Raw genomic sequence first — 288,358 nt, 5'->3', positions numbered from 1 at the left:
TCATTTTGCACTGGGGCCTGCAAATTATGTAGCCAGTTCTGCCTAAGAGTAAAGAGGGCTGCTCCTGGCTCTTGAGATGAGTGATCATCCACCTAGAAACTTGGAAAACATGTAGAGCTGTAGTTGAATTGTCAAAAACAGTCAGCTTCAGCTCTGACCACCAATGCCCATCCTTAAGGAGATCTAGGCTTTCCTCAACCCTCTACTCCAACCTGGACAGACTTGTGAAAAGAAGCTTCATTCTTCAAGTATGTGCTAATTGAGTTAGCATTTCAATTATCCTTTGACCCTTGCTGGAAGCCAAAGTAATTACATTTCTGTTTAACTTAGTATTTGCTAATAGAAATGGTGACTAATTAGAGAACATTTAAAAAATTCTTTCCTCCCCACTACCGGTCTTATTTTAGAAATCAATACTTTCAAATCGCATTATTAACATTATCAATTATCATCCACTTGTACTTTGATGGCTTTACAAGCAATCCTTATTTTGAGAAACTCTATGAAACAAATCTAGGGCAAACTTTTCCTGTTTCCCTTGAGCTCATAATGGCAATATTTTTATTTGTTTACTTATATTTAGTCATCTTATCTGACATAGTGAGATGATCCCGCATTGTTTTTTAAGCCTTTTTGTCTTGTTTATCATTTAACAAGGTAATACAACAATTGGAAGCATTGCTTTTTTTGAAAGATATCCCCTTTAAAATTCAGGAGAGAAGTATATTTAAAAGAAGGAATGACTAATGCATTTTGTTTTAAGCATATTTTCAAGAAACCATTTTAGAGCTGAAAAATACCTTACAAATCATATTTAATGTTCTTATTTTCCCCATAAGAATGGAGATTGTGATTTGCTCAATGAATAATGGTGAGTTCATAGCATACAGGAAGAGAGCCCAGGGCTATGGACTCTATCTAGATCACCACCTTTTGTGCTTAAATAGTTCCAAATATGTTGGAGTAATGGTCACTAAATATTACTGCAGAGTTCAAACTATGACTCTAGAAGTTGAAGTGGCGTATGATTTTAATGGTGCAAAGGAAAATAAAAAGTCTCTACTGTTCTCTCTAAAGATGAAAGGAATCACTATTACATCATATGTAACTGTTCATCAAGAATATCACTTTTGGAGACACACAAAATATATCACATGTATCTTATACATAACACTATATTAAAATCTTTAATGAAGATTTTAATGTTGTGATTGGATTGGATTTTGTGAGACTCTTTGCTATGTCTGCTTTTTCTTGTGAAGTTCTCATGACCACAGGACATGTGATTTGACCACAGTGTATCTGGAGCAGAGAAGAGTAATCACAAGCCATGTAGAAGCTACTTAGAAGGCTGCCGAGAGCCATTTGGTCCTTTGGTCCTTACCAGTGTACCTTGAACATACTTTGAATGTACCTGGATCACTACCTTCATCTCCCTGACTCATTCTTACTCATACATGTGTGTCTTACAAGACTGTGAGCCTCTTAAGGGCAGGAACCATGTGTTTGCTGTTCATCTTTTCATTTGTAGCATCTAGTTCACTGCCTGGCACATCATAGAAAATAAATGAATAAAGAAATGAATGAATGGATGGATGATTTAACATCTTAGGGAGTGCCTGCATTTTCACACAGATTTATTACAGTGAAAGTACAATCATTTTAATGAAGGTGGGAAAAGATATGTTATACTTTGAAAAGAAAGCCCTCTCTGCCTTGCATAATGTTCACGATGTAGTAAGCGTAATTAAATGATTAAAGAGTAAAGAGAGGCATAAATTTATCCACTTACTTGCAAGCAAGCCAACTCCACTTGCCAGGGATCCAACCCAGGCTGTTTTTCCTTTCCCTTCACCAAAGGCATCTAGCCATTCTATGTACAGGACTCCAACAGCTAGCGGGGATCCGTAACACAAAAACTGAGTAAAGAAGGAGACAAACACAATCACCCAGCCCCATCCACCGTCAGGTGACTTTTTAAGTTCCATTGTAAGACAAAATCAGGAGACGTTTCTCTGCAGGTCCTAAACAAAAACAAACAGAAAAGAAAAGCTTATTTAGAGTGTGGTAGGACACAGCACTTGGGGTTAAAATATCTCCTCCGAAAGTAAAAAATAAAAAAGGTTCTCCAAAGACACGCATGGAAAAGCATAAAATATCATTGACATAACAAGTTAACAAATACATTTGCATTTATTATTTGAATACATGATGCATATACATGGTACAATTTTTTTTAATTATAAAAAGGCGTAAAGTGAAATATAGCCTTCTCAACCTTGTCTACCTTCACCAGGTTCCCACCCTGCTCAACCACAGAGAGCCACTGATGTTAGTTTCTTAGTTTTTAGTTTCTTGAGTTCCCTAGGAAGTAGATTCCTAGCAAGAAGGAGACTGATTAGGAATGCTCTCTAGTTGATGCCTATGGAAGGGCATAGATGGCAAAGGGAGCAGATCAGCTGCAGATAACTTTCCAGTTATAAAGAAGGGGATTTCTAAAGTTGGGATGACCCTTCAGAGCTGTGCTGAGCTGGGTGCTGGGAGCTTCCCATCCATACTTCCATGTTGATCATGCACTGGATGTGGCTACCCAGGAATGGGTGGTGATCAGAGGTGAGGTGGCTTCCTTCAGAGGAGGCAATCTATCCCCATAAGAGCTGTCAGCATTCTCGGCAGTTGGGGCAAGGACTCTGTCATTCCTGAAGGGGGCCTGGAGGGGAACTGGCAGCACATCACAATGACCACTGACTGGAGTATTTTTCCAGTTTCTTTATGCATGTATAAGCAAAACCAAGCAAATATTCTCAATGTCTTTTTCATAAAAAAGTAGTATATTATACATTACATTCCCCACCTTCCTTTGTCCACTTAACATCCTGAGAGATTTTTCCCTATCAATACATAGACAGCATCCTTAGTCATTTTTATAAGTACATAGGATGTACTTATACCATATGGCTGTATGCTTGCTTATTTATTTACTTATTCAATAGCAAAAACACTTGCATGGTTCAAAATGAAAAAAAGACAAAAGATGAACAGTCCCCTATCTACCTATTTCCCACCTAAGCCTTATCTCCTCCACAGGTAACCAGTGCATCTTGTTTCTTGTATATCCTTCTAAGGTTTCTTTATGCATACACTGGCAAACTCAAATATAGATTTCCTCTATTTTTTACACAAAAAAGAGCATATTATATACATTGGTATGTGTTCTCTTTCACTTGACAAATATCTTGAAGATCTTCCACATCAATGCATACTGACCTTCTTTATTCATTTCTTACTTCTGTACTATAATCCAGCATGGAACTTTATCTTAAGTTTGTTTGACCAGTCCCTATGGCTTCAATGAAAAACAATGTGCAGTGAAAAACCTTACATATTCATATACCTTTTTGCTTATATGCATATCTGTTGGATAAAATCCAAAAGAGGAATTGCTGAGTCAAAGGGAATATACATTTATAATTGTAATTTCAGAAAGTATTGAAAAAGGCTGAGGTGGGAGGATCATTGAGGCCAGATACTACCAAATTAAGTTCAAGAGCATTGAACTAATTCATATTGTCTCCAGGATTTTGAATATGTTGTGAAACTTTTGGATTTTTGCAAATTTCTTGGTTTTAAAATAGCATTTCATCATAGTTTCAACTTGCATTTCTTCTTTTTTTTTGTTTTTTTTTGAGACGGAGTCTCAGTCTGTCACCCAGGCTAGAGTGCAGTGGAGTGATCTCAGCTCACTCAACTTGCATTTCTTATAGTATAAATGTGGTGTATCATTTTGGAGATGAAAAGTAAGCTGAAATTCCTAATTCTTAGGTGTATTTGGATATTCTATTCTGTTCCATTGGTCTGTGTATTCATACATCATTACCACATTTGTTTAATCACAGAATCTTTTTTATAAAAGTTCTTTTACCATATGTTACTCTCTAATGGGGCTTTTTCTGTCTTTATAATTACACTCCTTTTGCAATATTTTGTAGCTATTCACGTTTTCTATTCTATATGAACTTCAGAATCAGCCTGTCTGGTTCAAAAAGAAATCAGATGATGCTTTCATTAGGACTGAGTTAAATGTAAAAATTGATATAAGAAGAATTGACCTTTTACGATGTCAACTCATTCTAAGAACATAATATGTTTTGCATTGTTCAAGTCTCCATCTATGTTCTTAGTGTTCCTCAATAGTTCATTGTACTGTATTTTTATAGATTTTATCCTTGCTGCTAATATTGTAATTGGGGTCATTTCTTTTATTTGTCTTCTGTTTGTATGTTTAAAAGCTATTGATGTCTGTATGTTAATTTTACACCCCACTTCCTTACAAAATTATCCTGTTTGTGGTGGATTTTCAGATGATTTTCTGAATATACAATACACAATGCAATACAGTCATATAGTCACCTACAGTTACAATTTTTATCTCCTTATATGTCTTAAATTTTTATACTTCACATTTCCTTCTTTTTTTTTTTTTTTAGACAGAGTTTTGCTCTTATTGCCCAGGCTGGAGTGCAATGGCACGATCTTGGCTCAATGCAACCTCCACCTCCTAGGTTCAAGCAATTCTCCTGCCTCAGCCTCCTGAATAGCTGGGATTACAGGCACCCACCACCATGCCCAGCTAATTTTTTGTATTTTTAGTAGAGATGGGGTTTCCCCATGTTGGCCAGGCTGGTCTTGAACCCCTGACCTCAGGTGATCCATCTGCCTCAGCATCCCAAAGTGCTGGGATTACAGGCGTGAGCCACCGTGCCTGGTTCCTAATTTCTTTCTTTTGTCTTTGCATTGAACAGTACATACAGAATAATACCAATTTACAAAAGTATACATTTTTTTCTAATTCCTAACTTTAGTGGGAATGCCCTCAAATACCATGATGTTGTCTCTGGTGCTTAGTTGGATTTCTTTTATAAAGTTAAGAAAGTAATTTGCATTTTTATATTTTTGAGTGTTATTATAAGTAATCGTTATTATATTTTATCAAATGTGTTTCCAGTGTATAGGAAGATAGTCATACAATTTTCCCTTTATAACTTTTAATATGGTAAACTATATGTTTTCTACTACTGAAGCATCCATGAATTATTGGATTAAATTTCCCTGGTTCATGCATTATTTTGACTATGTTAGTCTATTTTGGGAGAGGGATTTTTTAATTCATAGGCAAAATTGGTCTATTTTTGTTTTTGATTTCTACTAGTGTTGGTACCCAAATGGTGTTTACTTTATTTAAAAATTTGGGCTGGGCACAGTGGCTCATGCCTGTAATCCCAGAACTTCGGGAGGTCAAGGCAGGCAGATGGCTTAAGGACAGGAGTTTGAGACCAGCCTGGGCAACACAGTGAAACCCTATCTCTACCAAAAAAATACAAAAATTAGCCTGGCGTGGTGGTGCAGCTGTAGTCTCAGCTGCTCAAAAGGCTGAGGTGGGAGGATGGCTTGAGTCCAGGAGTTTGAGGTTACAGTGAGCAGTAATTGCACCACTGCACTCCAGCCTGGGGGACACAGTGAGACCCTGTCTCAACAACAACAACAACAAAAGGCAAGAAAAGAAAAGAAAAAATTTTCTTCTTTTTCTAAACAGCTTAAATGGCAATGGATTCGGAGATCCAAGGCCTAACCTTCAAGTCCCCAGCAGGGCCTCCCACTTAACCTGCACCTTCCATGTCTCTTCACTATGCCAGGTTTACAGTCAGGTGCAACAGAGTCTTTGCCCACAGATTCTGCCAAACCATGCACTTGGCTGTGGTTTCAACAGATAATGTCTGAAGACAGTAGGAATATCAAGTATCCATTCACACGCAGCCTAATTAGATGACAAGGCATTTGGCTACCTTTAGAGAGTCATAGCTATACCCATCATTTGCCTGGGCTTCTGTGGATTTATTTCTTCACTTTGATTTCAGAGCAATGCGCAGAACTCATGTCACCATGTGCCATAAGCCTTTATACAAATTAACTTTCAACATTTAATAACCAAAAACAGAAAGATGTTACAAGTAGTGAACAAAACTGTAGGTATAAAATCCAGACACTCAAACCACATGATTGTGTTAACAGAATTATCCAAACTTCCAAATCAGAAACTTTTGTAGTAATCAAATATGTTCCTCCATTGGACATTTACTCTCTCCGTAAACTCTCTTACCTACTCTATTGTAAAACTAAACAATGCAATTCTGGTCTTTCTAATGACAATTTAGTACTTTACAATTTCTGTTCAGAATCCTCTTTAAAGAAAATATTGTCTGAACTCCTCAAACTAGATAGGATATGATAGAAATAGCCAAACACCTGAAGAGACTAAGAGGTTGTGTGAAGACAAATGCATATGAGATTGTCCTTCATTCAAATGCTCCAATCACAGCACTTCAGGAAAAGTACACATTTACAGAGACAAAGCACCACAATCATGAATAAAGCCAGTATTCCTGAGAGGTTGTGGGTAATGGGGGAGGATGAAGAGAATTATCTCCCTTACCAGTTTTCAAACCTAAGTAGACAAAAATGCCTTTCTACACCACATACCTCTGCCCTACCTTGCATTGCCATGCCTTGCCTTCGGTGACATTTCAGGATGTAGGACAAGAGCCAAAGAAATTCTCACAGTAAATATTTAAGAGAGCAAACCTTGGAAATACAAAGTTCCCATGCACATCAACTCTGACTAGAAAGGCAAGTTTTTATAGCGATGACTAACAGCTTCTGATCTGTCATCATCTCAGAGTTTAAGATACATGTAGTCTCAATAGAACACAGTGAAAACTACCATTTAGTGATTTCCTGTATTCTGTCACTCTAGCACCCTCCTCCCATGGCTTCCTCTATTCCCTAGGTGCCTCTCACCAGCTGTTTTTCTGATATTCTGTACTGGGTAAGGTGATTTTATAAATAGGCTAGTCTTCATTTCTCCTTTTTGGTAATGGTGCTCAACTTCCTTTTTGAGGATATAGATCTGCCCTACGGCTAGAGGGCTTGTGGGACTGTTAATTAAGTTTCCTCGACCTTGAGCAATAAAGGGCAGATAACCCAAGAGAAGCCAGTAGGCTTTCAGGACTCTGAATCTTGATTGAAATGCCTGAATCTTGAGTGAAATGCTATAAGGAAAGGAAAGGAAAATCTGCAGAGATTACGGATCCCCATGAAAGTGCACTGAAGAGACCTCTGTCAGTTCTACTACCTTGACCTCCCAGAGATACCGAAGCCTGGTTTCTCCAGCCTTCCACGTTTGTGAGCTAACCCAGTAAATTATTTTGTTAAGTTATTGATACTCATTTCTTTACTTGCACAATATATTTACTTGGATAAATATAATGCAGTAATTTCAAGTTGATTATTTTAACCCTCTATACCCCATTTGGTCCCATTTGGGACAAAGGTAAAGCTGAGGAATATTGTTGATGACCATAGAATATAAGAAATACAGATGTGCCGTATCTGTTTTTAAGAAAATTTCTTCCTATTATCATCCCTTCTTCATATTTTATGATATAATATGATAAATTCCCTTATCTGGCATTCTTTTTAATAAAAATTCCAAATTAACTAAAATTTCCACTAAGCCTATTTATCCTAATGTTTACAGAAATGCAGCAAGATAAAAGTGGTCTTAAAAATTAGCTGGGTGTGGTGGCATGCACCTGTGGTCCCAGCTACTTGAGAGGCTGAGGCAAGAAGATAGCTTGAGCCGAGGAGGTCAAGGCAGCAGTGAGCCATGATCATGCCACTGTTCTCCACCCTGGGCAACAGATCAAGATGCTGTCTCAAAAAGAAAAAAAAAGAAGAAGACAGTGGTCTTTATTCAAAATGTTCTTGATCATTTACATTTACGTTATATTGCACTAGTTACTAAGGGAGACCAGAAGACATAGAAGGTGTGGTCCCTGACCTCAGAAGCTCTTTTAACTCACTTAGGAAGGTAAGATATGTGTACATGGGAAAGTGTCTCTACGTGGGAAGGTATGTGCACAAGAGAGTACGTACACGACTGGGTGCCAAACAAGTGGATGGATATTAAATGTTTAGGAGTCAAAGGAAATGAAAGCACTCAAGGTGGGAGCAGGAGTGGAAGGGCCTCATAAAGTAGGTTAGTTCTAAAGAACAATGAAGAGATTCATGTAAGGGCAGCCAAGGCAAGAGGAACAACATGAACATACATGTGTAATCAGGATAGGCCTGATAGGTTTGGTGGAGTTGTAGAGGGCAGTTCTTACAGGGCTCACATAGCAAAACAAGATTAGAAAAATGATACTTTCCATGTAAATTCAAGAAGAATGAGTTTCAAGAAGTCTGTGTTTATAACCCCAAGAAATAATTGTTTCTACATATTGTAGAATAAATCATTTATATTATCTAAGTGGTGGAATATTTTTTCAAAAAAAAAAAAGGCCAGGTGGGGTGGCTCACGCCTGTAATCTCAGCACTCTGGGAGGCCGAAGTGGGTGGATCACCTGAGGTCAGAAGTTCAAGACCAGCCTGGCCAACATGGCAAAACCCCATCTCTACTAAAAAATACAAAAGTTATCTGGGCAAGGTGGCACGCGCCTGTATTCCTAACTACTCGGGAGGCTGAGGCTGGAGAATTGCTTGAACCCAGGAGGCAGAGCTTGCAGTGAGCCGAGATCACGCTACTGCACTCCAGCCTAGGTGACAGAGCAAGGCTCCATCTCTAAATAAATAAGTAAACAAATAAATAAAACAAGATCTGTAAGTATCAGAAGGCACTATGTTATTTAGACTTACGATCCATGCATATATTCAACGTTTTGGAGTCTTATTCATACAACTGTATGAAAATGTGTTTCTAGGAAATACAGATATTGTACTATATTCTAGTAAACTCTTTGAGAATTTGGAATCTCCTTTAACCAGAGTGTTAGCAAACCAGGACTCTGAGTGACCAGACACCTTATAAAACTCAAAATTAGAAACCATTTTGAGAGATCATTTGAAGAACACTAATTTAGGGGCAGTTTTGTTATACTACAGGGTTTAAAGAAGTATCACAGATTTAATTTGAACTTGAACTTGTAAGCATCTTTCTTAACTTTAACTTAAAAATTAAATACAGTACATGTATTTTGAACCTCTCTTGGAGGAGACAGAAGAGCATGAAATAATATTAACCATTAAGAAGATATCACTATTCAACAAAATTAGATTATCATTAGCATAAAGGATAGTGTATCTCCTAAAGCCAGAACCTGTTTTGTTAAAGGGGAAAGGAGAGTTGGCAAGTTCTAATCACTTCCTTCAGGAAACGAAAAAGACTATTGATGAAAGACTGCATTTCATTCACAATAAAGCTTTACGTTTCAATGCCTTCGATTGTGTTTAGTTCTGCTCAAATAATGCCAATCCTTTGTTTCTTCAACTCTTTACATTGGCTGAAAATTTCTGCTCTGGATATAGGCTGTCAGAACTGCAGGTGTGACATTTAAGAACACTGAATATTTCTATCTCTGAAATGTATACATATGCACTATACTAATTTTTGCCAAATACAAAGTGATTTACAAGTATTTAATCTTATTTTCAGTTGACAGTTTCCTGTTGCCTTTGCTCCCTTCCCCAAAATAATCATTCCCTAATAACCCCCATCTGAGCATTGTCTATAAATACCTCCTTAAAGATTCATAGATAGACTTTTCGCTTGAAATATAAAAGGAGTTCAACAGTAGCACATTTTTATTTGAATCTCAATCACTACCAGATTGTCTGGTGCTGAAGCACTTTATTTTAAGAGCCTAGAATCCTGTGACTTTATCTTGGGAAAAAATGGTTGATTCCAGGTTGATTTTGCCTTGATCTAGTCATCTGTGAGGTGAGTCAAAAGTCTAAATCATGCTGGGTTCCATGACCTTCCTACAGTTACATTTATGACACTTTAAGGCTATAAACCACGGGTGAGGAGGTGGACTGAAACCTTCATACGCTGCTGGTGCAGATGAAAAGGCTGAAGCCACTTTGGAAAAAAGTTTCAGGGGTAGAAATGGGGAATGACTTAAAGGGTGCAGGGCTTCTTTGTAGGATGATGAAAACATTTTAAAATTAGATTGTGGTGCAGGTAGCACAACTCTATGAACATCCTAAAAATCACTGAGCTGCACACATGAAATGGATCAATTTTATCATGTATGAGTTATACCTCAATAAGGCTGTTAAAATGAAACACTTCAAAAGCTACTGAAAATTATATTTTAGCTCTGACTCCAATGTAGGTAACAAGTTTTATAAACTAAAGAGCAAACCTGTTCAGCCAGAAGCAGTTGTAATACTGATGTCACTCTTCCCCTCAATGACTTTTGTCCCTCCAAACATATATCATTTATCCTATACCACCTCAGTGTGGGTGAAGGAATCCTGGGAATTGAGAAATAATTAACCAATACCAAAAAACAAACAAACAAAAAATGTAGGTAAACAAGTCATTCTTTGGGTGTTTTAATGAAATGTAAGTAAAAATGTAGATTTTTGGGGGGAATTCTAAAACAATAGGTAAACAAATATATTTAATACAAACTGAAGCTCATAACTCAAATACAAATTAATTACATTTCATTTCATGAGAGGCATAACACAAGTGATCATTTCTCTAGTTCTTGAATCCGCCTTCTCCCTACCACATCTATTATTCGACTTCTACTTTTGCTTTCCCATTTTTTAAACAATTTCATTTTATACTGTTCAAGGGGTAAAAAGTGCATCTGCAGTCATCAGCTGCAACAGTGTCAACACACTTATAACTGATTTTTATAACCATTTTTAAGTAGCATAGAACTTTAAAATAAGTCTCCTCTGGGTCAAAGACCTAAACTGTCAGGTAAAACTACTCTCTTTGTTGATTTATATATTAGCAAATGTCATCACGTTAACACTAACGTAAGTCCTTGAAAAGTTATAGTCACCAGTGACTTAATTTTGGCACTTTCCAATGACATTTCAAAATGTCAGTGTATCATTTCTCTTCTAAGGTCAAATAAATATAGTTATGTATCAACATCGGTTTTTAAGGAAAAGAAAAAGAATCCACCCTGTTGTGCTTCTAAAGTATTAAAACTCTTTGTAAAATCATATTGAGTCATCTTCTTTCTGTGTGTGTGTGTGTGTGCATATATATATATATATACACACACACAATTCTATAAGCATTTTCTACAGTTTGAAATAGCTATTCCAGGGGGTGAACTCCAAATGATATATATACATATATATACATTTTTTTTTTTTTTTTTTTTGAGATGGAGTCTTGCTCTGTCATCCAGGCTGGAGTGCGGTGGCGTGATCTCGGCTCACTGCAAGCTCCGTGTCCCAGGTTCACTCCATTCTCCGGCCTCAGCCTCCCGAGTAGCTGGGATTACAGGCACCCATGACCACGACTGGCTAATTTTTTTTGGTATTTTTAGTAGAGACAGGGTTTCACTATGTTAGCCAGGATGGTCTCAATCTCCTGACCTCGTGATCCGCCTGCCTCGGCCTCCCAAAGTGTTGGGATCAAAGGCATGAGCCACTGTGCCCGGCCTCCAAATAATAATTTTAGTACAACTGTAAATCCAGTTGTGATGGCCTTGATCAGATTGTCACAGAAGTCAAGATGGGATTAAGCTACTTTCATGTTTCTGACTACTAGCATACTAAATATTGAAAGAAAACATAAAAGAGGACATGAAAACCAAGGTTTTGGTTAAATATCTACATCTTAAAAATTAATGCTATTAGCCAAACAGTGATGAACATATATAGAAAATAGTCTACATATTAAGATAGACTATAGATAGAATACATTAAATATACTAAATATTCAGCCAGGTGCAATGGCTCATGCCTGTAATTCCAGCACTTTGGGAGGACAAGGTGGGCGGATTATTTGAGGCCAGCAGTTTAAGACCAGCCTGGCCAACATGGTGAAACCCCGTCTCTACTAAAAACACAAAAATTAGCCAGCTCTGTTGGCGGGTGCCTATAATCTCAGCTACACGGGAGGCTGCGACAGGAGAACCGCTTAAACCCAGGAAGTGGAGGTTGCAATGAGCTGAGATGGTGCCACTGCACTCCAACCTGGGTCACAGAGCGAGACTCCATCTACACAATGGACTATTATTCAGCAATAAAAAGGGATGAAATACTTACACATGCAACAACATGTATAACATAAAAACCTTAAGCTAAGTGAGAAAACGTAATTGAAAGAGACCACATATTGTATGACTCCACCTATGTGAAATGTCCACAACGGGCACATCTGTAGAGACAGAAAGCAGATTAGTGGCTGCCTAGGGCTGGGAGGTTTTGGGGTAGGGAGAAATAGGGAGTGACTGCTAATGCATATGAGGTTTCTTTCAGGGGTGATGAAAATGCTCTAAAATTGATTGTAGTGATGGTTGTACTACTCTAAATATACTAAAGCCATCAAGGGAGCTATACACTTTAAATAAGTGAATTATATGTAATTTATAATTTAATAAATCCAAAAAAATTAATGTAAACCCGACCATGTGAATTTGTCATAACTCATCATACTGTATGTTTATAATTGTTGAATTTTACTGGATGTAAGTTATAACACGATAAATCTTGTTGGGAACAGACCCCCCAAAATCTGGCCATAAACTGGCCCCAAAACTGGTCATAAACAAAATCTCTGCAGTACTGTGACATGTTCATGATGGCCATAAAGCCCACGCTGGAAGGTTGTGGGTTTACGGGAATGAGGGCAAGGAACACCGGGCCCACCCAGGGCGGAAAACTGCTTAAAGACATTCTTAAACCACAAACAATAGCATAAGTCTGTGCCTTAAGGACATGCTCCTGCTGCAGATAACTAGCCCATCCCCTAGTTTCCCATAAGGGATACTTTTAGTTAATCTAAAATCTAAAGAAACTATGCTAATGACTGGCTTACTGTTAATAAACATGTAGGTAAATCTCTGTTCGGGGCTGTCAGCTCTGAAGGCTGTGAGACCCTTGATTTCCCACTTCACACCTCTATATTTCTGTGTGTGTGTCCTTAATTCCTCTAGTGCTGCTGGGTTAGGGTCTCCCCAACCAAGCTGGTCTTGGCAACTTACTTTTTAAAAGATGAATGCTATAAACACACAGTTACAATGACCAAATATATGCCCTGACTTAGAGATAAAATTAACAACAACTGCATGAGACTTTTCATAAATATGAGCCTACATACCGGGTCAATGGCCCTCCTCCCCACCCACATCCACTCTCCCCACCTATACCTACACCCAAATTTTTAACCTAGTAACAAGTTTGTGTGAGGGAAACAATCAGGAAATTAGGTGTTGCTTACTTCATTGGTATTATAGCTCCTCAAACAAAGGAGCAACAGAGCAAAGCTTCTCCTCAGGTACAGGAATGCCTAAATATCATGAAAGAAGAATCTGAACAATGAGAATAAAACATAAATTCAGGGTTTCTGAGGTCAACATCAGTGACCTTGGGCTGCTTTAGGTACACATGGAGGAAAGAGAAAACAGAAAACTATTTTAAGCAAGTTAACAATTTTTTCAATTACTTCCTAGCTTTCCTTTATTCTTCTTAGTCTTACCATCAAGATGGGGTAGATAGGAAGAAGGCACATTTTTCTAGTATCTGGTTCCAGAACGATAGGAACTGAGTAATGGTTAAGATCAGACGCTTTTTAAATCAAGTTTGTATCTAAGTTCTGGTCCAGTCTGTGCTACTTAGCATGGGATTTTAAGCCAATTGCTTGTTGGCTTTGAGCCTGTTTTCTCATTTGTAAAATAGGATAAGAGTAGGTTGCAAATTCAAAGCTCACTGCTAGGCATGTAGTAAAAAAAAAAAAAAATGCTTAATAAATGTGAGCTATTACTTTCACAACCTTAGGATTTTTTTCTGGTATTGAAGAATCTGGAACTTAAGGGATTTCCGGTAATTTCATAGCCATTGTCTAAGGAGTAGTTACTGGTTACTCCAGAATTCTAGAACAACAACCGGTTACTGGATCGTTTAGAAACATAGGGCTTTTAAAACTTTTAAATCTTTAGTTATTTCTTAATACTTAGAACACTTAAACAAAACTTTATAAAACAAAAGAGCAGAATAATTAGATTCTTTCAGGAGAATACGACTTTTTTTCCTAAGCACACTGGACCATAGAGGAAGACCAAAGGAATGCACAGTTGCCTGCTCCTTGACTTGCTGCATTTGATGCTGTCCCCACTGGTGGTGGCAATGCTATTAACGCCGCACTTCGATGTGGCAAATCCCCAGAATCTGTTGGCTGGTCTCTGGCTAGAGAACGAGCACAGTTTCACCCTTGTGGCTCCAGAAAGGGCAAGAACACACCACTGCCAGCCAGAAGAGAGAAAAGTCTTGTTCCATCTCTTTCCCATTGTCCCAAATAGCCAAGCACAGGTTCAACCACCCAAAATGCCGCCCTTCTGCTGTGCAGTAGCCAAGGAAAAGACCCGGGAGGAGCAGCTCCAAGAATCTCTGGGCAGTCAATGCCCAGATACTTGCCCCAATTCTTTGTGTCCAAGCCACACTCAGCTGACAAAAGTCAACACTTTGTCTCTTTTTCTTTTTTTCTTTTTTTTTTTGAGACAGTTTCACTCTTGTCACCCAGGCTGGAGTGCAATGGCGCGATCTTGGCTCCCTGCAACCTCCACCTCCCAGGTTCAAGCGATTCTCCTGTCTCAGCCTCTCAAGTAGCTGGGATTACAGGCATCTGCCGAAATGTCTGGCTAATTTTTTTTTTTTTTTTTTTTTTTTTTTTTTTTTTTGTATTTTTAGTAGAGAAGGGGTTTCACCATGTTGGCCAGGCTTGTCTCGAACCCCTGACCTCAGTTCATCCACCTGCCTTAGCCTCCCAAAGTGCTGGGATTACAACACTTTGTCTCTTAAGCACTGCACAGTTGAGTTTATCTTGGCATTTTTCACAACCCAGTGTTCTGCTCTTTCCCCAGTTCTGCTTTTTCCACAGTCCCCAACAGAACAGGCATGGGGCTGGCAGGAAAACCCCTGAGAAGATTCTAACAAAGATAATGGTGTGAATGACGATAATTATAAGGCTGTCAGGATAATGACTGTCACCTATTAATTTGCTCAAATTAACAAAACAACCTCTCAGTGTGGGAAAGGTAGCACAAGAGAGGCTGTGATCATTTGGTAAAGGTATTATGTGGTTCACAAGAATGGCTGGTTGAATTTCCACTTCTCTGTGTTTTCAATAACTACAGTCTCATACAAGTACACACACAGATACTTACATCTATGAGTACATGAGAACATATATTCTAGAAAATTTCACATAAGGAATAAGCACACTGGCTGGTGTCCTGAATAACCTGAGTGTACATCACAGCTCTGGTACCAGCCAAGAGTGTGACCTTCAGCAAGTTACTTAAATAGCTCTGTGCCTCTTTTTCTTCATCTGAAAAGTGAGGGGAATGGCAGTATTTACCTCATCAGATTGTGGTAATAATTATATGAGTTAATTTCAGTAAAGCATTTAGCCCAGTGCCTGGCACTTAGTAATCTGAATATAAAGTATCACTGTTTTTTTTTTAATCCCTTTAAATATAATTGGTAGTCACAAAAAGTTATTTTTTATCCTCCTATAGCTCCCCCCAAAATCTTTAAGGCACTTTCCCTATAAAGACCTCTGGCCAGAACATCCTCGACTCTCCTCCTTCCCTGCCACAATAGCACATCTTCTGTTAGATACTTGGTTCTAGGTTTTCATTATTTCAGATTCAACTGCACTTAAAACACACATACACACACATACTAGTATCACATCTCTCTCCTCACCCAAAAATAACAATATGATATGGAAATGACATTTTAAACATGTTGTAGAATAATTTCCTGATGGAAAGAAAAGTCAGCAAATAGGAAGAAGGAAGTCTTAGTGAGGAAAGACCAGAATGACAATCATAGGCTGCTTTTAGATCACTGAAAAGCTCCCAGGTCACTGACAGCCAAAAAAAGACAAAATCAAGAGGCACTGAAGTCCAAACAAGGTTTGCTTTTGTTTCCTGTCTTTCCTTCCCTTTCTTCCTTCCATCCCTCTTTCCTTCTTTCCTTTTCTCCTCAAATCAGGAAACCACATAGCCGGTTAGAATCCCTTTTCCAGATGTTGCAGCACAGTTATTAGGGTACCTGTTGGTAGAATGAAAGCTGACAAATGGCTTTTTCTCTTAAGCACTGCACAATCAAGTTCATCTTTGCATTCTTCATACCCCAGTTTGCTGCTCTTTCCCCAGTTCAGAGACCCCTTCCTTATCCCAAAGACTCCTAGGATCTCCCTTTCAAAATCAGTTTTCAAAAAAAGGTGGGTAATTCAATGTGCAGCAAAAAGCAAATGAAGAACCCCATTTTAAGTTTGTATTTCACATGAGCACGTTTCTAGCATCCATCCAAGCATATGCTAAAACCTACAGGGGATTTCAAGCCTGGCTATGAAGCACAGGCAAGGAGTTTGGCATAAAGTATCTATTTAGTAAGTATTAGATCTTGTTACTGTAGTTGCATCTTTCAAAGGTTTTCTTAGAAAAACAGGAAAGGGTACTCTCCCTACCTCTGCTTCCTCACCTTCTCATCATTCCTCTACTCAGAGATTTGTGGCTTCTGATGCATTCAAACAAGAAAAAGTATTTTCACTATGGTATTTCCTGCCTCCTCACTGTTCGTCAGCACAGCCTCCTCATTCTTGACACTGTTTACTTCTCTGTTTTTACGAACCACTGACCCCTTGCTTTCGTGAGCCCACTCCCACAAGACTCTCCCAGGCTCTCTCAAAGGCCACCAACTGATCACAGATACTCAAGCAGGAAGTCTGAAGTCTCCATCCGCAGCCCTGACCTCTCTTCAGAACTCTAGATCCACATTTCTAACCAATTTTTCACCATTTTCCATGTCAATATCTCAACTGGATGTGCCCAGGCCCTTCAAACTCAATTCTTAATTTCTCCTCCTGAATTTTATCTGGAAAACTGTCATGACCATAATTCCATTTGCCCAAGCACAGAGCCTGACTTCATTGCATTCCAGCTCTTCCTTGAATCCCAGCCCCTCGTCTCCAGCATACCAGGGTCCCCCAAAGAGTTCTGCAATCAGACTCTTCCTCTCCATCTTTTCTGCGAATGCCTAGACCATCACAACTGCCTACAGATGGATCCCTCAGCTTACACTGTCTCCCTGCATCTGCCCAGCTGCTGCCAGATGGATCTTCCTAAACCACGGCTCTCTGGTCATCTCAATTCTGCTTCCAAGTTTTCAAATTCTTCCATGGTTCCTTATCACCCAAAATTTACCCATTAGCAGAGCACAAGTTACTTCATTAATTACAAAAGGACACTAAGAAATCAATGACAATCATTCTTGCCCTCATGATGCTTACAGTCGTCCATCACTAAAACTATAATGTTATTCAAAAATTATAAACAAAAATGAAAACATTGATTTTATAAAACCATGTTTTGTCCATATGACATCAGATATCCAGATCTTTTTTTTTTTTTTTTTTTTTGAGACAGAGTCTCGCTCTGTCCCCCTGGCTGGAGTGCAGTGGCACGATCTTGGCTCACTGCAAGCTCCGCCTCCCAGGTTCCTGCCATTCTCCTGCCTCAGCCTCCCAAGTAGCTGGGACCACAGGCACCCGCCACCGCGCCCGGCTAATTTTTTGTATTTTTAGTAGAGACGGGGTTTCACCGTGGTCTCGATCTCCTGACCTTGTGATCCGCCCGCCTTGGCCTCCCAAAGTGCTGGGATTACAGGCGTGAGCCACCGCGCCCGGCCAGATCTTTAAATAAGTAGCCAGTTACCTGATTCTTTCTTCTAAAAGTCTACTGTAACCCTAGGATATCCCACAAATCTGTGTCCCCCAACCCACAGCTCATGACTCAGCATTTTAGCATGCTCCCTCCCTTGTCCAAGCTTTGACTCTTCAGTTCCTGTTAGTAGGTGGTGGCAGCTGGAATGCCTTTCTCCAATTTCTACTCTTCCTTCAAGACTGAGCCCAAATGTTTCTCTCATCTTGATGCCATCCATGAAACTCTACATCTGTCATTCCTCCTCCAAGGTCTCACACCAATTTAAGCATCCCTGCTACAACATTTATTATAATACATTGTTATTTGTTAAGGGACTAGCCTACAAGTCTATCCCATATGCCTAGCACTAAGAATTATGATTGGCACATAGGGAAAGCTCAACAAATCTGTATGAAATGAATGAATGAATTCATTGAAAGCCTACTTACCTAAATCTCCTATATATTCAAATGACTAATCAAATATCTTTCATTCAACAAAATGAATTGAGTGCATTTAGAAGGCATTGTGGGGTGAAGGAGATGTGGCCCCTTCCTCTCCGGAGCTTAGAGTCTGTTTCCACCACTGAATCTGAAAAGCTAGCTGAATACATGAGTAAAAAACTTAAAATCCAAATCTTTTACCAATATAACATCAGATGACAGGGATGAAATGATCAAATAATTACCTGATTCTTTCCGATTCAGTTTTAAACGTTAAACATTCAGTGACGGTTAACATACTCTCTGATGTGGAAGGGTGGGGTTGACTTATTATTGGGACAAGGGCAAATCATGGCTCAGAACTGTCATTCAGAGCCTCTTGTTTGTCCTCTGTAGTCAGCTCAGTCATAGTAAGGTATGTGGTTTCTCTGAACACGTCATTCTTGTTTTATGTACTCAGACGCTTCCTTCTCATTGTCAACATCTGCTCTGAACTTTAAGTCAGGTCCACTTGTTTGTAGAATAGCTCATTGACCTAAAGCAAATAACACATCCCAGCCAGTCAAATCCAAGCAACCCAGCCTTAAAAACACACTTGTATTAAAGAATTTCACTGCAAATCCATTCATTATGTTTACCTTTTTATTTTTTGGATCCATATAAATAGCTTTTTTAAAAAATCTAAATTGCCATATTAACTTCTAAAAGTCAAACCACTTAATTGATTCATCTAGCTGAAATTCAAGAACATCCCCAGATAGCTCTGTTAAGGAAGAGGGACAGAATATATGGTGAAATATTGCCAAGTTAAAGACAATGAAGATTTCTTTATCTGAACACCATAAGCCAAGCATATAAATATACCTCATCCAAGTGGAAACCAAAATTGATTCTTTCACATTGAGATGGAAAGACAGAACAGGAAGTAAAATATTTAGAGGAGTTCTGAATCTTGGAATTAAATCACACTAATTGTTCCTGAAAGGGACAATAAATACAGGTAATTAACTTCTGGAGCCTCTGATTTTTTGAGACAGGTCCTTGCTGTGTTGCCCAGGCTGGGGGTACAGTGGTGCAATCACAGCTCATCACTGCAGCCTTGACCTTCCAAGCTCAAATGATCCTGTTACCTCAGCTTCCCAAATAGCTAGGTCTACAGGCAGGTGCCACTACAACCAGCTAATTTTTTATTTTTTGTAGAGACGAAGTCTTACTGTGATACCCAAGCTGGTCTCGAACTCCTGGGCTGAAGCAATTCTCCTACCATGGCCTCCCGTGGTAGGAAGCCTCTGAATTTTATCAATAGTGCTGCTATGAAAAAAGAATATATTTTAACCTTCAAGGCCTTGTAGATTTTTCAAAGTCTAGCATTTGCCAAAGAGCTCCTCTAAAGCTGTCATAATTTGGATACTGGGAGTACTACCATCTGTTTTAGCAAAAGGGGAAGAAATAGGTTATATAGGATCACCCAAGTCTGAAGCCAGAAGGAATTTTGGAAACTTTGACACCACTCAGGCCAAATCTGATCTCTTAATGTGTTTTGTTTGGCAGACGCAACATTTTTGGTTTTGTTTTTTTAGCAAATTTGAATGAATTGCTGATTTTGTTTTTATTTTTATTTTTTTGAGACGGAGTCTTGGTCTGTCACCCAGGCTGGAGTGCAGTGGCGCGATCTCGGCTCACTGCAAGTTCTGCCTGCCGGGTTCGTGTCATTCTGCCTCAGCCTCCCGAGTAGCTGGGACCACAGGCGCCTGCCACCATGCCTGGCTAATTCTTTTTGTATTTTTTTAGTAGAGACAGGGTTTTGTCCTGTTAGCCAGGATGGTCTCGATCTCCCGACCTCGTGATCTGCCCGCCTCTGCCTCCCAAAGTGCTGGGATTACAGGCGTAAGCCACCGTGCCCGGCCAAATTGCTGATGTTTTAACACTAGAAGATTTCACATAAAAATCTGAATTTCAGGATTCTCTCAAAACATTGAAAGGTCTGGTAACACTGGGCCCTCATTCTTACATAATGATTAACTGGAACTGAGTAAGTCTGGCTCTCATTGGATGAGGCATTTCCTCTCCAGGTCCTTCCACTCCCTAAAATCTCCCTGACCACAGGACTAATGTTGCCTTGCATTTAGTTTCACCTATGCTATCCCCCACACCTTCACACACCTACTACCCAACCACGGCCCCCAGTCTTCTTTGCTCATTTATGATGCCTGTCTCATCTGGGTAAACCTTGTGAAGATTGTATTTGCCACCACTAATCTTATTCAATCCCTTAATCCACCCATGAGGAAACTGAAGTTGAGAGACGCCATGCTGAAGGAGAGAACACTTTCAGGATCCTTTACTCACCAATCCAGTGAAGAGTCATCTATTTCTAAGTCCTACTCTCAAACTCAAAAGTGAAAATAGCAGGATCTGTAAACCACTCAGAGTCTGAGAAAAGATGGAAAGATCCAAATATTTAACAAAGTAAATACAAAAATTGAGATGTAACAGAGTTAAATTTAGGCAGAGCAAGGGCCAGACACTGAGATCCATTGGTATCATCATCTCCCTGTGTCCTACACTGTTACCAGGGTCACTGGACTGCCAGGTTCTCATTTCAGCTTCTCTCTACTCCACACAACCCTCTCCTGCAGAGCCTGGCCTGGGAGTAGTGTTCTGGTGAGGAAATCTATGATAATAACGACACTGATGTGTTCTTTCAGTTAGCAAACGTTTTGCACAATTTATACATGATCATGTGATGTTTGATCTGTTGTCTAAATACATACTTTAGTATGTCATGTACAAAGTAGTATGTTTACTGTATTACCTTCATAAAAAAAAATCAAGACACACAGAAAAATATATGAGATGCTGAAATGCAAAACGATCTGGTGATTTGGGGAGTTTATTGGGAATCGTGAGAATATTGGTAATCGACATTCTTCCAGAGAATCTGGAAGGCCTGGTCTTCATATTTAGTGCCATCACTTTTGCTAACATTTTTTTTCATCCGACATCCTGTCTCTTCTCAGAGTTTAAGAGTTTCTTTTTTTTTTTTTTTTTTTTTTTTTTTTTTTTTGGNGAGAAAAATTGGTATTAAAAGACTAAGAATTGAGAGTACCCAGGATGTCCAATTAGAGAGTGCCCAAGGGGGTTCAGCGTAATTGCTTGCTTGGTTGACAAGTTTTTTTTTTTTTTTTTTTTTTTTTTTTTTTTTGAGGCGGAGTCTTCACTCTGTCGCCCAGGCTGGAGTGCAGTGGCACCATCTCGGCTCACTGCAAGCTCCGCCTCCCGGGTTCGCGCCATTCTCCTGCCTCAGCCTCCCGAGTAGCTGGGACTACAGGCGCCCGCCACCGCGCCCGGCTAATTTTTTGTATTTTAGTAGAGACGGGGTTTCACCGTGTTAGCCAGGATGGTCTCGATCTCCTGACCTCGTGATCCGCCCGTCTCGGCCTCCCAAAGTGCAGGGATTACAGGCGTGAGCCACCGCGCCCGGCCTAAGAGTTTCTTTTGGGTGGGTCATAAAAGTACAAGATCCCATGAGTAGTTTAAAGGTATATTAAAACATTAAAATATGTCCCGTCACTGAACGTGTAAGGTAAAATTAATCTGAATGATGAAAATGATGATGCAAAGAGAAAAACAGAGAAATAGTTCTGCTACAGGAATCAGGCACAGTTTCCAACTAATATTAATAATAATTATCATACACTACGCCCCTGTTACATGTTAGTACAACAGTTCAAAGGACAGGCTCTGGGGGTAGACTCCTTGGTCCATTTACTTAGTTGTGTGACCTTGTAAAAATTCTCAGTCTAAGATCAAAATAACGCCTCCCTAGATAACATAAGGCTATGTGGCTCCCTTGGCATAACATGTTTAATAAACATTAATTATTATTATTATTAATGATTGCAACAGAGAATAGAAAATGACTATACTCTGCCTATTGCCCCAGGAAAGTAGAAGTGTTTTCCAATCCAAAGAGTTTTAATCAAGCTAAGAGCTATTCATATCATTGGAATGCAGGTTTGGGGGTAAATCACTGCTGGATTTAGATAAAGCATTGAAGGATATTAGGAACACATTATTCTTTTATTGATTGAAAGTAACTGATAGGAAGTAAATATTGAGATTTTAATCAACTACTTATTTGAGAAACTCATAAAACTGAAATTAAAAGCAAAAAGTACAGTTAAGGATGTTGACACTGTTTATGTAAATATACCAATAATGTTCAATCACATTTTTTTTTTTTTTTTTTTTTGAGACGGAGTCTCGCTCTGCCGCCCAGGCTGTAATGCAGTGGCCGGATCTCAGCTCACTGCAAGCTCCGCCTCCTGGGTTCACGCCATTCTCCTGCCTCAGCCTCCCGAGTAGCTGGGACTACAGGCGCCCGCCACCTCGCCCGGCTAGTTTTCTGTCTTTTTTAGTAGAGACGGAGTTTCACCGTGTCAGCCAGGATGGTCTCGATCTCCTGACCTCGTGATCCACCCGTCTCGGCCTCCCAAAGTGCTGGGATTACAGGCATGAGCCACCGCGCCCGGCCTCAATCACATTTTAATTTCTTAGCATGACATGCCATAGTCTCTATGATCTAGCCCCATCCCACCTCCCAGCCTTATCTGTCTTAAATTCCAGGCTTCAGCTACTCCAAACTGCTTTGCTTCCTGTAAACACACTAGACTTCCTTATCTCTGTGCTATTCTCTTGTTCCAGCAGGCCTCTTTTCCATCAAGGAAATCCTCTTCCTTCTTCAAGTCCCAGCTAAATTGCTACACCCACCCCACAACTTTTCTTCATACTTAGCCTTGAATGAACCTCTCCTTTTCTTTGTCAGTCAGTAGCACACTATTGATGTTGCTACCCTATGACTCCATTTATACTATCTTGTAATACAGATATTTGTAAGTCTATTTTTCTCACTAAACATTTGGAGGCAGGGACCATGTGTTCTTTCTTTTTTTGAACTTGCTTTTTTGTTATAGTTCAATCTCATCATCCATAAGGGTTACTTTGGTGTCTGCCAAGAACCTCCCGAAGAAAAGGCTAAGTAGCTCAAAATATATACATTTTTGCAATCATTAATTAAAGTCGAAGTCATTAAGTGATACTATCTTGGAAAGCCATGATGGAAAACAACATGGTGGTTCCTCAGAAAAATTAAAAATAGAATTACCATATGATCCAGCAATCTCACTATATACCCAAAGGAAAGGAAAGCATTATATTGAAGAGACAGCTGTATTTCCATGTTCCTTGCAGCATCATTCATCATAGCCAAGATATGGAATCAACCTAAATGTCTATGAGTGGATGAATGGATAAAGAAATGTGATACACACACACCCAATAGCAGACTAATTCAGATTTGAAAACGAAGGAAATCGGTCAGGCGCGGTGGCTCATGCCTGTAATCTCAGCACTTTGGGAGGCCAAGGCAGGTGGATCACCTGAGGTCAGGAGTTCGAGACCAGCCTGGCCAACGTGGTGAAACCCCATCTCTACTAAAAAAATTAGCCAGGCATGGTGGCACGCGCCTGTAATGCCAGCTACTCGGGAAGCTGAGGTGGGAGAACTGCTTGAACGTGGGAGGCAGAGGTTGCAGTAAGCCAAGATTGCACCACTGCACTCCAGCCTGAGTGACAAGAGCAAAACTCTGTCTCAAAAAACAGAGTGAAACTCCATCTCAAAAAAAAGAAAAAAAAAAAAAAGAAGGAAATTGGCCGGGCACAGTGGCTCATGCCTGTAATCCAGCTTGGGAAACATGGCGAAACCCCAGCTCTACAAAAAACACAGAAATTAGCTGGGTGTGGTGGCACACGCTTTTAGTCCCAGCTACTCTGGAGGCTGAGGTGAGAGGATCACCTGAGCCTGGTGAAGTCGAGGGTGCAGTGAGAAGAAAGACAGAGAGAGAGAGAAGAAACAGAAGAAAAGAGGGAAGGGGAGGGCAGGGGAGGGCAGGGGAGGGCAGGGCAGGGCAGGGCAGGGGAGGGGAGGGGAGAGGAGGGGAGGGAAGAGGAGGGAGACTTGAATCTAAAATGGTTGAACTCAGAGAAGAGAGTAGAACCCTGGTTACCAGTAGCTAGGGTTGGGGTGAAGAGATGTTTGTCAAAGGATACAAAATTTCAGTTAGATAGGAGCAATAAGCTCAAGAGATCTATTGTGCAACATAGTGACTATAGTTAATAACAATGTATTGTATTTTCAAAATTGTTAAGATGGTAGACTGAAAGTGTTCTCACCACACCAAAAAAAAAAAAAAAAAAAAGATAAAAATGTGAGGTAATACATAGGTTAATTATGTTCGTTGGGCCATTCTACAATGTATTACTATTTCAAAACATCGTGTTGTGTGCATCATAAATATATACCATTTTTATTACCTAATTAATTAATTAGGGGTTTGAAAGATTGGGGCATGGAAGTAAAACTTGGAAATGTGACCACCCTGTGTAGTTGTCATCCTCTAGCTTGAGTTGCAAGGCCAGATCCACCCCAGAGCACCATGTGTCCTGATAAAGATTCAGACACCAACCAATTCACACCACCTTTTCAGACTCAAAGTCAGAAGCCGGAAAAGATTTCCTAATGTCTTGATCTACCTCCCCATATCTTTGGTTCCTCCCGATGCTCATCCTATGGATATGAAGGATACTTGTTATTCCACTCGCCTACACACAAAATGGAAGAAACCAATAGGGATGTTATTAGGGGATCGGTGGTGCTGAAAGTCTGAGTTGCTGCAAAATTGCAGGTTAAGCTATTTTATTATCTAATTCCTACTTCCGAGGACTTTTTTTGAGGTGGTGGGGAGCGGGACTGGTTTCTGGCAATGATTTGGGTATTAACCATGTTTTCTGCATTTACATATTTATTATTAATTATTGCAACAGATAATAGAAAATGGCTTTACTCTGCATTTGGTCCAGGAAAGTGGAAGTGTTTTCCTATTAGAAGTTTTAAAAGACGCTATAATCATGCAACAAATAATCACCAATAATCATCCTTTCTCTTCGGAATCTTCTCTAGCTTCCTCAGCCCTCTGACTAAACCTGCCTGAAGAATTTCTCAAAGCTGAAGCCAACTCAAATACAAGAAACTGTTAAGGCATAACAATTTACAAAATTTGGTGGAACAACGGAAAATTCTACTCTGGGTGCAGGGAATGGGAGAATCCACCTTCAATATGAACTATTATTCAGTTAATTCAAGATTTTTTAAAAAAACACATCAAAACTGTAGGCTAGAAAATTGATCAAAAATGTTATATCGAATAACTTGTGTAAATCCTGACTAAACTTCCGGACTAATTTGTGTTGGATAGACTAGGCACCCCCAAAACAAGGTAAAGCATTGATTTGCTTTGGATGGCCAAGTTTGTTCGTGGTTATCAGCTCTCTGGAAAGCCTCTGGGCGCTGCTGAAGCTACAGCAGGTTACCTCGGGCGAACCAAAGATGGGGCATTAAGCACCAAGTCCTCCCAAGTTCTGGCTGAGCAGCCAGGTGGCCAAGGTGCCGGTGCCTCCTGCGGCGGTGGCAAAGGCTGGGCTCCCGCGCTTGCCCAAGGCTGACGGGTGGTGCTGAACCTGGCGCCAGCGTGCAGAATCCGCCGGCCCTGCGCGCTGCGCTCCACGTAGGTCAGGAGTACCCCCGGCTCCCCAGTCCCAACCCTCCGGGGGCACCTGCTTGCTTGCGCTCCCATCCAAGGCAATTGGAGGCCTTTAGGTCCTCTGGGAAATGGAGGCCCACCTGCATCACATGCACCTCTCCCTGCTCTTCCACCAGCAACCCTAGAAGCTCTCTCAGGAGTCCAGGGGCAGCTCTCTGGGGGGCCAACGTACCAGCCCCAGGACCACCCTTCCTCTCTTTCTACTCCGTGCAAAATGCCGCCTTCAGATTCCCGGGAAAACTTGCCCACTTTGTAGAAGCACCCCATCAAAAAGTGGAGAAGCGAGGGGCGGGCGCACCGTGGACACTCGAAGCCCCGGCATACACCCCAGACAAAAGCCACGTTCCATGCTGCTCCACCGCCCCCTCCTACTGCTCGGAGTCGGAGTGACTTCTTGTCTCTAGGACACAGGGCTTGCTGCCCTCCCTTGGAATCCTCCCCACAAGCTCCAGCCCTTTACCTGAGTCCCGGCCTCTGCGGGGCCTCCGGTACTCAGCACCCGGCGCAATGCCCCGGGCGGCCGGGCTGGTGGTGTGGTGGGGGCCGCGGCCGCCGCTCTCCCGTGCAGCTCCCGGCCCGCCGGGCGGCTATTTATCCGGGCCAGCTGCGGCCCCGGCCCGTGCCGGAGTATTAGGCAATCGGTCCCGCTACGCGCGGCCCCAGCAGCCGCCGCCCTCTGCCCCCAAAGACCCGCAGCGGCGGCGGCCACATGGAGCTGGGGAGCCGGCCCCCTTTTCTGGGCTCCACCTTCTCTTTCTCCTCCTCCTCCCCGGGGTTTTCCCTGTTGTCTTTTTCTCCCTTGTCTGTCTTTGCGGGGCACCCCGGCCAGTCTGAACCGGTTGTGACTGCGCGGGTGGTTGGGGGAAGGAGGAGGAGGCGGCGGAGGAGATGGAGGCGGAAAAGCGGGCGGTAGGGGCGCTGCGCCTGCTCCCGCTGCTCCCGGCCCGACCAGGAGTAGGGAGGGCACTGCCCGAGCCGCGGCCCCGGCCCTACCAGGCCTGGAGCCACTAAGGCCACGAGAGAGGTGGGCACCGTCGGCCAGGCGCCCTCTCGGTGCGCACACACGCGCGTCCCCAGGCGCCGCTGTGCCCCGCCGCCCACCACGTGCCCTGACCGAGCCCGCCAAGGACCGTGCGCATTTCTGCGGAGCCGGGGTCTAGAAATGAATGCGAGTTGTCCTTGGTCTCCCTGGCTCCCGGGGCCACTGGCGCCCTCCTGGCCGGAGCTGTATGCTCAGCTGGCAGTGGTCCCGGAGAAACGGGCACCAGAACTTTGTGGAGTCCGTGATCCTGGGAAGTGAGGAGTGAGGATGCCAAGTGAAGTCCTTTGTGACAGCTCCGCGGGAAAGGAGGGCGTCCCGTGGTGCGCGCGCACGCACACACACACACACACACACACACACACACACACACACACACACACACAGAGAGAGAGAGAGAGAGAGAGAGAGAGAGGCTGCTTCTAAGGACGTCAGTCTGTCCTGCAGTTGAACTGCACTAACAATACTACCATTGGCAATACTATCTTTGGCTGAAAGGTAATGGGCTTGCGCGCGGATACGGATGGCTGTTTCATCCCTCAGAGCCACTGCAGCAGCTGGGGGCTTCCAGAGGTACCAGTGGTTCGCCAGCTGTGGGAACCCTCCAAAGTGGTAGGCACTTTTTGTGTTTCTCTGTGTATGCGTTTTTCTGGGAAGCCGCACCACACTGGGGCCAATAACCACCTTGATGAGAACTCCCTTCATACACTGAAAGTCACTGGTCCTGGCCTAGACGAAGACTCTACACCCGGCAAAGGGTTGGTTTCAGAAGTGCTGATCAAGCTGCTGAGCCTCCATTTCCTTGTCTATGAAATTACAAGAATCTTGCCTGTATCATGGAGTCTGTGTGAGATGAGAGTTTAAAAAACCTGTGGAGCCTAGGCAACCATGTCATGTTTTCTTACAGCACAAATGTGGTGGAGGTTCAGTCCTTTTGCCCCCATCAGTCCTTTCTACTCAATTTACTGACTTTCAGGTTAGAGGGAAGAGAATGACCACTGCTAGTCAATAGTATTTTGTTTTGTTCTAAGAAGGAAAAAGAGAAGGGGGGAAAAGTAACAGAAAGAGAGCAAGGCGGTTCCAAGAATAAGTTCTGGAAGGAAAAATGGAGAAGCTATACTGTCAACACCATAAAAAACTTACTTCCGAAGAGGAGAGGGAACACAATAGGGGATTCTTAGGCTGTGTTTTCTACCTGGTTTATGGTTACTCAAGTGCGTTCACTTTATGGTAATGCATTGACCTCTACACTGATAATTTGTGTTCTTTTCTCTATATGTTTCAATACAAGATTTTTTTTTAGATGGAGTCTTGCTCTGTTGCCCAGGCTAGAGTGCAGTGGCATGATCTCAGTTCATTGCAACCTCCACCTCCCAGGTTCAAGCGATTCTCCTGCCTCAGCCTCCTGAGTAGCTGGGACTACAGGCACGCAGCACTACACCTGGCTAATTTTTGTATTTTTAGTGGATACGGGGTTTCACCATGTTGGCCTGGTCTTGAACTCTTGATCTCAAGTGATCCACCACCTTGGCCTCCAAAGTGTTGAAATTACAGTTGTGAGCCACCACACCCTGCCAATGAAAGGTAATTTTAGGAAGTCTGTCTTTGATTCAAATACTTCCTAAGCACTAGAGCCCATGTTATCTTGATTGTTGCTCAATGTATATGAACTTATGTTTTGGGGACAAGGAAACCGTTCCTGGAAAATATTCTACATCCACCAACTGGTTTCTGAAATTGACACATGCCTGTTATCACTTGCACCAAGTTTTCCCAGATTTCTTTTGGAAGAAAGAAATCTTGGCCAGCACTTCCATCTCTACGCAAGCCAACCCTTGCCTATCAACTAAGAACCAAATATGAGCTTCTGCTCACACACAGGCATGCTCCCAGCTTTAGAGAGTAAGACTGGTTCTCAGAGGTCATAAACTCAGATGACTGCAGGGCCAGGTTTCTAATGTAATTAATGAAGTGGCTAGAAGGGAGCTTGGAGGAATCAGAGAGCTGGAATCTGGCCCTGGGGCAGTGTACACTTGGCTCAGGGGACTGTTGCCAGGCTGGAATGTGAAAATTGCCCCCATCATCTGCAGGAGAGCATTCAGACGTGTAAAAGAACTCAGAAATCTAGTTGAGCCCTGACACTTTACTTGCAAATGGAATTTGACCAGGAGAAGCTCAAGATGTGCTCCAGATCACCCTGAGGGTGGGGGAGGCAGATAAGTCAGCAGAGACAAGGCTAAAACCACCTCTCTATGCCCCCACTTTTTTTTCCCTCAAGCGACAAAAAATGCAAGATGTGCTTGCAAAGCGAGAATCAGATCAGTTAGATATTGCTGGCTTTACAGCTCTGGCCAGCCCTTTGGGTCACTCTCCAGGCTCAGCAATAGTTTCAACAAGATGGAAAAAGGCAGGCTATTAAATAAGCCAGATTTAAATGAACCTGGCTTTGGAAGAAAAGGAACCTGAGAAATGCTTTTAAAGAAAAGTTGAGGCCGGGCGCGGTGGCTCAAGCCTGTAATCCCAGCACTTTGGGAGGCCGAGGCGGGTGGATCACGAGGTCAGGAGATCGAGACCATCCTGGCTAACATGGTGAAACCCCGTCTCTACTAAAAATACAAAAAACTAGCCGGGCGTGGTGGCGGGCGCCTGTAGTCCCAGCTACTCGGAGGCTGAGGCAGGAGAATGGCGTGAACCTGGGAGGCGGAGCTTGCAGTGAGCCGAGATCGCGCCACTGCACTCCAGCCTGGGTGACACAGAGTGAGACTCCGTCTCAAAAAAAAAAAAAAAAAAAAAAAAGAAAAGTTGATACAGAGGTGTCAACTAAATAAAAGAGTTCATTCTTTGCTTTGCATTGTTATTATTAAGCATTTATTAAGAACTTCATAATTTGTGAAATGTTCTAAGGTCTCCCTTTCTTAAACTATTTGCCACCTTAGTCCTTTAGAGAATGAGACGGAGCAATTAACATAAAATTGCTCTTTCGTCCTTATCCCAGCATGGAAGCAGAAACACGAAACACAGAGGGCAGAGCAAGGTGTCATCAGGTCAGGGGAAGGTGGTACATTTGACCAGCACCTGAGTCACTGGTCCAGTGCTTGCCCAGCTGACCAGACTTTCCTCCCTGACTTACTATGCCGTGCAGGTTTCTTTTCTTTTGACATGATGGTCTTCTCCTGTTATGAATGACAGCATAGCTACAAAGACACTACACTTTGTATTAAAAACAATTAAAGAAAACTGATTTTGTGGTTTTTATAGCAGTTGGCTTGGAGATCTATCTATAAACCATTCTATTAATTCCAATTTATTCTCTCACACTCTAACAGACAAATGGTCAGAAAATAGTAAAAGTGGATAAATCATTCTCTCTTATGCTTATAGAGCTTTTGTTTAAAAGGACAAAGTTTCAAATGTTAAAAGTGACCTTAAAGATACACTATATTGTATTTTTACTTGCAGTTCTCCAGAATATCATTTCATATTTTCCTGCCTTTATCTTTCATCATATTATCTGGCTCAAATGATTTTTAATTTAGGGGAAATGGGGAAGATAAATACATGCTATTATTTTGTTTTGTTTTTTAGAGACATGGTCTTACTCTCTCGTCCAGGCTGGAGTGCAGTGGCACGATCACGGTTCACTTCACCCTCGAACTCCAGGGCTCAAGGAGTCCTTCACCTTAGCCTCCTGAGTAGCTGGGACTACAAGCATGTACCACAACACCCACCTAATACAAAAAAATTTTTTGTAGGGACTTGGTCTTGCCATCTTGCCCAGGCTGATCTCAAACACCTGGGCTCAAGCAATCGTCCCTTCTCAGCCTCCCAAAGTGTTGGGATTATAGGCATGAGCCACCGTGCCCAGCCTGGTTAAGTATTGTTATCTTCACTTTGCAGATGAGGACACTGGGGTTCCGAAAGGTTAAGTTACTTCCCGAGTCACTCCATGGGTCAGTGATGGAGTGGGATTCCGAGCCTGATCTGGCTGATTGTTAAGCCTGTGCTCTTCCCAATCTACTTTAGAAAAATGATTCAAGGCTGGGGAGAGCTAACAATGAGGACTGACTTCTTACACTAATTTAAAGCTTCACAAGAAACCCAAGAAGTAGGTTCTACTAGTATCACCTACCTTTTGCCAATAATGAAAATAAACTAGAGAGAAGCTGAATAATTTGCCCTCAATCACATAGTGAGAGGTGAAGTTGAGGTTTGAATCTCGGTGACCAGGCCACAAAGAACCCTGCTCTGAACTGTCACTCTAAATTCTCATGAAAGTGGGAATCAGAAACATAAAATTATACCAAATGTGCATATTCTTATGTATAAGGAAAATTAAGGCCTCGTGAGGTTAAGAGAGGTGCCTAAAGTTGGAGGGCACCAAAGTGGCTGATACAGAGGCAGACACAGGCAGTGTGAGTCCAGGGTCCACATATAACGTAGGACCTCCAGCTGTGCTTACCAAGCTTTATACCAGACTCCAGCAGAGTGCTTGGCACATAGCAGGTTCTCAAAAGTGCACTGAAGGAGAGGAAGAGAAAATTTCTGCATGTGTCCAGGACACTTTAAAGCCATGTCCCACATTTTAAATCCACCCGTAGAATCATATGTGTTACAAATTCAGTTTACATGACCTACAGTGTCATCATTAAGGAAGAAGGGTTTACTACCAAAGGCAGAGTATGGAGTTCAAATGTACCAATGGATCCAATTTCTTCTTGTGAAAATACAAGTGGAGTAGATGAATACTATATAAAATAATTTAACAATTTAAATATTTAATATTAATAATTTAATATAATAACCAAAGCTCACATTTTAAAGAAATGACTATGTACAGTGTATTAGGGTCTGGGCAGGAAACAGGATTCATCCCAGATAGTTAAAGAAATCTTAAGGGAAGGCCGGGCGCGGTGGCTCAAGCCTGTAATCCCAGGAACTTTGGGAGGCCGAGACGGGCGGATCACGAGGTCAGGAGTTCGAGACCATCCTGGCTAACACGGTGAAACCCCGTCTCTACTAAAAAATACAAAAAGCTAGCCGGGCGAGGTGGCTGGCGCCTGTAGTCCCAGCTACTCGGGAGGCTGAGGCAGGAGAATGGCGTAAACCCAGGAGGTGGAGCTTGCAGTGAGCTGAGATCCAGCCACCGCACTCCAGCCTGGGCGACAGGGCGAGACTCTGTCTCAAAAAAAAAAAAAAAGAAAGAAAGAAATCTTAAGGGAAAAACACTTTATAGCAATGTGGGCAGAATCAAAAGAACAAACAGGAGGCACCCAAAAATGAGGGACAGTGGGAAGCCTTTACTGCTCCTGGGGCTTCAGTGACAAAGGGAAGACCTAGTGTGCCCATGGCCTGGGCTAGCAGTACCTGAAGGGGGCTGGAATTGGGAAGGAAGGTAGTTTATTCCCAGAGACAAGGCATCAAAATGGGAGTAGAGCCAATACCCTCACCTTTCTCTCTGCTCTCAGATCTCATGGTGGTGCCTACCCTTGGCCAAGCCCAAGCAGAAGGCAGGCATTGAGGGAGCCCGGGGAATGCTGCCCATAAGGGTTCAGCCTCCCAGGAACAGAGAGTCAAAGAGGGGCAGAAATTGGATTGGAATGGGGGAGGAGGTGGTAAATGAAGAATGACTAGAACCACCAGGCACTGTGCTAAGTACTTTACTTATATTATTTTATTTTCATAATGACAAACTTATGAGGTAGGTACAATTTATTCCATCCAAAAAATGAAAAAATAGAGGTATGGAGATTAAACCGAGGCTGTTTGACTCTGGATTCTGTGCTCTCAACCGCTACTATTTAACCAAGCTGTATTAAAAATAACATTTTCATCTGGATGTGGTGGCCCATGCCTGTAGTCCCAGCTACTTGGGAAGCTGAGGCAGGAAAACTGTTGAAGCTCAGAAGTTTGAGTCCAGCCTGGTCAACATAGTAAGACCCCCAACTCTAAAAATAAATAAGTAAATAAATTTATTTATTTATTTTTATTTTATTTTATTTTATTTTTATTTTTTGAGACGGAGTCTCGCTCTGTACCCCAGGCTAGAGTGCAGTGGCCGGATCTCCACTCACTGCAAGCTCCGCCCCCCGGGTTCACGCCATTCTCCTGCCTCAGCCTCCCCAGTAGCTGGGACTACAGGTGCCCACCACCACGCCTGGCTAATTTTTTGTATTTTTAGTAGAGACGGGGTTTCACTGTGTTAGCAAGGATGGTCTCGATCTCCTGACCTTGTGATCCGCCCGCCTCAGCCTCCCAAAGTGCTGGGATTACAGGCGTGAGCCACCGCGCCCGGCCAGTAAATAAATTTAAATGATATTTTATAACTACTTACCTAATTAGAAACTACTTAGCTAGTAACATACATGCTCCGTGTTTGTCACATAACTGTATCATTGTCATCACTCCTATTTTAATAAATTTGCCCTAATTTCATCAGCAATTCTCCTATAGTCAGTTTCATAAATTTTATGTTGATTCTATTATCTTAAACCTTCTATCTTTTTCTTCAGTTCTGGAGATGTGCCGTATTTGTTATCTACAACATAAATTCCCAAGTATGAAATACAAAATATACTGTCATTTTATTTATTCATTCATCAAATAATTCTTGTAGCCCGGGCATGGTGGCTCACACCTGTAATCCCAGCTACTCAAGAGGCTGAGGCATGAGAATCGCTTGAACCTGGGAGGCGGAGGTTGAAGTGAGCAAAGATCGTGTCACTGCACTCCAGCCTGGGCCACAGAGTGAGACCCTGTCTCAAAAAATAAAAATAAATAATAAATCTTGTTTATCTTATGCCAGGCATCATATAAAACAAAGGAGGTTGCAATCTAGGAAAGAAGACTGACAGTAATTACCAGAATGGGCAAACCACCCCAATCAGGGAACTTGTACTATGTTAAAGAAACAGTCCGAGGCACTGCTTGGCTTGAGAAGGAGGCATTCCAAGACAGAGAGGAGAGCATCTGCAGAATCTTCATGGCATGAAAGACTCCCATGGTATGCTAGGGAATTACAATGGATTATTACAAATGATTAAAAGTCAGAGTATTTGTGGGAAGGGGAACGTAAACAAGCATACAGCTTTTGAATGCAGTTAACAGTTCCCATCTCTTGGCAGGATAGCATAAATTGGAGAACTTTGAAGGACCCAGGTTCATTTAGAGATCTCGTTGGTAGGGACTATGTATTCTCATGAGGAAATTAATGAGCTCCATCCTTGCAGAGTTTTATTCAAAATTCAAAGTCCCAAAAGAAAGTGTGCCTGGCCTGGTTTGGGCCATGTAACCATCTCTAAGCTAGGAGAAGACAGGGCACTTTGAGAGTACTCATTGGGGGAGTGATACTTCTCCAGAAACAAACTGGGATGCTGACTAGCCAAAAAACAAGTGTTCTCTACAGTGGTTTAGACCATGGAAGTTCTCATCTCCACATGAAGAATATCCGGCGAAGGAGAACCATTGAAACATTCTAAACAGAGGAATGACATTGTTGAATTTGTGTTTCAAGGTGATCACTCTTAGAAACCATGTTGGAGGATACACTGACTGGGAAGGAGACTAGTTAGAAGGCTGATTTAATAGCTGAGGCAAAAGATAGGAAAACTTAAGATCTATAAAATTATAAAATGATGCAGGGACCAATTCGAAAGATTGAGAAGTACCACACAACTGGTAGTGGCTGTGATTAGTAGAGATAAAGGTCTAAGATAGTTTCTGGATTTCCAATTAGAACTTAGAATAATAAGAACAAAGAATTGCTAGAAAGTGAGGGAAGCGTGCCTCACATTGCAGGATCCTCTAGAATAGTTCCAATTTCAAATATGATATCTCATCATTCCAATAACAAAAATTTCATGAAACTCCAGCATTATTGAATCTAAAATACATCTTCAAGATTTCTTTTGCAACTGGCAATAGTACAAAATTATTTTGTCAAACTCAGTTTCTTGATTTGTGGCTTAGAAAATATAATCATAGATCACTGAAGAGATGCAACAGAAACAAAAAATAGAAAACCTATGAGATACTAGTATATTGAGGAATGGTGTCTGGTAAAGCAAGTGCTAAAGTTTCACTGGAAATAGGACTGTCCTAACCAAGAAGAATCAGAAACTGATGATTAGGCTAAAGAGGTCTTAGGGAAAAAAAGACAATATCTTTTGGCAGTAAGAAGCTAACGTCTGTCAAACTCCAGGGGTAGAGCTGGCTCAGATAGAAGCATGACAATAGCTCCTTTAACCTCAACCAAATCTATCACTGTGGATGTAGATTAAAAGTCATTATGTTTCCAAATCTACAGAGAGGTATGGTCCACGGTACAAATACTTGAATCCATCACAAAGACTCTGGTACCCACCAATCTAAGGCTGAATTGATCGTCAACATCATGTACAATGATAATTATGGGCATTTCCTTTTATTGAATCTAGTCCTTCAGACATCTTTGGAGGCACAAAGAAGCTGCTTCTGGGTATTTTAATTCCTAGGGTATTTTTTGTCTTGATTATTTCTCTTAGTCACATGTGGTCATGAATGCTCTTTTTTTTGGCATCCTTTTTTTATATTTTTTATACTTTAAGTTATAGGGTGCATGTGCACAACGTGCAGGTTTGTTACGTATATATACATCTGCCATGTTGGTGTGCTGCACCCAATAACTCGTCATTTACATTAGGTATATCTCCTAATGCTATCCCTCTGCCCTCCCCCCACCCCACAACAGGGCCCAGTGTGTGATGTTCCCCATCCTGTGTCCAAGTGTTCTCATTGTTCAATTCCCACCTATAAGTGAGAACATGCGATGTTTGGTTTTCTGTCCTTGTGATAGTTTGCTGGGAATGATGGTTTCCAGCTTCATCCATGTCCCCACAGAGGACGTGAACTCAGCTTTTTTATGGCTGCATGGTATTCCATGGTGTATATATGCCACATTTTCTTAATTCAGTCTATCATTGATAGACATCTGGGTTGGTTCCAAGTCTTTGCTATTGTTAATAGTGCCTCAGTAAACATATGTGTGCATGTGTCTTTCTAGCAGCATGATTTACAATCCTTTGGGTATATACCTAGTCATGGGATGGCTAGGTCAAATGGTATTTCTAGTTCTAGAAATACCTAGGAATCGCCACACTGTCTTCCACAGTGGTTGAACTAGTTTACAGTCCCACCAACAGTGTAAAAGTCTTCCTATTTCTCCACATCCTCTCCAGCACCTGTTGTTTCCTGACTTTTTAATGATCGCCATTCTAACTGGTATGAGATGGTATCTCATTGTGGTTTTGATTTGCATTTCTCTGATGGCCAGTGGTGATGAGCATTTTTTCTTGTGTCTGTTGGCTGCATAAATGTCTTCTTTTGAGAGGTGTCTGTTCATATTCTTTGCCCACTTTTTGATGGAGTGGTTTGTTTTTTCCTTGTAAATTTGTTAAAGTTCTTTGTAGATTTTGGATATTAGCCCTTTGTCAGATGGGTAGATTGCAAAAATTTTCTCCCATTCTGTAGGTTGCCTGTTCACTCTGATGGTAGTTTCTTTTGCTGTGCAGAAACTCTTTAGTTTAATTAGATCCCATTCCTCAATTTTGGCTTTTGTTGCCATTGCTTTTGGTGTTTTAGTCTCATGAAGTCCTTGCCCATGCCTATGTCCTGAATGGTATTGCCTAGGTTTTCTTCTAGGGTTTTTATGGTTTTAGGTGTAACATTTAAGTCTTTAATCCATTTTGAATTAATTTTTGTATAAGGTGTAAGGTAGAGATCCAGTTTCAGGTTTCTACATATGGCTAGCCAATTTTCCCAGCACCATTGATTAAATAGGGAATCCTTTCCCCATTTCTTGTTTTTGTCAGGTTTGTCAAAGATCAGATGGTAGTAGATGTGTGGTATTATTTCTGAGGGTTCTGTTCTGTTCCATTGGTCTTTGTCTCTGTTTTGGTACCAGTACCATGCTGTTTTGGTTACTGTAGCCTTGCAGTATAGTTTGAAGTGAGGTAGCATGATGCCTCCAGCGTTGTTCTTTGGCTTAGGATTGTCTTGGCAATGCGGGGTCTTTTTTGGTTCCATATGAACTTTAAAGTAGTTTTTTCCAATTCTGTGAAGAAAGTCATTGGTAGCTTGATGGGGATGAATGGGGATGACATTAAATCTATGAATTACCCTGGGCAGTATGGCCATTTTCACGATATTGATACTTCCTATCCATGAGCCTGGAATGTTCTTCCATTTGTTTGTGTCCTCTTTTATTTCATTGAGCAATGGTTTGTAGTTCTCCTTGAAGAGGTCCTTCACATCCCTTGTAAGTTGGATTCCTAGGTATTTTATTCTCTTTGAAGCAATTGTGAATGGGAGTTCGCTCATGATTTGGCTCTCTGTTTGTCTGTTATTGGTGTATAGGAATGCTTGTGATTTTTGCACATTGATTTTGTATCCTGAGACTTTGCTGAAGTTGCTTATCAGCTTAAGGAGATTTTGGGCTGAGACGATGGGGTTTTCTAAATATACAATCATGTCATCTGCAAACAGGGACAATTTGACTTCCTCTTTTCCTGATTGAATACCCTTTATTTATTTCTCCTGCCTGATTGCCCTGTCCAGAACTTCCAACACTATGTTGAATAGCAGTGGTGAGAGAGGGCATCCCTGTCTTGTGCCAGTTTTCAAAGGGAATTCTTCCAGTTTTTGCCCATTCAGTATGATATCGACTGTGGGTTTGTCATAAATAGCTCTTATTATTTTGAGATACGTCCCATCAATACCGAATTTACTGAGAGTTTTCAGCATGAAGGGCTGTTGAATATTGTCGAAGGCCTTTTCTGCATCTATTGAGAGAATCATGTGGTTTTTGTCTTTGAATGCTTTTTTTGAGACTGCTGAATCTGAACCTGAGTCTTAGGAAAAGGGCCCTGGAGATTAGCAGGTGCAACCTCATATTCAATGTAGGATTTAATCTTCTAATTTTTCAGATGAAGAAACAGAAATCCCAAGAGGTTAAAAGAAGCAGAGGGCATATAGGACCATATAGGACAAGAGCACAGACCCTGAAGCCTAAACTACCTATTAGCTTCTTAATCTTGATGAGGGTCCTTATCTTCTTTGTGCCTGTTTCATCATCTGTAAAACAGGGAAAATAATACCTACCTCAAATGGTAGTTGTGAAGATTCACGAATTAAACCAGAAAAAGTGTTCAGAACAGCCTAACACATAGTAAGTTCTATGTGAGTACTTGTTTTCATGAGTATACCAAAGAATCCTGTGGCAAGTAAGGTTCTGAACCTACCTGTACTAAAGTTAAAAGAAGAAAATTCTATCCAGTGACAAATTTACAATGACTACAAATGGATGTCATATGCACTATCCTTTTCTCTCCATTACACAACTGGCATCTGAGTTATTCAAATTAATCCAAGAAGTTTCTGTTGTGACAAGCAGGTATGGTAACCAGTTCAGAGAATCAAAGTCCAGAGACCAAAACAGTCTGAAACGTGGCCTTTTGATGTGAATTTAAATAGAATTAAATCACTCCTCAGGCATCACCCTCCTTCCACATCACATCAATATTTCTATAACTCGGGTACATCTTCTGTCAACTGTGGTCTTAATGAAGTAAAGGATTGGATTCTGCCTTTGATATAATTCTTGGAAAGGCTGCTAGTTCAACTTTTCTTTGGCCGGTCAAGATTGTTTTTCAACAGGTTCTCTAGCCAATAATGTTATAATATATACCAAATAAATTAAGACATGAACATTGCTGTGAGGTGGAAAAATAAATACCTAATGGAACTCCTGTGGTGCTGACAACTGTAATTTGCAAAAAGTTTGACTTACCAAGTATGGCCCAAATGGCTTATTTTATAAAAAGAAGTATGTAGCTAATGAATACCCAAAGCAAAACACTCAGTATGCAAGGAGCTTGCTTGTGGAACATTAGCTATGATAATTATTTGTAGTACACAGTGTTCCTTCAACCCTGCAGTAATAAAGTAACCTCTTAAAGTATAAAATAGCAATGAAAATATTCATCACTGCACACATGCCTGGCATAGAGTAGGTACCCAATGATTTAGTAGGTAAATAAATTTAATGACTGCCAATTAAAAAGTATCTCATGTTAACTTGACTCTTCATTACTTGACCTAAGGCATTTGAAGAAAATGTGAGGAATTTCTTATGTAATTAACTATTTAATATGTAAAGGGTAATAAGGAACCCTAATAATAAGGTATATTGTTACTAGATGGCATAAAAAATAAATTTAAAGAAAATAAATGAAAGTTTTAAAACTCAAATCTCTTAGTTTAGTTTGAGTTTTAAAACTTCCATTTATTTTCCTTAAATTTCTTAATTTCATAATCTGCTTATTTAACATTTCAAAGGCTGAGAATTATCAGGTGTCAAAAATGTGCTTCCCATCCTAGAGATTAGGAGAAAATCTTTTCAAAAACTATAAAAGTGGGGCAGCCACTTCACAAAATAGCCTGGCAGTTCCTCAAAAGGTTAAAGATAGAGTCACCAGATGAGCCAAAATTTCCACTCCTGGGTATATAACCAAGAAAAATGAAAACATGCCCTCACAAAGACTTGTGCATGAATGTTCATAGCAGCATTATTCACATGAGCCAAAAGTGGAAACAGCACAAATACCCATCAGCTGATGAACAAATAAAGAAAATGTGGTATATCCATACAATGGAATATTATTCTGCTATAAAAAGTACTTGTAAATGTCACAATTTATAAGTACAAAAGTACTTATAAATGCTAAGTGGAAAGAAGCCAGATAGGAAAGGCTACATGTTATATATTCCATTTATATGAACATTGCAGAATTAGGTGAATTTAGAGGAAGATAGAAGATTACTGGTTGCCTAGGGCTGGAAAGGGGGACCTGCTTGGGGAAAATGGGGAGAAGCTCCTAACATGTACTAATGAGCATGGGGTTTCCTTTTGGGATGATGAAAATTTCTAAAATTGATTGTGATGATGATTGCACAACTCTGTAAATATGCTAAAAAGCATTAAATTTTACACTTTAAATTGCATGTCAATTGTATGTCGAGTGAATTGTATGGTATACGAATTACATCTCAATAAAGCTGTTACTTAAAAAAAATACAGCAGATGTAGCTTTAGCTCTGCTTGTGTGTGTGTGGTTTTTTTTTTTTTTTTTTTTTGCTTTCTTTTTTTCTGATTCTTTTTTTTTCTATTTTATTGTATTTTATTTTTACATGAATAAGTTCTTTAGTGGTGATTTCTGAGATTTCAGTGCACCCATCACTGGAGCAGTGGACACTGTACCCAATGTGTAGTCTTTTATCCCTCACCATCCCCTACCCTTTCCCCCAGTCCCCAAAGTCCAATGTATCATTCTTATGCCTTTGCATGCTCATAGCTTAGTTCCCACTTATGAGTGAGAACATACGATGTTTGGTTTTCCATTCCTGAGTTACTTCACTTAGAATGATGGTCTCCAATTCTATCCAGGTTGTTGTAAATGCCATTATTTCATTCCTTTTTATGGCTGAGTAGTATTCCATGGCTTGTGTGTGTGTGTATGTATGTGTGTGTGTGTGTGTGTGTGTGTGAACTTTATCCACTCATTGATTGATGGGCATTTGGGCTGGTTCCCTATTTTTGCAATTGTGAATTGTGCTGCTATATACATGCATGTGAAAGTATGTTTTTCATATAATGACTTATTTTCCTCTGGGTAGATAACCGGTAGTGGAATTGCTGGATCAGATGGTAGTTCTGCTTTTAGTTCTTCAAGGAATCTCCACACTGTTTTCCATAGTGATTGTACTAGTTTACATTCCCACCCATAGTGTGAAAGTGTTCTCTTTTCACCGCATCCGTGCCAACATCTATTATTATTTGATCTGATTTTTTTATTATGGCATTCTTGCAGGAGCAATGTGGTATCACATTGTGGTTTTCATTTGCATTTCTTTGATCATTAGTGATGTTGAGCATTTTTTCATATGTTTGTTGGCCATTTGTATATCGTCTTTCGAGAATTGTCTATTCATATCCTTAGCCCAATTTTTGATGGGATTGTTTGTTTTTTTCTTGCTAATTTATTTGAGTTCCTTATAGATTCTGGATATTGGTCCTTTGTCAGATGTATAGATTGCAAAGATTTTCTCCCACTCAGTGGGTTGTATGTTTGCTCTGCTGATTGTTTCTTTTGCTGTGCAGAGCTTTTTAGTTTAATTAAGTCCCATCTCTTTATCTTTGTTTTTGTTACATTTGCTTTTGGGTTACAAGTCATGAAGTCTTTGCCTAAGCCAATGTCTAGCTTATCTTCTAGAACTTTTATGGTTTCAGGCCTTATATTTAAGTCTTTGATTCATCTTGAGTTGATTTTTGTATAAGGTAAGAGATGAAGATCCAGTTTCATTCTTCTACATGTGGCTTGTCAAGCACTATTTGTTGAATAGGGTGTCCTTTCCCCACTTTATGTTTTTCTTTGCTTTGTCGAAGATCAGTTGGATGTAAGTGCTTGGCTTTATTTCTGAGTTCTCTATTCTGTTCCATTGGTCTATGTGCCTATTTTTATACCAGTACCATGCTGTTTTGGTGACTATGGCGTTATAGTATATTTGAAGTCAGGTAATGTGATGCCTCCAGATTTTTTCTTTTTGCTGAGTCTTTCTTTGGCTATGGGGGCTCTTTTTTTGGTTCCATATGAATTTTAGCATTGTGTATTCTAGTTCTGTGAAGAATGATGGTGGTATTTTGATGGAAATTACATTGAATTTGTAGATTGCTTTTGACAGTATTGTTATTTTTACAATATTGATTCTACCCATCCATGTATGTCAATTGAATTGTATGATATATGAATTATTATCTCGATAAAGCTGTTCCAAAAAAATACAGCAGATATAATTTTAGCTCTGCTTGTGGTTTTCAAAAATATGTCAAAAAAGCACAGCCTTTAAATTAATCTAGTAGAGCAACAGAGTTGCTTAATATTGTGCCAAGTTAGGGGTCGACAAGATCAGGCTGGAATAACCATGAAAAATTGCAACCTTCAGATAGAGGATTCACTGTTTAATGTAAGTTGTGACATATGCTGGCACAAAGGACACAGAACAACACATAGGGCCAGGTGCAGTGGCTCACGCCTGTAATCCTAACACTTTGGGAGGCTGAGGTGGGAGGATCACCTGAGGTCAGGAGTTCGAGACCAGCCTGGCCAATATAGTGAAACCCCATCTCCACTAAAAATGCAAAAATTAGCTGGGCATGGGGGTGTGTGCCTGTAATCCCAGCTACTTGGAAGGCCGAGGCAGGGAGAATCACTTGAACCCGGGAGGCAGAGGTTGCAATGGGCCAAGATTGCATCATTGTACTCCAGCCTGGGTGACGGAGTGAGACTCCATCTCAAAAAAACAAACCAACAAACAAACAAACAAACAAAAAATACATATATAATCTCTATCTTCTGCCATTGGAAGGTTTCCCTAACTATCCAGGTTGCAGGATAAATGTCAGAGAAATTTTGTAGAAGCTGATTTTTATCAATCCTGAAAAATTAGCTCTCCGCTTACTCACTAAGCTGTAGTCACAGTGAGCTTCTGTAGTATCTTTATTAGCAGTGTGAAAGTCTGTTCTCATGCTGCTATTAAAGACATACCTGAGACTGGGTAATTTATAAAGAAAAGAGGTTTAATTGACTCACAGTTCCACATGGCTGAGAAGGCCTCACAAGCATGATGGAAGGCAAAAGAGCAGCAAAGTCATTTCTTACATGGTGGCAGGCAAGAGAGTGTGTGCTTCATAAAACCATCAGATCTCATGCGACTTATTCACTATCACAAGAACAGTATGGGGGAAAACGACCCCATGATTCAATTATCTCCACCTGGCCCTGCCCTTGACACATGGGGATTATTACAATTCAAGGTAAGATCTAGGTGGAGACACAGCCAAACCATATCAGCTTCCTAATGCTTTAATGAGTTCTACCTACTCCAGGGCCTTTGTATCTGCTTTCCTCGGGATCTGAGCCCTCACTCTTCCTCCAGGCCTCCACCTAGCAGGCTCCTCACCAGTCAAGTCTCTGCTTCAATGTTGCTTTCTCAGGAAAACTTTCTTAGCTCCTGCTAGTGAAAATATTCTTCCTCCACCTAAGCTCTCTCTTTCTTTCCTCTGTTTTATTTTCTCCACAGCACATGAAATTCTCATGTGTTTATCAACTTCTTGCCTGCCTTCCTCACTGAAAGCAAGCTCCATAAGAACAGAAGCCCCACCTGCCTGTTACTCTAATACATCCCTGTACCTACAACACTGCCAGGTAGGCTGAGGGTACTTGATAAATATTTATTGAGTGAATGATCTCCATGGTACAAGTTATAATCAACTTCCATATACAACACCCAAAATGATAAGCTCCGTAGTCGAGATCGCACCTTGTACAAGAGTCCAGAGAACAGTCTCTATCTCTAGCTGCCTACTGGCTGAAAGGTCAAATGAGTCTCTTGGCTCACACTGGAAACCTAGTTGGCCACCAAGGGACTTCCCGTGCCTTAGCACTAATCCTTCCTTACCCTAGTCTCAGGTCAGATGGCAGAGCGCTCTCAGGGGCCTTTCCTGTGGGTTTATAAATAAGTCTGGGCTCATAATTGATCTTAGACTGGCCTACATAGCATCTTGCCCTGAGTTTGCTCAGTGAGCAGGACAGCTCCCAGTAAGATCAGTAAACAGGCACGCAGAGAACAGCCCAGAACAACACCCTGGCTCTAAGAGGTCATACAAACTCCACACATTTAAGATCCCCTCTCAAACCTTCCCCCCACCATCTCTATAGAGGCAGTTCATCCCAGTTATGCAACAGACTTAGGAATTGTTCATTCTTACTGGAACGGCTCTCTGGCTTACTTTTCCTGGAAGTCATTTTATTCAAGTGGACACTCAAATGTTACCCCATCTACAATCCTTAATGAGTCACTCAATGCTTCATAAACTGAAGAGTGCTGGTCACACAAGAGGCATTATTATAAAGGCCCAACAATTGGAAATTGTTCCCAAATTATACCAACACTTGTGAGTTCTTTGAAAACAAATTGCTTAAAATAGTATTTGAGATTTTTTAATTATTTAAAAAGTTACATTAGAATGATTTTTATGGGTACAGCTTTAATTTATTTGGGTACTGAACACAGAGCAGTGATCTGAGACTCCCATTTACAAGGCCTGACTTCATATTTAATAACACAAAACAATGGAGCTTTGCCGAGACCAGTTCAGTCGGGGAGACCCTAACCCAGTGGCGCTAGAGGAATTAAAGACACACACAGAAATACAGAGGTGTGGAGTGGGAAATCAGGGGTCTCATAGCCTTCAGAGCTGAGAGCCTCAAACAGAGATTTACCCACATATTTTTTGACAGCAAGCCAGTGATAAGCATTGTTTCTATAGATTATAGATTAACTAAAAGTATTCCTTATGGGAAACAAAGGGATGGGCGGAAATAAAGGGATAGGCTTTGGCTAGTTATCTGCAGCGAGAGCATGTCCTTAAGGCACAGATAGCTCATGCTATTGTTTGTGGTTTAAGAATGCCTTTAAGCGGTTTTCCCCCTAGGTGGGCCCGGTGTTCCTTGCCCTCATTCCGGTAAACCCCGCAACCTTCCAGCGTGGGCGTCATGGCCATCATGAACATGTCACAGTGCTGCAGAGAGTTTGTTTATGGCCAGTTTTGGGGCCAGTTTATAGCCAGATTTGGTGGGGGCCTGTTTCCAACAGAGCTTAATGACTAGAGAATACATATGCCATTTTATTACAGACTGAAACCTTAGAGAAAACAGTTATCTGTAAAGTAAGACCTTGCAAATGGTCTCCTGACACATTTAGGACAGATGCAACAGGTTGCATTTTCACTCACTGAATCCTTGAGTTTAGGATTGGGGTGCCTCATTACAGTTCAAACCTCTTGTCTTCCAAATGAGGAAGCAATGAGGTAATTAACTTCTCTGACTTGTTATGAGGCAGAATAACTGAATGGTTTTAATCATTTAACAACAGGATTCTAGAGGCAGATGGTTTTGAGTTGGGGGGTCTTGGTTCTCTCACTTTCTAGCTGCATCACCACAGTTAGGATGCCCTATATGAACCTGGGCATTTTACTTAATTTCTCTGAACCTGAATTTCCTCATCTATGAAATGGAAATACCTCATATACTTGTTAGTACAGATTGTTTCATAATGTATGCAAAAGACAGCACAGTACACTCTAATTCTAGATACTGACATACAAATAAAAGGGGTTCTGGAAGGCATTTTCTGGCCTCTCTTCTCAATTCAGAATAATTTCTTCAAGGGACTATAGCACTGGGAAGAATGCAAGTCTACTTGAATTAATACCAAGAGATTAAGAAATTAACAGCACAGAGATATCTGTGCTCAGGTATGCCATTCTTATTAGTGGCAAGTTAAGAAATACCATTCACTTCAGTTGGAGGGTTAATTATAACAGCACATGTGGACATTAAGTTCTATGAAACATCACAGAAATCTACCAGAGGAAATTCTATGTTACCCAGTCCATACTGTATACATACATATTTGCCATGGATATTGTTACAATCCTTTTCCAATTCTACTAAAGGCAGTCACAGATTCCTTACCTCGAAGAGCTACTCTTGTTTTCCTAATGTTTATAACAATGACTTGGATTTACATAACTCCTTTCCAGTATGCATTTTCATGTCAGTTTCAGCCCAGTTCATTTGACATTCACACATTTCTATGTGATATGCAAAGCATATGGTATTTGTGCCATTTTTGTTTGTGTCTCTCTTTATTTTAATGCAGGAGGAGTATGAGACCCAGAGAGATTAAGCAACTTGTCCAATTGTCACATAGCTCAATAGCCAGAGCAACAAGATGGCAGGAACACTTAGTCACATGAGCTTTGCAGGGCTTCTCAAACCCTAAGATGTTTATGGAACACTGGGGATCTTGTTACAATGTGGATTCTGAATTCAGTAGGTCTCAGGGAGACTAGGATGCTGGATGCCTAACAAGCTCCCAGAAGTTGCCACTGCTAGTAGTCCTTGAATCATCTCTCACTCTATCCTTCATGACACCGTAAGCACGTCCTTCCCAATACTTCCCCCAGTTGTAATTGCACCATTTGGATATTCATTCACGTTCCCCACCAAGCTCTGAACTCCATAAGAACAGTAGCTGTGTTTTGTTTACAACTTGGCCTGGCTGCCCAGCACAGTCTGGCAAAAAGGAACCAAATTAATATTTTTGAAGAGTGAAAAAGAGTGACGTATTGCCAATTACAAAACCACAACACTTGCATATTAAGACTCTTATTACTTGTTGAAAAAGGATGTTTATCATGTATCTTTCCTTGTCTCAAGTCACATTATGATACCTAGTTGTAATTTCCAGCTCCCAAAGTAACATAAACAAAAGATGCCCTGCGAGGTCAGCCAGTTTAGATCTATACCTCCAGCAGAACTACGCCTAGATTCCAGTGGAACACAATCACCTCCTTGGGCCAATGTGACGGGTTAATGTGAGGTCATTCTAAGTGTAAGGGGTAGTGTAAGTTTGAAGGAAGCCACATCACTTTTGCTCCCACCTGAGAATAATAATGACAGCAATCTATCTTAGGTTAAGGATTTCGCATATGCCAGGGACTATACTAAGCACTTTGCATCAGTTACCTCATTTCATTTTCTCTACAACCCTATGAGCTAGGCTCTCATTTTATAAGTAAGGAAGCTGAGACGTAGGGTTGTCAAACTATAGGAAATGACCCAGGCAGTCTGGCTTCAGGATAGATGATTCAAATCACCTTGTCTACTGCCTGGAAGCTCCCAGAGAAAAGAAACAACTGCCTGAAAATAGGAGTAACCTGATAACGGGTTCCAACGAATCTCAAATATACGGGTTTGGGGAGAAACACATCACATCAACAGGAGGTGGTCCTTATACCCAAAATGTAGGGTCTAATAATATACTGTAGAAGAATAGGACGTTCTGCTACCGTTTTCAATTAACACTCAGTTGGACTCTATTTGGTTTGTGGTTAAATATACAACACTGCTGACAGGTTAAGTAAGAGCTGGTTAAAGGACATGTCTCAAAGGTCCAGATTCCTTTCACACTTAATTAGCTCTCTTATGAAACCTTGCATTAATGATTGGACCACATCAAAGAAAACAGTTATCACATAGAAGAAATCAGAATTTCGTTGAGTATGTGTGTACGAAGAAAAAACTCAAAAAGTCTAAAGGACAGAGAGCATTTGTTTTGTAAAAGCTTCAAAAGTAGAAGTTCAATAGTTATATTTTAATACTGTGAGATAAAGTGGACATGGAGAAAACAGGGAAAGAGAACACATTTTCGAGTGGGATGTAAGAAAAAAGTAAACTTGCTCTTTCTTCTTGATAAAAAAATTTTAAAATATGGAATAAGAAAGTAGAGGCAATATTAAATACAGCAAGAGGGGCTTGAATAATTACTGTAAGAAAAAGAGTTTAGCTCTACAGATTGGTTTGTAACTACACTTGTCTTATAAAGTTATTATTTACCTATGGAGGCAGCATATTATAGATTGTGAAGACTCCAGATCTGGTTCCAGACACTTCCTAGTGTTGGCCTCAAACTGACACAATTCTTCCAAGATTCAGTTTCTTCATCTGTAAAATGGAGGCAAGAAGCACCTGCCACCTAGGATTATTGTAAGTCTTACATTAAATGACACAGAGAGAGCATTTAGTCCCAAATAGGAAATCAACATAGGTTACACTCTGCCTTCTCTCCTTTCTTATAGGTTCTGTTTTCCTAAAAGAATCTCTTCTAAGTATTTTCATTCCTAAGTCTTTGTTGATAGAAATATTTCTCACTTATCCAATTGCCCAGGGTTAAGAAAAATAATCCACCTGCTAACAGATGAAACATGTGTATAAGAAAATTGGCACAGCATATGTAAAGATTGTGCTACTGAAATGTTAAACTCGGTGTGGTAAAAATAGAATTATGTAAAATGTCACATAAGTACACATCCTAAAAAATCAGCTTCACTCACAATCTCATGTATAAATTTTAGTCAATACACCAAATAATGACTATGTTAAAAAGTCCAGAAGATTTTGTTTGTTTGTTTTTGTTTTGAGACTGGACCTCACTCTGTCACCCAGGCTGGAGTGCAGTGGTGTGATCACAGCTCACTGCAACCTTGACTTCCTGGACTCAGGTGATTCTTCCACCTCAGCATCTGGAGTGTGAATATCTGGGACTATAGGCATGCACCACCATGCCTGTCGACTTTTTAAAATTTTTATTTTTAGTAGAGATGGGGTTTCCTCAGGTTGCTCAGGCCTGTATCGAACTTCTGCGCTCAAGGGATCTGCCTAGCTGGGCCTCTCAAAGTGCTGGGATTACAGGTGTAAGCCACCATGCCTGACCAAAAATCTAGAACTTTCATGACTCAGTAGGATAGATGTTTTTGGGGAAAAAATTTCACTTCTCTATATGTGAATGTTTCATAAACCGTAAAGAACTAAACAATACACAATGTTGTTTGTATTGCAGTGTCCTGTTGGCTTCTAGAATAAATTGGCAATGTCATAAAATGTGAGTCACTCAACATATTAAAATACACATTTTTATTCACTGTAATTCAATTTGAAATGTACATGGAAAGGAAGTCAGCTTTCTAAGAAGTTATCACAACATATATAATGGACATTAAGTCAACAAAGATAACAAACAAAATTTTTAGAAGTCTTCCCACAATTTCATCTTCTAGACTTTTGGGAGGAGTAGTAGAAATTAATATCCAGTTTTTACCAGTCATATCCAGAACACTCCCGCTCCCTATGAAAAAAGAGAAAAGTATCCTCCAATGAACACATTTATAATAGTGATTCTTTCAACGCAATCTAATATTTCCACTATAAAAAGATAGTGACCTAGGTAAGTCTTCCAGGGAATATTCCATATCTATTTGTAACCAATCAATGAAATAAAATATTTTTCTCCCATTTATTTTGACCACTTTCTGTCAAAATCACCTTTCTTTCTAAAACAAACAACTCAAGGAACTTTCAGAGTGGCCATTCCCTTTTCATGTTATCTGTAGTAAGTTTATTTATGAAGTAGCTGCAGTCATTTCAATCATTTTTATTGGCATTGGTGAAGCTGCTATTCCTCTAACTTGTAGTATTGATGTTACCAGGAAGTAAGAATTTGAAGACATGGAAGAAGGCAGGTAGTGATAAAAAAAAAAAAAGGTGTTTTTCTTTCCTCAAGATTCTGTCTGTCATGTTTTGGTCACTTACTAAGACATCAAACATTTAATTTCCTCCACATTTCTGTATTAATAAAACACGTTTTTTAAAATACCTGGAATTTGTGGTCTGCATTCCACATCGTTGGAACAGTTTACCAAATGTCTGTTAGGCAGGGCATTTAGAAGCATTCTTAATCCCTTTTACAGGGGATGCAAAGGCAAATAAGCAGTTTTCAAAGCCTTACACCAAAGTTCCCCATATATACTCAATTTAAAATGAACGTCAATATCAAAAAATGTGGCAAGATTTGGGTAGGAAAATACTTCATCTACTATTTTCACCCCAAAATTAAAAAGGCGGGTAGACTTTTAAGAGAATAAGAAAGAGGGAAGGGGAAAGAGATGAGTACTCTGCCAGTGTTGTCTTCTCCCATTTTGAGCAATCTTCATAATTTCTGTAATAAATTGCTCTATTCCTAGAGAAGGGAATTACTTGCCCCAAATTATGCAACAATCATTAGCAAAAGAAACATCTAGAATTTTCCCTGCATGCAACAATTCTTTTTGCCTGTGTTTCAGCGACAAGGAGCAAAAATAATACATGGGTTTGCAAAGTGATTTTCCTTCCCTCCAGAAACCTCAAACTCCAGCTTGTGTTTCTTCAGTCTGTGGCTCCCAGGGGTACCTTCAACTCTCTCCAAAAAGAGTAAGAGAGAGACTGAAATAAGAAGCGAGGAGGGGAATAGACAATTGGTGAGGAAGGAGGAGTGAGTGAGTAGAGACCCATTTATTACCTGAATTAATCCCAAATAGTGGTAGGTAACACGGCTTCTCAGTTTTCTGCTCTTGCCAGAACAAAGTGCATTCAGCACAGGTGGTCTCTTAGCAACCTTGATTCCTGTGTCAAAGCATAGCAAAGGTTTTACTGGACAGTGAGGTAGTATAGGAAGTGAAGGGGCAGGGAGCCTACACAGAAAAACTTCTAAAATCGTTTTCAAAACTAGATAGGAAGGAGATGTCTAAGAGTGAACTTTTGAAAATATGACACTTTAATTTCTGTTTATCCCAGAGTCGTATAGCTTAAAACTGAACATTGGACAGAAAGATTAAGCTAAATTCTAGGATTTTCCTGGTGGGGCAAACATTCACCACACTTTTTAAAGAAATAATTCCCAGCCTTTTTAAAGAAATAATTCCCAGCCGGGCACGCCTGTAATCTCAGCACTTTGGGAGGCTGAGGCGGGCGGATTACAAGGTCAGGTGTTCGAGACCAGCCTGAGCAATATGGTGAAACCCTGTCTCTACTAAAAATACAGAAAAATTACCTGGGTGTGGTGGCGCACCCCTGTAATCCCAGCTATTCAGGAGGCTGAGGTAGGAGAATGGCTTGAACCTGGGAGGCTGAGGTTGCGGTGAGCCGAGATCATGCCACTGCGCTCCAGCCTGGGCGACAGAGGGAGATTCCGTCTCAAAAAAAAAAAAAAAAAAAAAAAAAAAATTCCCTAAAAATTATTTGAAACCAAGGCTTTAATATTTTCATGACAAAACAACAATTACAACAAGAAAAACCTTCGTATGTAAGTGACCATAACTCATGAGATTGTGAGTCTATTTTTTAAGTACAGTCATCCCTCAGTACCCATGGGGGATTGGTTCTAGAATACCCCACAGATATGGTAACCATGGATACCAAAATCCATACATGCTCAAGTCCCTGATATAAGTGGTATAGTATTCACATATAAACTACACATATCCTCCCATATGCTGTAAATCATCTCCATAAGTTACTTATAATACCTAATATAATATAAGTGCTATGGAAATAGCTGTTATGCTGTATTGTATACAAAACAATGACAACAAAAAAAGTCTGTATATATGCAATAGAAACACATAGTTTTTTCAAAATATTTTCGATCTGTGGTTGGTTGAATCCATGGATATGGAACCCATGGACCTGGAGGGCCAACTGTATTATGTTTTAATATTTTGTATCATTTTTACAAACAAATTAGAAAATGGAGGAGTGAAGTTATTACAAAAGACAAGGCTATAAAATCTGATTGCTGTCTCTTTTAACCATGTGCAGTCACACACTGCATAATGACTTGAGTCAATGAAGGACTGGCAGTAGCCCCATGAGATTATAACAGAGTTGGCCAGGCGCAGTCGCTCATGCCTGTAATCCCAGCACTTTGGGAGGCCAAGGTGGGTGGATCACAAGGTCATGAGTTCAAGACCAGCCTGGCCAAGATGGTGACACCCTGTCTCTACTAAAAATACAAAAATTAGCGGGGCATGGTGGGGGGCACCTGTAATCCCAGCTACTTGGGAGACTGAGGCAGAGAATTGCTTGAACCTAGGAGGTGGAGGTTGCAGTGAGCTGAGATCGTGTCACTGCACTCCAGCCTGGGCGACAGAGTGAGACTCTGTCTCAAAAACAAAAAACAAAAAAACAAAACAAAAAAAAACAAGATTATATAACAGAGTTGTAAAACTCCTATGTCTTAGTGAAGTCAGAGTTGTTATAATGTCATAGCACAATGCATTACTCATATGTTTGTGATGATGCTGCTATAAACAAACCTACAGCTCTGCCAGTCCTGTGAAAGCACAGCACATACAAAGATGTATGGTACATAATACTTGATAATGATAATAAATGACTGTGTTAATAGTTTATGTATTAACCATACTATACTTTTTATCATGATTTTAGAGTGCACACCTTGTACTTATTTTAAAGTTAACTGCAAAACAGCCCCAGGTAGGTCCTTGAGGTATTCCGGAAGAAGGCCATCATTATCATAGGAGATGACAGTTCCATGCATGCTATTGTCCCTGAAGACCTCCCAGTGGGACAAGATGCAGACGTGGAAGACAGTAATGTTAATGATTCTGACCCTGTGCAGACCTAGGCTAATGTGTGTGTTTGTGTCTTATAAGAAAAAAAATTAAAAATTTTAATAGAAAAAAGCTTATAGAATTAGTATATAAAGAAAGAAAATATTTGTGTACAGCCTTACAATGTGTTTGTGCTTTAAGCTAAGGATTATTATTGAGTCAAAACATTAAGAAAATTAAAAAGTTTATAAAGTAAAAAATTACAGATATAAAATTTAATTTTTTTTCTTTTTCTTTGTTTTCTTTCCTTTTTTTTTTTTTTTTTTGAGACAGAGTCTGCTCTTGTCGCCCAGACTGGGGTGCAATGGTGTGATCTCAGCGTACTGCAACCTCTGCCTCCTGGGTTCATGAAATTCTCCTGCCTCAGCCTCCCGAGTAGCTGAGATTACAGGAATGCACCACCATATCTGGCTGATTTTTGTATTTTTAGTAAAGATGGTGTTTCACCATGTTGGCTAGGCTGGTCTTGAGCTCCTCCCCTCAGGTGATCCATCTGCTTCAGCCTCCCAAAGTGCTGAGATTACAGAGGTGAGCCACCGTTCCCAGCCTATTTCTTTATTCTGAAACTTAACTTGTTACTGATGAAAGAAAAAAACGATAAATAAATTTAGTGTAGCCTAAGTGTACAGTGTTCATAAAGTCTAGAGTAGTGTACAGAAATATCCTAGGCCTTCACATTCACTCACCGTTCACTCAGTGACTCACCCAGTGCAACTTCCAGTCCTACAAGCTCCATTCATGGGAAATGCCCTATACAGGTGTACCCCTCTTTATCTTTTATACCACATTTTTACTGTACCTTTTTTATTTTAATTTTTTATTTACTTCTTTATTTTATTTTTAATTTTTTTGAGATAGTATCTCACTCTGTCACCTAGGCTGGAGTGCAGTGGCACAAATACGGCTCACTACAGGCTTGACCCCCCAGGCTCAAATGATGCTGCCACCCCAGCCTCCTGCATAGCTGGGACTACAGGTGTGTGCCACCATGCCTAGCTAATTTTTTGTATTTTTTAAGGAGATGGGGTTTTGCCACATTGCCCAGGCTGATACTGAAGCCCTGAGCTCAAGCAACCCACCTGCCTCAACCTCCCAAAGTGCTGGGATTACAGAGGTGAGCCACCACACCCAATCTATTTCCTTATCTTGAAACAGGAGCTTGCTCTGTTACCCAGGCTGGAATGTAGTGGTGTGGTCATAGCTCACTGTAACCTTGAACTCCTGGGCTCATTCAATCCTCCCTCCTCAGCCTCCTGAGTAGCCACAGCTACAGGTGTGCACCGCCTTGCCTGGCTAATTTTTAATTTTTTGTAGAGACAGAGTCCTGCTATGTTGCCCAGGCTAGTCTCGAACTCCTGACCTCAAGCAATCCTGGAGAACAGGAGTGCGATTCTAGCTCACTGCAGCCTCAAAGTGCTGGCCTCAGGTGGTCCTCACCTCCTCAGTTTCCCAAAGTGCTGGGGAGCCACTGCACCTTGATGATATTAAAATGTTTAAATATGATTATAACTCATACTCATGACCACCCATTACACTCCTAAGTGTATCCCCCACCAGAATGCATGGCTATCTGCCTACCAAGACACATATCCAAACATCGTAATAGCTTCAATATGGAAACAACTTAAATGCCATTAGAACAAGGATAAATTGTGAACAGTCATATAATGGAATATTATACAATAATAAAAATTCAACTACAGCTATAGACAAAAACAATGATGAATCTTACAAATATAACATTGAATTTTAAAATACAAAAACAGGTGAATCTAACAACGATAGCACTGAATTTTAAAAAGCAAGGCACAAAAGACAACAGTGTAAGTACATTTATATAAACTAGAAAAATAGAGTTAAAGTGCATGGTTTAGCGGTATATATATATGGTTGATAGTAATGTAAGTGGTAAATTTATCAAGAAAAGAAAGAGATTTGCTACCACAAAATCAGAGTAGGCCTGACTTTAGGGAGTATAGGGGAAGGAAATAGGCAAGAGATTCTAACAATGTTTCATTTCTTGTCCTGGGTGGTGGTTATACTAGCAATCACTTTTTAACTATTTATTAAACTGTACATAGAAGCTTCATGTAATTTCCTTCCTTCCTTCCTTCCTTTCTTTCTTTTTTCTTTTTCTTTCTTTCTCTTCTTTTCTTTCTCTTTCTCTCTCCTTCTTTCCTTCTTCCTTTCCCTTCCCTTCCTTTCCTTTTCTTTCTTTCTTTCCTTCCTTCCTTCTTGCTTGCTTTAGAGAGTCTCACTCTGTATCCTAGCTTGAAGTGTGGTGGTAAAATCCTATTTCATTTCAGCCTTGAACTCCTGGACTCAAGCAATCCTTCCACCTCAGTCTCACGAGTAGCTGGGACCACAGGCACATGCCACCACACCCAGGTAGTTTATTTTTATTTTTGTAGAAACAGGGTCTCACTATGTTCTCCAGGCTGGTCTTGAACCCCTGGCCTCCAGTGATCCTCCTGCCTCAGCCTCCCAAAGTGGTGGGATTACAGACATGAGCCACTGTACCTGGCCTTCATGTGTTTTTCTGTATGTATGTTAGACTTCATAATTAATATACTAAACAAAATAAAAGACCAGAGAGAAATACATCCAAATGTCACTAGTGGCCATAGTTGTGAAGTTGGGTGGAAGGAATTTGGGTGATTTTCATTTCCCTTGGCTGTTTCCATTTCTCACTGCCCACCCCCGCTTGCTGTTTCCTTTTCTCACATTCATTCATTTAAAACGATATTGCCTATATAACTTCAGAACACTAAGGAAAGTAGTCTCAATACTGCTAGTCTTCTTCCCTCTGATATATTTCAAAGTAATTTATACTGACTTTATTTTTGTCAAACCAATCATTATAACAAATATGAATGAAAGGAAAATTACATTTATCAATGAAACATTTTAATGAAAGTATGTACCTTCTATGATAAACAAGGCAAATCTCTTCCACCATGAGAAACAGGAACCAGGGGTTCCTGTTTGCTTTTTGCCCTTGATGTTGATCTGTTTCTAGATCTAGATAATTGGAAGGACACAAATTTGTCTCATCACAAGTTTCCTAACACACCCAGATTTTACTGTGGATTAAAATTATGCGTCACATGGTGCTTGGATTTACATTCTGCTCATTAGTTTTCACTCAGCTAGAATCATGGTAGTAAGCGTTTCTTCTTTAGGATGGAAGGGGCATTTGTTGGAGAGAATAGCTATTTAACAGCAGTAATTTTCAGGATAAAATATTTCCTAGTTTTTTTATTTGATAGAAACATGTACCAAAAAATATACACAAATTTTAAACAAGTTAGGACACCTTAAAAACTATGCTACAACTTACTGAATGTGTTTATCTCAAGACCTTGGTCTTATCTTGAACGTAGTGTTTTAACATCATAGTTAAAATGACATGACCTCCCGTTTCTGATATGACAGCTGAGGTTATTTTGGGTCAAATTTTTTTTTTATGTTGAAACTTCAGCTGACAACAAATAATTTCCCCTCCCATGTGAATGCCTCTGCCTTTCTTTTCCTCATTTCTAGAGGCCATTGGGAGTCACTTTATTATTTTATAGAATGTTGTACTGAAAGTAGAATGGATACTCTCATCTAGTTTATAAATCTTTACTTCTTCCTTTGATTCTATCAAGATTCAGGTCCAAGATTTCAGTATCTAATTCGAATTGACCTGTTCATTTCTTTTTTTTTTTTTTTTTTTTTTTTTTTTTTGAGACGGAGTCTCGCTTTGTCACCCAGGCTGGAGTGCAGTGGCCGGATCTCAGCTCACTGCAAGCTCCACCTCCCGGGTTCACGCCATTCTCCGGCCTCAGCCTCCCGAGTAGCTGGGACTACAGGCGCCCGCCACCTCGCCCGGCTAGTTTTTTTTTTTTTGTATTTCTTAATAGAGACGAGGTTTCACCGTGTTAGCCAGGATGGTCTCGATCTCCTGACCTCGTGATCCGCCCGTCTCGGCCTCCCAAAGTGCTGGGATTACAGGCTTGAGCCACCGCGCCCGGCCATTCATTTCTTATTAGACAGTTGAGGAGTGGTATCCCACAGAGTTAGACAAATGAGAGTAGCAGTAACCTCTGGTTTCTAGGAGCTGGACTTCCTTGTATTCTCTGTTCTTCATTCTGCCACCAGTTTGTAAGCCCTCGCCTTTGAAGTCAACTCTGACTCCAGGGCCATAAGAAGAATGTATTTTCTAAAAGGCTTGGTCCTCTGGCAAAAACAACAACAAAACAACAACAACAACAAAAATCCCTCTATTATATAAAAGTATTACTAGTTCTGAGACTTCACACTTTTCTCAATTTCTCCTAACCTCTAACATTTCTCTTTGTTAAGTGTAGATTTTTGGTTAGGACAAAGAACAGAATGAATATACTTCGCAAAGTCTCTTTTTCACTCAAAAGAAAAACACTTTTCATTGGATTCAAGTTTATAGTCTTAAACACATGAGTCACACTTCAAAAATATTTTCTTTTTTGATAAAAATTTTCTAATCCTTCTCCTTGTTTCAATCAATGTCTAACAGTTAAGATAATATTGATAGAAGTTCCCTAGAGATACATGTTGAAAAATGAGACACAGTTGAAATCTGTCCACTTTTGCTTAATAGCCACTTAAGTAAATAATATTATAATAACCACCATGTATTGAGGGTCTATTATGTGCCGGGCACTGCTTATGCACAACTGGGAGATGAAGGACACTGAGTATTTTGTGCCATAGTTTAGAAACTAATCCAGTACTTCAGCTTCCAGACGCCACGTTCTTTCAACTATACAGATTTATTCATGTTTTCAAATGAAAAGTTACTTTTGAAATTATCTACATTATAATGGAAATTGACTATGCTGGCATGGAAACATCACATAATTATTAATGGACACTCTCCTTCTTCAGTCCTGGATCCTTTCTATATATGTGAGCTGGTTGTGGAACAATGGGATGGAAGGGTTCACAGTTACCCCTCTGGGCCTGATAACCCCAAATTTGCGGGAATTCACTTTACAACAGTTAGTTGCTAATTTATTCACATCAAAACAATCGGTCCTTTGTAAATGGGACATTGCCCAGATCACAACTGTGAGCTCACTATTTAACAACAAATTTAGCTGAAAGTACAGCTTTTTTTTTTTTTTTAGACAGAGTTTCATTTTTGTTGCCCAGGCTGGAGTGCAATGGCACGATGTTGGCTCACTGCAACCTCCACCTCCTGGATCCAAGCCATTCTCCTGCCTCAGCCTCCCGAGTAGCTGGGATTACAGGCATGCACCACCATGCCTGGCTAATTTTTGTATATTTAATAGAGATGGGGTTTCTCCATGTTGATCAGGCTGGTCTTGAACTCCGAACCTCAGGTGATCTGTCCGCCTTGGCCTCCCAAAGTGCTGGGATTACAGGCGTGAGCCACTGCGCCCGGCCAAAAGTACAGTTTTTATTATTTATTTTTATTATCTTTTACTATCTACTGTATTCATATTTATTGTTATTTGTTTTTAACTGCTTGTTACCTCACAGCTAACAAGTTTCTCCCCTTGATCTCCTTAACATTAACTAAGCTGAGAAATAATAAGAATGCTGCCAAGACATGGTGTTTGAGAGATGGGTCTAGAATCAGACTGACAGAGTTTGAATCTCAGGTCTGCCACTGTACATGACACCTTAAGCAAGTTACATTAACTCTGTGCCTCAGTTGGCACTTCCACAAGGTGGGGATAATGGTACCTGCTTCTTGGGGTAGCCTGAGGATTCAATGAGATAACACTCATGCCTAGAAAGTAAACAGTTAGTAAGTGATAGTGTCTACTATTAATTACAGTCTAGCATATTACTGTTACATAGTAGCTCTTGAATGAATCATTCTTCTCAAGTTCTCTTTAAGCACCTAAATAGGCAAAACTGTTAAACTCCTATTCATCCTTTGAGATTCAATCTCACCTCCTCTGTTATCCAATCTGACTTCCTTAGTCAGAATGTATTTCCCACTTGTCCGCAACATGTTGCCAGTGACCACACTGTATCAAGGTTGTTTACATGCAATACCCCCATAGTCAGTGATGCTTTCCTAGAAGGTAGGGGATGGCCTTATTCATCCTAGATTCCAGGGCCTCACAGTGTCTGATACTAATTAGTTCTCAACAAATACTGACTTGTCTATACTTAAAGCAGAAGCTTTCTGGGAAGAATGAAAGTTCACTTTGTCCAAATGACAATTACAATAAGAAAAACGTACGTAGTAAGTCTACTTTTCCCAGCAAATAATTTTAAAAATAAAATCCCAAAGTTGGGTGCTTGCAACTTGTCTCCCTGTGGAAAACATCTCGCTTTCCCACAAAGCATATGTTCAAGACAACTGTCTTTTAGAAACTTGAGAAATCATATGGGAACTATGTGTTACTAATGCTTTTCCTTTTGTTTTGCTTTTTGTTTGTTTGTTTGTTTTTTGCTTGTAATTAGGGAAGCAAGTCAAGTTGCTGGAAGGCAAGAAAAACTTGGCACAAAATCTAGAGAGTTTTAGAATGGGATGATCTGTTGGAATGGCCATCATTTCTGCAGTATACTGGAGGTTTGCCCTCACTAAACTCAAATTCGAGTAATTTGGGAAAATTTGGGCATATGCAATGGTCAATGAATTTTTTGTGTTCTGTAAGCTTCTAAAATTTGAGTTCAAGCTGCATTTTCTGAGCTCATTAAGGTCCCCTTCAATTCTGCCCAAAGTTGAATTATATGAGAAAGGAAATTTAACACATATCTGAGAAATTAACTTATCAATGACATGAACCTTGTTTCATAGAAAGCTTGCACAGGAATAAAATAATGCATATGACTATGTTTAAATGATGGCAGGCATTATTCTTGCACCTTGTTTCCTGATTAAGACATGATTTCAAGGCAATTATTCTCTTTCCAGCTAAGAAAACCAACAATGGGGAAAGATGGGAAGTACTAACAAAATGTTGGTATAGAGAAGATATTGGAGCTTTTGTAAACTTCTCATCAGACAAACAAGGCCCAAAGAAGTGCAGAGACTTGTCTGAGGTCACACAGTGACCTTTTCCAAAGCTAGTGCCACAATTGCCTCAGCAATTTTCTGATATTTATGATAGATTGGATTCTCCATTTCACCAGAGTCAGCTACATGAGGAGAGTCTGCCTTCATCACCCTCCAACATCTTTGCCTCCAGCCCATGTATAACCAGAGTCCAGAGCAAAGTAAATCACAAGTGAAAAGTGGAAAATGTGGCAGGTCAGGGACACAAGGCAAAGAATTTGACAAAGTGGACTTCGACTGAACACAGAAACATGTTTGTTACAGATGGTCGGTCAGCAAGGTGGAGTGAGGAGACAGTGCAGGATCTGAACCGGATGGAACCAGTCTGAGATCCTGGCTCTCACCAGTATTAACTCTGCAGCCTTGGACAAAGCACCTAACCTCAGATGCTACCTCATCTGGAGAACAGAGAGAGTAATATCTGTCTTGTGGGGGGTCTAAAGGACTTTATTCGTAACTGAAGCTCAGAGCCTTCTACACACACTTTGATTTTAATCTCATAAAACTTTATGAGGTGGAATATTCCTACCACTATTTTCTTACTCAAAAAGATGGAAACCCAGAGAGGTTAAGATAGGTGTCCAACGTTACACATGTAGTAAGAAATGACCAAGGATTTTTATGGAGGTTTGTTTGGTTCCAATGCCCATGGCCTTAGCCACTGCAATATAGCAGTGAGCCAAGAGGCGGGGCATGGTGGCTCACACCTGTAATCCCAGCACTTTGGGAAGCCAAGGCGGGCAGATTACCTGAGGTCAGGAGTTCAAGAACAGCCTGGTCAACATAGCAAAACCCTGTCTCTATCAAAAATGCAATAATTAGCCCAGCATGGTAGTGTGTGCCTGTAGTCCCAGCTACTTGGGAGACTGAGGCACAAGAATCACTTGCACCTGGGAGGCAGAGGTTGCAGTGAGCCGAGATCATGCCACTGAACTCCAGCCTGGGTCTCAAAAAAACAAAACAAAACAAGCAAACAAAAAAAGTAAGCCAAGAGCCCAGCATGCTGCCTGACACTCAATAAATAGTGCCTAGTTAAATGAAGCAGCAGATTCAGAAAAATGGCCACTTCCTTGCAGCCCAACCATGAAGAGGGATGGAGTGGCTCGGTTAGATGAGAGGAAACAAATAGCCTTTAAGAGATGGAAAGCCCAGAGAAGCTGAGGCAGACACACAGACACATGAGCAGCGGGGTGTTGGCTCGTGTGGCAGCACTCCTGAGGGTCCATATGATCACCCACCCGCCCCCGGTAGGAAAGCAGGTTACAGACCTGTCAGGAGCCACTGTGTTTCTCTTCCCTTCAATGGCACCTCTCTTGCTCTCTCTCTCTCTCTCTCTTTTTTTGAGACGGAATTTTTCTCTTATTGCCCAGACTGGAGTGCAATGGTGCAATCTTGGCTCACTGCAACCTTCACCTCCTGGGTTCAAGTAATTCTCCTGCCTCAGCCTCTGAGTAGCTGGGATTACAGGTGCCCACCAACACACCAGCTAATTATTGTATTTTTAGTAGAGATAGGGTTTCACCATGTTGGACAGGCTGGTCTTGAACTCCTTACCTCAGGTGTTCCATCCGCCTCGGCCTCCCAAAGTGCTGGGATTACAGCCATGAGCCATCACGTCCGGCCCACTTGCTTTCTTTTTAGGTCAACATCTGTTCAGTTTTGGCTTTCCCAAGCCGTGATGGCCATGCTTCAAATGTTTGAAGTAAATGTTCTGGCCCTAAAAAGAACATTTTTTCTACATATGAACAAATATGACCTCTTAATCATCCACTATCAGGACTCCTGAAGGCTACAGTTTCTAACTGCCATATTCTTGCCCTAAACAGATCATACACTGCCCCTGAGATGACATGAATTTACTCAGTTATGGGCACTGAACATTACGAAATATTCTGGAATTGAAATAATCAAAATGTTATCAACCATCTCCCTGCCAGGTTTTCCAGCCCTCTCCGTGAATCACAGTTGTGATGCACTTTTACAAAGCCAGATGAAAGGCCTGGAGCCCTGGCTGGGTATCAGCTGTGTAAGGTTTCCACAGAGAGCCCCAACACAGCAGTGCCAGCAGACACTTGTCCTTTGAGTGGTGTGAGGATGCAGAAATGGGACTAAGGGGGACTTGTTTGTGTTTTTTGACCTGCAGAACTCAGATATCCAAACAAGTGTCATTCCCATTTGGAGTTGGTGAATGGAGGGGAGTGGGGAAATCTCTGGACTTTTTTGAGTACTCAAAGGCATTTGGCAGAACCTTTTAAACTGCCTACTTGGCCTGCAACACACACTCCTTGGTATAAATTCACTGGTGGCAATGTTTTTATGTTTTTAGGTGCAGATTTGATTTCTGAGACAAGCTGATTGTTCTCTGGAGTCAAGTTTAGCTGAAAATAAATGGCTAGGCTGGAGAATAGAATTTCAAGTTTAAATGACAGACTATAACCACCTTTAGAGTAGAAATGATATCTCCAGCATTTTCCACAGAGCTTGGACAAAGTAAGTGCTTAATAACATATTTTTTTCCCCATAGGGCAGATGACGTATAACTTTAAAAGGTATTGCTCTTCTATGCGTCACAAAGTCATTACTTAGAAGGTGATACTTGGCCAGCTGTGGTGGCTCACACTTATAATTCCAGCACTTTGGGAGGCCCAGGAGTTTGAGACCACGCTGGGCAACATGGCAAAACCCTGTCTCTACTAAAAATATATATATACAAAAATTAGCTTGGCATGTTGGTGCACACCTGTAGTCCCAGGTACTCGAGAGGCTGAGGTGGAAGGATCACTTGGAGCCTAGGAGGTGGAGGTTGCAGTGAGGTGATATCAAGTCACTGCACTGCAGCCTGGGTGACAAAGTAAGACTCTGTCTCAAAAAAAAAAAAAAAAAAGGTGATACCTAAGGAGGGGGACTGAACCATGAGCAAGCCCATTCTGAGTTTTATAGACCCCGTTTTTGGTTAGCACATGGTGTCTTGCACATGCTAGGAATTAAATACATATTTGCACAATTAAAGTTTGTAGAGGAAAACAAAAATCCAGTCATATCTCCTGAGTTACAGGGCAACACTTTGGAAAGCAGGTATTGAGACGACCCTTCTTTCGGTCGTATCCAGACACACAGAATCTAATGTGGCATGGGTGGAAACCAGTCCTTTGGAAACACAGAAAGACAGAGCAAAAGAAAAATGTTAGAATGCTGATTATAATAGAACAGATACGTTTATGGAAATAATAGTTTATATTTTGAAGTTGTTTTGGGAGGTTTCTCATCATCGTTGATCTTAGCTGTAGACTTAATACCTTGATTGCTAACAATATACCATCCTCCAATCCACCTGTCCTCAGCATTTGCATGGTTTACACTATTCTAAAAATGAAGTTATTAAAAGTAGTAAAAGTTGAATATTGCCTCTACAGTTTAAATTCATGTTTCCCATCAAAAACCACATTTGGAGGCTCTGGATTTAAATTGGAAACAAATGAGAGATAATTAGGAAGATTCAGGAAAAACTCAAAGAAGGAATTTATAAATGTGTTAAATTAACAGTCACTGTCACTATACTTGGCTACTTATATACATTGAGTAAACCCCACCACGTTGTAAAAGAGACTATGATTCTCATTTTACAAATGAGCAAACTGAGGCTCAGAGTGGTTGAGTACTTTCTTAGGATCACACAGCTTGTACATGGTCCAAGCCAGGGCTCAACAACAAGCCCACATCTGCCTCCTTCTAATTCACTGTCATGCCTCCCTTACGCATTTTATTTAGAAGCCTGGTGCACATGTTCAAGAATTGAACATATGTAACCAAAGCAGAAAGCTATATTAGTCTATGGTCTTGAAGAAGGATTGGAGTGTCAGGTTTCAGCCCTGCTCAAGAGAACCAAGCAGGGCATTGGCCTTTCTGGGCTTCAGGGTCCCCCTTTTCTAGACAGAAAACATAGTGATCTACTTTGAAGGACTCTCAGAAGCAACCAGTATAAAGAAGACTGCAAAGACAAAGCCTTTGGCTAAAAAACAAGGAAGCAATGAATCCATGGAACAAGACAGGTGCCCTCTCTGATCCAAACCTAGAACAAGGGGGAAGAAAACAAAAGTGCCCAGGTTTCTTGTCCAACTACTCCTCCCCGCCAAATCCCCCATGTACACTTTTCATACGTGAAAATTCTCTTTGCAATCACTGGAATTTTATTTGGAGAGAAAATACAAGGAAACAGGAGGTGAAGCTGCAGCCACAGAGCTTGGTCAGGTAATTTATATATCATTAATCCTTTGCTTCTCCTTCTGCCTTTATTTAACCAAAAGAAAATGAGAGGAGTAGAAATGTAATTCATTGATCTCTCTTTATAATCAGTCTTATAAAAAGTGGAGAGATGTTGCAGGGATAGGAAATAGGCTTTGTGAATCTCAGTGAATTTTAATCTACTACATCTCCCTCCATCAGAAGCACATAAGAGTCACACTAAACTTTCCTCCAAAATCAACATCTTAAAATGCTACATTAAAAAAAAAAACACACACACACACACACACAAACAAAAAAAAAACCCACTTACTGTTCAGGGGTTCAATAAGCAAAGTCCAAAGTCAAGGGAATGATCTCTCTCTTTTATGAAAAACACCATATGGTCTTAGTGGATCAGGAGGCTCACTGGTCTGTTATTAATAACTGGCTTAGAGCTTTATGAAGAAACATGAGCCAGAATGTCACGAGAGGAGGCAAGTGGAAAGAAATTGACAGGCACAGGTGGAGTAAATTATAACAAAGATATACTTATGCCCACACAGGAGCTCGAAGAACCCATGAGAAGGAGATCAGTTCCTCCACAATCAATAGGCCCTTATATCAAGTTTTTGAAGATTTAAACGACCCATAAAATATCCTGAATGTCAGCGGGGAACATCACACAGCAGAGTCTGTCGAAAGGGTGGGGGCCTGGGGGAGGGATAGCATTAGGAGAAATACCTAATGTAAATGATGAGTTAATAGGTGCAGCACACCAACATGGCATATGTATACCTATGTAACAAATCTGCATGTTGTGCACATGTGCCCTAGAACTTAAAGATAATTTTTAAAAATCCTGAAGGTCAAAAAACACCATGACTCATTTAATGTTATACTATCCTTTGCTCTTCCAAACAATTCTTTTCCATGGACATGTAAATATCTTTAAATTGATACATTTTACCTTGTTTACATTGACTCCTCAATTTTAAAAATATATCAAGAAATGGATTTTGAAATGCACATTATCAACTTTTTAAAGTTTTTTTTACCTGTGAGCAAATTAGCTGCCTTCCCTTAGAGATCCCAAAACAATTCCTGGAAACATATAGGTGCATGTGGCAGCTGGAGGCTGGATCTTGGGATTGTACCATACATAAAAAGAAACCTGTAGAATTCACGTGGTAAGAATGGAGGTGTAATCATCACCTTACTTCTGGTTTGCAGTGGCTCTCTTCTGTTGGAAACTTATATTTCAAAACATTCCAAATTCTATGCCTCCCCTCCTCCCCCATAAATGACATCAAATTGTTTATAATATTAACAGTATGTCTTTAGACCTAATTACATCAAACCCTGGCTCTGTCCGAAGTATTAAAAGAAACTGACAATTACGTGGCTCGGAGTGGTGGCTCATGCCTGTAATATCAGCACTTTGGGAGGCCAAAGCAGGCAGATGGCTTGAGCTCCGAAGTTTGAGACCAGCCTGGGCAGCATGGTGAAACCCAGGATCTACCAAAAAAAAAAAAAAAAAGAAAAGAAAAGAAAAGTAGCCAGGTGTGGTGGCACATGTCTGTAGTCCCAGCTACTCAGGAGGCTGAGGTAGAAGGATCACTTGAACCCTGGAGATAGAGGTTGCAGTGAGCCAAGATCATGCCATGGCACTCCAGCCTAGGTAACAGAGCAAGACTGTGTCTCAAAAATTAAAAAAGAAAGCTGACAATTAGAGAAGTTATTGAAATACCTAAAGATTGTTAAATTGCCTCTTCTTCTTCTTTTTTTTTTTTTTTTTTTTACAGAGACAGGACTCATTCTGTCACCCAGACTGAAGTGCAGAATCATGATCATAACCCACTGCAGCTTTGAACTTCTGAGTTTAAGCAATCCTCCCACCTTGGCCTCTTGAGTAGCTGGGACCATAGGCATGTGCCACTGCACCCAGCTACATTTTTTTTTTTTTTTTTCATTTTCTGTAGAGATGAGGTCTTGCCTGGTCTTCAATCCTGGACTCAGGTGACCCTTCTGCCTGTGTCTCCTAATGTGATGGAATTACAGGCGTGAGCCACTGCACCCAGCCAACTGCTTCATTCTTCAGGTTCCAGCTGCTTGTCACCCTGGCTCAGATCTAGTAACTGGTCTTTTGTCAAACTAAACCTTTTTCAGCTAAATGCTGCGGTGGATGGGGTGGACACCTCCCTACAGACCTCACATAGTGGAATGTTATTCTACTGAGGCAACTGTGAAAAAGAGAAACTGATATGCTAGTGACGCTCAGTTTAATAGATGGGAGAGAAGGAGTGGAATAGGCATAGAGCCTTTCTTTTTTTTCCCATTCTCTGGTCAATTAAAAAAATTTGAGTATCCACTGAATACATGTATTTTTGTTTATAGAACATATGCATATACTATTATAAGTATATCATTTACATCATAAAATACAAATACAATTTTTAAAAGAAGAAATGTAAAAATAAATAGACATTCTAATATTTTCTTACCACACTTCCAATGGGTCATCTTTACCGGTCCCTGGGGCATGGACTGTGCAGCTGACTGATGAGTGTTCAGAACACCAGGCCCACCACTTATTAGGTGTTGTGGGTTGCATTGCATCCCCTAGAGACATTTTCAAGCCCAAGTCCTCTGTACCTGTGAATGTGACCCTATGTGGAAATAGGGCCTTGCTGATATAATCAAGATGAGATCATGCTAGATTAGGGTAGGCCCTAATCTAATGACCTGAGGCCTTGTGACAAGTGGGAAATGGGGACATAATCAGACATATAAGGAGATATCATGTGACAAAGGAAATATATATTGGAGTGATGTGTCCACAAGCCAAGGAATACCAAGGACTGTGGGCAACCACCAGAGAAGCAAGGGAGAGGCAAAGGAAGACCCTTCCCCAGAGCCTTCAGAGGGGCCACGGTCCTGCTGACACCTTAATCTTGGTCTTCTAGTCTCCAGAACTGACACAATAAATTTCTTTGTTTTAAGCCACCCTGTTGGTGGTAGAATTGAACTTCTAATACTTTAATGCAAATGTTTTAGGAATTCAAATTCAAAAAATTTAGGTAACTCTTTTTTTAAAAAAAGACTACTTGAATATTTATTTTTTGATGGAAAGAGCTGTCTTCTGAGTTATTCAAGTTCAGCATAATGCAAGCATGCATTTGTCTTCTATTTGGGCTTATTCTTCCTGAACCTAGACAGCTCTACTGATTAAATAAACTAGCATTATGTTTCCTAGATGTTTAAGATGATGAAAACTGGAGATTTGTGTTCAGCTAAATTAAATTATTATTCTGACAACTTCATTTCAACAATAATTATGTTTTTTGGTATGTCAGCTTGAAGACAGTCTCTAAGATCTTTTAGTAACTTAAAACTTATGCGAGTTTAGGTTAATTAATGGATAGTCATTAAATACCTAGATCATTTCTAATAAGATAGAGTATTAAAATATTAATCACTAAGCATAATTTTAAGGCTGTATGTATTTTGCCATATTGAGAAATTGTACTATAAGGACATCTAAGCTATCAAACATTGTAAAGCGTATATTCATAAGCTTTGCTACACAATTGTAGTGTCTGACAGCTCACAGGTATCTACCTCATAGCTATCTCTGTGAAATAGAAGTTAAAAAGTTACGATTAATATTGTGAGTGAGATTCTCTAGGAAAAATAATTGCAGAGAAGAGAACTTTGTATGCCAGGTTCTCAGGATGTATTTTTGCTAAGGGAAAGGAGCATAGTTTTGTCCTAAAGTAAAATGACTGGCTGTTCCAGAATGAGGAAGAATAGGTAGCACAAAACCTGAATAGATGTAGAAACCTGTAGAAGGTGCACAGAAAGGGGATTTTATTTGCCATAGTCAACACTGGCTAAGGTTTAGTGGCTTTATTTATAAGATTGTCTTAAAAGAGCCTTGATATCAAATATTATGTTGATACAAAATTAAAACTGCTTTTCTCTCTGTTAAATGACAAAATTTTCTTGAATCATTTATGTACTTAAGAGGTTAAGGTTTTTCTTTACCTTTTGAGAAATCTGCCTAAAAGGCAATGATTCTATTTTATCAGAATAATTTTCTGTGCTTTACTTTCAGTTTTTCATGTCCTTGATAACTTACAGGAACAAAGTCTTCTCACGCTTGACAGAATTAAGGTTCTTTACAATCCTATTATCTCCCATGTTTTCTTTAAGACTTTTTTATTGTCACTTTGATTTTAAATTCACTGCTTTGTTTTAAATGCCACAGAAACAACCAAATTTCCTTGTCAATTGCATCATTTTTGTAATGAACTCATCAGATCTTTCACTTTTGAAAAATTATCGTTAATAAGTTAACCACGGTCATTTTTGGTCTCTTGGCATCTAGAGATAGTTTTTTGTTGTTGTTTTGCTTTGATTCTTCCTGGAAAGCACTGGCAAATCAGCTACAAACCAGAGTGCTTTGACATGAAAAACAACGGTCTCAGAGCCCCTCGGGAAAGGACTATGCTGAGTACTCACAAGCACAGGCTTAAGATGGTATTCCTTAAATAGCCTGGGGCCCATGCCATTGGACCATCCAGGATTTCCTGCATTCTCATTAAGAAGCTAACAGGTTCATGAGGCTACTAACCCAAGATGGAACAGAACAAGAATAAGCCTAAGCAAAACGATGAGGAATGATTTTTGTTTGGAATGCTGCTAATATTTTAATATTCTATTATCTGGATATGAGGGCTACTTTCTCTTTTAAGCTATTATCTACAAAATATGTAGATTAATAAAAACAAAACATTTGTCTTTTTCTTCCAGTTTCCTCCCGAATTCGGAAACTTTTATTGAATATTCTTATTTCCAAGGCAATATAGTTATTTGCATAGGTTCAATAAGAATCTTTTCTCCTTATTAAGAGGATGTAGTTGGAAACATTGGTTATACAACAAAGCTTATTCTGAATAAGGCTTTGTTCAGAATGTCTTATCTGAGAATGAATCAATATATGGCCAGTAAGTCTTAAGGAACTGAGGCTGACTTTACAGGGTTGGCTTATGGGGTTCTCAGCCTTACCAAAGAATAAGGAAGTTCTCCTTCTAGAGGGCCAGGGAAACTTAGACTATTTGCGTGACCTTGAGAAGAGAGGAATTTACTCAAATCTATGATTAATGTAGGTGAAATCTGATGGTGAATTCTTGCCTTGGCTTCTTAACTTCAAGAGGTTTGTGTTTATTTTTTAAATGCTCTCTCAGAAGAATCAAGCCTCAAGAGGTTTTTAAAGGTGCATTTGGAATGTCCTTATGAAATCTTCCACAAAGCAAACTTTAAAGAACCAATATGTTAAATCACCATTCTTGCCGCATATGTTAAAATAATTAAGTTGAATTTAATGACATCAACTTTATTTTCTGACCAATAATCCTTCTTTGAGATTATTTATTTTGTTTCACGAGTCTGTGTGAAGAGACCACCAAACAGGCTTTGTGTGAGCAACATGGCTGTTGATTTCACCTGGGTGTAAGCAGGCTAAGTCCGAAAAAGGAGTCAGCAAAGGTGATGGGATTATCATGAGTTCTTATAGGTTTTGGGATAGGCGGGGGAGTTAAGAGCCATGTTTTGGGGGCAGGGGGTGGATCTCACAAGTACATTCTCAAGGGTGGGGAGAATTACAAACAAACTTCTTAAGGGTGGGGGTGATTATAAAGAACATTGATCAGTTAGGGTGTGTAGAAACAAATCACGCCGGGCGCGGTGGCTCAAGCCTGTAATCCCAGCACTTTGGGAGGCCGAGACGGGCGGATCACGAGGTCAGGAGATCGAGACCATCCTGGCTAACGCGGTGAAACCCCGTCTCTACTAAAAAATACAAAAAACTAGCCGGGCGCGGTGGCCGGCGCCTGTAGTCCCAGCTACTCGGGAGGCTGAGGCAGGAGAATGGCGTAAACCCGGGAGGCGGAGCTTGCAGTGAGCTGAGATCCGGCCACTGCACTCCAACCTGGGCGACAGAGCGAGACTCCGTCTCAAAAAAAAAAAAAAAAAGAAACAAATCACAATGGTGGAATGTCATCAGTTAAGCTATTTTCACTTCTGTGGATCTTCAGTTGCTTTAGGCCAACTGGATGTATATGTGCAGGTTACTGGGGATATGATGGCTTAGCTTGGGCTTAGAGGCCTGACATTCCTGTCTTCTTATATTAATAAGAAAAATAAAACAAAATAGGGGTAAAGTGTTAGGGAGGTGAAAAGTTTGGGGGTAGTATGGAGAGATAATGGGTGATGTTTCTCAGGACTGCTTCCAGCAGGATTTGGGGCGGCGTGGGAACCTAGAGTGGAAGAGATTCAACTGAAGAAGGATTTTGGGGTAAGGGGTGATATTGTGGGGTTGTTAGAAGGAGCATTTGTCATGTAGAATTATTGGTGATGGCCTGAATGCGGTTTTGTATGAACTGAGAAACTAAACGAAAGACACAAGGCCCAAATAAAAGAAGGAGAAAAAAAGTTATTAAAGGACTAAGAACTGGTACCTGAGACATCCAATTACAGAGTGTCAAAGGGGGTTCAGCATCGTTATTTGCTTTGTTGGCGAGTTTTTGGAGTCTATCCTTGAGTTTTTTTAATGTTGTCATATACCGGCCAGATTGATTTAGGTAAAAACAACATTCTTCATTTAAAAATATACAGAGTACACCCAATCCCCCCTTTTTTTTCCAGCAGGAGTCAGGGCCTCGTGGAATTTGGAGGAAAGACAAATGCAAAGCCAGCAATTGTTTGTTAAAGAAGGATTAGAAATGGCTAGAAGAGAGTGAGTGAGATTGATAGTGTGGTGGAGATAGCTGGGGAGAGGTAGAGGGTGGCATAAGAACAGGAACAAGAATAAGAGTAAGTATAAAAGTAAAGAATAGGACTTCATCAGGGTGAAAGTATTGGAGTGTACTTTGTCACTGAAGATCTTCTATCCACTTAAAGAGAGACTTAACAGTGGCAGTTGAGGGCCTCTAAAAATATTAGGGCAGCAGCAGCCACCACACGCAGAAATGAGGGCTAGGCTAAAACAGTAAGGTCAGGGGCCACTGAATACCAAGAGCCTGAGAAACTGCTTGAGTGTTTTGACTAATAAAGGCTGGTCCATTATTGGACTGCACAGAGGTGGGAAGGCCAAAGTGAGCAATTATTTCTGACAAAAGGGAAGAAATGACCGCAGTGGCCTTTTCAGACCCTGTGGGAAAGGCCTCTACCCATCCAGTGAAACTGTCTACCCAGACATGTTTCCTGACTCGAGGCATGTAAGTAAAATCAATTTGCCAGTCCTGGGCGGGGGCAAATCCCGGAGCTTGATATGTAGGGAAGGGAGGGGGCCTGAATAATCTCTGAGGAGTAGTAGATAGCAGATGGAACACTGAGAAGTGATTTCCTTGAGGACAGATTTCCAGGATGGAAAGGAAATGAGAGGTTCTAAGAAGCAGGCTAGTGGCTTGTAACCTACATGGAAGAGGTTATGAAGTGATGATAGAATAGAATGGAAGGAGATATTTTCCTTGGTCCAAGAACCATTCGCCTTGTGCGGGAAGAGATAGGTGAAAGTTTCAGCCGTCGAGTAGGTGGGAGTGGCCAGATGAGAACGAGAAAAACTGCCATGAGGGATAGAAGTTGGAAGCTAGCTGCTTTTTTAGCTACCTTATCAGCATAAGCGTTGCCCTGAGCGATGGGATCTGATGCCTTTTGATGGCCCTTGCAGTGTATGACTCCAGCTTCCTTTGGAAGTAAAGCAGCCTGGAGAAGAGTTTTTATTAAAGAGGCATTAATGATGGAGGACCCTTGCCTAATGAGGAAACCTTTCAGCCCATAAAACAGCATGGTGGTGCAGGATATGGAAGGCATATTTAAAGTCAGTATAAATATTGATGCGTAGTCCTTTACAAGAGTGAGGGCCTGAATTAAGGCAATGAGTTCGACTTGCTGAGAGGTAGTGGAGGGGGCCAGAGCAGTAGCCTAGATAGATGTGGAAGATACTATAGCATAGCCTGCCTTTGCTGGTGTGTGGCGATTAGGCCTGGTGGAACTGCCATCAATAAACCAAGTGTGAAAAGGGTGAGGAACAGGAAAGAAGGAAATATGGGGAAATGGAGTGAATGTCAGGAGGATCAGAGAGATACAGTCACGGGGGTCAGGTGTGGTATCAGGAATAATGTGGGAGGCTGGATTGAAGTCTGGGCCAGGAACAATGGTAATTTGGGGAAACTCAAAAAGAGTGAATATAGCCAAAAGAGCCGGGCAGCAGAAAGTGTGTGTCAGGTGTGAGGAAGAAAATAGATTTTGGAAGTTATGAGAACTGTAGAGAGTGAGTTGAGCATAGTTTGTGATTTTGAGGGCCTCTAAAAGTATTAGGGCAGCAGCGGCCACCACACGCAGACGTGAGGCTAGGCTAAAACAGTAAGGTAAAGTTGTTTGGACAGAAAGGCTACAGGGCACAGTCCTGGCTCTTGTGTAAGAACTCTGACCGCACAGCCCTGCACTTTGGCTGTGTATAATGAAAAGGGTTGGGATGAGTTCGGGAGAGCTAGTGTGGGGGCACCTTCTAGGGCTGTTTTTAAGGAACAGAAAGAGGAGTGGGGAAAGGATTTAGGATCTATGGGATCAGCTAGGTTTGCTTTTGTGAGTTTACATAATGGTTTAGTCAGGATGGAAAACTAGGTATCCAAAGGCGGAAGTACCTAACCATGCCAAGGAAGGAAAGGAGTCCATCAGGGTTATCTGAGAATTTACCTAGGTTTGTTTTAAGTCTGAGAGAGAAAACGGTGCATGCACTCTGGCTGGGCTGAATTCTCCTCCTACGGCTTGGAGGTGGCATAATCGGGGAATATTGGCACTCTTTGCTTCATTGTTTACCCCTTTGTCTATCTCCTTTTGGATGGAATGGGTTGAAGGGAGGTCCTTATTAGTTGGGGAAGGAAGGTAGACTCTGAGGGCTTCCTGTAGGGCATAAATCACACTTTTTACATAATTGTGAGTTGTCTCTTAATGAAAAGAAAGTTTGTACATATGGCACTTCACTCCATTTGCCTTCTTTTCTACAAAAGAGGTCTAGCTGTGAGATGGTGTTGTAATTTGTACTTCCCTCAGGAGGCCAGGTTTCTCCCCCTTGAAGAGGGTAACTGGCCAGGTGGTACTGCAGAAGAATATAAGCCATTTCCTTCTTAGCATCTGAGTGTTAAATTGGTCCTAATTCTCCAGAATATATCTTAGGGGCGTTTTTGCCTTGGGGGGAACGTTTCCCATCTGAAAAAAGAACATAGGGATGCCAGCACCCCCTAGTCATTTTCCGATGAGCATTCGTCATAGAGTGTCCTCTATGGTCCTAATGCTTATTCCTTTCCATGGTGCATAATCACCCATGGACCTCTGCTTATCGGATTAGTTACGCTCACGAATGTAGCTGTCCTGCACCTGTTTTCCCGCCTTTCTTGACCACAAAGAAAGGGGACTGGGCTACTGGATTCTAGTGGTCCTTTACCAGCACGCCCAATATTGCCTTTGTGCTCAGGGGTGAGTCCTAGAGCTGGACTGGGCTCCTGAGTATTTCATAACAACCCAGCCGCCCCATCAAGATTCATTCCTATAAACAACAGTTCTTATGGAAATTCATTTCAGAGAGGGTGTAGGTAACCTTTTGAGTCAAGATTGAGATAGTCTTTTGATTCTGTAAGTACTTTAAGGCTTAGCTGAGTGCAAGCAGTTCACAGGTTTGAGGAGATCAATTATTAGGCAATTTTTAAACTCTGCTTCCACAGGAGTCTCCATATCAATTACTGAATACCCATTGAGCTTTTTTCTCAATCACCTGGGAGGAACCATCTATCGTCCTATCCTGAAGGGAGTTCCTCCTAGGTCTGGTTGACCTTGTATGGTAATTAAGATTTAAATCCTGTTGTTTTGTGGAAGGGGTTCGGGTTTAGGAGATTAGTCAGACATGGAGGGAGAGCACGTGTGTTTTCATGAAGAATTATGTCGAGATAGGCAATGGTGAAGGAAGAAATTTGGGCTTGACTGAAGTAATGGGGGCTGTCTGTGAAGCCTTGCAGCAGTATATCCCAGGTAATTTGCTGAGCCTGGTGGGTGTCAGGGTCAGTCGAAGTGAAAGCAAAGAGAGGCTGGGATGAAGGGTACAAGGAATAGTAAAGAAAGCATGTTTGAGATCCAGAACAGAATAATGGGTTATGGAGGGGTTGTGGAGGGAGGTATTGAGGATAGGAGAGTATATGGCTTTGGCACCATGGGGCGGATAGGCAAGACAATTTGGTTAATAAGGCGCAGATCCTGAACTAACCTGTAAGGCTTGTCCGGTTTTTGAACAGGTAAAATGGGGCAATTCTAAGGAGAGTATATAGGCTTTAAAAGGCCATGCCGTAACAAGCAAGTGATAACAGGCTTTAATCCTTTTAAAGCATGCTGTGGGATGGGATATTGGCATGGAGCGGGGTAAGTGTGATTAGGCTTTAATGGGATGGTAGGGGGTGCATTGTTTGTCACCATGGAGGGAGTAGAGGTATCCTATACTTGTGGGTTAAGGTGGGGAGATACAAGGGGAGGATGGGAAGGAGGCTTTGAACTGGGGAAAAGGTGGCAAGGAGGTGTGGCTGTAGCCCAGGAAGAGTCAGGGAGGCAGATAATTTAGTTAAAATGTCTTGACTTAATAAGGGAACTTATTACACCTTGAAGGAAAGGTTAATTGAATCCTGTTGTGGGGTTTGAGGGTCGGAATCTAATTTTTGGAGATTTTCCTGATGCTGAGAGGGGATTGGGTAATAAAATGCATATTGAGAATAAGATGGCCTTCTGGCCTCTCTGGGTCTAGGGAGGGAAAGTATCTAAGGGTTGTTGCTAAGCGGGCCATGAACTGGGATGGGTTCTTTACCTTGGATAGTTTCTTTAAGTTTGTCATAATTAACAGCTTTGTAAGCTGCCTTTTTAAGCCCTTCAACTAGGCAGGAAACCATGTAATCTCGCCTTGGCTATACCTGGGGAATCTGCCTGATAGTTCCACTGGGGATCTCCTCAGGGAACTGCTCTAATGCCTTGCTGGAGGTCTGGCTCCTGAAGCCAGAGGTTATCGGCGTGAGATTGGGCTAGAGAAAAAATTCTTTCCCGTTCATCTGGGGAGAGGGTAGAAGTTAGGATGACATTTAAGTCACTCCAGGTTAAACTGTAGGACAGAGTTAGATATCGGAATTCCTGTATATATTTAGTGGGATTGATGAGAAAGAGCCTAAACGCTGGCTGATTTGGGAAAGGTCTGATAGAGAAAAAGGCACATGTAACCTGACTATACCTTGTGGGGAAAAGAAAGAGATCAGCCTGTTACTGTGTCTATATAGAAAGAAGTAGACATAAGAGACTCCATTTTGTTCTGTATTTGAGATGTTGTTAATCTGTGACCCTACCCCTAGCCTTGTCCTTGTAAGAGACATGTGCTGTGGTAACTCAAGGTTTAATGGATTTTGGGGGTGCAGGGTGTCTTTGTTCCTAGAAAAGCTAGGTATTGTCCAAGGTTTATCCCCATGTGATAGGATGAAACAATGCTGCTAAAAGGTTTATCTCCAGGTACAGGATTTTCCTTTAAACTTATTCATGTCACAGAGATCCTTGTTCTCATGTCTTACTGCTGATTTCTTCCCTAAAAACGATCCTATTGTCCTGCCACTCCCTTATCTTTAAGAAGGTAAAGATAATTATCTATAAATACTAAGGGAACTCAGAGACCGGTGCCGGCGTGGGTCCCCTGTAAGCTGAGCGCCGGTCCCCTGGGCCCCCGCTTTTCTTTCTCTATACTTTGTCTCTGTGTCTTATTTCTTTTCTCAAGTCTCTCCTTCCACCTAACGAGAAACACCCACAGGTGTGGAGGGGCAGGCCACCCCTTCATACCTTCAGCTCCAGCCACCTCTCTAAGAGGAAATTGTTGGGCAGGTGGGGGAGAGCCAGTCGCCGAATGAAACTAAGCCAGACCCGGTGTGAGGAGGGGAGTTGACAGAAGGATTATAGGGAGGGGGCAGCAGAGGCTGAGGAAGAATTGGGACCTGGCTCGCCCTGGTGAGGAGCAGCCTGGGGAGAAGGTGAGAGATCAGATGAGTCCGTAGAAAAGAAGGATTCAAAGGACTCAGAGCTTGGGGTGGAGACTGAAGGAACAGACAGGAGAGAAAGAAGAAAGATTTGGGACGAGTCTCATTGGGAGCAGAGACTAGGGAGGGACCAATGTGTAAAAGAATGCCTGGACATCAGGCACTTAGACCATTTGGCCATTTTTCGACAAAAATTGTCTAGATCTTGTAGGATAGGCAAATCAAAAGTGCCATTCTCTGACCACTTGGAACTACTGTCCAGTTTGTACTGGGGCCAAGCGGTATTGCAGAAGAAAATAAGACGCTTAGATTTTAGGTCAGGTGAGAGTTGAAGAGGTTTTAAATTCTTGAGAACACAGGCTAAGGGAGAAGAAGGAGGAATGGAGGGCGGAAGGTTGCCCATAGCGAAGGAGGCAAGTTTAAAGAGAAAGTTAGAGACACGGAGAAGTGGGTGGGGAGCAGTCCTGGACTGCAACGTGGGTGAGCAACCAAAGCAGGTGTCCCTGCAATTGACTTGCCACCAAGGGGACGTGGGTGAATGATCAAGGCAGGCGTCCCCGTGGAGATCAGATACCAATGGAACGTGGGTGAATAATCAGAGAGGCGTCCCGGCAATGATTAAACACCAAGGGAAGGCTGCCTTCCTGAGTCTATGACCAGCACGGGAGTTTTGGGTCCACGGATAAAACATGTCTCCTTTGTCTCTACCAGAAAATGAAAGGAATTGAAACTAAGAGAAGGGAGAGACTGAAGGGTGGGGCCAAGATTGAAAGAAGAGGTTGAGGGATAGTAAGAGAGGTTGGATAAGAGAGTAAAAAGAGGCTGCTTACCCGATTTAAAATCAGTGAGATGTTTCTTGGGCTGGTTGGTCTGAGGACCTGAGGTGGTAGGTGGATGTCATCATGGAGTAAGGATGAGGACAATGGACTGGTCTCCCGAAGGAGTCCCGCTGACCCGGGTCTTCGGCACCAAATGTTTCACACGTCTGTGTGAAGAGATCACCAAACAGGCTTTGTGTGAGCAACATGGCTGTTGATTTCACCTGGGTGCAGGCAGGCTAAGTCCCAAAAAGGAGTCAGTAGAGGTGATGGGATTATCATGAGTTCTTATAGGTTTTGGGATAGGCGGTGGAGTTAAGAGCCATGTTTTGGGGGCAGGGGGTGGATCTCACAAGTACATTCTCAAGGGTGGGGAGAATTACAAACAAACTTCTTAAGGGTGGGGGAGATTATAAAGAACATTGATCAGTTAGGGTGGGGTAGAAACAAACCACAATGGTGGAATGTCATCAGTTAAGCTATTTTCACTTCTGTGGATCTTCAGTTGCTTCAAGGCATCTGGATGTATATGTGCAGGTTACTGGGGATATGATGGCTTAGCTTGGGCTCAGAGGCCTGACATATTTATTTAATTTTTTAAAGAGATAGGGTCTTGCTCTGTGGCCCAGGCACTGCACTCTGTGGAGTGCAGTGGTATAATCATAGCTCGCTGCAGCCTTGAACTCCTGGGCTCAAGCAATCCTTCTGCCTCAGTCTCCCAAGTAGCTAGGACTACAGGTGCATGCCTCTATGGTCAGCTAATTTTTGTATTTTTTGTTTTTGTTTTTTGGAGAAACAGGATCTTGTTATGTTGCCCAGGCTGGTTTTTTTGTTTGTTTGTTTGTTTTTGGAGATGCTGGAGTGCAGTGGCCTGAGCTTGGCACTGCAAGCTCTGCCTCCCGGGTTCACCCCATTCTCCTGCCTCAGCCTCTGGAGTAGCTGGGACTACAGGCATCCGCCACCAAGCATGGCTAATTTTTTTGTATTTTTAGTAGAGATGGAGTTTCACCTTGTTAGCCAGGATGGTCTCTATCTCCTGACCTCGTGATCTGCCTGCCTCAGCCTCCCAAAGTGCTGGGATTACAGGCGTGAGCCACCGTGCCCAGCCCCAGGCTGGTTTTGAATTCTTGGCCCCAAGCAATTCTCCTACCTAGGCCTCCTAAAGTGCTGGGATTACAGATGTGAGCCACTGTGTCTGGTCCTTTGAGATTATCTTGATCAAAAGGGAAAGTATCTGTGGAGAGCATTCTTTTTTTTTCTTTTTAGATGGAGTTTCGCTCTTGTTGCCTAGGCTGGAGTGCAATGAATGGCATGATCTCGGCTCACCGCAACCTCCGCCTCCCAGGTTCAAGTGATTCTCCTGCCTCAGCCTTCCCGAGTAGCTGGGATTATAGGCATGCACCAGCAAGCCTGGATAATTTTGTATTTTTAGTAGAGATGGGGTTTCTCCATGTGGGTCAGACTGGTCTCAAAACTCCCAACCTCAGGTGATCTGCCCACCTCGGCCTCCCAATGTGCTGGGATTACAGGCATGAGCCACCGCGCCCGGCCTGTGGAGAGAATTTTTGTGTTTCAGTGGAAAACTATAGCACACCCTGGTGGGTTATCAGATTCTGGTCCTGTTCATTGTCTTTGAACTCTTTCTGTTTGAACCTCTTGTAAATTGTAGGTAACTGATAGATATGAAAAACCAGTTTTGTTACTGCCTGTAAATTGTACCAGATCTTGTCATTTTGCACACATTGTCAAACCTTACCAAATTTAAACTCTTGTTTTTCTCTCTAATATCTGCCTACAGCCTTCAAATTAATATTTCCAATTTTTCTCTCCCTTCTGTCTTGGCATCACGAAAAACTGAATTCTGACAATCCAGATTAAAATTTGTAAACCCAGATCTTTACTGGAACTCTAGGTTGCCTTGTAGCTGCCACTTCCCTCAGCACCTCAGGAAGCACTGTGCCTTAAAGCCCAGATGACTTGATATATACCTTGAAATACTCATCACTGAGGCAGCCCATGCAGGGACCAGTTTCTGCCTGGAAAAGGCACTCTTTGAGCCTCAAAGGAAATGTGATAAAATGTTCAGGTCACAAATGCCTTTATATGAGAGGGAATCAAGACAGTGGACAACATTGCCAAGAACATTGACGTCTTAGCTTCGGCAAACTCATGCAGTGCTGTATGACCAAAAGTTTTTCATCCACCGACCTCTTGGAATTTGCTGGACCAGATACCCTCAGGATCCGACTCCTGGCTCCTGACTTTATTATAACCTTTTATATTAATATTTCTCTTTTTCATTTCAGTCATCCCCCCTAGAAGATGATCAGCAAGATGATGCTAAAACAGTTCACCTTTGCTACCACCTCTCAACAGATGCTTCAGCTGCTTTTGCAGGAATAACACAAACAAGAGTCTTCAGGGGATTATTTCTTAGACCCTATTTCTCCCCCACTCAGGAGATTCACCATCACTTTTGAGTTGTTCATTGATAAATAATATTTATTAATCTTGAATCAAAGGGGATAATGATAATGTTGAGTTTTTAAAAAATTATTAATTGTAGTAAAAGACACATAACATTAAATTTACTATCAAAACCTTTTTTTTTTTTTTTAATTTTGAGACAGAGACTCACTCTGTATCCAGGCTGGAGTGCAGTGGCATGATCTTGGCTCACCGCAACCTCCGCCTCCCGGGTTAAGCAATACTCTGCCTCAGCCTCCTGAGTAGCTGGGATTATAAGAGAGCGCCACCACACCAGCTAATTTTTGTGTGTGTGTGTGTGTGTGTGTGTGTGTGTGTGCTTTCAGTAGAGATGGGATTTCACCATGTTGGCCAGGCTGATCTCGAATTGCTGACCTCAAGTGATCCATCCGACTCAGTCTTTCAAAGTGCTGGGATTAGAGGTGTTAGCCACCACGCTTGGCCTATCTAAACCATTTTTAAGTATACAGTTTAGTAATGTTAAATACATTCACATTTTTGTGTACATTGTTGTGCAAAGTCTCCACAAAGCTTTTCATTTTGCAAAACTGAAACTCTGTGTTCATTAAACAACTCCCCACTCTCCCCGCCAGGCTGAACAACCACCATTCTACATCTGTTTCTATGAATGCGGCTACTTCAGCTACCTCATATAAGTGGAATCATATATTTGTCATTTTGTGACTGGTATATTTCACTTAGCATAATGTCCTCAAGATTCATCCGTGGTGTAGCATGTGTATGAATTCCTTTCCTTTTTAAGGCTGAATAATATTTCATTGAACACATCTACCACATTTGTTTATGCATTCATCCATAAATGGATAACAATGTTGAACTCTGCCTGAGCCCTGTGCTCCTAGGAGATGGCACTTAGGAAATCCTTCTCCCCTTTGTCCTTCCAAATAGCTTATTGCAAAGAACTACTCTTCTCCATGCGACTTAGATAAGACTCATGAATGCCCCCCTGTTTACTTAGGACAAGGCCAGACAAAAACCCTCCAAATTTTGTCTCATAAATGATTACCCAAATTGTTTGTCCCCACTCACCAAGGTGGACAAAATACCCGCTAATAAGACTTGACCAAACTCTAGCTAGGCTTCTTCCCTCCCCACAAGCTCCTGAACTTTGACCTTCAACCTGAGCCAGCACTGGAATATGGAGCAGCTGCCCTTCATGAGCACATATCCAAGGTCTCTCTTGAGACTCTTGCAGATCTTGTGGTCTGTGTGTTGTCCTCTTAAAATAGTCCCCTCCTCCTACTGCAATAGTCTTTTCAAATAAAATCTCTGTGTTTCTAGGTCTGAATGTTTTTATTTGACTGGGATCGGTGAGAAAGTGCTAAGAGGTGCACTACACTAGATGTGAACCTGGAAGACCACTGGGTCTGGTTCCAGCAGGTAAGCAGAACTTTTTTTTTTTTTGCTTGAGATGGAGTCTCACTCTGTCACCCAGGCTGGAGTGCAGTGGCGCAGTCTCGGCTCACTGCAACCTCTGCCTCTTGGGTTCAAGCAATTATCCTGCCTCAGCCTCCCTAGTAGCTGGGCTACAGGCGTGTGCCACCATACTCAGCTAATTTTTGTATTTTTTGTAGAGACAGGGTTTCACCATGTTGGCCAGGCTGGTCTCGAACTCCTGACCTCAAGTGATCCCCCTATCTCAGCCTCCCAAGGTGCTGGGACTGCAGGCATAAGCCACTGTGCCCAGCCAGAAAATAATTTCTTTAGTCCCATTTTACAAGAGGATGGAGATACAAGAAGGCTAAAGGACTTGCTGGCTGTCACAGCACCTGTGGCAGCACTGGGAATATAGGTGCTATCTCTGATCTTGTAAAAAGTGTTCTTTGCAGCACAAACATGCCCAGCCTTGCTAAATGTTTGTGGATGGTGAAAAAACATTCTCCAATGTTCCAAGAAAAGGAAATGGATCCAAGAATGAAAGAAAGTAAATAGAATATCCAGAGCTTCAGGGAACGTTTTCCAGCCTGTGGAAATAAAGGCACCCAAATAAGAACAAACAAAGGCTATTTATTCAGAATCTGCTCTAGCAAGGGAATCAGCCACCATCATTTGCATCTGGCAGAGACACAAAGGCAGGTAAGGAATGGGAATGCTTTATAGTGGGGGGGGGGGAATAAAAAGACTTCAGGCTATTGGCGTGGGGAAGCTGTGGGCAGCTAAGCAGCATCCTACGTAGTGGCTTAGGGTTGCATATTTGCTTTATCTTGTTGATCCTAAAATGGAAGTCAATGCAAAAATTAGGAAAGCTGTCAGTTATTAATCAAGTCATGGCTGTTTTGGGCCAATTACTACAGGGGTTATTATTTGGCTTCCTACATTAGTTGACTTCCAGGATTGGTTACGGTTGCCAGTAGGTTGGCTTCACGGGCTGCTTGCAGCAGGTTCAGAGCAGGTTCTCAGTTTGAGTTCTACTTTTATTTATAGTGTGGTCACTGTCTGTTTGTATATTCAGTCTCTTGAGTCTTTACAGGGATCCTGCATTTAGAAATCCCTTTCAGACTTCATATTCAGTCCCAGGACTGGTGGTGAGAGGATTTCCACTTCCTGTATGCAGTGTCTGGGTTTGCCTCAGCTACATTCTCCCCCATCACCCTCTTGTTTCACAAATAGGTGAAAATCAAGGCCTTCAGTATTATCTCCAGGTTCCCAGGATGCTCAGACTGATGCACTCCTGCTTGCCTTCCCCTCAACGCCTTTTTTTTTTTCTGAGGCAGGGTCTTGCTCTGTCCCCAGGCTGGAGTGCAGTGGCATGGTCATGGCTCACTGCAGCCTCCACCACCCAGGCTCAAGAAATCCTCCCATCTCAGCCTCCTGAGTGACTGGGACTGCAGATGCACATCACCATGTCTGGCTAATTTTTTTATTATTTGTAGAGATGAGGTTTCACTACGTTGCCCGGGCTGGGTCTCGAACTCCTGGGCTCAAGCGATCCTCCCGCCTCAGCCTCCCAAATTGCCTTCTTTTATTTATGCAGGTCATGGAATCTCCGGAAATCCAAAGGACTTTAGCAGCCTCTTCACACTGCCTGAACATTCACCAGATGGCAAGGCAGAAGCTGAGAGATTCCAGTGTTTGGGTTCCAGTCTAATTCCACTGAGACCTCCTTGAGCCCACTACAGCAGATGTGACATCCTAGGAGCTCCGTCAAGTAGGAGAGAAAAGGAAATGGATAAACACACTCAGCAATTTCCCCAATCCTACCACAAGCGGTCTTGGCTCTGAGCCTGCAAGCACTGTTCCTTGTCTAAAACCCTTTCCTTTCCCCAGTTCTCCCCTGTGAATTCCTTTCCATCCATGAGTTCCAGTTTTAACATCACCCCCTCTAGGAAGGTTTTCCCCACACTCCAGCATTACGTCTTCCCAAGTGCCCTGTTCTTGTCCTTCCTGGACTACTCATACTCTTCTACTACAGAGATTTTTCTTTTTGCTTCTTTTCCCTAAATGACCATAGAATCCTCAGGACCACCTCTAGATCTTGGTTTCGATTCTCCATCTAATACCTAATACAAAGCAGGAGGATAGCGAATAAGGCACAAGTGGCCAGAGACAAGACTGTCAGAGTAAGCAGGGATATATCAAATTGTTAATATCCTGCTTCATCACTTACTAGCAGTTTAACTCCAAGCAAGTTATTTAACCTCTCTATGCCTCAGTTCTCATCTGTAAAATGGAGATTATAATAGTAATCCTCACATAAAGTTGTTGCAGGGATTAAGTGAGTTAACATGTGTGAAACATTGAGAAGTATACAGAGTAAGAATTATGAAAGTTCTTGCTATTTTTATGCAGATGGAAGATGCAGTCAGTTTTAGTTTAGAAAGATTTGTGGGCCAGGTGCAGTGGCTCACGCCTGTAATCTCAGCACTTTGGGAGGCCGAGGTAGGCGGATCAGCTGCTAGCAAGTAGTTGAGAGTCAATCTATTCTGATAGATAGCATTTCTCATCTGAGTTTCTCGCCAGGCCAGAACAGTCAAGGTTTTACCAGTTTTATTAGTGATGATCTCCAAGACAGCTTGCAACCACATGATTCGGTTGAGCATGTAAATGGCGGTCCGGTACCACCACAAGCCATCTTGTGCCCAAGTGGCAGTCCCATAGCATTGTATGTAATTTTTTCAGGAGGCCTTTTATCCTCTTTTTAATTATCTATGGCTATGCTTTGCTTTTCATGGGAAGCATAGACAGGGAAACCCAGGAGTTTGCCTCTTTTTATGGGCAGTAGGAAGAAAGATAGTTTAATAGTGCCAATAACACAACTACCTGTCCACTGGTCGGGCAGCTTAGCATAGGCTCTATGTCAACATATCCAGTATAGCCCAGTGGGGACTTTCCAGTCCTGGTGGGATTCTGGGTGGGCCTAAAGGGTCTGCAACTTTGGAAATTTACTGAGTGGATTTTTCTGTGTGTGGTTTGAATTCCACCATGTTACTGTTTTGTAGTACTATTAAACAGCTTTTGCCCAAGGCAGCTGAGTCTTCCTACAGGAAGGGTGAAGTCCTTCCCCACTCTTGCTATACAGTGTTGTCTAATGATTGAGGCTTTTAGGACCTAGAAGTGATCAGGGTGATTCTTTTGGGCCAGGAATTCCTCAGGAACTGGGTCTGTAGGTACTAATTCTCAGGCTTTCTATGGCCATTGATCTCCTATTACAGTTCCTCTACATACATAACACGAAGTGACACTGAGAGACTGGACTACATGCTCGGCTAATTGCAAAAACAAATGTCTTGTTTTTCCTAGAATTTCTGCTACTGGCACATTTAGCTTATCATAGAAGGTTTGAAATACTGGCTCAGGAGAGCGTTTATAAACTTTTTCTCAAACCACGATATTTACTTGAAGATCCAGTCCAACTCCATCAATTTCTAGGGTTACACGTTCCCCTTTTTTGTAGCGAGGATTAAGGGGGTTGGTTATTACTAGTTCTAAGGGGTTACTGGTACAGGAAGGGCCACTTTTTCTTTGCTGAAGGTGGACAGGATTTTTTTCATTTTTTATTCAAGTAGCCTAAATGACACAAGACCAGTGTCTACATTTATTTTCACACAGTCCTATTTCATGATAAATGTACTTATTTACTGCCATATAGCCTCTTTTCTAATTAAGAGAACCACATCCTATTTTTAACTTATTATTATTGACAGCACAGGCATCAAATTTTAAGGTGACTTGTTTAATCACCTTTTTTTTTTTTTTTTTTTTCCTGTTTTGGCTAACACTTTACTCATATCATTTATGAGCCCCCACCAGTCCTCAGTCCTTAATCTTATTTTAAAAACTGTGGTCATGGGAGGCTCAGATGGGTCACAACACACATCAGTTTGGTCATTTCCTGGGCTACATACCTTGTGTAGAATAACATTATACACACAAGTTCTTTTTAGAGTTCCAGTATACTTATAATAACTGTAAAATAATAAGACCGTAGCAACCTTTTGTCCCACCTCAGTGACTTGATGTATACACTGGGAACAGTCCTCAGTCTGAGGAAGGTCAGTTGAAGTCTTTACTGCACAAGTCCAAATTTTAAGGAAAATGAGTCCCATGATGAGTTTCCTCATGTTTTGGTCGTACGTGGACCAGTCCGCTTCCGGGTGTGACTGGAATAGGGCTTGTCGTCTTCTTCAGAGTCACTTTGCAGGGGTTGGCGAAGCTGCTCCCATCCACATACAGCTCCCAGTCTACTGATGTAGTCTAAGGTCTAGACTGGGATGTAAGTCCCAGTCTTAGGATGGTCTTGGAGGTTGGGCCCACTAGAATAAACTGAGTCCAAAACCTCTACATAGTTATGTTCAACTGGGCTCTCTGATACCGGGAGCAAGGTGGCGGGGTTTAGGATGTTGTAAACTTCAATGATTATTTGGGGATTTTCACAGAGCAAGCTTTGGTATCTAGTTAGTCTAGCATTTGTTAGCTAATGATGTCCTTTGGTATTTATTAACGTCACCACAGCATAGGGGCACTTTAGGTTTTGCCCAAGAGTTAGCTTATCTGCTTCTTATGCTAACAGGGCCACTGCTGCTAGGACCCTTAGACATGGGGGTCAGCCTTTGGAAACCCTGTCTAGCTGTTTTCAGAGATAGGTCACTGGCCTTGGCCAGGGCCCCACAGTCTGGGTTAAAACTACAACTGCCATTTTTACTTTTTCTGACACATAGGGTGTAAAGGGTTTTGTCAGGTCAGGTAGCCCCAGAGCTGGGACCGACATGAGTTTTTCTTTTAACTCATGAAAAGCTTGTTGCTGTTGGTTGTCATAGATGTAGTTTAACTAATCTACATTTTTATTAATTGTCACTCACTAAAATACTGACTTAAATCCTGCAGCTATTTGATTTCAAGCTTTAAATTGATCTCGTAGTCCTTGTGGGACTCCAATTGCGTCTAAATAGACATGAGGGTCAAAAGACCCATAAGGGGCTTCTCTCACTTTACGATGTCTTATTTTTTCTCCCTCTGGTTGATGAAATTCCAGGGTGAAAGAGATAGGCAAATGGACTAAAGCACAAGTGTCACTCTAGTTAGTCAGCAGAGTGCCTAGTAAAGGTCCACCACAATACCACCACACATCTGCTCAAGGATGAACAAGGGCTGACTGATTGATAAGCTCTTGAAAATTCTTAAGTTCATCATTTCCCTTCAGGTCTCCAAGGAATGCTAAGTTTCCTCCCTGTCGTGAGAGACACAAAGTGAACTTAATGTTGGGAGATAGAAGCTGGATGGCCCTCGGGGGCTGACCCGGAGGGTGCCGGACTTTGGGATATAGCAGAGAGAGCTTGGCATGACTTATTACTCCAGGCTGTAGAATCCTGGAAAAGAGCTACCATGCAGCCCACACCAGGTCGACTGGAAGACCACCTTAGTGGAAGGGGGACAGTTTGGGCCTCTGGCCTGCCATGTGCACAAGCATAATAATTGCTTTTGTTTAACGTGCAGATAGAATATTTGATCCATTTTAACCAGGCATTTGCATCTTGGTATCCTGTCCTTATTGCTAAAGTTTGTTTTAAGTTTTTAACTTCTATGGTCCTCTAGTAAAATGAATGTATGATTTTAGGAAGTTACAAAAACCGGTTGGGGCAGTCCATCCTTGCTCTTTAGTGGTCCACAGAACGTTGGACCAACTACAGCATAAAAGCTCTACGTTGGGTGGCAAGACTCCTGGTTGGCACTGGGGTCTTTATCAAAATCTCCCTGGATTAAATGATCCTAGTTTACTAATGCCCAGTCTGAGGAGAGTCAGGAGGGACAGAAGTAGTTTTCTGAAGTAGAAAGCTGTCTTTGGCTTGGCAAGTCTCCACAGGGTATAACAAGGCAAGCATTAAATGCGATAGTTTGAGGCGAAATTGACTTGGTTATGTTAATAACTAGATGGTTAGCAATAGAACAAGGAAAGAAGAAAGAGTAATAGAATAGATGAAAAGAGTTAAATTTTTCTTAGCTTTAGTTTGGTAGGGTTTTCCCCTAGGACTATGGCCCACGACTCTGGAGGGGGTGGCACTTTCTTGACTCAGGCGTGATGTACATCCTTTTTTGCTGTATGAACAGCAGTCTTGGTGGTTAGTAGCGCAAGGTAGGGTCCTTCCCAGGCTGGCTCGAGTTTTTCTTCTTTCCACCCTTTGATGAGAATGTGATCTTCAGGCTGGTGCTGGTTTACCAGAAATTCTAGGGGTGGTACACATGCTAAAGGACTTTCAGTTTTTGAGGCAAAGGAAAGTGGAAGATAAATTAAGTATATGATTTTTAAGAAATTGACCTTTTGTTTTAAATGTGGGGACCTTGGCAGTGGACTTTATAGTCCTTAGTGCTTTTTTACTGAGAAATTTCCTTTAGCACCTATTTTTATTAGTTTTTAAACCAAAGAAAGCCAAATACCATTTTACATTTAACAATGCTTTTTGTATGATTTTTATACCAGAAAAGCTAAATTTTGCCTTTATATTAGTATGTTATTAATGTTAAACCTAATTTTAATAAAACCTTGTGGACATATTTATCCAATTTTTAATGTTTGACCATAAGGTAAGATTTTATAGGCTCTTTTTAACCTTTTATAATTTTTTCTAAAGAGCAGGTTGGTGCTTTAAGAAAAACCTGCTGTACTTTTATTTTAATGTCCAGTTTACAGAAAAACTGGATGACACCTCCTTAACTTTAGCCAGTGTTTATACACAGAATTTTCTTTCCAATTAACATTCTAAAACTTGATTAAACCTTTAAAACAAAATATAAATATTTTTAACCTTTTAATGTAGGTAAAAATTTATATTCTTATGCCTCCTTATAATTCTTTGATCAAAGGTATATTTTACTTCCCTTATACACCTTGCACATAAACTATTTTTTTTTGTTTGTTTGGTTTTTATTTTAGTTTTACATTCAGGAGACCTAGTTACTTTTGAATTATACAACATTTCTTGCATACTTTTTTAATAACATTTTTCTCTTTCATGACTTTCACAGACAATTTTTCGACATGCTTTAATTTTCTGACTTATGACAATTATTTCTTTCTTTAAACAAACAGTTAATTTATTTCAGGACAATAATTTACTATGTAATACTCTTTTTACATAAATTCCGCCCCTCCCCTTTTTTTCCTTTTTTTTTTTTTTTTTTTTCCTAACAGAATAGCCCCATACTAAGATTTTTGAGTTAGTAAGCTACTTTTTTGCTTTTTTGATTTAGGATAGTTCTGAACTGAACTAGTGAGGTGTGCTCACAATGAGGTTTCCTCTAAAAGTCATTTGTTTTACTTTTTTCTGTTAGCAAAGCAACTGCTGCTACAGTTTGAATGCATTTGGGCCATCCGTGGGTTACTGGGTTAAGGATTTTTGATAGGAAGGCCTCAGTGCTTTCGGAATACGCCCTTGTTTACACTGACAACAAAGTGGTATTGGAGCGTTATAGGGTTACAGAGAATACCTTCAATTATCAATTAAAGGTTTTAAATTTACCTTGGCTTTTAAAGGAATAGGGTACACTTTTTTTTTTCTTAACTACTTGTATATATCTCTCTTTCTCTCTTCCTTTGATTTTCCTTTTGCCGCTGTCTCTTCCTCTCTCTATTCTCTGTCTCTCTCTCTCTCTGCCCCACTTATGCTGCAGTTCTCTCAACCACTGTGGAGAGATCTAAAACCAGCTGTAACCAAGTGTCTATGTATGGGAACTGGTCTGTGTGCCCTGGCTTTACAGGTTACTTTGTGCCATACCTTTGAAACAAGGGACCTGTCCAGGCTTCGTTCTGATGGCCAACCCACCACTAATGCTGGCCAGTCTATTTTACACGAAGTTTTAAGTTTTCCTGGTGTCATATACTCCATAGTCTCCCTTAAGTCCTTTCTTGAAAATTTTCAAAATAGTTCCTAATAGGGTGGGCTTATTTGTGCCTGACCCATGCTTCTTTGAGACAAAACACCATGCTCACACCACATGCACACCGCAAAACAAAGAATGGGTAAAAAGGGCACACACACACTTTTGCAGTTTACACCAAACAAAATCAAAACCAAAATCAGAGTATCCAGAAATCCAAGTCAGGTCAAAACCAAAACCAAAGTATCAAGCAATCCATGTCAAGTCAAAAACAAAAACCAAAGTGCTAGTACAGGCACACCGTGGGTGATCAGGCCACGCTTCCACTCAAATGGAGTAGGCAAGTAAGACCAGTACTGTCAAGCAATTCAAACCAAGTCAAAATCAAAACCAAAGTGCCGATAAAGGCATGCCATGGGTGATCAGGCCATGATCCTACTCCAATGAAGTGGGCGGGTTTCCAAGACTGGTCCTGTCAAGCAATTCAAACCAAGTCAAAACCAAAACCAAAACCAAACCAAAGTGCCGATAAAGGCACGCCATGGGTGATGATTTGGCCACACTTCCACTCATATCAAGTGGGCAAGTTCTCAAGACTAGTCTTACCAAGTTTCAGACACCTGGACTCCAAGTACCAGTTCCTTTCCGGTGTTCAGCCACTGCATTGATCCTCCACGGGGGCCTGTCACACACTGCTCTGGCGAGGTGTTCCACTGGGGCAAATGCCTACCCAGGAGCGCTCTTAGGATCCGCATCGCTCTGACTGGTTGGAGTCCCCTGCAGGGATGTTCCACAGGGCTGGCTTAAGCTGCCTAAGGAGCTGCCTTGACCATGTGCCAGTCATCTTGCTTCCCGGTCAGGGAACCAAGAAATATCGCAGGACAAGCCACAGACAAAACATCTCAGACACCAAGTTAAAGAAGGAAGGGGTTTATTCAGCTGGGAGCATCGGCAAGACTCCTGTCTAAAGAGGCGAGCTCCCCAAGTGAGCAGTTTCTGTCTCTTTTAAGGGCTCACAGCTCTAAGGGGGTCTGCATGAGAGGGTCGTGATCGATTGAGCAAACAGGGTACGTGACTGGGGGCTGCATGCACCAGTAATCAGAACAAAACAGAACAGGACAAGGATTTTTACAATGCTTTTCCACACAATGTCTGGAATCTATAGATAACATAACCAGTTAGGTCAGGGGTCGATCTTTAACTACCAGGCCCAGGGCACAGCACCGGGCTGTCTGACCGTGGATTTCATTTCTGTCTTTTAGTTTTTACTTCTTTGGAGGCAGAAATTGGGCATAAGACAATATGAGGGGTGGTCTCCTCCCTTAATTTGGGTGGATAAGATACAGAAAAACAATAAGTTTGTGAGCATCTCCTATGTGTCAGGCACAGAGCAAAACACTTCACAAGAGGTGTGGAGGAACTGATGCAGGACCACAGCAGGCAGGTGGCCAAAGGATACTTGAAACTCTGCCTCTCAATACCCAGTTCATGTGCTTTCCAACACACCCCACTGCAATCTGAGAATGGTAATAAGTTCTTTTTATTCCCTTAGTTTTGAGGTAATATGCATTACACAAACCTCAATACTTAGCCTCTAACACTCATTTTTGTTGCTGGAGACAGACCTCTCACTTTATTTCTTAAATTTCAAAAAATGTAATTAAAAATGCCATTGAACATCAGAAATAAAAAAAAATCCATGGAGGTATGGATTAAGGCAGTTTTTCCAGTATTTTCCCCCAAATTTTAAGAAGCAAATTTTGGTTTTTGCTGTTAAGCAGAACCTGGCCTGGTAAATGTGAATTGAATGAAGGGGTCCATGCACCTAGCAAGAAAAATACATGAATCTTCACACAACAAAATTCAAGAACCCACACATTCCCTCCTCATGAGCCCAACACCCCGTCACATTCATCAGAGCAGCAGAAGGAAGCATTCATCACACTCCAGGCTCTGCACATCCTTTGGCGATGTTAGAGACAGCAAGAATCTTTTTGTTTTTCTTAGCAGAATGACCAGGATCCCACGTGAGGGAACTTCATTTTAGGAAGGGAGACTGGCTTATTTCAGAAAGATTTATCCAAAGTGAGGCAACTGGAAATACGTAACTAAAGGACTATGCTTCAGCAGTAATATTTGTCAGGAAACTAACTTCCTGTCCTTAATTAGCCTAATAGTTTTTAAAGAAATGAGAATGTCTTTGGGATCGTGGGGTGTAGTGGGGAGGAAGTGACAGAAAACAGTAATCTAAAGGTATTGCCAATGTCTCTGTCCTGTCTGATTCAATTTTGGCCTAGTTGAAATTCTGGGCAAATGGGAGGAAGTGGTGTGGCCAATCCAGGTGAGTACCTCTGAGGTGGAGAGTCCTGCTCAGTTCTGGGGACTGACAGTAAGTATATCATCACATGGTCAAAGCAGGAACTTGATAAGAATAAAGCACAGGAGTAATTCTTGATAAACCACACAGTACTCCAAAGGAGAGTATATATAACTCAGAAAAATTCTGAAAGATAATATTCCATATTTTAGCTGCAGCATTTATACACCACTACTGCCAAGAAAACTAAGTCAGTTTTGAAGAATGCAATGGTCTTTAAATTGCACTTTCAGACAATGAGCATTGAAATAGAAAAACAGAGCTATGACAAGCTACGCTGACTTCTATCATCAGAATTTAATATTGTGACAATCTCAGTGTGTTGAAACCATTGAATACAGGAATATTTAATAACAATTCTCATATTGAGGGCTTAACTTGCTCTAGTCCCCATTCTAAGAGCTTCACACAGAATAACACATTCATTCTCATACAAGTCTATGAGAAAAAAGAGAAAAAACACTCAGACTGGCTATGCAATTTGTCTAAGGATATGGGTGTCAGAGCTACTATCAGAATTCAGATACCTTGGTCCCATGTCTTAAAATATACAGAATAGCTAAAACAAAAGCATATATTTCTATGCTAAATTTTTTTTAAAAATGAAAGGAGAAACACCTACTATCAACTGAGCTGTTTGGTCTCTTTGTAGCTAGATTTGACAAGAGAGTAAATCCTGGAGCAATAAAATTCTCAGTAATTTATTAACCCGGAGAGATCAAAGTGGATGAGTGCAACCCCTCTTTATGGGCTGGTTCTCCTTCAGAGTCACTGATGGGCTGATCCAGCCTTATAGATCAGAGGTCCCCAACCCCAGGCTGCAGACCAGTACCAGTCCCGTCCATGGCCTGTTAGGAACCAGGCCACACAGCAGGAGGTGAGGGGTGGGGAGTGAGCATTGCTGCCTGAGCGCCGCCTCCTATCAGATCAACAGCAGCATTAGATTCTCATAGGATCACAAACCCTATTGTGAGCTGTGCATGTGAGGGATCTAGGCTGCATGCTCCTTATGAGAATCTAATACCTGATGATCTGAGGTGGAATAGTTTCAGCTCAAAACCATCTCCCCATCCCCACCCTTTGCCCATGTGGAAAAACAGTCTTCCATGAAACCAGTCCCTGGTGCCAATAAGGTTGGGGATGACTATTATAGATAACTCATTTATCATACAAAAACAAAAATTCATTTCAGGGTTTGGGCTTATAGACACTTCAAGTCAAACCTGGCTTAGAATTCAGAATGTAAGTAATCTCTCCCTAGCCTTTGAAGGAACTCTCATAGCATAAGGAATGCTAATAACATAAAGAACCTTCACTTTGTCTGAATGGCGATTAAATAAATTTAACAATTGAGGATTTTAATGCCAGTTTAAAGCAACTTGTCTTCCTAAACCTCACAGAAAGTAACATAAAACGGTACTTGGTTTTAGGCCGGGCACAGGGGCTCATGCCTTCTAATCCCAGCACTTTGGGAGGCCAAGGCAGGCGGATCACCATGTCAGGAGACCGAGACCATCCTGGCTAACATGGTGAAAACCCGTCTCCACTAAAAAATATAAAAAATTAGCCGGGTGTGGTGGCACACACCTGTAATCCCAGCTATTGGGGAGGCTGAGGCAGGAGAATCACTTGAACCCAGGAGGCAGAGGTTGCAGTGAGCCGAGATCGCACCACTGCACTCCAGCCTGGATGACAGAGCGAGACTCCGTCTCAAAAACAAAACAAAACAAAACAAAAAATAGTACTTGGTTTTTAATTGCTTTAAAAGAAAAAAATCACTCCTTTTTCTATCCAAGCTGTTACAACTCCCATTTCAGTAAAGCACCTAGATAGCTGAGTCAAACTAATCTCCATTTCTTTAGGAACAAAGAAATCAAGTACCTGTTTTCAGAATGGCAAATAGAACAGAAAAGCAGGGTTCATCAGATTTAAGAACATGGCTGGAAATCTGGGTGCCAGGAGAGTCTGATTAAACCTTTGCTGGTTCCCTGGCTCTAACATAGACTCTAATTCAATCAGATCAACAAACTCGGCCCTTGTAGAGAGTTACAAGAGTAGAGAAGATTGGAGGCTTCCTTCACTCTACATTTCTCTACTTTGAGTTCTATTAAACCATTTTGTTTTACAGCCAAGACTAAAGGTGTGATGACCCCCTTAGAGGAGGAGAGGAGCCCAGAGCATCAGAAATGTGCTGCTCACATCCATGTAGCCATTTACAAAAATGTTTACATTACTATTCTTAAGTACTGACCTAGGGCTAGTGAGACAAGGAAGTCAAAAGCTACTACAAATGTCTGAAATTGGTCAAGCAGGACATTAACATACCTCAGACCCTCACCATCAGAGGACTGACTGCTTATTCTATATATATACCTTGATTTACGTGCAGCCATACAACTCAACCTGGGGTTATACATTGCATAACCTGAATGCCTTCTGCAGTGAATCACAAATGTCCAGAACAGAGAAAGGCCAGCATTTTTAAAAGCACCCAAGGCTGGCCATGGTAGCTTATGCCTGTAATCCCAGCACTTTGGGAGACTGAGGTAGGTAGATTACCTGAGGTCAGTAGTTTGAGACCAGCCTGGCCAATGTGGTGAAATCCCGTCTCTACTAAAAGTACAAAAATCAGCCAGGCATGGTGGTATGCACCGGTAGTCCCAGCTACTCAGGAGGCTGAGGCAGAAGAATTGCTCGAACCCGGGAAGTGGAGATAGCAATGAGCTGAGATGGCATCACTGCACTCTAGCCTGGGCGACAGAGCAAGACTCTGTCTCAAAAAAAAAAAAAAAAAAAAAGCCAGGTGCAGTGGCTCACGCCTGTAATCCCTGCACTTTGGGAGGCCGAGGCGGGTGGATCATGAGGTCAGGTGATCAAGACCATCCCAGCTAACATGGTGAAACCCTGTCTCTACTAAAAATACAAAAAATTAGCTGGGTGTGGTGGCGGGTGCCTGTAGTCCCAGTTACTCGGGAGGCTGAGGCAGGAGAATGGCGGTAACCCGGGAGGCGGAGCTTGCAGTGAGCCAAGATTGCACCACTGCTCTCCAGCCTGGGCGACAGAGTGAGACTCTGCCTCAAAAAAAAAAAAAAAAAAGCTGAACCTTATATTTTCACACACACACACACACAAAGAAAAAAACGAAAAACTGCAGTAAAATAAAGCCTAATGGACTTCATCTTCCTAATCTAGTTCTTCAGGTCCTGCACACTCATAGATCTCTCACTCTGATATTTGGTTAAATGTAGATTATTTCTTCAGAAACCTCAGTACTGATGTAACTTCATCAGGACGCACAAGCTATGTGAATTCACCCCAATCTTCTTCTGGTCCCAGAGTGCCGTGAGGTCAACTCAAAACATAATGACAGCAACATCACACCCCAACTAAAAAGTTAGAACCCCACAGGACAACTGCAGGCAGTGGTCTTTCCAAAGCAAAAGGAAACCCCTTACCATGGCAGCCCTGTTATCCATGGAAATGTATGTCTATGAAAAGGAATAAAAGGAATAAAAGAGAGAACATTTTCTTGGTTTCAAATTAACCAGCATGTCAATCACTCCAAACCAGTTGCCCAGAGCCCACAAACCTAAACTCAGTTCTGAACAATTCCTTCAATTCTTTTCTATGTTTCTCATTTTGGAGGGTGGTATATAAATAGCATTGCCTGTTGGCAAAAACCATAATTTCTATGATAGTATCTCTAGTACTGTCTTTTCCAACACTCCCTTCTTCCTTTCCATCTTTAAGAATCTATTGATTCCCAACCTAAATGCCCATCAATGATAGACTAGATAAAGAAAATGTGCTACATATATATCATGGACTACTATGCAGCCATAAAAAAGAATGAGATAATGTCCTTTGCAGGAACATGGATAGAACTGGAGGCCATTATCCTCAGTGAACTAATGCAGGAACAGAAAATTAAATACCACATGTTCTCACTGATAAGTGGGAGCTAAGTGATGAGAACACATGGACTCATAGAGGGGAACAACAGACACTGGGGCCTAGCAGAGGGTAGAGGGCTGGTGGAGGGAGAGGATCAGAAAAAAATAACTAATGTTTACTAGGCTTAATACCTGGGTGATGAAATAATGTGTGTAACAAACGCTTATGACACGAGTTTACCTATATAACAAATCTGCACATGTTACCCTTGAACTTAAAAGTTTAAAAAAACTCTGTTGAGCCAGGTGCGGTGACTCATGCCTGTAATCTCAGCACTTGGGGAGGCTGAGGTGGGCGGATCACGAGGTCAGGAGATGGAGACCACCCTGGCTAACATGGTGAAACTCCGTCTCTACTGAAAAATACAAAAAAAAAAAATAGCCGGCCATGGTGGTGGGCGCCTGTAGTCCCAGCTACTCGGGAGGCTGAGGCAGGAGAATGGCATGAACATACCTGGGAGGAGGAGCTTGCAGTGAGCCGAGATCATGCCACCGCACTCCAGCCTGGGCAACAGAGCGAGACTCTGTCTCAAAAAAAAAAAAAAAAGAGAAACAAAAAACTCTGCTGATTCCCAATCTCTCAATTTCTGAAAATTTTACTATGAAATCTTAAACACATACTAAAGTAAAGAAAGTATAATGAATGCTCTGGTAGCCATCACCTAGGTTAGGCCATTGGCATACTGCCCATCTTGCTTCCTCTATACCCACATCCACTTCTCCATCCTCTACAAATTATTTTAAGGCAAACCCAAGATAGCATGTCATTGTCTCTTCAAATACTTCATTTAGAAACCTCTAAAATATACACATTTATTAATGCATTAATAAAAAGTAGGAAAAAAACCCCAGTAACATTAAAGACAATGTAGGAGTTACCATAATTTAAAGAAGAGTCTATCTTAAACCTGCATCATCTGCTGCTTGGAGGTCTGCCCTTTTCCAGCCATATTAGTTTGTTTTCATGATGCTGATACAGACATACCCTGGGAACAAAAAGAGGTTTAATTGGAACTGGGAACGAAAAGAGGTTCTCCATGGCTGGGGAGGCCTCAGAGTCATGGCGGGAGACAAAAGTCACTTCTTACATGGTAGTGGCAAGAGAGAATGAGGAAGAAGCAAAAGTGGAAACCCCTGATAAACCCATCAGATCTCATGAGACTTATTCACTATCATGAGAATAACATGGGAAAGAGTGGCCCCCATGGGTCCCTCCCACAACACATGGGAATTCTGGGAGATATAATTCAAGTTGGGATTTGGGTGGGGACACAGCCAAACCATATCATTCTACCCCTGGACCCTCCAAATCTCATGTCCTAACATTTCAAAACCAATCATCCCTTCTCAACAGTCCCCCAAAGTCTTAACTAATTTCAGCATTAACCCAAAAGTCCACAGTCCAAAGTCTCATCTGAGACAAGACAAGTCCCTTCCACCTATGAGCCTGTAAAATCAAATGCAAGCTAGTCACTTCCAAGATACAATGGGGGTACAGATATTGGGTAAATACAGTCATTTCAAATGGGAGAAATTGGCCAAAACAAAGGGGTTACAGGGCACATGCAAGTTGGAAATCCAGTGGAGCAGTCAAATTTTAAAGCTCCAAAATGATCTCCCTTGACTCCAGGTCTCATGTCCAGGTCATGCTGATGCAAAAAGTGGGTTCCCATGGTCTTGGGCAGTTCCTCCCCTGTGGCTTTGCAGGGTACAGCCTCCCTCCTGGCTGCTTTCATGGGCTGGCATTGAGTGTCTGTGGCTTTTCCAGGCTCACAGTGCAAGCTGCCAGTGGATCTACCACTCTGGAGTCTAGAGGATGGTGGCCCTCTTCTCACATCTCCACTGGGCAGTGCCCCAGGAGGGACTCTGTGTGGGGGCTCCAACCCCACATTTCCCTTCTGGACTGCCCTAGCAGAGGTTCTCCATGAGGGCTCCACCCCTGCTGCAAACTTTTGCCTGGGCATCCAAGTGTTTCCATACATTTTCTAAAATCCAGGCAGAGGTTCCCAAACTTCACTTCTTGACATCTGTGTACCCACAGGCTCAGCAGCACTTGGAAGCTGCCAAAGCTTGGGGCTTTCACCCTATGAAGCCACAGTCTGAGCTGTACTTTGGCCCCTTTCAGCCATAGCTGGAGCGTCTGGGATACAGGGCACCAAATCCCTAGGCTGCAAACAGCACAGGGACCCTGAGCCTGGCCCACAAAACCACTTTTTCCTCCTGGGCCTCCTGCCTCTGGGCCTGTGATGGGAGGGGCTGCCGTGAAGGTCTCTGACAAGGTCTGGAGACATTTTCCCCATGGTCTTGGGGATTAACATCAGGCTTCTTGCTGCTTATGCAAATTTCTGCAGCTGACTTGAATTTCTCCTCAAAAAATGGTTTTTTTGTTCCTACTGCATCATCAGGTTACAAAGTTTTTTTTTTCTTTTTTTTGTATTATTATACGTTAACTTCTAGGGTACATGTGCACAACATGCAGGTTTGTTACATATGTATACTTCTGCCATGTTGGTGTGCTGCACCCATCAACTTGTCATTTATATCAGGTATAACTCCCAATGCAATCCCTTCCCCCTCCCCATAATAGGCCCCAGTGTGTGATGTTCCCCTTCCCGAGTCCAAGTGATCTCATGTTCAGTTCCCACCTATGAGTGAGAACATGCAGTGTTTGGTTTTCTGTTCTTGTGATAGTTTGCTGAAAATGATGGTTTCCAGCTGTATCCATGTCCCTACAAAGGACACAAACTCATCCTTTTTTATGGCTGCATAGTATTCCATGGTGTATATGTGCCACATTTTCTTAATCCAGTCTGTCACTGATGGACATTTGGGTTGATTCCAAGTCTTTGCTATTGTGAAAAGTGCTGCAATGAACATACGTATGCATGTGTCTTTATAGCAGCATGATTTATAATCCTTTGGGTATATACCCAGTAATGGGATGGCTGGGTCATATGGTACTTCTAGTTCTAGATCCTTGAGGAATTGCCATACTGTTTTCCATAATGGTTGAACTAGTTTACAATCCCACCAACAGTGTAAAAGTCTTCCTATTTCTCCACATCCTCTCCAGCACCTGTTGTTTCTTGACTTTTTAATGATCGCCATTCTAACTGGTGTGAGATGGTATCTCATTGTGGTTTTGATTTGCATTTCTCTGATGGCCAGTGATGACGAGCATTTTTTCATGTGTCTGTTGGCTGTATGCATGTCTTCTTTTGAGAAATGTCTGTTCATATCCTTTGCCCACTTTTTGATGGGGTTGTTTGTTTTTTTCTTGTAAATTTGTTTGAGTTCTTTGTAGGTTCTGGATATTAGCCCTTTGTCAGATGAGTAGATTGCAAAAATTTTCTCCCATTCTGTAGGTTGCCTGTTCACTCTGATGGTAGTTTCTTTTGCTGTGCAGAAGCTCTTTAGTTTAATTAGATCCCATTTCTCAATTTTGGCTTTTGTTGCCATTGCTTTTGGTGTTTTAGACATGAAGTCCTTGCCCATGCCTATGTCCTGAATGGTATTACCTAGGTTTTCTTCTAGGGTTTTTATGGTATTAGGTCTAACATTTAAATCTCTAATCCATCTTGAATTAATTTTCATATAAGGAGTAAGGAAAGGATCCAGTTTCAGCTTTCTACTTATGGCTAGCCAATTTTCCCAGCACCATTTATTAAATAGGGAATCCTTTCCCCATTTCTTGTTTTTGTCAGGTTTGTCAAAGATCAGATGGCTGTAGATGTGTGGTATTATTTCTGAGGACTCTGTTCTGCTCCATTGGTCTATATCTCTGTTTTGGTACCAGTACCATGCTGTTTTGGTTACTGTAGCCTTGTAGTATAGTTTGAAGTCAGGTAGTGTGATGCCTCCAGCTTTGTTCTTTTGACTTAGGATTTTCTTGGCAATGTGGGGTCTTTTTTGGTTCCATATGAACTTTAAAGAAGTTTTTTCCAATTCTGTGAAGAAAGTCATTGGTAGCTTGATGGGGATGGCATTGAATCTATAAATTACCCTGGGCAGTATGGCCATTTTCATGATATTGATTCTTCCTATCCATGAGCATGGTATGTTCTTCCATTTGTTTGTGTCCTCTTTTATTTCATTGAGCAATGGTTTGTAGTTCTCCTTGAAGAGGTCCTTCACATCCCTTGTAAGTTGGATTTCTAGGTATTTTATTCTCTTTGAAGCAATTGTGAATGGAAGTTCATTCATGATTTGGCTCTCTGTTTGTCTGTTACTGGTGTATAAGAATGCTTGTGATTTTTGCACATTAATTTTGTATCCAGGTTGCAAATTTTCTGAACTTTTGTGCTCCATTTCCCTTTTAAAATGGAATGCTTTTAACAGCACCCAAGTCACCTTTTGAATGCTCTGCTGCTTAGAAATTTCTTCTGCCAGATGCCCTAAATCATCTCTCTCAAGTTCAAAGTTCCACAAATCTCTAGGGCAGAGGCAAAATTCCACCAGTCTCTTTGCTAAAACATAACAAGAGTCACCTTTGCTCCAGCTCCCAACAAGTTCCTCATCTCCACCTAAGACCACCTCAGCCTGGACCTTATTGTTCATGTCACTATCAGCATTTTTGTCAAAGCCATTCGACCAGTCTCTAGGAGGTTCCAAACTTTTCCACATTTTTCTATCTTCTTCTGAGTCCTCCAAACTGTTCCAAACTCTGCCTGTTATCCAGTTCCAAAGTCACTTCCAAATTTTCAGATATCTTTTCAGCTATGCCCCACTCTACTCGTACCAATTAACTGTATTAGTTCATTTTCACATTGCTGATAAAGACATATCCAAAACTGGGAACAAAAAGAGGTTTAATTGGACTTACAGTTCCACATGGCTGGAGAGGTCTCACAGTCATGGCGGGAGGCAAAAGGCACTTCTTACATAGTGACGCCAACAGAGAATGAGGAAGAAGCAAAAGTGGAAACCCCTGATAAACCTATCAGATCTTGTGAGACTTATTCAGTATCATGAGAATAGCCTGGGAAAGACTGGCTTCCATGATTCAGTTACCTCCCCCTGGGTCCCTCCCACAACACATGGGAATTCTGGGAGATACAATTCAAGTTGAGGTTTGGGTGGGGACACAGTCAAACCGTATCACCAGCCATACTCTGGTACCTCTCAGGCAACCCTATTAACTCCCTATTGGCTCTGCTGAGTAAACCTTTGAACTCATAATTATGGGGAAACCTCCTCCAAATTCATGATCCCATAGTAAACCTGGAATCTTTCCCGAATGTGAGATGTGAACTTTCCTAGCACCTTCATTCCAGGGTCCTGATATTTCCCATGGATCTAACGCCCAGGTTCTCAGGTAAATAGTTATAACCCAGAATAAAAATCTTAAAAATGAGCCTGGTGTGGTGGCTCATGACTGTAAATTCCAGCTCTTTGGAAGGTCAACGCAAGTGGATTGCTTGAGTCCAGGGGTTCAAAACCAGCTGGGCAACGTGGCAAAACCCCATCTCTACAAAAAATATGAAAACCAGCCGGGCGTGGTGGCATGCACCTGTAGTCCTAGTTACGCAGGAGGCTGAGGTAAGAGGACGCCTTGAGCCCAGGAGGTTGAGGCTGCAGTGAGCCGAAATCACGCCACTGCACTCTAGTCTGGGCGACAGGGTGAGACCCTGTCTCAAACAAACAAACCAACCCCTTAAAACAACAATAAGGAAATAAGTCCAATACCATTATCATATCTAGAAATTAACCATCATTCTTTCATATCAACTGTCCAGAGAGTGTTCAATCCATTTCCCCTTTGGTCCAGGCATCCCTGGTCACACAGCTGCTGACTGGCACATGGATAGGCAGGCTTCTTTGTTTCTGAGAGCATGCCTAGCCAACATACACATATACACACGTGTAAGACAAGTGCATCTTCAGAGTTCACAGTCTTCCTTTCTCTCCAATATGAACCAAATCAGCCCCCTCCTCTTCGCTCTGACACCTCCAATAGCTTCCCAAGGGTTTCATGACAGCTGCCAATGGTCCCTACTCTGAAATTCCTTAGGTCTGTCAGGCCTGCCTCACAATACGTACACCCACCTTCTTACAAATTTTTTCCCATCAAGTGGTTAAGATCACACGTTCTGGAGCCAGACTGTCTGGCCTTGTCATTTACTGCATGCATGATTCTTGGCAAGTTAGTTAAACTTTATGTGTCTCAGTTTATAGTCAGACCCAGACAAAGAGGAACAGGATGAAGGGCAGCCAGCCTAGTCTAGACTGCCTGACAACAGCACAGCTGCAAGAAAAGTGATTGCCCGGCGGAGCTCCTCAGGCCCCCTTGTAAAGTCCCTGCTTCTGTAGAATGAACTTCTGGCCTCCTGTCCTGGCTGAAAATTAGGATAATGGTGAGGGAAGATAAAGGCAGGCTAAGGTGGAAAAACTATGAATACAAAAGCCATGCTGCCTAAGAAACTTGCATACTCAAGCTCATCAAGAGATGAGCATACCTCAGTATAACGAACAGCCTTGCACTTGGCACCTGGGATCCTTCCTCCAAAAGCAGCTGCCTCTGCTGTCTTGAGATTCCTGAGGGAGTCTCACCCAATCTCTTGTCTCTGCTAAATCCAGACCAAGCTTGTTCTGACCCTGCAGCTGTGAATGGAATTTGAGCTTCCCAAAATAAATTACTTTCCCTACTGTCACCACTGCACTTGCCATGAGAGCTCCAAACACCAGAGGCCTTCTGATGAAGGGGTTTCCACCTACCTCCGGGCGCAGAGACACGCTAGAACCAGCTCCAAAAGTTCACGAGAGCCAAGTGTTAAACTTCCATGAATTTTGTGAGCTGGCTGTTAAGCAGACAATATTAAAAATTAAATTATATAGATTGACATTTCAAAAGTTTATATTAAGAACAAAGGTGGCACATAGTCAAAACACGCCACCTTCCTAATTATTTTACATTGTACTTTTATCATGCTCTTAAGGTTATTTATATTTAATATATTTGTATGGTAGAAAACCTATACGATGTTGTACTATGGCACATGTCTCTCCAAGTTCAGCGAATTCACATGGGTGGATCAAAATCAGCCATGGTGGTGGGTATTTACACTACAAAAATCAGCAAGCAATAACATTCAGAGCTATTCTGCCAGGCGTGGTGGGTCACGCCAATAATCCCAGCACTTTGGGAGGCCGAGGTGGGTGGATCATGAAGTCAGGAGTTTGAGACCAGCCTGACTAAGATGGTTAAACCCTGTCTCTACTAAAAATACAAAAATTAGCCAGGCGTGGTGGCAGGTGCCTGTAATCCCAGCTACTCTGGAAGCTGAGGCAGGAGAATCACTTGAACCCAGGTGGCAGAGGTTGCAGTGAGCCGAGATCGTGCCACTGCCCTCCAGCCTGGGTGACAGAGTGAGACTCTGCCTCAAAAATAATACATAAATAAATAAATAATCAGAGCTATTCTCTCAGAAAGCAAAACTGTTAAACATTTATCAACACACACCTGTCTGACTCATCTCTGTAACTCTAGTCCTCTGAGCACATCCTCATCTCAGCTTGCTGAAATCATGCTATATATGGAATTTGGGAAGAGTAAGGGGCAAATTAGATAGTATCACAGCTGAGAACCCACTAACACTTTGATCTTCTCTCATATCTTGACCAATGTGGAGGCTCATAATACTGATTTATCACAGTCCCTTGTGTCTACAGACCACCTTATTATTAGCTGAACACGTGCTAGGAACTTCTGGTGCAGACCTCTCTCCAAACCAGGTTTCATTTTCACCTCTTTTTCCCAAGCATGCACACAAGCTCCAGCCATATCAAACTTCTTCACTCCTGAACTACTCTATGCCAGAGGATAGGTATTGTAGGTATTGTTAAGCGCTAGCTGATTGTGCAATGGAGGGATGAGTCCCTGCTGCCACCTTATCTTTCAAGAGAAAATAGGAATCTGGGTTTTTACAAATGCAAGTCTGCTTCAGTTTTTAATTAAAAACTATTTCAGGCTGGGTGCGGTGGCTCATGCCTGTAATCCCAGCACTTTGGGAGGCCGAGGTGGGAAGATCACCTGAGGTCCGGAGTTCGAGACCAGCCTGACCAACATGAAGAAACCCTATCTCTACTAAAAGTACAAAATTAGCCGGGCATGGTGGTGCATGCCTGTAGTCCCAGCTACTCGGGAGGCTGAGGCAGGAGAATTGCTTGAATCCGGGAGGCGGAGGTTGCAGTGAGCTAAGGTCGTGCCATTGCACTCCAGCCGGGGCAACAGGAGCAAAACTCCATCTCAAAAAAAAAAAAAAGTATTTCAAATTTTCATGTGTTCAAGCTAAACCAAATGATGGTGAGAGCTTTTTAGCACCCCCAGTCCACCTGTAACAGACCTAGTGTAAGGCATCATGCCCTGTGGCCCACCTGATTTCACTGTGGACACTCATGCACCTTGCCAGCATCCTTCATTAAGCATGAGGCGGGCACTGGAGAGCCTTGACGAAGCCTCTTAAACACAATCCAGAAAACCCAAATTGGGCTCGGGGGGGTCATTCTCTTCAGGGGCACCTTCAACCGATGGGTGAAAGGAGCCAGTGGACCCCAGTTCCAGCAGCTCAGTCCTCTGGTGGGACAATGCCAAAGCATGCTCCGAGTTATTCCTTGGGGATACCTTGAGTTCCAATTGCCCACTCACTAACCAGCTCTTACCTTTCACGGGCCTCACTTTCTCTACTCTCCCTCTACTTCCTGTCTCCCAGTCCCCACATAGGCTGATCCTTCTGTCCTAGACCCTTCACCTAAATCCCACCTGTTCTTCAATAAACTGCTTAAGGGTCAATTGCTTCTGAAGCCTTCTCTGACCCTTCTTTTCTTCTGATGCTGAGGAGTCCCGATCCCAATACTCACCGGACTTGAGAAGGAAATGCAGCCTCCTTTCTCCCCGCTGCACTCTCAGTGCCACACACAATGGCTGATATAATTGGTGTTTTAAGAATATTTGTAGAATGAATGAAATGATGTTGGAAATAGTGAAGCTACAATACAAAAAGAGAACCTCTTAGCCTCTAAAGTTTTAACACTAATATGTTCATTTGATCCTAAAGACACCATTCTCATTCCTCTTTTATAGATGAGGAAATAGAAGCTTTAAAATTGCACTTAGACCAGACTTGAACTCACAGGACTCTTTCTACAGTACCTGGCTACCTTAAGCCGTGAGGCTTCATGTCCAACACTAATATGATGAATTTGGGTAGTAAGTCCCCAGGGTTAATAATTTCCCAATAGTGGTCTACCAGAACGCAGGCAAAGCTCGCCTGGTGAAAGAAAAGTAGATCACAGGCTTAACTTGAATTTAAACAGTTCTCTGCTCCACCACAATCCCAGATTTTTTTTTTTTTTGAGACAGGTCTCACTCTGATGCCCAGGCTGGAATGCAGTGGCATGATCATAGCTCACTGCAGCCTAAAACTCCTGGGCTCAGGCGATCCTTCCTCCTCAGCCTCCCGAGTAGCTAGAAAGACAGGCGTGCACCACCATGCCTGGCTAATTTTTAATTTTTAGTAGAGATGGGGATCTTACTACGTTGATCAGGCTGGTCTCAAACTCCCGGCTTCAAGCAATCCTCCTGCCTTGGCTGAGAGGATTGTGGGGATTACAGGTGTGAGCCACTGTGCACCTGTGCCCGACCAGCAGGGGTGCCTTTTAATGTTTCTCAGGCACATTCAAAGAGCACGAACATAAATCCACAAAAGACTTAAAACCAGTTTTGTTTTAAATTTCAGATATTGTATTTTTTTCTCTAAAGATCAAGTTAGGTTTTATTTTCTATTTTTCTTCTCATGCTTATACTTCGCTGTCTTCTTGAACACATGGAGAACGTTTATAAGTGTCTGTTTTCACGTCCTTGTCTGCTAATTCTATCATTGTTTCCCTGAGAGAAAAACATCTGTTTTTCAGAGTCTGACTGTCCCTTTTTTGTTTTTAAGGTGAAAAGTTTAAGATTAATTACTCAGATCTCCTCTTGGGGTAGTTAGCTATCTTGAAAGTTGCACTAGGTTATTAGTAGAGTATCAGAGAACAAGACCTTTGGAAAAAGATATAAATATATTCAGCTCAATAGCACTCAATGCAGTATGAAACCAGGGATGAGACTGGACAGAAAACTTTAAGGAACAGGAATTCAATCTCTCATGTCAACATGTGCATCAGACACAAACCATGATTTACCATGCACTCACTTCTTCCTGTTTTTCTAAAGAGAATGTTTAAAAGTTTGAGCTGAATTATATATTAGTGACAGAATATAATTGCATTTCCACAAGTTTTTAATTTAAATAGCCTACATGTTAAAACAAGGGCCTCTCAGATCTACTTAAGAGTTCTACATAAACACAAAAAACGTTCTAGACCAACTGTTTCAATTTTAGAAGCACCATGTGGATACATAGCCTTTAAAAGATATTAAAATTTTATAAAGTACACATGCAGCTTAATCTTTGTTTTCAAAGCACTTTGTTTAAATATTTTTCTTCAAATTTGACCTGAAATAAGAACCGCGATCTCCGCCGACAGAAAATTGAGGTTAGGGCAGGACGAAGGTAAGACTTGAATCCAGAGGTCCCGGGAAATTCCTTGGCTAATATTTTCATCAAGTTACAACTAAAATCCTGCCGCCATGGGTAGAGAGTTTTGTCATTTGATCATTTCAACCAAATTAAAAATTCATTGCCTTCACTAAGTTAAAATGGAATCCTGCTTAAGCCAGAGACAGTCAAGATTCACTGGTTTATTTACTTTTACATAGAAAAGAGCCTAGATCTAAATAGTCTGTACTCATAAGACGGCATCACATCATGCCTGTAATCCCAGCACTTTCGGAGGCCGAGGTGGGTGGATCACTGGAGGTCAGGAGTTCGAGACCAGCCTGGCCAAGATGGCAAAACCCCATCTCTACTAAAAATGCAAAAAATTAGCTGGGTGTGGTGGTGGGCACCTGTAATCCCAGCTACTCGGAAGGCTGAGGCAGAAGAATTGCTTGAATGCAGGAGGCGGAGGTTGTAGTGAGCCGAACTCCAGACTGGGTGACAGAGAAAGACTCCGTCTCAAAAAAAAAAAAAAAAAAAAAAAAAAGCAAAAAACAAAACAAAACAAAAACCAAAAAAAGCAAAAAAGAAAGACGGCATCACAAATGGGTTCTTGAAAACCATATTCCTAAGAGGATCCCGTGAGTACTGTGCATTTCTTCCACAGAATGTGGACTCTAACTACCGTGGGCTTACAAAAATGCAACTGATAAACCATATACCCCCCAAGCATGTGTAAAACATTACCCCAAATACTCACTCATTGGATGGATGTGGAAAAGACTAGTCCACGTCTGATTTTGTGTGTGGACTATACTGTACCTTCACATCAATTTTCTCATTTTAGCCAGGCACATAAATAACATTTTTATTTTATAGGTAAGGAACTTGGGTCCCAGAAAAGTTAAGTAACTATCCCAGGAAAATAATTGGTACTCAAACCTAGAATTGATCCCAAAGCAATGCTTCCAACAAAGTAGAGAAAAAAAACACCATACAGGTGGATTGAAACTTTAAAGCTCATGAAACATTCCAAATGTGACATCCAAATTCTGTACATATATGTTTGTAACATTTTGGAAATGGGTGTGGATTTCCTTTTCATAACCTCCTAGGTTTACTGCTTTAAACTGAAATACAATACAAATACAGAGCAGTGCAGAAATCGTTAAGTGTACAGTTCAATGAATTTTCAAAACCTCAATATATCCAAGTAGCCAGCACTCTGATTAAGGAATAAAACCAACCAGGCATGGTGGCTCAGGCCTGTAATCCCAGCATTTTAAGAGGCTGAGGCAGGTGGATCACCTGAGGTCCGGAGTTTGAGACCAGCCTGGTCAATGTGGCAAAACCTCCATCTCTACTAAAAATACAAAAATTAACTTGTATTGGCGTGTTGGCGCACACCTGTAGTCCCAGCTACTTGGGAGGCTGAAGCAGGAGAATTGCTTGAACCCGGGAGGTGGAGGTTGCAGTGAGCCAAGATAGCACCACTGCACTCCAGCCTGAGTGACAGAGTGAGACTCTGTCAAAACAAACAAACAAACAACAACAACAAAAAACTATACTAGCCTCTTTCATGCCATCATTCCTAAGTTTACTGATTTTTTTTTTCTTTTTTTGAGATGACATATTCCTTTGGCACCCAAACTGGAGTGCAATGGTGCCATCATAGCTCACTACAGCCTTGAAGTCTCAAGGCTCAAGTGATCCTCCCTCCCCAGACTCCTGAGTAGCTGGGACTACAGGCTTGTGTCACTGCACCCAGCTGTTTAAATTTACTTTCTAAGGCAGTCTTTAGAGTTTACAATTTAAGTTAGATGTCTGTCAGAAGCAACAGAGAAACAATGTTTTTTTACCGCAAAGATCGAAATGAAAAAAGGTAGGGTTTAAGGCTCAAGTGGTACATTTTAAAAAATTATCTTTATTTAGGTTTCTGATTCAGCACATGTATCAAAGACTAATCAACATAAAGGAGTAAATAAGACATTAATTGAAAGTCTTACATCTCTCTAAACTCTGACCAAGAATGTCAAGATTGCCACTATTACCAGAACTCCAACCTAGTCAAGTTGTAGACAAGCTATCATGAACAACATACAGTGTGCACAGATATGCAGAGGCAAAAGGCATGCTAGCGCTTGGCTCTCCTCTTTTCCTTGTTGACATCTTTCTGTTGGACAGTCCACTTTTGCTTTCCAGGCTAAGTTCCAAATCAAGTCCAAAGAAGGCTCAGGGTCAACCTGACCAGATACTCTTCTGGAGGAATGCATTCTTAAACTGTTGTGCCTGCAACTTTGTTTTTGCCAGGATGAAGTTCAGACCGAGATGTACGATACAATCTAGATGACGGTGCAGACTAAGTCAAGAACTAAAGTTGAGCAGTAACCCGAGTTAAGGCATGAATGCACACACACACATGCACACACACAGCACCCATGCTATCAAGACACAGGATTTTTTTCAGTTGCCTCACGAGAGGCAACCTGGGCTTGGCAGTTAATGAGAACTGCTGAGCATTCCAGAAAATGCCCCCCATGACTTTATGCTCACAGCTGTGTGTATGTTTTAATCAAAAAATTAAAGAAAAAGAAAAACTAAAAAAAAAAAAAAAAAAGAAAAAAGAAAAAAGAAAATCCAACCAAACAACAACAACAAAAAACAAACAAAAAAACCCACCAAAAACCTAGAAACCCCTTAATCTCTTACAATGGCTCTTGAGCATGGAACTCATGTAGCAGCATCAATGGCTGGCTCTTTAACAATTTGGAAATAAAAGGTTGTTTTACTATGTATTTCTTTGGTAGTCATCACTACAAAGTTTTCAGTGTTGGTTACCTATAAGACAAGTACTAGACAGAAGATCAAGTTACACAGAAATATTTCTTCTGTACTGATAAGATACAAATATTGAGCTCTCAAAGCACAAGTTACTATGCTTTTTCTTGCCTTATTGGGCATTCTCTAAAAGCAAGGCTTTGTGCAGGAAAAGTTCATGTCTACCTAAGGGTGATACATGTTCTATTTTCCTACAAGTGAACAATTAACAAAAATTCACATTATCAATTGTTTCTGGTTGAATCCATTAGAAGCCAATTACAAAGGGACAGCAGCACTTGGTGTCAAAGCCACTTTCTGGTCACACATTCATTCCATGGTTGCTAGTCAGTATCTCAGGAGGTCAGAATTTAAAACTCCTTTCAGTCAACAAAGGAGTAAGTTCAATTAAAGACTTCCACTATCTGCCAAATTTCTAGAATTCTGTCTAGAGTGCTAGCATGCTTGATGAGAGAAAGCAGTTCAGAGCCCAGAGAGGTGTCAGGTATTAGGTAAGTTAATTTGGTTTTGTATAAAAGGCATGGTAATCTGGCAACAGAGTACTTATCCTATTAGCAGCACAGTGGTAGCCAAGGGTCTCTGTCTGCAAGACAGGAAAATGAAGCTACTGAAGTCCCTGTTGCTCCCGCCTGCCTGCAGGATGGCTACTGATTTTACAAAGGCCTTCTGGGAGCCAATCCAGGGCTCACCTGGGAGAGTGGGTAACAGAATGGCAGTAACCATGTTTGGCCCCCATGAGAAGTGCCTGACTGAGGGAAGTCAGCTGCCCATGGGTGAGGGGGCTCTTGCCATTATGGGCTCAGAATCTGAATCTTACTGATCCCTGGTAGCTAGACAATTGCCAAGAAATTGTCCTAGCTGGTACTACCCAAGTGTTACAGTCTCTGTATAGGGTCCTCAAACACTTTAAAGGACATGAACCATCAAATTCAAAAGAGTAGTGTTTGTTCTATCAGTTCTGAATGTCCACAGGGAGAGGCAACTAGATTTATGCGGAAAAAGTGCTGTTTGAAGGAGCTGTGTTTTCTTTCGAACGGAAGTGACTTTGGGAACCAGAACATTTCTGCAGATGTCTGAATGTCAAGAACCTATCTCTAAAAGGCATTTATCAGGAATTGTTTGCTCACTCCAAGTGCTTTTTAAAAATTCAACATATGGCAATGTTTTAATTTTTGTGCTTTCAAGAGGTAACTAAATCAATAGGAAGCTGAGGGAAGAACATTCCATTATGGACTTCCTTGTTTGGCTGCAAGACACTATCCACAGCATTGAAATCTATAATCTCATAAAAGATTCTTATAAACATCTACCATATTTCTCCTATAAGAAAAACTGAGAACTGTACCATGAAGGCAAAATGTTTGCCTACTCTCAGAATTCCTTGGAATGGCAATGTACCAGGAGGGTCAGTGAACTGTTGGTGAAAATTTCGGGTTTGACATGGCCCAGTCTGATCGCATCAAAAACCTAAAGCCTTAACGATTAAATGCCAAACTTCTTCCCTGCATCTGAGAACTGTATTATGATTATGTATATTACACATACATTCTAAATAAAATTTATATAGACCTACAGTTTCTTCCCAACAATTGAGTGATGTTCTCAGTTTGGGGGTGGAAGCAGGAAGAGGTGAAAAAATCTTATTGTTGCTTTTACTCTCAAGTTCTTAAAATGCTAGTCAAACACTATTATCCAACAAGACTTTTTTTTTCATTCTGTTAACTCTTAAATATGTATTCGAAGGCAAAAATGGAGGTTTCTATACTGTACAATATTAAATATCTACAATGTCATGGTTCCTTATTTTTAGGAGTGTGTTTAATAAAGAGTTGGCTATTAGAGATGGCTGTCACAAAACATGGACTCTTAAAAATTACTGATAAATTACTTTTCAGTTCTCTGATTATATCCAACAGATACACATTCTTGTCATAAAATATACATTCTCTAGTAAGTTATTTTCATCCACAGCATATATAAATATGCAAACACAGGTGGTAAAAATCATTTTACTACCAAAGTACAAAACAGCAACTGCTGAAAAACAAAAATTAAGATGTTGCTAGTATTAAGAAAAGAGTGACTCAGTGTTCCACTGCAAAGTGAAACCAAATGATTTGTGCTAAATGAATGAAAATAATGTATTCAGAATATACTTCTTTGTACACTGCACTTGCTTATACTGGGTGAAATGAGCAGCCATCATTGCTAATGGGCTACTTTCCTTTATACCTTTTTTCTTTTTTGCCAAGCAATACAATATTTTCTGGCCATTATGCCAAGATATTCCGATAAAGTCCATATCAAATAGTATTTTCTAATAGTATTTTGCACCTTTAAAATATTTGTTCGAACTCTACTTTAAGAGAACACAAATGAAGAATGAAAGGGGAAGCCGCACTGTTTTTGTTACAATCATACTGCCTTCTGCAGCAGAAATCAAATAACACATTCTAATTAGCCATTGAAACCACGGGTGAGTAGGACAACATTTATCGACTCATGTTAGAGGGGGCCAGGTTAGGTAGATTAACATGAAGGATAAAAAAGATAATCACATCTTAATATACGATAATTATCCATCCCATTTATGTGGAGAAGGTACAGCCACATGATTCATTACTTTAGGCCATCTGTTTTACAAGAGACATGGATGTCAATAATACAATGAAAATAACCTGTAAAAAGTGTATCTGTAGAAAGTTCTGTTAAACAGAAAATGTGTCTTGGGCACTGATTCATCTAACTTTCTGTTCTATACTGAAAGCCAGATTTTCAAAGGTCTCAATTGTAGTGCTGAATTATTGGTATGTTTGGTAAACACCGTTATAATGAGAGAAGAGGGTAACAACAGCTCAGTAATTTACTGCAAATTCATGGAAAAAAATATAAAAAAGATATCCCTTTTCCTTTTACAAACCTAAAAGCCAGGAGAATGAAGCTCTGGGCCAAGCAAAAATTGCACACTGCTGCTGAAATACCAAATACCGAATAGCGAAGGTTCCAGCCAGGGAATGGACGTACATGAAGATTCAAGTAAAACACTGATGGAAAAAGTCGTCTGGTTAGTGTTGTAGACCCACAACACTGGCTGCATTTCTGACAAACATTTACAACACAATGGATAGTGAAGCCTAGATAACCTCAGTGCAAATAAGTCATATCCAAATATGCCAGAGAAGGAAGCCTTTGGCGTTGAGTAGACGGCTCCATTGGATGAGTCCCAACTTGAAATTCAGACTAAGCTCATGCATTAAGGCTGGGAGGAGGGGTGCACCGAATGTTGCGAAGGAGTGGGCTGCGAGGTGGCTGCTGAGGGGACCGTGGGCTGCATGGGTGGCGGAGGTGGAGGCGGAGGTGGCTGGACTGGTGTCTGTGTGTTGGGAGATGGAGGCGGCGTGGGCCGTTTGAATTTGTCAGGACTGTTGCTTCTCCGTGGTGAAGGCCTCTGCAGAGGGGACAGGAACAGCAAGTCAGTCTAGGTACAGATGGCTCACTCTGCCCAACACAGGCTGACTTGGCACTGGGACTAATCAAACACTAACCAACAAAGACAAGAAACCAGGGATTTCTTTCTTCATCCCTACTGGTTTCTGAACTAAGAATAAAATTTAAATAAGGCAGTGTTTACACTTCCACCTACGAAAAAGCTACAGAAAATGACTGCACAACTTGTGTTGAACAAATTGCTGGACTTGGGTCCTTCAATGAGAGCTGTAAAATATCCCCTTAAATCTTTCTTTCAGTGTGTGTCACCAATTCCTTCTATTGCTTATCTCCAACAAGTTGTCCATATCCTGAAAGATACAGCTCAACAAAAATGTTTTTATGTTTGAGGGCAGGCGCAGTGGCTCGCACCTGTAATCCTAGCACTTCAGGAGGTAGAGGTGGGTGGATAACCTGAGGCCAGGAGTTCGAGACCAGCCTGGCCAACAGGGTAAAACCCTGTCTCTATTAAAAATACAAAAAGTAGCCGGGTGTGGTGCCATGTGCCTGTAATCCCAGCTACTCGGGAGACTGAGGCCAGAGAATCCCTTGAGCTCAGGAAGTGGATGTTGCGGTGAGCGGGCATCATGCCGCTTAACTCCAGCCTGGATGACAGAGTGAGGAAAAAGAAAAAAAGTTCCTACTTTTCCATAAAGTCCATCAAACTGGCAAAACAGCTTCAGAAATACCTTAAGTGCATTTTTAGAATAGGGTTCTTCCTTAAAATATTGGAATTTATTCTTTGAAATATGGGTATTTGTGTTATTGGAAATACCCTTAATACTCTCACTCTACTAGCTATATTGCTTATGGCTCTATTAGTCAACGATATTGCTGGCTCTAAAGAAAAAAGTCCCTTGGGTAGAGTTGGAACCAGATGCACTTAAGCTTCCTTGTAATTCAAGGAGAGAAAATTCTGAGTAACATTACAAATAAGGCGAACTTCAGGAAGAATACTGAAGGTCAGTGAACTGTGAAGGTGCGGACAATAAATATCTTTAGACATTATGGCAACCAACAATAATGCTTTATAGCAAGGAGCTGGCCAGAGTTCAATCAAAGCACTGGCCAGAGTTCAAATTATATTTCACAAAGGGGAATTTTTCATAGGAAGTGAAGTGAAAGTTTTGTCTCCTGGGAAGGATTTTAGTTTCAGTACCAGAATTTGGTATCAAACTGTTTTGAAGTCTCTACAGTTTCAAGGTGAACGATGGAGGAGGCAGGAAGAAGGGCAAATGTCTAAGAGCACCGATGCTGTTCTCCGGAACACCAGTCGGTACCACTTTCAGGAGTGAAGTGCTGCTTCCTACCCCGTGGACACTTACTGTGATACCATGGGATGTTCCCATGTGCTGCACGTGAAGACCCGGGGAATTGTAATAAGACATTCCGGCTCTAGTCAGTGAAGTCGGTGGCGTGAAACCAACCGTGTGACTTGCATATGATAGACCTGAAATATAACAACAAATCAAGTATCATTTTAAGCTCAACTATCTGGTGTCTTCAACTCTCTAGGAGGTTTTAAATTGCAGTAGTTCTCCATCACCCACAAAAATACAAACAGATGAAAAGAACGGTGGGCTCACTAAATGGTGTGGATAACAAGGGCAATAAAAATTAATTCCTAGGATAGAATAGACAGCCCAGAAATCAACTCACACATATATGGTCAACTGATCTTCAGAAAGGGCACCAAGAATACACAATGAGGAAAGAGGACAGTCTCTTCAACAGATGGTGTTGGGAAAACTGGATATTAACATTAAGTGACGCTGGACCTTATCTTACACTATATACAAAAGTCAACTCAAAATGGATTAAAGACTTAACTATAAGACCTTAAACTATAAAACTCTTAGAAGGAAAATAGGGGAAAAATTCCTTGACATTGATCTTAGCAATGATTTCTTGGATATGACATAGGCAACAACAAAAAAGCAAAAACAAGCATGTGGGACTACATTCAACTAAAAAGCTCTGGGCTAAGGAAACAGTCAACAGAGTGAAAAGGCAACCTATAGAATGGGAGGAGATGTTTGAAAACCATATACCTGGTAAGGGGTTAATATGCAAAATACATAAGTAACTCCTATGACTCAAAGCAAACAAACACACTCAAATAGTCCAATGAAAAAAATACACAAAGAACTTGAATAGACATTTCTCTAGAAAAGATACACAAATGTGCTAATAGACATATGAAAAGATGATTATCACCACTAACCATCAGGAAAATGCATATCGAAACCACAGTGAGATATCACCTCACAACTGTTAAGTTGGCCACTATAAAAAAAAAAAAGAAAGAAAAAAGATAACAAGGGGTGGTGAGGATATGGAGAAAAAATCCTTATACATTGTTGGTAGGGATGTAAAATGGTACATCCACTATGGAAATCAGTATGAAAATGCCTCAAAAGATTAAAACTACAAGTACCACATGATTTAGCAATCCCACTTCTGGGTATTTATACAAAATAATTGAAATCAGGATCTCAAAGAGATATTAGCACTCCCATATTCACTACAGTGTTATTCACAATAGCAAAAATGTGGAGGCCAGGCGTGGTGGCTCACGCCTGTAATCCCAGCACTTTGGGAGGCTGAGGCAGGCAGGTCATGAGGTCAGGAGATCCAGACCATCCTGGCTAACACTGCAAAACCCCGTCTCTACTAAAAAAAACACAAAAAAATTAGCCGGGCGAGGTGGCGGGTTCCTGTAGTCCCAGCTACTCGGGAGGCTGAGGCAGGAGAATGGTGTGAACTCGGGAGGCGGAGCTTGCAGTGAGCTGAGATTGCGCCACTGCACTCCAGCTTGGGCAACAGAGTGAGATGACGTCTGAAAACAAACAAACAAACAAAAAACAAACAAATGTGGAAACAACCTCACTGTCCATCAATGGATGAGCAGATAAAGAAAATGTGGTATATATGGACATACAATGGAATATTCAGTCTAAAAGGAGGAAATCCTGCCATATGCAGTAACATATATTAATCTGCAGAATATTATGCTAAGTGAAATAAGGCAGTCACAGGACAAATCCTGCATGGTTCCACCTATATGAGGAGTTTAGAATAGCCAATCTCATAGACACAGAGTAGAATGGTGGTGAACTGCTACTCAGCAGGCATCAAGTTTCAGTTAAGCAAAACGAGTAAGCTACAGAGAGCTGCTGCACACTGTTGTACTATAGTTAACAGTACTGTATTATACTCTTAAAAATACGAGGATAGAACTTATATTAAGAGGTCTCACCACAATAATGATTTTTTAAAGTCAAACCCTGTCAGGAGTTCAACTGAGATTCAAGAAGGCAAAAGACATGAGAAGGAACAAGAATAAAGTGGAGAAAATAGAGCAAAGGAGTAAATATCAAATGCAAGAAAACCAGAAGTGTCAAAAAATGTATCAATAATTGACCAAAGTGGAGATAGATATTAAGTAGCCAAAGAACTCAACCTCTTAGCAAAAAAAAAAAAAAAAAAAAAAGAAAGAAAGAAAAAAAAAATCAAGAAGAAGATAGGGAGAGTGTGGGCATGAGTGAGTGAGAGAGAGAGAGAGAGTGTATGTGTGTGTGTGTGTGTGTGTGTCTCAGCCATAACAGCAAACAAAAACACTGGGAATGTCACAACTTGAGGATATTCAATACAAGGAACGAAAGCCCTGCCAATGTTCCCTCAAAGAACCTGGTATTTAAGGAAGAAACAACCCCCAGTCCACCATAATGTTGTGCGTAGTCTTCATCTAGGACTCCAGGATCATCTCCACTGTGTTTTTAACATCTGTATGTCCAGACTCTCCTTACTGTTAGACAGGTTTTGATTGGGGTTCATATTCTGAAAACATCTAAAAGTGATCCTCACCTACATGTGGCATGTGCAGCCCTGGTTTCCAAGAGTTAGTGCAGAAGTCACCAGCTGGTCTGGGGAATTACTTGTTTCATCACTGCACAAATGTGGCTACCTTTCTTTACACCTTTGAGTTCCCAACATCTACCACAATACCTAGCACGGGGTAGGCTCCATACTGGCAAAGTGAAAAGGGAAAACAAAGGAGCTCTTTGGGGAAATGTGGATAGAAATCACCTATGGACAATCACTCTGAACCTACTATCAGCTATTAGAGGCCAAGCAATGTGAACTCTACTCACTGCTTTTCTGAATTACGTAAAAACAAGAAGCTGTTAAGTATGCTTTTCCATCTGTCTTTTTTGTTTCCATGACAGAGATATTCAGCCAAGCCTTCCTTTAGTTGTGCTATTATCACAGGACTTTTCTGTGCCCTCAACATCTAATACTAAAAGTTTATTTTGTGATTTGATGATCAATTAGTGATGCTTTCTATTTGACATATTTCCATTTCTAATTGTGGAGTTTTATCCACATTTACATAATGGAGGTCCGGGATAACGGACAAGTCTTTGGGAACTAAGTGGTTGTTTAATGTGGTATTTACTGGAATCACAAGAACTTTACTCTAATCTGGGAAAAGAAAGAAGTTGTTTTCTTTAAAATAACATTGGAGAATAAAATCTTATTTCTTATGAAAGTGATTACATTTAAGAGAAAGGCAATAAAATATAAAAGTGGGCTGGGCACGGTGGCTCATGCCTGTAATTGCACCACTTTGGGAGGCTGAGGCAGGTGGATCACGAGGTCAGGAGTTCAAGATCAGCCTGACCAACATGATGAAACCCCATCTCTACTAAAAATACAAAAATTAGGTGGGCGTGGTGGTGTGTGCCGATAATCCCAGCTACTCAGGAGGCTGAGGCAGGAGAATCGCCTGAATCTGGGAGGTGGAGTTTATAGTGAGCTGAGATCGTGCCACTGCACTCCAGCCTGGGCGACAGAACAAGACTCTGTCTCAAAATAGTGGATCCTTGTCTCCAAATAGGGGATTCAGTTCATTTTAAAAAAATACAGTCAATTTTCTGGTTATCACAGAGTTAATTTTTCTGAAGGGTAATTATGAGTATTGCCTACTTATTTAAAAAAAAAAAAAGTCCTGGCCGGGCATGGTGGCTCATGCCTATAATCCCAGCACTTTGGGAGGCTGAGGCGGGTGGATCACTTGAGGTCAGGAGTTTGAGACCAGCCTGGCCAACATGGTGAAACCCCGTCTCTACTAAAAATACAAAAAATTAGCCAGGTGTGGTGGTCCATGCCTATAATCCCAGCTACTGGGGAGGCTGAGGCAGGAGAACTGTGTAAACCCAGGAGGCGGAGGTTGCACTGAGCCAAGATTGTGCCACTGCACTCCAGCCTGGGCGACACAGCAAGACTCTATCTCAAAAAAAAAGAAAAAAAAAAAATCTCCTTCTCTAGCTGTTATCAAGACTTCTGCATTTGGCTTCAAACTATATTCTGATGCTCCAGGTCAGTGGTTCTCAACAGTGAATATCAAAGTTCTGTTTGCCTTATCCCAAACCAATGAATCAGACTCTCCAGGGAGCTGGACCCCAGGGCAGCTGTGAAGAGAACCACAGTGATTTTATTGCTCTTGATTCAGACCTCCATGCCTCTGTTAATGGTGTGCCCTAGCCTGAGAATGTCTTCTTTACCATAGCTTCTTCCTGTTCCCAGTGCCAATCAGCACCTCACTCATCCTTTGCAGAAGGCAAGGACCACAGAGTCTGGAGCCAGACTATGTTGGATCCTAGCTCTGACACTTGGCACTAAGTAGACAAGTTCCTTAATCTCATTGTGCTTTAGATTCCTGAGCTGTTCAATGGGAATACTGTAGCTACTTTGCAAGGTTGTCATGAGGATGAAATGAGATAATATCACAAAATGCTTCCAGAGTGCCTGGCAAAAGTAAGGTCTGATATGCTTTAGTTCATTAACTCCTCTCAAAGCCCATCTCAAAAGCTCTCTAAGCTGGTCACTCTCTCTTCTTTGAACCTCTTTTTAAACTATTTTGCCTTGGGTTTAAAAAAATTATTATTATAACTTTTTATTTTGAAATAGTTTATAAGTCACAAGAAACTGCAAGAATATTACACGGTTCCCACGTTATCTTTCACTCAGCTTCCCTTGATTATACCCTATATAACAATAACACATTGTCAAAACTAGGAAATTGACATTGGTATAATACTAGTTACTAAGGTACAGACTTTGTTTGGATTTCATCAGCTTCCATGTGTGCTCTTTGTGTGCCTATGCATGTGTACAGCTCAACCATCCTCCTCCTAATCTTAACCTAGCAATGACTGATCTGTTTTCTATCACTATAATTTTGTCACTTTGCAAATGTTGTAGAGATGGTATCTTATAGTAGGTAACCCATTGAGATTAGGTCTTTTCATTCAGTTCAATGCCCCTGCAATCCACCCAAATTGTTCTAAGCGTCAATAATCTGTTTATTGCTGAACAGTATTCCATTGAATAGACATACTGCCATTTGTTTAACTACATAACTTTTTAAAGGGTATAAAATATACAAAATTTATGCAATTTATTACATTTAGCCTTGTATTAAAGTTTTTTTTTTTTTTAAACTTACTTCTATAGGCCCTGCTGTTGATTACAAGCTCTTAGAGGTTGGAAACCATGTACTATTGATTTTTGTTTTTCCTTAAGTTCTAATTATCATGCATCTTCACCCTCTGACCCAGGAATACAATAAAGGATAACCCCTCCCCACCAAAACCTAAGTTGACATTGCCAAACCACAAACACCAGCTTTCTAAGTATAGTCCTATGGTTTTATATCAAGTCTTTGCTGGAATAAACTTCTTTTGCTTTGATACGGAAATGTATTAACAAAAGCCAAAATTCTAAGATTTATTTCACTGTCAAGACTGCAAATTTAAAAAATGATTAATTAAAAGCGACTCATGACTGAGAAAACACATTAAGCAATATAAAACAAGACACAAAAGCATTTCATAATATGTATGGAACCAACTACCTGAAGGAAAATTGCAAGGGGTAGGATAGGAGACACCTGAAAACACTAAAACATTAACACTGCCTTTGGATGAAAGAATTCTGGATTTTATTTCTGGTTTATTATACCCTTCTGACTGCCCCAAGTTTTTTTTTGTTTTGTTTTTAGACGGAGTCTCACTCTTTTGCTCAGGCTGGAGTGCAGTGGCGCGATCTCAGCTCACTGCAAGCTCTGCCTCCAGGGTTCACGCCATTCTCCTGCCTCAGCCTCCTGAGTAGCTGGGACTACAGGCACCTGCCACCATACCCGGCTAATTTTTTGTATTTTTAGTAGAGACAGGATTTCACCATGTTAGCCAGGATGGTCTCAATCTCCTGGCCTTGTGATCTGCCTGCCTCGGCCTCCCAAAGTGCTGGGATTACAGGCGTGAGCCACTGCGCCCAGCCCCCAAGTTTTAATATATCTTTGCTAAAGAAAAAAAAAATTGTGGAAACAAATTAAAGGCAGGCACCTTTTCTTCCTATTTGACACATACAAGTTATATATGAAAACATCTTCCTTGTTAAAATTCAAACAATTTAGATACAATATCCTCTTTAACTCTATCTGATCTGGCTTCTGTCCCTACCACTCCATCACAAACTGCTCTAGCTAAGGTCAGCGGTGAGTTCTGTGCTGCCAGTCGCCATCACAGATCTCCACTCCTAATTTTACTTGACCTTGCAGCTGAACAATCCCTTCTTGGTGAAATTCTTTGCCTTGACCTCAGTGACATCATATATCAATTTTCTTTCCACTTTTCTGGTAGCAACTTCCTAATCTCCTTTGCCAGGTTTTCATCTTACACTTGACCCCACAGTCGCATAGCCCACATTTAAGGAGTAGAGTTATTTCCACCTCCTTGAGGATAGAATATCTACATATATTATCTGGAATGCTCTCCGTGAGGATTTGTGTCTTCTCCCTTGTTTATTTATTTCGTCATTTATTCATATAAGTATGGAATTTGGATATTTGATGTTTGAATTATATTTTATTATGTTAAATAATGTTATAATATAGTAATTAATACTGCTCAAATTGTTCCAGTTTTGGTGTCTGGGCGCTCCTGTATCCCTCTGACATACCCTCATCACTTTGTTGTCTGGGCACTTCTTTTGCACTACAAGATATCTCACCCAGCTCATCTCATACATTCTGTGCCCCAGCTCTAGAAATATTCATTTCTCCAAATAGCTCTAGTTCTTTCAATTGGCGAAAGGAATTCGAAACCATTATCTGTGGGGTATGTTCATTGCTATGATGGTGCAGACCTATTTTTTAGATCTCATTATCACCTATCCTTAATTCAGACACATCAAAACAGGCTGAGAATGTCCTTTATTACACTGCATAAAATGATGGACAACCTGAAAAGATAACACTCTTCTTATATATAATTCATAAAAGCAGTCCAAATATAATAAAGATGATACTCTTTCTTAGTTTTAGGTTATATATTTTCAAGTACATTTTCAATATGTAATTTCCAATACTTCAACAAGTTAGTGAAAACACGAGATTTCCAACGTCAACCAGAAAGGGAGGAAAATTCAGAGCCAATATGTTTAAAATGGAAATGAATGCTATTCAAACAGCGTATTTCCACTAAGGAAGTGATTAGATATTCTTAATACTCAGAGCCACAAATGTTTCCAATAAAAACTAATGTGAAAAGAAAACTGGAATATTCAGATTTTGGTGATCTACTACCACTATGTATAGCACTACAATGTACTAGATCAGAATAGAGTAATTCTGCTGCCAAATAGATAAAATCTCCTTTGGTGATGTTATAGAATTTAAAACAGGATAAAAATATTCTCATTTAGGCTAGCTGTAAGGAAAAAATCTAGGTGTTACTTATGACATAGTTTAAGAAAAGTCAAATAGCTTACCTATCCAAGCAAGCCTCACACTTGATGTAGGTACAGGCACAGTGAAAGTAAAAATTACGTAAATAGAGTAAGATTTTTCTGAAGAATCTTTGTTAAAATATAAGGAATATTCCAAACCAAGGTCTGACATTCGTTCTTTTTCTTTTCTCAACGATTGCAACAATCTTTTTAATCAATCGGAAATTACATGCCTCAAAGGCTTTAGGTTTAAATAAATCAAACAGGGTATTAAATTATATTTAATATGAATCAGCATCACTATCACAAAATAATGAAATAATCCTCCATTTTACTTCTTCCTGACTCATGACTTCCTTTTACATCAATAAATCAAAAGGCCAAAAAGACCTTTATCATGGTAATGAAACCCAAGTGCTATTTTGGGAAAACTGAGAGGCAGCTAGAAGAGAAGCTTCTGAAGAGAGATTTAATGGCACTGGAGGGTGGAAGAAACAGGTTTGGGAACATCCTTTTGGCAAGAACAAGTTGTGATGATCGCGCCACTGATCTCTGATAGAAAGTCCTTCTGCTTTGCAATCAGCATCTTTACCCCTGCCTGACACCAGAGAGCACACTGGCCCATCAGTACAAAGGCGGCCTCCCTTTGTACTAGACTTTTGACTTTTATCTTTTGATTGCCTCTTTAAAAAAAAAAAAAAAAAGTTAACGGCAGCACAGTGCTGTGAACTTTTGTTATCCTGATGCAAAGCTGTTTCACTTTATAAAAACTTTATGCTGCCATCCTTCAAAGCAGTCACCCCATTCTATTCTGCTGCAAAACTCTGCCTCTGTCACCCTTCCCTCCACACTTTTCTCCCAATTCCGTTGAAAATCTGCTTATCAGCAAGCCAAAGAAAATCAGTCTCATTATTTTGGTAACAAGATGCGATTCTTTGGCCCATCACCTTTTCTTTTCTCCCCCTATTCCACTGGCCACCCACTCCACCCTCTGCTTCCTCTTTCTCTCTCACTGGATCAGTTACTTGTCTTCCTGGCCTGAGAGCCCCACGCTGTGCTGGTACTGAGCCACAGAGCTCGGGAAAGAGTTTCTGGGGTCAGATGGAGACAAGCAAGCCTTTGAGGGAAAGGCTGTGAGGGCAAAGCCAGAAGCAGACAGAAGTTCGTTCCCTCTTCTGCAGCCTGCCTACTAGGGCCAGGTCCCACTCACCAATCAGTGGAAATAACAGGAGGCAGCTCATGCTAGAAAGAACACACAGGCTTTGTAAACAGACAGGCCCTGCCTTGCCCCTTCCTGGCTGTGTAACCAGTAGTGACCCTCTGAATTGCTGGTTCCTCATTTTAACATGGGGAACATGATGCCTACATTAATTATTCTGAGGACAAAAATGAGATTAATGTATGTGGAATATTGTAAAAGAACCCATAAAAGGTGTGCTATGATGCATCTTGGAAATCTACCTAAGGCTTTTTTGTCTACCCATCAGCACTGAAAATCATAGTCAAAGACATTCTTCATTTTAAAAAGGTGTTTTAAAGTCAAATTCCTTTTAGATTTAAAAAAAAAAAAAAGAGAACCACCAGCTGACACTATAGCATTTATGCTCAAAATTTTCAGACTCTTAGCCTTGAGAGTGATGAGTTTTTGATGTTTTTGAAAAAGACATAATTATTATCTGTTTCCAAGATTTTTATACACTAGAAGGGAGCATAGTCACAGTTGTCTATTCAACGTACCAGGAATCAGTCACCAAAATAGCCAAAGACATATGCTCACCAGGTGATATAGGCCTGCTTGAACTCGGAGAAGGAGTGTAAGGGATCGGGCTGGACACAGTGCGAGGTCTTAATCCTTGTGCTGACATCTCATTAAAATACCTAAGAGGAGAGAGGAGGAAATGATAAAACCCCCTGTATTTAAATAGTCCTTAAGAAAGTTTTTAGGAGAAAATGTTTGGGGTTCACACCTTGAGGTCAAAATCCTGAAAGTTTACATTGATGTTACAGTTAGAAGGCATTTATAAAATGGACTCCTGAGTGACACCACTCTGCTGTTTGACAAACCTCACTCCAAGGGGTACCAGTTGGGAGATCTAGGATGTTTTAGCTCAGGATAGAAGCCGGGTGAAAGAGGTGCACCACACCACAGACAGGACCAGTTTTTCCTCCACCACACAACAGCTATGCTGGAATTCACCTCCACTGTCCCAAGAGTTACAAAGATATTCACGTGTTAGTGCCTACATTTACATTGTTATTTGAAACTCAAAACCAAGCAAGCCCTCTGAGATTTATGTCATAAAATTAAAGCCTACAGATACTTATTCCCGTGAACTGAGTATCAACTGTTTACAAGCAAGTCCTGCTTAACAGACAGTCAGTCACACACTAGGATTTAATGAGACTTGAGTACTGAACACCTACAGCAGGTCACGCTTAGCCACACCATGCTGAGTCTGCCTTTTTCCTGGATTCAGAAGTCACATCAGACCCGAAAATGCTGAAGTGTGATCATCAGGAACATCAGCTTATGCTCTGTGAAACGAGCACGGAGCGCTGACGAGGAGAAATTTCTGCTTGACAGACTTCCTGATAAACCATCCTGCGCGAGCGACCCACCCTAGTGGCAACAGGTGGAACTTCTTGTACTCTACACATCCACTAGTAGACAAGAGGCATCTTGTGGTCTCTTAAATGCTGGACCATTTTCTTTCTCCCAAATGTAGTATCATTGTTCCTAGTAGGGAAAGTATTTATTGGGCAGCTGTGGATAATCTGACCTACAAAAGGTAGGGTAAACTTTCTGAAATGAATACCGGTTCTGGAAAAAAACATTTATCTGGAAGGCTGAAACTGCTTCACTAGTGACACTGCAGTCAGAAGACATTGTTTCCTTAGAGTGTATCTTACCCCAAACTGGGTCCCAGATGCTATATATGATCTGTATCTGAAGGTAGTTAATAAGCTATTTAGTATTCTAGCTGGCAGTTTTAGTCAAATAGTTCTTAAGGGATATAGATTTTAGAAAGAATAGGGAACTGTAGTTTTATAAGGCAAAGTTTTGAGAAAGAATAATCTTTTATTATTTCCCAATGAAGAGGCATACACTTAGGTATTTAAAATAGGACAACCATTATTGTTTTCCTTTTTTTCTCATTATAAAAATATAGACTTTCATTACAGATAATCTTAAATTTTTCTTTAAACAATAATGTCACTGTCCACAGCAAACTGATCAACAGTGTTGTTAGTCCTCTAAATATATTCCATAACAGAAACAGAATGCGGATGTGCTAACATTGTCTATATGTTTCAGACAGCTTGTATTGGCATCAACAGACAGTACTACTTGTCACAGCCATGAGTAGCCCTGGTTTCAGACACCAAATGCCCAGTCCTGCTGGAGGGACCCCCAAGAATACTCAGTCTTACCTCTCACCCTAAGATATGGCCCATGTAACGCCAGGGCATCCCTGATCCAGAAGGGAGAATTTCCTTGCAGAAATGTAATTCTCTAACTTCTGGGTTTCTCCGCAGATTAAACATTTTTTTCCATTTATATTTGTTTGTTTTCTTACCACTACCTTATCCCAAGTTTAGAGAGGAGGAAGAGGGAGGAGAACTGGATGAGGCACAAACACTTGAGACCATTTCTGCTACTTAACCAAAGGATGGGTCTCTCATTCCAGATCACTCACAGTGGGGCAATGAGGGGATTCACTGCTTAGGTTTGAACAGATGAATACAATCCATTAGTTTTATTTTTTTTTTAAGTGGCTACAAAACGGCTCAAAAGTTATCAAGTGTGTTAAGACAAGTCCTTGGGATTTCAACAACCTCCACCTGTGTCCCTGCTGATTCTTTTCAGCCTATAAATGCACTGTTTTCCTCGAGCTGCACTACAGCTTGCTTTATCCTTGTACAGTACAGGAATTAATATGTGCCTATGCTTTAAACAGATATAACACTGGATTAAACTAATTCAACAACAAATGCAAACTCTGCTGCTTCTCTAATATAACGCTGTCTCCATTTCTCTCCCCACCAAATAATTTTAGAGGTGATTTTTTTCATCATTTTGTGTTTAAGGAAAATGTTCAATCTTTATCCCATTCTCAGCATCTGTTATAATGTAGTGGCATTCATTAGCACAATAAATACATATTTAAGCTATCCCCTTATACACCTAACAGGATACCAAAGAAAACCCCTGTAGAACCTGGGTTTTATTTTTTAAACAAAAACAAGGCTCATAGGACGTGCACACACCTTTCGTCATCCATTTCTAAGCTGGACTCACTCTCGGAGAGCTGTCGACAGAGCGCTTCTCTTCTCTCCATCTCCCTCTGCAGCTTCCTCTGCAGCCTCAAGTTCTCTTCCCTCATGTGACGTTCCTCCTCCAGATACTGTGCCATTTTCTCTGAATCTGAAAAGTCAGAGTTTTCAATTAAACCATGTTTCATGCAATCATATCCAAATCTGAAAAAAGGAGACTTCAGTTCAGCCCCTATGCCATAGACAGAGGGAATTGTTACAAGATGGTCTTTCTGGTCGGGTATGGTGGCTCACACTTGTAATCCTGGCACTTGGGGAGGCTGAGGAAGGTGGATCACCTGATGTCAGGAGTTCGACACCAGCCTGGCTAACATGGTGAAACTCAGTCTCTACTAAAAATACAAAAATTAGCCGGACATGGTGGCAGGCACCTGTAATCCCAGCTATTTGGGAGGCTGAGGCAGGAAAACTCCTTGAACTCGGGAGGTGGAGGTTGCAGTGAGCCAATACTGAGCCATTGCACTTTAGCCTGGGCAATATAGCAAGACTCTGTCTCAAAAAACAAAGAAACAAAAAAGATGGTCTTTCTCATTCTCCTGCACATAGATGAGATATGGATTTAAAGTTTATCTCAAGTATAAAAGTTTACCAATGATTTGCATTTAGAAAAAAATATAAAAGCAGTGTTGGCAGGTTAGGCATTGTCAGTCCCCCTCATTTGCTTTCTAAAGTGCTTTAAGTAGACGAGGAAATGGTGGAATTGTAGCTGTGTCTACAAGTAGCCACTACCAGAGCTCTTCTCTACATTGCTGGAGCTGGGAAAGGAGGGAGGCCCAGATTCTGCCCACGGGCAGACCTCAATTTGGCTGCCTCTCAACTCCAGACACAGCGAGCCATCTAGGGGAACCTGTGACACCTGTTGGCATCCCCGCTGTGCACAGCGGTGGTGGCACACCAAGAACCACTGTACTAGAACACATGTGATAACAGTTAACATTCTTTTCATGAGAATAGACATTGACACAGTAAACCAGAAAACTTTAGATTAGTATTTCCAAGTCTAATTTGTGGTATGTGTGGCTGTCTGTCACCCTGTCTCACGCACATGCTACGACAGAGGGCAGGTGAAGACCTGTATATAGCTGGCACCTCCTGGGATGGCATCTTGCTTATGACAAATACCCTTTCCTCAGGAGCTCCCCCACAAATCCAGGTCTCTGCTACAGCACCCATCTCCCAGGACAGAGCTGACTAGCTCCGGGACTAGATGTTGGACCCAGGCTGAGCCACTTAGACCACCTCTCCCAGGAATCTGAAATGGGGAACTGACATCTTTATGGGGATCCAGGGTCTCCTCCAGCTAAGTTCCCCGGAGCCATCAAAACTCTTGTCCTTCTGAGGTTATTCTTCACAAGATTCTGTGCCATACTCCGCAACCTTCCAAAAAAAGAAAAACACGTCTTCCTTCCTCTTTTGACAACCTCCCCGCCGCCCCCATTCCTTTCTGGTTTATCTCACGCAGAATCTGCTACCAAGTAACCAGAATTATCTAATACAAAATGTGGTGTCTACCCATCTTCTTGCTTCATTTCTTTTCCTTGTCTTTGTCAATGAACTTGGGAAAAGTAAAATCTCCATATACTTATCTTTTCTGAAAAGCAGTTACAAATTCAGAGTGGCCATAAGCACATCTAAGAGAGTTTCCTGTAGGCTGCTGTTCCATATTGTCAGTTCGGTCCAAATTTAGGGAAGAAGGAAGGAGCTGTATGCCACATTGAGCATTTTTCTCCCACAGACTGACTCTATTTCAACTCTCAATGCCCATCAAATTAGTTTTAGTTTTAAGCAACTCTACAAAAGTTTGACATTTTAGCCAATAAATACTTCTGATAAGTATTCAATGGTTTCCAAGACAGCATCATTACCGAATATACAAAAGCTCTTGAATATCCTTATTTTAGAAATTCAAATAAAAATATCAAAATTATTAAACACTATTACGTGCACTAAACACTAAATCCCTTGGCTGTTTCAACACAGCCAGAAACCCTGCTGTCTAATCCAGACGCAAAAATCTCTTTAATTGAAGGCATGCTGGGAAAATATTTACAAAGTACACTTTTAATATAAACGATTAAATTATTTCATCCCAAATATGCAAGCATGCAGAATTTTTCACTTAGCTCTACAGGAAACAAAAGATTGACCCCTTGGAGTATTTGCTGTTTCTAGAACTAGAAGGGTGACTGTCAGAGCACGCTGACCTTCTTTTCCATAATAGGAATCTTATAATGCCTTTTACTGGAAAGGTGCTGGAGACTGCCATGGAATCCTTTGCAGAATTAATGATTAGTGAGGCTCCAAGAACAATAACCAGAGAACACTGTCTTTCAAAGAAAATGGCAATCCTTTAGCACTGGGGTGGCCGGGGGTGGGGGGGGTTGGGAACTCAGCAGGGGGATCCTTAAACAATATATCTATAGATAAGAATGTCCCCTGCAGTGACTGGCTGGGAAGACTTCCTGGCAGTTCAGCAATTGACCTAGAAGACAGAGGCACAGAGAAGGCACCAGGCCCAACACCTCTTGGTGTCACAGACTCATACACAGAAGGTTGTCACCAGAGCATTCCTTGGCTGCCCCCTGCTGGCACACAGCATCACCTGACTGGATCTGTTCCTACGAGTCCTCCTCCTTCCTCTTGCACACAGAGCTCCCTAGTACTTAGGGGCCACAGCTTGTATCTCCCCAGGTCTACAGCCATCTCCCAATATAGTAGGCCCTCACTTAACATCATCCACAGATTCTTAGAAACTGTGACTTTAAGTGAAACAACATATGTATGCCACAGGAACTTAACTCTTCTTTGTATCAGTAAGCCTATGGTAAAATTGGTTTGGTTATACAGTAAGTTGTTTCACTTAAAGTCTCAGTTTCCAAGAACCCAAGGATGATGTGAAGTAAGGATTTACTCTATTTAGTCAAAGATGGTGTGAACTGAGGATGACTTCCACAGAGATTCCAAAGAGGTGGCTCCCAAATGATCCAAAGGTCTACATGGCTTGCATTCCCTTTCAAGTTCATGGTTAGGAAATACCAGTGCCCAGACCATACCCCAAGCCCATTAAGTCAGAATTCCAAGGATAAGTCCTAGCCACTGGTCTATCAAAAGCTGGCCAGGAGATGCCAACATTCAAACATTACTGAGAACTGTTGAGAGAGACGTTCAAGTTCAGATGCAGTCAGGCTTGGAGGATGAGGAGCCACCTCCCACAGCTGCATCCAAAAGAGGCCCAGGTCATCTAACCTAAGGAGAATGCAAGGAATGGATGATGAAAAGTCATTAACACATCCTTTAGGCCCAATCCAATCACTGCAAGCAGCTAAGTGCCACTGCTGCTTCTTTAGTTCAGCTTTCTCTGTCCTCACAAAATCGGAAATAGCACTTACAAATGCCTCTGTTAGTATCTGCAGTCTCTTCAGAGGCTAAACAGTGCAGTATGGAGACAGTAGTAAGCATAAATTCTCCCCAAATTCCTTCTAAAACTTTTGCTAGGGGCACAATGGAGCAGTATAAATGAGGAGGAAAAATGCAAACTGACAGCACTGGAAAGAGTTCAGGAAGGTGCTGAAAGATATTTGTGTACTCACATGGTAAAAACTCAAAAATCTTAAAATAATTAATATTTTATAACTATTTGATATATCTCATTTGATTTTCACTGAATGAACACACATAGTAATTATCAACCTGAGGTTCACATCAGGATTACTTATACATATATTTTTAATATGCCCCTTTTTTACTCCATGGAGTAAGCCCAGAAACCTGTATGATGCTAGAATCGTGATTCTCTAAAGATGTCCACATGCTAATCCCCAAAACCTATAACTGCTACTAACCTCACTTGACAGAAGGGCCTTCACAGAAGTGATTAAGTTAAGGCGCTTCAGATGGGTAGATTATCCTAGATTATCAGAGTGGGCCCAACATAATCACAAGGATCCTAATAAAGGGAGGCAGGGGAATCAGAGTGAAAAGAAGATGTAACAAGAGAGGCAGAGGTGGGGTGGTACGACTGCAAGGAAGGGGCCACGAGCCAGGGAATCCAGGCAGCCTCTAGAGCTGGAAAAGGCGAGGAAACAGGCTCCCCAACAACCTCCAGAAGGATGGCCGCCCTGATGACACCCTGATTTTAGCCTAGCGAGTCCCATCTTAGAACTGTAAGATGGTAAGTTTGTATTGTTTTGAGCCTCTAGGTTTGTGGTAATTTCTAACAGCAGAAATAGCAAAGTACCACACCATATTTCTCAAAGGCTCCAAGGATGATGCTGATGCACCATCCCAGATGCTCCACGGCACAGGAATTTGTAAGGAACTTCAGAGAAGAAAACAAAGGTAAGAACCACTGAACTTTTTAAAATGCATATTCCATGTGGCCCAACAAATCCACTTTCTGGAATCCACCCTGAAGGTGTTCTTGCTCAGGTATCAAACATGTGTACAGAAATGTTCATTGTGGTTGTAGCATAGCAACCAAAAAAGGGCCACTGCTATGGAACTAGTTGAATTATGGCATATCCATACAATCAAATACTATGCAGCCTTTAAATAAGGGATGAAGGCAGCTTTGTGTGTATCGGCAGGGGAAAACTACAATGCATAGTAAGCGAAAAAAGAAAGGTGTAAAAAGGAGTGTGTTCATTGTGTTACTACAGCTGTCCCTCAGAACCTGTGACTCCCAAGTATACCAATATGTGTGCATACTCAGGTCCCACAGTCAGCCCTGAGGAACCCACAGATAGGAAAAGTCAGCTTTCCACACCTACAGATTTGACATCCCATGAATATTGTATTTTCCATCCATCTTTGGTTTTGGATGCAGAACCTCCAGATACGAATGGACAACTGTATTTATTGAAAAACAAATTCCACAATATAAGTAAACTAGCACAGTTCAAACCCATGTTGTTCAAGGGTCAACTGTATTTGTATAAATAAGTTTACATAGAAATATATCTGGAAGAATACAGTATAAATGTATAAATTGTGGGAATAGGGTGGCTAGAGACTAGGAATGAGAGGAAGACACATTTTTTTCACTGCATACCTTTCACTGAATTATCTGTTCAAAAAAATAAATTTGAACAGCCAAAAACAAACAAATAGGAGAGACCCAAGAAACTACACAGGTACCTAATCAAGTATTCAGAAATCTAGTCCTTTGATTTTTCAATTCAACATCTTAGCCTCTTCCAAAATATTAAGTATACATTTCAAAAGCATTTACTCTTCAAATAGCATGAACAAATGTCAGCTAAGGTTGAATGTAGTAGTAAGGAAGGTAAACTACTCTCTGCCTTAATATTTTGAAAGTGCTTTGAGGTCTGCTGCAATATTTTTGTCAGCACAGTCCTAGAGATAAACATGGCAGAGAAGATTTAAAATGTTACCTGTGATCCTGGATGTTGCTGAAATTACTTGAATTATTTTCTGGAAGTATTCTAAATGGTTTTGTTCTCCCCTACTATAACACTCAAAAAAAAAAAAAAGAATCCATTCCAGGATAATAAACTTAGGTAAACATGCATCAGTAATATATGAATTTAATTATTGCATATTCAATGGTAATTCAATATTGGTAATACCCTATATTTGGTAAAGTCATTAATTCTACGGGCATAAAACTAGTGAAACCAGAGGCTACGTACGCTGTAACTGAGCGGCTCTTAGTTGTTTCTTCAGCCGTTCCACTTCATTCTTTAAAAACCTGATGTGACGCATCATATTTTCTGGAGAATCAATCTCCATGGAGATATCTCTAGGCGATGGTGGAGCAGAGACGGGCTGGTCTAATTTTTCCTGCAGGATTCTTCATTGAAAAGAAACATTTCAACAATGACAAACAGTTTTCCTTGAAAAGACAAAACAACACACTAGCTGGCAGGTTTGTTTTGAAAGCAAGCTCCTGTTTACTGCCAGAATTCACAGGGTTGCTTAATTCCTCTGCCCATTTTACATCAAACTTCTGGTTGCTCTTATCTGGTCTGCTCTTATCTCAGGCCAAAGGGCAGAGCTGATTCTAATCTCCTTTTTTCCTTTTAAATGACTACTGGTAATTAAACAATACTGAAAAGTCTTTATTTAACATCTGGATCTGATAATTATGCCTGGAATACAGTATGCACTTAGAATTATCTGCTGACTCAATGTTCAACTTCTTGGGTTTAGTGCATGAAGATGCTGAGGAAATTCCACTTTCTTATCTTCTAAGATACTATGAATCTCCTTGGAGGGTAAAGTAACATAGAGACTCAACTTCTAAAATTCCCTCCTGCAAAACTAATTGCAAGGGCATGGCAAACTGGACTAGGTGCCCTTTGCTTTTGGGCACAGCAAAGGTAAAAAGTTAAAAACAAAACCAGAATTATCAGGTTAATAATTAAAAGTGCCACCTTCTTTACCAATTATTTTTATGTTGAATGATGATATTCAATGGTTTTGATCTACAAAATGAAAACTTCCATACTGTTCAATCCAATAATTTGGCACTAATACATGTAAAACCTCCAACTGCCTTCTACAAAGTCTTCCTTTGGCAACAGATCTCTAAATCCCTTTCCATAGCTGCTGGGGTTTTTGTTTTGTTTTTACTTTGTACCTTTGAGTTTGTCCAAGAGCAAACTGAGTTACCTCTATCCAGGTCTACCCTTGAGAAAAATAGTGTGTTAAAATATTATAATGGTTCCTGCATTTATTACATAGAGTGACTTTCCATAATTCAACTTGTTAGTATTGCTACAATAATACATATCAGCAAAGCACAGTGGATATGATTATACAAGTATTTCTTATAGATATAGCTCTAATTTTCACTTTTATTAAAGCTATGTGGTATGCCTATATTTTGCAAATGTAGACATGAACTCAAAACAATTACAAATATGCATCCAAACCAAATACTTAAGGAGGAAAGACTCTGGGTAGCAAACAAAAGATCTTGGTGAAATGGATTAATGACCATTTTTTAAAAACTCATTTTTTATACCCATACACACATTTCACATACAGAATCTTCTTCCCATTCTTACAAGCCCTGCCCCATACACTCCCAGAGTACTCAGTGCTCGAAAACGAGGGCCTAACTATCTTGCACAAAGGGGTTTAAGAAATGTTTGCTGTTGAGTGACATTCCACTTGAAAGTATATACATTTTACACAAAGAATCCTAGTCTTAAGTATGTAAAGGTATTTCTTTACAGTAGGCTTTAAAACAATTTTACTATTAAAATCTCAGGCTTCCTAATAAAGTAAATTCCAGAGATGTATAAATAATAGTACATAGTATTCCCTATATACTTTAGAAAACAACTGAGGAAGCCAGTTCAATAAGGTGGAAAGTTGAAATTGCAACCATCCTTGAAAAGACTTTAAAGGTGAACAACAGCAGCATGACTAATCATAGCCTTGTAACACCAAATGAAAATAAATTCTACTGGGACAGTATGATAGCAAACAATAAAGAGGTGCCCAACATGGGAATAGTTCAGAAGGCTTTCAACATATTTTTTCCTTTGGCCAATTAAAATGATGTGCATCACCAAAGAATTAAGGTGTCCTACTGCTATCCCTCAGCCACACCCAGAACAGCAACACACACACACACACACACACCCTATATTGAACAGCAAGACTAAACAAACCGCTTTTCAGCTTCAAGCTTATCCATCCTTTTCCAGAGGCGATTAACTAGTGCTTCTTGTTCTTGTTCCAATGTATTTTCAAGGTCAATCTTCTCCCGTCTCAACTAAAGGAAGGAAAAAAGTGTTGCCAAAATGTCAGGCCACTTATACTTTGTTAATATATTTTTTGATTGAACAATTAGGACCCCTTTTCTTGGAGAAAACTGCAAGCATGTGGCCAATTTTCTGGCACAAACATATTAAGTGCCTCTAGTTCTTAAACTTTGAAAAAAACTAGACAGTTTCATTCTCGGATGTTAATGCTTAATTGTTGTCTGGTACATGAAATGCATTCCTTGTTTCCGCATTTATTCGAGGCATGTGGAAAGTCCTCCTCAGAGAGGTCTTTAGGGGAGTTTGGTGTAGTAGTCATATCAGGACTCTTCTGGGCTTGTCCCTTACAGTTCCAGGCTTAGAGTTACTCTTCCGGGCTTGTCTCTTACAGAAGTCAGAAAGGTTATATTACTATTTATATAAACAACTCTTAAAAGCTCCCAAACAACTCTACATACTGGCTAATGGAGATAAATAAACATGTACTAAAATATAAAAACATGCACAAAAGATGATAAACACCAAATCCACAATACTGGTTACTCTAAGGATTTACGGAAAGAAGAAAATTTGATTTGGAGGGAGGCTTTGCAGTTGGGGAGGGAACCCCAACAGTGTTCTATTTCAATGAAGCAAACATGGGAAAATTCAATTAATCAATATTGTAGTAAATACTGAGAACAATGACTGGATAATGGGGACATAGCAGTGAACCAAGGAGTCAGGAATTTCTGCCCTCATGGATCTTCCTTTTAGTGGGAGTCAAGACAGTAAATCAAACAATTATATACTTGTGAAATAGTATAAAAAAGATATGTGGAAAAAGAGGGCTGGTAAGAGAGACTGAAAGTGCAATAAGGTTTCATAGCAATGAGTAGAGGACATGTGTTCTATCATTCTCTGTACTTGACATATTAAACAATTAAAACAAAATTTTCTTAATGCAAAGAGCCTGTGCTACTGTCTCCATGTTATTTCTTCAACCAGTGGCAATTCACCATTTCATCGGTTGAGTCAACAAATTATTCTTGATTGCACAACGATGTTAATAGATTTCACATTTCCTTAGTGGGTCACAGAGGCAAGCTCCTCATCCAAAGATCCCGTGTGTATACATAAGGCAGAACCAAAAAGATGAATAAAATGTAGTCTTTTAAAGCAATCAAACATCAGAATATCCAAAGTGTGGTTTTATTTTTACAGCCAAATGACGTTCCCCTTTCTGAAACTCTTGGTAGCTTAGTCTTAAGAAGCACCAATCTCAATCCCCTGAGATGACTGGTACTACCAACACCACCCAAGGTCCTTAAGGAGCTCACAGAGAGCAAAAGACTCGCCCATATTCACACAGGAGCACAGGACAGCCACATGAAGGTGAGCAGCTACTTGTTCCACATCTGAACCAGAATGAATATGCATAAAATCAGCTGCCTTAGAACCTGAACAATCAAGACCTGAGAGGAAATGATATAAGGATAATGGTATCATCACGTTCTAAATTTAGAGAAAAAAGGAGGTCTCAAGCAGATGGGAAGCACACTCTCATATGATGACAGAGCTCTAGGCTTTTCTCTGAAAGCCATAAAAATAGCTGTAGAAACAACTGGCCATTTGAATATTTAAAATATTTCCTACAAACTTACGTACAGTCACAAAACAGTAGCCAATGCATTGGGGGGAGACTCCTGTAATTACACTTCTGTCTTATGATCATAGACTTCGAGCCAAATGGCTAGGTTCAAATCCCAGCTCTATCAATCACTAGTTAGAAAATGTTGAGAAAATTAACCAGATATAATTTTATCATTTGCAAAATGAGGGACAAAAATAATGTCTGGCTCATATGATTACAGTGAGCATTACATTTGTAAATCTAGGTAAACCATTGATAATTAATTGGCACTTAGAAAGCACTCAACACTTTTTGGCTATGATAATCACTATATTTGGATATCCGTTCCATTTCTGTTCCAGCCCTCCAGAATGTTAAGTTCTACAAGGGACTTGTCTTGTCTGTTTCATTCACTGGTGTATCCCCAGTATCTAGAATAACATCTGGCACCTTATAGGCCATCAATATGTATTAGAGGGCTTATTTGACAAGTGAATAAGCCATGATTACATAGCAAACTGGAAACAGAGTTTCAAAATATGTTGTTTTTGCATGGCAGAATGTGATTCTGAAGAGAAATTCAAGGGCAAAAAGGGGGAGGTGCAGGGTGTCAAAATAAGTCAAATATATTGTGCTGCAAAGTTGGGACCCCATTAACGTGCAAATGCTCCTCAGAATGTTAAACAGTTCCTACCTGCAGCAACAATGAGAAATTCTGGAACCCTTGTATAACTCCTATTAAACTTCGTGATTCTCTGCATTCATCATACTTTTTGGCCAAGCTTTGAAGTACAATCAACAGTCATTTCATTTCGTTTCTTTTTTTGAGACGTCTCACGCTCTGTTGCCCAGGCTGGAGTGCAGTGGCACGATCATGGATCACTGCAGTCTTAACCCACAGGGCTCAGGCAATCCTCCTGCTTCAGCCTCCCAAGTAGCTGGGACTACAGGCACACACCACCACACCTGGCTCATTTTTTCTTTTTGGAGAGATGAGTTTTTGCTATGTTGCCCAGGTTGGTCTTGAACTCCTGGCCTCAAGCAATCCTCTGCCTTGGCCTCCCAAAGTGCTGAGATTACAGGCATAAGCCACTGCCTCTAGCCTCAGAATTATGTTTATTTAAACAAATAACTATGAGGCATTTACCTTTAAGGATCCCAATTCCAGTGTTTAAAAGCATCATAGGAGGTAGAGATAGTTGATAAGCAAGAAAAAAATTCAAGCAGGCATCATTTTGCAGTATGATGTTTAGTGGAGAAATGCATGCTCAATTACTTTTAGAGTAAATACTCGTAACACTAATCAGTAACTCTGAGAAGCAAAATCAAGACAAAGCTGTCTTTACCCATATATAACTAATGAGGCATGTGACTCTGAGCAGGTCACTCAGCTGCTGTAGCCCCGATGCCCTCATCTATGAAATGAGAAGTTTGGCCTGAATGATGCCTCAGGTCCCTTTCTGGCCTACCCATTCTGTCATTCCCCGCCCAGTGTCAAGACAGTAGCTGTCTTCAGTCAGAGCTAGTTCTGTCACACATATTTAGAGCTAGAAGCAGCAAGGCAAATCATCATTTTAAAACTGAGGAAACCACTAGCCTGCAAGACGACATGACTCAGGCAGTCATATCACCAAGACAGGAACGGATATTGGTCACCATGGCAGCCAAAATTGCTGGGTCCTGTCCAACCAGCAATTACAGAGCAACTTGAGGGAAACATGGATTTAGAGCAAATCATGCTGTGGTTTGTGGGCCTATCTCCTTTGCCAACAATACTTGGGAGTAGCAGAGTTGGGGGTAGCTGATGCCAGGGAAATAAGGGCAGTTTAGGGAGTCTATGAGCAATTTTGGAAACAGACAAGATCAGGAAACATGGTGGAGCTCTATGTGAGTCTTGGCTCCTTCCTGGCATCTGTTGGTAGAGTTACCAGCTATCTACTGCCCACCTCAGCAAACCCGGGCACTCTGGGTGTGAAACCTGGGTTTGCTGTCCCAATTTGCTCTACTAATTTATTTCCACGACGCAGGCAACACAGGAGGCCCCAGCTCAGCAGTGTGGATTCTCAAGTACAGTAGGTCCTTGAATGTTCAACGTCCTGTTATTATAACGTTGACGAGGGGGGAAGAAAAAAGCAGATTCTCAGTGGGGCCTCTGTCTATATAGAGTTCACATGTTCTCCCTATGTCTGTGAGGGTTTTCTCCAGATACTCGAGTTTACTTCTATATTCCAAAGATGTGCAATCGGCATGTCTACATGGTCCCTCTGGAGTGAGTGAGAGTGTGTGTATAAGTGTGTCCTGCAATGGGTTGGTGCCCTGTCCAGGGTTGGGTCCTGCTTTGTGCCCTGACCTGCCATGACAGGCTCCAGCCACCCTTGATCTGAACTGGAATAAGCACATTAGAAAATGAATGAGTACAAATTATTATAAAATACAAATTCATAAAGTATATGCCAATCATACAAATGCATGAAAATCAATGATGCAGTATGCAAGTGTTCAGCAAGCCGCTGTAATTGTTTCTATTTGCTTTTGAACTGTGAGTTGGGAGGAGGTGCTCCTTACAATTTTTACTTTGCAAACATTTATCCTTGATTTAACAGATCACTACTATGACCATCACTCACTGATTCACTAAAAATGGGGTAATTAATGGTTTTCATTAATCTTTCTTTAATATATGCATAACTCACATTTGTTTCAATGTTTAACATTAGAATTACGTCGGGTCTTTATTTAGAAGTGTGATAATGTTTTTGTGACCAGAAATATGTCACAGGAACTTAACTCTTGTTTATATCAATCAGCTTCTGGTAAAATTGATTTTCATATATGTTGTTTCACTTAAAGCCAGTTTCCAAGAACTATACTGACAATGTTAAGTGAGGACTTACCGTATTTCATTACATAGACTGGCAGTGCTATAGGACTCTATATTATCTTTAACCCTGCAAAGAGCAGGGCCTCTTGTTTTTTCAGTTTTAAAAATCTCAACTTTTCAGCATTGCTGAGGAGCTCTGGCTGACATTAAAGAGCAGAGAAATTAGAAGAAATCATATTGAGTCCCTTGGTTAATTTCCCCTTAAGTTTTTTTTTTTTTTTTTTTGAGACGGAGTCTCGCTCTGTTGCCCAGGCTGGAGTGCAGTGGCCAGATCTCAGTTCACTGCAAGCTCCGCCTCCCGGGTTTACACCACTGTCCTGCCTCAGCCTCCCGAGTAGCTGGGACTACAGGCGCCCGCCACCTCGTCCAGCTAGTTTTTGTATTTTTTAGTAGAGACGGGGTTTCACCGTGTTAGCCAGGATGGTCTTGATCTCCTGACCACCATGATTGGCCTCCCGTCTTGGCCTCCCAAAGTGCTGGGATTACAGGCTTGATAAGTTCTTTATCAGTGTCCCCACCACTTCCTTCCCACCTAATTCCAAATCCTATATATTTAGAGCCAAAGTGAACATAAAACAGTAAAAATAGATTTTCAATGCTTAGTGTCCTGGTCATTGCACAATCTCATAATACATGTTAAGTTTCCAGGGTAATAAGTTGGAAATTCTTGCTTCAGGTGTAAAAAGCTGAGTGATACAGTGATTTCAATATGCTGGTCTCTATCTGTAATAATCTCCCTTCCACATCCTTTCTAATAATATCTGATCACATAAAAAAAAAATTGGTGTTCATGCAATATGTACCCCACTCATCCCTTACCAAACATCTAATTCTCAGGCTAACCCAAGTCTCGTACTGTGATTATTCCACAAGCACCCAGCACCAAGGGATATAGCTGATTTATTCATTGGAGCTGAATATTCATTGGAAAGCCTGCTTTGTAATTAAGTCAGTTCAATGAACTGCCAAATTCTTTACTCCTCTTGAGTAGCTCTACTTTTCACTGCAGGTTAATTAACATCAGACCAGGAGTTCTTATTATGTTCCCAAAATAAATTTAGAACTTCTTCAATGAATAAACTCAATATATAAAAATGCATCTGGCTTATTTGAATTCACAGCCAGTCCTACCTGTGTCTTCTCAGTAGACAGATCCTGACCACCACCCAAAGAAGCAGAAAGGGAGTAGGGCAGCCGAGAGGTGGCTCTCAATGCTACCACAGTTCTTTCTTACTACTGCATTTTTCCATTTAAAGAGGACTACGATGCTGGGGTGGGAGTAAGGAATGTTTGGCAAAAAAGTCGGATGAGAACTCTAGCTAAATATTATACTCAGTTATAGGATTTTGAAAGGTTTTAGTGAAACTTTTCAATCTGCTTTGAAAGGTTTTAGTCTAAGTACCATATTATCATCATTACTATGGGAAAATATGTTTCGAAACCCAAACATCTGATTTATAAAACAAATTTTGGAAAGCAGTCCATTATAACTAAGGCATGCATTAATCCAGGCATAATAAAGAGAAGGGGAAGCCTATGAAATAAAGGCTATCATATAATTAGAACACAAAGTTTGCTAGGCACTTAAAGCCTGGGAAACACAGTGAGATCCCGTCTCTACAAAAAAATAAAAAATGAGTCGGATGCAGTGCCACACGCTTCCAGGCCCAGCTACTCAAGGGGCTGAGGCAGGAGGATCTCTTGAGCCCAGAAGCTTGAGACTGCAGTGAGCTATGATTGTGCCACTGTACTCCAAACTGGGTGGCAGAGCGAGACCCTGTCTCAAAAAAAAAAAAAAAAAAAAAAAGGAAAGAAAAAGATAGCAGAATGCTTTAAGACCCACATTAACCAAACTCTTAAGCTGGACAGATTTTTTTTTTTTTTTTTTTTAATAAGAGGCAAGTCCTAAGAAAACACAACAGTGTGTTGAGGATTTAACACAACAACTTCCCAAAGCCTTCCAGGTTAGGTTATATCTAAAGGTTATGTCTAAAGGCCATTAAAAGCTTAGCCCCATCTCCTATCACTTTACTATGTGATTTCATAGATGTTCAAGTGTTCAAAGTGCTGACCTGCGGGTACATCAACATCACCTGGCAAAATATAAGTATGTATTTTCAAAATATATACTTATTCAAAACTAAATCAAAGTCAGAAAAATGGTCACAGTTTTGCTTCTACTACAAGAGCAGAGATAATAAGAGATCCTACCTCATTCCATCCTATTTTCCCACACATCTGAGTTAATCCAGATTGTGCCTATATATTGGAAAGAATGACTAACAGAATTTGTGAGGGGGCTATTAAAATACATTACGTGCATCTGACATGAAAATAGCTGAGAGCAAACCACAGTGGTCCTTGGCAAAGCCTTCACAAAGTAAAGCAATGGAGACAACTAAGGTAAAACGAGCAATGTCTGTGTCAGCTGTCTGTACAGGTGATCAGTGGAATGTTGCTCAGTCCTGGCAATTCTCCTAAGGTGGAAGACATCTGACCCTTGCATTCTGGAAAACTGTCTTTTTAAAAAAAGACAAAACAAGTAGTCAGTCTGTGTTACAGATAAGCTAAGACAGGTGTTCATAGACCATAGAGTCCTCCCAGGTGTCTATTTGGTTAATCAAGCTGTGATTGCTTTCAGAATTTTAAGAACAAGTTCTAGGTCATCACACGGCCCATGCAATGCTGAGAACAGAAAGAGCCGAAGAGGTCTGCCAGTGAGGAGCAAGGAAAAGGGAGAGGAAGAGCAGTCACTTTCTAGACTACAAGGTCAAAGTTATAATTGAAAAGAAACTTGCCTACATACATCTAAAATACAGGCAAAAGGAAAAATACACACAAAAAAATCAGAAAGAACTATACAGCAAGATAAATATGACTGTCCTTTGGGTGAAAGTTACGCTGTTGATAATATATCTTCCTATTTTTTCCTGGCCTGCCCAATTTCTTAATCAACATCTGCTATTTTTATAATAGAAAAAAATAGATATTTAATCTTAAAAAAACTGAGTTTCCTAGTGTAACTGAAGTAATAGTACATTCAAAAACAGCAATCCATTAGTACGGTATTATCTGACATATTTAAAATATAGAATGAGCCAATCAACCTTCAGAAGAATAAATGACAGTGAAAGTTCAGTTATTTGGAAGACAGAATTTTCCGGACAGCACAGAGATAACCTTAATACAGCTTACATCTTTTTTCTTCTAAAAAATTATGTTCCTGTAAGAATTACATTTGTTCTTTGAAACTGATATAATTTCAGGACAATATTAATATGCCATTATTAACATGAAAATGATACTATTTCATAACTTATCATCAGTTCAATAAATATTGCTTTCAATGAGAAATAACTTTTTAAATAGACACACATTTAATTACTGAGATTAATACCGTTTCTGGTCTTAACATTTTCATCACTTTGCCATCAACATAATATTACAGAAATTTGCATACTGGGTTCATTACTCAAGGGAATTCTTTTAACAGACAATTGCCATTGAGGGAAAGCAAGTTTCACAGTATTGTGTATACATTCTTTTACTACATCAACAGTTCAGTGGAGAATGCCTTAGGAAAGAAATGACATCTGTAACTGTTGCAAATATACTATCAGATCAGTGGCTACCATCAGACTATTACCTAAAATAAGCATCTTGCTGGGTGTGGTGGTGCCTGCCTGTAATTCCAGCTACTTGGGAGGCTCATGCAGGAGGACTGCTTGAACCCAGGAGTTTGAGACCACCCTGGGCAACACAGTGACAGGGACAGGGGGGCAGAGAAATTCTAGGCAGAAAAGGGCAGGTCCCTGGGAAAACCCTATCCTCAAGCCAAAAAGCCTGAAACCACAGTTCAAAGTGAGAATTCATATCCCTGTTTTTCCACTCGAATGTTGCCTTTTCCTAAACCACCCATGGCCCTGTCCCAACCCACCCAATGCTTATAAAAACAAACAAACAAACAAACAAACAAAAAAACCCAGACTCAGCCGGTAGACGGAACTACAGCTGGAGGTTAGAGAGAAGTGGTTTGACTTTGGAGGGACAGCTTGCGGCGTAACTTTGGAGGGACAGCTTGCGGCGTAACTTTGGAGAAGAATCCAGGCAGACTTCAGGGGAAGATTACCTACCTGCCCCATCCCCCTTTCAGCTCCCCTTCCCACTAAGAGCCACTTTCATCGGCAATAAAATCCCCCATATTTCCCATCCTTCAATTCATTCGTGCAACCTCATTTTTCCTGGATGCCAGACAAGAGCTCGGGAGCTACGAGTGCAGATACAAAAGGCTGTCACACTGGCCCTTTGCCCTCGCTGGTGGAGGGCAGCCAACTCACGCAAAAAGGCAAGGGGCCACTGAACTGTTAACACTTAAGCCGTCCACGGACAGCAGAACTAAAAGAGTACTGTAATACGCCCTCTGGGGCTTCAGGAGTTACAGGCACCCCCACCTAAACGCTGCTATGGGGCCAGCACAGAGTTCTTCCCTGCCAGTACCTAAGCAGCCAGCCGGTGGCAGCACTTGTTCACTCCAGTTCCCACACTGGAGTTGAGAGTGGTGGGCTGAGTAAATGAGACACCACTGTCACAACTCCTGCGAAGGGGTCAGGGAAATATCCTGCTTCAATAGCAAGACTTTGTTGTCTCCCAGCCCAAAATATTATTAAAGTTAAAACAAGCTTCTTTAAGAAAACAACAGGGCAACTTCTCTTGCCCTAATGTGATTTATCCAAAATGGAAGTTTTGGACAAACTTGATGTTCTTTATCCAAAATGGAAGTTTCCTTGATAAATCATTTCTTTCTTGTCATTACCACATTCATCCAACTTCCTTACATAGGGATGACGAGTTTACTTAGCCATTCATTCATTTGCTGTGTGTTCAGCTAGGGAGAACACCTAAGTCATCGAGCAAATTCTTGTTTTGATCATAGAGAAAAAGACCTGTGCATTTCACAATTACAACTAGAAAGTCTCAGTACAGTATCTCAGTCTCAGCACACCAGTGTCCTTCAATTTAACATGCAAGGTCTTTGTCCCCAGTGGGTAACCAGAAGACGCACGTCACTGGATCATGACGAGCTGCTTCTCCTTTGACACAGGAAATACACTGAGTTTTTCCCCTTCCATCATGTAACATCATCTGTACAAGTTGATCTATATGTGGCATCTGATGCTTCAAAATAAAGTCTTACAAGATGGAACACAGTGAGTTTTTCTATTTAATTGAAATAGAGTCTAGGAAAGGAATTCTGGGGGATTTTTCTCCTTTTTCATGTCCTATAGAGAGACCTATCTGTGTCCCTTGACAGAGCTCAGAGTCTGCTTTCACAGGTCTGGAGCTGGCACCCCTTAGTTGGCTTCATCGCATCCCAACAAATGGATTCCAAAGCAAATCAACTCAACAGAGAGCCTCCTGAAGCTTCTTTTGAGTATGGTGTATTGACCCTAGTTTTCTCACTTCCAAGGCACAAAATCCCACTTATTTTTCAGCTGTTATCTGAGGTTTCCTCCCCACCTCTCTTGGACAAGCAGTGGGTGGGATGAATGTACCCAAGCTTCTCACGCAAGTGAAACATCACCGTGGATTTGCTATAAACAAATTCCCACCAAACCGACTTCAGGGTTTACTATGATTATGTCTCCAATACGGCTTATCTAAATGTGCAGACTTAAGTTATTATGTTTTATTTTTTAAAGAGCAGGGCAGTCAATTATAAATCCACTTAAAAGGAAGAGGAAGAGAAAAGAAGAGGAGGAGGAGAAGATGAAGAAAAACATCAATAGCTGTTTTTCTAGGCAAACTGCAATCTAGGTCATATTTTTTCATTTTTGTACTTTTTTGTACTTGTTTTCCAAACTGTCTTGAAAGAACAATGGATTACTTTTACATTGCAAATGTTTGATTTAAAAAAGATTCCAACTTCCATAATCTGAAATTTGTATTTATAACTAAACTACAAAGTAAGCATGGTAGTCACTAAATTTCATTTCCTTAATGCAAGTGACTCCTCAAGGAACATGGTTGCTCTTTGTGTTTTCAAAATGGCACACCAAAATCAGTAGGTGCTCTACTCAGCACAATTTCAATGGATTCCTCTAGCTGTCAGAATCTGCAAGGGCAGCTTTTAGCATGAATGGAATTCTAAACAAGACCCAGTATGGTCACACTACCTGTGAATTTAAGAAACACCATTGATATAGTTTAGCTCTGTGTCCCCATCCAAATCTCATCTTGAACTGTACTCCCATAATTCCCACATGATGTGGGAGGGAACCGGTGGGAGATAATTGAATCATGGGGGCAGTTTCCCCCATAGTGTTCTCGTGGTAGTGAATAAGTCTCACGAGATCTGATGGTTTTATCAGGGATTTGCGCTTTTGCATCTTCCTCATTTTCTCTTTGCCTGCTGCCGTCCATGTAAGATGGGACTTGCTCCTCTTTGCCTGCTGCCGTCCATGTAAGATGGGACTTGCTCCTCTTTGCCTTCCGCCATGATTGTGAGCCTTCCCCAGCCACACGGAACTAGTCCAATTAAACCTCTTTCTTTTGTAAATTGCCCACTCTAGGGTATGTCTTCATCAGCAGCATGAAAAAGGACTAATACAACCATGTTCTACAAGATTAGTAAAACCAAATCACCCAAGGATGCAAACGTGAATATGAGCCACTAGCCACTCTGTTCACTCATAAATCACAAGGACACAAAGATTATCTGTATAATTCACTAGAGTTAGTTGCTGTAGCTTCTAAAACAAGTAGCATCAGAATTGTATGGGGACTGGCTATGATGTCAGTTTGGTTATATTTTTGAATGAATTACCTTCTAGACAACCAAGGCAGAAAAGCCATCTTGTTTCCTTAGCAGTATCATTAACTGTTTTTAACATCTTAAGAGCCACTATTCTAAGAACTGGAAATGTGAAAAGTTTCTTTCCTTCCTGATAGACTTTAAAATATACTAAATATTTTCCTGCTTCATTAAGACAATGAATTCAAAAAATTTTGTCATGAGGATTCAAATTCATCATTCTAAACCCTGGCCTCTGTGATTTGCTGCAGATGTAGATGGTGAGGGGCACTGAGATGAGTGAGGGTCACTCCCTGTGCTGCCCATGGAAGCTGGGGTCCCATCAAGCCCCTTTAAGCCACCCAGTATCATCTAGTGGCTGAAGGTAACCACTGAGCATGGTTAGCACTGAGGCTTGCACAAGCCCTGGTAGAGCTATGTGGCTTCTTTCCATCTGGCATTCACTGTAAAGATGAGCCTAAGCCCTCAAGTACACCGCACAGCAGATACCAAAACCTCCTCTTACTCCATGACCCCCAAAGTAGAGGCCGGGAGTCAACTTCACATCTCCTTCACAGTTCTTTTCTGTTCTTGGCATCTTTACTCTACGTAGTACCTGCAAACACTTTTTTCTACCTATTTTCTCTCCTCATTTCTGCCTCCTCTCCCATCTCTGCTTCCCTGCAACATGGCTGAATGCAGACCCACTTAGCCAGTGGGTGTCTTTTCTTCTGCATCAGTCTCACAGCACCTGCAGGCATTCTCTGCTAGCTAGGGGGCTGCTGTGCTACGGTGGGAGCCCCACTCCTCTCCTCCACCACAGCACTCTGCCCAGTGCATCCCTCAGCACTGGCCTCCCTGGACCAGGCTCCTCAAGGCCAGGGACCTCCCGTCATCTTTCTTAGAAGAGTTTGTGATACACAGCAGGCATGCAATACAGGTGTATTGGATTAATGCAGGATGCATGCCCATACAAGGGCATCAACAGCAGCATGGGCAAAGAAGAAAGTTAAAGAGGCCAGATCACAAATGACATATGAGCATAAATATGTCCATAACTGAAGAGACAGATAACCAGTTCAAGGAAGATAGTGAGACATTTGAGGCTTAAATAATACACACACTTATTTTCCTGGAAAATAGGTAGGGCAAAGTACCATAGGAATTAGATGATACTTTTCAGTATAAATGGCAGCAGCTACAATTTTTGGAGAGCTAACAGATTAGAGTCACCAGGGGTACAGTGTTAAGGTCAACCTTGTCTCAGCCCTCTTTCATCTTATAGTGAAGCTATAAGAAAGAAACAATTAAACAGAGTACTGAATGTTACAAGAGTAGGTCTGAATATTATAGAAATTCCTCACAGCACAGACACCTAACTGACTGCAGGAGGGACACTAGTAAGGCTTGAGCAGGGATAGGATAGAGGAGGGAGAAAGTGTTCCAGGCAGAGGAAACAGATCCATGAAGACCTGGAGGGAACAAAGCATTGGGCAAGGTAGAGCACTTTTTTCAAACTGGATTGTGAAATTAGTCTAGTCTTTTGTGATCTACATTTTAATAAAGATGAAATATAATTAAATAGAAAATTAGTGCAAAGCATGTAAGTACTGTTTTGTGAAACTCATCACAGTGACACAATACAATTACACATAATCAGTGACTAGGTTACCATAAAAATGTATTTCTTGTTGTGCAGTCCACATTTGAATAATCCTGCATCAGAAAGAACTTTAGTACACATGGAGTGTGAGGACAGGCAGGAAGGACAACTAATCCTCCCCAAAATATACAAATAAGACTTGCAACTGCTTCACAAAAGAGGCCAAATTGCATGCATGAGGCCACACTGTTTATTACAGATGAAAGGGAGATTTGAACCCAGGGAAGTTTCCCTAAACCACACGAGCTAAGATGTCATTATAAATGGATGCTAATCAGCTAAAATTAATAAATCAATCCTAAATCCAACCTTTATATATGGGTTTTAGTGCTGTGGAAGAAGGGACATCTCAGATAAGAAAACATGTCCCTAAATTCCAGGAATAACTGAAAAAAAGACACAGGGCCAACTACAGGAAGGAAAAAGTAAGGGGACTGGGACACGGTAGGCAATCCTGTTACACCATGTAAGCGTTAGCTGAATTACATGACTAACCTCCACGGATATAGTCCCCTATTTTTCTGTAGTACTACTTAATAACCATTGAGTGTCTAACACACGTACTGTATGCCACTGTTGTCTTCTTCCCCATCAGATAATTTTCAGAGCAGAGTACACAAAAGGCCCTCATATCTGATGAGATAAACTTCACTTAATATATAAACTAATGTGTGCCTTTTAATGCTAGACAGGTAACGAAAATTTTCCCTAATTGGCAGAACATATTATTCGGAATAAGATTTCTTGACATGAACAGGAAATTCCAAGTTCCAAATGTTCTTACCATCACCTAAGAAAATGTGAATACCAAGTAAGAGATGTATAGTGACTGCGTCTGAAGAAAAATCTTCAAGTCAGGGTTTACAGGCACTGGCCACCAGTGTTTGTTTAGAAAACCCCAGTATCATTAAAGTCATGTTGACTAGATGAATCCAATTTACTAGTCTAATACTGTGTGCTACAAAGACCACACAATTTTACATGATTCTGAATATGCTTTTTTACATCTGCTTATAAATTGACTTTTGGCATCACGCATTTAAATGCTAAATAAATGACAAAAAGGTAACTAAAATAAATGATTAAGAACCAATGCAGGCTGTTTGAACAGGAAAGCAGCAGAGTTCTTTGAAATATAAAAGAAAGATGATATTGCCTTTACTTTTGCAAAGGCTAAAGTCTTTCCAGGGTCTGAGGATGATGGCTTCCAGCTTCATCCATGTCCCTGCAAAGGACATGATCTCATTCTTTTTTCATGGCTGCATAGTATTCCATGGTGTATATGTACCACATTTTCTTTCTCTAGTCTATTGTTGATGGGCATTTGGGTTGGTTCCATGACTTTGCTATGGTAAATAATTCTGCAGTAAACATACATGTGCATGTGTCTTTATAGTAGAATGATTTATATTTCTTTGGGTATATATCAAGTAATGGGATTGCTGGGTCAAATGGGATTTCTGGTTCTAGATCCTTAAGGAATCACCATACTGTCTTCCACAATGGTTGAACTAATTTACACTCCCACCAACAGCATAAAAGCATTCCTATTTCTCCACAGTCATCCTCAGCAAACTAACACAGGAACAGAAAGCCAAACACCATATGTTCTTACTCATAAGAGGGAGTTGAACAATGAGAACACATAGACACAGAGAAGGGAACAACACACACCAGGACCTGTTGGGGGTGGGAGGCAAGGGGAGGGAACGTATTTGATGGGTCAATAGGTGCAGCAAACTACCATAGCACACATACAACTATGTAACAAACCTGCATGTTCTGTATGTGTATCCCAAAACTTACAGTAAAATTTTTTTAAAAGGCAAAAAAAAAAAAAAAAAAGTCTTTCCAGGATCTAAAAGACCACTAAGACGAGAACGAGGGGACCACGTTTGCCACTCATTAGCTGTGCAGCTTGAGAAACCTGCCCGATCTCTCTCTGGGTTTCCATTTCTGAGAAGGGAGCATGAGCAAGCTGGGCCACTCACAGGCCAAACTGATCTATTACTGAGCAGTGATTCCCACCAAGCCCAACTCTGCAGCAAACTCTGGAGGGAGAGGAAATGGGAATAAGAGCCTGTTGTCCCAAATTCTAAGAGCAGAGCTGATGTCCCTACCCCTGGATTTATTCGTGATTTTCCCACTGTCTCATGTCCCCACTCGCATCTGGGGACAAAGGTAGTCTTCCCCACATCATGGACTTCTGGTTCCAGAATTCTGTGAATTATAATACTGCAAAACACCAACAGAACCATTTATAGCCCAGAGACCTTAATGATCTAGCTGTTAACCTTCTCTGTTTGAAAATAAGAGAATTCCAGATTCGAGGCCTAAGAAAAGAATGAATGGTATCTGACTAATTGAAGTGTCCATACCAAAGGACTAACTTTCAGTGAGATAAACTTACAATGAGGCCCTGCTGACAGGTGAGTTAACTGGGGTCTACCTAGGAAGAAACTCAGCCCAGTTAAGTTCTGCTTTACAGAGGACTGGAAGGAGCCTACTCAGAAACCATGATAATCCAAGCTCTACTTTCAAAACAAACACGTTGTAACCAACTCAAATCTCTGGCAGGATGCTTTCCAATACCCCTTCTGCAGGTTCAACCCACTACATGCAAAGTATGGATTATTTTAAAATTACATTTTGGTTGCACAATTTTAAGGAGAGTTACCATGTGACCCAGCAATTTCACTCCTTGGCATATGACTAAGAAAAATGAAAACACATGTCCACACACAAAAATTATACGTGAATGTTCACAGCAGCATTCTTCGTAATAACTAAAAGATGGAAACAATCTAAATGTCCATCACGTGACAAATGGATAATTGATGAATGTGGTATGTCTATACAATAGATGATTATTTAGCCAGAAAAAAAGAAGCAGTACAGATACAACAGGGATGAAAACATTATGGTAAATGAAAGAAGTCAATCACAAAAGACCACATATATGATTCTATTCATATGAAATGTCCAGAATAGGTAAATACACAGACAGAAAGTAGAACAGCAGTTGCTTAGAGGTTATAAGGGATTAGAGGTGACAGATGAACGGTATGGGGTTTCATTCTGAGTTCAAGACAATGTCCTAGAATTGATTGTGGTGATGGTTGCACAACTCTGAATATACTAGAAACCACTGGGTTGTACCTTTTAAGTGGGAGAATTGTAGGATATGTAAATTACATCTCCCTAGAGCTGTTAAAAAGAAAGTGAACTGGTGAAAGGATTGTTAAGTAGAGGGAACGGGTTCACACCTGGTTGCTTTGAAGTCAGTGCCCAGGCCCTGAACACAAGTCTGTGCTGCCTTCTAAAATACAGAGGCAGAGGACCACTCACCATTCACATGCCCAAACCTACACTTACCACTGATCTGACAAAGCAGTAGGACATATGGGAGCATACATGATAACTGCCTTCAAGTGGCTTATAGTTTAAAAGCACTGACTGTCAGTAAAGCAAAGGCATAAACTACATGTCAATCATGATAATGCATAGTGTAGTGCATGCCTTTGCTCTTCTGACAATAATATAGAGTACAGGATATCCTTTATAATATAATACAGACTATAACACATACTATATCATATCATACAATACAGATAATTCCAAGAGACGGTCTCAAGGGCTGGTCAGATTATATCCACGGAAACTAAGAGATTTCTATTAGAGGGAAAAACCAAACATGCCCCTTAAACGCTGATTAAAATTATTTATAGTCAAACAAAACACATTTAATTACCCCAGTAATACCCAAAGCAAAATGGGGTAAATGTTTATGACAATGTTAAATTTTTCCACTTTAATTAAAACACAGGCTTCATATGCTGGATCTGAGGCTTACTTCTAGAATGGGCTTTGCATTACACATATTTTATTGTGGAAATCTGTTTCTTTACTATCGCGGACTGAAATAAGCCTAAAGGTCACTAACTTATTAACTTGGTATAGAGAATGAATGCTTCAGACTTCATTTTAAAGGGGTTCAGCTACTAAAGTCTGCAAAGGGTCTTCAGACAGGAAGGCAGGACTTTTTCCTAGGAACACTAGGATGAGACAGCCCTTCTTTCTAACACTAGGCCACTACCTCCCCCTTGTGGCCATAGCTAAACCCTCTGGGTCACAACCCTAGTTTCAAAGTCTCCTTTAGGAGCCTGTGAACAAATACCAGAGAGAAGCTATTATATTTAAAATATTGACAACCATCATTGTGAAGGGCATGGCCAGGCAAAGCTCTCATAATATCAACTTCTGTGAGAACTTCACTTGGTCACTTGGTTAACTCTTGATCAACAAGTAAATACTTGGTGTGTCAGGGACTTAAACACAAACCTTCGAAGCTTAACTTGAACAGAACTGGAGCTACTGTCTACCCTGAGAATTAAACGGGTGAACCTCAGAACAAAATGTTTTTAAACTAGGGGGGCACGGGGCATGGTGTCTGATTATTAATTTAGACACTGCATTTAAATTTGGAAGATGAATGATAAGAATAAATTACTCTAGATATGTACAAAATAGCTAACCCTTGAAAACTGAACTTTCATCACAGAAAAGAGGAAAACACTTTTAGGGTCATCATTCAGTGTTAGAAAACCCAGTACCATTCCCTGCTTTGCTACAGGTAAAAATAGAAAGAACAGTCTTACTTTAAGACAAACTCTAACTTCCCTTCAAACCTTGCAGCACAATCATTGTTTCATTCTCAGGTAAAATATTCAAACTAGAGCGGTCCTGAGAGTGGCTGATGGAATGAGTCAACACAGAGTAAGGTGCACAGGGAGAATCCTGAGTGTGAGAGAAATCAGACAACTTTAATGAGGCTTAGCCTAATCAGGGCAATCAGGATCTCAAATACAAACAGCTGGAAGATCTTCATCTACTGCATTTTACATGGAAACCCAGGTAGCAGTACACTAGCATCAGCCTCTTATAACTTAGGGGAACTAAAATTTCAGGACGCTAGCATGGGAAAAGGCATTGGGGAACACTAAGGCTAGCAATAATATAGTCTGACATACCCTGAATGGAGTGACAATAGCTACCCAGAGTTCTGTGTGATAATGGGGTATACAGACTAAGTCCGAACTCCCAAGGCCAATGTCCCAACACCAACGCCTGCTGAGGGCAGAGGACAAAGGGATTGTATGCTATGACTATTTCCCACCTTTGTACCTTGTTAAGTTTGCCATTTCTGGTTTTAGTCTGTCCTGCTCTGTTTACAAATGGAGAACTTGAGCCCAGAGAAATTAATAAAGTTAATATAAGGTCACAGAACCAGTCAGTGGCTGACTCAAGGTGAGTTACTGAGTCTATGACCCTGTATCTGTACTAACAAGTCTAGACTGGGAGAAGAGAAGGCTCCTGTAAGGTTGCCAATCATTCAAAGAGGAAAATGTTAATTGTTTATTCTGAAGAAGTTTTGAAAGACCAGTTTTAGTTCCACAGCAACACTGTCTTAGAAACTTTCACAGAAACTATCCTGTGGTCAAAAACATTCTTCTCCCTTTGCTTTGCAAAAAGGAACCTGACATTTCCTGCTATAAATCAGTACATCAGAACTTATATCCTGAAACTTTATTAATTGTGGTTAAAAAAGAGAAAATGTGTGAGAGAACGATAGGAACTGTGTAAACCTGTCAATGCTCACTTCAGAAATGAAGTCTCCACTGTGGGGAGAGAAAGCTGAAAAATACTTTTCACTTAAATTCCTCCAGGCATCTTAAAGCTTAAAAGAACAAGCTGATAACGAGAAAATATAATGTAAAGGAAGAGCTATAGGTGCTTACCTGTTCTAATGTAAGTTGCTTAGAAATGGTGTCATTCTCCAGTTTTTTAATTTTCTTCATCAGTTTGTTGACCTGAAATTCCTGCTCTTGTTCAAGATGCTGTTCTAGTTCGGCTTTCTCATGCTGCAACTGGAAAATGAAAAACACACGGATGGGGAAATCCGGCAACTCAAATGCCATGGAAACACTGGCTCCAAAAGGTGACTATACAAAGAAGCTATACCATAAAAGTTACATTATCCATTTTTGCTCAAATTTGCAAGTGTATACCTAGTAATCTGTGCCTAACTGGTTTCTCTAACTTAAAACCAAAAGTCAGGCCGGGCGCGGTGGCTCAAGCCTGTAATCCTAGCACTTTGGGAGGCCGAGACGGGCGGATCACGAGGTCAGGAGATCGAGACCATCCTGGCTAACACGGTGAAACCCTGTTTCTACTAAAAATACAAAAAATTAGCTGGGCGAGGTGGCGGGCGCCTGTAGTCCCAGCTACACGGGAGGCTGAGGCAGGAGAATGGCGTAAACCTGGGAGGCGGAGCTTGCAGTGAGCTGAGATCCGGCCACTGCACTCCAGCCCGGGCGACAGCGCGAGACTCCGTCTCAAAAAAAAAAAAAAAAAAAAAAACCACCAAAAGTCATAGGGGATGGAAATGAAATTTGTGTTTCGCAATATACTTTTTGCTACCTTTCAGATTTTATACTATAGGGCTACAAATAAATTTTTTTAAAAATAGAAATTTCATACAATTTTTATTAAATGAATTGCAGTTTATTCAGATTTGCATCATGTATGTAGACAGAGATGTCAAAATCACAGAATATACTTAGGTAAATTATTCAGAATGCTATTTCCTAGTGTACAAGGACATCTTCAGAAAAATCAGCACAATTATTTTTCCATACAGAGACTGTACACCACAGTTCCTATATATTCCCTAAAAACCAAGAGGGAAAACATTGGCTAGGCATGGTGGCTCATACCTGTAATCCCAGCATTTTGGGAGGCCAAGACAGATGGACCACCTGAAGTCAGGACTTGAAGACCAGCCTGACCAACGTGAAACCCTGTCTCTACGAAAAGTATGAAAATCAGCTGGGCGTGGTGGCAGGCACCTGTAATCCCAGGTACTTGGGAGACTGAGACAAGAGAATCACTTGATCAACCAACGAGGTGGAGGTTGCAGTGAGCTGAGACCACGCCATTGCACTTCAGCTTGGGCAATGAGAGCAAAACTCTGTCTCAAAAAAAAAAAAAAAAAAGATTCTTATTCATGCAGTAAAAAGATAAGGGTATGGTGTCATTACAAGAGAGAATTTAAAAACAAAAACAAACCAAACTCCAACCTACAAAACCAAAGGAAAATAAAAGAAATCCAGTGGACCCACAGGGACTTGGGGAGGTTCTCATTAATAATCACGCATTATTTTTTATAACACTCTCAACTGGGGGGTTTTGCTGATGCACAGCAGGGGTTGGCCTGATGTTTCAGAATTAAGGGAAAAAAGTAAAAGCTACTAAAAACAATGAAGCACACAAAAGTTTTATTTTGGGGCTGAATAGGACACTGCTCCCTAATTTTATGTTCAAAGCCGTTTCTTTTGGCAGACACTGTACACCAGGTTCTTCACATGCATGGAGACAGGCACGGTCACTTCCATTTCATATGTGACAAACCACATTATTAGACTGAAGCAACACAGCTGGAAAGTGACGGAGCTTGGGACCCAGACCCCACGCCTAGAACCCCAAACCACTGCTCTCTCCGGAGCACTGTATCACTGAGCAAACCCAAGAGAGGCCGCCTTCAGACTGCTCCGCCCATGAGTGCCTAGCACACCCTGAGCACCTGGAAAGTTAAATGATTAAACACAGAAAAAAATACGCCACGTGTGCTTGCCCAAGGGATGCAATGTTTCTTTGGAAACCCTCCTTAGGGTACAGTGGACAACTGAGAGCTGAGGCAAGCCTGATCAACCTCAAAATGGCTACAAGTAACACTCTCCACATTTGACAGTGTCCACTGCCCTGAAAACACACACTCAGTTTAAGAAAAAAAAAATTGTTTTGGCCAGGCACAGGGGCCCAGGCCTGTAATCCCAGCACTTTGGGAGGTCGAGGCAGGTGGACTGCATGGGACCAGGAGTTCAAGACCAGCCTGACCAACATGATGAAACCCTGTCTCTACTAAAAATAAAAAAAATAAAAAAAATAAGCCTGGTGTACTGGCATGCACTTGTAATCCCAGCCATGCATCTGTAGTCCCAGCCACTCAGGAGGCTGAGGCAGGAGAACTCCTTCAACCCAGGAGGCAGGGGTTGCAGGGAGGTGGAGCTTGCAGTGAGCCGAGATCACACCACTGCACTCCAGCCTCGGCGACAGAGCGAGACTCTGTCTCAAAAAAGGAAAAAAAAAAAAGAAAAAAAAAGTTAATCTGACATAGTCTTCCAACACTGGAAATGTTCACTAAATAGATGCTGTTTTCCTTCCAACTGTTTTTGATGTTCAAGGCCAAAAAAAAGCTGGTCAACTTTGCAGGGACCCATGAGAAAAGCAGGTGTAAGGAGGTGCTTACAGTGATAAGTCTATATTTAGCCAGCTCTTTAAAACTCAGGTTCTGCAAGACCAAGCAGCAATTAAAACAACTAAGATGAATGAATAGAGAACAAGAAGAGTTCCCAGCACTTTTGACAAAAAAAGAATCCAATGGAACAAGCATCGCTTAGTAGGAAAAATATAGCAAAGCATGTACATCTGCGCCTAAGGCTTTCATTCAATAAGCATGCTGTGCTGTCTTCTATCTGCAGGTACTATGAGAGTGGTAGGTGAGATCTATAGCTAACATATCATCCTTGCCCTAAAAATAGTTATGAACACTAAGCTTTAACAGTATCTACTAGTTATTGGGAGATGACAAACTTGTCTTCAAACCTTTAAACTATTTGCATAGCTTTTTAAATACAGTAGCTATGTTTTCCTCCAATGTTTTCAATTGCTGCCATTTTTATTTGAAAGAACCCTTCTTTTATTTTTCTCAGCATTATGCCTCTGCCCTGAGGTAAACTAAAACAATAAAGGATGCAATCTAACATTGAAAAATCTCTTGCCCACCAAGCAGCATTTGTCACAGAATGTTAATCTAAGGTAAGGCTCTCATTGGCTTGCAGGAAAATATCCATATTTTGATAGATGGTCTAACACTGTCAGTAGCTTTAGGTACTTCCTTTAAGACTACAGATTGAACTAGTAATAAAGCCTATCAGAGCTCTCAATTTTAGGAGGCAATTTCCTCTCAAGGGCTATACCCTAAGGAAAATTTGATGGTAAAGCTGTCATTACCAGAACTCAAGTAAGGTCACTGGGTTACACTAACCCATTTGGAAAATACCAAGCCATTCTGAGATCTAACTCTGTTTGCTAAAGACTCACAGTTTTTATCGTCCCCCAAAGACAGTGCTAAAACAAACAGTTCTGCTGCTTGCTTTGTTCTGTCACCTCTCAGGTGACATGCAACAGAAGCAGAGCATGGAGTTCCTGAACAAAGACAAGAAACAGAAAATATAGCTCTTCCTGGAACAAAGAAACTGCCAATAAAAAGAGAAACATGGCCAGGCACAGTGGCTCATGCCTGTAATCGCAGCACTTTTAGACGCCGAAGCAAGAGGATCACTTGAGCCCAGAGTTTGGGACCAGCCTAGGCAACACAGTGAGACACTGTCTCTACAAAAAAAGATTAGCTGGACATGGTGGTGCACACACCTGTAGTCCCAGCTACTCAGGAGACTGAGGTGAGAAGACTGCCGGAGCCCAGGAGGTCAACGCTGCAGTGAGCGTGAGTACACCACTGCAATCCAGCCTGGGTGACAGACTGTGACCCCGTCAAAAAAAAAAAAAAAAAAAAAAAAAAAAAAAGAGCTTGCTCGAGAGAAACACAGAAGTACCTCAGTCCCTTAAAATCATGAGACAAGGGTTAAGATGAGCAAGAGGTAGGAGGCAAATGTGCATAGGGACCTTGAAGAACTAATAACTACAGTAGTTGTTTCATATAGTTTGTCTAAGAAAAATTCAAATATTCTCTTTTAAACAGATACCATGTAAACTCAAGCAACATGGTTCCAATAGGATATGAACCACCACCCTGAATTGACTTGCCTATTTTAAAGTTATAGCTCATGGCACCACGGATAGAAAAATCCTGGGAAGCCTGGTGCAGGTTGACTCAAGACTAGCTGTCAGTTTCACCTCCGATGTCCATCTTCAATATGGGCAAACATTTCTAGGCATGACTTTAAATTTATAATCATAGGTCTTAATGTACTGTTACACGAACAACTTTAAATCTTCCAATAAGGTCAGAGATCCTGAACTAGAACAAAAATTATTCCGTCTAATAACAAACAAGTATATTTATTAATATTTTGAAATGAAACTCATGTGTCTGCCTTAAATATATATAAAGCTAGATGCCTAGGCAGATTAAAAGCTTTTTTCAAAAATCAGAATTTTCAACAAATACATTTTTTATAAAGCCAATCCCAAAGATTATGGAACACTTTTATAACCCTTATTTGTGCTATATGTTAACACTAATAAAAATATCCCTGTGGAATCAGAATCACATTATACAACAATGATCCCTCAGCAGATCACATTTTCAATGGAATTAGGGTTATATACATAAAAGTTTGTTCCTTGGGATCCAACAAGAAAAATATATTAACATAAATGAAAAGGGCGTAAACGAAAATGCAACTACATACTCAATTATAAATCAGTATAATTTTAAATTCTAAGTACTAAAGCAAGCATTTTCTTATATCATCCACTGATTATATAGTCTCAAAGTAAACTTCCAGCCCAATGAAATAAACAAGTGTAGCATTAATTTGATCTTAAGCAGGCTAGCCTTAAGCATCATCCAACTACCAATAATTGTTGTGCTTATAATTTACAAAGGATTTCTGGAACCACTTCAATGAACCAGGCCTTTTACATAATAGATTCAAGAACTCTGCACCAAATGACTTTTTATTCTCAATAAATTCTCTCTAGCAGGTAGAGGCACTGAAAATCATTTACCTGGGAGAACCTCCTCCAACAGGTACCACAGGTGCATGTGTAGGCTGGATGCTGAGAGCACCTTCCCACCCAACATGCAGCAGGTTTGCTTTTCCCAGGTTTTACGAAATGTCAATCTGCAAGCCTGGGCTTGTTGTCAAGTCAGTCCTTGACAACTGAAGCAAAGCTTCTAGCCACTACCCCTAGGACCCAGGTTTTTCAAGACAACTTAAGAATAAACCAGGTCAGACGCGGTGGCTCACGCCTGTAATCCTAGCACTTTGGGAGGCTGAGATGGGCAGATGACCTGAGGTCAGGAGTTTGAGTCCAGCCTGGCTAACATGGTGAAACCCTGTCTCTACAAAAAATACGAAAAAATTAGCCAGGCGTGGTGGTGCATGCCTGTAATTCCAGCTATTCGGGAGGCTGAGGCAGGAGAATCACTTGAACCTGGGAGGTAGAGGTTGCAGCGAGCTGAGATCGCACCACTGCACTCTAGCGTGGCTGACAAGAGCGAGACTCTGTCTCAAAAAAAAAAAAAAAAAAAAAAAAGAAACTTGAGATGCCATGCCCCCAGCTTTGTTTTCACTAGTCAACTAATATCTCTATTACTCCCAGTACCACAACTAACATCCTTGGTTTGCTGAAAATTACCAAGGAATGAGCTACCTGCACTGGACCAAGTAAAGGCCAGCCCAGGACAATAACTGCATTAAGCCATTAGATTGTCAAAAGCAATCATAATGTTATTAATATGAGCTTTGGAAAAAAGCTCAAAAATCTCTCTCAGAACATAGAAAGTCTCTCAAGAACCGACTTGTCAGCTGTTCTACTGAGCAAAAATTCAGACTCCCACCTCAAACTCAGTACTTCATCACTAAGGGCTTCTTGGGCCCACACTTATTTCCACCTCCTCCCCTTCTGTTACTGGTACCAGTATTCTGGGTCAATGCCTCACATCTCATGAGTTACCAAGGCCCATGCAGTCAGCCTCCATAACAGCTGTCCCCCACACACACTCTCCTTTGTGTGTGCTATGTGCTCATGGCCCCAGTCTGGTTCAGGCCTTTTATTCCTTTTCCTTTGGGCTACTGCCAAAACCTCCTACTGGATCTCCCCAGGTCCACTGTAGATCATCCTAGCACAAGTCCTATTACTTCAATGTCCTGCTCAAAACCCTCAATGGCTCCCTACTACCTGCGGACTAAGTCCAAACTCACTGGCATAACATTCAAGTCCTTCCATGACCCAATCCCTATGCAAGCTTCCCACACCTTCCTCATGCTATTTTCACACTCAGTTGACGTGACAGTCCAAGGTTTGCAAGCATAAATGCCTTCAGGGTTCATGCATGCAGCAAACAAAGAATGGATGGGTTTAAGCCAGGGAGTGGTGGCTACTGTGGTTAAAGGAAAAGCTCATGTCCTTTTCTAGACTCTTAAAAAAGAAATCCCATCATGCCAGCCAAACACTTTTGGTGACCATACTGGTCCAGGGGCTTCTAGATCACAACACCTGCTAGTCATGCTGGATCACTCTTACAGAAACCATGCCACTCACTCTGCCCACATGCCCCACTCATGCTGTGCCTCTGCCTATAGGGTCTGAATCCCTCCCCTCAATTTACCGAGATGGGGTGATAGTGTAAGACTTCCCCAGTGCTTTCCCCCAGGCCCTTAGCATAATGTGCACTCATCCTCCTTTAAGGTGTGAGAAGCACATTGTCATTCAAGTGCATTTTAATGTCTGTTTCATGATGTTTTTCTATATCTTTTCCATCAGCTACTTGTAAAGTCAGCTAATTCTCCAGGGTGATTATTACGTGTCAAGCACTTTATATACATCAACGTACTTGATGGTTGAATCTTCGTAACTCTACAGTAGAAACTGTTACCTGCATTTTGCAAAGAGTGAAACCACAGCTTAAAAAGGTTAGGTGATCTGCCTGAAATTTCACAGGTAAAGGGTAAATCCAGGGTTCAAACTGAGGTCCCTGGCTTCAAAGCCTTTGCCCTCATCTCTGATGTGTGCTGCCATCCTAGAACACTTGGGTACATTCTCAATCACTCTTTACAGGATTGCAAGCTCTAAGAAGGGCAGTGACTAGGATTTCCTTGATCCTACTCCAAAATATAGAAAATACATTGTGAATGCAAATACTGATTGAATAAATGATAACACCCTCACTTCAGGATAAGCAAAACCACGGTTGGGGTGGGGGTGGATTAATCAAGATCTATGACATCACCCATATATCATGGTCTGCCCCAAAGCCCCTGTTTCTCTTCCTGTTTACAGACCCTCTCCAACTCCTAGACATAATCAATATCCTAATTCTTATGGTATTTACTTCCTTACATTTTTCCTAAAATTGTTTTTTTTAAACAACCTATGTATTCATTTATTTCCAAACATTAGTCTTGCTAGGTTTTGCATTCTTTCATATCCAGCTTCTTCTGCTAAATGAACTTGTTACTAATTGTGGTTTGTATTTTCATTGCTTTACAGAATCCAGCTATTTATACCACAATCCTCTCAACTGATGACAGGCACTTGGGTCATTTCTATTCATTTTTTTTGAGAAACAGTCTTGCTCTGTCACCAGGCTGCAGTACAGTGGTGTGATCTCGGCTCGCTACAACCTGCGACTCCCTGGTTCAAACGATTCTCCTGCCTCAGCCTCCCGAGTAGCTGGGATTACAGGAAGGCACCACCACGCCCAGCTAATTTTTGTATTGTTAGTAGACACGGGGTTTCACCATGTTGGCAAGGCTGGTCTCAATCTCCTGACCTCGTGATCTGCCCGCCTCGGCCTCCCAAAGTGCTGGGATTACAGGCGTGAGCCACCACGCCTGGCCATTTCTAGTTTATCATGATCAAAGAACATTCTTCTACATATCTGGTACACATGTACATGTAATATGATATATGCCCAGGAGTGAAACCACTGGGTCATAGAGAATAAATATTTCCAACTTAATTAGGTACTACCAAATTGTTTTCAAATGGGTATAATGACTTCAGTTTTCTACCTGCAGTGCATAAGAATTTATTAGTAGTATCTTGTTGTTGTGGTTTAAATCACCTTTCCTGACTACTAATGAGGTTGTATACTTTTTCCATTTGTTTACTGGCTTTTTGGCCATGTACTTATGTGAAGAGTCTGCTTAAATCATTTGCCATTTTTTGTCTGGGTTGTTTGTTTTCTTGCTGATTTGTAGCTTTTTGTCATTACATATGGTGTGTATCTCTTCTCCCATTCTGTGGTTCATCCTTGCGTTTTCCTTATATGTCTCTGGTCCTCTCCTCTGCGCACACCTCCTGAGTAACAGCACTAATTTCCATGGCAATAAATAATTACTAAAGAAAACACTCCCAAATTTATATCTCTAGCCCCGACTTCTCTGTTGAGAGTCAGAACCTCTGTCCAACTGCCTGTCTGTTCTCTCCATTTGGAAGCCCAGACACTGCAAGTGAACTTCCGACCTTCCGACTCCAAACATACTCCACTTGCTGTCTTTTCCATCTTAAATGATGGTAACTATTCTTCCAGTCATTGAGACTCAAACCCCTAAGTCTTTCTTGATCCTTTTTTTCTATACCACTTCTATTCCATCCACAAATCCTATGAGGCTATTTCTTCAAAATGTACCCAGAATCCAAAGTTTCACCATCTTCACTACTACTCCCTGAAAAATCCACTCCATCTCTTGGCATGTATTACCGAATATCCTTCTAATATGCATTGCTCCCACCTTGGCCCCCACTCCATAATCTCTTCATGACACAGCAACCAAATCAATCATTTTAAGAGTCACCTAGGACCATTCTGCTACTCTGCTCAAAACCCTGTGGTGGCTCCCATGCAGAATAAAAGCCAAAGTGCCAACAGCAGTTCCCAAACCTCTATCATATCAAGCCTCCAGACCCATTACCTCCCAATTTCATCTATCACTCTTCTCTCCCCATGATGTCAACCTAAACATATCAGTCTCTCTGCTGCTTCTCCAACATGGCAGGCACAATCTTACTTCAAGGCCTTAGCACTTTCTTGTTCTTTCTGCCTACAATACTCTTCCCATGAAAATCTATTTGGCTAGCTGCTGCTTCTCCCAGATTTTGCTTAAATATTACCTCAATGACTTGAACTTATTTAAAATTTCAACTGTCCCTATGCCCTTTACAGTGTTTTATATTTTTCCATGGCACTTAATCGCTTCTCTTGGTTTTTGATGCTTTCATATTTTCACATTTAACTGCTTATTGCTGGTACACAGAAATACAATTTTTCATGTGAGAAAATGGAATTCTAATTACTTATCTGTAGATTCTGAAGTTTTAAAAGTTTTTCACTTACACAATAATAAGTGGCAACATTAGTTCCTCCTTTTAATCCTTAACATCTTTTTCTTGCCTTTCTGCACTGGCTAGAAATCCACAACAAAAATCAATATAGGTAAAGGCAGCAGGCATCCGTGTCTTGTTCTTGATTTTAAAGGGAAAGTTAACTTTTCATAATCAAACACAATGTTTTGGGCAGGCTTTGTGTAAACACTTTATTTATCTTATTTATTCTTGAGATGGAGTCTCACTCTGTTGCCCAGGCTAGAGTGTAGTGGTACGATCTTGGCTCAATACAACCTCTGCCTCCTGGTTCAACTGATTCTCCTGCCTCAGCCTCCCGAGTAGCTGGGACCACAGGTGTGCGCCACCACACCCGGCTAATTTATTTCTGGTGTTTTTAGTAGATGGGGTTTCACCATACTGGTCAGGCTGGTCTTGAACTCCTGACCTCAAATGATCCTCCCATCTCGGCCTCCCAAAGTGCTGGGATTACAGGTGTGAGCCACTGCGCCCGGCCTATGTAAAGAATTTTTTAAAAATTCAGGTTGAAGTTCTATTCTTAGTTCACTAAGATTTTTATCATGAATTGTTACACTTTATCAAATCCTTTCTCTCCATCTATTAACATGATCATGACTCTTTCTTTTTATTCTGTGAATGTGGCAAATTACACTTGCTGATTTTCTACTGGTAAACTAAACTTGCATTCCTTGTATAAACCCAACATGGTCATAGTGCATTGTTCTTTTAATATATTGTTGACTTCATTTACTTATATTGTGTTTGGGATTTTTGCTCATGATTGAGGCTGCACTGCAATTTGCCTTTTCTGAACTACACTTAAGTTTGAGCATTAAAGGTTATGTTACCCTTAAAATATATTGGGGACCCATTTTGTTCCCTTTAGAATTTATGGAAGACAAATTTTTTTTTTTTTTTTTTTTTTTGTGAGACGGAGTCTTGCTCTGTCGCCCAGGCTGGAGTGCAGTGGCACGATCTCAGCTCACTGCAAGCTCTGCCTCCCGAGTTCATGCCATTCTCCTGCCTCAGCCTCCCAAGTAGCTGGGACTACAGGCACCCACCACCACACCTGGCTAATTTTTTTTGTATTTTTAGGAGCGACGGGGTTTCACCGTGTTAGCCAGGATGGTCTCAATCTCCTGACCTCCTGATCCACCTGCCTCGGCCTCCCAAAGTGCTGGGATTACAGGCGTGAGCCATGGCACCCGGCCAGAAGACAAATTACTTTATCCTTGAATGTTTGGTACAACTCTCAATGAAACCATTTGGACCTGGAATTCATTGTTTATGAAGGTTGTTGATCTCTATTTCAATTTCTTTACAGGACAGAAGACAGTTTTCTTTTTCTTCCTCGGTCAGCTGTAGAAAGTTATGTTTTTCTAAGAATTTGTCCATATAATACAAATTTCAAATATATTTCCATATAGTTATTCACTAGTTTTTCAGTTAACATTTGAACGTCTACAAGAAAAGTGATATGTTTCCGGTTTCCTGCCAAAGATTTCAAGGTCGGCTTTTATTTCTCTGAGTATAGTAAGCATGGTTGCTTTATAGTATAAGCCCGGTAATTCCAATATTCGAAGTATCTGTGAAGTCCATTTCTGTTATTTCTGGTCACTTACATTCATAGAATCTCATATCTTCATGTGCATGGATCTTTAACCATGGGCTGAATATTGTATTTGAAAATTTACTGGCGGAGAAGCTTGTAGCCTAGTATGACAGTAACTTGCTCCAGAAAATTCCATTTTCTTTGGCTGAGCACCATGTTTGGGTCTACCTTAATCCAAAATCAAAGCCTTGTGTCTCTGATTTACCCAGCTGATACAAAACTAGTTCACTCTTAGCCTAAGGATGCAGCCCTTCATGATTCCAGCTTGAGTTAGGGTTGACTGATCACTCTCTCTTAACTTTGACCAAAAGCAATCAACTGACTTCTACAGCCCCAGCTCCACACAACGACCAAAACCACAATTCACTATCTCAGGTGTCTCTGGATGAATTCCAAGTGCCCTCTGAATAAAAGCAGCCTTGGGTGCTTCATTCCCACCCTCCTTCAGATCTCTGCCCAACAGTTCTTCACCATCATGTTAATTATTCGACAAAGAAGGACTTTGTTAAGTTTTTGTTTATCTTCAGTGAGGTATGTCTGAGTTATCTAATCTGCTATTTTCTACAGGAAAAGCCACAACATAACTTTTATAAAGAGAAAAAATAGCTACGTTCTTCCAGAAATTAGTTGTTATTTTGGTTCCTTGTTAGCAACACCGAGGACCAGAGTCAGGCCCTCACTTCTGAGCAGATGGCTTCAGGATAATATCAGACTTCCTATCTACTTGGAATACCTAAAGAGCTAAGTTTGAGTTTCCTGGATTTCCAGGAGCATGACACCACTAAAAGCATTAACACCTTTAAAAAAAATCTGGCTAGGAGGAATAGTAAAAAAAAAAAAAAAAATGCTCCATGGAAAAGATTTTTAAAGTCCTTGCAGGGCATGGTGGCTTATGCCTATAATCCAGCACTTTGGGAGGCTGAGGCAGGCAGATCACTTGTGGTCAGGAATCCAAGACCAGCCTAGCCAACATGGTGAAACCCTGTCTCTACTAAAAAAAAAATAATAAAAGAATAAAAAATTAGCTGGGCTAGTTACAATTAGCCCAGTTACTCAGGAGGCTGAGGCATGAGAATCACTTGAGCCCAAGAGACGGAGGCTGTGGTGAGCCAAGATCATGCCAGCCTGGGCAAGAGAGAGAGACTCTGTCTCCAAAAAAATAAAAGAAAAGAAAAGAAAAAAGAAAAAGAAAAGAAATCCTTTTAGGCTCTGGCATATTGAAAAATCCATTCTGTAAAAACTGGCATTTTCTCCTGAGGAAGAAAGAGTGTTTAGCCCAAAGAATTCATTCTAAGATGAGGTATTATTGAAAATTAAAAGGCCTCATCTTTCTTACCAACTTTATGAATGGAGGAAACAGGAAGGTAAGGACAGCAGCGGGATATAACTCCGTATTTTAAAGTAATTACTGACTGGGCTGACTGTAAATTGTTTAAAAATGAAATGCAAAACATTGTAACATTTAGAACTACAAAGTTTTAAAGTTATTTTAAAACTGTTTTTAGTGATAGCTAGGGTCCATCAATAGTGGGGCCTAGTATCCTTCAATAGACAAGATTCACCTTTCCAACGAGAAATAAGAATGTTTCTCCAACCTACTTTGGTAAATAAAGCAAGTTTAACTCCAGTTTCACCTAATTATTTTTATCTTTCTTTTCTTCTACCTTTATTTTTCCCTCTACCTACTTTTTCTCACATTTTATGTCAAAAAAGTCAGCATGGGAAGCTTTTGAGCCGTTACTTTTGTCCTTAAGATTTTTTTTTGGAACCTGTGTTAGCACATCACATCTAGCCATAACCTTAGTACATGCACACATGCACACACACTTTAAAAGAAACTCAGTAATTTCAACACTGAAGAACTATGTCAGGTTTATTATATTATCTACTCATAACAAATGACATTGCAATGAGAGATTTTTGCCATGCTACTAACAGAATTCTGGCTTATAATCTGGCCACTGGTGGCTATAGTATTTAAAATGCATTAAAAACAACCCAGTAGCTCTTTGTAGACGTACTGTGAATGCAATCTGTGAACCTCTTGCTCCTGAAAAGATCAGACAAAGCTGAGGTTCAGGTAATTTGGAATGAAAACAACAAGAAAAAGCTCTGTTCCAACTGTTTTGAAAGCTATTTTGTGATAGCAAATTTCTCTGATCACTATTAAGGGCCCTGAAAAACAAGCCAGGAGGGCCACAGATCTAGCCATCTAAATATAAAGGACATATTTCATTTAGATCTCTGCCCTACCACAGGGAGAACCAAGTTTCATCTGAATGGATGCAATGGCGTCACGGTCTTGGTGCCTTTAAAATTAACTAAATGAAATTTCATACATTATTTATCAGCTTGACATGTGATTTTGCTGCTTGCATAAACAAAATAATTTCATTGCCATTTTAGTGGCTTGGGAAACTTGAAGGGGAGCGAGGGCGAAGAGGATGCTTCAGATTCTAGTGTACATGCTGGAAGAGAACTGGGAGTCTATACTCACTCCCTTTGCCTGCAGAAATGTCATGCTACTCAGAAAGAGACTCTTTCTGGGGTTAAGTAAGCATACACTCTAGAAAAGAAGGAATCCAGTAAGATGGTATTGCAAGGAGAAACCACTTCTCCAGAATTGACAAGTGAAAGAAGGCAAACGAAGTGCTAAGCCCTTTGTCTAGATGAACAGGCAGATTTGGAGACTTAGAAATTCTTCTTCCCCATTTTATTTCTGTGTAAATGAGACAGAAGAATAATTCTGTTGCATGATATCCTTCTGAGCTGCTCAGCTATAAATCATTTGGCAGAGGTAGTTTCAGCAGCAGTTTTGCCCACAACTTCCTTCCTGTCCTCTATCATCTTTCCATAGATGCTAGAAAAACTCCAACTACTTTAGTTCCAGGAAGCATTCTTACCTCAGGAACCAAGTCAACAACAATACAAATAAGCCATATCACCTCAATAAGAGATCCAGGACTTTTCTTCTTAGGTATTTCCAACCATCAATGTGTCCCCTTTATTAGGGTATGGCTATAATTTTTATTATAGTTGGAGCAGCATTATTTTCTGAGAATCAGATCCTATTTCAAATGTGAATTGAAAGTACCGTACTACAAATCTATTGATTATTTTAAGGTCTGAAATCTGCAAGCTGGATTAGATTGAAAAGATTAAGATATATGTAATATGCAGTACTCTTCTTAACCCAGTCGTAATCTATGGTTAAAAAAAGAGTTTATTAACTTTTGGTAGTGGTATTTGTTGAGAACAGTGTAGACAGTCCAGAACAAGCTGAGTGTGTTCCCAAAGAGCAGAAAGTCAAGTTGAGGCTTTGGCCCTGCATAAAAGCAGGTGGGAAAATCCACAATTCCTAAAACCATTATCAATCTCAGTGTCTGAGATAATTGATAAGTCTTCCAGTAGGCATTTGTGATTGGTGGTTAAGAGTTTGCCAGGGGAATTAGAATTTTTTTTTTTTTTTGAGACCGAGTCTCGCTCTGTCGCCCAGGCTGGAGTGCAGCGACGTGATCTCGGCTCACTGCAAGCTCCGCCTCCCGGGTTCACGCCATTCTCCTGCCTCAGTCTCCTGAGTAGCTGGGAGTCTAAAAGGCCATTCTTCAGAATGTTATAGAGTAATTATACTTGGGTGCTGAACTTACACGTTATCTTATTTTCTTTGTGCCCTATTCCTTCTAATTTTGTAACAGCAACATGATACTTTTGTAAGTAGAAAGCATCTTATTTCTTGAAAAGGAAATTTTACAATTCTGATGCCTGGTTTGTCCTTACCTTTTGAAACCACCTCCTTCTGTGTCTTTGACTTAGAGAGCTCAGAGTCCTGCAATGCTAGTAGCATCTCTTTGTCATGGGCAGCAGTGCATGAAGCCTCCTGCAGAGTCAGGCTCATTTGCAAGTGGCAGGGGATTCTGGACTGCCCACATCATTAAGAACTAGTATAATCAGAATGCTCTAATGATTAGCTTAACTGTCTTGTCAGTCTTTGTATGATTCACTCTACTAGTCCTCTATTGTAAAACTTCTTTTCATTTTTTAAAAAAGTTTCTAGGCTGGGAGTGGTGGCTCACACCTGTAATTCCAACACTTTGGGATGCCAAGGCATGCAGATCACTTGAGGTCAGGAGTTCAAGACCAGCCTGGCCAACGTGGTGAAACCCTGTCTCTACTAAAAATACAAAAATTAGCCGGGCATGGTGGCGAGTGCCTGTAATCTCAGCTACTTGGAAGGTGAACTGAGATCACACCATTGTACTCCAGCCTAGGTGACAGAGTGAGACTCCATCTCAAAAATAAACAAAGAAATAAATAAGATTCATTATACGTCATTTCACTTAAAGACACAGTTTCTAAGAACTTACTGGCAACATTAAGTGAGGACTTACTGTATATTAAATTCTTTCTTTGAGACAGAGTCTCACTCTGTCCCCCAGGCTGGAGTGCAGCAGCATGATCTCAGCTCACTGCAACCTCTGCCTCCTGGGTTCAAGCAATTATCCTGCCTCAGCCTCCAGAGTAGCTGAGATTACAGGCGTGTGCCACCACACCAAACTAATTTTTTGTATTTTTAGTAGAGACGGGGTTTCGCCATGTTGGCCAGGCTGGTCTCATACTCCTGGCATCAAAGTAATCCACCCACCTTGGCCTCCCAAAGTGCTGAGATTACAGGTGTGAGCCACCACGCTCAGCCTGTATATAAAATTCTGATAAGTTTGCTCACAAATGCTTCTTACAGGTTTTAATTACAAATAATGATTAAAGCACAACCTCTCTTCAAGGCATTCGAGAGAATTTAGCTCTAATGTAGGTTCATGTTAAACAAAAGCAATAGAGTTCTTTTTGGAACAATGTCTCACCAATAAGGTAGTGAATCCCATGGCCTGGTCTCAGAGAGATGTAGACTTCTCAGTCAAGAGTTCTCATGAGATAAAGATACAATGTTGTGTCTGTACTGGATAGACACAAAAGCAAGGGAGAAGAGCTGCATGCTCCCTTTTGTGTGTGTTTTCCTGTTGGTGAGGATGAAAACATATGGAGGTGTTTAAGCCATCTCCCAAAATGGATCTTTTAAAGGGCAAAGGGATTTACTCTTATGTATACTGAATTAAACTTGATTTCATTTTTTAAAGGTATTGCATACCCAACTTGGCCATAGCAGACAGGAAGGGACACGTCTCTTCTATAGCAAGTCTCATTTTGTTCTCAGGATCAAAGAATCCCTTTGAAATGCACATAAAAGCATTGTCCAATCAGTATCAGAAATAAAAGTCAAAGCACTCTGACAAAACAAAAATTGATCTGTCCATAGCCTCTCAGTGGCCTTTGGGTGAAAAATGTTGAACACTTTCATAGTGAACAGGTCAATGCACCCATCTGTCTGTGGGTGACACTTGTAGCATGATTTCTCTTAGCAGGCTTTTTTTTTTTTTAGCAAGGTCCTATGCAGAAACAAACATCCTAGAAAGCCATATTAAAATAATTACGTAGTTGAAAAAGTCTATTGGTATCAAGTAGTCCAAAAATCTTCCAGATGGAAAACAGTATTTCCATGCTGGGTGGCAGAAAATGTGGGCATTCAACAAAAGACTGGTTAAACCTATTAAGGAAATACATATTGGGAGCCTGAGGGATGAGTATGATAGGCTGAAGAGCCCTTCCCCTGCTGCAGCTATGATATCCCTCAATCGGCCAACAATGGAGGGCAGGTTCTTAGACACTTATCAAAAAATAGACATGTTGTGATACCTGGTGTCTAAGGCAACAGATCTCCTATCATGCCTCAGAATGGCAACAGCTTCAGAACTTGCCAGAGACCTGAATCTAAAACTACCTGCTATCCATCTCCTTTCAAACACCTAAAGACCAGGGGAAGGGAATGGGCATTATTGTTTAATGGGCACAGAGTTTCAGTTTGAAAAAGTTCTGGAGATGGATGGTGGTGATGGCTGCACAACAAGGTGAAAATGCTTAACGCCACTGAATTGCACACTCAAAAATGCCTAAGTGGTAAATTTTATGTTATGTAAATTTTACCACAACATTAAAATAAAAAGCCTAAAAACCAAGCTAGGATGCATGACAAATTGTCTCAGGGACATGCTAACCATCCATCTGTCCAGATTCTACAAGCTGAATCACCAACAAGCTACAGACCCATCTAGAGATCCTCAAACAATGTTTTCACAGAATCACACCTTCATACTATGCCCTTACTTTGGCTGAAGGCAAACACAAGACAGGCCCGCTTGAAGGCTATGGCTACACATTGTATACCACTTTTGGCAAAAACAGTTTATTTTGTTCTGTTTATATACCATTCAATCCCTTTAGAAAGATCCACTATCCACTGAAAAATGTTTCCAAGTTTTTAGTCTATGACCTTTTTTTCTCCTGGCCGAGAAATACTGTTTTAGATATAAGAATTATGAAAACACAGTCACCACATTTCTACATCATAGCAATATTCAGAGGATGCTTAGAGCTTCAATTTTAAGTTCAAGCCTTCTTACACCAAGTATACAACTATAAATAACTTCCTTTGCTGTTGCATTATGTTCTTATGTTTTCATTCTTATGTTCTTATGTTTTCATTCTTTTTCAGTATCTTATTTTAAGGAACATCAATATCCTTGGGAGGTAGGTGCATTACATAAGTGAATGAGAGGTCAATTACAGACTATACAATCACTCATGCTGGAGATATATAATAGAGAAAAGGAACATGATCTGGCTAGGTCTTGACTGTCCTATAATGTACTTTGGCTAAAGACTCCAAAAAACAACCATGTAAATTGGGGAAAAAAAAAAGTTTCTTGCAGTCTCAAAAATTATGGCACCTGATTACACATACACTTAGGAAAAACAAACCATAATTACATCCCCATGATTCTAGAAGCACCAGGTAAAACAAGTCATTTAATGCTGCCCCAGTGAGATATACTAAAAGGTCAAACTAACCTTCTCCATCCATTTCTCTCTAAATCACAATGCAAATGAGTAAACAAAAACTTTCAGTACAAAAATGTTGCCAAAAATCTCTGCTAGACAGTAATGCCTGGGTACCTGTTCTTCACATTTCAGGAACTACCATATAAACCAACTCTTGTGCAAGATTAAAAGTATCTTTATTCAGTAATTAGGTAGAAAAATGAGACTAATAGAAAGACAGGGGTAAAAGCTGCCTGGAACATGTTATGGTCTTAACATTAAAGTTTCTTCATCAGAGTTTCCAGTATCCTCTTACAGGACCATCTATGTGGGGAGGTAAGAAAATAACTTAGGAAGATTTTTTAAAAAGCCTCAAATAACTTCTTATTACAACCTCACTAATATATATACTTTAAGCAAATTAATGAAATTGTTATTGATGATGTCAAAATATCTATATGGGGTTGTTTCACAGACATCTAAAGACAAAATGGTAATAATGTTCTGATAATTTTATACCTCCTCACTATTTTGGACAAGCTATGTTAAATAATGAAAACTCAATATCCCACTTATTTTTAAGTTCATACTAACCCACAAGATATTTTCCCTATGCAAATTTTACTTTGTATTTTACCAGTAAGGTTTGAAGGGGGGGGGGGAAAGGAGGGGGAGAGAATGAGCCTCTGAAGTAGAGAAATCAAACCTTCCTATATGTTGTGTGTGGCACCTTCTATATATTACTTGCGATCAATGTTGAGTTTTAATAGCAGTCTGATATTTGTTCAGTAACATATTACTCACCCATTTGAACATGGTTGATTGCGGGTAGTTTTAACTATCATGGATACCTTTCTATTTCCTAAAGATGTTTCACTTTATATCCTATTTTAGTGCAAAAGACCCACCTATGACTGCCAAAAAGTTTATGTACTTATTATCGACTCAACATAAAAGGAGAAAAATTTCTCATTTGGCATTAGTCCCCATACTTCCAAAATGCTACATTCAACATCTCATGCCAAGATCTTGTGCTCATCAGCAATTTTTTAGAAATGCTCAGGGTACAAAATAGCTTACCTAACATACGCAGATGAGCTAGAAAACCACAGTCTTGACTATTACATCATTGCCACCCTTACCTGGTATTGTGAATCTCCAAAGAACTTAAGCTACAACCTCATCAGCAAATGTTACAAGTAAAGTGCCATATCAAAGTCATTTTCTCCTAGAGAGGAAAACAGGCAGGGAAGATGAGGGAGTAGAAAAGATAATTTACCTGCATCAATTTTCTGGAGAGCTCATTAGTGAGGAACTCTTCTTCTTTCTCATAATTTACAGCAAGTGTTTCTTTCTCCTTCTGTAAAGCCTGAATTTTCTTGAATAAAGTGTTACTAATGAATTCTTCTTCCTGCTCAGCCCTGGCTTGCTGTTTAAAAAAAAAAAAAAAAGAAAGAACAAAACAAAACACGTTAGGGAAACAGGAAATTTACTAATTGAAATATAGTTTATTTCCGGAAAGGGTACCCATTTTAAATAGAGCTCTATTTTTAGCTGTGAACCAACACACTCAAGAAATGCAAAACAGAGGAATTCAGCAGAGTCTATAGAAACGAATATTACTATTACGCCAAAGAGGCCCCCCCTCACTATGTGTGGTCCTTATTCTTAAAATGATATTTCAAAGAAATTAGCAAAGATCACATTGAAGTTTTTATGAAACTGTCCCGAATCAATAACCAGAATACAGAAAGATCCTTCTAATGTAGCAGACGGGTCCAGTCCTGGCTATGTACATCAATTCACGATAACTCTCACAGGTTGCTACATCTCGAAGGTTTACAATTAAAATATCTGGGCAACATTTTTTACTGGAGCAGAGCTCAACTCACTTCAAAGTAAAATTATATCACCTCTTTATAATGTCACCTAAAGGGTTTGGATAGGTTTGGACACGCCATTAAAAAGGCATTATGGGCCAGGTAGTGACTTCCACATGTAATCCTAGCACTTCGGGAGGCAGAGGTGTGTGGATCACTTTGAGCTCAAGAGTTGAGACCAGCCTGGGCAGCATGGCAAAATCCTGTCTCTATCAAAAATACAAAAAATTAGCCAAGCATCGTGGCCCATGCCTGTGGTTCCAGCTACTCGGGAGGCTAAGGCAGGAGGATCACTTGAACCCGGAAGATGGAGGTTGCAGTGAGCTGAGATCATGCCACTGCACACCAGCCTGGGTGACAGAGCTGACAGAGATTATGTTGTCTCAAAATAATAAATAAAATAAAAAATAAAAGGCATTACAAATGTACATGGACACATGTTCACTGAATAGCTGAATAATTACTAGAAAAAAAAAATTACACCAAATGGCTGAAAACTAGTTATTAGGAGGTAGTGGGAATCTAGGGGTGAGGGGTAAAGGTGGGTGAGAGGGGCTTTACTTTTCACTTTATTTCCCTACTCGGAATTTTTTAGAGATGAAGTCAATAAGAGGGATTCGTGAATTTTAAAAACGGAAGAGAAGGGAGTCAAGCATTATTCAATGGAGATGAAAATATTCTTCTGTAGATACCCTCCTCTCTCCCTGAAAAAAAAGTTTTAATAGATTAGGCTTATTATTATTCTGTCTAAACAGAAAAGCCTAACCATCTTTGAAGGAAATTAACCTTTTCAAAAAGGGCATCCGTGTTTCAAACAAACTCAATTCTATTTAAAGAACTTTTTAAACCACAACATTTTGATTCATTTATACCAAATAATGCATTTCTGTTTTATCTGTCAATCGAGGGAGGAAGAGCCACATGAATTCCAAGCCTCCAGCACCTGTCATTTATAATATTCCAAGAGAATCAGACCAGCAGAAGACAAAAGGGCACCCACATTAAACGATTACCACCTCTTACTGTAAAAGGCTCCGACAATCAATCCCAACTCTGGCAGTTTCGATTTCTGTATATACTCACCAGCTTCCCCAACATCCACACACTCTAATATCCACAGTTTCTATGGAGTCCACCCTCCCTGCTCCCCATCACTGTGGCCCTAGAGGAGGTATACCAGCTTTTGGTACTGCTTGCTGAGCAATTCTACAAAGAGAGTCACACATAGTACGCAGACTGAAAAACAGAGCTACACAAACACAAAGAGTGGAGGCTTTGGGAGAAGGTCTAGTACTCCCATTTTTTAAGCCATTCTGGGGCAGTCCAAGAGAGCTAAGCAACAAAGACAAAATCCTTCAGCTAGTAAATTTGTATTACCAGCCAAGGCACCCAGTGAGCAGTCCATAGGTTCCCCCAGTGGTTCCCTTACATACCTCCCATTTTGTTAACGCTTCTCAATGTCTTACTCTTTCCACTATAGTCAAGGAAAACTGCTAAGAACTCGTACTTCTCCTCTCCCTTTAAATCAATCCCCACCTGCCTTCCAAACTCTCAAACTTACGGATTTCACACTAGTGCCATGAGCAGGAACCCAAAGTATTTATTTAAGACATATTTGACACATACACATCCAAGCCTGCCATCTATCCAAACTACTTGTTTTTCTGGTTTTGACCGACAAAGTCCTACATGATTTGAATTCTGACTATTCTAAAAGTTAAAGAACAGAAAGGTTGAGAGGAACTGTAGCGCTCTTGCAGGTGATTCTAGCCTTGGCATTCAAAAGGGTGGTTGCCATAAACTCATTTCATTATCAGATCAGACTCAACTTCTTGCACATCAACGCACATTTAGTATTTTAGATAACTGGTAAATTTTATTATAAGCAGTAAAAGTGAAGTGGACTCAGAGGCTAGGCAGAGCACCTTTCCCTTTACACAGGGGCCTGGAAGTGATAAATAGAAAATAAGAAACAAAGATATTATTTCTGTGAGAAGTTGAAAATCAACCTTAAGAGTTTATTTGTGAAGCACCACCGCCCCCCAAATCATCTAGCTACTAAGTTAGAGACAGGAGATTTCACTGTAACACACAAAAGAACTTTCGGTAGAAAGTAGATTGTGGCTCTAGGCCAGGCGTGGTGGCTCATGCCTGTAATCCCACCACTGTGGGAGGCCAAGGCAGGTGGATCACGAGGTCAGGAGTTCAAGACTAGCCTGGCAAAGATGGTGAAACCCCGTCTCTACTAAAAATACAAAAATTAGCTGAGCATGGTGGTGAGTGCCTGTAATCCCAGCTACTCGGCAAAGATGGTGAAACCCCGTCTCTACTAAAAATACAAAAATTAGCTGAGCCTGTAATCCCAGCTACCCAGGAGGCGGAGGTTGCAGTGAGCAGAGATCGTGCCACTACACTCCAGGCTGAGTGACAGAGTGAGAACCTGTCTCAAAAAACAAACAAACAAACAAACACACAAAAAACAAACCCCAAAAAGAAAGTGGATTAGTGGCTCAAGCAGAGGGGATGGGGAATGACTGCTCAAGGCTACACAGTTTCTTTTTGAGGTGATGGAAATGTTCTGGAATTAGGGCTAATACTTTGCAAAACCTTCCCAATATACTAAAAACCACAGAACTATATACTTTAAAAGGGCGAGTGTTACAGCATGTGAATTGAATTATATCTTGATTTTTAAAAAAGGACTCATAATCAACACACTGTATTCACAGAGGACCAGTTTCCTTTGCATTTCTTCCCAAGGACGGCAGCAAAATGTAAAAATGGAGAGAGCTAGGCCTGCTCTAAATGTGCCTTCCAAAGATGTGTCACAGGTCCTGGGAGGCCGAGGCTTTGGCAAACAAAATTACTCACTGTTTTAGAATAGCTACTTATTTCTAAGCGAAGCTTATTAATAGAAAATGCCACTCTTCAGGACCACTGAATGAACATCAGAAACTGTTGTGGTGCAGCCTGTTAAAATCTGGCTGACTTAGCAAAGGGTTAACATGGCCTAACACAGCTTTAATCAGAGGTCTCCTTTAGCTAAGATTTTGCCAGTTCTTAGTTCTAATTGCCTCTTAGGGCATCTAAACACCCAGAGAAAACATCAGTACAAGATTTCCAGGTCCCCCAAACGTAAAACCCCAGCTCCCTCTTTTTCCAGTTGGTGCAGATCATCTTAGGAATGAGCATATAAATGAGGACAAAAGGCAAACATGCTATATCCCATACAGTCTCAGGAAAAAGAAAATTTAAATTGGATACCGTGTCCTGACAATATGCATAAACTTAATTACCAGAGAATGAACCATGCATCATAAAAAAGTATTCAGTGTCCACTTGACCTCTCTCTGCAGATTTCTCCCCATATTACATGGAGTATCATCTCAATCTCAGTCTTAGTCCTGTTTGTTCCCCGCTAATCCCAAGGCAAAACTTTTTATTTAAGCTATAAAACAAATTACCTTTCCAAGGTATTGCCCCAAAAGCAGTCAGCAAGGAGCCAGGTAGACAGTGGCCTATAAGCAAAGAAGCAAGCCCCAGGTACCATTCACAAGGCATGAAGGTGCACAGAGGGGAGAAAAAACAGGCTACCTCATGAAATCTCATTATTAGGTTTATCAATATATTTCCCTTTTTACCTAAAATGCTTGCAAGTCTCAGCATATCTAAACACATCCCAATTCAAAATTAAAAATCTATTTCCAAAGCTAAATAAATGAAGCAACGTTTACCTATAGCTCTGTAAATTCTCAAATAAAAATGTGAACAAAAAAATTAGGAACTCTTTGAAGGAAGAAACATTTTCCTACTGTTTTCTGTTTGTAGGTTAGACTGGGAAAATCTGGGGGAAACAGAAAAATTTATGATATTTTTGTGTTCCATATTCCGGTTCTAGTAGCTATATTTAGAAATTAAATTTGGTATAATCATAATCAATTATTTGTGTAATTTAACACATTGCCCCTCACCCAGCAGTAATCACTGTCTGTTAATGTGAAGACTAGACCACAAAGCATCTCTTCCTCATTCTTTTCCCATCCTACTAAAATCTAATAAAAGGGAAATAAAAGGGAGAGTAGGAACAGGAGAAAATTACGAAGTCTCGTGGGAAAAATAAACACCAAAAATATAACAGAAAATATTTTCTCCTGAGTCACCACATATTTAGGCAACCACACTCTAAATGAGCATAATTTTCTGCAGATAAGGAAAACACAGTTTGTTCTGACCTACTGCTAACATGACCTGAGCACAAATTTGATAGATTCTAATGTGATTGTTTAGTGTTTCTGTTCTTTTATCAATGGCATTTTGGAGATCAAGGGTTAGTACAGAAAGAATTTTAAAACCCTTCACAATAGCACTCAACCACTGAAGAGAAAATCCAAGTGCCAAAACCAAAATCACGTAGGGTGGTGCAATTCATAATCTATTAAGCATAAGAAAAAGAACAGTTCTTCAAAGCAAGAAATGACAGACAAACATGTATTTGATAGCAGCCCTATGGATACGGTCAGGAGAAAGTTCAAGTGCCTACCAAGATAACATATTTGCACAGATTTTTTTTTAAAAGAATTACTTTTAAGTTAGTTGATGACTTGTTCTAATAACAAAGAATCATGAAACTAAGACATCTTGAAGCTTTAAGAAAGAGTCCAGGCAGGCTCTATTTATTATTCTCATTATTTAAGTTTACTAGTTTGTTGTCTAGTCACAAATTAATGATCTTAACATCTCAGTTTAAAATAGCATCTGAAACCACATTATTAGGATAGCAGGGACCACCCAACACACAGGCAACCAAATAAAAACTTGTTCTGTTTAAACTGTCCTTTCCTAGGTATACTACTGCACATAATGATTGTTCTGGGAGATGGTCAGAGTTTAGCAGAATCCCTCATGACCAATGGCTGGCAACTCTTATAGGATTAGCTTGACTGTTGGTCACAGAAATGCGTTTAACAACACCAACCGCTGTCCTGCAGGCATCTGTTTAATATTTAAGTGCCAGTGCAGCAGGGGTAGGTAACAGATGACACGGAGAACAAGCCTGTATGTGCCTTTATTTCTTGTATTAGAAGAAGCAAGAAGAAGATTTCAATCACATGCCTGAGAATTACGATTCTCCATTTAGTCTTAGGAAGCACTAGACTAGTATATGTTTCCTCCACATACTGCACACTAGTTCACAAAAAAAGCAACTAATAGTTGATAATTGAAGCATTCATATTATTTCCTCCATTCCAGTATTGCCAGCAAGTCACTAATATACACAGGGATTGGAGCAGAATCATTATTAGCCCTGGCAAATGCGCTAATTCTGCCTCAGATACTAAGCCTAGGCCATAGTTACAGGACTGCAGGGCAAGAGAGACAATAGCACCAAAGAGTGACTTTCTGGATAAGAATTCTTAAGTTACTAAATTTTACCAACTGTGGTTTCTCTCAAACCAGCTTTCATGAAAGACCAGGTAGTCGTCACTACCCACCCCCATTTGCAGTGGACAGACACATGTCCTTCTGGGCATGTCCCACTGCACATGACTAGAACACAGCTTTGCATACACACCTCATCATGTCAGTTCAACATCCAACCTGGTCCATGCCTGGTTCAAGAAGATGGATCCACTGGTCACTTGCTTGGATACAGAGCAATGAGAAATTGCTAGAAAAGTAGCTAAATGTTTACGCTGGATTTATGAACTTATTTCCTTATAGGCAAGGGACACACAGTTGAAGTACTAGCCTGCAGACCACCCTTTAGAGGAGGTTCATAGACACTGTCACACTTGACTCACACTGCCTGGTTTACAAGGTGGTTGTGCCTTTGTCCAGCTGTATGACCCTAGGGGAATCATAGAACCTCTTCAGGGTGCTGTTTTCTCCTCTAAAGTGAAAATAAGGGCACCTCCCTCTGGGTTGGTTGTAAAGATAAACTGAAATAATTCACATAAAGAGCTTATCCCTAGTGTCTTGCATGCATATTAACACTAAAAAGATACAAAAAGAGTTGGGGAGGGGACATGAACAGAAGGATTAATGAGAAAACAAGGAAGGTTTCTGGAAAAAAAAAGTGTGTGTGTGTGTGTGTGTGTGTGTGTGTGTATGAAGGTAAAAGAATCTCATGTTGTGTTCTCAAACGAAAATCATACAAAAGACACAAACCACCATAAATAAGTTCCAGCAGAAACAATCCATTTTGGATCCCATATATATGCACTAACTCCCCTAAATCCTCATCATCCACTAGGCCTGATACTCAAATTCTCAGAAACTATAAAATAGCTTTATAAAACATTTAGAAAACAAAATATGATGAATGAGCAGCAAGAGACCAACACAAAAGATTGGGCAGGTTTGAAAAGAAAACAGAACTTCTTAAAATAAATGTTTACATTCATCTTGGGTTTTCCATTTCAATAGCAAATCTGACACCACCGAATAGCAAAGCAAGTAAACCAAAGACAAACCTAACAATTAATCCGAAATGTGGCATAAAGAAGCAAGATGATGGAAAATGAGAAAGATTATCAAATCACATAGGAAGGGAAATTAAAAGATTTAATACACATATAAGTAAAGACTAAGAAGACAAGTACAGAGAAAAAGAGGGAAAGAGTAACAAAAGATGATGGCTGGGAATTTCCCAGAACTAATGAAAGACATGAATCTAGAGATACAGAAACCACCACTTTGGGAGGCTGAGGCAGGCATATCACTTGAGGCCAGGAGTTCAAGACCAGGGTGGCCAATGTGGTGAACGCCCATTACTACTAAAAATACAAAAATTAGCTGGGTGTGGTGGCACACACCTGTAATCCCAGCTACTTGGAAGGAAGGCTGAGGCATGAGAATCACTTGAACCTGGGAGGCAGAGGTTGCAGTGAGCCGGTATTGTGCCACTGTACTTCCAGTCTAGGCAACAGAGTGAGATTCTGTCTCAAAATAAAGTAAAATAAAATATCTTAAGCCACTCCGGGTGGAACAATAAACCCTCCAATCCCAGAGTCCAGGCAAAAAGGCACTGCTTCAGCATGAGAGGCATAAGCAAAACTGGTCTGTGTGCAGGAAACCCTCCCATCCCCAGGACTCAGACACAGATCCAATGCCCCCAAGGAAAGGCTGGAAACTCTTCTGCCTATATACACATCAGATTCAAGGCAGTTTGACTACCAGACAAAGAAGGTAAGAGGAAAGCTGAGGAGACCCTATCTCCATGACCCAGGTACCAGGGCCTACCTTAAACTGGATCAGAGGAACTGAGAACCATTCCCCTGCCTCTACAATGAGCCCAGATATGAGATCTAAACCACTAACGGTAATCTAATGCTTAAGAAGGGGCCAGGGCTAGATTATACTATAGCCCAGGCATTTGAGAACTTATAAAAAAGCTGAGAACATAAAGCAAGAACACTGAGGAAAGTGGGGCACTCCAGGCACTATTTTAAGTGTAAGGGAAGAGCAGTTCACAGCTGGAAGAATTTAAAACCTGTGGCAGAATGAAGGAAATAACATGAAGACCCAAATCCAACTCAATTACTGATCAAATTAACTCACAATCCTGTATACGTGACCTAATAGAAGAAGACGCGTGCTCATTTCTAGGCATAAAAACGACTGGGCATGATGGCTTATGTCTGTAATCCCAGCACTTTAGGAGGCCAAGGTGAGTGGATCACTTGAGCTCAGGAGTTCAAAACCAGACTGGGCAACATGGTGAAATCCCATGTCTATGAAAAAATTTAAAAAGTAAGCTGGGTGTGGCTGGGCACGGTGGCTCATGTCTGTACTCCCAGCACTTTGGGAGGGCAAGTTGGGTGGATCACTTGAGGTCAGGAGTTTGAGACCAGCCTGGCCAACATGGTGAAACCCCATCTCTACTAAAAATGCAAAAACTTACCTGGCCATGGTGGTGAGCACCTGTAATTGCAGGCACAAGAACTGCTTGAACTCGGGAAGTAGAGGTTATAGTGAGCCAAGATCTCTCCACTGGATTCCACCCTGGGTGACAGAGTTAGACTGTCTCAAAAAATAATAAAAAGAAAATTAAAAAAATAATCTGGGTGCAGTGGTATGTGCTTGTAGTCCAGCTATGCAGGAGGCTGAGATGGAAGGATCACTTAAACCCAGAAAGGTCGAGGCTACAGAGAGCCTTGATCGTGCCACTGCACTCTACTCTAGGCAACAGAGTAAGACTCCAACTCAGAAAACAAAACAATTTACTTTGGTCTCTACTGGTCTTCTACACACAATGTCTGGCATTCAATCAAAAAGTACCAAGAAAAAAAAAAAGTCACAATAACATAAAAACAAAATCAGAGATAAGACAACAGAAAAGACTCAGAGATGACCTAAATGTAGGAATTATCATACAGTGATCTTAAATAACCATGCTTAAGATGTTTAAAGATCTAATGGAAAAGGTAAACAACATACAGAAACATATGGGAAATTTCACTGAGATAGAAACCAGAAGAGTTACATGGAAATGATAGGAATTTAAAAACTAATCAGAGATGAAGAATTCCTTCAATTGACTCATCAGTAGACTTGGCGTGGCTTAAGAAACTTTTCTTAGTAAACTGAGTAAGTCAATAGAAATTATTTTAACAAATAAATTGAAACAAAGAATGATGGAGATGAGGGACAAACAGATTATCCATGGGTTATCAAATGGTCTAACCATTTTTTTTCTTCTAATACTCCAGTTACACTAATAAGACAGAAGACTTGAGAAGATATGGAAAGTTTTTTCCAAAATTAATGAAACAGAATGAACCACAGATTCAAGAAGCTCAGAGAGTCCCAATCAGGATAAATTCAAAAGGAACAGAAAACAGACACATCTCCCCAAATAATTATAATCAAACTACAGAAAATCGAAGACAAAAAAGCAGCCAGAGAAAAACGACAGTATAAAAATAGTGAAAAGGCAGCTGGGAAACTGAAGGATACTTACAATACATTGTAACAAACAAGTGACTTGTATCCTACATAAAGAACAACTTGATAAAGAAATATAACCTCTGGCCCAGCAAAGTGACTCACACCTGTAATCCCAGCACTGTGGGACATACTGGACGGGAGTTCAAGACCAGTCTGGTCAACATAGTGAAACCCTGTCTCTGCTAAAAACACAAAAAATTAGCCAGGCAGGGTGGTGGGTGCATGCCTGTAGTCTTAGCCACTCAGGAGGCTGAGGCATAAGAATCGCTTGAACCCAGGAGAAGGAGGTTGCAGTGAGCTGAGATCATGCCACTGCACTCCAGTATGGGTGACAGAGCCAAGCTCTGTCTCAAGAAAAAAAAAATTATATATATGTATATATATACACACACACACACACACGCACCACACACATACATATATACACACATATATACATATAAAACCTTCGATGGGAAAATGACACAAGCAGGCATTTTTAAAAATGAAGATTTAAATGACAAATTATTAAAAGTTCATAATCACCCTCAGAAGCAGTTAAAAAGGTTTAAGATCACAATATCTGATCTTAATCACAATATCATATCCCAGAGATTGACAAATAACAATTTTGATAATATCAAGTGTTGACAAGCATGAAGATCAGTGGGAATTCTTATATAACATATATGGCAGTGTACATTGGTACAAATATTTTGAAAAACTAAGTATTTTTGTACTCTACTATGCAGCAATTCTACTGCTACGTATATGCCCTACATAAACTCTTCCACGTATAGAAGAAAGCAGTTTTAACATATTCATTGTATTGCTGATCCTTAAATAAAATACTGGAAAACACCCTAAATACCTATTCAGAAGAAAAACCATATATTCACACAGAAAATTAAAAAGCAAAGAAATAAAAAGAAATACAGTTAAATACAATATGAATAAAGCTACGAAACACAGTATGGAGTGAAAGAAGCTGCAAGGAAGTACATTTTTTAATAAACTAAAAAAATCAGAAGAAATGATAAATTGCTTAGGGATACACTTATGAGATGAAGAGGTGGGAGGAACAGAATAGGAGTGAAATTCATAGGTAGATACAATGGTATCAGTACCATTCTTGAGTGGTAGGAATCCAGGTGCTCATTCTGTCATGCTTTATAACTTACAGGTGTTATATGGTCCACTTATTCCTTTGTTTGAATAAAATATTGCATAATGAAAATGTTAAACAACGTTATAAATATAACTTGGTGGATAAACCATTTTCCCTCTTAGAATTCATACATGTTTTAATACAAAGCTGAAAAATATTATGCTACATGACAGAAGCTTGATGCCAAAGACCACATATTATATGACCTCATTTATAGAAAATGTCCAGAATGGGCAAATTTATAAAGACAGAAAGATGTGTGGTTGTGTAGGGTTGGGGCAGGGAAGGCTGGGTGGTGGGGAGAGGAATAGGGAGTGCTAAAATTAGATTATAGTTCAACTCTGTAAATATAATAAAAACCACTGAATTGTATATTTTACATGTGTAAATTTTATGGTATATAAAATTATATATCAACAAAGCTGTTTTTTTAAAAAAAGCATTCTCTATAACATACATGTTTCTCATATATCAGAAATATCAATGAAATAAAAAAATGTTAAATAACCTTAGAAAGCAAGGAGATACAGACTTAAATGTATGACATAATTCAATAAAACGTGAAAAAGCCCTAACTTTACATCACTATAACAATTCACTATAAAAAATGGGGCATGTCTAATACTTATCACTTTGATGTATTTAGAAAAATAGCTAGCCCATTGTTCAAATATCATTTCTACTATAATTATAGGCACATTCCAACTTATAAATGCGCTAAAAGTTACAAATGTTCTAATTTATAAGTTAGTTGTTAGGATAACATTTTCTATTGCAACAACATAAACTGCAGTTAGTTCCTATGGCCAGCTTTCAAAAACTCATTCATGCCATGATGTAACTGAATTCTGCTATGAAAAGTAGCCTGAATCTGGGTTCTAAAAGCAGAGATTCAAAGTAGAAGAGAAGAAAGTCCCCCCACCTTTAAGTATGGAACCAGTTTAAGGCATAATTTTCAAAAGCTCCCTTGGTAGTTTACTCTTCCTCTCAGAATTCTTTACCACCTACTGCTACACTTACCAGATGCACAGTCCACTCAAATTGCTAAGTCCCTAACCCCAGTAAAGCATAACAACCAAACAATGCTTTCCCAAAAATAAATCATGCCCACAAATCAGCAACCTTCCTTTCCTTACAAAACAAAGCTAGCGCCTAACAACCCTTTCAGTGGGCAACTGAGAAGAAAGCAATCAGATTGATCCAAATGATTAATATACTAAGATGTGAAAGGCTTAACCCTGATGATTGTTTATTTTTTTATTATACTTTAAGTTCTAGAGTACATGTACATAACGTGCAGGTTTGTTACACATATATACATGTGACATGTTGGTGTGCTGCACCCATTAACTCACCATTTACATTAGGTATATCTCCTAATGCTATCCCTCTCCCGACCCCATGACAAGACCCAGTGTGTGATGTTCCCCTTCCTGTGTCCAAGTGTTCCCTGGTGGTCTAGTAGTTAGGACTCCGCGCGCTCTTAACCCTGATGATTGTTCTGCGGGGTGTAGGAGGGCATGATAGGATCCCTGCCAGAGTATTTTCTGCCAGAACAAGCTTACTCAATCAGTTACCTATTGTTATGTAACAAACCATGCCAAAACTTAAGGCTATAAACAACAACAATGTATTGTCCTTACTCTACGGGTTAATGGGTGGTTTCTTGGCTGGTTTCACTGGGCTCACTCACATGGCTGCACTCAGGTGGAGGTTCAGCTGAGCTGAGACCCAAGATCAAAGCCAAGATCAAGGGATAGGAAATAGACTCCCACCTCTTAATGACAGAAACAGTATAGACCTCCTCAGATGTATGCATGACATATAAAAAAGGGATCAGACAAAAAAGGGCTGTGCCTAACAAGTCTCAAACCACACACATTTGTAAGAACGAGAGTCACAAACTACAAGGGAGCAATGAGTACATCGGTGTTCTGTGTTTGTGATTCATATCAACGATTAACTTAATACGCGATCTTCAAGTTGATCAAATTACTACCTCCAAAACATTTCAGCTCAGAAGCTACTGGGGAAGTTCTTCACCACCCTTGGAAGATGTGTTGTTAATTATGGAGGCCTCTAACCAGCTTTTTACGTGAAACCTATCAATGCCCCACCCTCTACATCTCTACCTATCCCTGACACCGGAGGTTTGCAGCTCTGGCTCAGGGGCAATGTAACACCTGAAGAACGGGCTATAACATTTCAACAGTTATACATTCTTGGAAAATGTGAGGTGTTTCTCAGTTGCACCTGTGCAGAGAAAAGGAGGTAGTCAAGTACCTCCTAACTTCAAAGAATCAACAGGGGGAGCTCTGTGATAAAGTGACCTCTGCAACAGAAAGTAGGGCCAATTACAGACAGAGATGACTGCCAAATCCAAGGTTCCTCCCACCCTTCCCAGCAAGGTGCATTCCCTAGGACAGAGAAATCTTAAAGGAAATTAAAAACAACAAAACAAAATAAAAATCCAAGCAAAGAATAAAACTCACTGGCAGTTGATCTCCATGTGGACGTTGATTGATTGTAAAATGACTGCAAAAGAATATGATTCCAGCTGGGTGCGGTGGCTCACACCTGTAATCCCAGCACTTTGGGAGACCGAGGCGGGCAGATCACAAGGTCAAGAGATAGAGACCATCCTGGCCAACATGGTGAAACTCTGTCTCTACAAAAATTAGCTGAGCGTGGTGGTGCGTGCCTGTAGCCCCAGCTACTCGGGAGGCTAAGGCAGGAGAATCTCTTGAACCCAGGAGATAGAGGTTGCAGTAAGCGAGATGGCGTCACTGCACTCCAGCCTGGCAACAGAGCGAGACTCCATCTCAAATAAATAAATAAATAAATAAATAAATAAATAAAAAATATCATTCCTATCATTCCAGATTAAATACTGGCCATGCATCATTCACTGTGTGCCTAATGCAAAGCTTCTCTACGCCAGGAATCCTAAATTTCTAAATAAGTTCCCATGACTTCTGACATGGGCAGAGTGAACCTCAACACTAGCCCCAGAAGGTTATCTTCCATCTGCCTCCTCTCCCCACACCCCATAATAAGTTCCTAACCAGAACTGCTGCCAAGTAGAAAAATAAGCTACAATCATTCGATTTCTAAAAGCTATCATCTATGATGGAGCGTCTCCTACATGGGAAGCACTGTGCACATGTGACACTGCATACCACAGACACTGTCCCCACCCTGAAGGGGTATATAATCCTCCCAGCAATTAAAGAAAAGCAACATCATTAATCCATACATTTAGCAATTGGCCTTGGAATGATCTTGTCTTGGCTACATAAATAGCCTCAAGAATAAAGAGATTTAAAATGGGATTAAGCTGCACAGAGGAAAAAGCTAAGCATTTTTATCTACTGCAGTAACAGAAGAAATACAAGAGACTACTCAAGGCCTAAGGTCTGGCACATAAGCATCCTCCTGCTGAATAGGGAGGAGCACAAACCTACAGAATTATACCAGCTGTACAGATGCATATACTCGTATAACACTGGACAATCATCCTTGATAATGGAGGAGAATGTTTAAGTATTGATTGTGTTCCTGGCACCATGGCAGGCTCTTCCATACAGTATTGCATTTAATCTATACACTGACTCCACACATTTCGGCCCCACATCATATACAGGGAAAGTAGCTCAGAGAGGTCAAGCAACCTGCCTGAGGATCTCAGCTACAAAGTATGAGGGCTATGATTCAAGCAAACCCTGGAATGGCTCCAAGGCTCCTAGTCCTACTATGGTCTAACTTCAACAATCCAGTAACAATACCTTCCTCTGATCCAAAGGCTGCAGCATCATTCTCCAAAAGTCACTAACTTGCCACAAAAGCCAACATTATTTGTGCTGCTGTCAGTGCCTGAACATCACAAAGCAGCTCTTCTTTAGAAAGACATGCCCTGTAATTTGCTTTCTCAAACTAAGGGTAACTAAATGTTGGGTGACCAACAGGTACTCTTTAATATTTGCAAAAGAGCCACTTTCTGCTATTGCTGCCATCACTTCAAGTAGTAGAATACATATTCCCTGATGGCATACATGCCATATGCATAGTGTTCCTGTGTGTTGACAGCAAGTTGTTGTAGGGTAAATGCACCAGAGAGCAACAACTTAAGCATATCCCAAGAATGACCCATATGGCAGAGGCACCTGAATGTGTGTTCTGAGATAGAGAATCTGGGGTGGCCAATCTGGAGGTTCACATCTTCTAGACCAAAAATAAAATTCTAAGGCTCCCCTAACCATCTGAATGGACCCCTTCTCTCAGCCAAGGGCATTCCAAAGTTAGCCTGAAAAACTGATTCAGGCCAAAAACTGATGGAAGAGAGGGTCAGACATGCCTCATTATACCCTCCTCCCTTTTTGAATTCAGGGAAAGCCAACCAGCATTAACATCAACATAGACCTTAAGTCTGGTAAGAAACATTTATAATCTGTTCTCTCTGAAGCCTGCTACTTTGGAGGCTTCATATGTATGATAAAAATGCAGTCTCCACAGCTCCTTAACATAACGCAGACACTCCTTTCTGTTGATAACTTTTTCAACCAATTGCCTTTTTTTTTTTTTTTTTTTTTTTTGAGACAAGATTTCACTCTGTCACCCAGGCTGAAGTGCAGTGGTGCTATCACGGCTCGCTGCCACCTTGACTTCCCAGGCTTGGGTAATTTTCCCACCTCAGCCTCCCAGCAGCTGGGAATACAGGCACGATACAATGCCCAGTTAGTTTTTGTATTATTATTATTATTATTATTTTGGTAGAGATGGGGTTTCGCCATGTTGCCCAGGCTTGTCCTGGGCTCAAGCAATTCTGCTTGCCTCAGCCTACCAAAGTGCTGGGATTACAGGTGTGAGCCACTGCTCCCGTCCCAGACAAACTTTAAATCTACCTATGACCTGGAAGCCCCCACTTTGAGTTGTCCTGCCCTTCCAGATCAAAACAATGTAAATCGTATGCGCATCGATTGATGTATTATGTTTCCCTAAAGCATATAAAAACAAGCTGTACCACCATGAGCACGTCATCAGGACCTCCTGAGGCTGTGTCACAGGCATGTCCTTAACCTTGGCAAAATAAACTTTCTAAATTGATTGAGACCTGCTTCAGATACAATCTAAGCCCCCATCCCATCCTATGGCACATGGGCTGTACAGAGGATTAAGGCCCTGAGTTTTGGGGTAAATGAAGGTTGCCAGGTAGAAGTTAGTAAGGGGAGGGTGTGAAGTGAAAATTCTATACAAACTGCATGCTGTTTGCAAGGGTTGCTGTTTTCCTGCCAAGCCCATCACCACTGGACCGCGTGATTTTCCTGCCCAGTCCACCACCACTGGGCCATGCAGATATGTTGCCCAGCCCACTGCCACTAGACAGTTTCTGTAATTAAGGTGGTTCTTCTATTCAGCCCACTGCCACTGGATACTCTTCCCTGGATGAAAGCCCCTAATAAAACCCTACATCTCATTTGCTGGCTCCAGGTCTCTTATTTGGCCTTTGAACCTGGTGCCCTCCCTACTGAGGTTGATAGGGGTTTGGCATGACAACTCTGCTAATTTAACTTTATTCTTCATGCTTTCCTCCCCTTCTCTTTCATGGTTCACTGTGCCTAAGCTTTACAAACAATATGGTTTATGATGAACACCTGTTTTCCTTTGAGATCCTGGAACTTTGGTACATGCCAAGCAGAGCCAGCCCCCAGTAAAAACTCTGGGCTCCAATGAGTATCCCTGTTACATGACACTTTACACGTATGGTTATAATGCAATGCTGGGGGAATTAAGCACATCCTGTGTGACTCTACTGGGAGAGGACTCTTGGAAGCTATGCTTGGTTTCCTCTGGACTTTGTCCCATGCACCTTTTTCTTCTGCCGATTTTGCTTTGCGGCCTTTTGTTCTAATACATCTTAGCCATGAGTATGACTAGATACTGAGCCCTGAGTCTTCCTAGCAAATCGTCAAACCTGAGGGTGGTCCTGGGGACTCCTGACACACTCTGTATCTAAAAAAATGCCTTTTAACCTGTCTTTCAAAAGCCAATGGGAGCCACAGGAAAGAGCACAGTTCATCCCTACCACGACCTAATGATCTCAGTGTAGTGGCATAAACCACAGCCCAAAGTCTTCCAGTTAAGTGTAACACGACTAAGAGGGACATGAGACCACTTAGCCAGAAAAGGCTCCTCAGATCTCCAGACTCCTTTTTTCTTTTTTGAGATGCAGTCTCGCTCTGTTGCCCAGGCTGGAGTGCAGTGGCATGATCTCGGCTCGCTGCAAGCTCCGTCTCACGGGTTCACACCATTCTCCTGCTTCAGTCTCCCTACCTAGTAGCTGGGATTACAGGCGCCCGCCACCACACCCGGCTAATTTTTTTGTATTTTTAGTAGAGATGGTGTTTCACCGTGTTAGCCAGGATGGTCTCGATCTCCTGACCTCGTGATCCGCCCACCTCAGCCTCCCAAAATGTTGGGATTACAGGCGTGAGCCACCGTGCCCAACCAGATCTCCAGACTCTTAACCAACTGCCAACTTGTTGTCACCACCTAGAGAACATACAGGCACCTCTAACATAATCGACCCCAAACACCTCTCTGGATTCCTTCTCCTCTTTCCTAAGCAGTGAGACATGGAGTTGCTCAAGCCAAAAAAAAAAAAAAAAACCAAAAAACAAAAAACAAAAAGGCAAGAAGTAAGCCTTAGTTTTCTTTCCCTCACTACCCTTGTGCCTATTTAGCCCATCAGAAAGTCCTGTTTCTAATGGAAATAAATCTCGAATGTCTTTCTGGCATTCTCATTGCGTTTGCTCCAGCTACTATCATTCCTCATCAGGCTTATAACAGCCACCTACCTGGCCCTGCTGATCCTTCCACTCTCGTGCTCATATAACCCGTGCTCATTCTGCACTCCCACAGTTTTAGAGATGGAAAGCTGACCCCTTTGTTGCCCTGCTCAAACCCTCCAATGGCTTCCCATCACACTAAGAAATAGTGATTCCTTACCCTGGATCATCCACCAGCCCTCCCATGGTCCAGCCTCTGCCTGCCTCTTGCCCCAACACTCATGACACTCCAGCCTCTCCAGCATATCTGTTCCCACACATGCCACACTCACAATTCCTGCTGTGGGATCCAGGCACTAGCTAGGCTCTCTGCCACGTAGCAGGCTGGCTGTCATCTCAGATCCCCCCGAAGAGGCTGTCTCAGCCATCAAACCTAAAGAGCCCTCACCACCATTCACCACCCCATTACACTGTCTTCTTTCCACTGAGGATGCATCTTGCCTACTGCCACGGGATATCTTTTTACTGTTTTTCACCCCCACCAGAATGTAGGCTTATGAGCACAATCGGGGCCGCTGATGACTTCAGAACCTAGAACTGCGCCTGGCATATGGCAAGTACTCCGATACCGGTTAACACATGCGCACTCACTGAGACGTGGAAAAAGGCTTCTCTTGATCTCAACCTTTTCTCCCCACCCTCCTCTGCCGGTTAACTGAAGTTCAAAGCACTGAGTCAAGTTCTCATGACAGAAAAAAATAAGGTACTACATCACTGCTCTTGGAGGAGCTCAGAGTCTAGTAGTTCCAGATCCATCACCACTTTTCACACCCCCACATCCACTTGCACAGATGCCGCTGATACCAAAACACAGCACTATACTTGGTAGCTCTAACTCTTCCATCCTGTCACCACTGTTGGATCATGAATCAAGTTGTAGTGGATGGTACGTGAGTGACCCCCAGCATTAAGTTTCTTCATCCTACATTCAGGTGGGACACAGGATCACCCAGCTAGATTACATGTCCCAGACTCCTGAGCAGCTAGGTGGGGCTATGGGGCTAGTGTCTGATAAACAGGAGGTGGATGGAAGTGGCATGCAACTTTGGAGTCATAGCTTTTAAAAAAAAGCAGTTATCATCCATGCTCCTTCCCACTTTTCACAGGGTGGAATCGAACCAGAAGTTATAAGGCAGCTCCCACCACAATGGCAAGGCTACCACTCCACGAGATGGTACAGCTACAATATAGGAAGACCCCAGCGAACAACCTCACAGAGGAGTCAACCACCAGCCCCGGACTATTAAATGAGAGCACCATAAACTGAGCAGCTGTATTTAGGGGTCTCCCCATCAGCAGTTTAGCTTCTGCCCTGTATGATTCCTGAAATGAAAACTCATCAGGATAGGAGGAGAGTCAGATCTATGTTTAGAAATGAAAAGCTCCCCCAAGATACAGTAAATTGGAGAGGCAAAATGCTAAAGAGTATGCACATTATGATCCCATGAGTGAAGTTTTATTTAACAAGAATATATAAATAAAATGCTTTCATGTATTATACATGAGGAGAGTTTATATTATATAAACATATATAAGTATCATGTATATAATTGTAAATATTTTAAAAATTAATAGAACTGTGTCTAAGAAATGTTAACAGTGCCTCTGGAGTTGTTAAAGAGGCTAATCTGTCACACCACATTCGCAGGGCTAAAAACACCACCTTGTATATACAAAGCACTCAAGTACATAAAAATAAACATTCACCTTGTGTTTATATGTGTATACACGTACACACAAATCTAGGAGGGACTGCTTTGTAGGCAACGGATTCCCAAAGCTCAACATCAATATTTCATTAGCATCACCTAATATTCATTAAAAAAAAAAAAAGTTGATGCACTACTGATGCCCAGACCCCTGCCCTGACAAACTGGGTCAGCTCTGAGAGATGGCGCCCCAAAGTTCCAATGAACAGTTTGGTTGGAGAGCCTGGAGCAGATAAAAGATAAGGCGCTAGCTAATCAGGAGACCTCAGCCCTCGCCCTGGTTTTGCTGTTAACTCTTAATTAACCTTGGCAAGCTACTTACTTTCTTCAGCCTGCCTACATTTCCCCATCTGTAAAATGGGAGATAATGAGAAGTCCTTTATGGTACAGCACACATCCTGCCTTGTGAGGGGGCAGGGGATCCACGCTGCTTTGAACAAAAATTCCCACATAGGTATTCCCCAAATTCAGTTGCTAATTGGCAAAAATGTAAGGATACAAGTTCTCCTCCAAAAGTAAAAGGCTCCTCAAACAAGGGACTTAGGAGGGAAGAAGAGGGGAAATGGATTACAGAAAACTAGAAAATTCTCAAGTATAAAGAAAATAAGGAGTCAATTATGAAAAGCACTGCTAATATTATCCATCCCTTGTAACCTCTGTGCTTTCATTTTACAAAATTGGTTCACATTATATGCACACTGTATCCTCACTCTACTCACTAGATTTTAACTATCTCTACGATTAAATGTTCCTCCAATAATTTTTGATGTTGTAAACAACCAATCTCACTGATGTGCCAAAACCATCTGTCTACTGCCTGACATTCCTTCCAGCTGTTTCCAATGCTTCTGCCCTAAGAAGAATCATTACAATGAACATGCTTGAACAGTCTGAGGCTGTGCTAGCTGGATGTTTCTTCCAGCAGATTCCCGAACCTTGGGTATCAGTATTCAGTTAAGATATGGAGGCTTAAGCTGCCTACATTTGCAGCTACAAAGCTGTGTCTGCTTCCTGTGCTGTTGCAGGTAAGAAAATGGTAGCCAATTTACATCCTGTTCCTTGTCTCCTTGCTCATGCGAAGGTATCCAGGGGTTGGGCTTCGGAACTGACTTACTATGGAAGCCAACCCCTCTGAAGAAGTAAAAGACACACTGCTTTAACTATAAGACTGGCTTTGTGAGTTGGAGGTTATTGATGTATGAACATTTTCTAATTTTCAGAGAGTAAAGAGGGATGGAAGGTTTAACCTCTAGCAAGGGGTTAACTTTCAGCATCAAGTTTCTATTCTAGTTGAACACAAGGATTTATGGTCAAACTAAATCTCACCACCTTGATACCTGGGGCTGCATCCAGTCAAAGAGGATAACTTTCCAGATTGCCGGCAGCGGGGCGGGGTGGGGGGCGCGGGGCTGCAGGGAGATAACAACATTAGATAGTGCAAGAGCAGTAACTCTTCCCTGCTAGAACTTCTAAGAAATATTGCTTAACCTGTCATTAGGAATTAAGGCGAAAATCTAGCACAGGTCCTCAATCCTTTAAACACAATTCCAAAATCCAGAAGACTGAAAACCGAAAGCTACACTTGGCAAGTAACCAAACAAGTGCGTTCATTTGGTGGCAAGCCTGATCTGAATTGACATGAGGCTTTCTGCAGCTTTATCATCAAACTTAGCCTGCCTGTTCACATGTTTTGCTGAGGTGGTTTGATGTGTCTGCTGTTCCAACCCACTGGCGCTGCTACAGTATACGTGGTAGGTGCTCAGTACCTTTCCACAGCCCCACTCCCTTTTATGGGATGGATTGTGTCCTTGAAAAAGATATGTTCAATTCCTAACCTCACATACTTGTGAATGTGACCTTATTTGGAAATAGGTTCTTTGCAGATGTAATCAAGTTAAGATGAGATCATTAGACTGGGCCCCAATCCAATATGACTGCTGTCCTTATAAGAAGGGAAAATACAGACAGAAACATACAAGGAGAAGATGACCATGTGACTTCAGAGGCAGGGACTGAAGTGCTGCAGCTGCAAGCCAAGGAACGCCTGGAGCTACTAGAAACTAGAAGAATCACAGAAGCATCTTCCCCGGCCAGAGGTTTCCAAGGGAGAACAGCCCTTACCAACACCTTGATTTTAGACTTCCGGCCCCTCCAGAACTGTGAGAAAATTTCTATTGTTTCATGCCACTCGGTCTGTGAAACATTGTTACAACAGCCTTGGGAAACAAACACACCCAACTCCCACCACTGAAAAACCTAAATTCTAAAACACATCTGGTCTCACGGATAAAAGACTGTGGAACTATATTTTAATATTTAGTATTTCAATATGCCACTTTATTCTGAATATTTCAAAGTAACTGCAGGTTTTTCATTCTTGGTTTCTGGCAATGGTATTTACCTAAATTTGTGATGATTTTGTAATAGACAGCTAATTAAAAAAAAAAAAAAAAGGAAAAGGACACAGAACACATATTTAGCCTTTCAAATTATCAAAACAGAACAGTTAAAACAATCCAAGTACATCTTAAATCCTTTATATGAGAATGAATGTTCCCCATTTCTATGATGTTGAGGCAGTAGCACATTTGGACACAAGACAGCTGTCAAAATCCCAAATGCTGCAAAATCAACCATGGTCAGTGAAGATCTATGACATCTAATACTGAAAGAAAACAAAGTGAAAGAATGGCGAAGCATGTCTGAAGTACAGACATTCATTTCCTTACACATTTACCTAGCAAATACACACACACACACACACACACAAACACACCCCCCTACGTCAATTCCATATGCCAGAAGGCACAGGGAATATAATAAAACTATAATGAGACAGGACCTTATACTCTAACAGGAATGTAACAGAGGCACAAACTGATCTTCTCCCAGTTCTAAAATGTTTTCTTTGGCACTAAACTTGCCTTCTGTTAGCCTATCCAATGAAGACTAGAGTTTCTATAATTTTATCATTTTTATCAAACATTAAAATTATCATTTTTATGAAACATTAAAATTATCACTTTGAAATACTCCATTTACTTAAAGGTGCTTCATGGATTAACCAAAGATATATAGAGATCAATACACAAAGATATTCACGGAAATGCCATCCATACCAATGCAAACAACAAATTCATCAACAATAGGAGACCAGTGAAGGCAGAATGCTCGCTCCTGCAAACTTTGCCTCAAGATGTCTACATTTGAATTCCCAGAACCCATGAAAATGTTACCTACATGCAAAGGAGAATTAAGGGAACAGATAGAATTAAGGTTGCCCATCAACTAACTTTAAAATAAGAAAATTATCCTGGATTCTCTGAGTGGGAGCTGTATAATCACAGAGGTCCTTTAAAATGGGAAATGGAGGCAGAGAAGAGATCAGAGTGATGCCTAGTGACAAGGACTTGACTTGCCATTGCTGGGTTTGAGGATGAGGAAGAGGCCATGAGCCAAGAGATGCAGGTAGCCTTTAGAAGTTGGAGAGGCAAGAAAATGGGCTCTCCTCTGGGGCTTCCAGAAAAACTGCAGCCCTGTCACACTCTGATCTTAGTCCAGTGAGACCCATGTTGGACTTCTAACCTACAAAACTATGAGATGATAAATCTATGTTATTTCAGGCCACTAAACTTGTAATAATTTGTTACAGCAGCAACAGGAAACCAATATAGGCAGTAATAAATGATGGTTTATCCTGACAATGAAATGATATGTTGCCATGATTAAGAACAAGTGAAAATTGTCATGATATGTGTTCCGTTGGGGGAAAAAAAAAACCATGCCAGGAACCACAATATGACCCAAATTTTGCTAAAAGGCTCACACCCCCTCGGATACGTTAGAAATGACTAGAAGCACATAAACCACAATAGAGGTGGTTGTGAGGGATGGCACTGATGACCTAGTATCTATATAATGAACCTGTTTTTCAAATTTTCTCCAAAAAATAGCTATTTATCATTACTAAAATATATTTAAAGTCTGGTAGAGATCTGCTCATCTAGGGTGGCTGTTACAGGGTACTCAGTGACTCAACCAGGAAAGGTTTGGGACAGGTGAAGTCTTTCTGAATTGAATACCACATAGAGGAAAAAGAAGGTTCAAAGGGCACAGAAGTTCAAAGGTTCTTGTCCAGGTGAGCTTCAAGGACAAAGACCTTTTTTATCTTTCTATCTGTGAATGCTGAGTCCTTCATACAACTGGAACTTCAAGCACTAGCAGTTTATCTTAAAGTTGCTGATCTGTTGAAAACTACATCACAAATCCAAGCTGCACCTCCCAAGGAACGAAAACCTGTTTAATTCTCTAGTTACAACATGGCAAAGTCTGAGTTAGTGGTCTACGCCAATGCTATTATTTCATCAAGCCCTAATATTTTTAGTGTATGATTCTGCAGAATGCAAAGTTTTTCAGGAACACATACATTACATTAAGACAGAGACCTCTGTATGCAATTTGATGTTTAAGATCTACAAAGCAAGTTAACCAGGTAAACCAAGACAAAAGCTCTGCCCAGCCCAAGCCTGCCATATGACATTCTGAATGTGATTCATGATATTACGCAAAGGAAATTGCTATTTGGACATTAACTTGGGAGTATATACTCCTATCAAAATACTAAACTCTGCAATCCCCAAAAAAATAATGGTTGTTAAAAAAAATCTTAATACATTCGCAATGCCAAGCACGTGGTCAACAAGCCTACCCACATACACAAGTGCATGCACACACGTCTTTTTTTGTTGTTTTTTTTTTTGAGACCAAGTCTCGCTCTATCTCCCAGGCTCACTGCAACCTCTGCCTCCCGGGTTCAAGTGATTCTCCTGCCTCAGCCTCCCTAGTAGCTGGTATTAAGGCATGCATCACCATGCCCAGCTAGTTTTTGTATTTTTAGTAGAGACGGGGCTTCTCATGTTGGCTAGGCTGGTCTCGAACTCCTGACCTCAGGCGATCCACCCATCTTGGCCTCCCAAAGTGCTGGGACTGCAGGTGTGAGCCACCACACATCATTTTTTTAAAAAATCACGGATGCATTACAAGCCCAGCTGCCTCACTAAATAGATTATTTGCCGTCACTATTCTGCCACCATAAAAGTTTCTAACATTTTTGAAAAGGCTCCCTTACCTAGAAAGGATACCAGGCCCAGGCGTGATTTTTTTTTTTTCCCCTTAAATAGGCAAGGTCCACCAAACTTTTACGACAAAGACAGCTGCCATGTTATATAAACTACACCTGTCAAGGGGGGAAAAAATAAAGAAAAGCTATCCAAAAGTAGCCCTGCTTCCAAACTGGCCTATCAAAAAACCCAAAGGCCATTTTTATATAGCACATATACAGAAATCTTGAATAAAATATTAGCAGCATGAGCACAGCAATGTATTAAAATTAAAAAAAATTATAAGCTGGTAGAGTTTATCTCAGAAATAAGTGGATAATTCAACATTAGACAATTGTATTTCATTACATTGAGATTTTAAAAATACAGTCAGGTGTTGCTTAATGACAGGTTATGTTATGAGAAATGCATTGTTAGGTGATTTCATCATTGTGGGAACATCAAAGTATACTTACATAAACCTAGATGGTATAGCCTACTACACACCTAGGCTATGTGGTATGGCCTATTGCTCCGAGGCCTGTACAGCATGTTATTATACTGAATACTGCAGGCAATTGTAACACAATGATTAGTATTTATGTATCTAAACATAGAAAAGGTACAGTAAAAATATAATATTTTAATCTTAAGGGACCACTGTCTTATACACAGTCCATCGCTGACTGAAATGCCATTATGTAGTACATGACTACATAATCATCTCAATAGATGCAAAACATTTGATAGCAAAACAAACATCCTTCATCTAAGCATCTACCAAGAGCTTCCATCAGATAACATATTTAATAAAGCACCAGAATCTCTCCTGTAAAGTTCGAAACAAGAGTAGGATGTCTGCTATCATCAATATGACTCAACGTGGTACAGAATATCCTAGCTAATGCAAGAAACAGAAAGAAAATAAATGGAGGTGGTTCTTCTCTTAGGGCTAGGTTCCAAGGTTAGGATGTAAGTGGGAAATGGCAGAAAGTCAGGTTCTCTTTAATTATGATACAGCTGGGGTAGGGTCAGGGAAAACGTTTCTGTAAAAAAAATCTGCACCAGTGGAAACCCGCACCAGTTCATGGAAACTGACGCGGTCATCTGAGGGAAGGAGACTGACTCAGGGCCTACAAATGTTTGCGGAGCAAGAGAGACAGTGGAGGAGCCAGCACTGTTTAAATTACCCCTCTCTTCTGTTTCGTAGGCATAGACAACAGAATATGTTAAGTTAAATGTGAGTATGACCCTATTCTGTGGTAAGAGATTGAGAGATGCTAGAAAGGAAGAGACACAAACTGTCACTCCAGACATCCACCTACAATGTGCAAGAAAACAAACCAATAATTGTTCATCAGTGAAACCATGTTTAGTTGGCATACACAACAGAATATGTTAAGTTAAATGTGAGTATGACCCTATTCTGTGGTAAGAGATTGAGAGATGCTAGAAAGGAAGAGACACAGAACTGTCACTCTAGACATCCACCTACAATGTGCAAGAAAACCAAATAATTGTTCATCAGGGTAACCAGAAGCCAAGTAACAACAAAAACACAAAACAAAATCACTTCTAAATACAATGATAAAGTAAAATTTTTAAAATCTTCACATTGGCAAGAACAAAGCACCTGAGAGAAATACCGAAAACCTGTAAATCCTGTAAAAGTGTTTTCAAAAATACTTGAAAGTGTTAAAATAAAAAATGAACCTAAATAAATGGACAAACAGAAATTTTAAAGATATAAACCCTCCCCAGCGTAAAATCCCCAAGGATTTCAAGGATGTAACATATGCAGGGAAAAATCATAACAGCCAAGACACTTTTGAAAAACTGTCAGAACTTGCCATTTGGGATATCAAAACCTAGAGTTATAACAATCAAAACAGACTTACTAACAGGAATAGAAATTTAAAAAGAGTGTACACAACTAAGTTTGGCTATCTGTGGAATTTAGATGCCATTTCAAAGCATTCCAATGGAATAAATGGCCATATACTGTGTTTAGACAAAATTAGACAGTACCTCAGTTCCTTAGTATCTTAAGGAATAAGAAGTTACTAAAGTTCAATCCTATGTTAAGAACACCCATGTTATAAACTATAGATTTATGAAAAACAAGAGTCTAGAAATTTTTCTTGAGAAACAAATAAGTATCCAGGAGTTAATCGGACGCTCACAGCTAGACGTCATTATTACAAATATGCACAAGAAGCCCTACATTTGACAGCAAAATGTCTACATTTCCAGTTCCCGCCTTGCTTACTTCATCTACTTGAATTGGTCTGAGTTTTGATTCCATTGATCCAAGCACTCCTCTTCACCTTCTTTCCCTTTCCTTTCTTGAAAACTGTCAGGCTGGATAAGGCAAGGGAAAACTCACCATTCATATTAGCCAGTTTCACAATCTGTCCCTCCCATGAAACCAAATGAGAAGGCATTCACAGCTGCAGTTTACGGATAAGGCTATGTAGCAAAACAGGGGTGCTAGAAATCAGAAGGTTAAATGCTCTGTTAGACAAGAAAATTAGAAAAGTATGTTCTGATCAAGTCACATCCCAATCCATGTGAGAAGATTCAGGAGTCTAAGGTGACCCAGAATGTGACACACCAACCCCTACCCCCTCACAATCAATCACACCATTGGGTTCGCCGAAGTATCAAGTCTTCTACTCACGCCCTGCTTTAAAAAGAGTCATAATGAGAGATTTCAGTGCCTCCATGAGGCATCCCAGTGAAGTTTTTTTTGGTTGAAGAGCCCCCTTTCAGAAAAATTTTTTTCATAGGCAAGGAATTATTTAACAATTGTGACTATTCATTTAGGCCAAGCCATAAGGGAAAGGAAAGGAAAAGATGCAATTTGTGTGCTTGGAGGGAAGGGATATCTTCTTGGCCACCTCAAATCCACTTGGGAAGTAGGTATAGTATAAATAAGCAGTTATCATCTCACTGAGAGATCCAACAATTACTTCACAAGGGACCATTAAGAAATTTGGGTCACTGTTAAAATCATCCTCACTCAACAGGTAAGGAGTAAATGGTCAAGTGCAACTACACAATTGCCAAAGGTCCACATGACTTGACAAGGATTACCTAAAACCTTCAAAATCAGTCCACGCAAGGCTACCCCAGTCACTTAAGAAGCCTGAAAACAAGGATCTAAAGGGTAATGTTCTAAATATACTTCCTGTTACTTAGTATCTTAAAGAATAAGAAGTTACTGAAGTTCAATCCCGTTTTAAAGAACACCCATATTATAAACTACAGATTTATGAAAAACAAGAGTCTAGAAATTTTTCTTGAGAAACAAATTAAGTATCCAGGAGTTAATCAGATACTCACAGCTAGACATCATTATTACAAACTAATCTGACACAGCTAACTCACATCATTCTACTGTAGGAAGGACACAAGCAATCTCATTAAACATCTACACCAAACAAGGTCACTCTGAGACAATGACAAAGTGAGACAAAACAAGATCACTGTGAAACCCACAAAATACAAACATACCCCATTCTCGGCAAAATTGAGTAACCACCACTTCTTTACCAATTACGGCTGTAGCCTGGCTCTAATCTGCCTTCCCTAAAGGTACTGAGATACCCAATCACAGAATCGCTCCCACTTTCTGAAAACACCCAATCACAGAATCCCTCCCACTTTCTGAAAACACCCAACCACAGAATCGCTCCCACTTTCTGAAAACACCCAATCTGAAAAGAACCTTTGCTTCCCTGCTTCCACCAACCCTTCCCAATATTACCCAACCAAAGCCCAAAGTTCCCAATAGGTTCTTTCTAATACCCCTTTCCTTTCTTTAATGTGTTTTCCCCTCAATGCAATGAACAATAAACCCAAGTTTGTTCAATATGTTCCTAGAAGTCTCTGTCTGAGGGCACAAATGATTCATCATTTTACCAATTTCCCTTTTCTTTCACCATCAGGCTCCCTCATACACTTACATTTTGATAAAACCGAATTTAACTTCATTTGCAAATAAACTTTTCAGGATCCTAGCTATTGCATAGAAGCATGCTACATCTGTAAGACAAAATGTCTCTGGCAGAGACTCTGAGTGCATCAAGATTTTTAATCCATTCTTTAAGAAATACTGAAGACATTTCCTTCTTAATATACAGAGAATCCTCTATACCAAGAACTCTGAAAACCAGGTAGCTTTCTCTTCTAATGCTCAAAGCATGGCAAACCACGATGATACCAATAGGACCACATTTTCCAATTTTACAAGTTCTGAAAATACCGACTGTACACTCAGGGGATTTTACAGCCCTATAGTAACAAGCGGTTTTTCTGGACACTCTAGGTTCTAAGACCCAATCGCAGACGGGAAGAGACCAACAATATAGATAAATCCCACAGACATAATGCTGGGAGAAAGACATTAAACACTTAAAGAGTACGCACTGTCTAATTCCAGTTAAGCAGAGTTCAAACTCCGCACAGTGGCTACTCTTGGAGGGATAATGGCTGGAAGGGGGCACAGTGGGGTCCAGGTATTAGTAATATTCTGTTTCTGATCTGGGTGCAAGTTACACATGTGCCTTCAATCTGTGAAAATTAATCAAAATGTATACTTACCATATGTGTATAAGTTATACTCCAAAAAAAGGTTTTTAAAGGAAAAGATGAAGCGGTAGCATGTCACAGAGCAGCCTCCACTTAACTAAGGCTCTGACAGTGGCATACGTCCTCTATTTAGACCAGTTCCTTAACCTCTCTGAGACACATCTTCCATCTGTAAATGAGGATAACTCTTATACTCACAGGCTCCTTTTGAGAGTTATGTGAGTTACTGCTTGTATTAAGCCTGGTGCACAAAGGATGGTGGTTCAAACCACTGATGTCCTGCTGTCCAGTCTCTGCCCAGTGCTACCTCTGTGCAACTCGGGAAGGAACGATCAGTTCTGACATGATCACAGATAACCACCTTTCTATAATCTGGCAGAGCACGGCGTCATCTGCCCCGGCCCCTGCTGCACTCCCTTTATCTCCTCCTTCCCCAACCAAAGCCCTTCAGTCCGGCCCAGCAGGTCCCAACAGTCTCCTCAGCCATGTGCCTTCTGACTAAATCCACCATCATAGCCATCTTCAACCAATACCTTATCTACTGTTTTCACTGTGTTATCACAGATGTCACCACAAAGTATGTTCACTTCCTATCACTCACCACTGTTGCTGGGCCCCGATACTGACAGCAACCCCAGCCCAAAGAATGAGAGGTCCAGGGCAATCCCTGAGAAGTAGGTGTGAGCCAGAGTGTGATGTGTCCTGTAAGACTTAAGAATGGTTTTAAGATGAACATCCCGGCAGCACATTCATAAGAAAAAAAGAAACTACTGGGGCTTTACATGGGGGAAATTCCACCTTCTTTATCTTGGTGTCCCAGAAGGGGCATAATGAGGTGAGACAATTTACACCCCTTTCCTCTGAGGGATCAGCTGAGGGCCTAGGAAAATTTCAGATTCATTTTGGGCTAATTTTTATACATCAATTCATTCTAAAATTCACTGGGGGGTTCTCTGCATAAAGGTGTAAGATTTTAAAGGGAGAGGAGGCATGGATGGCCAGAGGAGGAAAAAAGTCCAATATTCAAACGAAGCCAAAAGTTGAAATTACACACATGCTAATCAACAGGTAGTATGCATTTTGAAAACTTTGCTGAACATCCTGGCTGCCGAGCAGTTTTTGTTGCCCCAAAAACTGAGGAGCTCTACTTGGTATTAAGACCAAAGAAAACAATTTTCTTGTGGGAGTCCCCATGAAGGGGACTATGTGTGATAGGGTAGACGTAACCTCAAAAACATCCTCACTCCACGTCCCTGTCCTTGGGAGGGGCACACTGAATACTTACGAATGAAGTGCTCTTATATCCAAAATCTGCTTTCGGATGGTTGGGCAAAAGGGAACAGAAACAGAGAGGGAAGGAGAGGGAGGGAGAACGAAAGCCGGGGAGAAGGAAAGGAAAGCCAGGGAGAAGGAAAGGAAAGCCGGGGAGAAGTGGTGACATGGAAGTGGTAACCTTAAAAATTAGTGAAACTGGCCAGGCGTGGTGGCTCACGCCTGTAATCCCAACACTTTGGGAGGCTGAGGCAAGTGGATCATGAGGTCAGGAGATCGAGACCATCCTGGGTAACACGGTGAAACCCCGCCTCTACTAAAAACACAAAAAATCAGGCGGGCATGGTGGCATGCACCTGTAGTCCCAGCTACTCAGGAGGCTGAGGCAGGAGAATCCCTTGAACCCGGGAGGTGGAGGTTGCAGTGAGCCAAGATCACGCCACTGCACTCCAGCCTGGGTGAGAGAGCAAGACGCTGTCTCAAAAAAAAAAAAAAAAAAGAAAAGAAAAGTTAGTAGAATTAAGTGAGGGGTGTAAGGGTGTGTACCATATTGATTGACTTTAACTGGAAAAAAAAAAAAAACTTTAAATCGTAGGAAAAAGAAAAAAATGATATATTCGTACCCCCAAAACACTATGAGTCCCAGGGACTTGGAAGGGTCCTATCAACTGGGTCCAATGCCCACTGGGGTCTCTCCAGTCTCTGTTCCATCAATGGACTCTGAGTCTTAGTCTTTGAGTTAAATACCATGTATCTTTGCAATAAGCAGATAACACTGTCAGTTATGCAAAGGACTAAAGTATAGAAATGAGTGAAATGTGATACTGGAAGCTATAGGACAGGGAACAAGGAAAGGAAATAAACTCTCCCTTTTAAGACTTCCAAGTGAAATGATGGTATCAATACCTTGCAAAGGTATTGCAGAATCAAAAACTAAGATGTACTCAGATGTCCCTGATGAGCCAACTATCACAAGTGATATTAGAAGCAATGCTAATACCTTTCATGGGAGCCATCATCTCCCTCTTGCTCTGCATTTAGAAATCTAGACTTTCCTTTTTCTTCTCTTTGCTCTTTCGAATTCTATCAGCTGAACCTATGTCAGCACAGGCTGAATACAGGGAAAAACTTAATGAATTAAAAAAGTTTTACTGGAAGGTTACTCAAAATTATAAATCCTATCCAACTGGACCATAATATTAAAAGTTTATGTTCTTTTTGTTGGTTTGACGTACACAAATTGGAGTCAACTCAACTGATTATTTAATGAGGAAACACACTTTCCTCCAAAACTCCCTAAACTGTATTTGAGAACAGAGGGCTAAGATCCCTATCACATATACTGATGGTGATCAGGATAGAGCCTGCTTTAAGAAACTGTATGCAGTATAAACTGGATAAAGTTTAATGTATCGTTGTCAGAGTTCAAAACCCTCACGTTTGACAGAAAGCCCCAAACTTTGAACAAATTTCCCAACATTTTCTAGCATTTTTACAAAGACCACCACCCTTCTTATGTGACTTGAGACAGTGATCCATACAAACAGGAGACATGTCTTTAATGGGCTCCAAAAACAGTTTTAAACTCCCAACATCAACCAATCTGCAGATTCTTACTAAGAAGGGCATTTGGTACTAAAAGCCATTTTATCTTTGTTCTCTCACTTACTTCTGAGGCATTTAAGCAAAAGAGGAGTTTAATGTTAAGAAAGTTGACTAAGTTTCAGGAAAAAAATAAAGGTAAGTAACATGGCAATTTGTTCTAAGTAAAAGCAACCCCTTCAAAACAAATACAAAAATAAGATGTTCCCTCCTACAGGACCAAAAAAAGAAGGCAAGAATACAAAAAGAAAAAAGGATTTCAGGTCGAGAGAGTGACGACAATAAGCAAAAGATGACTTACTGCTGCCCAAGTGAATACAAACAAAATTTCAAAAGCACATACTCTAAAAACTGGTAATTCTACTCCTAGATGATCCTACAGATAATAAAAACCATTGCTACGACTTGTTAAAAAATTTTGAAAGAATGTTTCCTGTGACTTGCTTTATAGAAAGAAAGAGACTGAAAACAATTAACAGAAGAAGAGTTAAAGAGAGTACTCCCATTTCCCAGAATACTTTACAGCAAGCCCTTGAAAAGAATGGGGCAATTCTATACTCAGTGATGGGGATAAACTCATGAGATGTGTAAAGTGGAAAAAAAAAAACCAAGATACAAAACAGCATGTACAATATGCTCCCATTTCTGGGTATCTTTTAAGAGGACAATATAGGCACACAATTGCATTTGCATAATATGTATCCAGAAAAACACTTAAGGCATAAGATGGCCAGGTGCAGTGGGTCATGCCTATAATCCCAGCACTTCGGGAGGCCGAGGCGGGCAGATCACTTGAGGTCAGGAATTTGAGACCATCCTGGACAACACGGTGAAACCCTGTCTCTACTAAAAATACAAAAATTAGCCAGGCGTGGTGGTGGGCGCCTGTAGTCCCAGCTACTCAGGGGGCTGAGGCAGGAGAACTGCTTGAACCTGGGAGATGGGGGTTACAGTGAGTTGAGATCCTGCCACTGCACTGCAGCCTGGGCAACAGAGCAAGACTCCGTCTCAACAACAACAACAACAACAAAAAAAAAAAAAAAGAAAGAAAGGACAGACAACACGTGTGAATCAGGGGAAGGAAGAGAGAAACCCAGTTTGGATACATTTGTTGTGTCTACAATCCTTCCATCTTCATTCTTCCTTCAATCCTCCGGCCATGTCGGGAAGTTTGCTTAACAAGCAGTAAATTATTTTGCCACATCTAGATTTTAAAACACTAAGGCTATTGGCAAAAACACATCTTAATGAAAAACTTCAAAAGAATGGATTGAAGTACCATTTTTGCAGGTCAAATTTATTCAACTAAAGAAAGTTCTAGATCGGCATGGTCCCCAGAATTTAAAAACCTATTCCTAATTTAAAAGTACATATGCCAACATTATCCCTTAAATTAAATTCAAGGAATAATTCAAGTCCAATTCAAGACTGGTCTAATGCAGGTCCAATTCAAGATTCAGGACTGAAAGCCCTGTCAGACCTGGCCACACCTACTTCCAGCTTCAGGCCACATCCCAATCTCACTCTGACCACAACTGGTCTTTCAGTTCCTCAAACCTACCCTGTACTTCTGTCGCTCTCAGAATTTTTTGCATAGCCTCTTCCCTGGGCCCAGAACATTCTTTTACCAATTCTCTTTATGGTTAACTCTAAAAAAGATATACAGGGGATTACAGCCCACATGTCACTTCAGGGAAGCTCCATTGGCTGCCTTAAACTGCTCTGGTTCCCCCCATCATATCCTCCGAGAAACACATCTTTTGAAGGATATATCACAGTTTCAATTCTGTAACTGTGAAATCAGTTGTCTGATGTCTATTTCCACCCACCCCTCCCCCGCCACACCCCCCAACTAGAATATCATCTGCCAGAGGCAGGAACTGTCTCAAAACCTCTTAGCACAATGCACAGAACAGGCTTATATACAGAATAACCTCAGAAATATTTGTATAATGAACAAAGAAGGTTTGTAATATGTATGCTATTTGTAATATCTGTGAGATGAACAAAGAAGATTGGCCAATATGAAAGAAGATTACATTTAAGGTCCACAGCTTTAAATCTGTCTTTAAGCAGGGGAAATGGAAAATACTGCAGAGTAAAACAAAACCACCAGATAAACAAGCCCGAAACTGACCAGGATAGAAAAATAATGCCAATTACACTTGAATTCAGTTAAGCAGCAGCCTCTGGAGGAAGAAGGCGGCTATAATAGTATCCAAAATAAACAACTCGGTAATTGATCAACTAGTCAGAAGAAATTATCCTAATTCAAGATCTTATATGAAATATAAAGTGTTATACAGAGAAGGATGAGGAAAAAAGACACCAGGAAATGTATCTAATGTACAGTTGTGAGTTCAAGTGGTTTATGCAATTTAAAAGAATATCTGGCATCACTACTTCTATGCACTCTTCTGAATCTGTCTTAAATGCACTATCATTTAAACAAAAACACAAAAGTAGTCTGTCCTACTTTTTTCCAAAGAAGTAAATATACAGAAAGGTTTTACCATAAAATGTTAGCAATATTTCCTGTAGATTATAAATGACATCAAGAAACCATAAAAAAAACTTCACTGTGGCCAAAAAACACTGAAAGCCAAGTCAAAAGACAATTGACAGGTGGGAAATTTTTTTGCAACTCAAAATTGAAAAAAAGAGCAAGTCACTGTGTGACATAGAGTGCTAAGAAAAATGGGTAAGAGAAAGACCAAGGTCCCCAAACACAAACAAGAAAGGATATCAACTATGCAGGTACAGAAAAAGAATACAAATGCCTCTCATAAACATGAGAAATGATGCTTATCCACCCCCTTGAGAGAAATGCAAAGACTGTACTAATATGTCACTGTCCATTTACCAGACTCCCAAAATCCAGTTTGAGAAAACCCTCTGACAGTGCAGTATGGGGCCACATCTCTCTCATATCCTACTTATGAAAGTGCAAATTGTGCAAGCAACATCTATTCAAATTTCATGTATATAGGGCATTCAACACAACAATGTCACTTCTGTGAATTTACCAAGAAAGGCAGTATCAAGAAGTGAGGGAATTCCTCTAGAATCAGCTTGCTTAGCTACGTGTCAATTCTGGCTCTCCTACTCTCTGGGGTATGACTTTAGGCAGGTCCCAACCCTCTCTGAGTCTCAAGTTTCCTGTCTGTAAAACAAGGATAATATGCTACTGGCTACTTCACAGACTGATGCAAGGAGTGAGTCAATATAAGGAAATGGTTGAAGACAGTGGCTAGGAATTATCCCCTCTGATACACTCACCCACATATACAATGACCTGTGTTCAAGGTGACTGTGACATTGTGAGACAAAAGACTGAAAACAAATTAAGTGCACAATGGTAAGAGATATACACACAATGGCTTACCATGCAACCATTAAAAAAAAAAAAAGACAGAAAAAAGTCTCCAAAATATAATTAAATGGCAGGGGGGAGGGGCAGCACGGAATAGAGTATCGTACACACCACCTTTTGTGTTAAAGGGAAGAGGACCAAATACCAAGTGATGTCTTTCCTATTCAAAATAATTCAATTAAAAATATTTTTCAAATGAGGCATTATTTCAAACCTCAGGGGAAATTATTATATGTACTTACAAATGTATAGACTAGTGGTTCCCAAATTTTGTTGCTGAGTCAAAAGTAACATTGGAATTTCTTAGAAATTTTGGAATTGAATTCCCTTTGCTTGTAAGTGCTGAACTATCAGACCCCCTTTTTAACCTCCTCCTCTTCCAAGGAGCTAACAGAGGAGAAAGAACCCTAGCCTGGGTGTGAGGCTACCTCCCTGGAAATCCCACCTGTCTCATTTACCAGCACTATTCCCTGGCCAATAATTTAACAGCATTTCACCTGAGCCCCAGATCCTTTATTTTTAAGGAGGCACACACTACCTACTCCCAGAGACTTGCCATGAGACTCAAATGAAGTAATTTAGCTGAAACCACTCCACAGATGCTCCCCAAGCTGCAGATTTCAGAGCTGGAGATTCTGGGCAAACACTGCTTGTTATTCTACCTGTCCAGAAAACGTGTCTGCACATACTGCCCACAGCTTCCTGTCTGGTGCTCTCCAGCCCTGCGTGGCTTCACACACAGCACTGCGCCAGACTTTCTGGAAGCCATAGATGCCAGTCCATCTTCCGAGGGCATGACTCCCCACAGATGCTCAGACATTTCTGAGCTAGAAGCTTCCAGGGAAGGCTGCACAGGATGCCTCATTCAGATTTCCTTACAGTAGAGCCACAAAAGCCAGGTCTGCTTCACACAGGTGAAGTGGTGACCTAAAAGTCCCGCTGCTTCGTCATGGGGGCTGGGAAGCCAGTCTGCATACCTTCTGAGGGCAGAACCAGCAACACTGGGATGCTCAGAAGCTGGGGACCAGGAAACAGGGCAGCAGGTAAAAGGTCTCCGAGCCTGCCAACAGCTTTAGGGAGGAAGGTTAGAGCTAGGGCCAGCAGCCCAAGGGCACAGGGCTTAATAGCAGAGGGGAGGCAAGGATAATACCTTTGATCACAGAAAAGCCTCTGATGTTTACCTTTCAAACACTAATTTCCCAGGGGAAAAACTGCTATTTTTGTCTGGTACGATAATGGTATGGTGGTTATAAAGTCCTTATCAGAGAGGCAAACTGAACCATTTATGGGGAAACTATTTCAAGACTATGTGTCAATAATTGGTGAAGTTGGTTTGTGGATTCACTCTACTTTTGTATATGCTTGAAAATTTCCATAATAAAATAAGCTTAAACAAAATTCACTATCATCATAAAAATAAATTTCACAGCAGGCAAATGTGAGAAAAGTATTCTCACAGTCTGATTGCATGCCAGACTTGCAGGGCCAAGAGATAAGGCCTCTAAGTCACTAACATGGGCAGCCATTTCTCTTCCCAGGGTATGAGCATCCTCATCAGAGTTGGGGACCTTGAATATCAAGGGACCCATGCACGCTTCACCCATCAAAACTGACTGGCACTGCTCATGAATTCCTTTCTAGGGCTACTGAGGCGTTCCAAGATGCTCCCCACTGGCTACATGGTGCAAGCTCTGTGTCAGAAGCAGCTGGCCTGGAAGATATTCAGGTGCAGAGCTTCCCATCTGGCATTCCCTGCAGGAAAATGTGCATCAGCCATAAATGACAAATGACAACAGGGACACGTGAGAAAGCATTCTATGGGAGGGGCTTCTGAGACAGGAGGAGGATGGATAGGAAAGACCCAAATATCCAGCCATTCTGGGCTGCATGGGATGCTACAGGTGAGCCTGCTGCTTCAAGGTGCCATGCCTTCGTTCACGCTGATCCTTCTCCCTGGAATGCCCTTTACTCACATTTTCCTGAGGGAATAAAAACCTTTGAGTCTTCCAACCTTCTGCTGTCTACAAAGTACTCAACAGCTGTCCAGACCAAACACAGTTTCATATTCATTCATTTCTTCCTGGGCCAGCCCTGGGTCTGTCTGGCCCAAGATGCCTCACTACCCTTCTCTCCTGCTCTGCAAGGTACAGGTGACCTCTGCAGGCTGCATCTCCCAGTTCCCAAAGTCAGCCAATGAGATGCAGTCAGTAAGAGGCACTAGCAAGAGATGGGAACATGGAAAGGAGACCCTGGGGTATTTCTCCCCTTTCTCCATCTTGGGCAGCACCCACATCTCAAGGCGCACTGTGGTTCCAACTTCTTCTTGGTGACCGCAGCCCCTGGGCTCTGATAACACTACCTCTTCCCTTTATCCTCCAGAGGAGTTGTTGGAGCAGCGTTCTGCTCCTGCTTATCCCTGGGTGGTCTCATCACCCACCCCACTTCAGCTTCTCAGGAACTCTATCACTTGGATGACCAATCTCTGAATTACATTCTTCCCTCTCAATTCCACATGGTTTGTTTTCCTGTGTGAACACTAAGTGATAAATTAGCCATCTTCCTTCACTCACCATGAGGACACTGCCTTCCCACAACTCTCCAAAAGACTCTGAGCTCCTTCATGGAAGGCACAAGGTATTCCTGGGCTTCGGAAGACAGGAGCCCAAGCCAGGGCCCTCAGTTATTGTTTATACCCTGCCTTGCTATCTTAAAAGGACATCTCAAGCACATGGTTAGCACTTAGGATGTACACGAAAAATGTTGGGTTAAATGAATGCATGGGTGCCTCAATCTACACAAGTTAAGGAGGAAGGCCACAAGAAGAGAAGACTCCTGGAAACACCTTTCAGGGACAGAAGGAGGATTCTTTTGACAGGAAATTGATAAGGATTTGACACCCAAGAATTAAAGCAACTGCCCAGACTATAGGGCAAAGATTTGTATTACGAATTTTAAGACAAACAACAGCAGCAACAACAAAACAGTGCTATATTCCAAACTCCTACAAGGAATTTCATGAACCCTTACTGCTGCAAGTGGTCTTAGAAATACAATGTAGTGTGGTAAGACGAGAGGCTCCCAAGCCGGGCTAACAGATCCTACCCTCACCACCTACCAGATGAATGACCCTGGAAAGTTAACTTCTCTGCACTCCTGTTCTCTCCCTGGCCCTGTGGTTTTGTTTCAAGGGCTACATCAAGGTAATGCACATTGGTCATTAGTCATTCATTATCAATGGCATACTTCAAGGGTCTCAAACTCAACTGCCATCAGAGTGGGAAGAAAATTAGTATGTGAAGCTACAGAGGTGAAAAGCAACAGAGGGGCTGGGTGCAATGGCTCACACCTATAATCCCAGCACTTTGGGAGACTGAGGCGAGTGGATCACTTCAGGTCAGGAGTTCGAAACCAGCTTGACCAACATGGTGAACCCCCATCTCAACTAAAAATACAAAAAATTAGCTGGGCTTGGTGGGGGGTGCCTGTAATCCCAGCTACTCAGGAGGCTGAGGCAGGAGAATCGCTTGAACCTGGGAGGTGGAGGTATCAGTGAGCAGAGATCGTGCCACTGCACTCCAGCCTGGGTGACAGAGCCAGACTCCGTCTCAAAAAAAAAAAAAAAGAAAGAAAAGAAAAGAAAGAGAGAGAGAGAGAGAAAAGAAAAGCAACAGAGGGAGGTGATGCCTGCAACAGAGTAGAGGGTGTGCCCTTGCTCAGGCCTTTTCTTCGGAAGGTCTTTCACAACTCTAGAGCCAAACCCCTCACCTGTGGGCCAAATGCAAGCTGCCCTTTTGCAAACCCTGAATTCTAAACACACTTTTCTCAGGAAGCTGTGGCTCGTGAAAAAAGACATGACTGATGTCTCGTCCTGCAGAGAAGGCGAGGCATAGAGGCCCAGTTCTCCCAGTACCACTGCAGGCTGACGAGGAAAGGAGACATAAAACAAGGGGTTTGGTAACATGTGGCCAAGTAAAGGCAGACACCTGAGACATCCAGTTAATAATGACTTTCAGAGAGGAGGAAACTAGGAAGCTGGTGTGGAAGAACAGGAAATATGAAAGCAAACTGAGAGCCGCTGAGGAAGAAGTGGAGGCACCATCCTGAGAAGACTCCAAAGAGCCCCGCAAAGGAGGCGATGCCGTGTCGGCTTCTTCCCAGACAGCAACCTGGTCTCAGGCTTGTGGGGGAGGAAAACGGAAAAGGGAAGAAATGGGCAAGAAGCAAATCTATAATCATTGAATTGAGAAGGAAAAGGAAGAACCATGCTGAATGCACCCTGAAAGCTTTCCTAAGTCACATCATTTATCCCCAAAACTGGAGAGCTAACATACTATGATCGCTTTTTAGAGAAGAGGGCAAGATGGCTTAGAGGTCAGCTAAATTGCCCCAGGTTCACACAGCAAGGAAGGGGCAAACAGATTTTTAAACACAGGTCCTCTAGGTTTTAGGACTACCAGATAAAATACAGGAGGCCTGGTTAAATTCGAATTTCAGATAAACAACAAATAACTTTCTAGTATATATAGGTGCCATGCAACATGTGGGACATATGTATACTAAAAAATAATTCATTGTTTATTTCTAATTAACATACAGTTGTGCATCCTGCATTTTTACTTGCTAACTGGTACTCCTACTTGGTTTCCAAGTCGCTTTCCGTTATTCCACGTTCTGTCAAAGCACCCTAAGGTGGGAAAATCAGAAAGCAGTTAATGAATAAAATTGAAAGGAGGGAAAATTCACACAGTCTAATAGAGAATGCTAATTTGCAACATATAAAATAAAGAAGCATAAAAACAAAAGCAATAGAACCTATAGAAGACTTTGAGAACTGGGGAAAGAACACCCTGTACTTATGAAAAGCAGTAAAGCCTACCGGTTTCCATTTGTGGCCCAACAAGCGAATCCCAGTTCCCTTTACACATCACTGTCAGGCAGCAATCACCCAGAGCTACAAGGCTCTGGGCCAAGTAAGAACCAACCATGGAAGGGATGACTGTCATTACCACTAATCTTCCTTACCTGAAAAAGAGTTCAACGAGGTGTTCAGGCAAGTAGCAGAGAGGGAGGCAGAGAAACCAAAAGGCTCCAATAGTTTTGGCTAGAGCCCCCACAACTCTGGTGGACAGACAACAGCAAAAGAGGGAAGGGCAGTCGTGAGCTTACTTTAACTTGTTTATTTACAATGCAAGCAGAGTCCCTCAATCAGAAAAAATATCCTCCTTGCCCTCTCTTGTCATCCCAAAAGTCAATACAACTAAAATATTAATAGTAGTTTGGGGAAAAGCATGCTCCTTAACCTTCAAAAAGTCCGCAGGCTAGAGAGCAATCCAGCGGCAACAAAGAAAAGAGGTCACTTGAGGAGTCCCTGGCAGAGAATACTGCTGCCTCCCACAGACCACCCCTGGCCCATCACCAGGGGCTGTCCTTCCATCATTTGGTTACTGCAATCCTGCAAAGTCAGTCCATTTCAAAGATTCACGGTTTGGTTTCTGTTCTTTAAACAAGCAGCTAAGGAGAAGTAGCACTAGGGCGTTGCCCATCAAAGTCCACCTTCTAGAACCCGTACCCCCATGAAAGAGGGTCAAAAGTCTCAATCAGAGAGGCCAGCTTTGACAGTCTTCTGTCTGCCGACAGTACGTTAGTCAGAAAACGTGTACTTTTTCAAAAACACAATGGAAAGAGCTCTGTAACTGACCTACAGGGAAAAAAACCAGATCTTTTAGGAAGTGTGTTTACCTCCTGCAGTCCTGTTACTTTTACACAGTCACACAGACTGGTATAATCCTGGCTCCCCAAACACTGGGACACCCGCTCAGTTCCCAGGCATCCCCAAGCACCAGAGAAACACCGATGGTTGCGAGGTTGCGAGGCTCCCCAGCCTACGGTGCACAGGGAGCTTGGTGCTGCCTCAACCACCCCCGCTCAGCTTTCAAGAGGTTATTTTTCTATCATCATCTTATAGGATTATCTAGAGCAGGACTGATTTTGAAATGTATTTTGGAGGACAATAGAAGGGGGGCGGAGAAGTACTAATAATATTTAATATCATTTTCTACAGGAATAAGTCACACATTACCCCAAAACTTTCCTCTGTGTATCATCTCATTTGATCTTCATAACTGTGGGATGGGAACAAGATTTGTGTTAACTCTACAGTCTCTTACCAGGTAAATAACCAAGGCTCAAAGGCCCTAAATGCAATATAACTTAGCTAGTAGGGTAGCTAGAACCTCAATTAATATGCACATAAGTCCTGTAGGGCCTGTATGTCCTCTGCTGTGCCACACTCCTTTCATGTCATCCTGCTGCCCAGCACCAATACTGAGGGAAGGGGGTGGGGCCGCCCAGGAAGCTGACTCTAAAACTGCAAATAATTTCACAGATACTTATGCAGACCGTTGCACAGCAATAAAAAAGAACTACCTCTATATGCAACTGCATGGATACTGTTTAATAAATTAGTGAAGGAACTAGGATAACCAAAGAATCCAGATACATAAAATACGTTCTGTATAATTCCACTTACATGAAGTTCAAACACTAGCAAAACAAATCTATTAAATATATTAAGTCAGAAAAGGGTTACTTTTTTGGGGGGTACTGACTGGAACAGAGTTGCACATGACAGTGTCGGGGTGTTGACAATTGCATGTATCCTAAGCAGGGTGATGGTTACACCAGTGATTTCATTTTTAAATTCACAGAGCAGCCGGGTATGGTGGCTTATGCCTATAATCCTAGCATTTGAGGTGGGAGTATCGCTTGAGCCTGGGAGCTAGAGATCAGCCTGGACAACACAGTGAAACCGTGTCTCTACAAAAAAAATCCAAGAAAAAAACAGCGGGCATGGTGGTACATGCCTGTGGTCTCAGCAATTCGGGAGGCTGAGGTGGGAAGATCGCTTTGAGCCCAGGAGGCAGAGGTTGCAGTGAGCCAAGATCGCCCCACTGCACTCCAGCCTGGGTGAAAGCGTGAGACTTTGTCTAAAACAAATAAATACATACATACGTACATACAATGAGCACTGTTCGATAAATTTGTGCATTCAAAATTTGTACACTTTACAGTAAGTATATGGTTCTCCACTGAAGAGTTTACAAAGAAGAAAAGTGCACACTTCCCAAAATCCATTCCACAAACTTTATTGAACAGCTGTGTTAAGGTTATGGAAAACACTAACGACCCTTCAAATGGCAGAGTCTTTACACGGCAGTCACCATGCAAGGTACCGTCCGACTGCTGTGTTCAATCCCTGCTCTACTGCTTCCTGCAATCTTCAAGGGGTTGCCGGGACTCCCCGTGCCTCATGTCTTTCATCTGTGACACTGAGATCACAAAGGGTTGTGCTGAGGAATCAATGAGTCCCTAAAGGTAAAGTGTTGAGAACTGTACCCAGAAACACCACAAGACTGCAATATGTGGCAACTGTTATCATGGAATAAGACGGGTCATCCTACTGATGATAAATGACAAAATACCTGCCTTCAAGTATTTCATTAAAAAGACACAAATAAACATCTGCACTAAGTAGCCACAGTGGATTTCCAAGAGGCAGAAATGCTCTTACTGTTCCCCCTACCCTTCTGTAGTGAGCTCCTAAAGGGAATCCAGGCGCATAGCCCAGAGTTGCCCAGCTGGGCACTGCTCTCCTCTCATCCTCATTTTTCTCTGGGCATTCAGGTTCTGTCTGGGTGTGGGAGGAGTGCCTTGTCCAACCATTACTCAGCCCCTACTTCTTTTGAATTAACTTCGATTTATCCTTTAGATCGCGACTAAGAAACCTCCTCATTCCAGAACCTGCGCTCTCTGACTCTGCTTCCACTCCAGGATTGAATCAGGGGCCCACCACCAATGCCACCAGCACAATATCATCCCAGTGGTTATATACAGGCACACTGCCTGGCATACAGCAGACACTCGTGTTTGTTGAAGAAAATTAAAAAACCCACTTGCACTGTGCTCATCAGACTATTTTTAAGTAGAGATTGTAACATAAATGCAAAGGAAGAAACTGATTCCAGGCTCGGATGGGGGTGGGGGTGCAGGGCGGGAATCCATAAGGCTATGCCATGTGAAGAGGTGGCAATATCCTGGGGTACGCTAAACAGGGTGCAGGAGTGGAGTAGACCAAGGCCCAACTGGAGGGCAACTGAGCCAGAAAGGGGAGCACAGACTGTCCCCCATGAGCTGAAGGCACCCTTCTCTGTTGTTATTTCTTTTCCAAGACAGGGAGTTTGCTACCCTGGCAACACTCCCTTAGGCCCAGCATCCTGGGAATTTGCTGTGGTAATGGGGCAGTCCTGACTATCCTAACAGAACAGAACTGTATAGGAACTTCTGATAGGAAAATGCCCACAACGAGACGAAGATAAAACTGTTCCTGGGATGAGCGTGTTATCTTATGCCTGTAATCCCAGCACTTTGGGAGGCCAAAGTGAAAGGATTGCTTGAGCCCTAGAGTTCAAGACTAGCCTGGGTAACATAGTAAGACCCTCTACAAAAAATAATAATAATGACGCAGGAGTGGTGGCACATATCTGTAGTTCCCACTACTCCGGAGGCTGAGGTGGCAGGATCACCTGAGCTCAAGAGGTTGAGGCTGTAGTGAACTATAATGACACCACTGCGCTGCAGCCTGTGTGACACAGCAAGACCCTGTCTCAAAGAAAACCGACCAAACTAAAAGGCCTGCCCCTAAATTAATTTATATGCCATCTTCCCACAGACTGTAGAAGCTCTGAGGTCAGACCTGGGCTCAAATCCCAGTCTCATCTGATAGCCATGGGACCTCAGGTAAGTGATACAAGCTTTCTGGGCCTAAATTTGTAGGCTTATGGCTATGGATAAACAGTAGTACTGATCATATAGGACTATGGTGAGGATTAAATGAGAGGATATATGCAAACCCCTTCCAATAGTTCCTGTCCCATAGTAAGCACTGGATAAACATTCACTGTTATTACAGCCACACAAAAAGATTTGGAAGTGGGACAATGGTGGTGAATAAAAATTCTATAAGCTTTCTTTTTCCTTCCAACCTTTTAAAACTCTGGTTTACCTTGCACCCAAAGAGGTTTGGCCTTAGCCCTTGACTTTCTGGAGGCAATTTCTAACCCTTTGGAAGGTAATGACTGATAAGAGTGTCTTTTGTTTACCTGAGGGCCTTGAATCACACTGGAAAGCCTAACAGTGTGATTTAGCCTGAGTGCTTTGGGCCATGTGGTATCAGCACAGCCTTCTCAGGGCCTGGAGACTGAGATCTGCCCTGTGGATGGTCGACCATGTCTACATGATGGAGCCCCAGTAAAAACTCTGCACCCCAAGGCTTGGCCGAACTTCTCTGGTTGGCAATACTCCATGTGTATTGTCACATGTTGTTGCCAGGAAAGTAATGTTGTGCACACTCCATGGGGAGAGGATAACTGGAAGCTCCACAGTGAAAAACGTTCCTGGACTCTGCCCTATAGGCTTTTTCCCTTGACTATTTTAACCTGCATCCTTTCCCTGTAATAAACTGCACCTGTGAGTATCAAAATAAGTAATTTAAAAAATAAAATCACAGTTTATTCCAACTGCTATCAAGGAAATTAAATGCATACATTTCATTAAAAATAAAAAATAAAAAGCAACCATCATCTGTGAGGTGTTGAGGGGAAGGTATCGGGGGGAAGACCCTTCCCTCCTGGAGGACAAGCTCTCGCCATGGGTTATTCCCTCATCCAGCATCTGGGGGCTTACTGGCACCAAGCCAGAGCTCGGCATAGGGCTAGGGCACTGCGCATTTGCTGAGTGATAGAAAAAGAACCATATATGGGACAGCTAACAGGCAGTACAAACTTAATTAAATAAGACATCAACACTTAAGGTCTAAATTTATAACTTCAAGACCAGGACAGTAAAAAGCAGCTAGCAGCTTTTGTAGACCAGAGTAAGTCTTTCTTAAAAAAAAAAAAAAAAAAAATTAAAAGTCACTAGGAATAGAGGTTTGCCAGGGAGGAAAAAATGGGTATTATTATTTAATGGGTACAGAGTTTCCATTTGGGATGACGAAAAGTTCTGGAGATGGAGAATGGTGATGTTTGCAAAACACTGTGAATGTACTTAAAGCCACTGAATTGTATACTTACAAATGGTTAAAATGGTGAATTGTATGTTGTATATGTTTTTACCACAAAAAAAAAAAAATGCAAAAAAAGTCACTGGTACTCTTCTTTGGGTACCTAAGGTATTTCTCAATATAAACTCCGTGCATGCAAGGTTCAAAATGGCATAAAATAGTTAATATACTTTTCAAGTGACATAAACCCTTACCAGGTAGTGATTTGAACCTGAAAAAGTCTAACTCTACTTTATGGAGAATACACTTAAAACAATACTCTTTGGTTAACAAAAGCATTAAAATCACCTAGTCAATTTTTTCCTCAAAGATTAGCGGGGCTACTAAATGAAGTGAAGACACAATGTTTTGACTCAATAAATGTTTTTGTTTAGATAAACTCTGGTCTAGTGAAGAACTCCACCCCATAAAAAACATCTCTCAGTAGAATAAGTTATCATTTCAGTTGGTATATTAGGATAATTTCTTTTTTCTTTTTTTTTTGAGATGGAGTTTCACTCCTGTTGCCCAGGCTAGAGTACAGTGCAATGGCGCAATCTTGGCTCACTGCAACCTCCGCCTCCTGGGTTCAAGCGATTCTCCTGCCTCAGCTTCCCGAGTAGCTGGGATTACATGCCCGGCTAATTTTTTGTATTTTTAGTAGAGAAGGGGTTTCTCCATGTTGGTCAGGCTGGTCTCGAACTCCCGACCTCAGGAGATCCACCCGCCTTGGCCCCCCCAAAGTGCTCGGATTACAAGTGTGAGCCATCGCACCCGGTCTATTAGGATAATTTTTAAAAAGTCAAGCTTGCATACAAGTTTTCTATTTGAAACTCTAGGTATAATTATTTTTCTCTCAAATCTGTCCCTTTTAGCCTCTCTAAATCAATCTCGACAAGCAGATAGCACAAAAGACTCAAACTGTTCACTTATAGAAGCAACACATGAAATGTTTAACACAGGTAACTAGATTTCTAAGAATTTTCTTTAGTTCACCCGTAATCCCTGCTGCTTCCATTCTTTTACCCTCTTCCTTCCTCCTATGGAAAACTTTTTGAATGATGACCTATGCCTGGCTGAACATCCCAACTCTGCTCTGCGGTACCAAGTGGCCTCATCTGATCCTCAGTGCCCTGAGATGCCCTGGTGAGCATTACCCAGATCACTCTGGACACACACCTGGCACCGCCAAGGCTGGATTGATCTGGAACAGATGCATGGAAGATTAGCCCATCAATCAGCACAGCTTTTGTAAAAAACTAGAATTCAAAATTGCCTATAAAATAGTACCTCTAATTTTACTGCAAGAAGTCTTTGCTTTTGGATAGTTTCAGATTAAAAACTTGAGAAATTCAGTCTATCCACCATTATTCCACGAAAGAAACACTGGTGGGCCTCAGAGTATAACAGGAATAGAGGGAAAAAACCACCTAGATAATTTCCATGTACTGACAGATGCAGATTATGAAATTAAAATACCAATGACATTTCTTTTCAATCATCACCACATAAAAACGAAAATTAAAAACAAACCAAAAGCCTCCCGGTGCCACCTCAGCATAAATTGAGCAACAGCTCTCCCCATCTCTGCCTTACAAAATAAACTACAAGCTAATTAAACTGCGAATGAATGTGATACACTGTTTTCCTTAAAGATATTCACAGAGATAAATGAACTTCATTTGGGAAGCTGCAAGGTAAAATTCCCCTCCCTGGGAACCCCTACAGGAGTCGGCCTAAGCTTCCCTTCCTGCGTCCATGTGGGTGTTGGTTCCTTCTGCATGCACTGCACAAGCCCCAAAGCTGGAGAGAAAGACTGTTTCCCTCTGCTCTGTATTCCCTACAGCACCAGGCCAGTGCCAGGCTGAATGAAAGTCTAGCATTATCCTCGCTATGCTACTGGGAGAGCCCTAACATTCCTTTTGGATATTTCTATCTAGCACACAGTATTATAAGCACTTGACGGCTGAATCCTGCTTCTTTGAGGCTATATTTATTTTATTTATTACATGCCATTTTGTACCTTACTGAACAAACAAAGGTGGGGGCAGAGACGGAGACCAGAAAATCTCCCAGCAAAAAAACAAATAAGTATTGTAATGAACTGTAATCATTACATTGCACTCCATATGTCTGATCTAGGAAACAATAAGTAAAGGGGAGGGTTAATTCTAAATGACCATCAATCATATTGTTAACCCTTTTTAAAAGAATACTTATCCCTAAAGAGAGAACCTACATGAAGTGACCTTTGCAATTTACTGGTATCAGGGTTGGAATAAACTTCAAAGCTGTGGATTTCACAGCCATAAAAGAAAATTTGACAGCCTTGGAGAAGTAGGAAGTATCTGCAAGTTAACGCCACGCCAAGATCCTGACAATTAAAAATATTTTCCAGAGGATTAGTTCCTCTGTCAAGAAAAATTGCAACCACCACCAAGCAGGAACATACTGAACCTGTGAACATTTACTCTGCCAACTTTGACAATAATATACCTGAAAACAACCACATTGTGATTGAAAACAAAAAGCAACACCTACCCACTAAGGAAAAAAGTATACAGAGGGGACAGAAAAGATTACTATTATTCCTTACTCAGCCTGACTGCAGTTCGGTAGTTTGTATTAGCATTTTGAAGTGTAAACACAATTATTTTGGCAAGGCATGATTTAAGGAAAACACACACACACAAATACACTGTGGTGACACTTGTGTCTCTGCAAGACACAAGCAGACATAAGAATTCAACAATCCCCCTACCCTGTTTTCAGATGCTTCCCCCATCACTGCTACAAGTCACCAGTATTTATTTGCATTAATGCATCCTCCTGCAATGGGCCAGAGTTGTTTCCCAGTGGGGCATTTCAACATTAAAGAGTCATAGGAAACACCTGGAATGATCTGTCACCATCACCAAAACCAAAGCAGCAAATCTGAACACTTCCAACGGGGCTACTTTGTCCTTCAAGCCTTACTCAGAAACACTTAGAAAGGAGAACCTGAAAATACTTTGTCCTCTTTCAGATAAAATGTTATCAGGAGCACCCAGGTATATGCTACAAGGTAGCCCACATCATCCAAAGCAAGAAGGCAAGGGCACACTGATTGCAGTGGTCCCCCAAAATATACAATGTATCCATTCACATATCTGGTCTGTTTCATCAACTATGGTAAAGAAAGTCTTTGCTGTTGTGGCAGGGGAGTGGCTCTATGAAGACAAGGTCCTGGAGAGAGTGTTGGCACCTTCATGGCAGAAAGAAACAAGTACACACACACCCGTGCCTCTGGAGCCAGCTCAACAAATTTCTGAGCGTTTTCCCCATGCCAAGCGCTGAGGAATGCGATGAACAAGGCAAATTCTGCCCCCAAAGAAATTTACACATGAACTGGGAAAGATCTCTGCAGCCAAGTGTCAGTGACAGAGGGAGGTCTGCGGCACCACGTAAGCAGGTGCATACCCCAGTGTGTGGCTGACAAAGAGGAAGTATCAGGGCATACCAGGAAGGGGTTCAGGTGAAGAAGGCAATACAGTCTACTTCAACTAACAAAGTAGAAAGGAGGGGAGGAATACAGAAGAACATTTCAGGGGACGAGGGGCACCACTGAGGAGCCAGAGGAAACCTACTGAAGTTCTGGGTGCTAGTAGTAAAGGAGTGAAGTGAGAGCTTAGAGAATGCACCCTGGGCTAAATGCATGTAAGGGGTGTGGCTGTGAAGCAAGGAGGACATTCCAATCATGCAGAGCCTAGTAAACCACCAGAAGGTTTACCTGAATCCAAGGGCAATGGGGAGTCAGTGAATATTTGTAAGCAAGCAATGGCTACCTCCGATTTTTGCTGTAGACCAGCCTCTCTGGTCCCGAACAAGAGTCACCACAAACCAGATACTGTGGATTCTCTAATGATTCCCCATCTCTAGCAAATAGGACAGCACTGTAAAAGACTGTCATGACCTTTAAAATTTTAGCTTTTGGCTGGGCGTGGTAGCTCACGCCTGAAATCCTAGCACTTTGGGAGGCAAAGGTGGGTGGATCACTTTAGGCCAGGAGTTCCCAGACCAGCCTGGACAACATGGTAAATACCATCTCCACTAAAAATACAAAACTAGGCCGGGCGCGGTGGCTCAAGCCTGTAATCCCAGCACTTTGGGAGGCCGAGACGGGCAGATCACGAGGTCAGGAGATCGAGACCATCCTGGCTAACACGGTGAAACCCTGTCTCTACTAAAAAATACAAAAACAAAAACTAGCCGGGCAAGGTGGCGGGCGCCTGTAGTCCCAGCTACTCGGGAGGCTGGGGCAGGAGAATGGTGTAAACCCGGGAAGCAGAGCTTGCAGTGAGCTGAGATCAGGCCACTGCACTCCATCCCGGGCGACAGAGCGAGACTCCGTCTCAAAAAAAAAAAAAAAAAGAAAACTAGATGGGCATGGTGGTGCATACCTGCAGTCCCAGCTATTAGGGAGGCTGAGGCATGAGAATCACTGGAACCTGGGGGGCAGAGGTTGCAGTGACCTGAGATCACACCACTGTACTCCAGTCTGGGTAATAGAGTAAAGCTGTCACAAAACAAAAACAAAAACAAAAAAGTTTTTTAAAATTAAGTACAAATAGAATATATGAAACACACAGAAGATACTTACAAATGTGAAAAACTCGTAAATGCTGAAGAAATATGAGAAAGGCCTCTTTAAGACGACTGTGTACAGTTAGACCTAACTGTGAGGTCATATTTTCCTCAAAGTTGTGTCTAAAGTTGGGTGTTTCCATAAGAATCTAAGAAATACTTTTCTAAACGGGGGGAAAAAGATATCACACTCTCATCGTCACATTTATAAAGGCAATATCGATTTGTATCTTCAGAGTCTGACAGAAGTCTTAAAAATTGAAAATAACATATTAGGCTTCCAGAGTAAATAATCCAAGACATACAACATCAACTATATGGCAGTTTTTACCAGTTAATGAAACCATTACACTGATGTTTAAAATAGCCAGGTTTTCTAATCATGCCAGACCAACATATTTTTTTCTATTATAACTTCAAAACAGCTTGTACTTCTGTATTTCCCTAAACTTCTACAATAAAGGATTAATTTTATAGTCAGAGAGACACTTACATATCAGTGATTTATTATAGGCCGTGATTTCCAAACCAAACACATACCAAAGGTCTGAAACTGCCTGGAAGAGGTACACACCCTAGAGAACCACCTGAGGCCCTGCTTATACACGGAGAATGCCAGCAACTAGTTGAGAACTTTGAAGCCATCCAATTACTGCCCACAACTGCATTTCCTCACCTTCTCTAAGACCACCACCCCACGTTAACCCTCACTACACTGAATCATATAATTCACAGTCATATTCTCACTCATAGGACAAACAAACAGATCTGGCCTAACATACAAAAGCTACTCAAAAAGGTGACTATGCATTTGTTTATTTCCCCCACTCCAAAAAAAAGAAATTATGATCTGTAATCAGGAGCCTGATTCCCCTGCTGACTTAATGGGGAAAATTGAATACTCACTCAAAATATTCTATTCCACTTTTAACCCCCAAATAAAATGGCCTAGGGCAGGCTATAACTCACAGCTGCACCAGGCACTTGTGGACATGACTGAAAGACTTCTTACAGTTGATTCTCTCCCACAGATGATGTTTACCACTGTTGTACAGATACTGAGAACACAGGCCCATGAAACTAGTCCTTCATTAAATGGGTAGTTTGACCAGAATAGCCACTTACATACCAGAAGAGACCATTGGTTAAGAGCTTCTATTAGCCTTTGGACTTGGCTTTAAAAAGGGCATAACAGAGATATTACTATACACCTATTGGAATGGTCAAAATCCAGAACACTGACAACAGCAAATGTTGGTGAGCAACAGCAACTCTTTTTTTTTTTTTTTTTGAGACGTTGTCTGGCTCTGTTGCCCAGGCTGGAGTGCAGTGGCGTGATGTTGGCTCACTGCAACCTCTGCCTCCTGGGTTCAAGCAATTCTCCTGCCTCAGTCTCCAGGCAGTCTGGGATTACAGGCATGCACCACCACCCCCAGCTAATTTTCTTGTACTTTTTTTTTTTAGTAGAGATGGAGTTTCACCATGTTGGCCAGGCTGGTCTTGAACTCTTGACCTCAGGTGATCCGCCTGCCTCGGTCTCCCCAAAGTGCTGGGATTACAGGTGTAAAACACCACGCCCGGCCCCGCAAAAGCAACTCTTACTCACTGTTGGTGGGAATGAAAAACAGTGCAGCTACTTTGGAAGACAGTTTGGCAATTTCTTATAAAACTAAACATACTCTTACCATATAATTCAGCAATCATGCGCTTTGGTATTTAAACAAATGAACTGATATCTTTCCAGACAAAACCCTGCACATGAATATTTCTAGCAGCTTTATTCATAATTGCCAAAAGGTGGAAACAACCAAGATGCCCTTCAGAAGGTGAATGGATAAATTATGATCCATCCAAACAATGAAATACTATTTAACCCTGAACAGAAACCAAGACATACGAGTTGGGGAACACAGAGGAAACTTAAATGCATTTACTAAGTGAAAAGGCTGCATACTGTATGATTCCAATTACATGACATTCTGGGAAAGGCAAAACTAAGGAGAGAGTAAAAAGATCAGTGGTTGCCAGGAGTTAGCAGGGAGGGAAAGATGAACAGAGCATGGAAGACTTCCAGGGCAGAAAAACTGCGTAATACTATAATGGTGGACATATGTCATTATACATTTGTCTAAACTCATAGAATATACAAGACCAAGTAAACTCTAGACTTTGGGTGATAATGATGTATCAATGTAGGTTCACTGACTAACAATGGACCACGATGATGTAAGACACTGATGGTGGAGGAGGTCGTGCCTGTGTGAAGGCAAGGGTTATGTGGGAAATTTCTGTACTTTATGTTCAGTGTTACTCTGAAGATAAAAGTGCTCTAAAAAGTAAAGTCTATTAAAAAAACAAGTGGCGGCAGGGGGAGACTGTCTCTTCCCCAGGGAGTCACAAAAAGGCAATGTGCCTTCCTGAACATGCTCAAGGAAAAAGAAGGCCACAATCACCTTTAGTGCCCAAGAACGTGAACATTAATATCACAATTGGAACTAAAAAGAGCCAGAAAGGCAATTACCAGAATTATGGTACCATCTTCCCTTCAAATTAACAGTGAAAACTCTAACAGTGTTTTCACAGTGAAAAATCTAACAAGGTCTTCACTTAATTATCAGAAACTTCCTAGACTGCCACTAGCAAAGGTAATGCTTAAGTGAGCAATGTCAGGGATTGTACAGCTTAACCTTGATATAAACTACTAAAGTGTAGTTCAATGGACTCTCTGCATTCACAGACCAATTTCATGGAGTCACATACATTTCTCCTCCCACATTACATACCTGAGAGGTCAAACGTACCCCTACAGAATCTGGATCCTAGGTCAGTTAACACCTGCAAAATCTTGAAGGAATCTATTTCCTGCATTTATCATTCAGCTCCTCAGTAACAACTGCCAAGTATTAGGAAACCAGGCGAACCACAAGCACTTTTTTATTTGTCTCCCTGAATATATTAGTCAGAGATTAAAGAAGAACTGAGAGGCTTCTGGTACTTGTGCAGTGTCATCTAAAACAATTTTAACTTTACTCATTAACACCGCACGACATTTCACAAAGTATATTCGGCTGGATGTCAGTTTTAGTTAAGGGTAAGTGCTAAGAAAAAAAGCCACCACCTTATACACTTTTCGAGCTAAGTACTCAGAAGGCCTCTGGTTTGAAACACCGGGAATGAACACATTTGTTCCTGCAAAGCCAACATGTGTAAGTACAGTTTACAAACCTACTTATAGTACGGTCGAAGTGTCAAACAGATAACCCTTTGATAGTCTCTGCATCCCTCATTCCTCCCTCCCCAACAAAACCAGTCTGAATTGCCTACTGCATGCAAAAGGCTATTTCACTTCATGCAAGTTTTACTACTTTCCATGGTTCACAACCTCCAAGAGACTAACCCTCTCATTTACTAACTCAAATCTTAAATAAACTGCCTCCACCAACTTCCCTCTCTTCTTAACCCCCACTCAGCAAAGACATCTCTGTCAGCCAAGAAAGCTGCATAGGAGGCTTGGAAGTGGCTGCCTCTGCAAATTCCCCGCCCCCACCCCCCTTCCTACCAAAAGGGCAGTTCAAGAACTTTACCATCTCACATGCAAGTTGCTCCAATTCCATTCTCCAAAATTGGATTTGAACATGAAAAGTTTCTTTTTACAATCAACTGCTATTTAGGCTACTGATCACACTTAACCTGCAACTTGCTTTCTACACAAATTAAGAATGCCATCTAGTTCTCATGTATGAGCCAGCATTGGGGGTATACACACTCGCGCACATATATACACAGGCTCCTCCACCGAAGGCTATTTCCCGGCACAAGGGGCATCCTAAACTTGCCCCATTTCCAAGATGGGACCCTCCATCCCCAAATTCAACCCTTTTTCTTTATTTCAAAGTTCAGCCTAATCCGCTATTTTGCAGCAGCTATGGCCATTTATCCCCCTTGATTTCTTGACATTTTCTTCTCTCCTCCTGGCTGGGAAACTTCTGATTTGAATACAGTTGTCTGTGTGGGGATCCTGCATGTTAACGATGTGGTGAGCTGGCAGGGATGATAGGTGAGAGTACACAGTGTACTTTTTCTAGTTACGTTTCGCCTCATCACTGCTATACGGGCCTTTCTAAAAGCCTGCCACACCAGGAGAGACCTGCAGACCCAAGCTTACCCTTTTCTGGGCAGCCTCCAGGGACCAGGTAGAAACAGGACTGATGGCCTGTTCTCCAGTATCTAGACTCAGAAGCAAGATACTCCTAATCACTCTACGAATGGAGCGAACACACGTACCTCTGGCTCAGCCAGGGAGTCACAGTGGCTACCCTTCCCCTGGTTTCGGCCCCAGCCCTGTCCAGGCCTGAATGCTGCACTCTCCTCGCAGTAAACCGTCCACCCTCCCACTCCAAGGCAAAGAGCTTCCAATGGAGGTGGGAGCATTAGCTTGGTACCCGCCCTTCCCTCTCGATCCTGGCCAGAAAACTCCACTTCCCGGATTCCCGGCCACTCTCTCCCGCCCCGTACCCGGGCGATCCAGCTAGTGCCGTCCAGATGCCAGCTTAGTACCCAGCCCAGCTGCGAACCCCCACACTCCGAGCCAGGCCCCAGTAAGAGATCCCAGCTTCCGCTCTCTCCCCCGGACTGGGGTTCCCCAGATTCTGGACGCACCCCTCAAGCATGCTAGGGCTGAAAAAAGTCCTACCCCGCCCCCCAGCCACGCCGCCAGCCTCCAGCCCAGCCCCGGAGGGGCCTCCTCTCCAGAGGCCAAAAGGGACCATGAATGGTTGCCACAGTAGCCTTCCCCCGCACCGCGCAAGGGTCCTCAGCCCCCCGAGGAGGACAGACCCGCGTGGCCCCGAAAGGACACCTCCCTCTCCTCCCGGAGGCCAGCAGGTCCCCGCAGGGAGTGTGCTCTCAGAGGGTCCCCGGGAATCTGGGGAAGACTGGGGTTGCCTGGATGCGGGTGCAGCCCCTCCCGGGCCGGGCGGAGGTTGGCGCTGCGGCGCGCCCCCGGGGGACACTCACGATGGTCACGCTGGCTTTGCGCAGGTCGCGGTTCTCCTCCTGCAGTGCCTTGCACTTCAGTTTGTAGGTCTCCAGCTCTATCTTCAGCACCTTGTTCTCTTGCTGCAGCGAGGCCAGGCGGTTGGTGAGCTCCTCCAGGCGGAACGGCGAGATGACAATGCCCCCCGACTTCCCCCCGCCGCCGCCTCCCCCGCCGCCACCGCCGCCGCCCGAGGTCGACGAGCAGGACGACTGCATGGCGGCCGAGCTGCTGCTGTTGCCCCCCGCCCCGTCCGTGTCGCTCTCGCTGGCGCTGTCCGCCATGGCCGCGGCGGGCTGGGGAAAGGAGGAGGAGCAGCAGGGAGGCGGCGGCGGCGAAGGCCGGGCTGCGAATGAGTGGGCGCCGGGCGAGCACAGGGGAGCGCCGAGCTGAGCGCCTGGCACCAGGGCGCAGACTCGGAGCGGCGGCGAGAGAAAGAGAGGGCGCTTCCCGCTGCCAAGGGACCTCCTCTGCCAGAGAACAGAGACCCCGCCCGGGCTTGGGCAGTATTGCACTGGGGCTTGCTCCAGCCGGGCCGGGCGCGCTCGCTAGGCCGCCCAGCAGAGCTGGCTGAAAGCTCCGGGACCCGCCCGCCGCCGCCTGGTGACCACGGGCGGGCTGGGAACGCGCAGGCACTGCGGGTGCGGGAAAGCCAAGGACTGCCCCCGCACCACCAGCTCGCCAGCCACACGTGTTCCAGGGGAGGGCCTATGAGCCCCTTGGTCTAAGCCCGCGGCCGCCCAGCCTCTTCCGGGCTCGCGCCCGCCCCAAGAAAAAAGAAACCTGATGCCCCACCAGCCTCGCAGGTGCCGGGGACACGTGGAAAGGTCAGCCGGGCTCCGGCGCCCATCCTCTACCGTGTTGTGGCCCCATCTTCCGCCGACTGTGTGTGCGCGTGTCTCCCTCTATCTGTTTCACACATACACGCAGTTTTATATTATCAAAAGCAAGGTGTTTTTGACTGGGAAGGCTTGGATAAACCTAAGAGAACAAAGTTCCTCTACAAGAGGCCGAGGAGGATGAAACAACAGCAGCCACAGGTTAACCTTGTTAAGAAAGAATTTGCGGGAGAGACACACACCCCATTTAATAACCTCATAAACCACACTGCGCTCAATTGTTTAATCAAGGTGCAACTGTTTTTTTTCTTTTTCTCTTTGCATTTTGCAAACATTTCCAGCACATGTCACGCAGTAGGATTAAGACAGTAACATTTATCTAATGAAGAAAAAAAAAAAAGGAAAGCGAAACACTTTTAGCAGAAGGTTGAAACACCTCTTTAAGTGCCAATTTTCCAAAGTAACTGCGGACATAACATTATGCTATACAAGTAGTAATGATTGAGTGGGAGTACAACATCACCTTTCTTTGCTATCCTCTTGCTCACTCCTAGAAAACTTTAGAATGTAAAAATAAAACAGTAATTACTACAACGCGGTCTAATTCAGGGTTCTAGCTTTGCAGTTTAAGAAATTAAAAATCAAAAACTTTTATTCCCCCTCCCTCTTCCCAAAGGCTTGCAGGCAATTGGCCCAGCAGGTGAGATGATTCTAAACACTTTGCCCTGTTGACACAAAACAGCTTTCACTTATGTATAAAAATTGGAAAGTGAAACTGACCAGACTAGTTTTATTACCCATGCTTAGTTAACATTAGAACAAACACATGGAAACAGAAAATAGAAAAAAAAAAAGTGTAATTTTGTTTTCTGTTGCGTTGAACTTTCTGAAAGATTTCTAAAGCGTTAGGAAGAAGGAAGAATGATTCTTATTCCCACTCCCTCGTTATCTTTAAACTTAAATTTGATCTCATGATTAAACGGTGATTCAATGGCTCTTGGAAACTGGCACCTCAGAATAAACTCGAAAACACCAAGTGTTCCAAATGACATCATCTTTCACCAAGATGGCTGCTTTCAGCAAACAGCTTAAATGCCAACAGCAACTAAACCCCCATTTCTCCCAGGTAGTTTAGCTTAGTGCTAGAGGGCTTCTGAACTCTGTCACTGTTTGTGTAGCAGGAGGGGGGAAATGCTTGGCTTTGCTCTTGAGAAACATATGGCAATCAATCATTCTGTTAAAAGTGATCCAGTTTGATTTGCACTGAAACTTAGTTCTCTCACTTTTTTGGGATCTAGTACATCAGACAATCAGATAGTTAAGTTGGAAACGGATTCTGGAAAGCTCACTTGAGGATTGAAATGGAAGAGTAAAGCTAGGAGGGAGCAGCACCACAGGGGGAAACAGATTTAACAACATTCTTTCCACTTTATTCAGCACTGTGATCGAATCTTAAGAGTGGGGCTGGCTGCCATACCTCACAAGTTTCTATTGTTCCCTATTCCATAGTATCTTAAAGCTTCCACTTTTGGAGCTTATTGCAACAGGAACATTCCTTCCAGGCAGAGCAGGGGGCAAATTAACTCTCTCTTAGCGTCACCACAAAACTAACCGCCTTGGAAAGGCGGACTCACACTGCTTCAAGTCAGCAGAGGGGTGGAGTTTGAAGCGCCTGGTTTTCTTAAAGGGCCCACGTCATGGTAAGCTTAAGAACGTAGTGGCCTTCAATAGGATTTGGAGGAAATGTGCATTTTGGCATGGTACTTGTAGGTAGTAATCGTGTTTAGAAGACTTTAGGGAGAACCCATCTTCTAAAGCTTCCCTGCTGATACAGATGGGAATAAACTGGAGAATATTTTTTCACCATGGTTTTTATTGTTATTGCAAAGCAGAAGCGTGTCTAATTTTCTACGTCTTGTAAAAGTGATTTCCCTTATACACAGATCATTTATCACAACACTGGTTCCGTAATAGCATTACAATGGAAACACCAGTTACAAAACCAATAATATCATTATAAAACTCCTTCTCAGCTTTCTAGGGGAAATGAATCAGAAGAACAAATAGTAGTATGTGCTGCCTGGAGGAAGAAGGGACAGATTTAGGTAATCACCTCCTTTGGAGAAATAATGAAATTTAGCTTTGTCCTAAATTTAAGCTGCAAAAACACATGAACAAAGGAAAAGAATACCTTGTAGCCTAACTGCAAGGCACAACATCAAGATTTTTCTTTGTCTAATGCCATTTTTGCAAATGACTTACTCTATGGCCTTGGAACTTTAGTGTTTTCAACAATAAAATAAAATAATAATGGCATAAATCATAGAGCAATTTTGTTAATTTTTAATATCTATAAACAAATTGTTGTACATATCCAGTTACATTAATGTCAGATCTGAGTAATTTTATTCAAATTCTAAATGGATTTAGTTGTTGCAGGACTCACCATTACAGTTTTGAAAAGAATTAGGGTGAGCCGAGTATGAGCGGGATGTCACAGAGTGTCCGAATTTGGATAGAAATATAGAAGAATGTGTCCATGTAGCGCTATCATTTCTCCTTCTTTTTTTTTTTTTTTTTAAAGAAACTAGGTTTCTCTGTGTTGACCAGTCTCATCTTGAATTCCTGGCCTTGCACTCCTGGCCTCAAGTGATCCTCCTGCCTTGGACTCTCAAAGTGTTGGGATGACAGGCCAGAGCCACTGTGCCCAGCCTAGGGCTATCATTTCTTGAAAAGTAGTTGATAGTTTATTTATTTAATTACACCTTTAATTTAGAAGCTTTGTCTAGGTCTAGCAAGGCATTTCTGAACACTGACATTTGAGACTGGGTAATTTTTTTGTTGTAGGGAGCTGTCCTGTGCATTGTCGGATGTTTAGCAGCATCCCTAGCCTCTACCTAGTAAATTCCAGTAGTATGCCAGCCAAAAATGTCTTCAGACATTGCCAAATATCCCCTGGGCCGCAAAATTGCCTCCAGTTTGAAACCACTGGGCTAGTAGTATAAAAGACAGCCCCATTTTGGAGTTGTTACACATTGATTAGATACCACTGAGTCATCAAGAGAATTTGCTTCTCATTTCATCTTCTCAATGTCAATTAGACAAGAGATCCTGGGCCCAAACAACCATATCCACACTTTATACTATTGCTCTCTTTAGCCACTCTATTTCTTTTTTTTTTTCTTTTTGGAAACCGAGTTTCGCTCTATCGCCCAGGCTGGAGTGCAGTGGCACAATCTCTGCTCACTGCAACCTCCACCTCCTGGGTTCAAGCAATTCTCCTGCCTCAGCCTTCAGAGTAGTTGGGACTACAGGCGCCAGCCACCACACCTGGCTAGTTTTTTGTATTTTTAGTAGAGACCAGGTTTCACCATGTTAGCCAGGCTGGTCTTGAACTCCTGACCTCAGGTGGTCCATCCACCTCAGCCTCCCAAAGTGGGGGGATTACAGACATGAGCCCCCGTGCCCGGCCCAGCCACTCTGTTTCTACAACATGCATTTTCAATATTTTACACTTGTTAACATTAAACTAGCCTTGCACATGCAACATCTCAACTCGGCAAGAGATCATGACTACAAAATTAATTACATATCTCATCCCTGTGCTCCTGTTTTTATTCACTTATTATTGGTTCACAGGAATCAAATACAGATGACAGTTTAAAGAAATAAGCCATCAGCTAAAGTAAATCATTTGAGAAGTAAGAATAGCAGACTGGGGGTGGTGGCTCACACCTGTAATCTCAGCACTTTGGGAGGCTAAGACAGGCAGATCACCTGAGGTCAGGAGTTTGAGACCAGCCTGACCAACATGGGAAACCCCATCTCTACTAAAAATACAAAATAAGCCGGGTGTGGTGGTGCATGCCTGTAATCCCAGCTACTCAGGAGGCTGAGGCAGGACAATCGCTGGAACCCAGGAGGTGGAGGTTGCGGTGAGCTGAGATTGCGCCCCTGCACTCCAGCCTGGGCAACAAGAGTGAAACTCGGTCTCAAAAAAACAAAACAAAACAAAACAAAATACATATGAGTTATGGGTCTGGAGCTTTGGCAGTCAGTAATATCTAAAACTTTCCCTGACACAGAACATCTAGAATTGCTGACCAGGAAATGCTGCTTTAATCCTATTCAATACACAGCAGAGCTCAAAGAAAGTAAAGAGAAATCCCAGGCTCCAGTAGCAAAGAGGAAAATGAAACAACCCAAATGTCCACCTATAATATAAATCCTGTTGCGTTTGTTCAATGGAATAATAACAGTAATGAGAATGAACAAACTGTGGCTACGTGAAACAACATGAATGAGTCTTACAAACATAATTATAAGCAAAGGAAGCCAGACACAAAAGAGTATATGCCGTATAATTGCATTTATATGCAGTTCAAAAATAAGCAAAGTTCATCTATGGTGTTAGATGTCTGAATAATGATTCTTGTTGGAAGAAGGGAGTGATTGGAAGAATCCTAACAGGTTTCTAGTAATGTTCTTTTTCTTTAGCTGAGTTCTTGTCGCATAGGAATGTTCCCCCATGAAAAGATGTTGAGCTCTATACTTATGATTGGTGTACCTTTCTGTATATACATTATATGTCATTAAAATGTATGTATGAAAAAAGGGGAAGAGATAACCAAAAACCAAAGATGTAAACCTGGCAGCTAAAACTTGGGCAACAGGGTCGGGCACAGTGGCTCATGCCTGTAATCTCAGCACTTTGGGAGGCCGAGGCGGGTGGATCGCCTGAGATCAGGAGTTCGAGACCAACCTGACCAATATGGCGAAACCTCGTCTCTACTAAAAATACAAAAATTAGCCAGGTGTGGTAGCATGCACCTGTAGTTCTAGCTACTTGGGAGGCTGAGGCAGGAGAATTGCTTGAACCCAGGAGGCGAAAGCTGCAGTGAGCCAAGATCGTGCCACTCCATCTTAAAAAAAAAAAAAACACTTGGGTAACAGCATTGTGGGTTTTATTAAACATGGAGTTTTAGTTTAATGTCCATCAAGAGGAGAACTTGAGGCCTTGGAGACATACAAGAAAAGAAGATTTAACTAAGACATACACGGAATGCTGGAACCATCAAAAAGCTACACCCACACCAAAAGGCTGAACTAGAGGGAAAAATCTCCATACCAACAAACAGGTAGAAAACAATGAAGCTTGTTTGCCTTAAACAGAATTCAGAGTTTTGTTTCTTTTTTTAAAAATGTCTCTTTAGAAAATTATAACCCAGACCTAAGCCTGATGAAGTTAGACGGTTCACATACATACTTCGTACTACCTACATGGTCCAGAATTTTCCAAGATGGCATCTTATTTTGAAGGTTGACCTGAAATGGAAACTCTGGGTGACAGAAATGTTCAATATCTTTTTTTTTTTTTTTTTTTTTTTTGAGATGGAGTCTTGCTCTGTCATCAGGCTGGAGTACAGTGGCGTAATCTCAGCTCACTGCAACCTCCGCCTCCTGGGTCAAGCGATTCTCCTGCCTCAGCCTCCTGAGTAGCTGGGACTACGGGTGTGCACCACCACATCCAGCTAATTTTTGTACTTTTAGTAGAGATGGGGTTTCACCATGTTGGCCAGGATGGTCTTGATCTCTTGACCTCATGATCCACCCACCTCAGTCTCTGAAAGTGCTGGGATTACGGGTGTGAGCCACTGCACCTGGCCAGAAATTTTCAGTATCTTGACTGTGGGGATGGTTACACAAATGTACATATTTGTTAAATCTCCTCATACATAAAGAGTGAATTGCATTCTATGTAAAATATCACTGAAAAAATAAACAGACTTTAAAATAGTTGGTGCTGGAATGGTACTATACTTGGTACACCTAGCAGAGGCAAACACAGATTCACTAAGGAAGGACATAGTTTCAAAACGAAATGGGATTACAATGGAAAATTGTAAAACATACAGAAATAATCTGTTTTTGAACAAAAATTAGCAAATAGTAAATAGTAGAATTATGTCCCACAACTTCAATCAATACAAGTGTTGGATAGACCTGGATTGGGAAAATTAAATACGTTTAAAATAATTAGAGCTATAAAAGAAGGAGTAGAAAATATAGAAAAGAAAACACAGTCGAAATTAAAAACAAAACAGTCAGATTACAAACAAACCAAATAGAACACCTAGAAGTTAAAAATATAGTATATTAAAACCCACTTTGAAGCTATTTGAAAAAGCTAGCTTTATTTTGTTTCCTGCAGCAAAAAAGAAAACACACCAGAGGAATTGTGCGATGGGGATTTGCACTTGAACTGGCTATTTGTAAGCAGGAGTTAGCCAGGTGCTGCGGCTCATGCCTGTAATTCCAGCACTTTGGGAGGCTGAGGCACGCAGATCACGAAGCCAGGAGTTTCAGACCAGTCTGATAAACATGGTGAAACCCGTCTCTACTAAAAATACAAAAATTAGCCAGGCATGGTGGTGGCCCCTGTAATCACAGCTACTCAGGAGGCTGAGGCAGGAGAATTGCTTGAACCTTGGAGGCAGAGGTTGCAGTGAGCTGAGTTCGTGCCATTGCACTCCAGCCTGGGTGACAAGAGCGAAACTCCATCTAAAAAAAAAAAAAAAAAAAAAAAAAAGCAGGGGTCAGTTCTGGATCAGATGCTGTCAAGAAATGGAGGAAATTTGGTGATTCAATAACTTGATAAGTATCAGGAGTATTAAAGGAGGGCCAGAGGTATCACTGGCAAAAGAGCAGTACTCACTTATATTAGTCAAAAGTGAGAAACTTAGTCATTTTTGTAGTTGCAAAGTGTCTTTTCTGTTTTGCTCTAACAATTGACATGAAGTATCTTTATATAGACATTTTCTATTCTGTTAGCATTGTTTTATTTGAGTTAGGAATATCATGATCTAGCTAGCAGCTGCTAGTTAGGCAGTTTTTAATTTTATCACATGATTAAAATTTTAACCCCTTGAGGGGTAAATTAATCAGCAAATTAGCTGAAGAGAGAATTAGCAAAATTGAAGTTAGATCTGAGGAAATTAGAATGTAGCACAAAGACTTACAGAGATGGAAAATTAAGAGCAGATGAGAGACTCAGAGGATAGAGCAACAAGGTCCAACATGCATATAATAGGCATTCAGGAATAAGAGAACAAAGAGAAAGAAAGGAGCGGCAATATTTAAAGTGATAACATCTGAGAACTTTCCAGAATTGATAGAAGATGTGAATGTTCATGTTCAAGAGGTACAATGAGAATGCAATAGAACAAATACAAATAAAACTGCATTGACAATATTTAAGCATATACTGGTAAAATCTGTACACCAAACCCCCACAACACACAATTTACCTATTTAGCAAACCTGCACATGTACCCCCGAAACCAAAATAAAAGTTAAAAATATTTGCTGGCTGGGCATGGTGGCTCATTCCTGTAATTCCAGAATTCTGGGAGGCCAAGGTGGGCAGATCACTTGAGGTCAGGAGTTCCAGACCAGCCTGGCCAGCCTTGTCTCTGCTAAAAATTCAAAAATTAGCTGGGTGTGGTGGCAGGTGCCTGTAATCTCAGCTACTCAGTAGGCTGAGGCAGGCGAATTGCTTGAACCCAGGAGGTGGAGATTTCAGTGAGCCAAGATTGCACCACTGCTCTCCAGACTCAATGACAGAGAGAGATCCCATCTCAAAAAACAACAAAAAAAGAAAGTTTATAGAAATTACTAGAATTTATCAGGAAGCACAAACTGTAATTAAACCTATTAAAACTTACCTATTGAAACACAGAAATGATTAAACTGGAAAAAAAATATTCAGTCATGTGTTTTACAAGACTTAAAAGACACTAAAACCAAAACCTTGGAAAATTTGAAAGTAAAAGAATGAAAAATATATATTATGCAAATACCTACCAAAAAAACCCTAGAGAAGCCCTAATAAAATAAGTTCCTCAAAGAAATTAAAAAAAAAAAACCACTGTGATATAAGAAAGGGTAGACATTTAATAATTCAAAAAATAACCAGGGAAAATATAACAATTCTAAGTTTTTAAACACCTGTTAATATAGCCTCAAATATATAATATATGTAAATATATAAAATTAATAGTATTATACGAATAAGTTGACAAATCCACAATTATTGTAGGTGATCATAGCAGTTTTCCGTTGAAAAATCAAAGAAAAATTTAAAAGCATGTGGATGATTTGCACACTATTAACAAGCTTGATCTAATATACATATATAGAATTACACCCAACACTTATAGATAAAGCATTTTATTCAGGCACACAATATACCAAAACTGACAATGAACTTGGGCCACAAAGGAGGTCCCAGCAGAGAATCCCTCATATGTATTAGGCATGTACCCTGTGCCAAACTAAATGCTTTAGCGCTTTATATATATAATATGGAACAATACAACATTATATATAAAATTTAATCCTCACAACAACCCTACTTGGGTGGGCACTATTGTTATCCCCATTTTAAAGATGAGAAAACTCAAGCTAGAAGAAATTAAGAAAATTGCTGACGTTTATCAACCGATAAATTGGAAGATGAGGTTCAACTAGCACAATCTACAGATGTGCACCTTTTAGAAAAAAATTTTAAAGATACACACAAGCACATAGTCTCAACACCCTGAATTAACAAGTTTAACCATTTAGTTGTATTTCCTAGAATCTTTTCCTTCTTTCTAAAAGATATACCACACTTACCAAGAAGCAGCTTTTCTGCTCCTTCTGGGATCGCTGTCTGGTTTGGCCCACCTGCCTCCACTCCTGCCTCCACCATGTCCATCAGGGTGACCCAGAAGTCCTACAAGATGTCCACCTCTGACCCTCGGGCCTTCAGCAGCCGGTCCTACACGAGTGGGCCCGGTGCCCCACATCAGCTCCTTGAGCTTCTCCGGAGTGGACAGTAGCAGCTTTCGCGATGGCTGGGGCAGCAGCTATGGTGGGGCCAGTGTCATGAGAGGCATCACCACAGTCGCAGTCAACCAGAGCCTGCTAAGCCCCCTTGTCCTGGAGGTGGACCCCAACATCCAGGTGGTGAGCACCCAGGAGAGGGAGCAGATCAAGACCCTCAATAACAGGTTTGCCTCTTTCATAGACAAGGTAGGGTTCCTGGAGTAGCAGAACAAGATGTTGGAGACCAAGTGGAGCCTCCTGCTGCAGCAGAAGACCGCTGGGAGCAACATGCCCAACATGTTCCAGGGCTACTTCAACAACCTTAGGCGCAGCTGGAGACTCTAGGCCAGGAGAAGCTGAAGTTGGAGGGGGAGCTTGGCAACATGCAAGGGCTGGTGGAGGACTTTAAGAACAAATATGAAGATGAGATCGATAAGCGTACAGAGATGGAAAGTGAATTTGTCCTCATCAGGAAGGATGTGGATGAAGCTAACATGAACAAGATAGATCTGCAGTCTCACCGACTGATGAGATCAACTTCCTAGGGCAGCTGTATAAAGAGGAGATCCAGGAGCTGCAGTCCCAGATCTCGGACACATCTGTAGTGCTGTCCATGGACAACAGCCGCTCCCTGGACATGGACAGCATCATCGCTGAGGTCAAGGCACAGTACGAGGAGCTCGCCAACTGCAGCGGAGCTGAGGCTGAGAGCATGTATCAGATCAAATATGAGGAGCTGCAATGTTGGCTGGGAAGCAGGGGGATGACCTGCGGCGCACAGAGACTGAGATCTCTGAGATGAACCGGAACATCAGCGGGCTCCAGGCTGAGATTGAGGGCATCAAAGGCCAGAGGGCTTCCCTGGAGGATGCCATGGCAGATGCTGAGCAGCGTGGAGAGCTGGCCATCAAGGATGCCAACGCCAAGCTGTCCGAGCTGGAGGCCGCCCTGCAGCGAGCCAAGCAAGATACGGCATGGCAGCTGCGTGAGTACCAGGAGCTGATGAACGTCAAGCTGACCCTGGACATCGAGATCGCCACCTGCAGAAAGCTGCTGAAGGGCGAGGAGAGCCGGCTAGAGTCTGGGATGCAGAACATGAATATTCATAGGAAGACCACCAGCAGCTTTGCAGGTGGTCTGAGCTCGGCCTATGGGGGCTTCACAATCCCCGGCCTCAGCTACTGCCTGGGCTCCAGCTTTGGCCCTGGAGCGGGCTCTAGCTCCTTCAGCCGTGGTTGTGAAGAAGATCGAGACCCGCGATGGGAAGCTGGTGTCCGAGTCCTCTGACGTTCTGTCCAAGTGACAGCTGCGGCAGCCCCTCTCAGCCTACCCTTTCTGCGCTGCCCCAGAGCCTGGGAGGGAGGCCACTGTGCAGGGGAGCACAGGGAACAGGAGACCCACCTGAGGCTCAGCCCTAGCCCTCAGCCCACCCGCGGGGGAGTTTACTGCCTGGGGACCCCGCTTACCCATGCCTCCAGCTACAAAATAATTCAATTGCTTATTTTTATTTTTATTTTTTGGTCCAAAATAAAACCTCAGCTAGTTCTGCCAACTGTTAAAAAAAAAAAAAAAAAAAAAAAAAAGATGTAGCACACTTACAGTCAAGTCCCCTTTGACAACCTCTCACAGTTTGACTCCCAATGCCTTTTCTCCATGGTGGGTATATATCCTTCAAGTTTACATTTTATATATTTTTAATAACCATTGCCACCATTAGAATTATACAATATTGCTTTGATGAGAATGGACATGTAAATGTGTACATATGTATGGTATAAATTTTAATAGTTATATGGAGAACATAGGGTGGGGCATTTTGAGTAGGAAAAAAAATAGCTTATGATATAAACCAAAAACAGTGAGAAATTTAGTGAGGCTAGAACATAAGCTGTATGAGAGCAAGTGTCTAGAGACATAAATTGGGACCAGATTTTTTTTTTTTTTTTTTTTTTTTTTTTTTTTTTTTGAGACGGAGTCTCGCTGTGTCTCCCAGGCTGGAGTGCAGTGGCGTGATCTCGGCTCACTGCAAGCTCCGCCTCCCGGGTTCACGCCATTCTCCCGCCTCAGCCTCCCAAGTAGCTGAAACTACAGGCGCCCGCCACCACGCCCGGCTAGTTTTTTGTATTTTTAGTAGAGACGGGGTTTCACCATGTTAGCCAGGATAGTCTCGATCTCCTGACCTCGTGATCCACCCGCCTCGGCCTCCCAAAGTGCTGGGATTACAGGCTGGAGCCACCGTGCCCGGCCTAGGGACCAGATTTAAAGCATTTTTTTTAATACCACAGTAACAAGATTGGACTTTATCTTGTAGGAATAAGAACAGTTATTTTTTCTTTCTAAGGAAGAAAGTGGTGTATTCAGATACTTTTAAGTAAAATAGAAACATCATAATGTCTTATCTCAAATAATGTTCCTGTATAACATAATACAATTATTATCCATAATACAATTAATAGTAATTTCCCTAATATAATAAAATATCCTTTTGATATCAAAATTTCCTCAATTATCTCCAGTATGTCTTCTGAAACTGGTTCATTCAAATCATGTTCTAATCAAATACCACACATTGCATTGCAATTGGTTCATCTCTTCAATCCCTTTTGTTTTAATAAAGCCCCCCATCACTCTTTTCATATCATTAAAATGCTGAAGACACTTACAGAACATCTCACTTCTAGATTTTCCCCAATTTTTCCTTTTGATATTGTTTTAACTTTTTCCTCTGCCCTTTGTATTTCCTACAAAACAGAATTTAGGTTTAAAGCTTGTTTTGATTCAGGTTAAATATTTTTAGCAAGAATACTTGATAGGTGATGGTGTGTTCTCCACATTGTAATACATCAGGAGGTACATGATATCTGGTTGTTGACTAAAAATGGATGCTAAGACTAATCACTGAGTTAAGCATTGCAGGTCTCACCATTGCACTGTTGTAGTTTATGTTCTTCTCCCAGCAAGTAATCTTTGGAGTGATGACTTGGCATTGGATACATTGTCATCCTGTCTCTCCTTATCACTTCACCAATGGCTCTGGCATACATCAGTGATCCTAGTTTCAATCACTAATTTCTTTTTTTTTTTTTTTTGAAACAGAGTTTTGTTCTTGTTGTCCAAGCTGAAGTGCAATGGCTCAATCTCGGCTCACTGCAACCTCTGCCTCCTAAATTCAAGCAATTCTCCTGCCTCAGCCTCCCGAGTAGTCAGGATTACAGGCATGCACTACCACACCCAGCTAATTTTGTATTTTTAGTAGAAACGGGGTTTCTCCGTGTTGGGCAGGCTGGTCTTGAACTCCTGACCTCAGGTGATCTGCCTGCCTTGGTCTCCCAAAGTGTTGGGATTACAGGCTCACGCCTCAATCAGTAATTTCTTTAGGGGTTACGAAATGGTAATTTTCTAGTTTTGTTACTTCTTCTAGATGTATTTGCTATCATTCCTTTGTAAAGTAGAGCCTTTTCTTATTAGCTGAGATTATTTAGTTGCCCTGATATATAAATCTTACTAAAAAAATACTTAGTTATAAATACTTAATTATAGGACATATTCGACCGGGCTATTTTGCCTCTGCAAAGAACCACTATGAAACTTTCTGATCATAATGCAATTGAATGAGAAATCATTAATAAAAATACCTGAAATAATATTTATGTTTAGATATTTAAAATAGGTTCTAAATAAATTGTGGGTCAAAAGCAAATTGAACATGAAAATTGACCGATATTTATAAAAATAATAAGCTTAAACAAAGTAACAAAATACCAGACAAACAATGAGATTCAGAAAAAAAAATAAAGGGAAAACAACTATAAGCAATTTTACACCAAGAAATTAAAAAATTTAGACACAATGTACAACTTTTTAAGAAAAAATAATTTACCAAGAACAAGTAAAACACTTGAATATAACTATTGAATTAATTTAATCAGAAGTTTAAAATGTTCCTCCACTGAAAACACTGTCCACTGAGGTCAGAAAGATTTATGACACAGTGCTACTGAACAACTAAAGAACAAATAATACTTGCCTTGTGCAAACTGTTCCAGAGAATAGAAAACAAGGCAATAACCCACAGCTATTTTCTGAAAATAATATAAATGTAATACTAAAAACAGACAAGAGCAGTGTGAAAAATATTAAAGGCTATTAAACTGCTAACTGTTCACCAGAATTGTTCTCTCTTTTTTGGGGCATGTGATGAAACAATATTTCTTAATCTTCTTTATAGTCAGATGTGGGCATGTGACAATGTTATATTGTAATAAGTGGAAGTGATGTATCCCACTGACAAAATATAGAGCATAAAAAATTCCAGCCACAGTCCTCCAGGCTCTTCCCCTTTGTGACTGACTGTAATGGTGACCCCTCAAGGCCACCACAGAAGACACAAATTCAAGATGGCAGACCCCCAGGCTGTGTCCCTGAGAAACCACATGTAGCACATATTTACATTTCATACAACTGACAAAGGATTAGGATCCAGAGTATAAAAACAACTCTTATAAGTGAGGAAAAAAAAAAAAAAAAAAAAAAAACCTGGAAAAGAAAAAGGAAAATGATAAAAAAATAAAGAAAAAGTAAAAAAAAAAAAAAAAAAAAAAAAAAAAACACCAAACAGATGGCCAATAAAGAAATGCCAAAGTGCTCAATCTCACTAGTAACCACTGAACTCTAATGCAATACTGCACTGAGATACCCTTATTAAATTTTGTTTAGCAACAAAATTTTGTATGTGATGATAACAAGTGTTGGTGAGACTAGGAAGCAACAAGAATTCTTTTCCTTGTTTTTTGTTTTTTTTTGAGACGGAGTCAGGCTCTGTCACCCAGGCTGGAGTGCAGTGGCGCGATCTCGGCTCAGTGCAACCTCTGCCTTCCAGGTTCAAGCAATTCCTTGCCTCGGCCTCCAGAGCAGCTGGGATTACAGGCGCCTGCCACCGTGCCTGGCTAATTTTTGTATTTTTAGTAAAGACGGGGTTTCACCATCTTGGCCAGGCTGGTCTTGAACTCCTTGACCTCATGATCCACCCGCCTTAGTCTCCCAAAGTGCTGTGATTACAGGCATGAGCCTCCGCGCACGGCCAAGAACTCTTTTCTTTCATTCACTGATGACAGAAGCATAAATTGGAGAATAATTTAGCAAAATCTAATAAAGTTAAAAATAAATTATTTCTTATATTCCAGCAAGTCCATTCTTTGGTATACATTCTAGAAAACAATCACACATGTGCACAAGAAACATTGACAAGAATCTTTGTAGAATTTTATCTTTGCATAAAGAGCAAAGCGTAGAAACAAAAAAACACCAGCAAGAGAATGGCTAAATACAGATATACTATATAGCAAGAAAACTAAATTCTCTTAAGTAATATGTATGAACCTGGATAATTCTCAAAAACATTATGTTAAAGGTAACACAGAACAAGTAGCAGAAGCATAGTACAGAAGATATGCCTTACACAAAGTTCAAAAGCAGGCAAACCAATCATTGTGAGTACTTATATATGTAATCATGTAAAGGCATACATAATGATAAACACCAAATTCAGGATAGTGGTTGCCTTTAGAAAGGGAAAAAAGTTGTATGGCCATATCACCCTGAATGTGTGATCTTGTTTGAGAGCAGAAGGTAATCAGGGTTGGAACTGGTTAGTACTTGTATTGCAGAAATGAAGAAAGATGAAAACAGGGAAGTTCAACTGAGTCTGTAATGTTTTTTTTTTTTTTTTTCCTTTTTTTTTTTGAGGTGGAATCTCCTTCTGTTGCACACGGTGGAGTGCAATGGCACGATCTCAGCTCACTGCAACCTCTGTCTCCTGGGTTCAAGAGATTCTCCTGCCTCAGCCTCCTGAGGAGCTGGGATTACAGGCACACACCACCGTGCCCAGCTAATTTTGTATATTTTTAGTAGAGACGGGGTTTCACCATGTTGGCCAAGCTGGTCTCGAACCCCTGACCTCATAATCTGCTTGCCTCGGCCTCCCAAAGTGCTGGGATTACAGGCGTGAGCCACCGTGCCTGGCCAAAGTTTTATTTTAAAAAATAAGTGTATGAAGGACCTCATATAAATATAAAAAAATGTTAGGATTTGACAAGGCTAGATCATATATTTTAAGGTGTTCAATAATTTTTTGTATGTTTAAAATGCAGTTGATCCCATTATTTATGGATGCAACATTCATTAATTTGCTTACCTGCTAAAATTTATTTGTAACTCCCAAGTCAATACCCATTGCACTTTTACAACATTTGCAGATATGAACAGAGTGGTGAAAAAATTGTCACCCAATATGTACATTCTTACCTGAATCAGAACGAGATGATACTCTGCCTTCTTACTTTAGCTCTCATACTGTGAAAAATGTCCTTTTCACAGTCTGTTTAGCACTACATTGCTATCGTTTGGATGTTTGTTCTGATGCAGGGCAGGTGAGTCCCCAAATTGGAGGTTATCATGGGAAGGTTCCTGGCTTCACTCAGGAAATAATTGATTGGTGTTAGACAGCAACTTATATTGGAGCGGCAGTGTACAGCAGCAGCAGAGAAACTGCTACTTGCAGAGAAGGGCTACCCCATAATAGTGTGCCCAGAGTAGCAGCTCAGAGGCAGTTCTGTAGCCATGTTTATACCCACTTTTAATTATATGCAAATTAAGAGGAGGATTTTGCAGAAATTTCTAGAAAATGGGTGGTAACATCTGGGTTGGTTTGTTGCCATGGAAAAGGGTGGTAATTTCCAAGTGTTGCCATGGCAATGTAAACTGACATGATACTGGTGAGTATGTCTTGTGGAGGGTGCTTTCACCTCCTCCCTGTTTCAGCTAGTTTTCAGTCAGGTCTGCAGCCTGAGCCCTGCCTCTGGAGTCAAGTCCTGCCTCCTACCTCAGTTCCCTCAAACCTCATGTTGAAATTTGATCTCCAATATTGGAGATGGGGCATCATGGGAGGTGTTTGGGCCATGGGGATTCCTTATGAATGGCTTGGTTCCATCCATGAGAGCTGATAGTTAATGAGCCTGGCACGTCTCTCCCTTCTCTCTTGCTTCCTCTCTCACAATGTGATCTCTGCACATGTTGGTCCCTTGTCACCTTCTACCATGAGGAGAAGCAGCCAGTGGCTCACACCAGAAGCAGATGCTGGTGCCTTGCTTCTTGTACAACCTGCAGAACCATGAGCCAAATAAACCTCTTTTCTTTATAAATTACTCAGCCTCAGGTATTCCTTTGTAACCACACTAAATGGACTAAAACACATGCATTTCACAATTTTGTGTTTTTGTTGGTAATTTCACTCTTTAAATAGCTCCCAAGCATAGTGCTGAAGTGATAGCTAGTGATTCTAAGTACAAAAAAGGCTGTGATATGCCTTAGGGAGAAAATATGTTTGTTAGGTAAGTTACATTCAGGCATGAATTACAGTTTTGTTGGCCGTGAGTTCAACGTTAATGAATCAACAAGACGTTAAGGAGGTGTGTTTAGATAGAAACACACATAAAACAAGTTTATGTATTGATTAGTTGATGAAAATATGGTGACCAAAGGTATATTGGAGCCTAACCCTATATTTCCTCTAGGAGCAATGACTCAGTATTTACTAATTCTGTGTTTGCAGCAACGGTATAGAACATAACTACCATGAATAACAAGGATCAACTGCATTTAATTTAAAATAATATATACTTCCAAGAAAGGGGCAGCCTTTCAAATTTTTTCTACCTGAAAAATTTGAAAATATATAGGAAACAAAGTATTCTAAGAAGATGGCAGAGTAGGAAGCACCAGGAATCTCTCTCTGCATATTGACAAAAATTGCACTAGCAGAATCTGTCTGATGTAACTACTGTGGAACTCTGTAGTCTATTGAAAGCTTGCAACTACCAAAGAAGGTTAAGATGGTAAATTGTAGCTAATTTTAGTCAATTTTAGCTTTTAACACAGTAGCAGCCACTCATCCCTACGCCCAGGCAAGTGTGCCTGTGTTCCAGGAGCAGCTTGCTCACAGCTTGTGGGAGCCAGGATGAACAAAAAGCATTCTGTTTTCCAAATATTGAGGATTTGTGCTCTGATTGATGATTGCTCCTCCTGATCACTGTGGTACAGACAAGAAGCAGGCGGCCATTGTTTTTGCACTTCTCTCATTGTTTCAGGCCTCTTTTCCTCCAGTGGAAGTGACCTCCAAAGAACTTAAAGGCCAGTGGCCTTTTCTTTCCCTCCTCGTTTTCATTTCTTTGTTTTTTCCCCTTTTGGGAGCCAGGCATTAAAGACTAGAAAACTTGTAAGACAACCACAAAATCTAGGAAAATTAGAAAGTGACCATGGATGCCAAGGAGAAGATGCAGACCCAGAAAAGACTTAAGAAGACCTTAAGTTTATACCTCAGGCCGATCCTTGGCAAAGAGACACCCTCCAACAATTGAAAAACCTCCAAAACAATTTAAAAAAACACAATAACAAAAATCAGCAAACCCTGGGAGGGAGAAAAATCTGATTTCCAGAATTACAACATTATTAGATTCAAATGTCCAGTTTTCAACAAAAAAAAAATCGCAAAGCAAAACTAAAAAAAAAAAAATCACAAGGCACACAGAGAAATTAAAAATGTATGGCTTGACATAGCAAAAAATAAACCAACAGAAATTGTTCCTGGAAAGACCTGATGGAGAACCTACTAGACAAATATTTGAAAACAACTGTCTTAAAGATGCTCAGTGAACTAAAGAAGATGCAAAGAAAGCCAAGAAAACATGTATGAAGAAATGGAAATATCAATGAAGAGATAGAAAGCCTAATAAGAAACCAAAAAGCAATACTGGAGCTAAAATGTATAATAACTGAAATTAAATTAAAAATTCACAAGAGGGACCCAAAGGCAGATTTGAGCAGGCAGAATAAATAATCGGGAATCTTGAAAATATGACAATGAAAATTATAGAGTCTGAGAACAGAAAGAAATAAAATTAAAGGAAGAGAGCCAAAGGGACTTGTGGGACATCGTTAAGCAAACCAACATAACTAACATGAGAGTCTCAGAAGGAGAAGAGATAAAAAGAGGGGCAGAGAGAATATGCAAAAATAATAATGGCTGAAAACTTCCCAAATTTGATGAAACATATGAATATAAACATCCAAGAACCTCAATAAACCCCACGTAGGATGAACTGAAAGTGTCCCACAGTGAGACACCTTGTAATTGAACTTTTGAAAGAAAAAGTAAGAAAGTGGCAAGAGAGAAACAACATGTCACATACAAGGGATCCTTAATAACATTATCAGCATATTTCTCATCAGAATCTTCAGAGGCCAGTAGGCAATGGGCCAACATATTCAAAGGGCTAAATCTAAATGGAAATAACTACCCACCAGTAATTCTGTATCTGACGAAACTGTCTTTCAAAAGTGAGGGAGAAAATAAAACATTCATGGATAAACGAAAGCTGAGGGAGTTTGTGACCATGAGAACTTTTCTGCAAGAAGTGCTTAAGGGAGTTCTGCAGGATAAAATAAAAGGATATTATACAGTAACTAAAAGCTGTATGAAGAAATAGAGATCTCAATAAAGGTAATTACATGGACAATTATAAAAGTATTATAACGGTTTGTAACTATATTTTTGTTTTCCATATGACTTAAGAGACTAATACATTAAAACATTATTAGATTAAAATCTAGTATTATTATAACATTGGCTTGTAACTTCATATTTTATTCTCTACATAATTTAAGAGACTAATGTATTTTAAAAATTATTAGTTTATGCTTTGGGGTACACAATGTATAAACGTAATTTTGTGATATTGACAATTGAAAGAGATGAAAAAGAAGCTGTAAAGGAGCAAAGTTGTGTGTTATTAAAGTTAAGCTACTATAAATTCAAATTACAGCATTATAACTTTAAGGTATTAAGTGTAATCTCCATGGGAACCACAAATAAGAGATATTTGTACACTCAAGTCTTTAGCAGCATTATTTTTAATAGCTAAAACATGAAAACAATCCAAGTGTCCATTGATGGATGAATGGATAAGCAAAATATAGTATATACATACAAAGAAATATTATTCAACCTTAAAAAGGAAGGAAATTTCAACATATGCTATAACATGGATGAACACTGAAGACATTATGCTACGTGAAATAAGTCAGTCACAGAAGGACAAATACTATATGATTCCACGAATATGATGTGTTTAGAGTAGTCAACACCATAGTGACAAAAAGAAGAGTGACGGTTGCCAGGGAATAATACAACATTTCAGTTTTACAAAATGAAAGGAGTTATGGAGATAGATGGTGGTGATGGTAGCACAACATTATGAATGTATTTAATATCACTGAACTGTGGTTAAGGTCATAAATTTTGTTATGCGTACTTTACCACAATTCCAAACTGATTAAAAAAAAAAAAAGAAAGAAGTCAATATTCAGGTTGGTTCTAATCTAACTACAGAATGACTTGAATTGGACCATATCTCCTTGTTCTAAGATATATTTTTATTATTTTATTATTTATTTATTTATTTTTGAGATGGAGTCTCATTCTGTCACCCAGGCTGTAGTGCAGTGGCATGATCTCTGCTCACTGCAACTTCCACCTCCCAGGTTCAAGTGATTCTCCTGCTTCAGCCTCCCAAGTAGATGGGATTACAGGTGCATACCACCACGCCCGGTTAATTTTTGTATTTTCAGTAGAGACGGGGTTTCACCGTGTTGGTCAGGCTGGTCTCGAACTCCTGACCTTGTGATCCTCCCACCTTGGCCTCCCAAAGTGCTGGGATTACAGGCATGAGCCACTGCGCCTGGCCAAGATGTATTTCTATCTTATGCTTTTTACACTTTCGAAACTGGAATGCGTCCCACACAATCTATGTGCTCATTTAATGTGGACATACTCTTTTTATTCACCTTAAAATGTTTTCAAACTGATGATGGTTGTACTATTGATGGTGTTTGGAATACAGGCAATATGGTCAGTTGAAGTAACTCTGATAAGCTGTATTGAATGATATCCAGTGATTCCATGGAGTGGTGGGAATGTGGTCTGTGATTGAGTAGACACCTGAATGTTCCACCTGAAGCCCTTGCTAGTCTCTGCTCTACTTGGGCAGAATATATCATTAAGCTCCATCATAGTATTTTTCCCTTTCCTGATTAAAAACACCAGAGGAAAGAGGAAACAACCTCTGAAGAATCACTATTTCGGGTAGGAAAGGCTAAGGGATATAACAGCATTTGGGGGTATCTGCAGATAAGTGGGAGTAAAAGAGTGATTTTTTAAAGGGAAAAGAAAGAAGAATAAGGTAAGATGGTATGAAGCCAAATCTCGGAATGTATCTGGTTTTAAATTTTGATTTTGGAATCATGTGAATATTCTACAGAACTGAAACAAAACAAAATAAAATATTTTACATAATTTAAAAAAACAACAAATTTCTAAAAGTCAAAACTAACCCGAACAAAGGAATATGGGAATTATTGTATGTTCCATCTTTGCAACTCTTTGGTAAGTCTAAAATTATTCTGAAAGAAAAAGTTTTTAAAAATTACCTAAACAAGTAATCTTAACTATGTATTAAGTTGGTGACATAATCACAGAGAAAATAATTTTTTTTTTGAGACAGAATCTTGTTCTGTCGCCCAGGCTGGAGTGCAGTGGTGCAATCTCGGCTCACTGCAAGTTCCGCGCCCCCGCCCCGCCGCGGCCCAGGTTTACGCCATTCTCCTACCTCAGCCTCCCAAGTAGCTGGGACTACAGGCGCCTGCCACTACCCCCAGCTAATTTTTTTTTTTTTTTTTGTATTTTTTTTTTTAGTAGAGACGGGCTTTCACCGTGTCGGCCAGGATGGTCTCGATCTCCTGACCTCGTGATCCGCCTGCCTCGGCCTCCCAAAGTGTTGGGATTACAGGCGTGAGCCACCGCGGCAGACCGAGAAAATCATTTTTTAAATGTCTATATGTGGTAGGCAGAATAATGATCTTCAAAGACATCCTCACTTTAATCCCTGGACCTTCTGAATAGGTTACATTAAAATGGCAAAAAAGACTTGGCAGATGCAATTAAAGGTATAGACTTTATACAGGAAAATTTGCCTGAAATATTTAGGCGGGTCTGATCTAATCATATAAACCCTTTAAAGCAGAGAACTTTGACTGAAAGCAGAAGAGACGTTGCAGAGGTGGAAATCAGAGAGATTCCAAGCATAAAAAGGACTCAACGTGCTGTGGCTGACACTGAGATGGAGAGAACCATTCCCCAGAACTAGAGGGTAGCCTCTAGGAGCTTACAGTGGTCCCAAGCTGACAGTCAGCAGAGAAATGGGGACCTCAGTCCTGCAGCCATAAGAAACTGATTTGTGTCAACAACCCGAGTGAGATTGGAAGTGAATTTTCCCCCAGAGCATCCAGATAAGTGCCCAGGCTGGCCAACTCTTGATTTAGCCTTGCAAAACCTGAAGCAGAGAAACCAGCCAAGCCAACCTGGACTTCTGACCTATAGAACTGTGAGATGACACATTTGTGTTGTTTTACACTGCTAAGTTTGTGGTAATATATTATGGTAGCAATAAAAAAGCAACACACTTTAAAACATATTTTGGCTATGTTTTCCTGGAGGGATATTTTGTAAGGATAAAAAGAAGTACAAAAAATGGTGAAATGTTATACTGAGTAGTCTTATTTTAATAATTGCAGTGGCATTATTTGAAACTCTTATCAATAAATATATATTAGTCATGGTTCTAGCAAGAAACAAGTAACAGACCTAAATTAGGACAATTTGAGGCAAATTTAATAAAAAGTGCTACAGGTATATGGGCAGAATGTAGGGAAGCACACAAAGAGTGATGTAGGAATCTACCTGAAGGAGCAAAGGACCTGTAAGGTGAGAACTGTGTGAATTCTGCTGCTTGACAGAGTGGTAGCATAGAGGTAAATGTTGAATGAGTGAATGAACTAATTTTGTTAAATAGCAGATCTGATCAAACTACCCATCCATAACATATAAACAAAGAAAGCACTATGAATCTAATGCGAAAATACTTTCTCTAACTTGTCCCTCATACCATCTTTACCCCCAGACTTTTTTCAATTCAGGTTGTTTGTCCTGGTTACTCATTTCTCTCTAATAAAAATACACATTTACCCCTCTTTTCCTTAGCTTTGCCATACCCTGTCTTTCCGAGCAGAGTATATTTCCTGTTCCATTGACATAAGCAGAAACTATAGAGGTGTTTTCATGGCTTGGACTTAGCCTCGTGCACTCCAGTGATCCAACAAATATTGGTAGCCACAGGTTCAAAAAGACTGTAGAGAAGATTTAAATCCAACTTCCATTCTAGAGTCTACTGCCTCAGTGTAGAGCCATAGACGGTCATATGCAGTTGAACCCAGCTATGCCCAGACAAGCACAACCAAACTGGCCAACTTACAGACTCACATTGATCCAGAAACATTGAACTGGTGGCTCTAGCCATAGCAATTTAGTAAGAACAAGTAGCAAAAGGCATCCAGATTGGAAAGGAAGAAATAAAAATAACTCTTTTAACAGATGACATGGTCTTTCCTTAAAAAAAGTTTAAGGTATCCACTAGAAATTATTAGAAGTAATAAATAAATTTAGAAAGTTTGCAGAATTCTGTATCAGTATATAAAAATCAGTCATATTTCCATACACTAGCAATAAAAACTAAAAAAAGAAATTAATAAAGCAACTTCATTTACAATGGCATCAAAAAGAATAAGCACTTAGTAATAAATTTAACAAAAGAAGTGCGAAACTTTTACACTAAAAACTATACTACATGGCCGGGTCCAGTGGCTCACACCTGTAATCCCAGCACTTTGAGAGGCCGAGTTAGGCAGATCACCTGAGGTCAGGAGTTCGAGACCAGCCTAGCCAAAATGGTGAAACCCCATCTCTACTAAAAATACAAAAATTAGCCAGGTGTGGTGTCACGTGCCTGTAATCACAGCTACTCGGGAGGCTGACGCAGGAAAATCAGTTGAACCTGGGAGGCGGAGGTTGCAGTGAGCCTCCCACCATTGCACTCCAGCCTAGATGACAGACCAAGACTCCATCTCAAAAAAAAAAAAAGAACTGTAATACGTTTTTAAAAGAACTTAAAGAAGATCTAAATAAATAGAAAGATGTCCTATGTTCATGGATTGGGAGACTTAATGTTGTTAGGATGGCAATACCTCCCAAATTGATCTACATATTCAATCCAATGCCTAATAAAATCCTAGCTGCCTCTTTCACAGAAATTGTCAAGGTGATCACAAATTTCATATGAAAATTCAAGAGATCCAGAATATCGAAAATGATCTTGAAAAGAACAAGTCTGGTGGACTCACACTTCCTGATTTCAACACTTACTGCAAAGCTACACTCATGTCACAGACAATGTGGTACTAGCATCAACATAGACCTATAGATTAATAGACTAAAATTGAGAGTCCAAAAATAAACTCTTACATTTATATTTACTTGGTTTTCAAAAAAAAAAAATGCCAAGACAATTCATTATGGAAAGAATTCTTATCTACAAATGGTGCTGTGCAACTGAATATTCATGTTCAAATGGATGAAGTTGGACTCCTACCTCACGCCATATACAAAAAAAATTGACTCAAAATAGATTTTAGACCTAAATGAAAAGGAATAAAACTTTCTTTTTTCTTTTTCTTTTTTTTTTTTTTTTGAGACAGAGTCTCACTCTGTCGCCCAGGCTGGAGCGCAGTGGTACAGTCTTGGCTCACTGCAATCTCTGCCTCCCGGGTTCAAGTGGTTCTCCTGCCTCAGCCTCCCAAGCAGCTGGGATTACAGGTGCCTGCCACCATGCCAGGCTAATTTTTGTATTTTTAGTAGAGATGAGTTTTCGTCATGTTGGCCAGGCTGGTCTCAAACTCTTGACCTTGTGATCTGCGCACCTCAGCCTCCCAAAGTACTGGGGTTACAGGTGTGAGCCACCACACCTGGCCAAAACTTTCTTTTAAGGATTCTCCTAAAAGAAAATACCTTCATAAATTTGTATTAAGCATTGACACCAGGTGCAGTGGCTCACGCCTGTAATCCCAGCACTTTGGGAGGCCAAGGTGGGCAGGTCACCTGATGTCAGGAGTTTGAGACCACCCTGGCCAACATGGTGAAACCTCGTTTCCACTAAAAATACATAAAATTAGTTGAGCATGGTAGCGGGTGCCTGTAATCCCAGCTACTCGGGAGGCTGAGGCAGAATTGCTTGAACCCAAGAGATGGAGGTTGCAGTGAGCCAAGATGGTGCCATTGCACCCTAGCCTGGGCAATAAGAGTGGAACTCTGCCTCAAAAAAAAAAAAATTTTTTTTTTTGTATTAAGATTGCTTTCTTAGACATGACAACAAAAGCACAAGTGATGTAAAACAAAAATAGATAAACTAGAATTCATTAGAATTTAAATACTTTTGTGTTTCAAAGAACACCATCAAGAAAATGTAAAATAACTGCATAATGAGAGAAAATATTTGCAATTCATATAGCTAACAATGGAATGTATCTAGAATATATAAAGGACTCTTATTACTTAACAATAAAAGAAAATTTCTCAATTTAAAAAATGACCAAAGAAAAAAGAATAAAAGATTTAACTAGGCATCTTTTTAAAAGAAGACATAAAAATAGCTAACAGCACATGAAAAAATGCTCAATATCCAATATCATTAGTCAGTAGGGAATTGAAAATCAAAACCATAAGATACTACTTCATAACACTGCAAATAAACAAAAACAGACATTATCAAGTGTTGGTTAGGAGGTGGATAAATTGGAATCTTCATACATTGATAGTTGGGTTATAAATTGGCAAATACTGGAAAACAGGTTGGCAGTCTCTCAAAATGTTAAATCTAGAGTTACTATGGTACTCAGCAATTCCATTTCTAGGTATTTAACCAAGAGAATTGAAAACATATATCCATACAAAAACTTGGATACAAATGTTCATAGCAGCATTATTCAGAATAGTCAAAAAGTAGAAACAACCCAAATGTCAGTGTACTGATTAATGGATAAATAAAATGCTGTATATCCATACAATGGATACAGCCACTACAAGAAATGAAGTGCTGATATATACTATGACATGAATGAATCTTGGAAACATTATGCTAAAAGAAAGAAGAAGACATAAAATACATACATTGTATGATTCCATTTGTATGAAATGTTTAGTTAGGAAGATCATAGGGGTAGAAAGTAGACTAATAGTTTTCAGGCACTTGGGAAAGGGAGAAATGAGAGACAAATGCTAGTAGATATTGTTCAAAGTCACACACACACACACACAAAGGTAGTCTTCAGAGTTGTATTTGTTTTTAAATGTATGTTCTCATGTGATGAACAAAGCAGGGCATGTTAAGCCTGAGTGATTATTTTATGTATGTTTGTCACTCTATCTTTTCCTTCCTTCTTTCTTTTCTTTCTTCCTGCCTTCATTTTTCTCTTTCTTCTTTTCTTTTAATGTGAGCTTTTCACTATAGATATTTTAATACAATAGAGATGACAATGGACTTCCTATTTATTTTTTGATAAATTTTATTTATTTATTTTTATTGGGCATTTTATTCCTTTTTTTTGAGATGGAGTCTCACTCTGTCACCCAGACCAGAGTGCAGTGGTGCAATCTCAGCTCACTGTAACCTCCACCTCCCGGGTTCAAGCAATTCTCCTGCCTCAGCCTCCCGAGTAGCTGGGATTACAGGTGTGTACCACCACACTCAGCTAATTTTTGTATTTTTAGTAGAGAACAGGTTTCACTATGTTGGCCAGGCTGGTCTCGAACTCCTGACCTCAGGTGATTCTCCCACCTCGGCCTTCCAAAGTGTTGGGATTACAGGTGTGAACCACCATGTCCAGTCAGCAAAATTTTTTAACTTTTATTTTGATTTTGGGGAGTACATGTGCAGGTTTGTTAAATAGGTAAATTGTGTGTTGTGGGGGTTTGGTGTACAGTTTATTTCATCACCCAGGTAATAAACATAGTACCCAGTAGGTAGTTTTTCAGTCCTCACGGTCCACCCTCAAGTAGGCCCTAGTGTCTGTTGTTCCTTTTTTTGTGTCCATGGATACTCAATGTTTAGCTCCCATTTATAAATGAGAACATGTGGTATTTGGTTTTCTGTTCCCGTATTAGTGTACTTAGGAAAATGGCCTCTGGCTCCATCCATGTTGCTGCAAAGGACATGATCTTGTCTTTTTTATGGCTGCATAGTATTCCATGGTGTATATGTACCACATTTTCTTTATCCAGTCTACTGTTGATGGGCATTTAGGTTTATTCCATGTCTTCACTATTGTGAATAGTACTGAGATGACCATATGTATGCATGTGTCTTTCCAATAGGACAATCTATATTTCTTTGGGTATATACCCAATAATGGGATTGCTGGGTTGAATGGTAATCTGTTTTAAGTTCTTTGAGGTATCACCAAACTGCTATTCACAGTGGATGAACTGCCACCAGCAATGTATAAGCCTCCCCTTTTCTTTGCAACTTTGCCAATATCTGTTATTTTTTGACTTTTCAGTAATAGCCATTTTGACTGGTGTGAGATGGCATCTTATTGTGGTTTAGATTTGCATTTCTCTAATGATTAGTGATGTTGAGCATTTTTTCGTATGCTTATTGGCTGTATGTTATGTTTTTTTTTGAGACAGAGTCTTGCTCTGTTGCCCAGGCTGGAGCGCAGTGGCGCCATCTCGGCTCACTGCAAGCTCCGTCTCCCAGGTTCATGCCATTCTCCTGTCTCAGCCTCCCGAGTAGCTAGGATTACAGGCACCCGCCACCACGCCCGGCTAATTTTTTGTATTTTTAGTAGAGACAGGGTTTCAACGTGTTAACCAGGATGGTCTCAATCTCCTGACCTTTTGATCTACCCGCCTTGGCCTCCCAAAGTGCTGGGATTACAGGCGTGAGCCACCGCGCCCGGCCTGGCTGCATGTTATGTTTTCTTTTGAAAAATCTTTGTTTATTTGACTTCCTATTTTTTAGACCGTACAGCAGATGATTAAATATACCCATCATCTACCTTTGACAATTATCATCAACAGATGGCCAATTTTGTGTGTGTGTGTGTGAGATGGAGTCTCGCCCTGTTGCCCAGGCTGGAGTGCAGTGGCACCTCTTGGCTCACTGCAACCTCTGCCTCTTGCCTCAGTCTCCCGAGTAGCTGGGACTATAGGCGCCCGCCACCATGTCTGGCTAATTTTTTTTGTATTTTTAGTAGAGACAGGGTATCACCGTGTTAGCCAGGATGGTCTCGATCTCCTGACCTCGTGATCTGTCTGCCTCGGCCTCCCAAAGTGCTGGAATTACAGGCGTGAGCCACCGCGCCCGGCCAGATGGCCAATTTTTAAAACTCAGTATCTCCGTTGATCTCTGTTAGTTTTAGAACTCTGGGAGACAAATGTGAAGATAGGATAAGATGGACAAGAGATTTATTGGGGAAAAAAAGGAAGGGAACTAGAGGGAACTAACAGAGCTGTCAGAATGAAATGCAGGTTTAACTCCTGTAGAGAAGAGAAGGGAGGAAGGAAAGTTGGGTAGGAAATGTCTTAGACCTCAGTGGAGTTTTCAAAAAGTTTCAGCAAAGCCAATGGGAAATCCTTAAGCCAAGGTGACATGTGAGAAAAGTACCCCACTCCCTAAGAAGAGGCCTGCCTAAGATCTCTGCTGCACAAAGTCATTGACTGGGAATAGTCCATGAGAAACATGACCTCTGTGTAAACTGGTGATGAATTGATTTCAGAGCACAGCAGCTGGAGCTAGTCAATTGTGCTCCTGGCAGTGGAAGATCTGAGAGGCATATTTCATGATCACCACCACCCTCCTCTCATCCAAGTAATTAAGAAGCAAACCCTTAGCATTATACCATTTCATCTTCACAGTTCTTTTTAGTGAAATCAGCATAATACCTATACTAAAATTTAGCAAAAGTATCTTGGGAGTGGGAGATGGGAAATAAAAGCAAACCTACAGATTAATCTCATTTTACATAAAAACTTTCAATAAAATGTTAGTAAATAGAATTTAGTAGTAAAAAAATTATAAAATAGGATTCATCTCAGGGATGCAAGGAAATTTATCAATAAAATTTACCACATTGGCAGTTCAAAGTAAAAATAATACAGTAATAGTGGGAGATATAGAGCTTACTTGTAAGATAACTCATGAGATAACTTACACTATACTGGGGTGAGTCAGGCAATAAACAAATAAACCTACAGTATAATGCAGGTATGGTACTGGTGCAGAAATAGCAATACGGATTACCAGAAAAGAGGAGAAAGTACAGAAATGAATACAAGTAATACTCATAACTTGTGCATAACAAAAAAGGATTTAAAAGCAGTTAGAAAATGATAGACTATACTAGAAATTGTGTTAGGTATTTTGCTAGCTATTTGGAATTTTATTTTTTATTTTATGTATTAATTTTTGAAACAGGGTCTCACTCTGTTGCCCAGGCTGGAGTGCAGTGGCATGATCTTGGCTCACTGCAGACTTGACTTCCCAGGCTCAAGTGATCCTCCCACCTCAGCCTGTCAAGTAGCTGGGACTATAGGTGCATGCCACCATGCTTGGCTAATTTTTGTATTTTTTTTTGTAGAGATGGGGTCTTGCCATGTTGCCCAGGCTTGTCTCAAACTCCTGGACTCAAGCAATCCTCCCACCTCAGTCTCCCAAAGTGCTGGGACTACAGTCATGAGCCACTGTACCCAGCCTCATTTGGAATTTTAAACATAAATAGCTAGATCTACCCTATATCCTCACATGAAAATAAATTCCAGATGGATTAAAACTTTGTCAACAGAGAACAAACAATAAAATTACTACAGTAAAATAAGTAAGCATTTATATTTTCTTGGAGTGAGGGAAGTTCAGTGACATGTTAAAAATTATAGAAACCTGATGAAAATGGCAGCACAGATTTATACACATTACTTAGTAAGAAATGTATATACTAAATACGGTATTTTACCTTGAAAAAGACTTGAAGTTTGGATGCAGAAATGGGCTCAGTAGAATTGCCTCTTGTGAATTCTTGTGTGGTGATCTAAGAAGGGTTTTCTGAAATTAGAAAGTTTTAATGTGAGATGTGGGTGGGTGGGTTTGTAGCACACATAGTGATCTGAAGTAACTGGTAGAGGTTTGATGTGTGTGCAGTATCTTTTATGCATTCTTATTTGAGTGTGTTCAGTTGGGTGCAGTTTTCTAGTTACCCCTAGTGTTTTACACCAGTAAAAATCACAGATAAACAAGCAAAAAAATTGCCTTACACTCAAATTATCTTCTAATACATCAGTTGCATTGGAATAAATTCTCGTTTTCAAAATAAGTGTCATAGCAGAACTGATAGAATAACAAAGATCTCTCCACCTCTTCAAAGTAGCACTGAGAAAATACATTGTAAAACTGTGGGAGTCTGATGGGTCGCTGGACTCACTCCCTGTGCTCCAGGAAAGATTATGTGCCATGGATCTTCCTGGGCTACAGTTCCATCTCATTTCCTTGTAGCCTATGCATTTATCTACTTGTTTGTTAGAAAGGATGAGGTAGAATCAAACATGCCTTTGAAATTAAGCTTCTGTGGTCCAAACTGAAAGGGAATTTTCTAGAGCAGTTTGTATCATCTGGAGAATTCTCTTTTTTGATTCATTGATTTTCCAAGTTGTTCACTGTGGGCCCATTTTTCTCTTCTTCCTCTTTCTTCCAAAAGTCATCAATTTCAAAAGAAATTTTACTAAAGTTCTCAGAAATCGCTAACCATTAGGAAATGAATTTTTTTGGTTCAGGAAACTTTTAATCACAATTTTAAAGGGCTTTGAGTTCCTTATTCCTCACAAGAAAAAATATTGTAAGACATATGTAATGTTGGCAGTATTGATAGAGTACTTCCTTAGAGAGTAACACATTTTTGAAGAATGTTTCTTAACATTTCTGTAATTCAGGAAGGAATGGGGTAGTATAGGAAAAGGTACCAAATGAACATAGGTAATTGAATTATGCAGGTTTTGTTTTTAGTTTATTGTGATATAGTTATAATTTCAGGCCCCATAACATTGCCTGGAATAAATATTTATTGGAGTCTATGACAAAATAAATTTTAGCGGCTATATTGTAAGGAAAATGAAATATTTTCTCTCATCCATTGCTAGGTTCATGACTAAAGCCCTTATAACAAAAGACAAATTAACAAGAGAAAAGCATATGCATTTATTTAATGTAAGTTTTACTTTACATGGGAGTCTTCAAAAATGAAGACTGTCCCAAAGAGGGAAAGCTGAGTAGTATTATGCTTAAGTTTGATGAAGAGGGAACAGTCATGGAGAAAGATGACTGGACAAAGGGGGTATGATGTTATGGTAATAAACTGGGGATAATGTAGCAATCTCATTTGTCAAATTATTCTCTGTCTTCCTTTCTTTAGAGATAAGAACATTCCTTTCCTCCACATATAGGATAGGCACCGCTTACATGAGGGTCTTATGACCTATTTCAGGAGAAGATCAGGGAATTCTTTTACGGCCTGCTTCAGGGGGAAGGGCAGGAGAAGGTCAGAGAGATCTTCCTGCTTCTGCAGTTTTTTTCTCAAATGCCAAGGTGCCATATTTTGGGGTAGTGTCTCTACTGAAGTTTTTATTTGTTTTAACTATGGGAAACAATCAATTAACTATTAATTATAAATATTTATAACATAAATAATCGACTAACTATTAAAGAAATACTTTTTAACCTTCATATATTTAATATTATTATTTCATATATTTTTATTATTTCTGTTGATAACTTTTTATGATTTGGCTTCTTAAGATAACTTTATTGGATGGTAAAAGCACCAAACATAGTATAATTTTATAGGTAATAATTTTTTATCTTTGCAAATAAACTTCCAGTAGTTCCCATTGGTTATTCATTCCTTTAATAAAGCAATATTTGAATATTTAAATAATGTTTGAAAAAAATAATGTTTGCAGCAGTAATTTATGGAAATGAATTACTAGCCACTTAAGTGCTGCTCTTTGAAATTTCATTCTTGAATATGGTGAATTTTCAGTTTTATTCTTATGTGTTGACATAATAGTTACAGAAATAAATTGCATTTTGTAGATTGTAATTAAAATGTTGTTTTCCTCTTCTTTTATTGAGAAGATTAGAGAGAATTCCTTGCTTTTGGTTTGGAAATATTTACTCTGTTTCAAAGAATAGAAACTGTCTCCTTAAGAAAAACCATAGAAGAAAAACCACAAAAATTGCTTTTTCTTTTGAGACAGGGTCTCACTCTGTTGCCCAGGTTGGAGTGCGGTGGCACGATCATGGCTCATTGCAATCTCTTCCATCCAAGCTCATGCAGTTCTCTCACTTCAGCCTCCCTAGTAGCTGGGACCACAGTTATGCACCACCACACCCAGCTTATATATATATTTTTTAATTATTTGTAGAGACACGGCCTCTCTATGTTGCCCAGACTGGTCTTGAACTCCTGGGCTCAAGCAATACTCCCGCCTAGGCCTCCCAAGGTGCTCGGATTACAGGTGTGAGTCACTGCACCTGGCCTCATTCTTTTTTTAATTAAAGAGAAAGAAATAAGCATTTACTTCTTGTATAAGAAGGAAATACAGTTTCATTCCAGTTAATAAGAATACATGTTCTTTTACAAAAGACTGCCAACTAAATAAATGTAGAAGAGGTGATGTAATTACAAAGTCAGCATTCTGCACACCCTTCTGCCCCATGAAATAATAGACACAGGCAAAGGACATCAGTACATGCTAAATAACTCAGTGAAAGGTTGTTGGGAAAAGGGACATTACCACGTTGCCAAAGCAGTCCCCTAAGATAAAGAGAAAACGGTATCTTTACTAGGAAACAGCCTAACAGTTATCATCTTAACCAACTCACCTAATTTAGCAATACAAGTAATGGGATAGGGAAATATTGTGTGACTATTACTGGGATGCAATATGAATTACACAGTGTCATCTATGAAATATGTATGACAAAAATGTTTAACCCAAATTGAACCAGATCTTTAGATGTAATTTCCAGTTTATGGTAAATAAAGGTGATAGAGCATCAAGTTGAACACATCATAAACAGTAAATCAAATCCAGAAGGTAAGATATTCTACAACACAACGACCTGGACTCTTAAAATACTCATCATCAAAGAAGAGGTGGGGCAATTTCTAGGTGAAAAGATATTTAAGAGACATAACAACCAAATGCAGTAGAGAAACCTGATTGCTTCCTACTTTGGAGGAAAAAAAACAGCTATAGGAGACTTTTTGAGATTGTTGGAGAAATTGGAAGGTTGACTGTGTATTGGATGATAAAGAGGAATTAGTATTAATTTTTTACATGTGATAATGGTACTGTAGTTATGTAGGATAATTTTCTACTTTTACTGTATTTATGTAGGATAATTTTCTTACTTTTAGCAGATGCATGCTGAAGAGGTGTTGCCTGTAACTTCTTTTGAAATGATTTCTCAAACAAAAATATAAATATGTATACAAACATACATATAAAAATATTTTTAAGTGGCAAAATGTAAAAAAATTGCTGAATATAATGATAGGCATATGAATGATTATTGTACTATTCTTCCAACCTTTCATATTTAAAATTTTTCGTAATAAAAACATGGGTGGAGGGGAAACTTCAATTTTTATTTTAATGAACTAGGCATTATTTTCTACAGCCTATATCATCATATGGGAGACTTAAGAATGTGTAGGAACTCTGTAGCCCAGAGGAAAATTGGAAGGGAGGTAAGGGATTTAGTCTGTTAGCATTGCATGCATCTATGGACCAAGTTCCTTGCATAAAACTAGAAGCTTTCTCTGAACAGAGGTAGCTCTTGGCATAAGTCCGTGGGAGAAAATATTTCTCTCAGATGCCAAAATTATCTATGAATATAGATATAAGTAGGAAGAAAAGACAGGCTCAAGACTCCGAGGTGTCACCTTCAAGTGATTTTATTGCTCTGGATCATTGCTCAGCTTGATAAATACTAGGAATCTTGGCGAGTTTTGAGTTGAAAGTACCCCATAGATATCACTGCAGCTTACTGAATTCCAGAGTGAAATGATCTTAAATAACATTAGTTTGAGTCCTAAGAAATTGCAGATATGTGACCATTGTTGACCAACAAAAACAGAAATTTCATGTGGTTCTACTTAGTACTTCACGCTCCTCTACAACATCCTTGACAAAGGGTCACCCATTCTCTTCATATACAAGAGAAAGGTTCCAGAAGTTCATTTCATTTTCTGACAGACTTATTAGGATAGTCTTCCTTACATCCAGATGACATTTACCACCAGCCTGTCTCCATTATTCAACTTGCTCCTTGACTCTTCAATTTTTTTTTTTTTGAGACGGAGTTTTGCTCTTGTTGCCTAGGCTGGAGTGCAATGGCACGATCTCGGCTCACTGCAACCTCTGCCTCTGTCACTGCAACCTCTGCCTCCCCGGTTCAAGCAATTCTTCTGCCTCAGGCTTCCGAGTAGCTGGGATTACAGGTGCCTGCCACCACACCCGGTTAATTTTTGTATTTTTAGTGGAGACGGGGTTTCTCTATGTTGGCCAGGCTGTTCTCAAACTCCTTACCTCAAGTGAGCCTCCTGCCTCGGACTCACAAAGTGCTGGGATTACAGGAATAAATCAGGGCGCCCAGCAGACCCTTCAATTTTTTTTTTTTTTTTTTTTTTAAGACGGAGTCTCACTCTGTCGCCAAGGTTGGAGTGCAGTGGCGCGATCTCTGCTCACTGCAACCTCCACCTCCTGGGTTCACGCCATTCTCCTGCCTCAGCCTCCTGAGTAGCTGGGACTACAGGCGCCCGCCACCATGCCCGGCTAGTTGTTTTTGCATTTTTAGTAGAGACGGGATTTCACTGTGTTAGCCAGGATAGTCTCGATCTCCTGACCTCGTGATCCGCCCGTCTCGGCCTCCCAAAGTGCTGGGATTACAGGCGTGAGCCACCGCGCCCTGTCTGACTCTTCAAATTTTTGAAAGCAGTTCTCATGCTCTGCGAAGTTTCCCCTTCTCTGTATTAAACATCTATGGCTCCTTCAGTCATTCCTTTATCTAATACAATCTTAAGTTCTTTCATTATCATCTTTGAATTTCTCCTGGAGAAGCTTCCATTCATGGATGACCTGGTGTTCCTCACGTTGGATCTATTGTTCTAGACCAGATCTATTATTGTGGACTGAATAACTCCTTGTTGTGAGGGGGGCAGCTGTTCCTGTGCATCCTATGTTGCTTAGTAGCATCCTTGGCCTTTAAGGCTGGATGCCAGTAGTACCACTCCCCTTTCCCCTGATTTGACACCAAAAATATCTACAAATGTCTCCTGTGGGACAAACTGCCCTTAGTTGAGAATTGCTCGTCTAGCCACCAGAAAATAACATAGTTATTATTCCAAATGTAACAAATACTTCAATTTTCCATCGGAAAAACAAGGGACCCTTGCAGTTTGGGAAGAATTGATTGCTCTTCATAACAGAGGAAAGAAAATTTATAGTTTAAGAGGATGCGGTGAGGGTGAGAGGAGGAAGAGGGGGCATACTCAGAAGGAAGTCCTGTTTTTCTGCCTAAGGGGATTTCAGTACACAAATGTCTATTATGAGATTTTTAGAATTTGCTGCTGTGTTTATTCTGTAACAATTTATAATCAAGTTTACTATATTTTGGAAAGCTTTGGGTCAGGTTTTATGTTTTGTGAACCAAAGAGGGAGGCTCAGTTTCTGATCTGGGCTGATGTAGTGAAAATACAAACAAATTATGTACAACAGGAGCCCAGAGACAGCGGAATCTACAGAATTCTCGTGGAGGACTTTGACCTTTTGTGAGGTATGTACTGTAGATTCAAACCAATCTGATCAGGTTCTTTTTTCTTTTTCCCCCTCTCCCAGCCGCCGAGATGCAGTCTTGCTTTGTCACCCAGGCTGGAGTGCAGTGGCACCATCTCAGCTCACTGCAACCTCTGCCTCCCGGTTTCAAGCAATTCTCCTGCCTCAGCCTCCCGAGTAGCTGGGATTATAGGCGCCCACCACCACTGCACCCTGCTAATTTTTGCATTTTTAGTAGAGATGGGGTTTTACTATGTTGGCCAGGGTGGTCTCAAGCTCCTGACCTAGTGATCCGCCCGCCACTGCCTCTTAAAGTGCTGGGATTACAGGTGTGAGCCACCATTGCCCAGGTTCTTAAGAACCTGTGTAATCCCACCTGATATGCCTGTATTATGTACATCCTAACCATCAAAGCAGGGGAGGACTATAACTTCTCTTATTTATATTTCTGTTTATATGCACTAGTGTTTTTCTCCCAGCCACATTGCGGTGATGATTCCTTCTATTAATATATGTATCTTTTGTGAGAAGTGTTATTTAATAGTCAAAAGAACTGACTCTGAAGTTAGACTGCTTGAAATCAAATCATGGCATCACCACTTTTCTCTGCTACTATGCAATGCTACTTCCTTAAGCTTCACTTTCCTCATCTTTAAAATAAGGACAATAAATCTCATTGGGATACTTCTGAGGATTAAATGAATTAGTGTACACAGCACATAGCAGAATCTGAAAAAGCATAAGCCCTCCATAAATGTTGGCTACTATTATTTAGTCTGTACTCATCTAAAACGTGTGTTTTCTTCCACATGTGCTAACTCTAATACTTCTGTCATCCTGGGTTATATTAGGCCATTCTTGCATTGCTATAAAGAAATTATCTGAGACTGGGTAAATTGTTTAAAAAGAGGTGTAATTGGCTCATGTTTCTGCAGGCTGTACAGGAAACATAGTGCTGACATCTGCTTCTGGGAAGGCCTCAGGAAACTTGCAATCATGGCAGAAGGGGAAACAGGAGCAGGCATCTCACCTGCTGAAAGCAGGAGCAAGAGCAAGAGTACAGGGGTGGGAAGTGCCACCCCCTTTTTTTTTTTATGGAATTTCACTCTTGTTGCACAGGCTGGAGTACAATGGCACGATCTCAGCTCACTGCAACCTCCACCTCCGGTTCAAGTGGTTCTCCAGCCTCAGCCTCCTGAGCAACTGGGATTACAGGCGCCTGCCACTACACAGGGCTAATTTTTGTGTGTGTGTGTGTGTGTGTGTGTGTTTTTTAGTAGAGATGGGGTTTTGCCATGTTGGCCAGGTTGGTCTTGAACTCCTGACCTCAGGTGATCTGCCCGTCTCAGCCTCCCAAAGTGCTGGGATTATAGGTATAAGCCACTGTGCCCAGCCAAGTTTTGTATTTTTAATAGAGACAGGGTTTCACCATGTTGGCCAGGCTGGTTTTGAACTCCTGACCTCAGGAGATTCACTTGCCTCAGCCTCCCAAAGTGCTGGGATTACAGGTGTAAGCCATCATGCCTGGCCAGTGCTACACATTTTTAAACAACCAGATCTCCTGTGAGCTCAGAGTGAGAGCTCACTTATCACCAAGGCACTGGTCCAAGCCATCCACGGGGGATCCACCCCCATCCAAAGACGTCTCACAATTTCCCACCTCCAACATTGGGGATTACATTCTAACATGACATTTAGGTGGGGACACATATTCAGACTGTATCATGGGTTTATGCTGTGTTTTGTTTTGGTTTTGGGGTTTGTTTGTTTTGGCTCTAAGTGCAGAAATTTACATTCATCTCTTCTTAATTTCGTCTTGATGAGAGTATGCCACCTGGTAATCAGATAACTTTGGTTTCAATTTCAATCTACCTACCTCTTACCACAATTGTGAGAATTAACTATAAATAATATGTGGTAAAGACCAAGTCAGTTGTTCTCATCTGGGAGTAATTTTACCTCCCTGGTGACATTTGGCAATGTTTGGAGACATTTTTGCTTGTCGCAATTGGGAGCTGCCACTAGTATCTAGTGGGTAGAGGCCAGGGATGCTGTCAACCATCTTACAATGTGCTGGACAGATCCTCACAAGAAAAAATTATCCAGCCCCAAATGTTAATAAGATCGAGGTTGAGAAACCTGCATTAAATTGAAAATGTTAGTTTTTATCTACTGTAGCACCAAACAAGCCTGATGAACTAATTTTGAATCCTGATTCTGTCCTCTAATCCATTATCTCCTTCTTCCTGCTTTGGATTATGCTTAAATTTGACCAGCATGCCATCTACATCTTCATCCAAAGTATTAACAGAAATAGCATATAAGGACAAAGTCCTCCAGTCAGGTTGCTGTTGAGCCAGTATACATGGCCATTGAGCAGGAGTGCACTGATATGAATCTGCTGGAGTTTAATTCCCATGTCTATTGATTAACTACCATGTGACCATGGAAAAGTTATTTAATGAATGTGTGCCTCAGCTTCCTTACCTGTAAGGTAAAGAAAGAGTAATGATACTCCCATAGAGTTGTAGTGAGTATTAAATGGAATTAAAGCATATAAACCATTCAGTCTGATGACTAGCCCATAGGAAGTGTTCAGCGTTAACCAATCATCGAATATTCTTTGTTGTTAATGTTGCTGTTGTTAGAGACAGAGTCTTGCTCTGTTGCTCAGGCTGGAGTGCAGGGCAGTGGTGCGACCATGGCTTATTGCGGCCTCAAACTCCTGGGCTGAAGTGATCCTTCCACCTCAGCCTCTTGAGTAGCTAGAAGTACAGGTGTGCACCACCAAACACACCCAGCTAATTTTTAAAATTTTTTGTAGAGATTGGGGTCCCACTATGTTGCCCAGGCTGGTCTCAAACTCCTGGCCTCAAGCAATCCTCCCACCTTGGCTTCACAAAGTGTTGAGATTACAGGTGTGAGCCACTGTGCCTGGCTGAGTATTCATTAGTTGTACTTGTTCAGGAGTTGTATATTCCCTGCTCTGTAGCTCAATCAATAACATTATGATACTATTTGTCATATGCCTTGAAATCCTCTCATAATACACATTTTACTAAAAATATTCTCTAATGACTTCATTTCTTTCCTTCCTTCTTTCGGTGGTCTTTGTTTGTTTGTTTGTTTTTTGAAATGGAGTCTCACTCTGTCACTCAGGCTAGAGTCCAGTGGCTCGATCTTAGCTCACTGCAACCTCTGCCTCCAGGTTCAAGTGATTCTTCTGCCTCAGCCTCTGGAGCAGATGGGACTACAGGTGTGCACCACCACACCCAGCTAATTTTTGTATTTGTTTTTTAATAGAGACGGTGTTTCACCATATTGGCCAGGCTGGTCTCGAACTCCTGACCTAGTGATCCGCCCACCTCAGCCTCCCAAAGTGCTGGGATTACAGGCATGAGCCACCGCGTCCTGCCCTTTCTGTGTTTTTAAAAGACAACTGTCAGAACTTCAGAAGCCTGAGCTTTTACTACCTTAAATATTCTCTTTGAAACGACTGTAGGAAAATGTGCTAAAAATTTAATGAGACAATGCATGTAAACCACTTATCACTGAAATGGCCACATCCAATGCTTTCAAAAATGTCAACTCATTGTTATGAAAAGTATCACTACTCTTTTTTTTTTTTTTTTTTTTTGAGACAGAGTCTCGCTGCGTCGCCCAGGCTGGAGTACAGTGGCGCGGTCTGGGCTCACTGCAAGCTCCGCCTCCTGGGTTCAAGCGATTCTCCTGCCTCAGCCTCCCGAGTAGCTGGGACTACAGGCGCCCGCCACCTCGCCCGGCTAATTTTTTGTATTTTCAGTAGAGACGGGGTTTCACCGTGTTAGCCAGGAGGGTCTCCATCTCCTGGCCTCGTGATCCGCCCCCCTCGGCCTCCCAAAGTGCTGGGATTACAAGCTGGAGCCACCGCGCCCGGCCATTTTTTTTTGTTGTTTGTTTTTTTTTTTAAAGATCTTATTTGGTTACACTGGATTTCTCAGTCATGAATATGCAGGATAGTGAGACCCTTCTTTTGAAGAGGTGTTCAAAATATTTTAAACCGCCAGTGCATTAGCCTGAGTTTCCTATTTGAGAGAAGTGTTTGGGTTGAGAATCCTTAGAAAAGTGGCCAAGGGAGTCCAAGGAAGGGCTTAGGTGATGCGGGGGAAGAGCCACTGTCAAGGGATGGAGCTTGAATGTTGTAAAAAGATGGAGCTGGCCTTGGAGTTCTAGAGCCTTAAAAGAAGGAAGGCCTGAGTAAGACAGGGAACCAGAGCTCCATAGAAAGGCAAGATTAGAGAGGTGTAAGACCAAGAGCTGAGCCTCAGTCTCCCGCTGACCCCGGACCTCTAGTAGTGGCACAGTGCGAGAAAGCAGAGCTGACAGCCGCGCAGGCGCAGGTGTACTCTTCAGGTGTGCCAGGACGACTGCTTCCAGAAGACACCGCGGGCCCAGAGGACGCTGGGAAAGACGACTAGGCACTTTCTGCAGATGCCAATGCTTCATTGCCCACTGCAACTGCCTTCTCCTGGGTATTGGGATCAGACAGCGGTGAGTCAATAGATGACTGCATCTACGAGTAAATAAACACACAAGGCTGATAGTCCGATGGCATCTTCAGAGGCACAGGTACAAAAAGGGACCTGGCTGGCCTCAGGCTTGTCGACCTGGATCCTTGAGGTGCAGGTGGGACAGAGAAAGCCTCAGAGGATGAAGGAGGTGATCTGCTGAAAAGACCATTTTTAAATTTTGTTACATGATAAACTCATATGACATAAAACAGCATTCTATCCATTTAAAAGGGTACACTTTAGTGTCATTAAGTATCTTCACAAGCCATTTTTATTGTTAAAATAAATTTTAACAAAAAAAAAATTATTGAAGTCTTACAGTGTTATGGTGCAACACTATTAATAAAATTCAGAGTGCTTATCCTGGCTTACAATGAGTTGCTTTGACCTTCCTGCAGGATTGGAAAGTATTCCTTCTTCAAAATGGTATCTGTTGAGTTTAATTTACATTTCATTTCCCTGGTGATTAGTGATATTGAGCATTGTTTCATGTTTATTGGCCATTTGTGTATCTTCTTTTGAGAAATGTCTGTTCACATCATTTGCCCACTTTTTAATGGGATTGGTTTTTCTTTGCTGACTTTTTTTGAGTGCCCAGTAGATTTTGGATATTAGTCCTTTATTGGAGTATAGTTTGCAAATATTTTTTCCTATTCTGTTGGTTACTTATTTTCTCTGGTAATTATTTTGCTGTTCAGAAGCTTTTTTGTTTAATTGGGTCCCATTAATTCATTTTTGTTTTTGTTGTCTTTGCTTTTGGGGGCTCATTGGTCACCGTTGGACTAGTTGCAACAGAGAGCACATCACTCAGCCCAGAGAAAGGGTGAGAATGCCTTTTACAAAGGGTAGTTGCATCTTGTTAGGAATAAGGTGTTGTATGGAAATTTACATATGTGTAAAAGGATGAGTAGCCAGAAAGTGAACAGTGCAGACTTTTAAACTATGGCTCTTAGCAGCCAATTTGCAGGAATCTCAAAGGGCAGAGGAATATTTGAAGTTTGTCGTGTGTCAGCAAAACCAGGCAGTAAGAAATGCTGCAATTGTTATGAGGAAACTTCAGACAAATTAAATTGAGCAAACTTTAATTGAGTAAAGAATGATTCATGAACTGTGCAGTCCACAGAACCAGAACAGGTTCAGAGTGACTCTGGGGCTGCCACATGATAAGACAATATTTATGTGTCGAAGATGAAAGTGAGGTTTAGAAATAGCTGAATTGGTTATTGCTTGGTGTTTGCCTTATGTCAACATGATTTTAATAGTTGGCAGCCTATGATTGGCCAAACCCTGTAATTGGTACAAGAGTAGGTTACAGTCTGTTTATACATCCAGTTAGATTATTTTCACTATGTATGGAGAGAACTTCAGGCCAAACTTAAATAAGAAGGTAGCTTTAGTCTAAACTTAAATTAACAAGGTGAAGACCTAAAGGAAGAGAGGGAACATGCCTGGCAGGGGAATATCTAGGGGTTAGGGGAATGTGAATTCCAGGAAACAAAGTGCAAGGTCCTTGAGACAGAACCAGCCTAACGTGTTTGAGAAAAACCCAGGAGGTTAATTTTATGGGGAGGGAGTAAGCAAGAGGGAGCATGAGAGCACTTGCATGCCACAGAAAAGATTTTGGATTTTGTTTTGAATGAGATAGAAAGTCATTCAATGGTTTTTCCCCACCCCACTCTCTTTTGTGGTGAGGAGAAAGTGGACAGCGATGTAGATCAAACATAAATGGCCACAACTGTTGAAGCTGATGATGAGAAGGTATGGGAGTTTTATTACATTATTATCCTTTCTTTTGTATTTGTTTGAAATTTTTCATAATAAAAATAAAACAATCAAGAATCCTTCACTGCTGTGTTAAAAGTAGATGGAAGAGGGGCAAGTGTAGAAGTAAAGGGGATCAGTTAGAAGCCTCCTACACTTATCCAGGTAAGGCTAGGGATGTTTACACTGAAGGTGTTGAGAAGTGGGTGGATTCTGGATATATTTTTAAAGGGGAAGTAGAAAGGATTGGTTAATTAGCTGGTTGTGGTGGCACGGGCATCTTGGGTGTTCCCAGCTACCCAGGAGGCTGAGGTGAAAGAATCACCTGAGCCCAGGAGGTCAAGGTTGCAGTGAGCGGTGATCACGCCACCAACACACTGCAGCCTAGATGACAGAGTGAGACTCTGTCTCAAAAACAAAACAAACAAAAAAAGAAAACAAAAGAAAGAAAGGGCTGCTTAAAGGATTTGGATGAGGAATGGGAGAGAAACAAGAATTAAGGATGACCGAGCACCTGGGAAAAAGGAGTTGCTATAAAATGAGATGGGAAAAAAAGGAGACGCCTTATTTGCCATAAGCCTAGTCTTTTTTTCATAAGGTTAGGTTTTTCTTTGTATAAGTCCTTTACGTAAGTTGACTTCCAATAGGAAGCCATGTTTAGATTTAAACATGGCCTTAAAGAAAAAAATGAAAAAGCAAGAGCTTTGCTACCATTAGTTGAGAATCCAAAGTTTAGTTTTAGTCTTGTAAACTTTTAGATGTATATTAAAGTAAGTGTTGATGTCAAGTAAACCGTTGGGTATAAGAATCTGAGGATCAGGGGAAGGTTAGAGCTAGAGATATGAATTTGGAGCTGGAAGTATATAAATAGTATTTAAAGTCGGGTGACTAGATGATACCGCCAATTCTAATTCTCTAATATTCTGTAATTCTATTGGAAAAAGAGAACCCTCCTTCTACGAAAAGTTTGCATGCACATATGTGCACATTTGTTTTGTTGTTGTTGTTGTTTCAGATGGAGTCTTACTCTGTTGCCCAGGCTGGAATGCAGTGGCGCCATTTTGGCTCACTGCAACCTCCGCCTCCTGGGTTTAAGCAATTCTCCTGCCTCAGCCTCCCGAGTAACTGGGATTACAGGCACCCGCCACCATACCTGGATAATTTTTGTATATGTAGTAGAGACGGGGTTTCACCATGTTGGCCAGACTAGTCTCGAACTCCTGACCTCAGGTGATCCACCCACCTTAGCCTCCCACAGAGCTGGGATTACAGGCATGAGCCACCATACCTGGCCACACATACACACACACACACACAGTCAGTTCTCTGAATGTAGAAACAATAGATTATCTGAAAAACGTACTCAGAACTTGGAGTGCACACATATTAATCACTTTTATTAGGGTTTCCAAGTGTCATTTAATAAATTGTTTGGTCTTGGGCAACACCAAATGGAGTCCACTTGTTCTGGCAGCATGAAAGGAAATAATTTTACATCTTGAAGGGTACAATGGGAGATAAATAAGTCATTCTCTTTTTCAATGTCAGTAATCGCAGCAGTTTCATTTAATATAAATTGTTTAGTGTATGAATATGCTAGTCAGCCTTCTAATAACCTGCCAGTGAAGATGCCCATAATTATTTAAACCGAAAACCACATGTGAGAGCTATGAGAGTCACATTGTACTTTCTCGAGTCTGAACCTGTTGAGTATTGTGCTCCATGGGTTCTTCTAGATTTCTTTCCCCACAGATAATCCATGTTGTCCAGACTGGCTGATCATTATAATTGCTAGCAATGATTCTTGGGTCCCAGCTTGAGAAACTCCAAGTTAATGTGTCTAGGGTGGAGCCGAGGAATTTGTTTTTCACAAGTGCTCATGTTTGGGAAATACTGCTAAACAGTTTCAAGTAGCATTTGATTCTTTCTCTCGAGATGTGCTTCCTAAGCCTCATTCTCCTGCCCTATTCCAAAGTATTTTTTTACTTCTGCTTTCCTTTTGCTGTTGGCAGCAGGGAGCCAAAATCACAGATAAGATGGGGTGGGCTATGGAGGTGCTAAGTTCAAGTTGTGGGGACTCTTACCCTAACCCCCCAAGTTACTCTCAATCTGGTCACCTTCCATAAGCCTAGGTTTCTCTTTGTATAAGTCCTTTATGCAAGTAGGCCTCCAACAGGATTTAGTTTTAAACACAATTATAGAGAAGAAACAGAAAAAGGAAGAATCTTGCTATCATAATTGAGGATCCCCTACCCTCCTGAAGCCAGAGACAATGATTTAGATATTTTGGGAAGATGAATTGTAGGGTTGACAAATAGAGTAATTCTGAGGTTTTTTTCTTCTTTGAGGGGCTCGCCAGGTAATTTTCTCCCATTCAAGGTAATGAAGTTCCTAAATTCTATCTACGAATGTCTTAGGAGTGTCTATGGATCTCATGCTGGGAATCTCTGCCCAAAATCTATTTTCCACAGTCAAGCCAGAGTGAAAATGTGAAAAATATAAATCAGAACATATCCTTCCCCTGTTAATACTCTTCAGTGGCTTTCTCTTGCACTTAGAAACCAGACTTCTTCTTTTTCCTTTTCCTTTTCTTTTTCCTTTTTTTTTTTTTTTTTTTTTTTTGAGATGAAGTTTCACTCTTGTTGCCTAGGCTGGAGTGCAGTGGCATGATCTTGGCTCACTGCAACCTCCGCCTCCCAGCTCCCAGGTTCAAGCGATTCTCCTGCCTTAGCCTCCCAAGTAGCTGGGATTACAGGCACCTGCCACTACACCTGGCTAATTTTTGTATATTTAGTAGAGACGGGGTTTCACCGTGTTGACTGGGCTGGTCTTGAACTTCTGACCTCAGGTGATCCACCCGCTTCGGCCTCCAAAGTGCTGGGATTACAGGTGTGAACCACCGTGCCCGGCCCAAACCAGACTTTTTCAATACTTACCTTCCCCAAATCCCTCCATGAGTTGTCCCATGTTCACCTCTCATCGCATAACTCTCTCTTGCTTACTCCCTCTACTCCTACCATACTACAGAGCTACACACACTGGCCTTCTTTATCTACTTTAAGGCCTTTTTACTACTGTTTTCTGCACCTGCAATATTTTCCCTCAATCTTCACAGGTCTGATTTTATTGTCATAGTTTAGTCTCAGGTATGATAGCACCTTTTTATTTTCTGCATAATGCTTATTGTTAGCCAGTATTTTTCTGTTTATTAATTTGTCTACTGATTTACTTTTTGTCTTCTCTCACTAGAATTTATAAAACATCCATGAGAACAGGGATCTTATTGGATTCAATGAAATACCAGTGTCTAGAATCAAGTCTGGCTCAAGGTGCTCACTCAGTAAGTATTTGCTGAATCAATAAATGAATAAACAGGAGAGAAATTGGCAAGACTGATAAGGACCAAACTGATAAGGGTGGCTATCTCAGAGATGGGGGTGGTGAGATTGGAGGGGAAGAGGAAAATGCTTACACATGTTTTACTTTATATTATTTTCCACCACAAAAGGAGAAAAATGATTATACGTGATTTTAAATTTCCTTTTTGGGTTTTAACTTATTTTTCAAATTTTCTAAAATAAACACTTTTTACTTGGAAATTAGGAAAGTGAAATACAGTAAAAATAGCATATAATTACTTACCAAGTTTTGCATTTTTGGAGCATGGTAGCCTACACATTGTTGTACAAATGCCATTGTTTTTTTTTTTTTTTTTTTACAAAGGACCTAGTCATCTGTTTTGGTGTAAAGCCACATATTAGAATACTTTCTCGATAGGTAACTGTCTGGATTTTCTTAAGCAATGCTAAGGGAAAAACATAAGACTTAGTTGGTCTCCATGGTAACTAACTCACAGCCAAGACTGATCCCTGAGGACAACAACAGAAAATATTCCAGCACTGGAAAATTTTTAAAATTGCCCCCAGGTTGGGGAACATCCTGGGCATTTAGTTATCTGAGTATCCATCTCAGAAACCTTCTTTAGTCAAAGGCTTCTCTCCAATTGTGATCTGAATCTAAACTGGGGAAAAACCTGCTATGCTGAAGCTGCCTCAATACAATCGTGTCCCCACTACACAAGTCCTCTCCTATCAAAATTTTATTTATGTTTTGCTCCTCAGATAAGAAGTTAATTTTTAGATGGAGTGAAACTTGAATTCTGTGTACCCCTCATTAGCCCTTATTTTATTCTACTTTGTAAATATGACTCTTACATGTCTATTTATTTCCTGAGATACTGACGGAAAGACCAAGTTATTTAACAAATATTAACAAATGTGATGGTTATTTTTATTTATTTATTTATTTATTTATTTATATTTTTTGAGACAAAGTCTTGCTCTGTCACCAAGGCTGGAGTGCAGTGTCGTGATCTCGGCTCACTGCAACCTCCGCCTCATGGGTTCAAGCAATTCTCCTGCCTCAGTCTCCCAAGTAGCTGGGGATTACAGGCACATGCTGCCACGCCCAGCTAATGTTTTGTATTTTAGTAGAGATGGCATTTTACCGTGGTGCCCAGGTTGGTTGCCAACTCCTGAGCTCAGGCAATCTGCCTGCCTTGGCCTCCCAAAGTGTTGGGATTATGGGCGTGAGCCACTGAGCCGGGCTGTGATGGTTAATTTTAATGTATCACTTTGAGTGGCCCATTTGGCACCCAGATATTTGGTCAGATATTACTCTGGGGTCTTTCTGGAGGGTGTTTTTGGATCAGTTTAACATTTGAATCAATAGACTGAGTACAACAGATTACCTTCTCTAATGTTGGTAGGCCTCATCCAATTAGTTGAAGGCCTAAATAGAACAAAAAGGCTGAATAAGAGGGAATTTCTCCTGCCTGACTGCTTTTGAGTTAGGACCTCGGATTTTTCCCACCTTGAACTGAAACACGTGTGTGTGTGTGTGTGTGCGTGTGTGTTTGTGTGTGTGTGTATACATGTGTATACGTATATACATATATATATCATATTCTGTTTTGCTGGAGAACCCTAATACAATAAAGGAGATACTGTTATGTGTCAAGCCTTAGACTAGGAGATGGGTTCCCCAGCTGTCTAGCTCAAAAGAGATGATAGGCTAGCTTCAATGTGAAAAGTGCTTTACAAAATGTTATAATTGCCTAAGGAGTTGAGGGGACTTCACTGAAGAGATGACATAAGCAGGGTTGTGAAAAATGACACCAGATTGATAGGATTAAATAAAATTAATTACTTAGTACATGTAACAACATGGATGAATTTCACAGTCATAATTTTGAGTGAAAAAAGTCAGACACAAAAGAGGACAGATGAATAAAAGTACTATAGCTATCCTTGAAAAACAAATCCTTCCTAGCACTTTGGGAGGCCAGGGTGAGCGGATCACTTGATCCCAGGAATTTGGGACCGGCTTGGACAACATGGTGAAACCTCCTTTCTACTAAAAATACAAAAATTATCCTGGCATGGTGGCATCACCTATAGTCCCAGCTGCTTGGGAGGTTGAAGTGGAAGGATTGCTTGAGTCTAGGAGGCTGAGGCTGCAGTAAGCCAAGATCATGCCACTGCACTCCAGCCTGGGTGACAGAGTGAGACTCCGTCTCAATTAAATACAACAACAAGAAGTTCTTGATGCTGAACTCAGGGAGAAAACATCCCACATGTGACCATTTATTATGGTGTTAGCAGTGATATACTTAGCGTATATGACACCCCAAGAGGATCTTTTGTTAACCTCCCCCCTCCTCTATAAAAATTATTGTTTAATAATAAAGTAATAATCAGTAAAAATTGTTTTCTTAATATTTTAGCTAAAAAAAGAACAATTTAAAAAAGAATATATTCCATTTTATAGATTCTATTAAAATTTAGCAAAATATTTCATGTAGGAACTAAATTTACTCTTACTAAAACAATTACACTTCACAGTTAACACTGTTTAATTATTTTAAAATTTTAACAGAAATGAAAGCTCCAAATAGTCACATTGAATGACAGAATTGAAGTAACTTGTGTTCTCTTTGTTTTTACAATCACTTTTCTCATTGTTTTATTTTGAATTCACCGTTTAAATGCTGGAGTGTGTAGTACCACAGAGGTGGAAACAAGAACGATGTGTCAAGCAAGCTCAACTGTCGATCGTTATGAACTTTTTCAAATGAAGGCATGTAGCCGAGTCTGTGTGTAATTGAGCTAACTGTAGAAGTAGAGTCCTCCGAATTAACATATGCAAATAATAAAATGCTTATTACAGAGCAAGTGATAATAATGTACTAATTTGATAATTACATGTATTACTAAAACTCAACAATAATAGCAGTTGTTTAAAACAGCAGTGCTTAAACTTTTTGGTCTTAGAACATCATTCTACTCTTGTAAATTACTGAACTCTTTGGTTTTGTTTATGTTGGTTAAATCTATTGATATTTACCCTATTAGAAATTAAAACTCAGCAAAAGTATTAATTTTAAAATTAAGTTTATACCATAAAAATACATAAACTCATATTAACATACATAATATATTTATGAAGAATAATTAATTTTCTGAAACAAAACAAAATTTAGTGAGAAAAGTGGTCTTGTTTTACATTGATGCAGTTAGAGTCTCAAATATCCTTCTGCATCCAATCTATTTCCATATATTGTTCTAAAGCAGATGAAACAAATCTGGCCTTACATGAATATGTAGTTCAAGGAGGGAGGATATTTTAGTAGGCTCTTTAAATAATTGTAGGCTGTTTAAATAATTCTTCTTTGACACTACATCAAAACTTGACAGAAGTTAGTTTCTTAGGGTTAGTTATAATGTGTTCTGAAACCATATAAGTGAACTTTTCATACTATCTCACATTTAAATCTGTTGACTTATCTTATATTCTGAATCAATCTTTTTACTGATGCCTGAGTTTGTAGCATCATGCATTAACAATTTGGAAAATATTACTTCTCTGGTTTAATTCAACTTTTCCACAAGTTGACACATTTCTTTTTTAAAATCATTATATACAAAAAGTTTATTTTAGAAATCACATATCTTTAAAAAATCACAGAGGATGTAAGTTCTTATCCTGACAGATATTATTCATTATTTGAATGCCACAGTGTTGTGTGGTAAAATTAACGAGATGCAGATACCAAGTCCATATAATATTCCTGGCATTTACACCAGGCTCAAAACATTGTGACTTTTTCTTTTCTTTTTTTTTTTACTATACTTTAAGTTGTTGGATACACGTGTGAATGTGCAGATTTGTTACACAGGTATACATGTGCCATGGTGGTTTGCTGCACCCATCAACCCGTCATCTACATTAGGTATTTCTCCTAGTGCTATACCTCTCCTGGCCCCACAGCCCCCGACAGGCCCCAGTGTGTGATGTTCCCCTCTCTGTGTCCATGTGTTCTCATTGTTCAAATCCCACTTATGAGTGAGAAGATGCAGTGTTTAGTTTCCTATTCCTGTATTAGTTTGCTGAGAATGATGGTTTCCAGCTTCATCCATGTCCCTGCAAAGAATATGAACTCATCCTTTTTTATGGCTGTGTAGTATTCCATGCAAAAAAAATTAAAAACACAAAGCCCCAAACCCACAAAACACAAACCCAAACCCAAAAACAAAAAACCAGCTATTTTTGAAACACCTAAAAGTATCTTGATCTTGTAAATACAGGTCCTGAAACTACAGATGCATTGCTGAGACTATTCCAAAAACTGTAAAATGTGGGCATTATTTTAATTCACGAACAACTGAAAAGATCCAGTGGAGTGCTGTGTGGTCATTTCAGTACGTGAGGCAAAGCAGAATAATAGGGAAATGTTAAATCTCTGCTTTAGAGTTTAATAGGCTGAAAGCAAAAGGAAAGTCCAAAGAAAAGAAGTGGGGAGATTTGGTTGGTAATGTTTTTGGTAGAACTGGTTATCCTTGTTCCTACTTAGTGGGTGTTTTATAGTCTCACAAGAGTGGCACTCACAGATGGCCAAGTTCAAATATCGGAGAATCAGAACGCAAATACAACCGTAAATTTATACTCACTATGGACCAAAAAATATGGCTCTTTGGAAATCTGAGCTAAAACCCTGTGATTTAACATGTTAAGAATGCTTAAGATAATTTCACAGATAAAAGAGTTAAAGTAATCCTCAAGGATGACTAAAGCAGAATTTTTACGCAATAACTTCAGTAATTTCCTATAGGTACTCCTACCCAGACTATAAGGTATTTCTGTTTTGTTTTGTTTTGTTTTTGTTTTTTTGGTTTTTTTTGAGATGGAGTTTCACTCTTGTTGCCCAGGCTGGAGTGCAGTGGTACAATCTTGGCTCACTGCGACCTCCGTCTTCCAGTTTTAAGCAATTCTCCTGCCTCAGCCTCCCGAGTAGCTGGGATTACAGGTGCTCGCCACCACGCCCAGCTAATTTTATTTTTAGTAGAGACAGTGTTTCACCGTGTTAGCCAGGCTGGTCTTGAACTCCTGACCTCGTGATCCGCCCACCTTGGCCTCCCAAAGTGCCGGGATTACAGGCGTGAGCCACCATACCCGGCCAGGTATTTGTTTTTTGGGATAAATACAAAGCAACGTTTATGTTTGTATGAGGGTTTGAGTTTGTATGAGTTCAGGGTTCTCTGACTCAGCTAGAACTGAATCCAGAGAAATATTGTCGTCTTCTAAAAAGTTTCAAGAAAAAGAAACCTTGCATCAATTGGTTAATTGCATAAATCTTCTGAGAATGCAGTTACTATGTGCATCCATGATGAGAAGCTACAGTTCATGCTGAAGAGAACTGAAACCATTTAAAATCACCTAAGAACAAAGTCAATAGATATTAATCATTCGTGAAGATAAGCAACACCTGAGAGCAATAGTAAGCCGACTCAATTTGATTAGATCAGATATATTTTCAATTGTTTCCCATCAAATAATAATCTTATCAGAAATACAGTTACTAAAGAAAAGTATTGCAGGTATTGGAGGGTAATGTGGGTGGTATGATGAAAGATACCATTCCTATAAATTGTCAGGAAAAACCAGTCATTAATTTTATTGCAGTGAAGAATGTATAACATTAAAGTTGCAGATCTGAGCTTTATTATCAGAATAACATCATTTCGGATAGAATTGAGAGATTCTCTAAAATACTTTTGATAGACACATTTTATTTTATAATAGCAAAAACACTACATTTATTAATATCATCACCAATCTCATCAGAAGAGTTTTCAAGCTCATGGCAGCTTTCGTGAAAGCTCACAGTAGCAGATATAAGTTTCTAACATGCAATTTAGGTTTGAAAGCTCAACTTTTAGATAACAGATATTTTAGTTCTTTTCCTTGAAGTGCCAGGCTTACTTTGATCATTTTAAAGAAAATTTCTGCAAAATAACTAAGTCTGAATAACTGCAGCCTATCAGTTGTTGTTGTTTTTTTTTAAAAGTCAAACTGTGTTCCATAAAAAGAAAAAAAAAAAGTGGCTAGATTAGCTCACAGTCAAATAATCAAAAAGTGCTTTTCCTTGAGACAACAGAACTGCTTTTTTTTCCATGTCATCATGTAAAAAAGATGGGTATGCTAAGGTCCATATTTAATAAAATCTTTTATTTTAAAGTGTATTAAGTCTTTTTTTTCTAGCTTGAGGTATAGTTGATTAAAAAGTTATATATAATGGTACATTGTGAAGGGATTACCACAGTCAAGCTAATTAACATTTTCATCACCTCACAGAGGCATTTTTTGGTGGTAAGAACATTTAGGATTTAATAAAGTTAAACGTTTTAGTAAATTTTTAAATTTTAATTGCAATTTTAATTAAAAAGTTAAATGATAATATTTTTTTTTTTTTAGACAGAATTTCACTCTTATTGCCCAGGCTGGAGTGCAATGGTGCAATCTCAGCTCGCTGCAACCTCTGCCTCCCAGGTTCAAGCAATTCTCCTGCCTCAGCCTCCCTAGTAGCTGGGATTACAGGCATGTGCCACCATGCCCAGCTAGTTTTGTACTTTTAGTAGAGACGGGGTTTCTCCATGTTGGTCAGGCTGGTCTCGAACTCCCAACATCAGGTGATCCACCCGCCTCGGCCTCCCAAAGTGCTGGGATTACAGGCATGAGCCACCACGCCTGGCCATAAAAAGTTAAACGATAATAAAATGTTTACTGCTTCATTAGCTGTATTTCTTAAGTAAAACTAGGTTTTTCTTATTGTTGTTAACTGTTAGCGTGTAGTGGTGAAGAACACATTGTGTACTAGTCTAATCTGTGCCACTGCCTTGTTTCCTGCTAAGGAACAAGTAGATTTAATCACCATTGTTTTGAACCATCAGCGCACACAGTCAACACAATGAAAAAGGAAAACAATATTTTAGTTATGAAAATATTCTGACTCCATGGACTCTGAAAAGATCTTGGATTACTCCAGATCTGTAGATCATACTTTAATTTAGAACTTAAACTAATAAAAGATATTTTTTTCTAGATGAATATTTTGTTATGACAATGTTTAGAACTTCCAGTGCATGATAATAATCAAGTACAGACTGACTTTCAGTGAGTTTTAGTATTGCTTTTACATTGTCAAACAATAAACCCTTTTACTGTCTGCATGCAAGGCAGACTTTCCCATTACCTTGCCCTTGGTACACCACTGGATGATGGCAAATACCTTCTCTCCGTCAGTGGTTTGTCTTTTCCTTCTCTGAACGGTATCTTTTGATGAACAGAAATTCTTAATTTTAGTGAAGTATAATTTAACAATCTTTTACAATTTGTCCTTTTTATGCTCATCCCAAGATTGCACTCCTGGCATAAATCCCACTTGGTCATATTATCCTTTTTACATAAAGGAGAAAAAGACATATATATATATATATAAATAAAATCATCTCAATAGATACAGAAAAATTTTTACATAAAATTTAATACTTCTTTATGAACTCTCAGTAATCTCGGAATAGAAAGAAGCTTCGAGGTTATGCTGATCTTATACAATTAGTTGGAAATGATACCTTCTTCTTTTTAAGTCTCTGAAAAAGTTTTCCGTAAGATTGTTATTATTTTTTACTTAAATGTTCGGAATTCATCATTGAAGCCATTTTGATTTGAAATTTACTTTGTGGGAAGGATTTTTAAATGAAGGATTCAATTTCATTGATATTTAATTTCATTCGGATTTTCTATTTCCTTCTGTATTAGTTTTGTTAAATTGTGTTTTTCAAGGAATTTGTCCATTTCATCTAATTTTTTAACAGCTTTATTGAGATGTAATTCACATGTCATAAAATTTACCTATTTAAAGTATACAATTCAGTGTTTTTTTAGTATATTCTCAGAGTTGTGCAACCATTCCCACAACCTAATTTTAGAACGTTTCCATCACCCCATACAGAAATCTCACATCCATTTGCAATCACTCCCATTTCCAACCCCTAACCCTAGGCAACCACTAATTTACTTTCTGTTTTTATAGATTTTTCAAGACATTTCTTAGAATATCTTGAAAATGTGCTGAGACAGCAAAAGCGCTGTATTTTTCATTTCACCACATGAAAAGGATGGGTATGAAAGGGTACAGATTTAATAAAATGTCACTAAATGTCAGTGTATTTTCAAGGAGAGAGGAATTAGGCCATGCCTCTTACTAGGAGGGGCAGCAAAGAATTTGTGGATGTATCTAATCTACTATACCAAATATACCACATCTGTTGGACCACAGTTCTGTTTTTATCTACTTGCATCTTTCCCAATTCCTCAGGTTGACAGATTGATATTCTTCCAAACTTACCTCCAGTGTCACAAGGCCTTTCTTGAGTAACAGGACGCCTACATGTTTGTTTTTTCTGTGATGCAGTTATAGGCCACGTCCCTTAAAAAACAAGAATAAGCCGACCTCTGGCTGATGAACTATAAACTGTCTAAGCTGAGTTGATCTTTCTTTTTTGTACCATGACAGTGTATTGTATTTATGCTTCGTCTTTTTTTTTTTTTTTTTTTTTTTGCAATTCTTTCTGTGTGTGGTTGCTGTGCTACTAAATTGATCTCAAATCTTTAATTTTTATCTAAACGTTCTCAGTTTCAGGTAGTTAAAATCAGTGTAGTGAAAAGTATGCATGGGAGGAGGGCAAGAATTATTGCCTCAAGGTCACAAAATTGATTTTAAAAAAAGGGTGGTGGTGGTATTGGCTTGTGGCAGGACTGGATCCAAGCAAACAATGCCGAGTGGTATCCTTCTTATCTTCTTTTCCCTTCCCCCTTCTTTCTTCTTCCTCCTCCTTTTTCCTCTCCCTTTCCCTTCCTTCCTCCCGTGTTTCCATCTGTGTGGTGGCTTCACTCCTGTAGGCACTGTTCCTCCAAGATAGATAGGTTTCCAAAATGGCGTCCCCAGGGGTACTAGGTTTCCAAAATTGCATCTCCAGGGATAAGTGGGAGTCCTTCCTGATAGTTCCAGAGGAAAATTCCTGGAGGAAAGGTTCTGACTGAGGCCAGAGGGATGGAATACTGTGGTTGGCTAACCTGCGGTGACGAGGAAGGGCTTGTCTGTTATCAGAAGTGTGGTGGGGAATTCTTGCTAGTCAAAAGGCCACATTGAATTTGTCTCTTTCTCTAGAGCTCTGTTGAGTTATTGGCAAACAGTAGGAGCTTCCTAAATGTTTATTGAAGAAAATGAATGAATGAGTAGAAATAAAAGAATGAATCTGTGACTTGAAATGTTTTCCTTTTTGCAAAGAGGCTTTTGACCCTATGACACTCTCTCTAGGATATTTCTCACTGACTACAGAAGTCAGGGATTTTGTTATTTAACCATTTCACGGCCACCTCTGTGTCAGCTTACCTTCAAAGTACTAAGGTATGAAAGAACATGACTAAAATACCAAATCCCTTGGCTACCTTTGGGGTTTCATCTTCAGTATAGGTCTATTAGGTCAAGGGTTTAGTTAAGTGTGGTGTGTCCTCATGAAAGCTCCGTCTGGAAATCAAAGAGCTTCGTGGTGAGTCTGTGCTGGGGTTGGGGCTAAAACATAGCTTTGAGTCTCAGTAGCTTGTCATTATCAGCATGTGCTTGCCTTGAGAGCTATGGCAGTTTCTGATGACCTTATTGCAGACAGCAGTCAATCCACAACTCCTCGCAAAGGCTAGTGATTGAGCAATAATAAGCTTTTTGAAAACTCTTCCTGAGATCTTTCATTCACATCACTGTGTTCAGAGAGTAGAGAATTTCAAAGACCCTTCATCATTTCATTCTCACCAGAGGTTATTCCTTTTGTTACTAGTGAGAAAAATCACAGAGTCTTAGAGAAAAAGAGAAGGACAGGGTAAATCATTTCTGCAGCTCGACTCCAGAATCTGCGAACCACTGCGGTGCTGCATCCCCAGCCCGCCGCCATGGCCGCCTACAAACTGGTGCTGATCCGGCACCGCCAGAGCGCATGGAACCTGGAGAACCGCTTCGGCGGCTGTTACTACGCCGACCTGAGCCCGACCGGCCATGGGGAGGCGAAGCGCGGCGGGCAGGTGCTGCGAGATGCTGGCTATGAGTTTGACATCTGCTTCACCTCAGTACAGAAGAGAGCGACCCAGACCCTCTGGACAGTGCTAGATGCCATTGATCAGATGTGGCTGCCAGTGGTGAGGACTTGGCGCCTCAATGAATGGCACTATGGGGGTCTAACTGGTTTCAGTAAAGCAGAAACTGCTGCAAAGCATGGTGAGGACCAGGTGAAGATCTGCAGGCGCTCCTAGGATGTCCCACCACCTCCGATGGAGCCCAACCACCCTTTCTACAGCAACATCAGTAAGGATCGCAGGTTTGCAGACCTCATAGAAGATCAACTACCCTCCTGTGAGAGTCTGAAGGACACTATTGCCAGAGCTCTGCCCTTCTGGAATGAAGAAATAGTTCCCCAGATCAAGGAGGGGAAACGTGTACTGATTGCAGCCCATGGCAACAGCCTCCGGGGCATTGTCAAGCATCTGGAGGGTCTCTCTGAAGAGGCTATCATGGAGCTGAACCTGCCGACTGGTATTCCCGTTGTCTATGAATTGGACAAGAACTTGAAGCCTATCAAGCCCATGCAGTTCCTGGGGGATGAAGAGACGGTGCCCAAGCCATGGAAGCTGTGGCCGCCCAGGGCAAGGCCAAGAAGTGAAGGCCAGCGGGGAGGATACTGTCCCCAGGAGCACCCTCCCTGCCCAGTCTTGTCCCTCTGCCCCTCCCACCTGCACATGTCACACTGACCACATCTGTAGACGTCCTGAGTTGTAGCTGCAGATGGGGACCGGTGGCTCCCATTTTCATTTTAGCCATTTTGTCTTTTGCACCCATTCCCTTCGTACAATCTAGTCAGAATGGCACTTCTAGAGCACAGGTTCTCAGTCCAAGCTCTGGAAAAGCTCCCCTTATCCAACACAGTTTAAAGGTAGTGACTTGGGTTTCTGCGAGTTCTTTGTTTACTAAGGACTTGTAGAGAGGAACCATGCTAAGCCATGACCAATGAGGAGAAGCACCAGAGCCTGTCTGTCCCCAGGAGCCAGTCCTCTGCTCTTCTGCAGTCAGGCCACTGCCTGGGGGCTCTAGTCATTCCAGTGGAAGATGAATGTAACCTGCATGGTGATGTGACAACTGTTTCCTCCCTGACCCTAGAGGACCTGGCTCTAGAAGTTTGGGATCAATCCTGAATTTAGTTATGTGTTACATTTACTTTTATTAAAAAAGTATAGTACATATAAATAATACAAAACAATAACCCTTCTGGGGTTTCTTGTGGCGGTTGAAATAGTCCCACATGTGGTCATCAGAAAATAAGCCATTCCTCATACCAGTATGGGATCTGTTCCTTGACCTCTGAGGGGCAGGTGTGCTTCCTGCTGTGTGTGTTAGAATCCCTTCTTGCCTTGCTTCATAGCAGCGAAATGCCCCTTGGTCCTGTCCAAGTGTGTCTTTCACTGATTTCTGAATCATGTTCTAGTTGCTTGGGTCTGCCACATGGGTCCAGTGTCCACCTGAGCATAACTGTACTAAATCCTTTTTCCAGATCAGTATAATAAAGGAGTGATGTGCAATAAAATAATAATAATAATAATAATAATAATAATAATTTCTGCAGCTCTCACATCTTCCCAGAAAAACTCTTAACCACACCAGCCAGGTACATTCTTCCCGCTCCCCACCCCCCACCCCTTGGTTTTATTTAGTTCTTACCTTATACAATAGTGAGGGAAAATAGTGAAAAATCAACCCACAGCCTCATTTCCTTTAAAAAGGTTTTCATGTTTTGATTCCTTTTGATCCCTTTCATTTGCATGCATTCCAGTATGAAGATAAAAATACCAATTAAGTTTTTCACTTAACATTATTTCAGACCTTTCATCTCATTGTTTTATTTTGTTCTTAATGAATGTCTGTATTGTCTTCATAGATTTATTTAAAGGAACAACGTTATTGATACAGCTTAGTTGCTGTTGCCATTATAATGTTCCTCAGTGTCATGAGAAGGAAAACACAGTAGCAAAAGGACAAAATCATATTTGTTATTTTTAAAAGCTGTTCTTTTTAAACTCTTCTGGTTTGAGAAGCATGTAACCATGAAGAGTTTATTTATATTGTATGGATCACTCAGTTGAAAACTGCAAGTAATCTTTGCATTTAAGCATCCCAAACTATTTTTCTTTTTTAGAATTTTCAATTGACACATAACAATTATACATATTCATGGGGTACAATGTGATGTTTCTATAGACGTATACATTGTGTAATGATCAAATCGGGTAAGGAGCACATTTGTCACTTCAGACATTTATCATTTCTTTGTAGTGGTAACATTCAAAATTCTTCTAGGTATTTAAAAATACATATCACACTACTGTGCAATAATAGCACACCACAACCTATTCCTCATAGCTAATTATAAATTTGTACCTGTTGACCAATCTTTCTCCATTCTCCTGTCCACCTTCCTCTCCCTAGTCTCTGGTAACCACTGTTCTATTCTCTATTTCTGTGACATCAGCTGTTTAGAGTCCACATATGAGTGAGATCATGTGGTATTTGTCTTTCTGTGTCTGGTTTATTTCACTTACCGTGATGTCTTCCAGGTCCATCCCTGTTGTTGCAAATGATAGGATTCCATTCTTTTTTATGGCTAAATAGTATTCAGTTGTGTATCTATACCACATTTTGTTTATCTCTTGGTCTGTTGGTGGACAATTAGGCTGATTTTGTATATTGGCTATTGTGAATAGTGCTACAATAAACATAGGAGTGCAGATATCTCTTGAATGTACCTATTTCATTTCTTTTGGATATATACCAAACAGTGGAATTGCTAAATTATATGGTAGTTCTCTTTTTAATTTTTTTAAGGATCCTCCATACTGCTTTCCATAATGGCTGTACGAATTTACATTCTTACCAATTCTCTCTCTACATTTTCCAATATTTGTTATCTTTTGTCTTTTTCATAGTAGCCATTCTAACTGGAGTAAGGTGATAGCTCATTGTGCTTTTGATTTGCATTTCCCTAATGATTAATGATGTTTAGCATTTTTTCATATGTGTGTTGGCTATTTGTATGTCTTTTGAGAAATGTCTATTAAAGTCTTTTGCCTATTTTTAAATTATTGCTTTTTTTAAACTGTTGAGTTGTTTGAATTCCTTATATGTTCTGGATTCTTTTTTATAACACATTCCCTGTCCTCTGATAAATGCAGTCATAGAAAAAAACCAACATATTGATAACTTAGACTAGGTGCTTTGACAGTAGAGTTGGTGAGAAGTGCTTATACTCAAGGTAGGTTTGCAGATAAAGCCAGACATTTGCTTATGAATTGGATATGGGGAAGTGAAGGAAAGAGATAAACTAATTATGTTTGAAGGCCCACTTTGGTATAGAGAGAAAGATAAGAAATGTTTGTCAAAAAAAAAAAAAAAAAAAAAAAAGGATCTCTGCTCGCTCAGTGGGATAGAACTCATCGTTTAACTGTAAGAGAGCAAGAACCTTTAAAACTCACTGAGATACATATATGACTAAAAAAAAAAAAAATACCTGCAGGAATGGGTGGGGAAATGGTGGATTTTGGAACTTGTTAATACATGTGATTGACAGGTCAGTGGGATCCATTGCCAAAGTGGTAGGAATCATTCTTAGGAAATTTTGATCAGTACTGAGTCAGGTACATGGATACCCTGTAAATCTCACTTCTGATTACAAAGAGACGATCTCTTTTCCAAGCCTCTACCAAGTAAATTATTTTCCTTTACATTAAAACAAAAATTGCAGGCCGGGCACTGTGGATCACATCTATAATCCCAGCACTTTGGGAGGCTGAGGCAGGAGGATTGCTTGAGGCCAGAAGCTTGAGACCAGCCTGGGCAGAAAAAAAAGACTTCATCGCTACAAAAAAATACATAAATTGGCCAGGTGTGGTGGCATGTGTCTATAGTCCTAGGTACTTGGGAGGCTTAAGTGGAAGGATTGCTTGAGCCCAGATATTCAAGGCTGCAGTGAGTTGAGATTGTATCATTTATACTCCAGCCTGGGCGACAGAGTGAGAACTTGTCTCAAAATAATAATAATAATTGCTTCACTTACTTTTCTCAAGTTGACAAGTTTAACTTGACATTGTACGTCCTGAATGAAGGTCATTAACAGGAAAGACAGGTACTGGGAGGCTGCTTAAGCACTTTAATGGGAAATTAGTAATTTGGAAACTATAGGAGCAAATATGTTGCACTGTGGCTCATTGTTTCTGTTCATGAGGGGATTTATTTTTGTAGAATAGGGCTGCACAGGAGAGGAATTTATAAAATCAAATTGTAAATGCTTACTTAATTTCTTAAAGACTATGTGATGTCAGGCAAACCATTTACCATCTCTGGCCTTTTATTTCCCCACCTATGAAATGAAATAAAATTCCTGCTCTGTCTGCCTTATAGAAATATTATGAGCTTTAAATTAGATGAAGATAGTAATGATAACACCATTACATTTGACATTTAGTAAGTACTTACTGTGTGCCAGGCACTGTGCTAAGCCAGACACCGTGCTAAATTTAGTGGCTTAAAACAACAACCATTTTATTTGCTCACGATTCTGTGAATCAGCAATTTGGGCTGGACTCAGCTGCATGGTATTTCTGCTTTTCTTGCCTGGGATCATGCATGTGACTGCAAATTATCTGTCAGCTCTGATGGCCTAACTAGTCCTCTCTTGTATGTCTGGCAATTGGAAATGGCTACAATCGGTTAGCTGAGGGGGCTTCAGCTGGAGTTTGTCTGTCTTCCATGTGATCTTTCATCCTCCAGTAGGTTAGATCAGGCTTCTTCACATGGGACTTTCAGAGCAGAATTCCAAGAGGTGTGAGAAGCTGCAAGCTACTTGTATTGTAGGCCTAGAAAACATCATTTCTACCATATTCTTTTGGCCAAAGCAAATCACAGGATCTAGGTACAACCTAGATCTATGGGGGAATAAAATGCCAACTTTTGATGGGAGGAGTGGAAAAGTCACATTGCTAATGGACAGGTGTATAGGAACAGGAGGATCTATCATAGCCATCTTTGTGCATAATCTATTGTACTTGTCAACATACAATCTCACTTAATCTGAATAGCAACCCCATTATTCTCACTGGACAGGTGAGGAAACTGAGGCACAATGAGGGTGAATAACTTGTTCAAAGTCACATAGTCAATAAGTGTCTAAGCTGGGAGATGAACCCAGGCAGCCTGACTCTAGAGGCTATCCTCTGTTTTAATGATCTTCAAAATGGAAATCACATTGTGATAGAGATTACTTGTGTTTATCTATATCCAGTTTTTGCCTTCTGGGGCACATGAGAAACCACACTTTCCATCCTTTAGAATTTAATTGCGGCCATGTAACTTGATCTGGGCCAGTGAAGGCATTTAACAGCAGGTGTAAATTCTTCATTCTCTTTCATCCGCTGCCTCTGTGTCTCTAGAAACCGCTGGTTAAAATGGTGGAATTATAAGATAGAAGTAGACTGGATTGCCAAGTTACTATTTGAAAGGAAGCTGCCTGACCTGCAGCAGAAAAGAAATAAAATTGCACGTGTTAAGCGCAGGTTTTCTGATTTGTTGTTTTAGTGAAACCAGTTCTTTTCTAATACAAGCCTCATTGTATTATTCTGCTTATAAAGTGAATCTGTAATTATATAAAAATTGTAGTTAAAGGCTGGGCACAGTGACTGACGCCTGTAATCCCAGCACTTTGGGAGACTGAGGCGGGTGGATTACGAGGTCAGGAGATCGAGACCATCCTGGCCAATACAGTGAAACCCCATCTCTACTAAAAATACAAAAAAATTAGCCAGGCATGGTGGCACGCACCTGTAGTCCCAGCTACTCAGGAGGCTGAGGCAGGAGAATCACTTGAACCTGGGAGGTGGAGATTGCAGTGAACTGAGATCACACCATTGCACTCCAGCCTGGGTGACAGAGCAAGACTCCATCTCAAAAATAAATGAATACGTTGTAGTTAACCAAAAAAGAATAAAGAAAAATTTAAAAGTCATTCTAAATCCTACTCTTCAGGGACAACAATTCTCAATCTCTTGGTGAATGTCACTCCAGATAACTCTCTGTGTATAAAGATACACAATTTGTATAAATAATTTCATGCTTTCCATATTGTTGGGTAGTCTCCTTTTATCATCAAACAGTATTATTTCAAAATTTTTCTTAGTCAAATAAGAGAGATCTATGTGGGAAACTCTGCTAATTATATAACACGTAATAAGAAGGGTTTTGAGAATATATCTAAGAGTATGGTTTCTGCGCCAGAGTACTTGAGGTCAGATCCTCATCCCATCATTGATTTAGAGAAAGTTACCTCATCATACTGTGCTTCAAGTTCTTCAACAGTAAAAGGAGGATAACAATAGTAAGAATAGTACCTACTCCACAGTCAGGAATAAATAAAATTAGGTTTTATTTAACATTTTGTACAATACCTGGCATGTTGTTGACACTCAATAAATGTTCATTTGATAACAGGGTAGCAAATTTACACATTCTATTGAAATATACAAATAAAATGTAGCTCTCTTTTTTTCCTTTTTTTTTTTTTTTCAAACAGAGTCTTGTTCTGTTGTCCAGGCTGGAGTACAGTGGCACTATCTTGACTCACTGCAACCTCTGTCTCCCAGGTTCAAGTAATTCTTCTGCCTCAGCCTCCCAAGTTGCTGGGATTATAGGCGTGTGCCACCACATCTGGCTAATTTTTGTATTTTTAGTAGAGATGGGGTTTCACCATTTGGTCAGGCTGGTCTTGAACTCCTGATCTCAAGTGATCCACCTGCCTCGGTCTCCCAAAGTGCTAGGATTACAGGCATGAGCCTTTGCACCTGGCCTACTTCTTTTAATAGATTTTTCTCCTAACCCTTTGCTGGATAGCAGGGTGTGGCTCATGGTGGTAGAAGAAACCATGTTACATTTTGGTTTTAAAAGCCTTTCAAGGAAATATTTAGTCAGTCTAAAGTCCATCTTTATAACGAGACTGTTGCCTCCACACTATGTAATTTTCTTTTAAAGATTTCTTTGTATAGGGTAAAAGCTTATGAGGTTTCCTGGTGACAGAGGAAATTTACCTGTAATCTTTCTTAATTTGTCTCGCCATGGAATGGATGATTAGTCACTGCACTGGCATCTATTGCAGGAAAACTGGTTCCTTTGGGTCTTTTGGTAAACAATGGTATCCATTGCTGCCTTTACATGCCTGACTTGACATTGCCTCTAGCCATTAAAGGTCCTGAGCTTGCAGACCTTCTTTTCCCAACTTTAGGCCTCTGCAATTCCAACAATCTTCCCAGCCTCTCCCTATTTCCTCACCAGCACACACAGGAACTTTCTAGATTCACTGCATACCATTCGCAGACCATAGGGAACAAAGAGCACTACCTGCCTCTCCTATTTCTCTTCAGCCCATCCACTGTAACCCTCTGCCAGAGGCTGGCAGAGTGCCTTGCATGGAGGTCTCATTCTCATTCCAGGGTTTCAAAATGGCAGTAGATCAAAACTCCTTCTGTTTTGGGTTTTTATTCAACTTAAGTACCAACCCTCTGCCATTCCGGCCAAATGCAGTTCATCTGTCAGATAGCCTGCTTCCTTGACATTTTCCTCATCTCTCGTCCATGATTTTTAGGTGCTGATTGGGATAGGCCTTCTCCTTTATCTTCTTGTTTGCAGGAACTTCCCTTATACCATTAAGCTCCACTGCTCAACTTTGATGACAGAAAGGTTAAATCCCTACATGATAAGAAACTGCATGACTCTTGATGTGAGAATTACAGGTCACTTAAGAACTAGAGTTAATTATAGATACAAATATATTTAATACTTTCAAATATTGCCCCGT

General features: G+C 40.8%; 3 protein-coding genes and 2 pseudogenes across 5 annotated transcripts in view; 2 read left to right on the top strand and 3 right to left on the bottom strand.

Annotated features, from left to right (window-relative positions):
* SLC16A9 (solute carrier family 16 member 9) overlaps positions 1–26,738 on the bottom strand; it is a 59,857-nt gene extending 33,119 nt beyond the window's left edge. Inside the window, exons 1-2 of the mRNA XM_025397119.1 lie at positions 26,365–26,738; positions 1,793–2,024 (exon numbers count right to left, since the gene is read on the bottom strand). Of these exons, the coding sequence (XP_025252904.1) occupies positions 1,793–1,988 (196 nt within the window). The 5' untranslated portion in view covers positions 1,989–2,024; positions 26,365–26,738. The remainder of the gene's footprint in view (positions 1–1,792; positions 2,025–26,364) is intronic.
* A 21,814-nt stretch (positions 26,739–48,552) lies between these two features.
* MRLN (myoregulin) lies at positions 48,553–63,812 on the bottom strand. Its single transcript, XM_025397446.1, has 3 exons — positions 63,721–63,812; positions 49,993–50,096; positions 48,553–48,783 (listed from the first exon to the last, which is right to left on the bottom strand). The coding sequence occupies exon 3, from the start codon at positions 48,761–48,763 to the stop codon at positions 48,623–48,625; it is 141 nt and encodes a 46-aa protein (XP_025253231.1). The 5' UTR covers positions 48,764–48,783; positions 49,993–50,096; positions 63,721–63,812; the 3' UTR covers positions 48,553–48,622.
* A 43,091-nt stretch (positions 63,813–106,903) lies between these two features.
* On the bottom strand, positions 106,904–226,334 carry CCDC6 (coiled-coil domain containing 6). Its single transcript, XM_025397120.1, has 9 exons — positions 225,099–226,334; positions 170,171–170,320; positions 150,932–151,060; positions 132,095–132,198; positions 130,103–130,263; positions 124,386–124,542; positions 121,894–121,994; positions 112,649–112,773; positions 106,904–111,285 (listed from the first exon to the last, which is right to left on the bottom strand). The coding sequence occupies exons 1-9, from the start codon at positions 225,399–225,401 to the stop codon at positions 111,091–111,093; spliced, it is 1,425 nt and encodes a 474-aa protein (XP_025252905.1). The 5' UTR covers positions 225,402–226,334; the 3' UTR covers positions 106,904–111,090.
* An 8,330-nt stretch (positions 226,335–234,664) lies between these two features.
* Positions 234,665–236,398, top strand: LOC112631822 (annotated as a pseudogene). The gene has a single exon (XR_003121201.1). The product of XR_003121201.1 is annotated as a keratin, type II cytoskeletal 8 pseudogene (transcript).
* Positions 236,399–280,367: 43,969 nt separating this feature from the next.
* On the top strand, positions 280,368–282,049 carry LOC112631416 (annotated as a pseudogene). The gene has a single exon (XR_003121126.1). The product of XR_003121126.1 is annotated as a phosphoglycerate mutase 1-like (transcript).
* Positions 282,050–288,358: the final 6,309 nt, after the last annotated feature.

Source organism: Theropithecus gelada, chromosome 9, assembly GCF_003255815.1.
Source record: "Theropithecus gelada isolate Dixy chromosome 9, Tgel_1.0, whole genome shotgun sequence".
Taxonomy (NCBI): domain Eukaryota; kingdom Metazoa; phylum Chordata; class Mammalia; order Primates; family Cercopithecidae; genus Theropithecus; species Theropithecus gelada.
The sequence above is the reverse complement of the archived record's forward strand: the minus strand, read 5'-3'. Positions and strand labels throughout refer to the sequence as shown.

Bases quoted from the DNA above. Each gene is read 5' to 3' on its own strand.
- CCDC6 (XM_025397120.1), bottom strand. From the start codon at position 225,401: ATGGCGGACAGCGCCAGCGAGAGCGACACGGACGGGGCGGGGGGCAAC. The intron at 132,199-150,931 runs GTAAGCACCTAT...TCCTTCCTTTAG, and splicing joins AGCAACTTACATTAGAACAG to TTGAGACGGGAGAAGATTGA. The intron at 124,543-130,102 runs GTACGTAGCCTC...CTGACTTTTCAG, and splicing joins AAGAGCCGCTCAGTTACAGC to ATTCAGAGAAAATGGCACAG.
- MRLN (XM_025397446.1), bottom strand. From the start codon at position 48,763: ATGACTGGTAAAAACTGGATATTAATTTCTACTACTCCTCCCAAAAGT.